This window comes from Drosophila obscura, unplaced genomic scaffold (genome assembly GCF_018151105.1).
Source record: "Drosophila obscura isolate BZ-5 IFL unplaced genomic scaffold, ASM1815110v1 contig_179, whole genome shotgun sequence".
Classification (NCBI taxonomy): Eukaryota; Metazoa; Arthropoda; class Insecta; order Diptera; family Drosophilidae; genus Drosophila; species Drosophila obscura.
In genome coordinates this window covers 5,322,699-5,580,000 of record NW_024542766.1, presented here as the reverse complement: position 1 = coordinate 5,580,000, position 257,302 = coordinate 5,322,699, and the positions used below count along the sequence as shown (strand labels likewise).

Here is a 257,302-nt window from a genome sequence, read left to right as displayed (position 1 = left end):
CTGATGGATGGAGGGTAACGTTTATGATTTTATATAAATAAATAAAATAGAATAATAAATAAAATAAAAATAATAAATAAAATAAATAAATACAAAAATAAATAAATAATAATAAATAAATAAATCATTTATTTTTATATTTTTTTTATCCAATATATTATATACACATATTAATATACAGCTCCCTGATTAAGACATTTAACTCGTGCCTACACTTAGACATAAATATTATGACTGCTTCATCGTCAGCTTCCTTTTCCCCCGCAAAATACATAATTAGTTTATACACCACAATATTTATTGCTCCCTTCAGTGCCATGCCCGTAAAATGATTCCAAGTTGATCTGCTTGCCCGAAGCTAAATCAAAATCGCACCAAGACTAAAAACTTTGCAAGCTAATAAATGGCATGGAAAAGTTTTCGGTATGCTCGTTTGTCATTTTCCTGGTTAACTGCGACCCGCCAAAGAGACAGACGAACGAGAGGGAGTCCAAGAATAATTGTCAATTTGTTTTGTGGCACCGAAAAGAGCCCCACCAGGAAGACGATGGCGGCTGCTCTTTGGTGCAAATAACGCCTGACAGCAATAAAATTTATTTAAGTGGCCTCATAATTGTTAACAACAAGAAGAACAAATATAATAATAAAAGGCAAACAAAAGGCAGCTGCAAGTGAAATGAGCAATTATTTAGCCATGAAAAATGTAAAAACCTCCAGCAACAGCAGCAGCAACAACAACAACAACAACAACAACAGCAGGCGTCATAATAAAGTTATTATCCGGGAGACAGAGAACGGGTGCGCAGGGAGAGAGAGAGCGAGCGGGCTGAGCGGGTTGTCATTTGGTGGGGGCTCGCAGGCGGAGCAGAGATACGCAAAATACTCAACAATGAAAAATATTAATAACGTTAATGAAATTCTCATTTGCTTGGGCGGCAGAACGCACAGGCATGGATGGGGCAGAGCAGGGATAATAATGTTAATGAGAGAAGGACTCGGTGATGGCGCGGGCCTGTTTGGAGGCGACAAGTGACATGCCAAGGGTTAAGTTAATGCCTCGCAAAGCACAAGGCACATAAAATGGAAGGTGAGGCAGCTGCAAAAGTGCTTGAGTTGTGGTTTAAGCCTGCGGGGGTGGGTGGAGGAGCACTACGAAATCTTTTCGATCGGCGCTGCTTGAAGGAGAGAGAAAAAGAGCTGGCACAGCCTTACCTACTTTTTAGTATACCTTGGCCAGGCATTCGTCTTTACGCTTGCTCTCTCTCTACCTCCCACTCTCTTTCTCTCTTGTCTTGCAAAGCAAATATTTGCCCCGCTAAGTAGGCAGCAAAAAAAAACTTTAAATGCCTTTGTGTGTGTGTGTGCGATTGTGGGGGCGTGTTAATATGTATGTGTGTGTCTGTGTGTGCTTCAATGTTTGTATGCTTGTGTGGGTGCTTGCGGTCAGTGGCAACATGATTTTTTGTGTGTGTTATTTTTTTCCATATAATAAACTTAATGAATTTGTCATGAGACTTTGATGACTTTTAAGTACCAGAACTTTGTTTGCCAGTGTCCTGCCAGGAGTCAGGAGTGTGCAAATTTAATGCATTCCATTATTAAATTGGTTTATTTTATCACATGGAAATTGTGTGTCTGGTCTGTGACACAGAGTAGAAATCATAATAACTTTTTCCCCATAACTTTCAAGTGAATAATTTCTATATGTATTCTATAAAATTCTATTCAAATCAAGAACCATTTATTCCAGTGTAAATTATTCTTAAGCTGTAAGCTTCGTTGTTAGGTATATATACTTGAACAGCATTTAAAGATAGATAATTACATTTTCCACAACAAATTTATTCGCCGGAAAGCCAGAGATTCTATGCAAAAACGGATTATTATTTCACCACAACAATTAAACACTTAAAGCACTCCCACTCCCACAATCAATCAGACATATGTAATTCATTCAATCGATTTTTAAATAAGGATCATTAAAGCATAATCAACTTTTGCAATTTAGTTCGAGTCTAAGTAGATTACAGCTGTGTTAATTGGCCTGGAAAAAGTGCAGCTATTTGTGGGTATTTAAAGTGTATTTGGTTGATTTACTCGTACAAACCATACGAACCATGGCTCTTTATTGTTAATCTGTCTTAAAAAGTCTCATCATCTAGTTATGCATTTAAAAAACACGTATCGTTCCGATTGGAATGCAGTCCGTCAGCCACATATCCAGCCGTCACATTTTAATTGCCCTGACACTGTCAGCGCTCCTCCCCCACACAGAGTAGCCCATTAATTTAGTTAGTTCGCTTCCTGGCCGGACCACCCCCAGTACCCAGTGCGGGCTGTGCCGCGCCCATCCTGCCACACCACCGGAATGTCATGCAACATGTTAAATAACAAGTGATTTACATTTTTTTTATACATTACAATTGTATATTCTTTCTGGCCGGCATTCCGCGCACGTGCTGGCCATGATTGTAATGCAATTAAATGAATAATTAAATATAATATGCCGCCGGACACATTTGTCCAGCAATGTCCGAAATCAGGAACGGAATGACCAACAGTTTGCGAATATCTTTGCAGGGGAATTGGTCGTATTTATCCATATATAAAATCGATACATGTATGCAGAAACTATCTCTGGAAAAATTGGCAGATATTTTTAATATTTTTGTAATGCAACCAATCAAATGAACATGTAATGATTTAAGGGATAGATTGTTGATCCACAGATGGAATATATGTATTTAGTTATAGGCGTTACAAACATCAGGTGTATGTGTGGGTAGGACAGACGGGAATCCTTTCACTCTACAGGGAATAGAGGGGAATGCATATTGCCCTCTTCCTTTGTGTTTATGTGTTGTTTGAGATCCTCTGTGTGCTTTTGTTTCTTTGAATTACCTAAAACTTGACATGTTTGCGATCCCCAACCTGAAGTTTGGCCAAAGCAGAGGCCAACGACACAGGCGGAGGCAACATCAGTGGTGGCAGCTTGACGAACTCCAGCTTGAAATCCTTAAACAGGCTGCGTGCCAAATACAGAAACGGTCCATTAATATTGCTTTTCGTCTTGACCGATATTTCGCTATAAATGCGGTCCTCTGGGTCGGTGCCACAGCCCAAAAAGGTTTCTGGCTTCAACTCGAATTCGAAGTCAGCCTTGATATCCGCCTTGTTTCCACAGATGGCTATTGGAATATCTGCACAGAACTGTTCCATCATTACGGCGTAGTTGGGAAATGTGTCGAAGGCATCCGCCGCGGCCAGATCAAACATCAAGATCGCGCAGCGGCTGTCCTTGTAGAAATCAACCGGATAGCGCTCCAGCTCCTTATCCTCCTTGCCCCAGTCCCACACATCGAATCGAATGGGTCCGCGCGTGGTCTTAAATATCAGCGTGTCCACGTTGGTTTCAAACCTGTCCGTGGGGACATACTCCTTCTTGAATTCTGCAAACTGATGGCGTCTTAAAAACGTGGTCTTGCCACACTTTGCGTCGCCCATAATAATACACTTGTAAGGCACATCCATGGTTACAGAATAGGCTAGACCTGCGTAGAGTATTATTTTACAGAGTAATTTCTTTAATTTCGAATCTCTGTAAAGTTGATTCGTAAAATAATAAAGCTTCTAGAATTTACCCAATTATTTGCCAATATTTTCGACGCTTACTTTATAGTGTTGTACAACTACAAATGCTAGGGATGCTAGTGTTGGTGTGGCGCTGCTAGCTGGCAGTGCCGATATATTTAACTGATATAGTTTTTAATGTTTTTCTTATTTTTATCATTTACCAAAGCTATAATCAACTATTTCTATACTATAAAAAATACTTACCATTATTAAGGGTTGAACCGCCAACGCTGACGCCGTTTCCCTCGCTGCCAGTATCGGTGCTCAAAGCCATCGTTGAGGCCAATAGGCAGGCCAGAACAACCGCGAGGTGCATTAGAAATATTGCAAAGTGATTAAACATGTTGGTTAAACGGTATATGGATTACACTTTGTTTCGAACGTTTTGTTTGCCTTATCAATTATGCAAGAAAACGGTTTTAATTAATTAGTGCCACGGCAATGCAATTTTTTGTTATCATTATTATTATTATTTTTTTGTTATATATTTTTGGGTTTTTTACTATTTCTTCTTTTAAATGAAATCGCTGCACAGTTTTTGTAACCTGATTGTTTAATGCTGTTTATGTTTTTATTATTTTTTAAAATGCTGCACATTTAATTGGTATACACGGGCTTTTTGCATGGATTATTATCCTGAAATGTAAAGGAAAAATTATGAATTGAAATGCCATCATTAATCACAGACTGAAACATAAATTTAAAGAGAAACAACATTAAACGAGACGCGTGGTCCAATTTGCTTATAGATTTATATATGTATGTATTGTATTTAAGGGCAGACTCTGCTGATTTATTTGATACCCGACCCCCAACACAGACGCCGCCACAGACGACAGCAGACATTCAGTTCCCAGTTTCCAGTTCCCAGTCTGGGTATGAGGGGGGCTGTGCAAATTCTTGATTGAATTTCGCCTGACGTAAGCGGATTAAAAATAAATTCTATGAGAAAGCATAAAACAACACACAACACAACAGCAAGAAAGGAAGAAAAAAAAAGGGCGTTATGGCGGTCAAGTCATAAAAACGCAGCAGACAAAAAGCACAAACGTTGCCACCCCAATTGGGCAGCATGAGACAGATAAAAAAATCGCTTATTTGGGGAGCAGGAAAAAAATACAACAAAGCAATAATGAAACACTGATTAATAACCAAATGCCTCTAACTATTTTACACAAATTAAACGCACTGTACAATGGAATGTTCAAATTAGTATGCTTCCAATATGTGTTCAACAATTTCAAAAGCAATTAATTTATTTAAGCTTTAAATTAACAATTAACTGGCTGCCATTCAAGTGCCTTCCGCTTTTGAATTGAAATTCAACCCACAATTGATATCTCATGCCGCAAGTCCCCATCGCCTTAATTAAAACCTAATCAGATACTCCATTAAACGGGGCTCAGACACAGAACAGTATTAAAAACCCCAAGACCATACTTCCCCCAAGCAGAACCTGGACTAAACCGCTTAGCGGAGACGGAGACTTGATAGCCAAACACAACACTGCAAGAAACAAGGCGTCTAAAATGAAAAAACAATACTTTTAAAAATGGAAAAAGACAAATTTTTTAAATGGTCCCACAATTCAGGGTGAAAATCATTGAAACATCTGGTACATCTGATTTAAATAATGAGATATATGCGACTGCAAGTGCAAACTAGAACATATATTTCTCTGGCTCAAACAGCATGCTTTTCCCTTAAATTTCTAATTATGTGCTGCTCACACAGTCATTGAAATAAACATTTTTGAGGAACTGCCAGCTGATTTTTTGCAAGTTAAGTTGGCAGCGCCCCACCAACACTAGCATCCCTAACATTTGTAGTTGTACAACACTAGAAAGTAAGCGTCGGAAATACTGGCAAATAATTGGGTAAATTCTAGAAGCTTTATTATTTTACGAATCAACTTTACAGAGATTCGCAATTAAAGAAATTACTCTGTAAAATAATACTCTACGCAGGTCCAGCCTTCTGTAACCATGGATGTGCCTTACAAGTGTATTATTATGGGCGACGCAAAGTGTGGCAAGACCACGTTTTTAAGACGCCATCAGTTTGCAGAATTCAAGAAGGAGTATGTCCCCACGGACAGGTTTGAAACCAACGTGGACACGCTGATATTCAAGACCACGCGTGGACCCATTCGATTCGATGTGTGGGACTGGGGCAAGGAGGATAAGGAGCTGGAGCGCTATCCGGTTGATTTCTACAAGGACAGCCGCTGCGCGATCTTGATGTTTGATCTGGCAGCGGCGGATGCCTTCGACACATTTCCGAACTACGCCGTAATGATGGAACAGTTCTGTGCAGATATTCCAATAGCCATCTGTGGAAACAAGGCGGATATCAAGGCTGACTTCGAATTCGAGTTGAAGCCAGAAACCTTTTTGGGCTGTGGCACCGACCCAGAGGACCGCATCTATAGCGAAATATCGGTGAAGACGAACAGCAATATTAATGGACCGTTTCTGTATTTGGCACGCAGCCTGTTTAAGGATTTCAAGCTGGAGTTCGTCAAGCTGCCGCCACTGATGTTGCCTCCGCCTGTGTCGTTGGCCTCTGCCTTGGCCAAAATTCAGGTTGTGGATCGTAAACATGTCTAGTTTTAAGTAATTCAAAGAAACAAAAGCACACAGAGGCACTCAACCAACACAGAAACACAATGGAAGAGGGCAATATGCATTACCCTCTATCTCCTGTGGAGTGAAAGGATTCCCCTCTGTCCTACCCACACATACACCTGATGTTTCTAACACCTAAAAGTAAATACACATATTCCATCTGTGGATCAACAATCTATCCCTTAAATCATTACATGTTCATTTGTTTGGTTGCATTACAAAAATATCTCAAACAATTATTTGGCATTCCACATACAATTGTATGTTCCTTCCAATACTTAAATTTTTAGCTAGTTGCTAGCTTTGAAAACTTTTGTGTGAAAGTTCCCTCTTTTTTTTCTCAGTGCGCTGTCAGGTTGCAGTGCCATTGGCATCACCATCGTCATCAGCATCAGCAGCTCCGCATGCTCCTGCTCCTCTGTGGTTATCTGTGGCTGCATGTATGTAGATTCTTTTTCCTTTCTGTTTGCCTTCTAGTCTTCCTGGTTGTGTCATAAGCGCAAAGCAATTTGCTCTGTCAGCTGTTGTTTTACACTCCCCCATTCCCCCACCCCTAACTCTCTGTGTCTCCGTACTCCATGCTGAGTCTATCTCCGGCTCTTGGATCGGCACCATCTCCTGCTCTTGCTCCGCCTTCAATCTCTTCTTAATTGTATTGCAATATGAATGCATTTCAATTAGAATGCTTCCTTCGGGGCCAGCTGTTGTGGATTTGCCGTTTCGTTCAGTCAAAGTTATTGAAATCCATTTGTGAACTTAATTGATTTCCTCGTTTTGCGGATATTTAAAGGGGGGTATGGTGTGCCCCGACCGCCACGACTTTTTAGCCTTGCAGATGATCCTTCCAAAAAAAAAAAGGGATAAGCCCCCACAAAATGTTTGGCATCTCTATTAGCTGAAGTAGTAGCTCCCACAACTCTCTCTCGATGTCTATGCATATTTCACAATATTTCTTGTTTTTTTTCACGCCCCAACGATTTGAACCAAGTTCCCACCCCGCACACACACACACACATCTAGAGGTACTCCCAAAAACAACTTCCTTTCTCCCTGTGCCCCTGTGCCACCTCTATGTGCTTTTTCGCATGCAAAAACTAGAAGAATAAAAAAAGTAAAGCAAAAAAATGCTTTTTGTATTATTGCCAAAAGTTATTATGGCGGGTGGAGCATTCCAATTTTGTTTTGTTTCCTGCCTCCTGCCCTCACTGGCTCTTATTCCTACCCCTCTTTCCACCACCCTCTCTGTATAACAACATCTCCATCTGCATCCTCCCGCTCTTCCCTGCAACGCGTTGCGGTGCATACTTTGCGGTTGACTGGAAAAGTTTTTCCTTTCCACGAAATAAGGAATGTTGATGTCACGGTAGCGTTTGTTGCCTGCCCCCTTAAAGTCGAGTCTTTTGCGAAATTTCGCGGAATTCTTATGGGGAAAATGGGAAAATTAACGCTGATATTTGCATTTGTCAGGAGTTTAATTGAGGTTCATTGAATCATGTTTGAGGCTACATCAATATTGACATATTGTCTGTAAATATCATCCATTATTCATTTATATATAAATTATAAAAATTAGCCATTATGCAGTTTGTGTTTTTCAAATTTTCTGCATTTTAATATATAGAATTAATTTATACCTAAGATATAAATTTCTCAGTATTTTAATAATTATTGTGGGCCCTTAAAAATCTACACAGACATGACAACTCGTATTTTCCAGTACATGCAGCTCTTTTTTAAATTTACAATGGTTTTTTACTTCTCAGGTTTATATTATTTATTATCATAATATATGGCTAATTTTTGGAGGTATTTTAAACTGTATTGAAAATTGATTTTTTTCTCTTATATTTCAGTTGCTTAAATCTTGTGCTGAAAGTGCAATATTCACAGCTCCAATGATGCATCAATTGGTAAGTGCATAAATAGCAAATTTTCACCCCTAAGTATGGTCTAACTGTTAAATATTTTTCCCAAAATCCCTCAAAGGGTATTCACGTGTTTAACTTATGATAAACTAAAATCCATCTGCCAGTAGTTGCCAGTAGTTTTGCTCTGCTCTTAAAGCGTTTGATTTTTGCAATCTAGCTAATAGCGAAAAGTCAACACAGCCGGCGGCGGCTTTGATTCCCAATGACAGTGAGTAATGTTTGTTTTATTTCACTTTTATTTTTTTAACTCCGCTGGTATTTTATGTGTGTGTGTGTGTGTGTGCGAGAGAGGGTAATGGGCAATATCTTGACTCTGCAACGGTCTCATCCTGACGGTTTCGTTCATTTAAATCAATATTAATAGCAATGTTTACGCCCCGCAGGCTGTGAGGATGGTGCCATGTGCCTTGTGCCGGTAGTGGTACCTTTTTGCAGTCTCCTGCAATCTCTTGCTTCTCCTGATGAGTACAAAAAAAAAAGAAATAAGGAAGAAATGCACGCACGAATGCGCTGTATCCTACTGAATGACGGTCGCTATACCCCTGCTGCTGAGACTCCTCCTGCTCCTGCTCCTCCTACTACTATGACTCCTGTTCTGTCTGCTGTACTCCTCCATCTGTGACTCCTGCTCCTACTGAGTTCGGAGTCTCCCACGAAGCATTCATTCGCTTGTGCATAATAAATCAATTTACATTTTCTCTCGCCACACGCAAAAATGAAATGCAAATAATGGCAACAAAACCCCAAGGATGGAGCAGGCAGTACGAATCCAGCTCTGACGGGGTGCGATGGGGTGGCATGGGGGTGGCATGGGGGTGGCAACTGAAAGATGTTGGAATGGGTGAAACACTTTTCACCGCAGAGATTTACGCGCACTTAAATCACAGCCAACAGAATTGATCGCCATCAATGAAACAGCTGTAAGAATGGGTAAAAAAAAAAAATAAAAAAAAGAGAGTGGTAAGTACGAGTTGGTGGGGCAGGAGGGAATGGGTAGGGATTGGGAATTTCCTTCTTAATTTCCTTGGAAATCCTCTTCGTCTGTTGGCCATTTAGGGACACCGGGAATGATGCACTTAATGAGCATAAAATATGCTAAATACCCAACGTTTGTTAGTGTCCTGTTGTATCTTTTCGCTGCCATTGGAGTCGAGTCGTGGGAAATGGCAATAAGCGAATCGCAGGAATTATGCAAAAAAGAGTGTTGATGTAAATCAACAGTTGCTCGTCTTCCCCAACGGCCATATCCATGTCAATGTCCAGGCCCTTAGCTCTTAATAAAGGACATTCAGCAGCTGCAGCTGCCACTGCCACTGTCTGCTCTTTGTTTGTCAAGGCGCCAGGGTCTCGAATGAGCAGAGCAAAAAAAGCAGGCAAAAGCAGGAAGTGCAGGAAAACCCAGCTGCAAGTGGAATTTCCACTGATAAAGTATGAGTAATTTAAGGCGGAACAGACAGAATATGTTTTGCCATTTAATTCATAATCAGCATAAACAATTTACACAATATTCAACACAGAATACCACTGAGAATACAAAGGGAATGCATCCGTTTGGAATCAAAAATGCAATGGGAGATGCCAGAGGCTTTTCTTATGTTTTTCGTTACTAAAGAATTTGTAGGATTTCCGCACAGATTGCAGGCGGAAAATATCCATACTGATCACTAATGTATTTCGTATCCATGCAGCAAAAATTTCACGTTGATTTTCCAGATTATTTTTTGTGCTCCCTTTAATTACAACTTAATCCAGAATATCCGTAGCACTTTAGCACTGTCAATAACTGGCCACTTTAAATGCTCTTTAAAATACAGGAATTTAAGAACAGCATTTTCCGCGCTCTGCACTATCGCATTTCCAACTGGAAAATGGCCATTAAAGGTAGCTACCTCATTGACAACAAGGCAATTTCCTGCTGAATTAAACACGTTGGGCAAGCCAGTGTAAAGCGTAAATGCTTTTGTTAAATAAATATGTATACCGTAGCCTGCATAAATATACATACATACATATATACTTATAACTACAGCAAAGGGGGGGCGTACATAAAGAAAGTTTACTTCAATGCTGAGCAGCGTGATTTTTCATGCGCATAGTTCTGCAGACGGTGGAAAACTTTACCCAAAGAGGTTAATACGCTGCATTCAACAGCAAAGAAGGGGACAGAGTGTAGAGTGTAGTGCGAAGGGGGGCACAAGATGGACAGAGAGAGAGAGAGAGAGGAGAGGGCTGTTGAATGGTTTGCTCGATGGAGCTGCAGTTTCTGCTCATCCGGCTCCTTCTGACAGTGGAAACGCCGCGCATAAACAACTGAAGAAATGAAGCCAGAGCACAAAAGGCAACATTTTGCAGCTTCTTTTGGGGGGCGGCACACCCGCATAAACCAACAATGCAAGACAGCAAAAGTGTTTAATAACTCAAGGCGGCGGCGGCAAGGCCATAGAAGTGGGTTGCGGGTGGGATTTGCGATTGGGTGGGGTTTGGGTGTGGGAGTGAAAGCAGCTGGCCGTAACGCTACCATTAGTGATAGAGCAGCAAGAAGACATGAAATGCTATTTTAGTTGTTACAAATCCTTGTTTGTTGCATTTATTATCGATGCCAGCAGAGCACAGAGACTATAGACAGCTCTTCAATGGCTCTAATGATGGCAGTGCAGTCATTGGTGATCGTTTGTTAATCGGAAGAGACTATTATCGATGACATACGATATGTCTATCTATTGAAATTCAGCAAGAAGGGATCTTTGATTGATCTATTGGTTGTAATGCAGTCAGTCGGGATCTTTGGGATCTTCGTATGGCAGCCACGTAGCTACATCGAACTACAAGCCTAGAAAAGCTTAGATTTTTTACAAGAAAATAACCAGACAAGCTTGGAATTTAATGATCTTTAATTTATTAAAAAAAAAACATTTAAAAAAGGATTACAAAATAGACCCATCTTTCCACATTTAATTTCATTTGAATATCTCTTCTTTGAACTCAATCATCATTTGAATCTGTTTTAGCTCTGACTGTGGGACTGCACAAATGTTTGCTATTTGCGAAATTCTCAAGGAGCGCACTTTGAAAATTGATTAGAAAAAACCCATTTAGAAATGGATTTAAAGACGACTTCATATTCTGTCGGAACAAGATCCCTGTAATTTTTCCACGCCGGCTATTGAACCCTGATCATGAATAGTGTATAAAGTACTTGGGGTGGTCGCAAATGTATCCAACATGTATTCTGCGAATTCAATCTCCCTTTCCGCTTAATCTTCAGGCTATCCCCTGTGCAAGTCGCCCCATTATTTGCGCTAATAACTCACCGTGGCAGCAGTTTGTCTGCTCTGTAGGTTGTGTGCAGTGGGGCTGGACTGGCTGCAGCAGTGGTAGACCATCTGGGGGCGAATTGTCAGTAGGAATCAGCAAATCAATTTATAAATAGACCAGCGAGACGACAGAAGAACAACGCCTTTCCATGCTTCCAACTGCTGCTGTTGTTTTTGCTGTTGCTGTTGTTGCTGTCTTCATTTCTTTATTTGCAACATAATTTAATTAGTAGAACGATAGACCCAGAGATGCCACCGCCGCGAGCCGGTAAGACGGGCGACCTTACCCCAAACACACAAAAATCAACAACAAGTCGAACAACGTTGCAACAACAATATGGATGGTGGCATGGCCAATCAAAATACACACTCGCACATAAACGTTGATTAAGACCACAAATTTGTATTTATTAATGGATAAACGATAATATTATTGCAAGCCACAACAAAGCTCGTGGAAATTCACGCGAAAGAACTACTAGCGGTACGGCACAGCGATTTAATGGGAGTTTTGGGACACGAACGAGAACACGACTGCCGCGCGCAACGGTATATTTGGCACTGAGATACGATGCCTGCCACACGATTGAACATAAACGAGCTGCAGCAGCACGAGACGAGACACAGCATCAACCGAAGGGTGGCCGGCTGTCGTGTCTGGTCGTCGTCTGGCAGTCGTTTCGGCTCCGGCTCCAGCTCCAGCCGCCTGTTAAAAAGATAAACAAATGTTGCGGTTGGCCGTGATTTATGTTACATTTACATCTGTTTACAGCGCACATTTAACAGCCACATCCACATGCTGCTGCTGCTGCTGCTGCTGCACCTAACAGCTGTTACCATGTCCAATGCAAATGCTTGCAGCACTTTTAGTGTTTGGAACAAATGCGTGGAAATGTTCTTTGACGCGTTTTATGTTTATCATGTGAGATGAATGTGTGAGAAAAGTTAAAGATCAGCCCCCCAAAAAAATAAAAGGGGCTTGCATCTGTAAGGCTAAAGTGTTTTGTGTATGCAAGGGAAAATAATTAAGATGCTGGGGATTAACACAAAGTCTGAAATTTGGGCAATTCTTGGAAAATTTGTTTCCTTTCTTTGCTGAGTGTTTTGTCTTTGCCTAAGAAACCAAATTTTATTTCGAAAACTTGTAAAAAAAAAGGGGGAAAAGAATGTGTAAGCGCTGAGTAGTTTAATAATTTCATGAAAATAAAACACACTCGGTTTCACATGAGGTTATGAATTATAGAACTGCTAAAAGTGTTTACTAAAAATATGTACAGCATATTTAGACTATTTGGTCTTAAAAAGTTGGAGTTGGGACTGAAAATTTGCATAAATTTAAATGAAAGCTTCTGTGAATATTCTGTTCCAAGCCACTTAACTAAGAACTTCTTTATTATACTTAATGGAGGAACACTTTCAATGCATAATCTTAATTTTTGTATTTTTCTTGTATTAAATGACCCATAATCCCTATAGTTTATAAATCTTTAAATATGTACTTGGATCTATACATATATTATGATTTGCATCTCACTATTTCCATATATGTACATCATTATTTAGTGGCTCGTCTTATTACTATTCTATTCATTTACCAATCCGTTCTCTACTGGGTTTAAGCACTTTATTTGTAACCAGAACTCTCATATTCCTTAGCTTTGAGTTTTTAATATTGGCAAATTATGCGATAAACTTCCAAACTGCTCTCATTTTCTACGCGATCTACAGCCAAAAATAAACCAAATATTCTGTTCTGTTAGGGCTGAAAGAAAATGCGGCAAGGACAATCATAACATTCTTTGACTCGAAGCTAACATTCAGGACTTTGTAGGGGTAGTGCTAACGTAGGGCTGTTATAGGAATAATTCTCTTAGCTTTTAAGTGATATTTAACAGCTCAATGTTAGCCCAAAGCCATGCTGCTCTTTGCCTGCTGTTCATATTTAACATGCCCGATGAAAGCGCTTACTTAATGCTAACATAGTTGCTGTTACATTGGCAGTGCAAAGAGAGTACAGTGGCCCCTGTTAACTGCGCACCCTTAAAATATACCGTTATTAACCCCTTCTGCAAAGAGCGAAGCGAAGCTTTATCCGAAAGCTTTCAGGCCAATAAACTTTCCAAGTTCGATTAAAGTTCAATTTAAAGTTCCAACTTGAACTTCCAAGCAGTGACAGCTCAAAAAGAAAGCCAAAAATCAAATTGAGAGAGCAGAGAACAGAGAGCAGAGAGCATTGGTAATCAGCTGATTGTCAAAAGTCGGCAACCCCCCCCCTGCCCACAGCTGCCAGCTGCCGAGGGAAAACAGTAACTTTGTCGCTTGGCTCCGTTCCGTGAGCCCCCAAATGGTCGTTGGTATCGCCATGGACGCGGGGTGCGTCACCCAGTGACGTCGACTAACGGGGCGCATGCAAAACAGTTACGCGTTCTGTGCGAGTGTTCTTTGTGTGTGTTTTTGTGTTTGTGTAGTCGCGGAGTTGCATTGAAAAACGCTTTACAAGAGTCAAAACAATAGCCGAAAAAGAAAACAACGCCAAGTACTAATAGGCCTTGACCCGAAGCAAGGCAAGCCAAGCGGAAAAGGTGGGCACCAGAGCCACAGCAGCAGCAGCAGCAGCAAGGGCTGTCGCCGCATCATGAGGCAACACCAATTAACAGCAGCAGCGACAGCAACAATAACGCGAAAGCCAACAAAGAGGGACAGGCAGTAAAGTAACCAGAGGGAGGAACCTGCAGAGAGGTGCTGGTGCTGCTCTGCGGTGTGGCCTACTTTTACGCACCTGCTCTGGAGCCCTGGAGCATGGGTTCATGTCTTGGCAGCTGCGTCACAGCCGAAGCTGCCACCAACACCAGCACCACCAGCTCCAGCACATCCACAGCATCGTCTTCCTCCACGGCCTCGACGTCCTCCTGTGTGGCAGCAGCGGCAGCTGCCAACAGCTGGCTTTGGTAAGGTCTCCCATCTCCTCGCCCCTGGGAAAGATAGAACGGTACAGCACTTAATTAAAATTTAATTTCGTTGACTTTGTGGCGCGCACAAAAGTGTAGAACGGGTTACTACCCCACCGAAGCATTCGCCAAATCCAATAAGCGCCCCCAATCAATACGAGCTTAGGCGCACAACCACACAGAGGGGAATGGGAGGGCAGGGCAGGGCAGGGCAGGGTTGGGCTTACTAATTAGCGCTAGGATTGCTCCATTAAATGCCTGCACGCTTGATGTCCGAGCGCCTTAGTCGCTGTCCAAATTGCATAAGCAAACATAATTTGTGGGAGAGAGTGGGGGGCGGTACTGGCCGTGGAGCTCCGTTCAATGGAGAAGGGTCAACAGCCTGAAAGTATGCAATGCTCGAGGGCCTGCATGTTGCCACAAATAATGCCACAGACGACGTGGCTTCCACGGATGTATGTATGTATGTATGGAGTGTATTGCACCAGTAAGCGGGGGTTGGTTGTTGGTCACACATAAACAAGGGAAAACAAAAGCCACAAGTTAATCAAGTCAAGCGAACGTGAACTGTACCCTATACGCCTTCCTACTGGTGAAGCAGAAAAACTGATCGAATTGTTCCCATTTTTATTACACAAGATGGAGCACAAATGAACAAATTTCTATAATAGATTCCATTCGGATTAATTGGCAGATCCAACTGACTGAATCTAGGCAGAAGTCGAATTTTTTTAATGTATTATATAGCGAAAAAAGCCAAAAAAAGAATTCATAAATTTATATTGGAGCTAATGCTACTGATTGTATGCTAACCAACACTCCTGATCCTTATACAGCACTGTCGATGGTTTTACAGCACTACCGATCATTATACAACACTTTTGATCATTGTACAACACTATCGACCGTTATACAACGCTCTCGATCATTATACAACACTGTCCACAACTGTACAACACCAACCAGCACTGCACATCTTCCATCAAATCAACCCAAAACCAATATACCCCCCAACAAATAAGCAACGAAGAAAACAAAACCAAACATTGAAGACCACAAAAGGTGCAACGTATGCACTGAAAATACAATTTGCATTTTGCCACTTACAGGCGTCGCCGCAGGCCCAGGGCTAGGCTGGCCAACGACGAGCAGGCGGAGCAGGAGCCCGAGACAGAGCTCATATCGAGTGGCGACAGGACAGGGACAGGGACAGGGGAGGACAGCGGTGCCAGCAGCGACGCGGCCTTGTCTATCGCATTCTGAAGTTCAAGAGGAAGCAACAATGCCCCCAGTTCCTGGACAAATACTGGGAGCAACAGCCGAGCTATGCAAAGCTACAGAATGACAGGTGCGTGGATGCCACATACACATATGCCCATCCACAATAACCAACCTCCAACCCCCTTTTTTTGTAGTGCAATATCCGATATACAGCTGCAGAATTTGGATGTTTTCAAGCTGCTCAATGCCCAGGCAACGCCCAGCAAGGAGACTGAGATGCATGGCAACTATCAGCGGATGGCCAGCTCGAGGGCCAGCTCATCGCTAGATCTGGAGTGGGAGCACGAGTACTCACAGCTGCGGAACTACCAGCAGGAGCAGAAGGAGCAAAAGGTGCAGCCAGCGGCAGAGAACGAGAACACCCCACCGATGGCGGCCAAACAGCCGCGTTACGCTTCCCTGGACCAACTAGCGACCGCTGCCTCGATGGCTGCCGGCAGCCATGGACGACATGGAGCCGCTCGATATCCGCGTCTGGGCAGCCATCGGCATGGAGGGTCCTTTACGCGCACCTCCTGCTGTTCCTCGACACAGAACTCGTGGTCGCACATCTCCACGCCAGAGTCGCTCGAGTGGGATGTCGACGAGGAGCGGGAACAGCAGCTGCAGCTGCGCCAAGAGGACGACAATCTGGACGATGAGACGCTCAAACTGCTGCACCAAATCGAGCAGCTGAAACATCATGTGCTCCAGGAAACGGGCGATGGCCTGAGCATGGGAGCTGTGGCTGTCGTTGGGGAGGTGACGGAGGGTCTGCAGTTTAGGGCCACGCATTTTGGAGGCGGCTCCGAGCTTGAGGCATCCATAAGTTGATTTCTACTGCGAAGCGAGAGAGTAGTTGATGTACATAAGAGTATTCTAAGAGCAGATGAATGAGGATCCTTTGAGGCCGTGTATGTAGTTTATTGTAATAGAATAATTCTCGATTTATAGCAAATATATAAAATAGATGGGTATCCCCGTAGACTCCAAATAACACAAAACAATGCACGCTCGAGGGAATGAAATGAAATGTACTTGGGAGAGTGAATATTTATTGGATCATTTAGCTGCCATCTGCTTTCAAAGATAATCCACACCAATAATTGATTTCTTTGATTAGATTTATTTTCATTTATATTTAATTGGAACTACTGGAACTGCTGCTGCTCTTCAGATCTTTTATTTTGAATAGATTTATTTTTATATTATTTATTTTTATTTATAATTGGAACTACTGGAACTAGCTGCTCTTCAGATCTTTTATTTTGATTTGATTTATTTTTATACTATTTTTTTTTTTTTTATTTATTTATAATTGGAACTACTGGAACTGCAGTTCCATCAAATAATCAATTTAAACCCTGCCAAATCTTATAAACAATCAATAACTGATTTAAGCGCTTAATAATCGGAATTGAATTTCATTTTATTTATTGGCATTCCTTACCTTGCCACAGGCGCCGTTGCGTCAAAACTTACACAATAAATTGGCATTAGAAAAACTATTTTCCCAATTTTTTAATTGAAAATGCTCAGTTTTAAATTCGTCAAGACATAACTACAAGCAAATACTATAAATTGACATTTAATTTAATTTGCAGGATTACCTAAAACTTCTCTTCCCAAAACTTTACTTCAAATCCAACACCTATAGTAATTTCCTTACTCTATCGAGCGTGTACTGTACATAGTATCTGATGATCCCAAGCAATTAAGTGCCTAGCCTACGAACCCATTGCATCAGCAGTTTCTGCTCCCAGAAACAAATTCCTCCCAAAAAAAAAGAACATTAAATAGAAAAGCCTTCGTCAAGCATATCGTAAACCCGCAACATTAGCAGCACAGATAACTCAATTTTCCTATATCGATTATAGAGTAATACGTGAATAATTCTCGCTTTTGAAAGTGTCTTACTTTGCAACGAGAAATCCAAATCAAATCAAACCAAAGCCTATTATATTTTCAAAGTTTATTAATGAAAACGAACAGAATACAACAAAAAATTACGTCCTTAAAGAGAAAGAAAGAGAGTCCCTTCAGAGAGAAAGTGAGTTATGGGAGCAAACAGAAATTACGAGTATATTTAGTAATCAATTTTTGTTGTGTGGCGGGTACAAGGTGTGACCTTTCTCAAAATCTCATTTATTTATTTATTTATAAACTAAATATTAAAGAAACATTTGTAGAAAATATATATGTGTGAAGTGTGTGTGTGTGTTAAGGTTTCGTTTAACAAATCGTAACTAAGTATTCGATATTCGATAAATGGCAGTTTTTGCTTTCTATATAGGACTCTCTAACCGATTTTGCTCTTTAATTTATCCCAGAACGAGGGCTCCGCTGTGGCCTCCACTTCCAGTTGCTAAAGATAAAATGTACAAAAATATTATTAGAGCTGTGCCTTAAGGGATTCTTGTGCCGAAACTCACCTTAATGGGCTGCTGCTGCTGCTGTTGCAGCTGTCCACTGGTGCTGTGGCCATAATTATGGCCTGCCCTATAGCCTCCCAGATCGCTGAGATCCTCCACTTGAACCTGCTGCTGCTGGCCAAGATCCTCGATATTCTGCGACTGCTGTTGTCCCGCCTCGTATTTGGCATTCCAGTCCACGTCCTCCTCCACTTGCTGCTGCTGCTGTCCCTCGTTCCAGCCCAGTTCGAGCTGCTGCTGCTGGCCCAAGTCCTCGACCTGCGGCTCCTCGCCTGCGGCACGACTCCATTTACCCAAATTGGCACTGGCGGTGGCCGAAGAGCCAGTGGGTCCGCCACTGGCCGAGGCATAGGCTCCGCCCACGGGCACATTGATGGTGTAGTCGCGGCGACTGTACTCGTAGCCAGCGCTGGGCTGGGCTGATACGCGACTGTAGGGCAATGGCGGCGGCGGCGGCGGCGGTGTGGACAGGATGGGGGATGGGCGGGGATAGGGACGTGGCGTCCGCGTCTCGCCCTCTAGGCCGGGTTCGTCTGTCTCATCGTAGCTCTCCTCGTATGTGTGTGGTGGCTGATCGCCACGATCCTTGGAGAAGATGGGCATGTAGACATGCGTGGAATTGGTCCTGCCAGGATCCACCACATAGCCACCATTCGTACTGCCACCCTCAGGCAGATCGATCAAACCCTGACTCAGCAGATACAGGATACGTCGCCAGATGACCAACTCCTGGCCAAACTTACCGTATCTGCTCTGCAGCCTGCCCAGCGTCCACTTGTGGGTCTTCACCCAGTTCTGTTCTTCGGCGGCGCTCATCAACTTGCGATGATTCAAGTAGGTCAGCCAGCGTAGCTCGCCCTCGCGGAACTGCTGCAAGTCGCTCTGCGTCATGCCGTAGTAGTGGGCAATCTTCTGGATGCGCTCCAGCTCCAGCTTCTGCCACTCCTTTAGCTCCTGCACGGAGATGTCGTACTTGGTGGCAAAGTCCTGCAGCAGCTTCGTGTCCTGACTCTGCCAGCTCTTGAGCTGCGTCTGGGTCATGTTCTGGGTGCGAATGAACTCGTACAGGCGATCCCTTTCGCGACGCTGCCAGTCGGTCAGCACTTTCAGCTGGCGTTGCTCCAGCAGCTGCTCCTCGGCAAATTTGCCAACGATAATGCGCTGCACTGGCGCCAGCTGGCCCAAGCGCACCTGATACACCTGCGCCAATTGGCTCTGGAAGCTGTCGTCGTGTGAAATGAACTCGAGCAGCTCCTTGTCGGTAATGATCACTTTGGTGACCACCTCCCTTAGGCGAATGCGCTCCTGTTCGTGCCAATTGTTCGCCTGTCGCACGGTGTCCGTGGTGAGGCCCATGTCCGCAAAGCGACTGAGCTTGTCGTGTATGAACAGACGCAGCGTCTCCACCGAAATCTGATATTGTGGCGCCAGCACATGCACATCCCGGAGCAGCAGCGTCTCCAGTGCCTGTCTGCTAATGCCCGGCTTGTTTACGGCCTGCAAGTAGATTCGCTCCACCTCGCGGCTCTGCCAGGACATGGCTGCACCACTATCGATCTTACGTTGATCGTGCAAACGCTTTAGCTCAACCCTGTACCATTCCTTGATCGCCTCCTCACTGGTCACACGGTGCTGCTGGCTGGTCTCCTGCTGAGGCTTCTGGTCAGTGCTCACCGCGATGAGTCCCTCATTCTGGGCGCTGTTCTCCAGCCACAGATGAATGTCCTCAATGGTCACATGATACTGGCGGGCAATCTGCTCGTGCACAGCCTTGTTGCGAATGAGATAACTCTCGAACTCGTCCTTTCTCATGGGACGCCACTTGGTGACGCTGCGAAGGCGCGACAGCAGATCCGTCTTCCAGATGGGTTGCTCCTGCTGCTGCTGCTGCTGATCCTGCCAAATGTTGACAATCTCCTCGTACTTGACATTATTCTGTGGCCTATCAATCTCTCCAATCAGAGTGAGACGTGCCGCCTCCTTTTGCACCCACTTCTCCACCTGCTCGACCGTCACATGATAGTCGCTGGCAATGCCATCCAAACGCTGCTTGTCCCGCTTCAGGAAGTCCACAAACTCCTGATAGCTGGCGCCATTCCGCTGCTGCTGCAGCCAGTCGTTGAAGCCTTGGCTAATCTGCTGCTGCCACTGGGTCTGCTGTTCGAATTGAACCAGACCGGAGCTCTGCAAGCGCTTCAGTTCCTCGCGTGACCACTGCTCCACCTGATCGATGCTGACGTGGTGGGTTTGCGAGAGACTTTCGAGGCGATCGTGATCCTTGGTCAGCTCACGTTCCACATCCTCGTAGGGCAGTTCCTGTTGCTTCTTCAGCAGCAGCTCGAGGAGACGCTGTTGCTCCAGCGCCTGCCATTTCGTGAGATTCTCCACTTTGCCCTGGCCCGTGCTCTTCAGATTGACCAACTGCTGGCGCAGCCACTCCTCAATCTCAACGACATTCACGGAGTACTGATTGGCCAGCTTTTGGAGACGTTCCCGCTCCTGATTCAATTCCATTTCGAATTCCACGTAGGTCAAATGATTCTGTTGTTTGACGAGGTTTTGTAGACGCTCCAATTCGGACACTTGCCACACACTGAGACTCTTCAGCGACTCTTCGGTGTTGCCACGCAGACGCTTCAGCTCCGAGATCATCCACTGCTCGATTTGCTCCACACTGAGGCGATACTGATCCGCCAGCTGATTGAGATGGGCACGATCTGCGAGCAATTTCTGTTCGTATTCCGCCGTGGACAGTCCATTCTTGTATTCGGCTATTAAATTCTTGATGTAATCACGTTCCACCAGCTGCCAGTTTTGCAGTTGCTCCATTTCGAATTGTCCTTTCTTGTGCAGATCCTCAATGACTTCTTTTACATAGGTCTCGACCTCCACAACACTCACATGATGTTGTTCGGCGAGTTTGATTAAGAAACGACGATCGTTTTGCACCTGCAAGCAAGAATAAATAGTTTAAGGGTTAAAAATTAATTAGGTACAAAAAAAGGAAAAAAAAAAAGAGAAGGAACGTTGTGAGTCGCTTCTATGGACGCGACTCTACTTTTAAACCATTAAATTCCATTTCGAATTCCACGTATCTAACGTTCCCCCTTAACTCTTCGAGTACTTGTATAACCATCTCTTGCTTACCTTGGCCTGAAACTGTTCCAGCGTAATATTCGAGTGCTGCTGGAGTAGCGACAATATGCGCTGCTGTTCGGTTCTTTGCCACGCGGACAGCTGCTCAATGTTCAGTTTGCCCTGCTGCTTCAAACGCTCAATCTCCGTTTGCACCCAACGCTCAATCTCCTCCACTGAGGTGTGATACTGGAAGGCCATTGTCTGCATGTGTTCGCGATCCTTTTCAAGCTCGGTGCGCAACTCCTCGGCGCTCCACTGTTTGTTCTGGCTGATCAATGCCTCGAGGCGTTCGCGTTCGGCCAGCTGCCAGGAGGTTAGGTTATCGATCTGCAGCTTACCCTCGTCGCGCATGCGTGCCAGCTCCTGCTTCATCCACAGCTCAATTTCCTCCACCTGAACGCTATACTGGCGCGCCAAGCGTTCCAACAGCTCACGATCCTGCCGCAGACGAGCCTCCAGTTGTTCCGTGGATTTGTACTGCTGCTGGGCAAGATTCTTGAGATGGAGACGCTCCACCTCCTGCCAGTTGGTGAGCTTCTCGCTGGGCTTCAACAGACCCATGCCAATAAAGCGTTGCTCCTCCTTCTTGACAAACTGTTCGATCTCCTCGATCTGGACATTGTGCTGCATGGCAAGGCTCTGCAGCTGGGCGCGATCCTTGAGCAGCCACTTGTGGAACTCCTCGACGGTATAGTCGCGATCCTGCACCATATTGGTGAGATTTCCACGCCACTCCAGCTGCCAGTTCTTGAGGCGTTGCATCTCGATGAGGCCCTCGTCTTGGAGCTTCTGAATCTGCTGCTTGATCCACAGTTCGATCTCCTCCACGCGCACCTGATGCTGCTGGGCGAGGCTATAAAGATGCGTCTGATCGCGACCGATCTTCGTCTCGATCTCATCGATGGACAGATCGTTCTTGTTGATCAGATCCAACAAACGCTGCCGTTCGATCTTCTGCCAATGATTGAGCTCCGTTTCCATGTGCAGACGACCCTCGCGCTGTAGCCGTTCGCCCTCCGCCTGGATCCACTTCTCAATCTCTGAGACCTGCACATTGTACGTGCTGGACAGGTCCTGGAGTCGCGCCCGATCGGCCAGTAGTTTCCGCTCAAAGTCTTCCAAGGAATATTTATTTTGCTGCACCAATTTGGAGATTTCCAGGCGCTCCACCTGCTGCCAATCCTTGAGTGCCTCGGCCTTGACCAGACCCTCGCTTTGCAGGCGCAGTAGCTCCTTTTTCAGCCACTCTTGAATGTCCTCGACGCGCACCTGATAGGTGTTGGCCAGCTCAAAGAAGTGCGACTGATCGCTCTTGATCTTCGCCTCCAGCTGCTCGACTGTCAGCGAATTGTGCTGGACGAGCTGTTGCAGACGCTCGCGCTCCTTCTGCTGCCACAGTACCAGCTCCTGTTCGACTTCCTTGAGCAGGCCCTCCGACTGGAACTTCTTCAGTTCGCTCTTGATCCAGCCCTCGATCTCCTCCACCTTCACCTTGTACATGCGCGCCATTTGCTCCAGCCTGGCGCGATCATTGATAATGGAGTTCTGGAACTGCTCGATGGTCAGCTGATTCTGTCCGACAATGTCGCGCAGATTCGTGCTCACGCTGATCTGCCAGTCCTTGATGTGCTCCTCCAGCTGCTGCTGGCCGCGCACCTGCAAACGTTGCAACTCCTCGCGCTGCCACTTTTCCAGCTCGTCGACGCTCACGCGATATTTGGTGGCCAGCGACTGGATGTAGTTGCGATCGTGGATCATCTGCTGCTGCAGATCACCCACCGAGCCCTGATGCTGCCGCAGTATGCTCTCGAGGCGCGTACGCTCCGAGCTCTGCCAGGCGGAGATTTTGGATACCTGTTCGTTCTGCTCCTTGATGAGATCCCCAATGCGGGCCACCTCACCGCGCAGCCATTGGGTCTGGTTCTGCATATCGCCCTGATACTTGATCGACAGATCCTTCAGTCGCTGCTGATCGTTCCAAATGGAGCTCTGGAGTGCGGCAATTGTCGAATTGTGCTGACGAATCAGCTCATCCAGACGCGCCTGCTCCTTGGTGTTGTCCTCCGTGAGGGAGCCCGAATTGGGATAGGTCTGAATGGGTCCCTGTGGCACATGTGGCACCTGTGGCGCCAGTGATTCGTTTACTTTATCGAAATACACATACAAACGCTGCAGTTCCTGGCGCTGCCATTGCTGCAGCTGCTCCTGGGTGACGCCATGCTGCTGGGCCAGCTGTGACAGCTTTCTGCCATTCTCCTGCTGCCAGCGATCAATGTCCTGTGCCGAGAAGCCATTCTGGTGAATCAGCCAGTCGAGGCGACTCCTCTCCTGCCGCTGCCAGGCGCTGGCATCCTGCACCTGCGACTGGTACTGTCCCAACAGCGCCTGATAGCGGGCGAGCTCACGGCGATGGAACTCCTCCAGCATTGGCAATGTGATATGATAGCGCTGCGCCACGCCCGACAGGCGATCCTCCTGCTGACGCTGCCAATCCTCCAGTCGCTGCGGTGTGGTCAGATACCAGAAGAAGCGTTCACGCTCCTCCCGCTTCCACTGCTCGTCGCGCGGCACCGACGACTGGCCAAAGGGACGCTGCTCATCCAACACCAATTTGCCATCCTGCCAGCGCTGCTGCGACTCGGAGCCACCCACAGAGCTGGTGCCGTCGGGATGCGTGGTTATGGTCTTGTTAAATCTGCGTATAACCACTGTGGAGCTGGAGCCAGGGGCGCTGATTTGATTGTAGGCACTGCTGGGTATGGTCAGGGGTGCACCGCGTACACCTCCGTCCACATGCACCACCGAATTGTAGCCCACGACTGTGGGTTCCATATTCTCGCGCACCCAATCGTGGATGGTCTTCTTCCTCGTGATGGTGGTGGTGGTGCTGCTGCCGGCTGGCAACGAGCTCTGCGATTGCGTATAGAAACCCTGATTCATTTGGGCTGCATTGCCATAGTTGCCCGTCAGCTTGGTGGCCTCTGTGCAGTTGCGATGCACCACATAGGTTTTGCCATCGATGACCTTCACCTCGGCGGGATAGGCATAGTTCTTGACCTCATCGAAGCCACTCAAATCGACTGGCTGAAAGGAGCTCAGGTCCACGCTCTGCTGCAGATTGCCGGAGCTCACATTGCTGGAGAAACGTTCCAGCAGCTCGGCGGCCTTGGACTCGAAGAAATTTGGCTGCGAAATGGTGGCATAGCTGACGCTGCCCTGTCTCATATCCGCCACCAATTGTTGGCTTATTTGCGAGCTCAAGGCATCCAATTGGCCAGCACTCTTGCCGCAAAGATCCAAAATTGAAGCTGTGTAAGCACAAGGCATAAGTATAAATAGGTAAAAAAAAAGGCTTAAAGACGACTCACCACTCCAGGAACCTGCAAAGCCCAGACTATTGCTGCTGCCTTGAGACAGCGCATTATATTCCTGCTTCAAACGATTCGCCAGCTCACGCACATCATTGAAGTGTGCATAGGCCCAGGTGCTCAATTGTGGTGCCGACTGCACATAGGAGGATGTTTGAGAGGCCTGTCCACCGCCATACGAAGACGACGACTGACGGGAGCTATAGCTGGATCTGGAGTAACCATCAAAGGCCTGACTGCTGGCCACAGCCAAGAGCAGGGCACACAAGCCCAAAGCTGCTCTCATGCCGGAAAAACTGCAGCGAGAATAGCGAGAAAAACTCATGTCATTCATAAAATAGTTGTATATATAATTATGGGAGAGGCCTTGGCGGACAAAAAATTGAAATCAGAAATTGCCTTTTGGAGGGCTCCGGTAATATAATTTTTTTATTTTTTTTATTGGTCTGTCGATAAGACCCGCGTGGAATTGAAATCTAGACCAGGCACACAGAGCCATGGGGATTATCATCGCGTTCTATGGGTCGACAAAAGGTTAATCAGGCGATAATATAAGCCGTACCATAAGTCGTATTCGAGTGCGGATCGTGTGTATATGTATATGTATATGGTATGTATGTATGGTTGTGTACTCTAATTGGGAGAAGGCTCATCATCAACATCATCAAATTTTTGGGTTCTTATTTGTTTCGGGACCTATGTGGCCTCCAAATTCCCTTTCCATCCGGTGTTCGGTGATAAGTGAATATACCCCTGGCACCCATGGACATGGCAACATGTGAACAATCCACACAAAACTGATGTCTGATTTCCTTTTGCTTCGACACCTTTCATAACACAATTTTATTTTCTTTTATTTTCCTTCCGTCAAATGGGTCACCAACTCAATCTCAGCCAATGCATTTTTCCTGCCCAATTTTTCAGTGTTATTTTTATTTCTGGAACGGCAGCCACTGCAGGCGCTGCTCTGTCGCTGCTGCTGCTGCAGGTTTATTTTTAAATTATATTATTTTTATATTTAATGCAAGTCTTTTTTTGGCTCTATTTTTCGACTGTTTCTTTTTTTTTGGTTTTTTGTGTGCTTTATGCAAAGAATTTTCTTTTTCTACTCACTTTCCAATGCGGCTGCACTTGTGCCTTGTATATTGCTTAGTTTTTGTTCGTTTCACAGGACACTTCACTGTACTTTCACTGCACTCCTACCGTTATGTTTGCGTTTTCTGTATTTTCTGTATTTATTTTTCGAATTAGAAACAACCGTTGCGCCTCGTGGCGCTGCCGCAACTGACTGCCGAGCGGCAGGCATTGAATCTTTTATTGGAAAAATTCTCAGCACTAGAGAGAATGACAGAGCGAGAGGAGAGGAGCGACAGAGGGGATCATCTTTGAGAGCGAGAATATTCTCTTATCACTTCGATGGCGCTCTGCTCTTGCTTGGGAACTTCCTAAAAATCAAACAAAAATATTTATCACAAGAAGAAAATAATAGATCCATTTGGCAACGACGTCATGGGCCCAAACGGAAAGCCGGTCCGGTTCATGAATGGCAAAACGGCAGCATTTAATGAGCTCATATTCCTACCTCCAAATGAATCACAAGCCGCTGGCTGGCTTCGGTTTAATTTTGTTTGCACTGCGAACGGGCAATAGATCAATATGCGGACTTGAAATAATGAATTTATATGCGTGATCTCATGAGAACTGCCAACTGCAGCTGCGTTTCTCAGAGAATGCCTGTTTTACATGACAGATTGGGGGGTTTGGCGTGGGTTTGGCGTGGATGTGTGTGTTTAACGAGTGTCTGTTTGGGGTGTCTCGCGACTGTGAGTGATTCAAAACAATTAGACAAGAAATATGCAAATCTAAAAGTGACCTTGGCGACCCCCTGCCCCTGCCCCTGCCCACTGGACTGACATTTCAATTGGATTTGATAAGACGAAAGCGAAATAAAACCGCAAAGGGGTTAAACCGGGCTGCGCAGGTTTTGCAGCATCCTGGCTGCCACTTAGAATGTTACGATTTCTATTGGACTAATTAGCATGCAACCACAAGATGATTTAGACAATATTTGGAGACCATTGTGGTGTGTGTTTTGAGGTTTATATTTCTTGGTATTGGAAGCTAAATTTTTGACAAAAATCAGTTCGATTAGATGAGAATATTAAAGCTTATATTTTCCATGGAATTGCGTATGATATTTTTGCCAAAAAAAAAACCAGAATGAATTACAGCTGAAAGATAACCAATAGGGGCTAGCTTAAACTTCCTAGAACACACACAAAATAAATATAATTAACAGGTATCCCATGGGCCGTGACATTCCCTCTCCTGCCTTTCTTTTCTTTCGTTTCTTTTCGTTTTCTTTACTAGGAATCCCCTCAAAGCCCCCCACAGAATACAAATCTGAAGTGCTCTTTTGGCCAACAACAAAAAAAGATACTTTAAAATCTCACCATAAATAAATCATAAATCATTGACCACATTATGTTTGGCTCGACAACGAGCTGTGAGATATTGCCTGAGATGTGACACCATGTCACAATGCGTTCTATAAAAATCAGCAGATTTATAAATAAAATAAAAACAATTATATTTCAAATTCAGTTAATGACGAGTGGGGGGTTACTCATCACCTGGCGAGCAGACTCAGGCGGGATTCTTAGGAAAAATGTAAACAACAAAATGCAAAAATAATACTTAACCAAAATCCGGTTTTTAGGCAAATTTCAAGTTCAAATTTGAAATTTGAAATAAGATGTGCCAGCGCCATCTGTTGTACGCAGTGCTGTAAAACACTAAGGCACAATTTTTTTTTGAATGACTTCCCTCTCTAGGTCTTACACCTTGCAGCTCCTTAGATATGTATCGGCTAGGCGCATAAAATATCGCATAATTGACGCACCTTTTGGACAAAAAAGTTAAAAATATATTTAAAAAATAATGCAATAAGTGAGAGGCTGGACAAATTAGCTTATATAGTAGATAATTGATTAATTAATGGAACAAAATTATGTGCACAGTGCTGAGTGTGCTAGCCAGCGAATAATTCCAAACCGAAAATCAGAAAATGAATAAAAATAACGTTTAAGGTGCTTCAACACTTGACAAAACGCAGAAGAGAAGAAGCACAAACTACGTGGTGTTCTTGTGTGCGCCAGAAACTTGTGGAAATAATTGAGTATAACACACAAGCCACAATTAGTGAGAATCGGTGGAAAATGTACCTGCTGTGCACTGTGGCCAAAATTCGTGTAAAACATAAACTGTCATAGAGAGAGAAAGGAAGCATGGGCATGGCCATTCTGCATGCGCCCGAGCAAGTGAACGCGGAAGCGGAAGCCAGAGTCACCAGCAGCTGTCCAACAACAGAGAAGAAGTCGAAGGAGCAGCAGCAGCAGCATCAGCTTCCATATGGCAGAACATCGAAACGCGTGCAGTTCTATCGTTTTGCTTTGTTTTTCATTGCTGGCAGCTTTGCGGCCTTCTCCTTTCATGCGTTGACATCATCATCCAGCTGGAGGCTGCGGCATCAATTGCATCATCTGCCCAATGCCCACTATCTGCAGACGCGGGACGAATTCGCCGTCTACTCGGTGGAGGAGCTGAATGCGTTCAAGGAGTTCTACGACAAGAGCATCAGCGACAGCGTTGGCTCCAGCTATTCGGAGGCGGAGCAGACCAACATCAAAGAGGCTTTGGGCGCGCTACGGCTCGCCCAGGATATGCATCTGTCGGGCAAGGATGACAAGGCGTCGCGACTGTTTGAGCATGCCCTGGCCCTGGCGCCCAAGCATCCGGAGGTGCTGCTGCGTTACGGCGAGTTCCTGGAGCACAATCAACGCAACATTGTGCTGGCGGATCAGTACTACTTTCAAGCGTTAACCATCTGTCCGAGCAACTCGGAGGCATTGGCCAATCGCCAGCGCACGGCAGATGTGGTGCAAACGCTGGATGAGCGGCGTTTGCTATCGCTGGACTCCAAACGGGACGCCCTGTCGGCCATACACGAATCGAGCTCGGCTCTGCGTCGCGCCAAGAAGGAGGCTTACTTCCAGCACATCTACCACTCGGTGGGCATTGAGGGCAACACCATGACACTGGCCCAGACGCGATCCATTCTGGAGACACGCATGGCCGTCGATGGCAAGTCCATAGACGAACACAACGAAATCCTGGGCATGGATCTGGCCATGAAGTACATCAATGCGAGCCTGGTGCAAAAGTAAGCAAATAAATGAATTTATTTTGCACTCAGCTAATGGAAAATATCCTTTAAAGACTGGAGATAACCATCAAGGACATACTGGAGCTGCATCGTCGCGTTCTGGGGCATGTGGATCCCATTGAGGGCGGCGAATTCAGGCGGAATCAGGTCTATGTGGGTGGCCATGTGCCGCCCGGACCTGGCGATTTGGCGCTGCTTATGCAACGCTTCGAACGGTGGCTAAATTCCGAGCACAGCAGCTCCCTGCATCCTGTAAAGTGAGTGGAGGAAATCCAATCCAATTGATGGATTCATATACTCAAGCAATCTGTTTTACTTTGCAGCTATGCTGCCTACGCGCACTACAAACTGGTGCACATACATCCCTTTATCGATGGCAATGGACGCACTTCGCGTCTCCTGATGAACACCCTGCTGATGCGTGCTGGCTATCCGCCCGTAATCATACCGAAGCAACAGCGCAGCAAATACTATCACTTCCTGAAGCTGGCCAATGAGGGTGATATACGCCCCTTTGTGCGTTTCATTGCGGACTGCACCGAACGAACGCTGGATCTGTATTTGTGGGCCACCAGCGATCTGCCCCAACAGATACCCATGCTCATACAAACGGAGAGCGAGGCGGGCGAGCAGCTCGCCCAAATGGCCCACATCAAAGCTCAAAGCGCATCCATACCGGAATTCTATGAGTTCTCCGGCTCGGGATTTATGCCCTGACACCAAATTAGCAAATTCTTTCAGTTATTTATTTTTGTGTATATATTTTTTTAGCGTATTAGCGTACAATTCTTTCTCCGCTTTGTGTGTAGTTTATTTAATGCCGTGTTTTGTCAGACTGTGATCGTATTTAAGCTTAAAGAACTAACCAAAAAATAACAATCTGCTGCTTGACAGATTATGCAAATCAATGCACAAAACAAATCAATCAGTGCGAGTAGTGCTACGAGTATACATATATTAAAATTAAGTAGCAACTTGTATTGTGTGTATGTGTAAGCCTACAAATATTGTGGCGTTTATTCCAAGTTTGAGGGAAATCTCGAGGTGTTCCCTGGACAACGTGTAAATATGACATATGCTAAGAAACTGATTTGATGCTGTAGTTTTTCTTTAAGAATTTTTTTTGCTGGGTTTCGTAAGAGAAATCTAATAGCCTAGGCCCTACGGTTTTATTGTGCACTTTTTGAGCAGTGGATTGGTGTAGCAAGAAAAATCGTACATTAGGACATTAAATATGTCATTAAAGGGCCATATTTATTGCATAAGTTCACATGCGAGTGGGTTAAACCAGATATTATAATAGTAAGATGCGTAGTGATTGAAATGCCCATACATTTCCATAGTATACCATTTTTTTTGACTGCCTGCAGACACTCTTAAAAACGAACATGCCTGATCGATGGGCGAGCTTTCAGCTCAGCTAAGCAGCAATGTGCGCCCTTGGAATGGCGGCAGCGTGTTTGATTTTTTACGCTTTCAGCTGGTGTGTGCCGTGCGAGCCTCAAGTGCAGTCTCAGCTCACATTTGACGGTATGCCGTGCACAAGCAAATGAATTTCGTTTTCATGCATTGAACGACACTTAAGAAATTCGTAGGCTATTCTTAAACAAAGCCAATCTTTTTCAAATGCATAACTGGTTTACTTTCGGCTTAGCTAACTACCCAAAATATTTATAAATTTGTTTCCTTTAGTGTCTTGAAGTATTTCCTATATTTGTGGAATATATTTTGTAATTGTAATTAACATCGCTTAGCGATCAACAAATCATTCATCATCGAACTTAAGTAACTTATTATTGCACATTTGTGAATGAGCGGATTGATTTGAGCGGAATCCCCTACAACTTGGCGCGCTTCAGATAATCCTTGTAGGTGACATCGCGCCACCATTCGGGACGTTCAAAGACACCAGGCGTCGAGACAATTGTCTTTTGCAAATGCTGATAGATCTGAAAGAACAAGCAAAAGGATTAGTAATCAACAAAAACGAGAGGCGGAATAGGGGGGAGGACTCCTTAAACGTACATTGCCATCACTCATGCCAAGCGGTGAATTGAGAATAAAGTCTGTGGGTGCAATGGCATCAATCAGTGCGATGGCCTCATCCTTCAGCACTGGCAGCAGCTGCAGAATGCCCTGCTGGTAGAGCTCAATGTGTGGGCTGTCGCGGAAATAGCCGCCCTGATAGAATATGGCCGAATACTTGGTAACCAAATGGGCGCCATAGAATGAGAGCAGCTGCTGCAGCACCTGCTTCTCGGCGGAGGCAGGCAGACTGTTCACAAACTTGTAGAACACATAGTAGATGGTGCGCTGGAAGTGGGTTAAAAGGCAGCTTAGTTAATGCTCCAAACCCAAAGGGAACACGCACTCACCTCGCCATAGATGATGGACAGTTTCTGGGCGGCAAACACCTGAATGTTGTTGCGCGTCTCAAAGGCGTCCTTGCCCTCGCGCTGCAGCTGCTCGGCACGCTTGACAGTGGCTTCCAGCTGCCAGGCGGTGAGCCAGTTAAGGGCCTTCAGGAGATCTAAATAGGGTGAACGATTAGTGCCACGAATCCATTAGATTTCAAACCTTTCTTGACTCACTGTTGGCATCCAATGCCTGCGCTGGCGTGCGCTCCTCGGCCTTGCTCTGCAGAATGCCATTGATGTCGCTCAGGAAGGACACCGTTTCCAGCGGCGACACAGCCACAAAGTCCGCATTGCTGCGACGCAGACTGACCAACCAATTGGAGGCCTGCTGGATGAGCGTATTGTTCTCGCCCTCGTACGTGCAATTGGCATCATTGTCGTTCCTGAGATCACCCAGACCGGCGGACTTCAGATAGCCATGTCCGCCGCAGGCCTCGCGACACTCCTGAATGCCATCGCGGGCGGCCCAAGTGGCCACCGGCTTGAGGGCCGACGATATGGCATGGATTTCCATGCCCGCCTTGGATGTATCCTCGCCCGTGAAGCCCCTCATGGTCATGTCCACGTTCTCCTTGCCAATCCACAGCGTGGCCACGCGCAGTGCAATTGTGGTGGCCAAATGGGGAATGAGACGATACTGCTGCGACTGATACTCAATCACGGGCCACTCCGTCTGACTGTTGTTGGGTCCGAACTGCCTGCGGCTCGCGCCATAGCGCGTGGCTATGGACACGGCCTTGCTGAGGGCCACATACGTGATGGCTGTGATGTTGACGCGTCCCTGGGAGAGGGCGCCCAACGAGGCACCCAATCGCTTGCGCTCATCCTTGATGGGACTGTTGTAGTTGCCCTGGTCATCAATGTCGCCCGCCTTGGACAGGAGATTGGCCTTGGGAATGCGATACTGATTGAAGCTCACAAAGCTAAAGAGATTTTTGATTAGAACGGATGGATAAATGTCGTATCGTATGTGGGTGGCACACCTACCCATTGTCAATGCCATTCAGGCCAATCTTCTCGCCCATATCGCCGACCGTGACGCCCGGGAAGGGCAGCAGCGTGCGCTCGTCGCGTATGGGCACCAGGAAGGCCTGCAAACCCTGATGCTTGTCATCGGGCACAAACAGCTGAGCATAGACAATGGCATGGGTGCAGGTCTTGCCCAGATTGCCCACCCAGCACTTGGATGCCTCAAAGTCGGGCGTGTGGATGATAAACTCCTTGGTCTTCAGGTCATAGGTGGCACGGGTGCGCATGCCCAGCGCATTGGTGCCGTGCGAGAACTCTGTGAGTGCGTAGGCGCCCAAAATCCGATTATCGGATATCTTCGCAATGTACTTGCCCAAACGGCCCGACCCATTGGACACCAGAGTGCTGGGGAACATGCCATTCGAGAGGCCAAACTTCACCGAGGTGCTGAAGTCATAGCTGAAGATGGCCTGACCAAAGGCCAGCAGCAGGTGAGGTGTGCCCAAATACTGTAAAGGGCATTCAAAAATATTATTTGGAATGGAACTTGCCATCTGTGACGGCGTCACTCCCTACCTCATTTACACCAAAGAAATGCTGCTCCCAGAGCAAATGCTGCCGCTTGTTGGCCATCTCTCGTGTGCGCTCCAATGTGGCCACCTCTGGCTCCCGCTGGTAGTCCGGGTGCTGCTCCATCCATTGCCATACCTTGTGCTGTGTGGCAGGTGCGGGATGTAAGTTCGATTAGTCAACGAATATCAGATAAGAAGGAAGGCGGCTTTGGGTAAGATTAGCGGGGGGTGCACTTTCCCCGCAGATAGCAGCACAAAGACAGAGCAGAGCAGAGCAGAGCACATTGTACTTTGGCCGGAACAGTCGGTTGCTCCACATTTAATGCTATTGCTGGGCAATTAAAATGTAATTAATGTCTGATTGTTGCGCTTACCTTCAATCGAATGTGCTCTTCGCCCTCTAGGAGCACATTCATCCGCTTGTAGCAGAAACTCGCCTTCTGGCGGTACGCGTCCAGGGGTCCGCTGCGGAACTCCGGAAAGATCTTCTTGTCGTCAAACAGGTTGCCCGCCTGCTGGCCATTATCCTCTCCACTGTAATAATCCGATAATGAAGTTAAAATCTCATTTATTTGATTGACGGCGGATTTGCCGTCTTCGGCCATTGTAATTGTTGAATCGTTGAATCGTTATCGGCGGCGGTAGGGTACTCACTTGATTGCAACCATGTCTATCGCTGTCTCTGTCTTTTGGCTCGTTCGTCTGCTGTGGATGTGCTAACGGTCACGACTCTGCTCGAACTGTTTGAAAATTAACAATGGCCCAACTATTATTGGAAAAAGGTCGAAGGAAAGTGGTCAGCGATAAGATTTAACAAGCTTATCCGCAATTCATGGCCAGCCGGTCGTGCTGGCTGCCTCTTCAAGGCGTGCATCCGTCTTGGATAAGATAAGAGCGCCCAAAACATGGTTAGCCCCAAAACCCCAAATTCCACATTGTTGCTTGCCCATTTATTTGTTCGTGTGGGCAGAGAGCAGCGCAGCGCTGCTGGTTGTTAGTTTATTTCTACAAAATCATAAATTAAAAATTTTTTATCAGAGCAAAGAGAGGAGAGAGCAAAGCAAGATATCGATAATTGTTGTTTCAGCGTTGCACTACATCGACAGACATGGGCGCGCATTTAAATGTATTTGAACAGTGGAGCAGTTTCTTCTCTCTTTGCCCCAACTGATAGATTAGATTTTGTGTCAAATTGGCTGCGATTACTAAACAAACACTTCTGAATTTTCGTTTTATTATCTGAGATAATAAAAAATAAGTGTGTTTCTACCTTATTTTAATTGCAGCTAATAGATGTGATGACTGATAGGCGTCGAATTTGGATGATTGCAGTCTATATGCGTAAAAGAATTATATAATAAATGGGGTAAGTGCTATATTTTGGATAATAACTGGACTGGACTTACGAGCAATCAGATCAGTAGAATTCATTCTCATTGCAGCGATGTACATATGTTTATTCTATAGGGATTATATTCTGATATAATTATGAAGGATTACGTGTAGATATATTGTCTAAAATTGTCTAGATTTCGTTGGTTTATCTTTGTAAAGAAAATAGTTGTTCCCGAAACAATTATATTTAGCAGTAAGCCAATAATTTTGCCTCTCCCCATAAAAAAGGCTAGCAAAAGTCGCTGTGCACAATGAACCACTTACAACTAAATTTAGAACTACATAGGCCTACAAACGTCTGCATTATGGCATATTTAATTCTCTGTTCAACTTCACCTGTTTGTTTTCCCAGTCCCAGTATTGTGTCACAGCTGGAAATGACAGTCGCCTGTTAAATGCATATTTTAATTGATCTAATCGCTTTTTATTTGATGCCATAATTATAACTATTACAACTTACACTTAGTTAACATGCAATGCGCGCTTTCGGTCTTGCGTACTTGGCTTTTCCTTCTCAATAGATTTATATATTTTATATTTTGTTATTTGTTATTTGCTACTGGTTTACGTTTACTGATTATCATGTTTCTTAAGTCATAAATATAGATTTCGTTACTTGTTTTTTGCAGCACTAATTTGGAGCACAAATTAAAATTGTATGTGTATATATATTATATATTTTGTTGTACTTAAGTTCTGGTTGTAATGTTTATGTTTTGTTTATTAAAATCATTTGTTGAAATCCGCTAAACGTTACGATTTTGACAGGGACGAGAGCTGCCCCTCTTGGGTGTAGCTCCACAAAGAATTAAACTATTTAGGTAACACGTAGTCGTAGTCATTGATTAGTTAGATTTTTGTTTCGTAAATCTCATAAATTTCTGTTGCATTTGAATTTGATATAAAAAGCATTAGAAAAATGCAGCTGCAGCTGCCGCCGCCCTACCAAAAACATTTACGTAATTTCTAAGTTTAAATTTTCGCATTTAAGCTGCTAAATATAGGTAATATAAGTAATATATATATACTTGCTAAAATATATACTAATTGACGCATTGCTTTGTTTGCCAATGAAATGAATGTTGTTGCATTATGTGATATTTTTTTGTTTGTTAAAATTTCCTCCAGCTCCTCCTTCTTATCGGATTACAACCGTACGTATGAGAGTCACAAAATTTCTTCAGCAGCTATTTTTTTGTTTGTTTGGCCTTAACGCTAATCAAAGTATTGAGAGATTATATACGTATAGAATCGGGTATTGCGGTGCATAAAGGAAATGGGCTACAGAATGTTTGCGTTAAATATATAATTTTAAAAACCAAAACTAAACATTTTGCTAAGGTAACTAAGGCTTTAAATGTAGAAACTAAAATATAAAAGAGATTGCAACTGTGGTGTGGTGTGGCGTGGTGCCCGTTAAAAGAATATATCCGGCGTGTCGTACAGATTGAGGCTCTTCTCCATTAGCGTCCCAGACAGCAGGTCCTCGTCGAGCGGTGACGGTCGTGCTGCAGCACCAGCAGTAGCAGCAGCAGCAGCAGCAGCAGCACCCCCTTGTTGTGGTGGCCCGTCCGCCCGCACCATTCGTCTCATATCATCGACTCTGCACCGAGCTGGCCGCCGACGAGTTGGAGGAGAATGCCGACTGTAGGCTGGTCATTGAGCCCTTGTAGTTGACAGAGCTGAGCACCTCATAGAACAGATTCAGCTGGGCACCCGTCGGACTGAACCAGTGCATCAGATAGCTGTCGTTGTGGTGCATCACATGCGAGCCCTGCACACTCTCCTTGTGGCGACAGACGAGTGTGGGCTCCTCCCGGAAGTAGTTGACGCCCTCGACAAAGTCCTGCAGATCAAAGTAGGAAACGGCATCATCTGTGGAGAGACAGCGAAAAAACAATGAAAACTCTCTCTGAAAGGGGGCAAACATGGCGCTCTGCTTATACCATTCTTATCTGGCAGCTCTTGGGTGACGCGATACAGCGTAAAGTGCAAATCGTTGCGCATTACATCAAAGTCCCATGTCAGCACACTCTTCGGATCCTCGTTCCTGATCAGCAGCTCATGGCTAAAGCCCGCCTTTAGGTCCACACTCTTGTACAGATTCTGATGTTCGTGCTGATGGGCAGCCGACAGACGCTTCATGGGCGGCACAGCCACTGGGGCCAATGCCTCGGCATTGGTAGGCGATACAATGGTCACATCATCATCATGCTCCTCCAGGGAATTCATTTTGTAGAGCGTCTTTGGCACCAGGCCACCCTCGTGTATCATGGTCTGTGGAAACAAAATGCAAATCATTTATTTATACAAGTCAATGCAGAAGGCAAGGATTAATCTATCTTTGGCTAGAAGTAAGCGTAAAAACAGTTTCAAGTGAGACACAGCAGCAGACACGGACATGGGGGACATGAGGACATGAGAGGACATGGCTGGCGGATGTCAATGCTAAGCAGCGGCAGCAACAGCAACGGCAACGGCGCATATGTATGGACTTGACACAGTTCGCACAAAAGAACACAACAAAAGAACACCAACAAAGAGTACAAAAAGGTAACGCACACACACACACACACACACACACACACACACACACACACACACCTCGAGAGTGTAAAACAGAACGATGGACAAAGGCATATATATAAACTGTGTGTGGAGGAGAGACATGAGACAATATCGCAGAAAGAGGAAAGATTTGTAGTTGAAAGGAGCTGCTTACACAATCGCAATTGGCTAAATAACAATGCGTAAAATATTTCTGACTGACTTGCTCCACATGCGACACAGGCTGCAGGTTAACCGCAGAGCCGCGAAAAGAGGCAAAAACAAAAAAAAAAACAAAACGAATCAAATATACTTGTATCTACACTGGCAACCCGAAACAACTGACTATCATCGTATTATCGTATGTGGCTCTCTGCTTTTTTGACAACTCACCTTGCAGGGTCCGCCCAGAAAATCGGGCACTATCTCCTCGTCAATGTACTGGGCCAGACCGTCCGTCGTGTGTGCACAATCAGGGCCATAGAACAGGAACTTTGAGCGTGTGTGCTCGTCTGTGTGCCGAGCAGGAAACGATTATAAGACACAGTTGACAGTGGCAGCAGGAAATGCCACACACTCACCAATGAATGCGCTCACAATGGTCCAGGCAATGGGAAACACTCGAGGCGCTCGCACCACCAGCACACGTCCCATGGTCTCTGGATAATTACGCTCCACTGTCTCGATGATGTAGAGCAAAGCCTTGATGCCGGGACGCCACAAATGGCGCATGGACAGACCCTCCAGATCCACCAGCAGAGACCAGTTCAAGACGGGCTTGTCCAAGCGCTCAGCAGATTCATTGATCTTTTGTATGCCCTCCTCGCAAATGTGTAAGGCCTGTTGGCGGAATGATTAACAGGGTTTGGCAGAGATTATTTGGGGGTGGGGGGTAGAAAACATACCAATCGAAGCAGCCCCTCCATGCCCAGACTCTTGAGCAAACCCTTGACATCCATGTGACCCAAGCGTAGTATATAGATGGGCCTGCCATCCTTGTCGTGATGATGCCAACCGCCTGGAAAGTGCTCGACCACCACCGCCGGCTTGGTATACTCCTCGAGGAGCGCATCAATGCGATGCTCCTTGCGCCATTGCAGCGAATCGCAGAGCATGGCAAAGGCCTGGCTCACATGCCAGTCCCTGGCTGACAAGAAACGCAGGATGGTCTGATAACTGGGCACACGCTCCAGATCATCGACACCATCGAGCATTTTTCGCAGCTCCAGCAGCTTGGACTCCTGCATCGGTGACAGCTGGCCCAGACTGCGCGCTATAAAATCGCCATCGAGCAGAATATCGTGATGCTGCTGCTGCTGCTTCTGTTCCTTTTCCGGTGTTGGCGATTTGGGGGCATCGAGGGGCGGCACCCAACGCTCCACATGTGTGATGCCCTCCGCCTCCATTTGACTGATGAAATACTCGATTATCTCCTTGCCCTTGAGCGTTGTCTGTGTGTACTGCTTCATGCCCATCTTCTCCATCGAATGCTCAAAGCCAAAAAAGTTCTTAATATCCAGCGTGGCCGTCTGATCGAAGCACGTCCATTCGGCATTGTCCGGATGGGCGTAGTAGCGACACCGTTCGAAGATCTCGATGCGCGACGAGAAGCTCTCGTTGACGGCCTCGATGCTCAGCGTGCGGGCGCTCATATCCAGATAGTTGTGCTGCAGGAAGTACACAAAATCCACGCCAATTAGCTTCTTGAAGATGTAGGGCGCATCCACAGCCAGCTTGCAGCGCCGGCTGGTGTTCCGCTTCGCCCCATTCTCCAGCGACTCATCCTTGATGATATCGCAGTCGAGGACAATGGGCATCTGTGGGCATTTGGGAAAGCGTCGCTCATAGGCCTGCAAACACACACACATAGAGAACGTATGGATTGAGGGATGAGCTTTGAGTGTATGTGAGACAATTGAGATTTGAAGATTTTGAGGGTAAGGGCAGGAGGGTTGGAGGAGACTGACTGACCGTCCCATGGGTCTGGCTAAGGGCACAATGCCAATCGGCCTTGAACGTTGGCCAATTTATGAACATGAACTTGGCTAGAACTTTGGTCCCTGCACCCTGCCGCTCTCTGTCGCTCTCTGACAACAAAAACATTTACAAAATATTTGGCCAAAAATGTCTAAGCACACACAAAATGTTATTTTTGGTATACTCTTTGGGTGCGCTTTGGATTTTTGCTTAATTTTAATTTGCTTCTATTAATATTCAATTGAAAACATTCATAATTGCATGCTCGAATATTTGCCTGTTTGAGCAGTTTTTGCACATGGCTTAAACTATTTTTAGCTGCTCTACTTAGCGGTAGAGCATCTATGGTTCGTGCTGCTTTTGGCCAACATTTTTTTATGGTCCCCCCCCGCCACCAACTCAACGGAGAGCTTCTTCAGCTTTATCTTGTCGGGTGGCATAAACAAATGAGCAAACTACGCCGCATTCGCCCCACGGCCGACTAGAGCTACACTGTGCGAAAAAAAATGCAGACTAGAAAGAGGATTTTAAGACTAGTACAAGATATTAATGGGGCGTACTCTTTATTCTAGTTCTAGTCAATAAAAATGAGTAACAAATGGGCACATGAATATCTGTAATTTTAATAGTCAAGGAAACAAAATTATAATCAAGAAAAAAGCCTCTTTTATCGGAAGATCTATTCTAGATTTTCTCCCATACTTATTTTCTATTGAAAGTGTAGATATTTCGCCATCTTCCCAACTCTGAGAATGTTTTCTTTTGGATGGCAAAATCTGTATAATTTTCGCCTCTGAAATTTCCCATTAGATCATTTTTTCTACTTATTGCACATACATATAAATCGAAACAAATTGCTTATTGCACACAAAAAAAAAATTCTTTTCTAAATACCACAAACATTGCTTTGCGTGTGTGTATGTGTGTGTGTGTGTTTTCCCCCTCCTTGTGCAATTTATTATAATTACCTACAAAGGCGCTTCTGTTAATTCTCACACGGAATGCCGTGCTGGAAGCTAGAAGTTAAGAGCACATCGATTTTTAAAAAACATTTCCCAACAGAAATGCCCTAATAAAAGTTTACAAATTATGCGGAACAAAGAAAAGAACTGTGGCATCAAGAGGAGGCGCCACAGTACGCCACAGGCATGGCCCCACACCAAGGTCACCCTGCTCCATGGTCGCGTGTCCTTTAAGATGCACTCGAAGGCTGTCATTTTCCTTCCTCTGACGGGCAGGCGGCAGGCAGGCAACGTTCGTAATTACGCCGAACTTGTTTAATAATTAAAAAGTTCAAGGCAGATTGTGTCGCCACTGGCCTGTGTCCGGGAGTCCGGACCGGTCCGTAGGCAGTCTGGGAAAAAGCGTGACCCAGGACAACTTGTTGGCTCCCGTGCCCCCCCCACATTGATTGCTGAATTATTTAGCTGGTGTAAAACGTGTGAACAACCACATGAGCAACGATTTACGACCTCTGCATTGGGGGGCCAAAAGGTCCCGCAACAGATTTATGGCCAGAACAAACGAACAAGTCCAAGCAACAATCTGAACCCTTTCTCCCACCCACACACAAAATCCATTTTATTAGTCTGCCAACGGGGGGGGGGATGAGTTGTCCTTGGTTCCCGTGGAGTCATGGCTTATGCTAATTGGCCATTAAAAACTTTGTCGGTTCGTTGCTCGACTTTTACAGTGACTCAAAAACGCAAAGGGAGAGGGAGAGCAGGTAGAAGGCAAAGTGGGGAGTGGGCAGTGGGAGGGAGTGGGAGTGGGAGTGGGGAGTGAGTGTCAGTGGCACGGCTTCTGCTTTTGTTTTCGCTTTTGCAGCGGCTCCTATATATAGAAAGTGTGCAAATTCACTTGGCACATCTGACGTAGCATCAGGCGGGCTGGTGGCATACGTATTGAAACTTCTCTCTCCCCCCCCCGCCGCACGCCACGAGACTCGACACGACGCGACGCAAAGCGACTTTCGAGAGCGTGTCGGTGTCGTCGCTCCGAGCCAAATGTAAATTGATGATGGCCTTGATCTACCGCCACAAATGCATTTCAGCCAAATGAGTATTACGTCAATAATGCAATATTATAAAATACTACTCGTACATTCAGCTCTGTGGAACTGGCACGGATGCATTGACGGTGGCAAAAAAACGGTGTAAACAAATCTGTGTAGTTGTTCCAGGAGACAATTATAAATGGGTAATTATAGATTGTACATTTTAGAGCAATAAATCTTCAGATATATAAATCTTTTTAGATAATCATAGAGCAAAATTATTTTCCAATGCTAAATTTTAAGCTCTTTTCCAGTCCCACAACTTTTGTCCACACTTTCCAAATCAAAACCCACTCCTAGCTGCTTGCAAAGGGTAAACATCTTTTCTTGGAACTTGATATTCCCAACTGTTTTTGCTGCTGCTTACAAACTGATTCAGCTTTGACACATGATATTTATTTAATTTGAAAGTTCTGCTGCTCGTGCCTGGGGCTCAAGTGAAAAGATATCCAATGTATAGCCTTGGTATTGCCTCGTACCAGTTGCCAAAGACGAATTTACAATGCATATGCACTTTTATTGCCCCACCAAACATTAGTTGATTGTACAATTTAAACTAAAATTTAACTCATATCATGAATTGGTGCATTCCCAGTGGGTCTGTCCAATCAGACACTTATTCGTAATACCCTCTGACTGTCCCCCCACATCCTCTGCCTGCAAGCAGCACAAACAGAGACAGATACAGGGGCAGAGACAGGGGCAGGCAGGCACTTTCATACAATTGAAAACGTGACCACTCGTTCAGTGGGTGATAGATGGGACAGGCAGATAGACAGATAGATAGATAGTATAATGCGATTATTTACTGTTAAGCCAATTAGTTTGTTACTTTACTCGCCAGGCAAAATGGCATACAGTGGCATGAATGGAGAGTCTCCATTTAGCTATGTTTCGAGTCAATGACATTATGCTCTGGACTTTTGGACTCGCCACTCAAAAGAGTGGAAAAATATTTATTTATTAATAAATACTGATAATGAATTAGTTGCGCCATCTGTCGTTGAAAATTATAATTAAATATTGTATGGGGATTTTCCTATGATAAGTTCCAGATAGTAAATATTATATAGAGAAAATGCGTCATTGAATATTTTGGGTTCGGCAGTGGTTTGCGTGGGATTTTATCAGTAAAAATATCTATGAAATATAAGCCAATTTGATTGAATGTTTATGCAAACATATTAATACAGTAAACACTCGACAAATCAAGTAAAGCCCAAAAGTTTCCATAACTTTGCTTGGCAACAAACATTTCGTAAGCATTTTAGACCTTTTAGGGTCGGTTGTAAGCAATCCCTATAGAGTGCTCACTGTACCACAGACAGACAGTTGCTGTATCTGACAGCCAGTACTGTTATCAGTTGTATAACAGACACACACACACACACACACACACACACATACCAGAGTATATTATATAGTTTTTTGTGCTTTTATAGTGTCTCATTTTCACTGATTGTTATTGCACAAATGGGCCATAATCGCTTATTTCCTGTCTCAATAGTCAGTTCTGTCCCATTGTGTGTGAGAGATGAAAAGACGGATCTTGCGAATGCAAAACACGAACATGAAAGCCCTGGTTACCCTCTCTATCTCTATCTCTATCTGTATCTCTATCTCACCCGCTGTGCTACTCTTCTTTCAATGGGATAGTGGGACAGTCCTCTCCTAACATGGTGCTCTCTGAGAGGTTAATATGATTTGTAGCAGATGTTTGCTAAGAAGAGAAAAATGTCCATAAGTACCTGGCTAAAACTGTGCATAGATGGGGAAATTTGTCCTGCATGTTGCAATGTAACTGCATTTTTTTGTGTACATATTTGCTTAATTTATAGGAAGTAACGATCTGGTAAGGGTATCAAAAGCTGCGGCCTCCAAAGCTATCTCCGCCTCCCACTTATCCTTCAGCATCTCACCCTTCCCCCGCTCACACTCACTCATCTTTTGTTATGAGAGCGAGATTTCCCATTCATGAAACTACAGACGGACAGAGAGAGAGAGAGAGAGCAACATCAGAGAAAGGGCGACTCTGTCTCTCTTTGTGTGCAAGAGAGAGGGGTAAATTATGGCTGTCCAAGGTTAATTTTATTTATCTTCTGCATTTGGTGCGAAAATTAAGGGAAATCCGAGTGCAAGAGGATTGCGCTTCCGAATGAAAATCAATCAACAGCTGCTGTTCGCTGTTCGCATAATTAAGAATGTTGTAACCAGCAATGTGCACGTTAAATATAAATAAAACAAACAAGTCTATGAGCAGCGAAAGGGGGGGTGGCAGAGGAGGGGGAAAAGAGACACGGAAGAGACACGACACGCCTACATAGGCTGGCGCTTGTTCTGCTGCCTGCAAATAAGATACACACCTTCATCACCAGCTCAAAGGGATATTTGTAGACCCGAACGGGGGATTGGAATTTCTGCACCATCTTGTTGTTCTTGTGGTCTCAATTCACACTTGACACTGGTTAAAAATCAATTTTCACTTATTGCACTTTTTCGTAATTCCGTTTTTTTGTGGCGTGGGTGGATGGATATCGCCTCCGTTTAGCAGTTCAATTTTGAGCAGTATATTATTCCGTTGACGAGTTGAACTTTCTCATGACACTTTCAAATAATTATTCACACATTTATTTTAAACACTGCCTCTCAATCCGTTCTCTGGTATCACCCTGTTGTTCTTGTTGTTGCTGTTGTTGCTGTATTGTATTCTTATGCACACAGGCCCCAGCGTGTGTTTGGGTCGTTGCAACCGCAGCTGGCCGTGGAAAGCGGGGAAAGCCTTTCTCTCTCTTTGTGGAGCAAAACGCCAGTGATTCTTGGAGCAGTGGAGCAGCAGCAGCGACGGCGTCAACAGAAGCGCTGCTTGCGCTATCGATGTATGGCTATCGATGGTTTGCCTTTCGCTATGTGTGGGTGGCGATAGCTCGGACTCGAAATCGATATACTTTGAATTTTGAATTTGAAATATATTTCCAAGTGTCGATACTGTAAAATTTGATAAATCTCAGCAATTGTGTTGAGCTCTTATGTATTTTGAGTTAAATATTACTTAACAAACAAACGCATTTTGGCTTATATTTCAAGGTCAGTTATAGTTATAGTTATAGGGTGTGTGAAATCTGCATTTAAATTTTAAAACAAGTGTTATCTTTGTTTCAGTGCATACGAGTGATTATTTTTAATCGGCTATGTGCGAGTTCAATATATCGTGTATACAGCGGTATGTTGCCACCGCTGACGCTTTCGATGCGCGCTGTGACCATCGCCATCGATAGTTGACTGCCATCCCTAGACTTTAGATGGAATGGATTTTCGTGAAATAAATAAATTGAATTGGCGTTTAAATCTGAATAACAACAACAGCCTTGTCGAATACAGCAGTGCGGTGAACAAGTACACGACTTCCGATGTGCCGGACGAGCATCCACAACTCCTCAGACAAATCGATTGTGCGACAGGGGCGACGACAATGGGCACGAAACAAAAACAGGCACCAACAACACCAGCCTCAGTCTCTGCCTCTGCCATAAGCGTCAATGACGAGGGGGGCGGTGTTGGTGGTGCCGTGGGGACAGGGACTGAGACTGGGACTGGAGACTGCGCTGCAGCAGCAACAGCAGCAGTGGCGTCGCTTGAAACCGAGGGCGGCGGCGTCGTCGGTGATAAGGCAAGTGCACTCTCGCTCTCTCCACGTCTTGTATACGCAATTTTCACTGCCCCTTTTTCCCTCCCACACAAACACACACACACACAGATTGGAGGCGCGGCGGCCGCCTACTGCGCCTTGGATCTGGATGTGACCGGCTATGGAATGGCAGCTGCCGCCGCTGCCTTATCGCCCACCGATGCGGCATTTGGTGGAGGCCTCAGCTCCAGCCGCACCTCCATGAACAATTCCACGGAGAATCTGAGCTACGCCAGCGACAACTTCTACGGCGACGATCTCATCCTGCTCGACGACGACGATGTGGAGGCGGAGGAGATATCCCTCAATTCGGACGACTGTGTCTACGCCTATCGCGGCGACGGCGCCGATTTCGACCTCTCGATGGATGCCGCCGCCATGGGACGCGGCGGACGGCATCATCTCGACTTTGGCCTGCCCGTGGGCATGCCCGATCTGCTTGGGGCCGATGATGAGACCGAGTTTCTGGAAATGGACTTCGAACCGGATCCGTCCTCCGAGCTGGAGTTTGCCAGCGGTGCCCAGGATCTCGGCGCCCTGCCGCAGGCCAATCTGCTGCTCATGCAGCGCGATTACAGCCAGATGAGCGGCATGGGCATGGTCACGCCCACGCAGGGCAGGCAGCTGTACAGCTCGCCCATCGACGATTTCCCCCAGGAGGATGCCCTGCAGCAGCAGAAGCAGCGTCTCAACAAGAAGTTTGCCCGGATTAGCCTCAATCTGGATCAGATCAAGGATGGCACTGGCAGTGGCGTGGACATGGATCTGGATGAATTGATTGGCGGAACCGAGGAGGAGGGCGGTCCGCCACATGTGGGCGGACAGCTGGCGGACACAGCGCTGGCCCAATCCCTGCCCAGCACATTGTACACCGGCTCCAGCTTCAGTCGGAGCACCAGCGTGCCCAGCGATCATCCCGAACCGAAGCTGACGGGTGCCAAGCCCAAGCGACTGTCCAACTCCTCGTCGGTGATGTCCAAGAGCAGCTCGTCCTCGAAGTCGCGACGATCGCAGCCCTCGGCCAGCTTCGATGAGCGCTGCTACAGCTGCACGGACTTTCGGGCCACTTCCGCCTCCTCCTGCCAGCAGCTGCCACTGCAGGCTACGGACACGGTGGCGCCCATGCTGGTGGCTGCTGCTGCCGTGGTGGCCATGGCCGCCTCATCCTCGTCCATGGCCCACTTTGACTTGACGAGCGGCAACGAGGAGAACTGCCTGGACTGCCTCGAGAAGGAGTTTCTGGCCAACACCATTGGCAAGGCCCTCGATATGAGCACCTGCCCCAAGTGTCGGCGACGCGTCGGCAGCAACAGGGGCAGCAGTCTCTCGCTGTACACCCGGGCGGAGCAGACACGATGTCGCAGCGGATCGCCGGGCTACTTTGATGAGGCTGGTGGCCTGTTTGCCGGCTGGCATAGTGGTGCAGCTGGCGCCGGTCCCAGTTTGGGTCCCGCCTATAACCAAAGGTTTATTTCGTGTGATAATAATTTTGGCGGCGTGCAGGTGAGGCAGCTCTAGGGGAGTCCCTTCTCGGAATTGTTGCTTAAAGTTGTTGCTTCTCCCCCCCCGCATTTATTTGGCAGCTGCTCAAGCAAAGCTTTTCGACTGAGCCGCTGGTGGCGCGTCTGTCCACAGGACAACTGTGCGATGAGGAGCATCTGGTGCAGGCGCTGGACAAGCTACACATTTCCTACGACAAATCCCTGCTGCACGCATACTTCGCGCAGCTATCGAAGCCCGCCGGCAGCAGCGGCGCTGGGAATCTCAAGCAGCTGCTGCTGCAGGCCTCCAAGCGGCAGTGCAACCATCGCAAGCTCAAGAAGCTGATCGAGCTGGCCACCCAGCAGCAGCTTCATGTGCAATTTAAAAGGGTACGTCGCTGCAGTCTCCCAGCAGCAAGATTCAACCCATTTAATATACTATTCTGTTGCATTTATTTTGCTTAGACAAACGAAGGGGACACCAGCAAAGCAGCAGCAGCAGCAGCAGCTTTGGTGCCCGTTAGGGTGGCGGATATTTTGGATGCCTGGGCACGCCATCGAGATCTCTCTGTGTTGCGGCAATTGGATGCGCGTTTCCATCGCGCCAATGTGCTGGGTAACCCACCATAATTTATGCCCAGCCCTAAGTGCTTCATTTAACTCGTTTTGATCTTTTTGTATTAAACAGGAAAAGTTGGTCAAATTGTGCGCCAGGCAGCTGCAGCGTCGTTTGCAGCTGCCACCGCTGTCGCCTCTTCAACCTCAAACTCGGCGACGCGGCGTGCCCTGACCGAGTTTCTGATGATACCGCAGTATTATGATAGTGGAGAGCTGACATTAACGCGCAAATGTTAAGAGGAACAAGGACACGCCCACACGCCCACACGCACACACGCACATTCATCCAACAGACAGACACACACACACACACACACAGAGATAAGAGAACGAACCACAAACTAAAATGAAAGTGGAATAATTGTAATGCTTAGGCTGCGTTTTATGTTGTAACGAATTATGGAGAGACTGTGTGAGGCAGAGAGTATAGCTCCCGCCCTGACCTCCCACTCCATGTTTAGTGTGAAGAAAAAAAGGATGTCTCACAATTTAATCGTTAACCGAGTTTTGCAATATCGAATATAGTTACAGTACCCCAGTACCAGTACCCCCCGCCCATTATCTATGTATATGCCAACACGCCCACTAAACGTATATCACCCATATACATATACATATACATACATAATATATACATAATATACATACAGTACATACATCATTATGTATAACTCGTACATAGCTTAGCTACAACAAAAAGGAAACAAAAGAAATCTGAATAAACTCTAAGTAGGAAAGTAAAACTCAGACAGACACACACACACACGACACACAAGCCACACACAGCCCCAGCTCCAGCTCCAGCTACAGCTACAGTCCCCCGCCCCAAGGAGAGAGAGGAATCATCTCATCCATTAGAAGACACAACAGGCAGGCCAGGCCAGCTCCTCCTGCTGCTACTCCTCCCTCCTCGACTCAACTCGACTCGACTCCGATTTCGATGTGTAAAACGGTGAGAATGTTTTTGTTTTTAATAAAATTACGCTTTATTAATTATTAATATGTATAATCTGCTGTACTCGCAAGCCGCCTTCTGCTCCCACTGCTCCACTTCACTCGTTTGTTTATGTCTATTGGTATCGCTGCTGTGGCTGTCGCCCGCCTGCATTGTAATAGCCACCGCCCGGTCCGCCGGGTACACCCATATTTGGTGGCATTGGTGGTGGCGGCGCAACGGCAGCATTATAATGCGTGGGCGGCGGCTGCTGGACATTCCATGCCGCTGCGGCATACTGTGGCATAGGCACTACGGGTGGCGGAGGTGGCGGTGGCGCATGGTACATGTGATAGTTGGCCTGTCCCTGTCCACCGCCGCCAGTCGGCCCAGTTGGTCCCGGCGGCAGCAGTGGCAGTGCATCGTTGTTGCTGTTGTTCATGCAGCTGCTGCTGATGAGGGCGGAGGGCACTGCATTGGCCAGCGATTTGATGCTCTGTATGTTGTTGAGGTCCAAATGGTTGCCATTGCCACTGCTGCTGTTTGTGGGCGGCGGTGGCGGTGGCTGCTGCTGCTGCTGCTGGGCGGGTGCTCCTCCTCCACTGGGATTCATGGGCTTCACATTGGTGGGACTGTCCGCGCGACTGGGTGGCTTCTGGGGCGGACTGTTGGGTAGCTGGGCCTCCTTCTGGGTGGACTGGTACAGGTCCAACACCTGGTGGCATATGTCCTCCAGTATCTCCATCGTCACATCCGACACGAACATGTCCCACCAGCGCTGATGCTGCGGCTGACGGCCCTCCCAGTCCTGGACCGTGAATTTGCTGAGCTTGCTGGCCAGATGGATGAGCGCCACGGCTATGATCTCGGGCTCCCACTGCAGACAGACGACCGTGCTGAGGGAGTCGTTGACAAAGTTCCAGGCCATTTGGACCATCTTCTGTAGCTTCTGCTGGTCGCCCTTGAAGCACTTGGCATACTTGAGCAGAAATGTGTACGGATGCTCCACCTGCAGGTCGAACTTGATTGTCTGCAGCAGTATGCGCTCCAGTGTCATTACCTCCTCCTTGGGATCCTCGCCAAACGAGTAGAAATAGTTATCGTTGAGGATGCCGCGGGCCGTCTTGATGATGTCGCGACACTTTTTGGGCGTCTCCTCCACCTTGCCGGCGAAGAAGAGGCAACAGCAGGCGGTGACGTAGCGTGGAAAGCTGCGGAACGAGTGGAACATGTAGAAGCGATGGAAGTACACCACTCCGGTGGCCATTGTGTTGTGGCCGAGTCCCATCTTTGTGCCGCACTCCATGATGAAGCGGGCGCCCTCCTTGCGGTAACGGCGCTCATTCTCGAACGTGATCCCATCCAGAATTGACGGTGTCTCTCGCAGTTCCTTTTTGTCATAATACCAGCAAGGCATCGCTCTTTTCCAGCTCCTGGAATACGGCGGTCGGTACGCAGCAGCAGGTTGGGTTCCGTTCCTGTCTTGCTAATTTTGGTGTTATTTATAAATAAATGTACAATTGTTTTAATACGTGGAAAATATTTCCTTTTTTTTTGGTCTTTGGCTGGCAACCCTAGCGGCGAGTGTTGGTAAACTGTGCAAAGTGGCCTCGAACGTTGTATCGATAGATGCAGACGGGCGCCGATACATGTATCGTATTTAAAGTGAGCTAAGTGCCACTCAATTATTTACATATTGAGACTAAGTTTTATTAAGTAATTAATTATAATCTTAAATCTTTGAATGTTGTATTAGTTGGTGTACCTGTAACTATTTATTTTTTAAATATCAAAATCATTAGAAGTTTGGCGGCAACAGTTCGATAGTTAGCTGCAATCTGCTATCGATACTTAGAAATTCCACCTTGCATTTTGTTTCCTTTGCGGAGTTTTGCTATAATTAATTGTTTTTATTGCTTTCAACTATAGTTATTAACGTAATGGTGGTGTCCAAGTGGTCAAATGGTTGTCATTGCAGCCCCCTGCCCTGCAATTGCTGGTATCGCAAATTACACACAAATTTAAACGCGGTAGCGAAATCCAACCCGGCGCCCGTCGCCAGGCCGCTGCAGCCGCAGCACTTGTTGCTCTCGTCCATGACCATGCTTCGACAGCAATTAGCAGCGACTGCCGCACAGCGCCTTGGCATAGTCGAGGTACGGTACGAAACTATTTATAACAAGCCTTTCCAGTTGTACTGCAAATTGCTCTTCGGCAGACATCCAATAATGCGGTCAACAGAGCGCGGATCTGATTGCTGCTGGACTGGACGGGGACTGCGACTGGGACTCGTTTGTGCCAGCAGCAGCCAGCTAACAGGAGTTTTGGCTATGTGCCGGACGCTGCAACTGGAGGTTGCAATGCCTGGCTGTGCCCGCCCACTTCTGTCGCAGTGGGAAACATTTGTCTTTATTTTTGCATAACCAACGCCACCGCCACCGCCACCACCGTCAGCGGCATGGCTAAATTTGAATACAACTCTCGCGGGAGTGGAGTTCCTCGAGGGAAAACGAGTTTCTATTTTCGAGTTGAGGAAGTCTCCCAGAGACAGAGCCACAGCGATGCCTGAGGGTGTGCGCTGCAGACAGGTAAGGAGTTGCAGATTTATGGTTCCCTATAGTTATGTACACACATGCAGCTCGGCTGCAGCAGAAGCCAACAACAATGTTATTAACCTTGGCAAAACTCCGGTTGGCGGTGAGGTAGGGGGGTAGCGCTGGCTGGAGCTTCCTTTGGGTGGCTTCTTTTGGCCAAGAATTGTGCCGGGTCTGCAGAAGGCTGAAGTGTAACCAGTTTCTTTGTGTCTTTCATTCTTGGCTTGGATCGCGCTCTGCCGCTTGCCACTCTCTCTCTCTCTCTCGCGCCGTTCGCTCGCGGCTAGTTTCCAATGTTTAAGACACGTTTGCAGCTTCGTTGCGCTTTGTTCAGTCACTTTTTGAACGTCGCCACTGCCAGACCAACAAGCGGAGATCGATCGCGTTAGCGCGCTCACTCTCTTTTGGCCAACACACACGGGGCCCCACCAGTTAACAGTTGTACACACACACACGCACGCACACACGCGTAGTACATGTATTTTAGTATTGTAGAAAATACCAACATCTCCAGCTTAATGCGCGTTCGTTTCGGGTCTCTTCCTCAAAGCAGAACACAAAAAATAAAATAAAACAAAACAAAAAGTGGCTTTCAGTGTGCTATTCCTACTAAATAGAAAAAAAGTGCTTGCCTAGGCAGAAAAAAGTTTTTTCTTTTCAATAATAATACACTATAAAAGCGGGCTAAATACAACAACTGCAGAAAATACAGATAAATAAGCGTGCAGAAATAAGAAAAATGTCTTGCGCGAATTTATAACCACCAGAAGATCGTGCAACTATAACGCTGAGCTGAGCTGCGCGCTCTCTCTTGATATCAGTCCAGTAGCACAGTACTCTACAGTCTCTCTGTCCATCTTTCTCTCTCGTGTATCTTCTACCCATCTTCATCATACATACATATATGTGCATACCTATGTATATGTATCTCTACTGCATGCATTCTTTGGAATCATTCTATGTGGATTATCTTCAGTCGACAATTGGAATATTTTTTACGTTATACCTCAGTCTATAACGCTAAATAAGTGAGTAAACCTAGAGATTGTAACTACTAAATTATAGTCTTTTATATAGAATATGAGATTTGGGGTTTGGGATGATTCATTTGGGTTTAAATTTGAAAGGAATATTTAAGCTTTTTACTGCATTGTTTTTGCTGACTTACTGACTACCTCTTTTGATGATTCAGTCAGTATATTTATTATTTTTGTGTCTCAGAAACTAGTATTAGAATCGGATAAGCAAGGTATAATGATATCCTCTGATGTTTCAGTTCAAAATTAAAGTATTAAATTAAATTAAATATTAAATCAGCATTTCTAAACCATAAATTATCTTCCCTGTGATTTAATTCGGCTAGAGCTTGAAAAATCCTAAACGAAATATAGAACAAAGCTGTGAAACAGCATTTATCTCTGCCTTGAATCATTCCACCTTCCTATGATTCAGTGGGGGTTGACTAAAGAATCTGAGCTCAAGAATATCTGCTCTGTACGGTTTTACTTTAGTTTTCTTTGAAGCAATATGGCAACATCATCTTTCATTGACTTTGGTTATTTCTCTGCACGATACAGTAGGTTTTTAACTTGAATATAGATTCTTAAATGGATTATGAACTATGCTTTTCAAATATTATTTTAAAGGTGCAATATTCCCGCCGTAGATTAAGTAAATTAATACCTAATTTAATCGTGAACTTTGGTATAGCTAAATATAATAAAAACTCAGACCTTTAAAGGGTTCTCTCTCTGCTTTGCTTTACCCTAGCTTGAGCTTTAGTCACCTGAACTTTCGTACCTTTCCCTTTAAAATTCAATGAAAAATCATCTCGGAAGTGCATTATTTCCGCCTTAGATGCTCTGCCCTCTGATGATTCAGTTGGTTTATTGAGTAAAATCATTTCGTGTTTAGCCTTAGATATGAATAATATTTGATGTGCTTGTTGCTTGTGGCTTGCTGCTGTTTTGTGACTGTGATTTATCATCGTCGCAGTCGCATTCAGCGCAGTTAGCGGCGCTGTCGTTGTCGCTGTCGGCGTCGGTGGAGCCACAATTAAGTGCTAAGTGTATGACGATTAGATCATCCATGGGGCGCGTCAAACCGCTTAGCCAAGCTAATTCGAGTGTGTTGGCCCAGGCGTAAGCCAAGGCCATTAAGGCACATGGTGCGGTACTCTCTCTCTCACTCTCTACCTGTAGCTCTCTCTCTCTCCAAGAGGTAGAGCGAGAGTTGATTGAACCTGCCACAGCATCGAGTAGCCAGCCATGTGGCATGCTGCAGCTGCTGTCGTTTGGGGTAACCAAAAAAATTCCAGAAAAAAAAGGCCTGTTGCTACGGTACGCGTCATAATTATAGGTGTACGCTCAACCTTAAGCCTTTGTCTGTCTGGAGTTTTCGAATGTTTTTCAAATGATTCATTGGAGAAGCTCCGAAAATGATTCTTTACCTAAATGCTCAATCATAATTAGTTTTTTGTGTGATTATTTCTCAAAGTGTAGTGCATTTTGCATATAAATTAAATCTTCTTTTGATTCGTATCTATTTTTATTTTTATCTCAAAGCCATGCAATGTCACAATTCCCTCCCTGAGCTCTGGCTTTCCCCCTTAAAATTACCCTCCAATTACTTGGCTTATCATATGTTTATTTCTCACTGTGTAGCAGTGCAGCAGTGCAGCAGCAGGGCTCATTCCATTGTTATTTGTCTAAAACACAAGCCATGTAAATGTTGTAGCCTGCCGCTGAGTTGTTGAGTTGTTTTCTCATTTTTGTTGTTGTTGTTGTTTTTTTTTGCACAATATGTTAACAATTTTGATTGGCAATGCTGCAGCCGGTGGTGGTGCTGGTGCGTTGTGTGGTGTGCTGTGTGTTGTGTGTTGTGCATTGTTTTAGGATCTGTTGCATGTTGCAAATTGCAATTGCAGCCGCAGCAGCAGCAGCACCACCATCAACCGGCAGAGTCCCACGAAGCGTGAACAACTCCAAAGCGACTTCGAATGTGACGGTACGGGACGGGACGGCGTTGAACTCAACCGAAATGGTTATGGCCGCATCAATATCTCTGCTGCTGCTGTTGATGCTGCTGTTTCTCCTGTTTTGTTGTTGTTGTTACCCCCCAAACATGTATTCTCGCGTACATTACACATTCTTGGATGAATAGACCCACGGACCACGGAGACGTGCCCATAAATCACGCGTGTCTTGGCCATACTTTTAGACTTACTTTTTGTGGTAGCCAAGCGCGAGGCAGGCCAGCACTTTGGGTCTGTCCACCACACACAAACACATCAAAGTGTCAGCTACCTCTCCAGAGTGGTTTTGATACCCATTAGAAGGGGATATGTTGTATGTTGTAGGGGAAAACATAGATGGAATGTCTAGCAAGATCAGCTGGAGCTATGATAATAAAGGAGCTGTAACTGCGGTGTACAGAAAATGTGCTAAAATGTTAGAATTATTTCTGAAGATGTTCTCTTCCCATCTAACCAAAATCATTATTTTATAATGCATATTACAAGCAGAATATGGAATTTTATCTTTTTATCTACCAATTAAATTAACTTTTCTTTGGGCGTATTTTTGTATATTTCGAGAATTTTCTTTACTGATTTTATCCTATTTACAGGGTATCCCTTGCTACATAGATTCTCTAAATATCTCGTTCTTAGTTGTTTGGTGTTTTTTTTTTTTAATATTTTTTTTTCATATTGATGGAAGCTGTTTGGCCTTTTTGGGCTTTACAGAGACGAACAACCGTCTTCAGTTGATCTTCAAAATGCTTTATTAGCTAATCCTTAGACATCCACAAGCAGCTGCCATAATTTGATGCTGTGGGACAGGTCCGTTTGTTACCATACAGAAATGTGGCTTTAACGGCAGTTAGTTTTCTGTAATTTATTTGAACTTATTAATATTTAATGTTTAATAAATAAATAAACGCTTGTGTGTGCCTGGGTCATTGAATTGTCACTCAACGTGTAGCTAAATGTTAATTAGATAATTGTTAGATTAACTTTCCACACGGGCAAAACCCAATGTGACGAGTGATTTCTTTTTTTAGTTTTGCTTTTAAAAACTCTTCAGCTTTGGCATCCAATTAGTTTGTAAACTCCAAGCCGAAGATGTGCCTGCTTTATATATATATTTTTTTCATCATACGTAGGCCCATTCCCACTCCCATACGCAATAATCTCTGCCGCAAACAATGGACTTGTAAAACCCACAAGAAGTCAGCACTCATAAATGTGAGAAGATTCCATCCGAGCAGAGCTTGAACATTTTAATTAGAATTTCCTAACCGGCAGTTAGGAAAAATACATACATATATACATAGATACATATATATAGTTCTTTTAGACTTTAGCCTCAAGCAGAAAGCCATTAAAATGTTATATTTTTGCGCTGCCTGCTTTGTGGCCTTTCAATGAACTGCTGGCACTTTGGAGTATGTCAAAGTTGAGGCGGCTGCCAAGCGGCTTTAAGATGGTTTATCAATTGTGGGGGGGCCAAGCTCCAGAAAGTTCATTAAGCCCCCTTCCCCGCAAATGCCAGAGAGAATAAAAAGAGAGTGGCAACAGGCGAGGCGAGGCGACACTTTCTACAGTCCAGAGCTCTCGCGGTAGAGCTTTGGATTGGATCGTGCGTGCCTTGCCTTCTGTCATGATTCAGGTCAACGCGTAGAAGAAGTAGAAGAGGGAATTACAAAATGTATTTATGTCTCGCTTCGCTTTTTGGCCAAAGGCCAAGCGATGACTGAGCTAAATGAAATTAAAAGAAATCATCGCTATCCTATTCCATAATTCCATTTCGATTCCAATGTAGCCTGGGGGCATTCTGCTTCTTCCCCAAAGATCCACGAAGAAGTGCTCAAAGATTGATTGCTGCGATCAAGTGGGTCAGCCGGCGCATTTGGCTCCCTTCTGTGGCTCATTCTTCAGGTGAGAGGAGGAAGTGTTCTTCATGCTGTGCCAGATACTCCCTACTTGGATTGTTTTTCCCGCTGACATGAAAGTGTGACTATGCAGATATTTTGCATGTTAATTATTTCAACCTTCAAACGATCAATGTTCCCAGAGAGAATTACCTTTACAGGTCTTCTCGTGTTCTCGTTACCTGTTTCCATATTGATGTACCTAATTTGGGCCTTCATTAACATTTCCCAACGTAGCAAAAAAACACTTTTCCAAATCCAACATGCCAAATGGAAAACCAATTGAAATACTACAGCATTTTCAACGCCCCAAATTTGGGCCTCCGCTTGAACTAAACCAATTCGCTCCGGTCCACTCCACTCCACTCGAGTCCACTCCATGCCCGGCACTCCATGCCGCACCTCTCTCGCGGAGCAGCGTGAAGGCCGAACCGGCTCTTGTGGCACACACACACAATCAGAGAGCCCGTGAGCCAGCCCCAGCCGCCGCATAATGACTAATAATGCCACCGATTTGCATGCTATAAGGCAACACACAGGCCAACAGACAGACAGCCCAACAGGCCAACAGCTTAACTATGTCTTGAGAAACTGAATTGAAACGAAACTGGTTTCCATTGCATTTCATTTCATTTCATCGCAAAGTCTACTACTACGACTACGATTGAGAAACGCAAAACAATTGTTAAAGGCAGATCTCCGGGCAGATCCGGGCTAAAAGAGTGCAGGAATGTGCCTCTGCCTTTAAGAATGGAAATGAGTTTGGGAATTGGAAAGGGAATTCATAAATGGAATTACTTACTAATCCAACTTTACGACTTTAAGAATGGAAACTATTTTTGTTCGGCGAATTGGAAAGGCAATTCAATTTCATTAATCAATTCATGGATTCTGACTTGAGTACAGACTTTGGGAAGATTGGGATAGATTGCTTGGCAGTCCCTGCTGCGATTGCTGGCATTAATATGCGGCTTGAATATTCACTATATTGGAGGGGAAGAATCTATATTAAAAATCCAATTTCCACAAAGGGATGGGATGGGAATTTCAAAAGTATTCATAAGTTCATACAATAAAGGCAACCAAACTTCAGTTTGGAATAGGTTTCGAAATTAATATAAAAATAGTTTAAATATAATTAAATGTGACCCAAAATAAATTCAAACAAACAAAAATATTCCTAATTATAATTTAGCCATCAAAAACCACAATTTTCATTGAAAAATTCTTCCACTTGCTTTAGTTTCAAACAAAAAATTCTTCATTGGCCAACTGAAAATCCCAAACAATTGGCAAACAAATTGCCTTAAATCGATTTTGGTCAGCTAGCCACAAAAAGCGATCAAATCGACCAAATGTAATGCCAACTAATTTTTTTACCATTAAAGTTTTGATTTCAGTCGCTGCAAAGAGCAGAAGAACTCCGAACGAAGTCTGAAAGTCTGTGGTAATGGTTTTTGGCTAAGATTTGATTAGTTTTGAGAGTGGCCCGGCTAGATGTTCGTTGCAGGGTTCATTCAACCAGTGCGAGCGGTTCTTTTGAAATGTGTTAAATAAATTTGGGAAACTTCCGCTCTGGGATTGGCCACACTTTTACAAAATCCCATCACGGGGTGGTGTCTCTCTCTCTCTCTGGTGCCTCAATCAATTGCAAAATCATTTTGTTAATTTGCTGGCAATTATAATGCATTTGATTGAGAGTTTCGCTATTGACAGACTTTCACCCATTCAAGTGGAGGCAATGTATACAAATGACTCGACTCCTTCGGCCGAATCGAATCGAAATGATATGAGTATTTCCCTTGGTCTTGTGTCACAGTCACAGTTTTGACACCTGGCTCTGAATGGGGAGGGAATCTCTGTGTGTAGGTGTTTAACTTCGAACACGATCCGATTTCTTTCTTTCTTTGTGTTTTGTTAAGCTTCCTCTTTTGGGGACTATCTTGGCCTCAATTTGCATAATTTATGTAATTTGTGCTCAGTTTTTGTTGCCCCATAAATAAAACACACAACACACACTTTTTTGTTTGGGTTTTATTTTTCGTTTTTGTTTGGGTTTTTGTTTTGTTTTGGTTGTGGATGTGTTTGTGTTTATCTAACAATTTGATGGTTAATTTCTAACAATTTCACTTAAATATTTGCGATATGAATTTATGAGCGGCATCACGTAGCTTTTGAATGCCACGGCACGAGCAGGAGATTTGAGTTGAATCTCTTGATTGAAACTCGAGACAATTATTAAGTGCTAAAGATATGCTATAATTTAAAGCTTTTCTGTTAGACATATTCATTACGAATATTATACATTTGTTAAGGTCCAATGATCATTGGGAAATGCGCATTAAAATATATATTTTATATGTTTGATTTTAATGATTTTCGTTTTATGTATTTTATTTTTATTTCTTTTATTTTTTTTCTGTATCTTTCTTGTGTATTTTCTTGAAGCAAAAACTTTCTACTTTTTCTGAGATATCTATCTGTTTTTAGTGTTCCATTAAGCGTTGTTCTTAGACTTAATTATGTGTTGGATTTTGGTTTATTATACAATCACAGGCAACGACTTTCGATTTAGACCTTTAATTAATGAAGAATTAAATTGTGGGAAGAAGAAATCAAAGAGGTTTAAGTATTATTCCATATTCCAAGTTAATTTGTTAAAACGAATTTCTAAATATTTGATGTACCATTCAGATCTCTTTTAGATCCCTCTACATTTTGTACTCTTCCATAATGATTCTAGAACCTCTCTTTTTGGGTTAACAACTAACTTTAATTGAAGATCTTTCGCTGCCTAATCGACTAACCGTTGAAGAGACTCAAGTTCCCGCGTTTTTTTTTGCTTAAACAAAGCCATTTCTCTGTGCCTGCTTCCCAACACAACCGCTAAACACTTTAGAAGGTCGACGTTGCGACCGTCTCTGCTGTTGTCACATTTTCTCCCCAAAGAAGTTGACAACAACTTAATTTCCAAAAAGCATTTTCGTATGACCTTGTTCCCACAAAACATGCTGCCACAAAAAAACAGAAAATACAGAAGAAAAACTCCCATCTAGAAACCACAAAAAGAGACACCAAGAATGGTCTCAGCGAGAAATAAAAATTCAAATCAAAGTTTGAGCTTAATTTACGGTCTGTGGTAGAGTGGAGAGTGGAGAGAGATTTCGTTTGATTTGGGCAACCGGGACACGTACCAATGATCGCTACTCCAGAGAGCTGCACCCACGTTTTGAGACCTTCGTTCCCTCATACCACTAAATCCACATTTCCATTCCACAATCCCCAATCCCACCATTCCGACTGAAGCCGTTGATTAAACGCCCACCTACTTTCGTCATTCCCTCTGAATGTGGATGGGACTCCTCCGTATATCTGTCTGTCTGTCTGCCTGCCTGCCTGTCTGTCTAAGTCATCTTATCATCTGGAATTGCCAGTTTGCCTGACTGTCGGCCATTCATTCATTCATTTGCTGCTCGTACGAGTGTATTCTTAAGTGGCACTTTGTTTGGTTGCTGGTGCCGGTGCCAGTGCTGCGGCTGCTGCTGCTGCGCATGCGCTGAGGCGTGTCCAGTTCTCATCTTGAATGCAGACGCGTCATTCTATCTCTCATTCCCGTTTTCAATCATCTTTATATTTTTTTGTTTCTGGCTGTTGTGCCACTTCCCTGCGAATTTGGCACAGACTCAAGTCGAGTCACTCTTGCAGTGTGTCGCAATAAAAGATACAAAGATACTTTGCGTTTTTCTTTTTGCCGGTTTTACTACCTTTCCGCACGCCCTCTTTGGAGACTCTTCTCTCTGTTGCTGCTGCGGTTCTCCAAGTAATATTTTTTTACTCGTTTTTAATTGCTTTTTTCATCAATTTTGTAATGGAAATTTTATGCATCGTAAATGGGCTGGAAACGGTGGGAAGCCATAAAGAAATTTCTATATATAAATTATGGAAAATTATTAAAGTATATTTAGAATTTGTAATCAGACTTTGGGATTGTGAGAAAAAGTTGAGGAAATTTTAAATACAGCTTAAAATTATGTATGTAAGGTTTTTTTTTTCTTTTTAAGATTATGCTCTGTAATATTATACTCTAAATAATTATTGGAAAACAGCTTCCAGAAACATGTGAAATGCCTTACAAATGTTTATAAACAATCACCAATTAGCCTTGTGCTCCATTTCAGTTTCGTAAAATGTGTTTAAGAAGTGAATTGATATAAAAGCGGATATTTCTGTCTTCAAAATGAATATAGAATATCACAGATAGTTTCGTAAACATTGGATAACAGTTTAATTCCTTTACAGACTGCAAAGAATATAGCAAACAAAGCGATCCCATTTTTCTCCAAAGTTTAGTTTAAAAATTTTTGCGCAGGAACAAAGCTTATTCCAAGTGTTACAAACATTTTTATACTTTGAAAATTCAGAATCAGTGTATTAATCACATTCAGTAATTTTTAGCCGATAAGCTCGAACCATTCCAACATGCCTAACAATGAACGTTCCATATAGATTGATTTTATGGCTATTATGTCATTCCACCCATCTATTCTACCCATTTATAGAATCATAACCGATTGACACCTGTAAAATTATAACAATCCCACCTTCAACTTTTAAATTCTTTACAAAAAAGTAAAGTAAAACGTATTAAAACTTGTTCTCTGGCAGAAATATAAAACAAAGCCATACAGATTGATGACTTATAGCCACAAATACATACGTACACAATGTGTTTGTAGATCGACTGCGAAATTGGAATTTTTGCATAATGAAAACGACTACAACAACGACGATGCCTCCCCACATTGAGTTCGAGTGACTTTATAAACACAAATCGAGCGCGACAATCGATTCGAATCTGGCAGCCAGTTTTGCGGTTTTCCCACGAACTTTTGTTGATGTTTGCTCAAGTGATTTAGCGTTTCGTAGAGATCTCTATATATTTCTCGCTCTCTCTCTCTCTGTCTAAAATGTCACCACATACACTGAGAGAAAAACACTGGTTTCGATGTTGGGGTTGGCACACTTTCCGCGAAGGCGTTCACTCGATACAACAGGAATCAAAAATAATTACACAAGCTTGAAAATGCAAAAACTAAGATTGTTAGAAAATTATTAGACCAAGACCAAGTGCCGGGCACAGGAGAAAAAACATATAACACCAAACAACAAAATTGAGGAAGGTTAGGGGAGTACGGTTTCCTTATGCCTCATGGGAGTGTCTCTATAAATGGTTTATAAATTACTGCTTTCATAAGACATCAATAATAAACCATAAACCTTCACTTAAATAAAAGCTTAATAATAAAGGAATGCGAAAAAATCATTAGAAAACTGTTTCAGCATCTGTTCTTCAAAATCTGAACATAAACATTAATGAAACTTAAAAAAGAAAAGATAACCATTCCAGAATCAATAACTTTCTTCTAGATACGAGTAGGCCATGCCTGGAAATCTGCTCACTGAACATTAATAAAACGTAAAAAAATCAGCAAACCATAATTCCATAATTAATTCCATTCTCCAATGCCTGCAAAAAAAAAATTGTTGTTTAGTGCAATACCGCCGCAAGGTTGCTGCAACGACGGCGGCGGCGGCTTCCCAACCAAACATTTCATTAGAGCAGAAAATCAGAAAATATGAATTATAATGAGCAACAAAGGTAACAACAACAACAACAACAAAAACTACATAAAAGCTACAAAATTTGCATAAACAAAAACGAAACAAAAGTGAAACAGTAGGCGTGGCGCGTGCCCAATGGAAAATAACAAAAAAAAAAAAATAAAGAGAAACAAAAAACAACGCCGAGACTCCACAGATCAATTAATGTGCATTGAGACCCACCTAAGTCGTAAGTTGTAGGATTGCCAGTTGCCAGCCAGACATTTCATGGCATTCACTTTTTGCGGTTACTTCCTGCTCGCCGCTACGGCTACGGCTGCGGCTGCGGCTGTTCCACAATGTTGAAAGTTGGGAAAACTTTCGGGAACACAGTGAACCTTTTGCACAGTGTCTCTGAGAGACTCTGAGAATTGTGGTTATAGCAATTCACGAATTTCGCAAACGATGCTCCAAAGAGACACCAACAAAAAAGTGAAGAAAGACTTACCGAAATATTTATGCAATTGTGTTAAGAGTACTCTGTGTTTGGTACTCTGTAGTTGAAGAGCAAAGGGATGACTTGGGTTTCTGTATGGGCAGAAGCAAAGACTCCATAGAATCTTTGGCAGAAGGAAGGGTTTTTGAGCCCTTAAAATAAATGTAAATATTTATTTTTGTAGAGGATCACCAGTAGAGTCAATCTTTAGAGCAGTTCGGATAGTGGCAATTGAAAAGGTGATGTTCCATGTTAATTATGGGAAGAAGAATATGTTAAGTGTATTATTAATTTGTAATATTAGTCTTAATTCAATCGAAATGCTCATGTTTATAATTATTAATTATAAAATTATAGTTGGCAAGCCTTTTCTTTTGAATGTAACATCCTTTCCCCTCTACCTAACGCCTGTTTAATCCCTCTTAAATCATTATTTACTCACTACGAGGTATTCGCAAGTCGCTATGTGCACACTGTACCACACAGTTATTTATTTTATTGTTTTGCTGTTTGTAGGAGTTTTTGGTTTCCCACTAAAATTTAAAAGTCTACTATTGTGATTGCAATTGCAGAGTAGCGACTCCCCCATCTCCATTCCCAATTTTGTCTCTCAGACTTTTGCAAAAACTGAATGTTAATGAATCTGAAAATGTGTACTCTGGTTGTGTTCGTGGTTGAGGCTGACTTTAGTTACCCGCGCATCAAATGGAGATTCATTCGCTCGTCTCTGAGTCACAGAGTGCAGGAAAGTGAAAGTCCATTAGACATCTGGAGTGGTGTGTGCAAAATATAAAACAAAACAAAAACAGACCAGACCCAAGCGAACGGTTTGCCTTTTGTTCGAATTTGGTGCGTTTCACACGCAAGTTTATTACACTTTCAACTTTGACTTGCTGGCGCAAAAAATATAATGCCAACAGCAACAACAACAAAAACGTAACGAAAATGTAAAATGAATTTGGGGCGAGTTACATGACAGAGCCCAAGCGAATCAGCGAAAGGTGTGAAAAGTTTTGAGTTTGCTTGCAGATTGGTGTAAAGTCAGGATAGAGACTAAGCGAAGCTTACCCCAGAGGCTTAGAGAGCGTGTGCAACTGAAAGTGCCTAAATAGTGCTTTAATTTAAATTCATTTAGGGATATTATTAGTGGTTTAGGCAGCCACTTTAGCTTAGGATTCTAAAAAAATCCAATGAAGTGGAGCCACTAACTTTTATAGAATTTACCAATAATAAGAATCTACAACAGATCAAGTTTATATATATAGAAACCGGATAAGACACATGTTCAGCTTTCGACTGGTTCCTTTTTTTGATTTCTTCTACCAGCAAACATTTTACTTCGTTTACTACCCATAATATTATTCACCTCAGATCAGCCACTATCCCTTCTAGAATTCCTCTTAACACTCCTCACCCTCTTTATATTGTTGTCCTAGACCTCTTTTGTCGCAGATTGCATTCGTCACCATGTCCAAAGAGCCTTCACTAGATAATGAGCCAAAAAGAAATACAGTAAGCCGGTGACATTGTAAGCGATAAGTTCTTATCGCTGACCAGCAGCAGCAGCAGCGATTGTTGTCGCCCCCCAAAAAAAATAAGAAGTAAATGTTTTCCTTCGTGTTTTATGCAAACAACTCAATGGACGGACACTGACGATCAGTTTGGTTTGTCAGTTGGCGTGAAATGGTGGGGCGTAACCAGCCAGCCGGCTCTTCAATGTGGTAAGAGATCATCAAAAATGATGCGGGGATTACGCGCGAATTTATTTTTCTCCCATTTTCGAAATATATTTATTTATGGGTTGGGTATTTATGGGCGATTCGCGACTGCAATCGCGCACGACGACGACGACGACGCAGCCGGTTGCGACGCTGCGTTGAAAAAATATGAACAAAAATTGTAAATAAAATCAGAAACAAAAGAATTATGATCGTGTGTCGCCGAGTATCATCGCTGACGCCTCCTCCCGAATGAGACTGAGTTTGAGTATAATTTTTTTGTTTGTATTTTTGCTAGTACTCAAACGTAACCCAGACGCTGCTGCGGTCGGTCGGGCGGTGTGGTTAGCGGTCGGTCGGTTGAGTGGATCGTTTGTGTCGCGGGACTCCCTTACGTTTTAGCACTTTTTTAACCGCTTAAACAGTGGCCGGGTGGAACATGTACTAAAAAAAAGCACGAAGCACACAGCAGAAAAATTGGCAACAAGATTACAGAGCCCCGTTAGTAGGAGTACCGCGTAGCGTAGCGTCGACCCTCTAGTTTCCGGCGATTGCCATTCGACGACGACGTGCCGCTGTTTTGGTTTTTTGTTTTGTGTGTTAAGAGAATCGCCTTATCACACACGGCCACGGCTCGGCACGGCACCGCACCGCACCGCACGATTATTATTTTGGTTTACTATTATAACATTTTTGCAGTGTGTTTTCTGTGTGTATTCCATACGTACATATAATGTGCACTCCACGATAACCACCCCATACTCTATATAAAATATATATAAGTTGATATATATTTAACGACATTTAACTCTTGGCTGTAATTTTGCACATTGAGCTAAATACGAAATTCAGTTAGTGCCTTGGTGTTAAAAACGTTTTAGGTTTTTAGCACAACGTTTAAGGGATTACAACAAACGAACGAGCAGTTTCTCAACGACCACAGGTGAGAGCACAGATGGGGTGGGCTGGGCAGTTCCTCCAGAAGTGGGTTCCATTGAAGGGTGCGGCCTGTTAAATTGATAATTAAGAAAAGTAAACATTTGTTTACACACGACACCGAGAGATAAGATTCTCTGAACTGGCGCCGAACTGTAAAGAAAATAATGGATTTTTATGCGATTCGATTTGTTGGCGAAAAAACCCTCTATATATCTGCTAAAAGTCTACTAAGAATGTGGGTGGTAAAATTATTCAATTGAGGCTTTAATTATGCGATCTACTCGTAAATGGTCTATACTTTAAAGGAAAGGAGTGTGCATACACTTACATATTGTTAACGTTTGAATATAGAGCTGAAAATTGAAATTAAATAATTAAATTTAAAATTTTAGTTTTCATGAAGAAAAAAGCGTGAAATTTAGTAAAATAATATGTGTCCATATTACAAGAGAACACTAAGGATTTTAGCTGTAAAAGGTCTCTTTTGAGCATTGCCTACGTGATCTAAATCGAATATTCCTGAAAGGAAACGACGTTATGTACATGTCTGAAAGGTGCAACTAAGATTGAATGTGAAGTGTACTCAAAGCGTATAGCAGTCATGAAATTTTTTGATAACAATTAAAAGTACATGTTTGTGGTGTATTTAACTTAGTTAAATTTAACTACAGTTAAACAGCTTAAGGCATACTCTCCGATTACTACTTAAAACTAGAGGGACTTATTTTTAAATTCTTCCAAAAATTTCTCTGTTTCCCATACATGAACTAAAAGCAAATATATTTTAAATTCAAGTCACACCAAAAAGATTAATTTATTTGCAAATTGAACAATTTTCTTCCTGGTTTTACATGCACTAAAACTACAAATGAAAGTTCCCCATTAGTCAAGGTCCACTTTGACGCCAAACCTTTTGTAAAAGCTGTGTGTGCTAAATGTGCTAATTCCACCTAAAGACCCTCCATATGTACAGTGTGCATTTATTTACTTGCCTATTTAGGCATATTACGAAGAATATCGCAACGTAGAGCCAGCCCCTTGGGCATGCAATTGTACAACGGAATGAGTCATCGGACGGGCCAAAAGCAAGCGTTTCCCTTACATATATTCAATATTTCATTTGAGCTTTTTGTTGTTGTGTGCTGTGTTGTGTTTATGAAAGGCCAACGGGCAAGAAATTGAACAAAACCCGAAACGAAACCAAAATAAACAGAGGATCGGGCGGGGAGCTGTGTGTAAAAGATGATCGGTACAATGCGTGGCCATGCGGGCCGGGCTAAGAGGGTGGATCGTTGGCCATTGGAGGCGATACGGAAAAGAGGGGCAAAATAAAGCAATTTATAACTGCATATTTCTGTGGCATATGGGGTGAGGCAGGCACGGTGGCACGGGGCACACATGAACTCGGTGGAACTTTTGCAATTACTCGTAAGATCAACGGCGGCTTGGTACGGGCCAAGAAAGCCAGATGGCCATAGTTTTCCCCCCACCCCTCAAGATTTCCGCAATGTTCTCTAGCTCTGCCGCTCTACTCTCGCTCTCTCTTTCCTTGTAGTTTTTTACCTATCTTATAAAATAATTTATGCTTTTCTAAGAACAGTCTCTCCTGGCCTGGGCTGGCCCGGCCTGGCCTGCCCTTCTATCGGTGCGTAGCCGAATGTGGTGCGGTGGTTGAGGTCTTCTTTTTGGTTGGGGTTTTTTAAGCATTTTATTTATAGAGGAGTCTGAAATGTGACGCATTTCGTTTAACGTTGGCATGTGAACTTATTTTCTTTTTCTTCATTTTTGTTTATCTCTCTCGGCTCGTTTTTTTATTCGAAGTCGAGGCGAAATGTGAATGACTTGTATGTTGGTACAAGTGACAATGTTTCAATTGATCAAAGCCCTGAGAAGAGTAGACTGTCTCTTATTCTATAGATCTGTGGTAGGTAGGAGCACACCTTATGTCACGGCAAAGAGAGTCTCTCTCGAGCTGTGTAGATTTTTGCAGATCTTATTAGGACGTTGACATGCGCCGACCGAGGGGCGCTGCTGCATGTCGAAGCGGTATGAAGCGATATGATCATAGGAAGTGCAGCAGAGAGAGAGAGAGGGAGGTTCTGCCGATCTTTGAAGGTGTAACACACCTGATATAGTGCCAAGAGTAGAGTCTCTCTCGTTCTATCAATGTACAAAAATATATAGCACACCTAAAATCAAGCCAAATGCCTTCCTCATTCTATCGATCTGCGAAGCTATAGCACACCTTTTATTTCATGCCAAAAAACTCTCTTATTCAACCGATTTACAAGCACAATTATATACCATGCCTGGCTCTAGCTTTTATTCATGTTTTTTCTTGCAGGCTCCAAAGTTCACCTCCAATGTGGGGGGGCTTAGTCGTTCCACCTCTTGATGGATGCGTTGAGCAAAGCCCAAAAGCAAACAACTTCCGATTTATAATTATCTGTGTGCCGCCCCGCAATATACAGGGTGTCTTGTCAGTCGATTGGTCACAGTAACTTTCCTATGGGTTAACATTGTAGTTGCCCCCTATCTTATCGGTGGGTGTAGGTATATTTTACAATTAATTTTTGTTGTGTTTGCAGAATCTACTAGCACATGTACTAAGCAAAAAAAAATATATTCCTTTTGCTCTTGTCCGGTATATCGCGCTGTTTAAGTACTCCATATATCTCTCTATCTCTGTATGAGCACCACATATAGACATGAAGGCATATTCCCTGAGCGTGATAAGCCAAGAGAGATAAATGATTGATGTCACGCTCCTCCTGCCCCCCTTTCTTCTTTTGTTTTCTTGGACAGCTGTCAAAGTTTTTGTTTACATGCCAAAACATCTAAATATGGTAGCATCTCATCTCATCTCATCTGCATGATTAATTAGAGTGATATTTCTTGCATATGGACGACAGCTACTTATGACACAGACACGCGTTCGCTTGTGTGCCAGCTGCGGGGGAAAGTGGCGCGAAGAAAGTGAAAACTATTTCCACAAAGGGAATGGCAGAGAATTGAATGCGTTCTAAAAGTGCTAAAGTGTTAGATGAAAACATTCAGCTGTTGTTGTCGTCGATGGGCTTCCGCTTTCCGCTTTCTGGATATGCCAAATGGAAATGTTTACGTAGCGGGTGCTAAATATGTGTACTAAATGTGTTTTATAAATCATCTAAAGATCAAAGTAATAAATGTGGGAAGGACTAGTGTTTCTAGTGTTTGATTTTGTCTAGAATTGTGAAAATAATTTAGTTAATGTTTTTTAGATGTGTACTAAATTAGTTGAGAAATGTTAAGGCAACTAATTTGGTGATCTAAAGGTGTCTAGACTTTAGGAGTGCTTTCTAATCTACTATATGTGCCTTATGAAACACTAGAATGCTCGTGTAATATTTTTTGAATGTATTTAGAGCTCTCAAACTCTGTGCCAGTTGGTTGTCCGATCTAAATCTAATCTGTTCTGTATATTCTATCCCCTAAGAGCTCTAAATCTTCGTGCTAAAAGATTTCCCTAACGATCTAAATGATTATTAAAACATGCTGTCTGCTAAAAATAGAAAATTTAATTTTGCATTACCTTTTAAGTAACTTTCAAAGTTTAAATCAAAGTTCCAGCTACCTGTAATCACACTTAAGTTCACCTCACCCACACATTTCTAGACAAATCCACACGACTCTACCGCCTTTGAATGAATGCACCTTTGCACCTGTGCAACGCCCCTTGGAGCCCGCCATGTGGGTGTCTTTAATTGCAGCCACCGTGCCCTGCCCTGCCCTGCCCTGCCCCGCCACTGCCCCTGCCACCAACCAAATGCTAATAAGCAATTCTGTAATTTCTGTAAAAGTACTCGGGCTGGGCTCGTATGCCTTGCACATGGCAAAAAATTATAAATATAAATCAAAAATAGCTACCCGAAACACCCCGCCAGCTGCTAGCTGCTAGCATGGCGGGCGAATCAACCGCATCGAGTCGGCAAAATTGCAACAACAACTCAACAAGTCTCAAATTGTTTTTGCGCAAATATTGCCTCCAGTTGCAGTTTATAATTTATAGATTTGGTACATTTGAGGCTGATTTTTCTGTGTGTATTATAAATGCTGATAACCCAGATTCCACATTGATTTCGAATCGCATTTCAATGTCATAAGGGTGGTGCCTGCGTCTGGAGTCTGGGAGCTTAAATTATGCCCCAAATGTAAACAGGGGGGCAACAACAAATATTTGCGCTAACGTCACTGGGGCATCCGTGTGTGTATCGCCGCCGCGTATTTATTTCACAATTCCGAGCTATGTAAACTTCAGGGGGATATTTATAAACAGATTGGAAACACAACACACACACACACACATTTCACAACACAATCCAAGCAGCAAAAGGCACAAAAGGCAGCGGGCAAAAAGAAACATTTCAATTTCAATTGAAATCCAATGCCCCAATCCAATGATATGCAATGGCCGGAGGCAGGGAAAGCGATTGCCTGTCCAAATGTTATTGCAATCGATTAAGTTGAGTATCCTTTGCATTAAAGTACAATTCAAGAATACAATTCTTGAGGCCAGCGCAGCACTTGCATTGATGGGAGATTAAGTAGAAATCATTAAGTGCAGAGAAAAATTAATTAGAACTTGAGGAAATCCATTTAGAAAGTGGTTTTAAATCTTAAATCTCTTTAAGATGATTTAATTAATGAGTAGTGACGTTTCAGATCATTAAATATCTGCAATTTTTGAGCAAAATAAAATGTTATTGGTAAAACTCCCAAAACTATTGGCATTTGCTTCAATGAGTGACTGATATATTAAGTACAACAAAAATGCATTTATATCTTTGGAAAACACTAAATACTTTCAAATTAGTTCATTAATGACCACAAATGTTTTAGAACGGCATGCAGGGGCCTAATTAGTGAATGTTCAAATTTTACAGGAGTTTAATTAGTCTAAATAAGATAATTAGGGGCATTTTAAATCGTTTAAAGCATTTACTATATGTTTAAAAGTATATGCAAACTTTCGAAATGTGTCTAAGTGATTTATTTAACTCCGATTTAAAGCTGTAGCTGTGCTAAAGAATTTATATTCAACGAAACCCTAAAATTTGGGTCTATTTGAAGCAATTTTTTAACACAAGATAACTCTGAAAAGTGGTTTAAAATATACCCAATATATCTATATCGAAATTCTATTACTCTAAGGGGCTTTTATTAACCCAGTTTTGTATTTTTTAACCTACTATTTCCCCCATTCATACATACAATATGACTCTGAATTCTTATCGCAAACAATTGAACTAACGTATTTTTTCCCACACCCTTTCTCTCTTCTCTCGGTTTTTCCATCAGATATCGTTTTCGCTTATCGAAAATAGAACAAAATTCTGTACTCGAATGCTGCCACCGAATTGCAGAAACCGAAAAGAACAAAGCAACGCAAAAGGCAACACGAATGGAAATGGGAAGGTGCTGCTGCTATACAACAACGCTCCAGATGCACTCACACTCCGATTCACATTCACATTCGCATTCGCATTCACCGAGGAGAAACTGACCAAAAGGCGAACAAACGTCGAACGAGAGAAGCAGAAAAGAACTACAGAATAGAAGACGAACCGATGTGATACTTGAAACTATAAAGAGCTAAAGCTAAAGCATTGCAGCAAACGATATATTAAGCAACGTATTGAAATTGACAAAGACTTGAGTGCTAAAAAGACTTGCCAATAAAAAAAACATAGAAGAAAGCCGCTCGGAAAAAATGGAGCACCTCGATCTGGCGGGTTATCTGAGTAATGCACCCACAACATGGAACAGTTTGGGCAACAGTTTCGAGCAGCAAGGTAAGGGAGGAAGGAGCCGAGGAATGTCTGGCTTTGGGTCAGACTTTGGCCGTCTGTCTCTGTCTCTGCCTCTGCTGAATGCCCTGCCATTATGTGTCTTTATTAATAAATTGCATAATTAAGCGGGCATGAATAATGCCGCGCAGCAGAGCAGATAAGATCGAGAGCAGCAGCTAAATGGAATTGGATGACAGACAGAAGATGCAGTGGCAGTGGCAGTGGCAGAAGGCAAAGACAAAGGGGATGGGGCTCAGGGATAGGGCACAGGGATAGGAACTGAGCGCAGAGTCTTTGCCTCTTTTTATGCTCTGACAGAGTGTCGCTTGGTTGCTTGGATTTAGTTTTGTTGTAGTCACAGCTGGAGATGGTTCTTCCACCCATAAAGATGCGCAAATGGCAGGCACTGATGCTAAGTGGGGACTGCGAGAAGACAGCCAGAAGAGTCGGACAGACAATTAACCTATCCCTTTTTGCTGTATCTTACAGATGCCATTTACTTGTCGAATTCCCGACAAATGCTGGAGCCCATCATAGAGGAGACCAGCGAGGATGAGGAGCATGCACAAAACAGTTGGAATGGCTACCACGAGCAGCAGCAGCAGCAGCATCGAGGCTCCACTGGCAATTGCGGTGGTGGTGGTGGCGGCTTCTGGAGCTCCACAGAGTCCGAAACGGGTTCCGTAATACGCATCGAAGTGACAAAAGGTAAGCGAAATATTAAGAAAAATCATTTGGAGCCCGGAATCGATCAACTAATCAATTCAAACTCTTTCCAGATATCGATGCCATTTCGGAAAGAGACTTTGCCTGCCCACCCAAGCGGCCCAGACGCTGCCAGGAGCCCGAACAGCCGCACAGTCTGGAGGATGGTGTGCAAATGCGACTGCATCGCCGCTACGATGCCGAATCGCACAACAGTCTGGAGCGATTCCTGGCCCTGGAGGCCTGTGCCCGGGATAGCTATGGCAGTCAGGGCCAGCGGAGCAGCACAGGCAGTCGTCGTGGCGGCATCTTTGATGATTATTACTCCGACAATGATTCGTTTCATTCGCTGTCGCGCAGCTCCTCGCTGGTGCAATTTGAGTCGCTGGAGCGGCAGCTGACGTTGTCGGAGCAACACCAGAGCATGAACAGCCTGGGCAACAGTTCGCCATCGCTGTTCAATTGCGAAATGGGTGGAGCCAGTGCCAGCGACAGTAATCCCGAGAGCAGGCGGGGATCGGCCAGCTCGCTGTCGCTGATGAAACGCTACGAGTCCAGCGACGGGCGACTGCATCAGACGTACTTTGAGCTCAACAAACTGAACTTTGAGGAGCAGCAGCGCGAACTGTTTGCAAAGAACCTGCTCCAGGCGGAAATCAAATCGGATTCCGAGTCGAGCACCAGCTCCTCCAGCGACAGCAGCGGCCACAGTCTCCTCAGCTCCTGCCAGGGCAGCGGTGGGGTGGCCAGTGGCAAGCAGGATGGTGCCGCCTCGCGACGTATACCACTCAATTCGGCGGAGAATCTATCGGAGGATTCCGGCTACTGTGAGCCGAGCACATTGCGACGCGAGAAATCTAAATCCATACCAAAGAATTTCGACAAGCTGTGCGAGGAGGAGGAGGAGCTGCTGCTGGAGGAGTCTGCAACCGTCGTGCCACATTCCAAAAACTCCAATGGCGGACATGATTTGTGTCAGACGAAAATAGAGCAGACAACGACGGAGGCTACTACGCCGGCAGCAGCAGCATCAGCAGCAGCATCGCCAATGGCTATGTCTATGCCTATGCCCATGCCCATGCCTCTCTCTCCGTCCGAGTCTATTAATAGCAGCACGGAGAGAGCATCGTCAGCGTCGCCATCGCCACTACCATCGCCACTGGCATCGCCCAGCGGATCATCGGCAGCCTCATCGTCGTCCGCCGCCTCGTTCACTTGGCTGCGCAACAGTTTGCCCGACATACGCGAGCCGCGAGGTTCATCGTCATCGCCAACGTCCGCCAATAGCCGCCAGCGCCACATCAGTGCCGCCAACGATCCCTCGTCGCCGTCGTCCAAGTATTTCCCAGCGGAAAACGATCTACACGGCTACGTGCTGGCCAGCAGCGGAAATCCACGTTGCAGTCGGAGTAGCCGCAGCAGCAGCAGCAGCTCCATCTCCTCCCCAGACTGCTCCCCAGTGCTTGGGGCCACCTCCCTGCCCAACGAGCTGCAGCAATTGGGGCGCCGCAGAACGCGTACGCGCCACAATCGTCCAGCGCCACGGAACTGCCACAGCAACAGCAGCGGTGGCAATAGCTCCAGCGAGGATTACGACTTGGAGCAGGAAGAGCGTCGCGACGACTTCTTTCTGGACTTTTGTCAGCTGCCAAGGATACGCAGGAGCTGCAGCTGGAACGTGGGCAAGCGAGGACTGGGCGGAGGAGGAGGAGGTGCCTCATCTTCTACTGCTGCGGCAGCATCCACCGGCGCGGGTTACATGAACGCCAGCTACCAGAACCTAACGCTTTTGGATTACACGGATACACAGCCAGAGGCGGCAGATCTGCAGCGGAACTCCAAGAGAAGTCAGCCCACAGCAGAGCCCTTGGAGCGGCAACCCCTGGAAATGTCCGATAGGAGCAGTCAACCCCTGGAAATGTCCAATCGGAGCAGCCTTTCCGGCGGCGATTACGAGCAGATCATCTGCAAGGGCAACTTCCTGTTGGACGAACTGAGCAAAATCTACGACAAGAATGTGTCCATTCTGAATGACAAACCAGCAGAAGCAGAAGCAGACACAGACACAGCGGAGGATCAGGTGGATTCCTCTCACAAGGCAGAGGAGGCAGAGGAGCCCCCACAGGTGCAGCATGTCCAACTGACGATAAGGAAGCCGCCGCCACGCCAGAAGAGAGTCGTTGCCGAGGCCAATCCCACGCCCACGCCCACACAGAGAGCCAACCTGCCGCCCGCTGCTGTGTTGAGTTTCTCGAGTTTCGGCAAGACCTTCGATCAGGATCCCACGAATCTGCGCACCTCCTATGCCCAGTCGCTGGAGCAGTGCAATTTCGATGCCCACGAAGTGAGTCCCACGAAGGTGCCGCCACCGCGGGCGCTGCCCAAGAGACGCTTCCAATCGCAGGCGGCGGCGGCCAAGCAAAAGAGTCTCGTCAGCAGCACACCCAATCTCTCGGCCTACGACAACAGCAACGGGGAGACGGAGGATGACATCTATGTGAGCAGTGCCCACACATCGATGCACCAGCTGCCACAGTCGGCGAATCAACCCAAACCCTTGGGCATACTCCTGCCTGCGGGCTCCCGCAACTCTTTCAGCAAGGAGGTGAGCTTCTGTCCGGTGGTCAGCAAGTACTGCTGGCAGGAGCAGTCCTCGGAAGAGCCACAGGAGGATCCTGGACTCGGCAGCGACACTCCTGCGCACTCGGACGACGATGATGAGCTAATGGACAATGTGGACGCCACTGTAATGCACAACACCAAAGAGAATGAGAACATAGCGGCGCGCTACAATCAGGAGCAGCACAAAAGAGAAGCGCAGCCGCAAGAGAGTGTGCTGGTCGAGGTGAGCATCGAGCTGGAAGAGCAAGCAACAGCAGAAGAGCGAGCAACAAGCGAAGAGCGGGCAACAGGCGAAGAGAGTTTAGCAGCGATCGCAACCGCAGAGAGCGATGGCGAAGAGAGCGATGACAACAACGAAAACATCGCAAACATCGCAGCCGCAGCCGCTGCTGCCTCTGCTGCTGCTGCTGCTGCTGGCGTAGCCGAACTCGATTCGGAGCCCCGACACGAGCCCGTTTCAAGCACTGCATTCATTCTCGAACCACAACGCGTCGCGCAACCATCACAATCGACATCGACAGCGCCATCGCCATCGCACTCTTTGCCATTCTCCGCCAGTCGTGATACCGCGCCCCCTCAGCGTCCCCTAAGCCTACATCTACCGATCCTCAGTGAACCGCCCACCAACCGCGCCCACCACATACTCTACGCCTCCCAACAGCTGCTGCAGCGCTACGACGTGGAGGAGCCGCACGAGCGCGAGGATCGCCGCCAAATGGCACCCGCCGCCAGTGGTACTGTGGAGTCCCAGTCCCCCACACAACAACAAAAGGGTGGAAAGTCGCCGGGCAAAACAGACGACAAGCATCCGAGCTCCAAGAGTTTCCTCTCCAGATTCGCCAATGGCCTGCGCTTCTCCCTGAGACGCAAAAAGAAGCAACAACAACAGCAGCAGCAGCTCGAACAGAAGCCACCGCTGACAAAGGCAGCGCCGGTGAAGGCCTCGAAACAACAGAGCAATGGAAAGTCGGCGGACTTTATACACATACCCCTGAAGCCGCCAAGGAGTGCATCAGCCAATGTCCAGACGACGCTGGACGACAGCAATGCCTCGGAGGCCAGCACCGCGAGTGTGCACAGTGGTTCGACATTGGCCAAGACATCCACATTGCAGAAGGTGGTCACCGGCAAGCCGCCGTTGCCCAAACAGCCGCCCAGATTGACGCATGCGCCTCCGCCAATGGTGCCAGCAATGGTGGCCAGTGCTACCCATGCCTCGGAGGCTTTGTTGAGCGCCGAACGGGAACAGTATCGCGAATTTGCGGACCAGTTGTCGGCGGGCATGCAAGCGGCGAGGATGCGGGACACCGAGTCGCCCTCGCGGGCCACCGTTGCCCAAAAGACGCAAATGTTCAATCAGCTGGGAGCCGGTGCCGGTGCCGGTGCAGGAATGCGCCCCACAATGGTCACTGCCGTGCCCGTGCACGTATCCCCCGTAATGGATGAGGATGCTGATGGATCCGGTAAAATGGGTCTGATTGAGACGAATCTGGACACACACGAGACGGTCATCTCGGGCAAAACACGCTCCCTGATGGACATCACCTGCAATCCGTTGAGCCAGCCCCACAAGCGGTATCTGGTGAAGCGCCTGAATGTGACCAGTGCCGCCTACGATGTGGATGTGGACGATGACCTGCTCGATGGGGATGTGGTGGTCAATGGACACCGCATCAAATCCTCGCCAGCTGCCGGCGGTGTACAGATAGCATCCGTTAGGAGACCGCACAAGAGCATGGAGTTTCTGTTGGATAAAGAGAATCAAAGGAATGTTTTGGTGAGTACCACAGCCACTCCCACTGCCCTATCACCCTTCTTTGTTTTTTTGTGGGGGGATGGGCGGCAAACTATTTCGTTTTCGCATTCGTAGTTTTTATGCCTTTTGTCTGGCATTCCAGCTAGCCAGCAGCAGTAGCAGTAGCAGCAGCAGCATTATCATCCCTTAGTGGTTGGGTTGGTGTAGCACGTATTTGGGGCATGCCGCTCCCAACTTTTGGGTGGGAAATCTTTTGTTTGTAAAGAGGTTTATCAGCTAGAAGCAGAGTTTTGTTCTTAAAAATTCTATATAGATTAGGTTTCAGTCAAGTTTTAGTCACTGAAATGACTTATTTTAAATATCTAAAAATAACTATTGAGTTTTTTTTTGAATAGTTCCTTATAAGGAATTCTTATAGGGAAAACATTCAATTTGTATTATCTATTGTACCAGTGGCTGATGTGACATTATTCCCATCGAATAATGCTTTAATTTAATCAAATTTTGATTAGATAATTTCCTATAAAAGGCAAACAAGTTCTAATTCATTTCTTGTTTTATTTGTTTTCTTGTTCTTTGAATCGATTAATGCCTCAAGTCGGTAAAAGTTAAGAGCTTTGATTAGATAAATATTTGTTTTGGTATTCATTCGCATGGGAATATGTTGTTTTTATATCGATTTTCGATTTGTTTATGTTTCAAAACAATTCTATTGTGCGCACATCTCACTTTTGTGAACATATTATTTATGTTTTGGCCTATAAGATTTTTAAAATCATTCTAGAAGAACTACTGGTGCACGTTAGTGCAGTCTTTGATACAAAGTTTATCCTTAATCCCCAACTATTTCCTTTCTCAAATTGGAATCTGACTTTCCATTCCCTTAAGAGCACTTCCAATTCGTTGATTCTTCCTTTCGTTTGTCTTTGCCCCCGATTACAGCTGTCATTGTGTGTGTTTTCCTTTCTGTTTTTCTTTGTCTCTTTTTCTCTGAGGCACGAAAAAATTATGCAAACGATGGAATCTTTCTCGTGAAGCGCTGCTTCTGCTCCCAAAGTTTGTTCCCGTTTCCGCTCGAACGGCGACAATGGCCGACTTTGATCTTGTCTTATGGGGGGGACATTATGGATGTTAATTGATTTTTGGGGAGAGAGGTGCAACACCCGCGTCGAAAATGCTCAATGAACTGTGACAACTTTAATACTCGTACATTTCCTCACGCTTTTCTTGATTTTCCGTCTTGGCTCCTTTAGTTTTTATGACCCCAAATGGATGGAAGGATGCCCTGTGCTCTATCATCATCAAATTTTCTATATCCATTATCCTTTCAACCCTGCGGGTGGTGGCTCTGTCTGAGCGGCTTAGCGCTGACTGAGGTTTAAAGCGGCCAAGTCGTTACGCTCGTGATGTTATTCTTTATTTTTGATTTATTAGGCGACACATTCCATTCCACACAGTTTGCCTGCCTGCCTGCCTGCCTTCATCCCCCCCTCCATCCGTAATCCTTGAGCGCATAAATCAATGGGTGATGTTGTTTTTCTCGCCTCTCAGCCTCAGACTCAGTTTCACATTTTCCTCAGTTTTCTTGGGTGCTTGGTGCGTTTTTTTTATGGCTCCTACAAATTACTTGCGCGATGATGCTGCCACAGAGACAATGACCACTTGACCTTAGTTTCCGTAATATATGTGTGTGTGTGTGTGGGTGTGAATATGCCCCCGAGTCTCGTCCGTGCCCCACCACGCCCTTATGCCTTCTGGTTGGCCTTTGTTTTCTGGGGCTCTCACATTTTTGTCCGCCTGTTTTTCTCTCTCATTACGTTAATTGAGTCGATGGCGAACGATGGGCGTTGGGGCATTGGGGCGATGGCTTTTGTTTAATAACGAGCGAAAAAGCCCTACAGTTTTCGGTCAAACCTCGGGTTTCTTTTACTTTTGCGGATAGTTGTCCGGTTGGGCGCTGGTCTGGTGGTTGGGTGATGGGTGGTAGACCCAATTAACTCGATGTTTACTTGGCACTTTTTTCCTCTGCTCTGACCCATTAACATCATGGCTTAAAGAGCGGTTTTGGCTAACAGCGACTTGGTGGTTTTTTTTGTGTGGCAGGGGATTCTGCGGATATTGTGTTACATTTGTGTTTAATTATAGTTTCAATTTAAAGTTTTGCTTAGCCCTGGGAATGATTAAAAGTTTAAAATGATGGATCCGCAAATTTATCACAGGCCTGGGCCCCCCATTTTATCCTTTCTCTGTTTTGTTTTTGATGATTTTCGATTATTCAAAATTTTCTTCCATCAGTCAACATTTTTCCTGAAAAGAAAAAAGAATTTCTGATTTGTGGTGCAATGTATTAATGTATAGGAGAAATTCTCTAATTTAATTATAAATATTTTTTGTATACCTTGGAAATTTTTCAAATTTAATTATATATTTTTGTTGACTGACTGTACATAAAATGGAAAAATATTTGTTGTGCTTTTTATGGTGGCCCATGTCTGTCTGCCAGCATTTTTTATGTAAGATACACATCTATGTTGAGCTTTTCGTTTAGGTTTTCCACTCACGTAGTTATTTTAGTTATTTTTTGTAGAAATCGCCTGTGCCTGTTCGTGATTAATAAATATAATTAATAATGTCATATAATAAACACAAACTTTCTTGGGCCTTCACTTTTTAAAGCTTTGTTTTGTAATGGGAAATTTTAAAATTTTGAGTAAGAGAAGTTTTCTAAAAAGTAAAAGCTGGTTGCAAATACAAAACGAAAAGGGTTTGCACCACGTTGACTGCAATTTCATGTGAATTATGACAGCCACTGGAACCCTTGTATTTTTCAGACCTTTAAAGGTTACGAAGGGAATTCAAGAATCGACTAGCGGGAACTTCTTTTTATGTACCTCTCCCACTCTTTTATTTTTCTGTCTGCCCTGCCTTGTAAAACAGAAACAGAAAAACTATTAAGCTGCGCCTTCTTTTTGTTTCCTCTGTGCTGCTGCTTCTCTTCTTAGTTTTCGTACGAATTCGAGTTGGTCTTGGACTTGGACTACTCCTACGTCTCGCTGTCTCTCCCACTTAATGCCAAAACTTTCGCCTTGATTTCCGCTCAAATCCGAAAACTATTTCAATCCCATGAAAATGGAGCTGCGAGCTTCGAGCTCTGTCTGCTGTCTGCTCTTGCGGAAATTTGTCGCTGCTGCGCCCGACAGTTGTCATGTGAATAATAACACTAAGAAAATAATTACGGGAGGCGAGTGCAAGAAAAAGAAAGCAGAGCTAAAGAAAGAAATGATGATGATGGTGTGGCGGTGGCGGTGATGGGTGGGCCCCCCAGCATACAACAAATAAACTCTAATTAAATTTTTCATTATTTTCACATGTAATGTAAACAAATCCCATGTCTGCTCTTCCGATAAGAAGGAGAGTCCCGGAGAACAGCAGATTGTGTGTGTCTCCCTGTTGGTAATCCTACTCTGTCTGTCTGTCTGAGGGCGGTGGAGGGGGAGGGTAAAGTGTGCCACTTGCTGTGGACAAAAGCTTGGAGCTGTTACGTGTACTACTGGTGGGAGGGGGTATATTATTTTTAAATTGAAATTTGCTAAATGTAAAAAGAAACATACAAGGAGATATGATGTTGATTTTGATATTCACCTAAAGTTTCAATTAAATATTTCTCTCATTCGTATTCTCTTTTCCACGTAGAGGGTACACCGTAACTTCTAAAAGTAATAAATGAAACTCTCCCAAAATACCCCATAGAAGGGGTATCCCATAGTCCATACTCGCAACGCGGAATCATTCTTGCACGACGTTCCTTTTGGTCACTGCTCCTACCACTGCAAACTATATTCGGCCCCTAACTAAAAATAAAAGAAAGCATAAAAGCAACAACAACAAAAGCTTAAACCAACAAACTACGTCTCTATTTATTTGCTTATCTTTTCTTGTACAATTTTCATGTTTCGCTGATAAGAAACACCGAACACCGCTGACAGCAGCAGGCGACATTACTAATACTAATGCTAAGGTTCAAACTAGCGGTGCTTCTTCCTCTCTCTGTCTCTGTCTGTGTCACTGTTTTGTCTGCTTCTACACCGCCCTTTACCCACACTCTCCAAATTAGTTTCTAATGTGCCTTAAGCAAACGGTTCTTTCTTTCAATTGTTTTTGTGCGTTTGGATTTGTTTTTCTCTGTGCTGCTCAAATATTTGTTGTTGGAATTCTTGATTCTCATTCAGTTTATGGCCCGGCGACGCTGTAAAAGCTGAAGGTGGAGGTGAAGGCGAAAGAATATGGAATGAGTGGGGGCCGCTTGGTGGGTGGTGTGCCAAAATGCAATTAAAGAGAAGAGAAGCTTGAAGAAGAGAGCAATCTGCAGAGTTTACTTAACAGAACTAATTGCTTGATCTACTGCAGTGGAGGGAATGCAGCTGCTCCTCTATTACTACATCTCAAAGTGCGTCAATAGAAGGTGCGGCGCATTCCCAACGAGCACCTCACATGCAAGATCTGCTGTAACGCAAGCTTACCTGTATTTGCTTGCATAAATAAACCTTGCTCAGAAGCATTCTCTGATTGTTATGCTGTGCTGTTATTTCAGCTGTCTGTTCTTTGCTCTCTGGCTGTAAATGTAAATGGCAAGAGAATGCTCTTCTGTTTTTTGCTACTAATGTAAAGGCATCTGTGAGCATAGACCCTTAACAGAGTTCTTGAGCGATTTGCTGCAACATAATCTTCCAACAGAGCTGTTAACATTGCTCTGGTTGTTTTATATCAGCTGCGAGGTGGTCTCTCTTCTGCTGCTTATGCTGCTATTACAACTCTCTTGCGATCTGGCGCTCTCTTTTACACTCTTTACACTCTCGAACAGTTTCGATGTTTTCGTTGTTTTACCTGTTTTACTATGGCTTATCTCTATAGATGGACGGTTTTTGAGGAACTGCCTAAACAATTTCTTTGCCATATTTGTAGCAATTTGTTTTGCTTGAACGATTGCACCTTCCCCCCCACCTCCGCTGCTTTATCCCCTTCTCTTTTCACAGTTGTCAAAGTAAATTGTGTACAGGAAAATACCTGGAAAATGTAACCTGCTTGCGGAAAAAGTCAAATTGTGAAATATTTGGTACGAAAAATACTTTGAAACCGCTTTCTAATGGTAGTTTCAAAGTCTCAGCACAGTAAATTAATTAAAATACTTGGGCATTTAGTGGATTGTCGGATTGTTGGATTGTCGGGGGCTCTGAGATCATTGCTCAGGCATTTCCATTGTCCCTGAGGCGACTGTAATTTATTCAAATTAAAACGGAATTTTGTCTTCCATTAAAGACAGACAAACACTCGCTTCACGCAATATTGTGTGTGATTGGGAGACTTTTTACCCTGTAACACTGGCCTCTTGCGATATTAGATCACGCCTCTCGCAATACTTTGCGACCTCCCTCCCACACACCCCTCTCGCAATGTTGCAGACACTCGCCACCAGCTAAAATTGTTACTAACACTCGCCTCTCGCCATATTAACCCTGGGGTCTGCTTGGGGCAGCAGGAAATTTAATTAATTTAAAGTCCATTTTGCGGTTTGCTTTTGTTTAGAGCCGCTTGATTTTTATTTCATTTGGGATTTGCGCCACAATTTATTTTTCACACTCTTTTAATTTCGTTTTGCATTTGTTTTTCGCAGCATGTAATTTTCGTTTCTCGTTTTTCTTTCTTTTGGGTATTTCCATCACCGGTTTTCTTGCGTAAACAGCATTTGTTTTTCCAGAACGCAGATAAATGGGGGACGGACCAGTGGGTGTCAGTGGGTAGGTTGAATGGTGGGCTAAATTGAATAAAGCTCTAATTATCTCAAATTATCGCGTTGTTTTCAATTTAAATTCCTTAAAATTCGTCTGAAAGTGAAAGAGCCCTTTGGTCATCGGAAAGTGGATTTAAATTAAAAATGGATAACTTTTGTACCACATCTCGGCATCATCCGCCTTGTTTAGTACTCGATTTACTGTCTGTTGGGTGTGTCCGTCTGCCCAAATCTTTTACGTCGAATGTTTGGCCTTCGGTGGGAACTTGTTTATAGGCGGCTTTTCCGTTCAGAGATCACTCTGAACTTGTGGGTTCCGCCCCTCAATCTCTCAATCTGTTTTGGATATACATGAAATGAGGCACTTTGTCTATTGCTTTTTGGCCATTTCGATGCGATGAGGCTAAGCAGATTATTTTTTGGCTATCTATAAACACAAAATTTGTGGTTTCTTTGGGTTATGTAGGTACATTTTGTGGCTGTTTCACACATGCTTTCCCCTTGAGTAAATCCCTAAAACTTCAAGAAAATGTGCAAATATTATGACTTTATTTATTTGCTGATTTAATATCATTTAACGCCTACAAATAGCCATTTAGCCTGCTTTTTATCACATGGTCACATGGCTTCCCCTTTGTGCATAAAATCGTCTACGATCCACTTGACTCATCAGAAAAAACAGATTCAGATTCAGAATTATATAAAGCAAATCCCCTCCGATTGTCTGTTGTTTACTCTTTTTCTTTTATTCTTTTTTACGATGGATTTCAAAAGCAATTTTTACACTTAGTAGCCAGTGCAAATTTTCACAAGCCGTTAATTATTCGGACGAGTACGAGTCAGAGTACGATTATTTTTGTAGCATTTGCAAAATGTTTTTGTGTGCAAAATGAACTTGCGATATTCCATTCCAAAAATAAACGAACCGAAAAACCATCCATAAACATACAAAAATCCGTAAATATATAGGAATTTAAGCACACGAGTTTTGAGTTTTTGTTTATAGGAATTTTTGGATATTTTGGATATTTATTTGCCAAGTGGATAGCATGGCCGCACCCTAATCTTTACAGTCTTTTTTCCGAGACGATTCTGATTCTGATTCCTTTTTCTATTTTTATTGCGTGGCCAGCCAGCCAGCCAGCTGGCCAGCTGGCCAGCTGTGTTTTTCGTATAATATAAAATACAGATACAGATACACACAGAAAGCATCTAGCAGATAGAATATATGATTCAGTCTCCCCTGCTGCTGTTGCTGATGGCTGACTAATTTATGCATGGGCGACAACAATGGCACCAGCAAAGTCCAATTACTGTCATGATTATGTCACATGAGTGTTGTTCTATAATTTTATATCGCCCACAGTCCGTTGTCTGCATTCGGTTTTCACACCAATTATTTCCACAGACTGCACTTCCCACACCCACTCCCCTTTGAAAACCAATCGAATGGCATTTAATTTGAGTTTTAGATTAAATTTCTAACCATTAAATATGCTTTATATATCAGTGAACAAAGCCCACGAACCACTGGAACCCATCCTTTTTGAGTACCTTTCAAGGCTTAGGCTTACAAATCCCATCATCCAGTGCATGCGGAAGTTCCATACAAAAAGATGAGGAAACTGAAAAGAAGAGAAAAAGAGTGAAAAAAAAAAACTAGGGGAAATCTCGAGCAAAAGGTTAAAGGACTTTATTATGTCGCGAACTGTAGCGGGTGGGTGGGTGTGTGCCTTCTAGTCGTTGGTTGCGCCTCCTCTGTTGTAGCTAGTGGCCTTAAAAGGCAACTGCCTGGAAGCTGAATGAAAGCTGAAGTGGTGGCCAAAAGGAGCGACGACTATGCGCCAGGAGAGAGACAGTCGGGCGACTGGGACCGTCGCTGGATGTGTGCTTAATTTGGCCCGCTGCCTGCTGCAATGTTGGTGAACTTTTAAACCGTTTAAATGTAGGCTTAGATGGGGCTGAAAGACTTGAAAGATTGTGAATGGCAAGAAAGGAGTGGAGTGGGTGGTTATGTGAGTATAACAGTTTGTATGACAGTATACCAGAATAGTGTATAACAATTTATCAGGCTATGAAGCAAAACTGAACAATCATATCTTCTTTTTAATTGCTCTAATGACCAATTAATAGTTTTTATCATTTTTATAACATACTAAATAAACTTGTACCAGCTGACATGCTATCTACACTCGTCTATAACAGTTAGAAATGACACCACCAGCCTCATATAACACAATATTCGTAAAGCAGTCAATGTCAGGCCAATTATCCCAGAGATAAGGTGCACGACACTGTCTATAAATGCTTGTAAACCAGAAGAAAACCCCACTATAGGATTCTAAAGAGTTCTACGAATGAAATGGGAAAGCACGTTCTCTGAAAATATCTTTAAGTAGAAGGGAAATCTCTCTGAAAAGATGTTCTAACAGAAATGTCTATAGATCTCTTTGCACAAAAGGGAGAACTCTTTAAAGGAAAGAGAAATCTCCGAAGAGAACAGAAACCACTTAATAGTGCTTCTACCTTTTGTTTTGCATCAATCCTAAAGCATTCTCTTGCCACCTACATGCCATACACGATAATGGGGAACAACCGTTTCATAACAGTTTCAATTTGTGGGTCATACGCCTAGGCAGGCAATCCAAAAAGTAGTACGAGTACTACCCACATTCCAGACTGCGAATTTCCATACGAATTTGTGTGATTATCGCAGAACAGAACCAGACCAGACCTCAGCCATCAATGGCAGCAAACTGAAGAGAGCTGAAAAGAGAGACGATAGTGGGGGACATTCGACATTCTATTCCATGCAAATATTTAACTAAAAGATATGTGTGTGTGTGTGTGTCTGTCTGTCTGTGGGGGGCCTGTGGCAATGGCCCGCAAATTAAGTTAACGATTTTCATGGCAAACCCGAATGCTAATTGGAAAATGAACAGAGAGGCAGATAACCAGAGAAGCAGAGAACCAGAGAACCGAAAACAGAGACCAGAAGAAGAGAGTGTCAGCTGTCGCCCTGGTTTCCTCTGTGTGTGTGCCCCCCCCCGATAATGCACACCTGCCTCGGGGCTCAGTGTAAAAATGATAAATAGAGAGAAACCAGAACTGAAGACTGCAGAGAACACCCTCAAAGCAGAACCGGCAAACAAATAAAGCGCACTTCCTTTTTCCGCTCACAATATACATACCTACATCTCCGCCTTCCCTCCTTTCCCTCTTTTACCCGCTTTTCCTGTACTGTTCTACTCTCTGATGCATTCCAAAAATAGTTTCCCCGTTTTGGCATTTTCAAATAAATCACATTTTAATGTGCGCCACACATCTTTCACTCCCCAAGATTCCCATTCTCTCTCTCGGTCTCTGACGTTGATGCCAGCAGCAGCAGCAGCAACATTCTCGTTTTACCTTCAACATGTGCCACATGCCACATGGAAGAGCGATCCGAGAGAGAGGAGGGAGAAGGGATTGGGAAGCGGCACTGGTCTGTGGTTTTGGGAATTGTGTGACGGTTATGTAAAATGCATCCCATACTCGTATGCGGGAGAATAGTTTGGGGCTGAAGTATTCGCTCGCTGAATTATGTGTGTGTGTGTGTGTGTGTGTGTGTGTGTGTGGAGGACTTCCACTTTTGCTATTTGTATGCCTATGCCTTGCTCTTTTTATTCCCCTGGAAAATGTTTGAAGGACATACCAAAAATGGATTATCCTCGGAATGGAGGTAGAGTGTTTAGGCATTCAGGGAGGCCTGGGGAATGCACTCTAAATCTCAAGTTTCATTAAAGGGTGTGATCTCTCGTGAAATCAGGCATCTTTCCACACCTTTTGTAGAGGAAAACTCGGGGTTTTTTATCACTTAAGTGATGGGAGTGTAAATATAAAAAATCTCACACAAGAAATAGATTTCATTAAGTGCATTTCCTGTAAAAGAACATTCACAAGTTCATTCTGTTTGTTTTATTCGAAATGGTGTCCTTTTACTTACGGGAAACTTGTACATGGAAGCACTAATATTTTTTTTCTTCGATGTATAAACCCCCGAATGGAAAAGGGGCATCAGACAGATCTCTACTGTACTTCTAGTTCTGTTTCAATTGTGGCAAGAGCATGCCCTCTGCCACATGCCACATGGTACGAGTAGTAAAGTGGTCCCCAAAACATTTCATTTATACAAATTTCCTTAGGGTCTGTGCATGTGTGTGTTTTCTGTGGAGGGACACATGCAAATGAGACCCAAAACCGAGAGAGAACTGAATGCCGAAAGCACTATCAGCCATCCAGCGAGCGCCAGCGTCCCTCTTCAACATTCCAAAACAATTAAGAATAAAAAGGTCAGGGCCAGGGAATGTGGAATGTGTTTGGAGTTCAACGTCAAACGACAGCTGATTCATCAGTGAATTATATACGAGTATATACTGTAGCATACACACGTATTGTTGTTCCACTTGGATGGATTGTGCGTAGAGATAGGCCCTGGCATTATCTCTCCCCTGGGGATACGTCACTCATTAGTCGTACGCTGGATTCAGGCAGGCGTGAAATGCGTTTGATAAATGCTTGGCACGTGTGTGTGTGTTTTTAGGAGAGGAAAAGCCTATTCCATTTACTTACAGTTATCCAAGTGGCAGAACCTTATAATTTTCCAAAGTGAAGAGCCGCACTTGAGTTTGAGTTTTGGAGTTCTATTCGAATTTGGCCCCAACATTATGTTTGTTTTTTGTGGCTTGTCATCAAGCAAATCTTGGGAGAGCCACTTCACACGACAACGCCTCCAGACAGCCCCATTTTGCCCCTCTGTCTGTGTGTCTGATTGCCTTTTTTGCCCATGCTCCATGCCCATAATTACCTGACATGTTTGCCTAATTGCAACAGCCACAGGAAGCGGCACACACACACAGCAGAGACACAGAACTGCATTATTCCCGTAGCTCATAAACATAATTATGCAAGAGACTTGCATACCATATAGTTTTTCCCCATCCGAAAGCCGTTCTAAAACGATTTTCATATCCGCTTTTCCGCCCTCCCGCGAAGAGAGGAGAAGAGAGCTCGCTGCATTTTTTGGCAAAGAGCTGCCGGTGCCCCCCACAAGGGTTACTTCCATGGAAACAGAGGGGCAACTAGGCAACAGTTGCCACTCCTCCGTTGTGGCAGTGTCAATCCATCAACAACAGAAAGCGGAGGAGTCACTGACCCCCGTGTAGAGGGTGACCACAGCTACAGCGACAGTGGTGCTGGCACTGGCACTGGCACCCTGGTTCCAGGGTGCACCCAGGTGTTCTCTTCCATCGAATGAATGAATATGAACGGAACTCAGTGAGGCACAAAGTTTATGCTTGCAGCAAAACAAATTGCTGTGCAAGTAGAAGAAGGGTTGACCAGGGTTCGGGCTTACCTGGTGGCCACAAAATGGGGGTTGCAACATGCTGAATTCCACGCGAGCTTATCAACCTGTATTTCATCTACAGGTAAAATACCTTACCCTCCACCAAGAATGGCTCAATGGCAACTGCCACTAACAACGAAACGATCCAAGTGAAAAATGTTTCCAGGAGAGTTTCATCAGAGATTGCACTTTTCTGAAATTGATTCATAGAACTATTGCAATTTACTTCGTAAGAGACACTGATTAAAGAGTAAAGATGTTATTCAAAGAAAAGAATACAAAGGAAAATAATAAAAAAGAAGATTAAATATTTGAAGAATAATTTTCTGGATTCCAAGCACAATTTACAATAAATAATCCACATAGAAACCTTTGCAAGCAGAGATGAACTATTTTCAGAATAATAATATATTTTCAATGAAGATAACAGCTGACAGATCAATGCAATAATAGTATACAACTTATTTCAATAAACTCTCCTTAAAGATTAAACATTTAATCAACCAAATAATTTCAAGAACACTCAACTGTTGCTGTTTAACTGTGTGTAACGCAGAAAAGGAAACGTAATGAAATTAATTACAAAAGTAGAGTCGCGTCCACAGAAGCGACTCACACGTTCCTTCTTGTTTTTAATTAGAAATCAGAGCATGTGCAATTCTACGAGGTCTGAGATAGTTTATAGAGCCCATATGCACTTGAGTGTCTCCTCTATCTGTACGATCAATGTTCAGAGCGACCTCCAGAGCTGCGATTGCCATAGTTTGTGTCCCACATTCGTGCTCATGGAGAGATACATACATACGTACAGAGATTGACCCAATGGCTTATCAAAGTTGATTCATTCAGTCACTCAATTGCTGAAATCGCTTGATATATCCGCTCTACTATTTTGGATTCTATCCAAACCATGCATACGGTTTTCTGTATATGTGTTTTTGTGGCTGAAATTAAGGTAGTCGGACAGCCGGAACGAAATGTTTTTATATATCCATCAAAATATTCAGGGTCATTTATGTATTATACTCCCATCAGAGGTCTTGTTGTCCCTTTCTCTATTGTGGTCTCTGGATGATTGATGACATCTTTCAATCACAGGAACTCAAATAATCATAGAATAATTGTGTTGTTGTGTTGCTGTGTTGCTGTGCAAACAAAAACAGCTCGCTGGACAAATTATTGCATATTTATTTATAAAACTGAAACGAGCAATTGGCAAACCTTCTGCTGACTTTGACAGAACTACAGCGATCATATTTGTATACATATATACATATACACACTGATATATAGTATATATCGCTGTAGAATGAACAAATGAGAGATAACCCACCCAGAGGTTCGATTCAGCTGTGGAACTCGATTTCTGTTGACTTTGTGCATTTTGTGTGTGTGCTTAGTGTTTATTTTTATTGTAATAGAACTCGTTTGTTATTTATTTATTGAAATTCCAGTCGCGACTTTTGGCGTTATGGCAATATCCATTGAGTCAGACGCTTTCGCTTACGCAATGACTCGATCGTCTAGTCAAAGGCAAAGATGATGATGATATACGATGCGCGGGATTATAAGCGAGGGTTTTTAGAGAATATTTACTAGATTATATGACAAGAACGATGGAGTAGTTTCCTATGGGGTTGCTCATTGTAGTTTGTTTTTTGATGAAGCCCTTGCGAGCAGAATAATATATCCCCAAAGCCAATATTTGTGTGTTTCCTACTACTATTTTTTCAGCCTCTACTAGAATTACTGATAGAATTAATTCTATATTTTTTTCTTCTATATTTTTATGTATTTCTAAGGTATTTTTCTGTTGAAGTTAACCATTTTTTTCTGGGATATATCCTAGAAAGGAATTCCACGATTTTTATTACTTTAACTCTCAAGATCTTCCCAATCAACCCTCGTTTCATAAGCGAGCATTGAGACACGACACTCCTCTCGCCTTAACGCTGCTGGGGGATGATGTCAGCAATTAGGCTTGATTAACGCCCCAGTCCGCAGTCCCCAGCAGCAACCACAGCCACAGAGCTTAAGGCAATTAATTCCAATTGCCAAATGCCCCATTGAGAATTATGTAAAGACGCACTTTACCTCGCTGCTTTTTCTATCTTTCTCTCACTCCTGGGCAACGTACTCCCTACCTCCTCCTGCCTCATGAGTCAGCAATTGGCGACATAGTTTTTCCTTTTTGCCTTTGGGCGAATGGCGAAAATGTTAAGGTGCTACGAACTCCCACTGACCGAGTGGCCCCAAGAGAGATAGAGACAGAGAGAGAGTGAGAGATCTCGTCGTTTATCTGCCGTCTGCCGCATGCCACAAATTGTTTCCCTGTTGAAAAGTTAATTGTGCAGCAGTTTTCATTTCACTTGGCCCATTGCCCACAAAACAAAGAGCAGCAGAAGCAGAAGAAGCAGCAGCATCAGCAGAAGGCAATGCAGATACCACTTGGGTGTTTTCTTATTTAATTTAAATACAAAATTCAATTTCGATTTTGATTCTCAATTTACGTTTTTCTGCGTCACGTATGCGTATGCACTTTGAATCATTTGCCGCTCTGTGGGTCATGTGGGGCGTGTGTGGCGGCGTCTTATGTTCAATTTCAATTAGGTTATATAGTATATTACGGAACAGTTACCCACATAAGAGCTCTCCCCCTGATAACTAAACGGAATTGCAATTGGAATATTCGTTACCTCAAAGCCAAAGGCCCCCAGGGCAATCGCCAGAGAAACACGCGCCTTTTATCGTATGTTTTTTTTTTTGTGGATTGCGTGGAAGCGCAGATAGAATTACTTAACAATGCGAGAGAACTGGTGGACACTGGGGGACACTCGCTAATTTTCATAACAAAATTTCAGCCGCAATCACACTTTAATTTCAATTTAATTTTCAAGATTTTTGCACGCATTCTGAAACGTCTCCGCCCACCACCCATAATAATCTGTGTATTGTTTTTGCGTGGGCCAGCAAGACTCAAGTGCAATTTTCAAGCAGTGCAGGCGAGATTCTCCACAGAGAGACAGCAAAAGAGAGAGAAATTCGCTGGAAAGAAAGCCATAAAAGGTCGCCAGAGTAGAGCTTGAGTGTGCGATATTCGATATACGGCGAGTACGAGTACGAATACGAATACGAGTGTCTGCCATGTGCCATTTATCATCAAAGCCCCGTCATTCATGGGACGACTATATTCTCGACTATATGCTCGTATACTCGTAGAGACAATTTGCAAACAGCGAATCAGAGAAAAATGGGGAGGAATGTGCCGTATGTAGAGAAGGAGAAAGAGTTGAGTGACGCGAGACGAGAGTTCAGTGACCCACCAACAAGTGAAAGAATCTCTGGCAATAATTTGTACGCGTAATGTAAAACAGAAGAGAGACCCACAGCCCACAGCGCACAGCCACAGCCCATAGCAATACCAATAGCCATCACTTAATGCCACACATTTTTCATAGATGAGATCAGAGGCGACTCCCCATTGGAAATTAGGTGCTGGAATGGGTGGGTGGGTTGGGTAGTGGTGGCACATTAATAATAATTACATGACGGAGCGGCCGCTTGACATCTGTTTGAAGTTTTTATGCTGGCCAGCAGTCCCCGAGCCGAGCACTGCTTCCAGGGATCGTTCTGGTCGCGCCACTGAAATGCTGATGGAGTTATTACAATGGTTCTATAAATAGAGAAAAGATCACATCCAGAACCCAGAACGGAGGCCAGATCAGATCGGAGGCACGCAACCAGCAGCAGCAGCAGCAACAGCAGCAGCAGCAGCAACAGCCGGCGGTGGCGGCAACTTTTGTTTTCATTTGTGGGGGGGTGACCGAATTATTGCGCTGTGGAGTAGATGGGAGATGGGAGAGGATCACTCTTTGTTGTACACAGGCTTTCAGTGGGGGTTTAAGGGTGAGAGAAGTGTTTGGAAGGGGTAGAAATTCGAGAGAATGATTTCCAGGGTATTCTACTGTTCGTTCCCCAAACTATTCCATGCTCTACTTGTTGTTTCTTGAAGCAATTGAAGATTTGTTTGCTTGATTGGTGGGGCGTCCATTGTCCAGGAGAATCCACTTCTTAACCCACTCCTACCCCCACTGGGCGTCTTGTTATTTGCCAATTGACATTTTATGTGCCAGTGCCAGTACTGTGTGTGTTTTCTTGTAAATTGATATTTCCGCTGCTGCTGCTGCTGCCGCTACTTCTGGGTGCAGCAGTGTTTTCCTTTTCCATTTCCCTCGCTGCCAGCCATAAAAATACTTGCAACGCATTTGAGAAGCAATTTAACTAATTTGTTCCACTTTTTATCTCTTTTCATTGCAGGTATGTATCCCCACCCCATCCATAGCCCGCCGTACACTCCATTTAAACCCGTTTCGTGTATCGTATTTCAATCCAACAAAAAAAAGACACTCAAAATACTTTGTATCGTAAGTAAATCAAATTATTTTCGAACAAGCAACGGTCGGTCGTCGCGCTCTTTCTGGCTTTCAAGTGTGGCTTTTATTTTATTTTATTTTCAAGGCAATTAATTAATTTAATTTGTGTTGAGTGGCAACCGAAAAAAAAGAGACAAAGTATTTGTGGCTCATAAAAAAAAAAGACCAACAAGGGGTTAAGTGCCCCCCTTTTGAGAACTTTTCTTCGTGGAAGGAGCATGGAACGTGCTTAATTGGAAGTTCAATGGATTTGAACGGATTCCCCACTCCTCCTGCTTCTCCATTTATTTTTTGAAAGTGCAGCAGCTGCCAGCTGCCACACCATTTGCATGCAGCTTGAAACAAAACAAAAGAGCGACACGACCTTCTTCCGATGTGATTTTGGCAGCAGCAGCAGCAGCAAACGTCATTATTTTTAGTGGAATTATTAGCCAACTGGCGACAATGTCTCGCCGCCTGAGAGCCAGCCGCGCGCCCTAGAGAAAGTCTAGACAAAGGCCAGCCCATCCAGAGCCATAGAGTTAGCCGAGCCCTTGACTGCCATATGGGAGATGGTCTCATGGTCTCTTGGTCTCTTCGTCTCTCACTCCCTGTGGCTAATGTAATTCTTTCAGTCGCGACTGTTCAACGATTACATGCCATGGAAGGCAGATACAATATACCCTCGTATGGCACTCTTGTTACAGATACTCGTATCTAAATGTCACTTCGTTGTCTGGCTTTGAAATTACTCTTTTGGAAATGAATTAGGAGTTCAAATAATTCTTTGGCCAATGCATTCTTAGCTCACTAAATCAAGCAGATGGAAAGATTAATGATTGGGGTGAAAGAACCTTAGAGATGGATCAGTGGTAGTAATTATTGATTTTGGAGTGGAATATTGGCAGTTCTTTGGCTTAGCGCCAGATTATCATAATCTAAGCTTAAGCTGGGAGAAGTCTTGTGAGGTTACGTTACTTAAAGGAAATTTGTCTGCAGATAGAAAAGGATTTGCAAAAGGTCTTTGTTTATCCTTGGGCTGCTGACGTTTCAGATTAAGTAAATAAACTTAGTCAGGGTTTCTACTGATCCTTAGATCATGGCGTACCTGTCTGGGGATAACCTTTGTCTTTTTCTTAGATCGGGGTACTTGTAAGATCTTCAGACTTACAAGTAAACACTTGGTGTTAGCCTAGATCTATGGCGATGTGAAGACTATTTAAAAGATTGACTATCTACAGATCTTGAGATGTTTCTTTGCATGTTTTCTTATATTCAAGAATTCTGTGTTCCTTTTTTTCTACATATTTAGCCAAAAAAAACCCGTTGTCAGCTCGTGAACACCGGTATATATTCATATATCTTAAGATTTCTATCAACTTATAGAATTTGGTATTGATAATCTTTTGTTTTCTATGATGTATCCATAAATCAGTTGCATTCCATAGCATTATTGTTTGCATTTGAGAATTTCTAGACCCAATGCTTGGAAGAGTTTCCAGTGACCCAAAAGATCTGTATAAACCTATAATTTCTGCGATTCCAGACTCCTCTAATGCTTGTTTAAACTTGTGCTGTTTTATATTGATTCGCCCCCTCTCCTCGCCTCTGCTCCAATCTGCGCTGCTTGCACTCTTCGTGTCATCAGTGGAGTGTCCATGGAAATGGAAATTATATTCAGATTCAGGCTTTCAGCACAAAGTGGAACTGCGACGGCACCTTGGGCGAACAGAACAGAACAGCACAGAGAGGCAGCAGAGTGCAAATTGTTCCGAGTATTGATTTAAGGGAGACAGCAATGGCATTCCATTCCCAGCCAAGTATTTATACAATATGCATGGCCAGGTGTCAAAACCAGACGGATGTCCCACAGCCCAAGTCCAAGGAGTAGGAGGAGGCTTCGATTGGATTGTGAATTGTGCTCGGGTTGTGCATTTTATGGAGGTTGCTGGCTGCCTGTTGTCTGCCGCCTGTCATATGGTTAAGGGACCTTATAAAGGCGGTCACAGGTCAGGCAGCAGGCAGCACAGAACACGTGTGTGGATTAGGGGAAATGCCTGAAATTAAAAAGCAATCAAGGAAATACCCAAATGACACTGCCCCATGATCGAAACCCAGCCTTCTGCCACCTACCGCCTACCTGTATTGTGTGTGTGTGTGTGTGTGAAGTGGGTTGGGTGGGTCACAGGTCAAGCGACCTGCAGGCAGGATAATCCGCCCTGCCCTACCTGCTGCTGCATATATAAACCTCAGCGCAAGGAGCATCCATCATCAGTTGCACAGCAAACAGCAAAGCTACAACACATCGAACGAACTACACTCGAAAGCAGAAGCCATGGCCACCTACATTTCCACGCAATTCCTGAGCCTCAACGAGAAGTCGTCGACTTCCACGACGACCTTTACGCTGGATGCAGCGCGCTTTGGCCAGCGTGATCTAAATCTGTTCATCGAGAGCCTGGAGACCATTTCCCGACTGGAGAAGGAGCGGCATGAGCGTCGCCAGCGCAGGCGCCAACAGAAGCTGCAGCAGGCACGCATCGCCGAGCTGGAGGATGAGCGGTGTGTGAGTCCCACGCCCAGTGCGGAGGAGGCCATCGATGAGCCGCTGATGTACATGGAGGCCAAGTGCATACCCTATGCGGTGTCCGAGGCAGTGGCCACGGTGCCAAAGGGCAGCCACACGCCCCCCGACTACTACTCCTGCGACGATGAGGCGTACGGCAGTGCTGCCCATTCGCCAAGGAGCAGTGTGACCTATTGCTCATGCGGCGGACTCTCCAGCATCAATTCGGGATCCTCGGAGTCTGGCATCTATGGCGCCGTCTCCCAATCGCCGCCTCCGCTGCGTCCACGCTCCCAGGTGATCACACAGCCCAAGCATCGATCCACACGCTCCCGCATCATCAGCATGGTCCTCAAGCGGGAGTACATGAAGGCGCCCTCCGCTGAGGATCTCGAGCAGAAGGAGCGCTGCGATCGGCTGCTGAATGAAACCATCAAGCACCAGTACTCCCAGCTGTCCAGCAAATCGCGACGTGGCATTGCCTGCAGCGAGGGTTCCGCCGAGGAGCGTTTCCTGGACAAGGCACTGCGCTACCTCACCTTGTGATTGTGTGATTTCGGTATCAGAAATTCACTTTACTCCTATAGTCCCTTATAGCCGCCATAGCCTTAGCCTTAGCCTTAGATTTTGTTTGTAAAACATTTAAATAATTAAAAATTGAGAAAAGAATTTAAATTTGAAAGGAGATTTTTAGTGGAACTTTGAGAGATGTTCCAAAATTCCAAAAGAGATTTGAAACTGAATTGAGAATGTTTTCCCTGCTTGATACTCACAGAATTGAGGATATTTATGACTTAATGGATCGAAAACAGAATAGAGAACGGAATATTTACAGGAATACAACTGCAAGAATTCGCTGCGCTTAAATATTTATTTTATTTCTTTACATGAGAGCAAGTTTACTTAGGACGAACCAACATTTGCACTGCTTTAAAAGAATAGGCATATCCGCCCCAATGGTACCAATATATCCCCTTATACTTCATGTTTTCCACGTTACCATCCACATACATGCCGAAAGGCTGACTGAAATGAGGAGACTTGAGGCAATCATTAAAAGACAATATATATTGACATACCTAAGGGTACAACTGTCGTGCCACCAGGGACACATTTGTTGCGCAGCACAATTACCATTCACCCTTTGATCGTTGTCCCTGTCGTAGGTGGTGAATTTCTGGTTCTGACTGACTCTCAACGAATCACCCGCATCTCCAGTAAATCTGCCCAACGCGGACATTCGATATTGATCGTTTTCACTTTCGATATGGAACTCATCGTATTTGGCATATCTCGTGTTCCCCACGAAATCCTCCAGGTGTACGTATAGCTCTTGGTTCTGTGACTTTGTAATGGCGTGCAGCTTATCCAATCCTATGAAGAAGTCGCCTGCGATGTCACCAAATCCTCCCTTGTACTCCGCCCAGTTCCGGAAGAAGTTCAACTGTCCGTTTGTTCGGCGAGCGATCACAGTCCAGCCAGGACCCGCGATCTTTGCATCGCAGAAAACTTCAAAGGGTTCCAGGTTCACTACCTGTATGGTATGTATACCGTGATCAATGGGACATCTGCTTGGATCATTAATGTCCAAAATGCTAGTATTCTGACCGTTCGCATTGCCTAGTTCATTTACGACACTCTGAAAAGTTTATTTTTATTTTTTATATTTACACTTAAATACACTCGAAACTTTACCACTGTAAAATCAGCTAATCCTGTGCTTTTTTTGCAAAGGAAAAACACCAACAACCAGTAGAGCCACGTTGACTTCATTTTGTATTAACAGCTGACAGCCGACTATAGAATGCCTCTGAATTGCGGCTCTTTATATATCCATATAATCTTGATTTTTCCTATCAGTCAATTACTTGTCGGTTGATTGCATTGGTTTTCTAAGAACTGTAACCTTTTAAGTATCTCTAGAAGCTGACTTCATCTTATTATGTAGGTCTCATCCCTATCAATCGACAGGGCCTCCCCCCTCCTACAAAACAGGTGGTTTTTATTGCAGCAATTGTTACAAAATATGTCTCGTTAGCTTCTCCTTTTATTCTGACTGTTGATGGCAAAACTCCAATCGGAATTCAATCGATTGCTAGTGTAAATCCCATTGTAAATCTTTCATACCATCAGCACGGTCTTCCTTGTGTTGCCTCACATCATTCACATCTATCCCCATTAATTCTGTCGCCCCCCTACCCAGCCTGCCGTTGTGTCTTTCCGTTTCCCGTACTTGTTGGGCGGCGACGACCCAGTGACATGATTGTCTCCCATCATGTGGGTCCCATCCGTCTGAGAGATAATCTGCCCTGTCGTTCATGTTCCAAGGGATTCCCTGGCCCCCTCTGAGCTCCCCCACGCCTGTTTAGTCCAAGTGTTTTTCCATCTTGTGTTTAAAAATAGATAGACCAAGTGGCGCCTCCTCCTATCCCTAGCCTGTAGCCAAGTCTCTGTCTCTGCTCCTACCCCACAGATGCCTCTGCGCGCCTCTCTAGACCCCCAATGTGGCTGCCTGTTGCTCCTTTGTTTTGGGTTTCAGCACAGGGTGTAGGCAGCCGTCACACAGGGCGTCCCTGCTGCTGCATCCTGTGTATGTGCCATAAAAGCAAAGGGGAAGAAGAGAGCTTTCTCGGCTCTGAGGCAGGACGGACATGCGCATGAAAAGCTGCCATAAACTTGCGCTGCTGCTACTGCTGCTGCTACTGCTGTGGCGTGTGGCGCTTCCTGGTTGCAGCCCGCCGCAGTATCTATCACAAGTCCGAAAGCGAAGCATACTTTTGTGCGCCGGAAATGGGCAACGGCACGTCGTAGTGTGCCTTCTGCCTCCTGCGTTTACCGTTCTGCTGTGCTGCGTTCCTCGCGCGCGTGTGTGTGTGTGTCGCGAGTGTGTGTGTGTGTGTGTGTGTGGCAGTCCCAGCAGCAGTGCTGCTGCTGCTGTTGTTGCATGTCGCGCGCCATGTTTGCCCAAGTAAAAGCCAAATTTGATTAATTAATTTTCGCAGCTCAAAAGAAAATGTGTGGAAAATCGACAGAGACGCAGAGGAAGAAGGAAGGAAGCCCTAGAAAATTGTGTGTGTGTCCCTTCTTCCTCTGGCGAGGGTGCTCTCTGCCTCTGCCTCTGCCTCTGCCTTGCCTCTTTTATCTGCGTTCCCTCTTGCGCTCCCTCTGCCGTGTACCCGTGTACCGTACTCCCTGCTGTGTCTTCCCCTCTCTGCCTCCTCTTTCCTTTTTACAATCAAAATCCGAATTGATGCGCGCGCTGTGCCGTTATTCGTTTTATTTTTTGTTTGGTGTGCGTGTTCCTATTTTGTTGTTGTTGCCCTGTTCCCTTTTTTAGCCTTTGCTTCCCCTGCTGCTTGCTTTTTTTTTTAAGGTCACACAGCATACAGTTATAGATGGTGGGGGGGGTCACTCTCCTATTTATAGAGGGGACTCTGCTCTCTGCATTAAAAATAAATTATTGCCAAAAAGTTATTTTCATCAAATATTTATGTATACTCCCATTGGGGCGGTGGGGCCAGGGCACCGTTTTTTTTTTCCGTTTTGGGTGTGACTTGCACTTCCCTCTCTCTCTCTCTCTCTATCTCTCTCTTGCTCTTACTCTGGCTCTCTTTCTCTGTGTGTGTGTTTTTATTGACTTCCTCTTCTAGTAGTATGGCTGTGTGTGTGTGTGTACCGTCTTTTGTTTGTGTGCGTATGCTAATTGAGTTTTCCTTTTTCAGCACTTTTTTAGCACTTTCTTTTTGCTTTCGTACCCTGAGTGTTTCCCTTATTTTACCTTTGATTTCGCCTTGGATTTTCCTATCAAATTCCCCATCCCACCTGTCAAATTTTCTGATTTAAAGCGTGTGTTTGTATATTCTATGTCTCTCAAAATTATCAATCGAAATCGAATTCAACATCGAAATCCCAAAAGGAATAACAAAACTTGAATCCATTGTATGCCGTCAGCCAAATAGTACTGAGCTATGCTGCAATACGATCAGGTAAATGAAACCAAAAATCTACGAGGAACGCGCACGTTTTTGGTTGCACTTTGAATATTTTTGAAGTTACTCTGCAGCGGGTATTGGGATTTGAAGAGGGTCTCCAAGCAAATAAGGATCTCCTTCCACAGTTACACATCCCATCTTTTACAGTGTTGATAGCAGTTGCTCTTTGTTCTAGAACCCTTCCTCTTCGATAAGAAGGAAATATCTGCGATTCCATAGGGAGCACTTAAAGTGCAATTTTCTATAGATGGAGCCCACACAGTGTATCACAGTGGTTCTCTCCATCTATTATTATATTATAGGAATTATTTGGGCATGAAAACTCCTTTCTTTGTGGGTTATTACAACTGTAGTTTCATGTGTGGGTTTTTTATTTGTGAACTCAATTCAGAGGTTTACAAATCACAGATGTACCTCCCCTAGAAACAAATCAACCTTCAAGGGAACTAGCACTTGCAGCCAAAGCTGTTCTCATAACTTTATGACTGGGGGCCGGGGGACTGTCACAATCAGCTGCCAAAACGAAATATGACCCAAATCGGGAGATGAAACTGTCACAGCCTCTGACTCTGAGACTCTCCGCCTTCGCCTCCGCCTCCAGTGACGTCTCTTCTCAGAATATTCAATTGCAGCAGCAGTAGCAGCAGCAGCAGCTGCAACAAGCCGCAACAACAGCCGCAGAAGACAAAGCGGCGGAGGCATAACAATTGTCAACGACGTCGTTGTCGTTTTTTGCTGCCGGCATGCTCTGCTATGCCCTGCCTGCCTGCCACCTGGTTGTGGCAGCTTAGACGCTGCCTCATCTCCGCCTCCCACACACACACACACACACACACCTGGCTCTGCCCCCTGTTGCCATCGCTTCACTGTTCTTGCCACCTGCTACCTCCCTCCCACCCACTTGCTCCGTGCCCGCCTCCCACGAGTGCCACTGACGACTGTGATTAACTTTTGTCTCTCGTTTGTCCTTTGCCTTCTGCCGAGGCCTAAAGACAGAAGCCAAAGCTACAGCCAAGGCAAAATGTTGGCACACTTCGCCTCTAAAGGGGGCGCTTTGCAGGGCCATTGTTTGCACTTGGGCAGCAGTCTTAAGGTTTTTGCAATGCTCTTGAAATCCTTTATTAAGGAGCAGGCGGTCTTCCGCAAAAAGAGGTGGCTTTTCGCTGATAAAAGGTCCTTTAGCAGTAGGTTTAAGTCTGTTCAGAGTCCGCTTAGTGTCTCGCGAAAACTGTGGCTTAAAGCTTCTCTTAGTTGGCAGATTGCTCAGCGAGGAAGTCTTTCGTTTCGAAATATAAGAAACTAAAGGAAGAGAACCTGGGAGGCATTGCCTGGAAGCTCTGTATTTATTTTCTTGGGATTGTCATTGCTTCAGTCCTCCCACTCGAGTATTATTCAGTACGTTAAACCCTCCCACATTCCTCCCACTAAGCCTGCTCGTATCAACAGGTTCTCCCTCCACACTTTCCTATAGACAAGCTCACACTTCCGCCCAGCCCACACTCTTCTCTCCTACAATTGCTACAAACTTTTTGGATTACTCAAAGACCCATCCATAAATTACAAGAGTTATTTATGTTTGTTCTGGCATAAGACGACACTTGTGATCGTATAATCTGCCACATTTTTGGGGGCACACATCCTCAGTGGCTCCTTCTGTCTCTCAGTTATGATGAGTCATCGGGGGGCAAACTTCCGTCCAGAATTCTCGGGGGTAAAACTTTCAGTTTTTATTTTGTTTGTTTGTTTGTTTATTTGTTTGTTGGTTGCCTGGGAGGGGTTGGGGTGTGTGTTCCATTCAATTGTGTCAGTCGGGCGGCTGTAAAAAGTTTTTCTTGCGGCTCATATATAAAAGAAAAGCTTTGGCATTAGAACAGACCGAACCGTTTTTTGCCTGGCCCTTCTACAGCACTCGCTCTGTAAGAACAACAACGAAATGCACAAAAAGCCAGCAGAGAGAAAAGTTTCTCCATGACATTTCTGGGTTATGTGGCATGTGGCATGGAGCGCTGTCTCCCGTTGAATGCGTATTGGGCACAAGGTAAATGGAGCATTGGGCTAGGTCTGGGGCACAGGCTGCCCCTCCATGTGCGGAAACTTTTTCCCGTGGAAAAGGAATCTTTTGTGGCATATTTCGGGCGACAGTCCTTGGAATGGCAGATGATTTTGAGACGGGTTTAGTTAATGGCTTTTCTTTCGTAATGAATATCTGCAATCAATATAGTTTTAGCTATAATTTATGTTCTCTTTCTCCTCTTTGATTGCAGCCCCCTGAGAATGAGCTACAGAAATCGCACGATCACAATCCGGCCGCCCTGAGTGAGCATCAGCTGCGTGTCCAGGCCTCGCTGCAGCGTTTGAATATACCCGAATGGTTCCGTGCCTACAATCAGAATGCCGCACAGGCGCCGGAAGGTGCCGCCGCCGCTTCAGGGGGCGCCTCAGCCTCTGGCGGCGGCTATCGGCCGGGCAATTTCACGCGTAAGCGCACCCAGGACTCGGGCCGCTGGCAGGGACTCAACTCGAAGACGACCTCGCTCAGTTCGCTCGGCTCGCACTCGCAGCGCTCCGATCGCAGTCCTCTGCTGTTGAGTCCCTCGGCGCACAGCCACCATGGCGGCCAGAGCAGCAGTGTGAGCGGCGGCTCGGCAGCGGGCGGACCAGGCGTGCACGCCCATGGCCATCAGGGACAGCAGGGCGTGGGAGCGGGCGCCACACGGTGGTCCACATCGCATCTGAACTCCACACAGACCTCGCCGAGCGTCTCGCAGCGTGGCAGCTTCGCCCGTGGGGCGCCCATCAACAGCAGCTTCATGTCGGTGGCCAGCAACAACAGCAGCGTCCTGAGGAACTCCTACCGCCAGCCGTATCTCGGCTGGAGAAGCACGGAGAAGCTATCCCAGCGGACGCCACATGAACGGTGAGTAAACGCTGTGGCCTTCCCTTTTTTGGATCTCTCATAGCTAATCTTTCGCTCTCTCTCTCTTTCGGTTGCAGTCTCGCCAGCTCTCTGCTGGCACAACGCACAACCCCATCCCCCACATCGGCGGCGCCAAATGGTGGACGCACTCTGCAGGCGGTAACGCCAGAGATCCAGAGCTCCATCAAGGAGGTCACCTCGGCGATTGTCCACTACGTGAACGACCAGCAGCTCTCCCAGCAGCAACAGCAGCAGCAGCAGCAGAATCGCAGCCGATCCGCCAGTCCAAATTCGAGGTAGGCAGCGGGTCACACAGTCCGTTGCTCCTTTTGCTCAGAGCTAAACGAAAATCAGAGCTAAAATAGATACCTAGAAAGCTTCCTTGTTGATGTCTTGTCGATGTTGTGGTTCCAGCCCCATCTATATCCATCTGTCGTATCCATCTGTCGTATCCATCTGTTGATCCCTCCCATCCCCCATCCCCATCTGTGTGTAGCTGTGGCCACCCACAAAGCCATCCTCAAACCATTCTGCCCATCTGTATCCATTCTTCACAAACTCGTGTCGTGCTTCACCTTCGATTCGAACACCCATTTCGATGTTCCCATTTATAATTTTCTTCTTTCAAAAACCACACACAACGCGTAGCTACCTGTAAAAGTCTTCAGCACCACCACCACCACCACCACAACCACCAACACCACCACCGTTCAGCAGCACCACCAAACCACCAAAAAAACAAAAAATGAACATAAACTGAATAGAAAGAAAAAACTGCACAGAAAAGAATTATCCAGAAAAAACCAGGCTCCGCCAGAGGTAAGATGCCCCCGCAATGGTGCGGCTCCTACTCCTCCTACACGTGGCTAATATCTGTGACTAATCCAAAGAACTACTACTACTAGTACGAGTATGCGTATGCGTATGCGTACTTATGTGTGTTTATCGGTGTGTGTGTTCCCCTAATGCTAGCTACTAAAACAACTAAACAAGAAGAACACTAAAACAACTTTCCTCGCTTCCAGCAAAAGCATCCAAAAACTACTCTCCTTGGGGGCTCTTGGAGCCATGCCAAAATGGAGAAGCAGAAATAGGTCAAACAGATGCAGGCAAAATAGAAGAAAAAGAATGAAAATTATAGAGAAAATTCCATCTATGGAGGAGAAAATGATTACAGGAAGGAGCTGCAGATGGCGCGGGATAAATTATGGATGCTTTTTAGCTTCAAAGATGAGCATTAAATTCTCAACTCTTTGCTTAAGTGCTGCTGTACTTTAAGTGCCTTTGCCTTTGAGTGGCTTTACTTGGCTTTGATGCTCAAGATAAAAATACGAAATAGAAGCTGGGAACTACAGAATACTTTTATATAGAAATAATTCCTTTATTCCTGTTCTAAGCTGAAGATTCAAGTCATGTTCTGCCCTCAATTGTGTTCCCTTGAATGACTTTCCCTTGAGACCTGCTTTTTATAGAGATATTATAGCTTTTATTTCTCTTCCAATTAGTATTTTTCTTCCCTTAAATGATTTTCCTTTCACTGGCTTTCGCCTCCCTTTACATCTACCATGACAATAGTTTCTTCCCCCAGCAATTCAATTATGAGTGGCGCTCTCCTTAACAAATCTGATTAATATTTCCCTGGCACACAGACACACAATGCCCCCATAGAGAGGAGAGTAGGTCATATGCTATATCTGTGGCATGTGCCATGTGGCAATCGGAATCAGTTGCATTTATGTATCTTTCGAGTATTGTGCCACGTACTCTTTTGAGTGCTTCACTTGCACAAAGCCCGGCCCGGGCTCCATTCAAAGCGAGATTGATTGAGAACTCTGTGGCACATCCATAGTGGGTGCTCCGCTTGGATGAATGCTCCTCTTGGATGCCTGACCTGACCTGACTCCCTTCTCGTGTATGCCATTCAAATGTGCTCCGATGCCATTAATATAGCGACATAAAAAGACTCTGCCCAGCCGCAGCCCCAGCCCCTCGCCCACCCCCCACGTGTGCCACAACCTCTCATACTGCTGGCTCACTGCTGTCCGTTGCCAAGCAATTTAAATGTCAGCCATGCAACTGATGGTCCGGTATGCATACCAGAGTATAAATACGTTTACCGAACAGGAGCAGGTCATCGGAAAGACGAGGTATGGGGTCTCCCCACCACTGCCATCACTGCCACAGCCACAACAGGGCACCCCAATGCAATCAGTGGAGGCCACTTGTACACGTTTCGATTCTGTTGCAATTTCCCCCCCCTGGCCCCCTTTTCGTGCCCCGCCAATCATTATGAAAATCAATAATAGTAGTAGCACCTTTGAAGTGAAGCAAATACCCCAGACAGGGTGCAACAGATTTTCCTGTAAAAGCAAAGGACTTAAAGGGAACACCCCAGAGAATAAGGTTGCGAAAAAGGAGTAGCAGAATTGAAGCTACAAATGTGATGTTAATAGAAAGCACTAAATATTTATGCGTGTTGTTTCCTTTGGATGGTAGAAAGTACACTTGATTTAGGGATATAGGGATAAGTCGCCAATTTACTTTCAAATTTGTTTCCCAAATAACTAAGAATTGTTTACCATACAGGAAAATTCTAAATTGAATTTTCCATAAGGTTTTGGGGTTTACTTTATGTTTGCTTTGTTTCCTGAACATTTACGAATATCTTTCCAGATAGAGGGCACTTCCTCAGATAACAAATAAATCATTTTTACTTTTAAATATCACAAAGATCTCCATTAAGCCCTCATTAATTGTAGTTAAAAAAACTCTTAGCTCTCTCCACCTATCTCTAGTTAGCTAATGTACCTAATTCAAGCCCTATAACTTCTAAGAACCACTGTAATTTGATAGCTTAAGGATGTCCCTGATAGGATGTCTCTAGGGTATGCACTAACACTCTTTCCGCGTGGATTCTTTCTTAGCTTGTAGTTGCTAAATCCCAATTGTTTTAATTTCTTTAAGACTCCAACATCATATCTTCCCTCACCCCTTTTGATGAGTAGCATCTTCAGCGTATCTGGAATTTCGCTTTTATTTGTTTTGTGCCTGTAATCAGGCCGCCATACGGGCGCCAGGAGCAGCATCCAGCAGCGGCAGCAGCGGCAGCAGCAACCACCACATTTGCTCTCCATATGTCCTGCTCTCTTTCTCTGCGAGTCTCGCGCGCTCTCTCTCGCGCTGTTTCTGTGGTCCCATCTTTTGTGTATCGCAGAGGACAACCCCAACTTGTGAGGCCGACCCCTAGGGCCACCCACTTTTTGGCCTCTTTGGCTATTTTTGTCCGCATCCGCTTTTCATTCGTGTGCGACGTCTGCTGCCAGTCGCTCGCTTCATCAGAGACGGAAAAATTGCAAAGGAAAATTGCCCAGTTGCAAAAGTGCCAGTAAAGAAATTATATAAACGGCGAAGACAACGTAGCAGGAAGGCTCCTGAAAAGGGGGATCGAGAGATATTTTCCAAATCTGTGTTTTTTCCCAATTAGCTAAAAGGCTGCACAGCCAAAGGAACAAAACGAAACTTTTCGAGTGCCGCAATTTGTGCAGAGTTGTCGGAGGTTAGTGACACTGGCTCGTGCCTGCCAGCCTGCCAGCCAGCCTGCCCCCCTTTTGTGGCAGCCACAAGTGCAGCAGGGAGTCGTTTTGTGATGTCATTTATTGATTTTGCCATTTTAATTGTAAATGTAAATGTAATTGTGAATCTGGACCAGGACACCCACTAACAAGCGTGTGTTTTGTATCTGTGTATGTTTTCCAATAGGAAATGCTGGCTTGAGAGCAGCTTTGTGGGCACACGACCACTGGACTCGCCGCAGACACCCGTGATTGACAGCAGCCCCCCCGCAACAGTCCAGCAGCAGCAGCAGCAGCAGCAGTACCAGTACCAGCAGCAATACCAACAGCAGCAGCAGCAGCAGCACTATCTGCACCAGCATTATCCCCATCTGGATGCCACCTCGTCGTCGGTGGTAGCCGCTGGACAGCCGCCACTACGCATGAACGGACTGAGCCGAATCGGCGGCGGTGGCGGTGAGTCCACCATATATATCTGACAACTGAATTATACGACTACTACACGTAGATACATACAAAACCCAATAGAAGTAGTTTCCAGATGCAATGCTTAGTTCTTTTTTATCTTTTTTTTTTCAATTAAAAATCACACAAATTATTGGTTCTGTCTTTGGAGCACAAAACGGAAGAGATAAAGAGAAAAGAGCAAGCAGCCACATGAGAATATCTGAGAATATATCTATTATACATATATCTAATATATCTGTAGAGTAACGACACCCGACACCCACACCCCCCCTACCTACACACACGCAGATGAAAATGCAATTTTCTACATTTGTTTGTCTGTTTATATATATAAATATTTAATGAAAATACCATTTTAATATCGTAGGGTGCATTTTTTTAATCGACTGTAAATTAAACAAAAGAAATTTCTGTTTCTTTCGTTTTGCGATTTTTTGACAAATTCACAATTTGCTCAAATGCTAGTGTTTAATAATTTTATTAAATTTAATACCTTAATTTTATGTTTAATTTTTAAATAAAACACACACAAAGCAATGGTCTACAATTAATTATTGTATTATTATCATAATTTTAATTATTAATTTTGTCAGCGAAAATCACAATCGCATTTCATAGCATTATTATCTATGGATAATTTTGCTATGAACCCCCCAACCTCCCTCCCCACCCCATTCCCATTGTCATTTCAATTGAAATTTTCGTCCCATATATCATTTTTGGAATTTTCTATTTTAGGCTTGGTTTTTAAAACTAGATAAATTCACCCCTAAAATTCATCCCTCTTGGACGTCTGACAAGATAAATTTTAAAACCTAAGCGTGCTATAAACAAAACTCTTACAAATGATCATTTATGCAACGAAGATATATCTTTTATACACAATACAATTATTGGAACTACATATATCATATTTTGTATAGACTATTAGATACGTGCTTTATATACGATATATATATATATACATACATATACAAAACAATCTGGCCAAGCCCTTGCATTATATGGTGGCTATATAATAAAAACTGATTTATATATTGAATTTCCTTTGTTTTGTTTTTAATAATTTAAACTTAATTTATGTTTTTATGCTTTATTTTATAGTCAAATTTTTCTAGTGAATGTTTTTTGTCACAAATTCTTAACACTCTACACATTTTCTCAGTGTAATTTTGAGCACAGTCAAACGATTCTTAATCCTCCTCAATCACTTCTCTAGCTAGTAAGACCATCATTAAGTGCGTCCTAACAAGCCTAACAATTTATTTCCATTCTTTTGTATTCTTATACGTTTTTTTGTACCCCCTAAAATTATATGTAAATGTCGCAATTATTTGTGGCTTAAATTGAAAATTAAAAAAAAAAAAAAAAAAAAAAACATTTTAAACTGGTAAAAGTAGCGCCCGAACGCTCCTTGAGCAGCGCATCGCTAGAAGATGTCCTTGCCTCGCTTCTAGGACTGCCAACAGCCTCCTCGTCCCAGAGCAGCCATAACAGCAACAACCATCAGAACAACAACAACAACAGAACACAAGCGAATAACAAGGCAACCCCCACGTCGCAGACGACAGGTATGAACCTGTAAGTTTTTGTTCCAATATAAACCCAAAAAAAACCAAAAAAAAAAAAAAAAAAAAAAAACATTACACAAAGAAAAACAAAATAACTTAACAAAAGATAAAGTGAAAGAAAGAGAGAAAGAAAGTGCAAATATGGGTATAGGCAAAAACTAATTACGTTCTTGTTTGTTGTTCGCATATAATAATAATAATATATAATCCTTATAAGCGTTATATGCCATGGATCAAAGGATGACTCACTGAATGAACTGTGTGTGGATCTTGCATTTGCAGTTCATTTTTGGGTGCTTCCTTTGCTTTCCTCTTCCTATAAAAATATATTCCTTAATATTCTTTCAAGAAAAGTTTCATTTATATTCGATTTGATTTAATTTTTAGTGTAGTTTCTTTAACGTTTAAACAATATATCCGATATTCATCTTTAAAGTCTAGTTACTCATCATTTCTACCTTCAAATTACACTGAGAAAAAGAAACTACATGAACAATTGTACGCCCAATCGCCATATCGTTCCTTCCTTCCAGCATGTTGGATGACAGCCACCTCCATTGAATGCTCTTTGTTGTTTGTTACTGTTGAACTATAAAGTGATCTTGGAATTTTATCCAAATGAAGATACTAATCCTCAATTATATCCCCTCTCATCTACAGCGGGAGATTCAGCTAGTCGCCAGCAGCTGGAGGTGCTATCGGCTGACGAACAGCAGAGACTGCGGCGCCGCAGCGAGGGAGACGCACCCAGCCAGAAGAAACAGCAACAGACATCACAGACCCAAGCACAGTCGCACAACCAATCCCAATCGCAGTCAGCCGGAGTAGGATCAGCAGCAGGGGGAGCAGGAGTAGGAGCAGCAGGAACAGCACATCAGCATCAGCAAGCAACAAATGCCAGCAGCGGGAGCAGGCGCGTCTCGTTGGGCGACTCCGCGAACACGGACAAGAACTGTGGAAGCGGTAGCCAGCTCAATGGGGATCCGGGACTGCAGATCCGCTGCCGGAACACCAAATGCGAGCAGAGCGCCTCGCCCGCCGATGCCAAGAAGCTGTACAAATCATGCCACAATTGTTCCCATCTATACTGTTCACGTGAGTGTCGGCGCGCCCACTGGGAGAAGCATCGGAAGGCGTGCCTGCACTCGCGTGCCTCCAACCTGTGCCGCCAGGTGCTAGCCACCTGCAAGGACGACCTCGACACGCAGCGGCATCTCAGTCTGCTGGCCCGCAAAGGTAGCATCTCCCAAGGACGGGGCGTGGTGCGCGTCCTCTTCCGCAGCGCAGAGGCCGCCGAGGGATTCATCAAGAACGGCTTCCAGTGCATGGGAGAGGCCTCCTACGTGCGTTGGCCGGACCTCATGCCCGCCGAGATGGGCCTGGAGCTGTATTCGGAGCTGCTGAAGCTGAGCACCGAGTACAAGCCGGAGTCGAAGATGCTGATCTACGTGGCCATCTGCGTGGTCTCCGAGGCGCCAGGAATGGGACAAGCTCCCGTGCGCTGGGAACGGCAGCTGGTCTCGCGCTGTGCCAAGCTGAAGCTCTGCAAGAGTGTCCTGGCGGAGCTGGAGATACAGCAGCAGGCCCTGCAGCAGCCGCTGGCCGTGGTAGCCGTGCCAGAACGCACTGAAATCCTCATACTCACCTTCAATCCCGGACTGCGTGCAGTGCCCGGCAGTCGGGAGCTCATCCTGTCCAACATCCTGGACATACTGTCGCGCCGAGGAGTGCTGCTGCGCAAGCACTACCCGGAGATCTATCAGCGCCTGCAGACCTACACCGAGGGCCAGACTGACAAGTTCCATCCCGTGACGCTGCATCCGCGGGACTCGCAAACGGGCCAGAGCTTCGTCTGCATCATCATGCCGGTGCACACGGACAGCGAGTTCATCAAGCTGCCCTCCGCAGCCGATGGCGGCAATCGGGTGACCACCATCGATGTCGGCTCGCCGGCAGCTCTCGCCCAGCTGGATGATGATGAGCTGCTGACCCGCACCACGCCAGCGAGTTGATTAAAGGCCAGCAGCAGCAGCAGCAGCAACAGGCCCAGGAGAAGTGGCAGCGTCACGCCTCCACACGCCTCATTATATAGCGACGCCCAGGGGTGTGGCCTGGAGAGCACGCGGATGTGAAAGTTGCTCCTACCCTCGATGGCTTACAAGCGGCTTCTATGCATTGTTCTTTAAACTCTATCTATACAACATACTTCTCATCGAGGGCACTACAATACAATCACCTCCATCTGCATCTCAAAGAAGTTATCCAAATCAATATCTAAAGAACGTATAATCATCCCATCAAGATGTTGTAGTGCCCTCGCCTAGTTAGTCGAGGTATATCAGTTAATCTTCGAGTAGTTAGTGGGCGTGTCTGTACGATGGCATAGCCAGAATCTCCATACATATATCAGTAGGGCCCTCCACTTGTTGTCTGAAACACCACAAAAAGCATATTCGTATTTGTATTCGTATAAATCCTCCGCCCCAATCAAATCATAAATACCAGCAGCAAGTTGGTCAACTCTCTTTTGAACTCTATCTATCGATACCAAGCCAAGCTTTACTAATATCTACATAAAAGATACATCATATATCTGAGCTTATGGGAGCGACATTCAGCATTCAGTTATCTAGCATTTGAGCCACAAACAAGGAGATCTAACCCCCCACTTACAATACATACAAAGGTATATCCTGCAGCTTCCAATTAAAAACACACTCCAAGTAATGCTACTTTATATGTGACGTACATTCATGATCGTAAATAAGAGAAGTAACCCACTCCCCCAAGAATAAGCAAAGAATTTCCTACTAAGCTGCAGCGCAACCTCACTTTTTATAAAGCAATTCAAACGGAATATCACACTAACTAACTAACTAACTAAATAAATAACTAACTATAATTGTCGGACATATTCTATGTGTTAATCCAATGTGAGCAACAAATCTTGCTTATGGCCTTATTTAAAGTTTGTTAAATTTGTTTAGTCCCCCCAAAAACAAAACAAAAAAAAAAAGAGAAACAAAATCATTTTGTAGCTTTTCGAATTAGGTTTTAATGATTTGTGTGTAAGTGATTGGATTGAGAGCAAATATAGGTTAGCTAAAATATATATGTATTTATATGTACTTGTATTAGTTAAAGTTCTGTACCAAAAAACTCGAGATGAAAATCAAAACCAATACCAATGTCAGATGATTTTGAATTTCGCATTTAGCTAACATAAATATTTAGATTGATTAATTACCCCTCCCTCCTTTCCGCTAGTTCAAGCTGCTTAACTAAACGTCAGACTATAAGTGCATACCACAAACACTACATTTTTGTGTAAATAATACTAAGCAAACATGTATTTGATAACCCACAACAAACATACTACACAATTTACGACTATATATCACTTGGTCCTGAGAACAGGTTTGCAGATTTCATTGGTTCTCGCAGAAATAAAACAAAGTTGTTTAGTATGTATCTAAGAAGGACTTGACAAAACAATAAATAAAATGCATTCAAACTAATACAAACTTGTCCAGAGTTCATTCGGCATATTTGGGGTTGGTTGGGGAAAACGATCGAGGACATTCTCCCGATCCCAAGCAGGCGTGGCACACTCAGATCGTCCAGGAATTGATCGGGCTATAGGCATTTAGGTAAAATATTTTTGATCCTCCATCGGGGATGTTGTCTTGGCGAATAGCGGAGAAAATAAATATTTTGATCCTTGATATCCTTGGTCCTTGAAAAGGACTCCATTAATTGAGGGACATTGTTCCGATCACAGGAAGGCGTCGCTCGTCTCGATCGACCTACAAATATAGGATAAATTGGAATATGTATGACTGAGGATTTCGGAGTCCTCATCCAAGGATCAAGGATATTATTCTGATCACAGGAAGCCATTGCACGCCATGATCGGCCCACAAACAACAAAGAAAACAAGATTTTGATGACTGGAGTAAATATCCTTGATCCTTGGTCCCTTACAAGGACTCCATAAAATCGAGGATTTTCTTACGATCACGAGGACACATATAACGTTCTGATCGGATGAGAAATGACATAGCTATTGCGTTTTAAGTATTGCTAGAACTAATTACACAAAACCCGCAAAAATTTGAATTTCGCGCCCTTAGTTTCGTAACGGCCAGCTTCTGACATGATGTAAAAAAGATAAACCAGCTGCCTTCTGCTGACTTCTGTTCGCCTGGTACTCGGTTTGAAAATTTTCTGGTTTTCGGCCATTTGAGCCTAACAATTTCAAAAAGTTAGTTCCACCATTGGCCGTCGGTGATCATGGGGGCGCCAGTGTGCAAAACGTCGTTTGCACAGTGGCGCCCCCAATTTTGAACGGCTATTTCTGGAACTACCATACTTTAGTTCCAGCATTGGCCGTAGGTGATCATGGGGGCGCCACTGTGCAAATGAAAATTTTTTATTTGCACAGTGGCGCCCCCATTATTTAACGGCTGTTTCTGGAACTACCATACTTTAGTTCCAGCATTGGCCGTCGCTGATAATGGGGGCGCTACTGTGCAAACGACGTTTTTGCACACTGGCGCCCCCACTACAACGACGCCCAATTCTGAAACTAACTTTTTGAAATTGTTAGGCTCAAATGTCCCAAAACCAGAAAATTTTCAAACCGAGTACCAGGCGAACAGAAGTCAGCAGAAGGTAGCTGGTTTATCTTTTTTACATCATGTCAGAAGCTGGCCGTTACGAAACTAAGGGCGCGAAATTCAAATTTGCGGATTTTGTATAATTAGTTTTAGCAATACTTAAAACGCAATAGCTATGTCATTTCTCATCCGATCAGGACGTTATATGTGTCCTCGTGATCGTAAGAAAATCCTCGATTTTATAGAGTCCTTTTAAATGATCAAGGATCAAGGATATTATATCCAGTCATCAAAATCTTGTTTTCTTTATTATTTGTGGGCCGATCATGGCGTGCAATGGCTTCCTGTGATTGCAAAAATGTCCCTGATTTAATGGTCCTTATCAAGGATATTTTAACCGGTTCAAACAGTTTAATGTTCTCCTCTATTTGAGGACCTATCTGGTGCCAAGGCCTCCCGTGACCCCAAAAATATCCATTGTTGAGAAGAGCAAGACGAGTGTGTTAGTAAAAATGGTAATTTTTATTCAAATATTTATTTGATTTATGTATTATGGTAATACTTATTTAAATGTACATAAATTGTATTTAAATGGTTTTCGGCTTACGACTAATATTGTTTTCGAACGCAATGTTTGTATCTATATCGTATGCATATATTTTCCTTGAATATATACAGCTGTATGTGGTTGTTTGTTGCCTGCGCAGATTCTTACGTATTTTTGCTTCTCGATGCGCTCCTGTCGTACCCCGCCCTGACCCCGTACTTTAAATCCGTTTAATTACACCTACAATTTGTATACGGAAATAGACTATAACACTTAAAGATACCATACCATACCATACCACATACTCGTCTATATATGTATATGTATATAATTATTTATGTACGCATTTAAACCTATACGAATATCTATGTGTATGTTACAGACTACCAAATAAATTAGGTTCATTCGTTTGTTTAACGTAAAAAGCGTTTTCGTAGAGCCTACAGGAAAGCTAGAGTAAAAAAAATATATATATATTTATGTATATGTATATATCCTATGCGATGCCTAGCTAGTGTTGTTGGTAGTGCTGATGATTAGGCTCCTCCCCGTCTTCCCTGCCCACCGTCCACTCAGTATCTCGGTGAGGTGAAAGCAGCACCGCTCTCCGTTTCGGTTGGAAGAGGCGGCGGTGGCGGCATCTGGTAGTAGTAGCCGGGATACGGCTGCGTGGGGGGATACGTTCCTTCTGAATGGTAGCCCGACGGTGTTGCTTCTGGCGCTGCCGGACCCGCGGAGTTGATCATCGGCTTGGCATTGGCATTCGTTGCTCTTATCTATAATCCACCGATAATCACCTCCTGCTGGGCTTCGTCATCCATATCGGGGATCTCCTGCTTATGCACTATCATTCCATCCGCTCCGGGCTGGCGGGGCGCCGTCTGGCCGTACTTCTGGTGGATGCCACGATGGCGTTTCAGCGCAAAGCGATCGGCAAATGCCGCCGAGCAGATTTCGCACTTGTAGGGCTTTTCTCCGGAGTGAACCTTAGCGTGGTTCTTCAGATGCGCCGCCTGGGAGAAGGCCGAGCCGCATATTTCGCACTTGTAAGGCTTCTCGCCGGTATGAATACGCCGATGATTCCAGAGCGTGGCATGGCGTGCGAATCCCTTGTCGCAAACTCCACACACGTATGGGCGCTCGCCGCTGTGCGTCCGCTCGTGATTCTTAAGATGTGGCGATTGGGAGAACTGCATGCCGCAGGTTTGGCATCTACGCGAAGAGGAGAAAAACCATTGGTAAGACAATACGGATATAGAATATAAAATGACTCTTACTTGTATGGCTTTTCCCCCGTATGGATGCGCGCGTGGTTCTTCAGATAGACAGCCTTGGCGAAGGCCAGTCCACAGATGCTGCATTTGTAGTTCTTTTCGCCGCTGTGAAGCTTCTTGTGAGACCACAGACTCGAGTAGCGTGAGAATAGACCACCACAAATATTACAGCTGAAGGGTTTCGAAGGATTCCTGCATGACGAACACCTTGGTTTTGTTAGCGTAGATTTGGGGTTGATCTTTAGCTTACTACTCACTCGGTTTTGACGGTGACGGACGACTTGACCGAGCCACCGGCTCCGGTGCCGTGCGAATGTTGCCCGACCAGCACAACGCCAGAGCCATTGCACTTTTGGCACTTGGTCATCTGCTGGGAGTTGCGCTTTTTCACTGGATGGTGCCCTGTTCCGGTATTTGGCTCACGCTTGGGTGTCGTGCCACCCGTCTGTGAGGCTACAATTTGCTGGAGCTGCGCCTGAGCCTGTGGTGTGGTTGATATGATCTGCACGGGATGCGCCATTTGACCTACATTTCAAAGGAATGAGTTAGGTCTCGTTTCACAAGCACTTTTGCGCCCCCACTCACCATCCTGCGCCACGAAAAGTTGCTGCTGCTGGGCCGCCTGTTCCGCCTGCATGCAGGACTCGCATCGGACCTGCTTTGGACCCTTTCGTTTGGACTGCGGCAGCATGGAAGTTCCGCAAGTGATGCACTTGTTGGCCTTGGAATCGTGCTGCTGTTGCTGCATCACAGACTGCTGTACCGGATCCAGCGTATCGGACGCCACGATTTGTATTTGACCCATCTGCCCGTTGTTGATGATGTTCTGCGCCTGCACCATGCCCTGGGCATTCACCACAGCAATGGAGTCGCCTCCCTGCTGGGAATTGTGCTGCTGCTGTTGCTGCTCACCCTCGGTGTGCATCCGCTTGTGGGCGTTGAGCAGGGCCAGGTGTGGAAACATGTCGGAGCAGACGTCGCACTTAAAGCTGATGTTGGATATGGTATTCTACAAAGGAGAGAGGCGGTTTAAATCCAATCTGGAGAGCTCCTCTGCAAGTTCTACTTACCGCTGCTATCGGCTTGTTCTGGTTGACGATTTGTATGCGTCCCTGGGCATCCACTGTGGCTATGCCCAGAGCAGTGCCCTGATTGAGGGGCATTCCGTTGACCAGAGCATAGTTATACCCGCCCACAGGCTGGGCTATGTAGCAAGTCTTGTTGTCCTCGGAGGTAGCCAGCTGTGCGAGATTTACAGTACCTCCATTGCCCTAAAACGAAAACACACCACACACAGAAGAATTAGAGCGATACCGTTCCAGGAAACTCGATGCACAACTTACATTTGTTGTATAGTAAAATGTTGGCTGCTGCTCCGTTTTTTGACCCTCTATTTTCGGCTGCTTCAGAATTGTGCCGTCTGCTGTTTGATATTGGATTGTGGCCGGTTGCCCGTTGATAGCATTTGTGAAGATTATGTTTTTGGTGATGTCTTCCATCGTGTAGGCAGGTCACTTTAAAAGAAGATCAGATCGAAGCGAATTGTATAATATTGTAATAAACTACACGGCTTATATTTTATTTATTTCCAGCTGCATGTGAAATTGCTGCTTGACGTTTTGCAGCACTGAAACACGCGACGCCAACTACGTTCAAGTGCGCAAGCGAGACGAATATAGTGTACACACAAAAGGCAGGGAAAAACGACTGATTAAAAATGGCGACGATGAGACAGAAAATATGTATGCGACACAAAATTCATCAATTACTACGGCTACCGCCACTATTTCGACCTTTCACTATGCTCTTTTATGTCTTGTACATGCCGTAATCACTTTACAAGAACCCTTAGCACATAATATATTGGCCACCGTTCGTTTTCACAAGTTACCTTTTATGCAACCAGCCACACACCAATTTACAATTTCTCTAATATCAGACGATTTTTGCACAATTCGCTTGATCCGAAAGGGTTTTCCTACACAGCCGGCTTGGATTCTTATTTATAGCACTTCAATTTTGTTTGGAATGAAAGCAAAACGTTTTATTATTGTTTTTTCTTTCTCTAACAAATTCCAGCACTAAACTTTCTGCCCGTTCTTTCGAATGAGTGCAGAAGGGAGATAGATGGAGCGAGGCAATACGTATGACAGCGCATTTGCACGCCCAGGGTGAGAGAGAGAAAGAGAGCGCAATTCCACACAGTCTGGCAGCACCGTCTTAGCCCACTTAACCCCCCTGTATTTAAAAAAGTGCGCAACTAGAGTTAAAACACGGAAAAAAATAATACTGTGTTGCATTTCAGGGACATCGATGAAATAATTTGCATAGTAGCGAGGAAGGGGAAAGATTTCCAGACAGGGTGGCAAGGCCGAGGTTGAAGGGGAAGCGCGCTTTTGAATTCCCTGTGGCACTAACCATAACTATATAGATACAACGAACGTGTCAACCACCCGGTTTATATGGTCCTGGTCCCTCGCCCGGCCTGGAAGTGGACCCCAAGCAGAATATCGTCCCCGTCTTCCAACAAAATTTGAATTAAATCCGATACAAATTTATACATATACTTAAAAATCGACTAGGCCGTCACATATTTATTTATATATTTATTTATCTATTTACTCTTAATTATATTTATTTATTTGTATTTATATGTTATTGTCCTTATTTATAGTTATTTCTTCATATATATATTGTAATACGCCCATACCCATAACTTAGGTCCAAGAGAGGAAGAGTTTAGGATGGGGGTTAGGAGGTCGACCTGAAACCAAGATAGGAGTTATTCGAATATAAAAAAAAATGTGTGTAACGGTTGATTTAAGTTGAAAATATAAGAAAAGATGAAGTGCTAAGTTTTTAAAATGGGGGGGAGGCGAACCAAGACTACGAGAGAATGATGAAGATGCTGCACATGGCAGGGAGACCCGAGATGGTCTGATCCGGATCTCTTTTAGGATGGGTACGTCGGAGGTATAAAACCAAAACCTCAACCTGGTCCACAACCTGATCCTTTGCCGAGTATGATTTATTTTTGATGTGTCGTTATGTTAGTTTCCGTTTTTTTTTTAGCTGTTTCAATTGTTGTCCGAGATGATCGATTTGTTTGGTTTGTTGTGCGACCTGAGGGCTTGGGAAGTATCCAGCCCTGGGATGACTGGCTAGCCGGCCTTGCCCCACCACAAAGAGGTTCGTAACAACTGTTTGTTAAGTGTTCTTGTAGATATTCTTTACTTCTTTAATTTTTTTAGACTTATTAAGCAATTTTCTACAAGTTTGGTTAATCTTAAGGACTCCCTTTAGTTAAATTGTGTATAAAAATGGATTTAAAAAACAAAATAAAACTACACGGTAACTACTCATTTGCTACATAATGTTAATTTTCTGTTAAGCGCAATGTTAAAAAGCCAAATTATATTGAATAAATCATTTAGAAAAACGCTAAAAGAAAGGGTTTCGTTTTTGTTTTTATATAAAACTAGTAAATAATCTGTTATTGCAATATTATTTCGAGAAATGTTTCGGTTTTTATTTACTGACTTTTGAATGTTCAAACCGAGAGCGCGCGCACTGTTGATAAATGTAGAGAGAACGTGAAGCTCAGTGAAAAGAACCTGGGTCGTTTAGCTTTGTGCCCTTTAGACCCCATTTCTTAGATTAATATGCTTGACGTTTGAAAGTTAAGCCATCAGCTATGCTATGGAAGATTTTCACGTCTGCCGGGATTATCCCATTTCACTTTATTATCAGTTCGCAACGAAAGAAACGGCAGTTTAAATACCTCTATACTCTGCTTACGCTGTCAGTCCTTTTTTATATTGCGTTCGAAGAAGTAATAGCAATGCGGTGCTCCATTATAATTATATTATTGGCGATAACCTTTGGGCGATCTCTGTGCGAGCATTGTGAGGCGAGTGAAATATTCCGTTTATTGGCTGCGAAAATTCTAAAAACATTTCGGTGCTCACCAATAGGTGGATGAGTCTCAAGGCGAGTGCGGAGGCTACTGTTACGGAGCTATAAAACCGGTCCTGGAGTACCTAGCCATCCTGCAAAAGCGAGTGGAGTCCTGTGAGGCCAAACAGCCGGCAGATACGCTCTCGAAAATCGTGCACATGGAAGAAAAGTTGAAGACTCTTGGCAGGCAGATGGCGATCCAGGAAGAGTTGGAAAAGAGCACACAGGCGAAAATGGAAAAATTAGAGCTGCAATTCGGCATCCGAGCCGAAGGAAATACCAAATCCTAAGCCTACAAATTTATAACTCTTCAAAAAAGTCAAAAAAGTTTATTTCGACCACTACTGGTATCAAGATCTACCCAATAGTTGCGGTACGACTTTAGCATTCTGCGGAGTGCCTTCATCTCATCCTCGCTTTGCAGACTCACCAAATGGACTCCCATCTCACGGCATTTATTCAAGGCTCCCTGCCAGCTCGTTTTATTTTCGTTTTCTATGTAATAGTATTTGGAACGGACTTTTTCGAAGAATTGTACATTTTATTTCGACAACTACTGGTATCAAGGGAGCCTTCTTTCACCTGGCAGGAAAACCAACCCAATACTCAGTGAACTCTGAACATTCCGTCTCGATACATACCTTTAACGCCGAAGGTGCAATGAACGACAGAAATTGCGATCAGACACATAACTTTATCTGCGAAGCGTCTTAGAATTAAGCCACATGACAATTTTGACAACATTGTAAGTTGTGTGGAACGTACAACTCAATAAAAAAAAATAACATTTACTGTGGGTAAAAAATGTATCTTTTAGGTGATCTGAAATACGGAATTACGGAAACCCCCAACTTAGTGGAGCAAGCCCCTAGAAATTCTTCTGATTGTAAAAATCAGTTAAATGTTTGTTGCTCTCCAATGGAGAAACTATCAGATGATCTACTGATAGGACTTTGAACTTGGCTATAGTTTTACCTGGCTAAACAATTTTATTTTCTTGCTCCACGTGTGAACGTCAATCAAAAAATGATTGCAAATTTTAATAAAAACACACACAACGAGCGTGGGAAGGTGTTTGCGAAAAGTCTGTGCATGAGTAAAGCAAAATGAGCTCATAAATCGAAGATTGTTATGGTTTCTGCTGCTGGCGTTATACTACCTGGCAGGCCTCGGGTATATTTTAAAGACGAAGAGGTACTAAATTAATTAAAGCTTTTCAAAACTATACCAAATTGAATGGAAAAACAATGATCATTTCGGGAACTATTCGAATTTTTCAACTGAGGAAAATGCACTAAAATTTGACTTCGAATGAAAGCAAAACATTTTATTATTGATTTGAATTCATATTTTATTCACGTCTCTTCCGTATTTCCTAATTTGTAAAAGTGCTGTGGTGTCCATAATTTCTTATATGATTTATATTCTCTTGATTATATCATAGCCAAACCCCAAACTCAAGCGAAGAATCTTCTTCAAAAAGTTCTTGAAAAAAGCAGAATTCCGTCTCGACAATCTTTGCCAGAATTCCCTCAGATTCCGCCCAATTGTCACGACGTGCAACCAAATGCTACCGACAGTTTCGTGACATGCGTTGAACGTTTTAAAGCAGATACGAAAAAAATTCAAAATTCATTTGCAAAATTAACCTTGAAATTGCTTGCAAAATGTCTGCTATTACAAGCCCCATTTTGGAGCGACGCGACGCGACGGTGCTTAAAACATGTTAGGCCAGTGCTTGGGGGCTTTCCGAGAGAGTGGGATGGATGCGATACTCGTACGATAGGGGGGAAGAAAGCTGAGGAGAAACGGTAATAGTTGCACAGCCGAATAGGAAACCGGTTGTTTGGTTGAACTTGACCCGCAAACGTTGTGTGTCGTCCGCCCTCTGATTAGATATTAACCCACTAGATATGTCCCATTACCCCAGAATCAGGCTCTGAAGTAAACAAAAATCGTATTACGATGTTGTGGGTATGAGCCGCTATCTTGTAAACAGAATTCCTCAGAAAGAACACAACACTCATACGCCGCAGAGAATGCGAACGCAGAGAACAACAACAGCTGATTCTTCTGCTGCTTCCGTCATGCAAAGCTTTGCCGATCCGATCCGATCGATCCGAACCGAGCGACAAGCAGCTTTTTGCGAGCTTTCTCGTCGTCTGAGTGCCGACGATCTTTAAGCTAGATTTATTCGTAGTTTGAAAATTTACGCACAGACATCGGACAGGCAGCGGAGCGGCACGAGCCGGTATATAAATAAATAAATTCAATTAAAGAAAACAGCAGAAACCGAAAGAAAAACAAAAACAAAAACAACAAAACAAACATTTCATATTTTCACGTCGTATATTGCCGGGAAAACTTTGTGTGGTGTGACTTGCGTTGACTGTGTGCCGGTAAGACAAAGATTTCATTCAACATTTCTCATTCGCTCAACGATCTTGCGTGGAAGTGGATCTTCAGACCGGTCGCAGCAGATGCGACCTTGCCTAACAACAAAATAAAATAAATAATAAAAAAAGACAAGCAAAAGGTTAATTTTTTGGAATTGAGTTTGCAACTGGAAATTGATTGAATCGGATTTTAAAGCTTTTCTTTCAACAATTTGCATATACCCGTAAATTCATTACAAATAAGTCATCCAGAGGGGAGCCTACATAATCAGATCGTGGGAGAGATTGCCTGGGGCGACAATGACCTACTGAAATGTTTCTAGAGTTATCTATGGATCTTCATATTTGTGGCTGAACTTTTCTTAGGAAATGACTAATAACAGTCACAAAACAAAGTAGAATTGCTAATTAAATACACCTGCACTCTAGAGCTACTGTTTATATTTTGAGATCATCTTTGAGCTCATCTTTGACATCATTTCTAAATGTCATCTTTCATTGTTCACCCCTCCCAGTCATTGACATGATCATCTCCCCCATTAAACTTAGGACCCCCCACGAAAAAAAAAAAACCAAAACTGATTATGGAGTGGAAAGTACTGAGGCGTAAAGGGTTATAATTAGACAAAGGCAAAGTCTTTAATGGGTGGTCCCGAATCGCTGTTGGCTGGCAGATAAGGCAATCATTGAGGCGTTGTTCGGTTAATAATCTTTATAGAGATTAGCAAACTTTCGATTGGATCAAGAGATACATATGTATGTATTTGTGTACGATTATTTATGACTTCCGGGAATCCTTCCATCCTGATCTCCATGCAATACAATACAATAGCATATGTGCACATTAAATTGACAGCAATTCGATTTCATTCACTTGCAGTTGAACAACCTTCTCCACACCACAGTCACAACCACACCAGACCAGACCAGTCGCCGGACAGTCGTCGTCGTCTGTCCAAAAGTTCACATTGACGTCACTTTCCCTGATCGCAGAGAGTCGGCAGAAATTTCTAATCAGCTTGGGGCCTTCGTACCGAGTATTCCTCTATGAGAGTGAATTTCCTGAAGAGAGTTTGTATGCATGTACTTTGTGCCCTTTAAGGTGACACACTGCTGAAGAATAACGACACGCGCCGGATGCCCTCAGTGTCAATCGATTCGGAAAGCCTTGTTCTATTGCCTATCGTTCGTGGAAATCGGCCAAGAGCCATAGCAGATGGTCGCAAATATTACGCATAATTAATTGAAAATAGCAATTGCAAAATACATACTATAAACCCATGAAGTGCAACGCGCTGCTGATTAAGTGTCAGAGCGTACTTTAAGTGTACTACGCGAGTGTAAGTAATCATCGCAGCATCGATGGACCCCAATGGAACGACCAACTTATCAGCGCGCGTGAAAAACGATTTAAAACCATTGTGAAAACAAAAGTGTAAGTGAAATCAAAGCAGGCGCGTGTGCACAACTAACGACACAACAATTGCAAAAATAATTATAATACAACAAAAAATAGGAAAAAAAACTATAAACAAAAAAAATGTACAAGCAAGCCGAACAAAATTTATAACGAAAGAAACCCATATTCGTAGTTTTAGTTTTTAGTATCAGCTCGTAACACCAACGGAGCAGGCCGTGAAGGGGCCACGTCTCTGGTGGCTGTTTGGCAGGTGACTGAAATACAGAGAGCCATAGAGCCATAGAGCCATAGACTCGTAGAGCCGTAAATCCGAGAGGCAGGCAGGCAGGCAGCCCACTGGCCAGCCAGCCAGCCATCAGGCCAGCAGAGAGGAGGTAACAAAAACCGACTGCACGCAGGCCAAACTGTGTCAGTGCTTGGATGACTTCGACGGCGCTTGTTCCTGTTCCCGAGCTAACCGTGTTAACGGAGTTAACGCTCCCTGCAAGAAACTACCAAAAAGTTATTACAAAATATTGCGAGCACACATACAAAATGTTGTACCAACGGCTAATGCAATGGTCTGCCACCAATAGTTGTTGCAGCAGCGGCGGCGGCGGCGTCAACTGCAAATCGGTTGTGCCCCGATTGCTGCTGCTGCTGATGTTGCTGCTGCTGCTGAGCGGACATATCGAGTCGGTGGATGGCCACAAAGTGACGGTAAGCGAATGTGCGGTGTGTGCAACCAAAACTGGTCAAGCTGGAAGATTGGCAAAGATCGACCAGATAGCCAGATATTGGGTAACGCTAATTAGACAATTTGGCCAGCATTGCGAATACCTGATCAAGAGGGGAGTTCCAATTTGGGGGTAATAAATCATAGAATGGAGCATGCAACATTATGCGCTCCGAAGGTCATGCTCTAGAATCTAGACAATCGGAAATTCATAATATCTAAACTTTCCCCCCGATTAGATTGGGCCACTTACTCACAGAGTCTGCTTGAAAAAGAAACACAAGACCACTTAAAAAACGATTCATCGATTATATGGCCGTCTATAATTGCACAAATTTGTGTATTTTATTTGCTGCAGTTCAAAGATTACCAAAACAAAGAAATAGTCAGAGAGATTAAAGTGCATTTGCTTAGTATCAAAACGAATAGAAAAAGGGTTCTGGTTTTTACAGATCAGCAGACGATCTAGTCTAGGGCAGATTCGAATGATTAAAGCAGACAACTCAAACATAGTGCAGTGCAATATGAGTGAATATGAATATACATATGAATATGAATCACTGAAAAATTGAGAGATAGTTGAGCACTTGGGTAAGTTTCCACACCTGCTAACTTTTGCACACCTGATCGCTGTTCGATATGATCGTTTTATCAGAGTATCGGCATGACATATGAAGCCTATGTATGCTTCTTGATAAGTCTTTCGCACTTAGTGATAAATATATTCTGTAGTTTCTGTTAGAACATGCGCCAGGCAGGCCCCAGGCTTTCCCCCTTCCTATATGTGTTGTCGTGCCCGTAAAGTGCTTCCGTTCTCGCGCATGATTAGCGAAAAAAATCAACAGCGTACGGGTCATATATATTCCTTTTTGTGTGTAGGGGGAACGCAGTGAACATAATAATGTACATACATATGTGTTTGTGGTGGGAGGGGACACGTAAGTCAGATAGCAGCAGCGATCACCCGATCTGCTTCTGATCCCCCGATACGAGCGGCAGCTACGAGTGAGTATCAGCTGCTCTGCTCCGCTCCGCTCTGCTCCTCCGATAAGATGTTTAAGTACGAAACTATGTATAGCCATTGCTAGACCACAAATCAACTCTTGCGCTAATCGAAGAAACAAAAAGAAAGCTTGCCAAAATGTCTGTAGATTATATATATAATATATACGTCCATATAAATGTTTGTATGTAGTACTGATGATCAGCATAATGCCTAATGAATGGCCCACGACATGGGCTGATTCCTTGCTTTTTGCTCGACGTTTCTATTATTCCCATGCTTATCGTTCGTCGGTCTGCTATGACGCGCTCTTTGTGCTTGGACTTTGGTCTCTATAGGCGGATCGGCTGGTTGGGTTGGGTTGGGTTGGGCGAGAGTGTTGAAAGCACTTTACCTCGCAGCTTTTTTTTTTGACATTATCTAAAACGAAGCAGCTGTCTAACGCTTTTTTTTGTGCAAAAAGCTACACATACAGATATACTTGTGCAGCTGATAGATAGCCGTAGATACAATGATAGTTGGCTAGATTGATCGTTAAATGAAATGTAGAATAATGCTTCAAGGAAACTTGGGAGCTATCTAAAAGATACTTTGGGTATATACAAGAAATCTTGCACCAAGGAGTTTATTTCGGGAGTATTTAAAGGCAATTAAAGATTCTTTAACAGCGTTTGTTCTTTTTTTTTGCAGGCCACTCTTATCACAAACCACAACTATCCGGTGGAGGAACACACAGTGCACACGCCCGATGACTACATTCTCACCATCTATCGCATTCCCACATCCCCGAAGCTGCAGCTACAGCTGTCGAATGAGACGATCCAGAAGCCAGTGGTATTCCTGCAGCATGGCATACTCTGTGCCTCCGATGACTGGATCATCAATGGGCCGGAAACATCGCTGGCCTACATGTTCGCCGATGCGGGATACGATGTGTGGCTGGGCAATGCACGGGGCAATACATACTCCCGCCAGCACAAGCACATCCATCCGGATAACTCGGACTTTTGGAAGTTCAGTTGGCATGAGATTGGGGTGTACGATCTGGCTGCCATGCTGGACTATGCCCTGTCGGCGAGTAGTGCCAGTTCGCTGCACTTTGTCGCCCACTCGCAGGGCACGACGACGTTCTTTGTGCTCATGTCCTCGCTGCCGTGGTACAACGAGAAGGTGCGATCGGTGCATCTACTCGCTCCGATTGCCTACATGCGCAATCACTCGTTCATCCTGTCCAAGCTGGGAGGCATCTTCCTGGGCTCCCCCTCATTCCTGAGTTGGGTGCTAGGCAGCATGGAGCTGCTGCCCATCACCAGCATGCAGAGACTGATGTGCGAGCATGTCTGCTCGGAGGGATCCATGTTCAAGTTCCTGTGCTCGGGCCTGCTCGACTTTATCGGTGGCTGGGGCACGCGACATCTCAATCAGGTGAGGATCCCAAATCAATCTCTACCCAATATCCTTATTAAATCTCTCCATTTTCCTTTAGACCCTTTTAACGGACGTTTGTGCCACCCATCCGGCGGGCGCCTCCACCAGTCAGATCATCCATTACCTGCAGCTGTATAACTCCGGGGACTTTCGGCAGTACGATCATGGCCGGGAGCAGAACGAGATCATCTACCAGCAGGCCACGCCGCCCGCCTACAATGTGAAAAACATAAACAGCTGCGTCCACATGTATTACAGCGATAACGACTACATGTCTGCCGTCGAGGATGTCGAGTATCTGGCCTCCCTGCTGCCCTGCGCCGAGCTCTACCGCATTCCCTACTCGGACTGGAATCACTATGACTTTCTCTGGTCCATCAATGTGAAGGAAGTGATCAACAATAGGATAATCGACAAAATGGAACGATACGACATAGAACACGCCACAGGAATGAGTATCTAGCGATGAGCGGATGAAAGCCACCCCAGCCTCTATAGCGGGGTAACAGAACCATGTTAGCCAATTCTAAGCACTGTACATAATGTATATACTCGTAATTTTACTAATTCTATGATAATTCGATGATAGCTAGCAATGATAATGCGATAATGAGCCTGTGCGTGATATTTTAGTTTTTAATTAGCCCGTAAGTGTGCTTAAGGTTTGTGAATCAGCTTTTACGAATTTGTTTTATATACATACATACATACATACATTTTCCATGCATTGCAAAATCTACTAGAGTTCCATTTTTGAATTTGACGCCATTTCACATGCGGCTAGGCAGCCATGGCATGGATAACGTGAACCACTAAGCCAGGGAACCGGTTCAGAGTATACTTTCAACAATTGTTTTTAGTATTAAGTTATTGTTACCGTTTTTGGGCTTGAACGTTCATTCTGTCACTGCTTTCCATCTACGAGTATTTGTTTTCTCCGTTTTGTCTAGGGCCGAGTCTCCTCTTTCTCCGAATCCAGCGGGGTTCCATTGAAGCTAGTTTAGGGGAAAATAAGAAACAGTATTGTGATTAAAATTTATCCGCTTAATAAATCAAAATGTACTAAAGACAGTTAAGTTTTGTTAGGAGAGTTTTTGGTGTACATTTCGTATGAATATTATTTGGAACCATATGAATATACAATGATATTATAAGCCCATCATATAAGCTTTTTGAATATACAATGTAAATAGATAAAGAAAATAATATAATTATAATATTAAAAAAATATATATATATTTTTAAAGGTTTTTAAAATAATTTAAAGCATATTTACAGGAGGTTTTTTTTAAAAATCACAACAGAAATCTAGGGATGCATACTTTTGGTCGTGTCAAAAGCACGTTTATAGTTTATCAAATGAAACCGTTTTCAAAGGCAGTGAGCAATGAAAGCGATGAATAGAGAAGGTGTTTATCTTGTATTTATAATACTTTGTGCTTAAAAGGCGCTACAAGAACTTACTTATTCGTACTAGCATTGGTACTAGAAGTTTTTATCATTGAATGGATATGATGAACGCATGATTGAATGGTAAGTCAGCAGGTAAGGTAATGAGGTTAGGCAAGCCATAAAGCCATTCAAGTTTATTCGGAACTATGTACATACATATGTACAAATAGAATAAATATAATTAATGTATGATTTACTTAATTTCTCCTATTTTCTCTATGATTTTTCGCCCCTAACTTACTTCCTGCACAAATTACGAATAGTTTTATATGGTAGGAAATAAAACACCCCTTAATGCTGTCAGGGCATCCACAATATTAATAGATTATCGCCCCATTTTCTGGCCCCTACAAAAAGAAACCTATGCAGGATATGAACACATTTCTGGGAACTAAAAATCAAAACTGTTTTCGCCTTTTGCCTGTGCTCCAGCTTTAAGTAGCAGCAGCTCCGTGGCGGTGCCGTCATAAATTACACTTTCAAATTATTGGTCATGTTGCACATTTGTGGAAAAGCCACGAAGTGTGCGAGGTTGGCTGCCACATTTGGGTCAGCTGCCGCAACAGCTGTGGATGGATGTCGTTGCCACCGCCGACAGAGCCAGAGCCGCCTCCACAGAGTGCCACAGACACCGCAGCAGCAGCAGCAGCAGCACCGCAGCAGCCTTCAAACTCTAATGCGGATTTACATTTTTATTTTATTTAATTTTCATTTTATTCATTTGCCCAAAATTAATTGCTGGCTGGCTTTAATACAATGGACGCTGTAGCTGTAGCTGTGGCTGTGGCTGTGGCTTTTGGAGCGCGAACTTCGTGGCAGAGCTGCGGATTGCAAAACCCAAAAGAAAGAAAAGACCACGGATTGGCTTTGGATGGATGGCTTGGAAGACTCTACCACGAAGATGGATAGTTGTGGTAATTAAAGCAGCAACAATAATGTCTTGATTGCAAATTCATTTTTTGGTTCAACGTTCTGGGCAGGCAGGCAGGCAGGCGGCAAACATTTTCCATGCTGCACGCTCCGTTGCACATCATTGCATTAACTTGTACGCCTATATGTACCTCGTAGAGTTTTGAAGTTTTCAGCTCAAAGGAAAAACTACATAGATATTTCAACATTTGCGTGGCCTGGCGATTTGTTAATATATATGTTTATGAACAATGTACATCGGTAGGTACCTTTTGTCCGCACGACGACTGTCTTTCGGTCTTGCTGTCTGTGTGTAAAACACGATCACTGCTAGACTGCCACGAGTAGCTGCTATTATAATTAAGTTCATGGCAAGCACTGCTCAACAAACAGAAGCTCCCCTCCCCTCCCCCCCTCCCGAAAACACTTTCAAAAAGCCCATAAAAATAGCAACGCAACTGCTTGGAAATACTTATACGAGTGCGAGTGCGAGTACGAGTACGAGTGTATGGATTGTCCATCCAAAGTAAAGCAGCTCAGCAAGTGCGTGGAGAAATTTCCTATGCCGTGTACATTTTGGTTGTAACAGCCTAACGGTTAGATTAACGCGGGAACACCGAAAGTGCAGAGATATTGGATCATCGACTGTCCATATACCCTAAGGCTGTCGGGTGGTTCAACTGCTGGAGAATTGGAAACGCTTCAATGGCCATAAATTACACCCCAACCGATGTGCTCTAGAAATCTTTTGAGTAGAGATTTGGGAACGCAGAAAGAAACGTCAATAAATTATACTAATCTGTACAGCAAATTTCGCTGTAAAGGAAATTTCGGGTTTGCAGAAAGAAAGGTACATACTCGGGAGAAACTCTTTCGAATGTTGTGCAAAAAAAGTTCCTATTACTTGAAAGAATTCAACAAGAAATTTTCTGTAACAATTTTTGGATTGATAAAAAAAGTCATTGCTGAAATATTTAGAAAAAATGTTCTAACCTAAGGAACCTCTAAGCTCAAATTTTAATGTGGAACGGCATAGCCTTATAACATTTTAAAATATTTAATAGGAAAACTCCAGTATATAATGCCATTAAAATGCAAATATTTTAGTGGTTTTACAGACAGTTTCTGCAAGTTAAGTTTACGAATAATATTTTTAAAAATTAAATAGATAAATGGTAATGAATTTAAATAAATTTAGAGAGTTTTCAGGAATTGGAGTACAAATTCAGGTAAAGATAAAAAAATGGAAATAATTTTGCCTGATATTATACATGTATGCATAGTACGACATATGCAAAAATTCTTTATCTAAAATTGATTTTTTATTATTTAGAATGTATGACAAAGGATGCTACATTTTCTCAGCTTAAGTATGCTTTCTCCTCCCTCAAACTCTAGTCCAAACTAATGACCGAGTACCCCCAATGCCAATGCCAATGCCAAATGCCATTCCAATTTTACGAGTAGTAGTAATGGTAGTAGTATCCCCTACATCTATTCACTTACGCTTGGAACCATGCTTTACTTTATTTCTCGTCGGCATCTCTTTGGGGCTTTCGGCATTCGTCTGCTGGTTTCTTGCATGCAAATGAGTCGCGTTTTATCGCAGGGGCCAAGAACTGGGGGGGAAGGTAACAGCGGACAGCAGATAGCAGACAGCAGACAGCAGACGATAGATAGACGAGGGAAACATACAGAAAGAAAAAAATACATACAATAAATAAAAGCAAGTGGCATTGGGTTTTCACTTTCGCATCCCCCCGCTGGCTGCCGCTCGCTCGCTCGCATTGCATTCGCTTTTCATATTTACAGTTTACAGTTAATTTATGCCGGCAAACGAATTTTCACTCTCGCTATTTTTCCGCATTTTAGACTGGGAAAGTGGCTGCGCATCCGCCAAAAAATACAACAAGCCCAAGCCAAAAAAAAAAAAAACAGTAAAAAAAACAGTAAAAAAAGACAGGCAGAAGAAGGAAAAAGAAAATATCGGAATAAAAAATGCCATGTACTGGTAGTCGTATACTATAAAAATAGCCAAAGCCAATGCCAAAGTCTCAGCAAACGCCGGCGACGCAGTCTAGAGTGGGCCCAAAATTTGTGGCCAAGTCCGAGGAGAGTCAGTCGGTGGCTGGGTAAGAGATTAGAAAGTGGTTGCCTGGCTGCCAGGTTTCCATCGAAGCCGCCAACGACACCAACACCAACAGCAACTCCAACTCCAACTCCAGAGCGTGGCCAGACATGGCAGATTCTTTTGTAAAAAACTGTGCCGCAGTCGGCATTCGATGAGGGGCACCCCAGACACACACACACAAACACACAAACACACAAACACTCTGTACGAGGTACGACTCCAAGTAATTGGCATTTTTGCATGCAGTTGCACCAGGAACCGGCTGTGGCTGTGGCAGTGGCAGTGGCTACCAGTGGATCGATCAGAGTGCAGCCAGTGGAGGGAGGCCCAATGAAAGAGAAAATTGGCCCCAAATCAAGTTCACTATCATTGAACGTCTGCGCCGATGGCGGTTTCTGTAAACTAATATTTTAAAATTGTTGATTATGATGACTTTTCATTTCGCTGAGATCTGGATTGCAGCGCATCAGAGATCCACAGCAGCCACATCAGCATCAGCAGCAGCAGCAGTATCCCCCATCATCTGTGGCAGCATCTGCTGCTGTAGCAGCAGCAATTGCAGGCGGACAAAGTGTTTTTTTAATTTGACGTTTGGCTGCCCGCCGCTGGCGGAGGAGGCACAAAGGCGCATTGAGAGCCACGGCCATGGTCTGCTGCACTTCAATCCACAGGAGAAGTTCCACAGATCAAATGGGAAATGTGGAAAGATTTTTTGATTTAGTATACAGCCAGCCACCACCTACTATCACTCCCTACAGTCTCTGCCTACAGTCGAACTTTTCTTAGAGAAATTTCCTAGAGCTTACGATATATTTCCATCTATTGCGGCCTATAAAATTCTTCTACGGAAGACGACTGCTTTTGGATTTATAGAGGGTCTCCCTGTTGCTTTTCCAACTGAAAGAAGCCTCCCTGTACCTGCAATATGCAATCACAGCAATGGTCATTCGTGGAGCGCTTCCCCTATTCCCCAGCAGGGCATCTCTTCCCCACTCCCCCACACCCAACTGTTATCCAACCGAAATGGAAATGGCAAGCCATAATTCACGGCACATTGAATCTTTGGCCGGCCATCCAGCAGTCATATATCCATCATCCAACCATCATATTGCAACATACATACGAGTATATGAGGCAAGGCAATATGCGTGGTGGCCTGGCCTGGCCACGCCCACTTATCCAAGTCCGACTCTGACTTCGAAGTATCTTCAAAAGTCAGGAAGCTAGGCGTTTGTTTGCCTTGGGGCTTGGCCCCCTACCTGGCCGCTTCCGAGTGACTTTGGGAAACACTTCTTAATGCGAGTTTTACGAGGTTGTACGAGTATGTGCATTGTGTGGGGGGAGTGTGGGGAAGGAAATTAACGAAGCGTCGAAAACAAATTTGTATATCTCCACAGATACAATATGGGTAGGGGTACGGCTACGGGCTCTGAGGTAGTGCTTATGTGACCCAATTGTGCATGCAAGGGGCACACAAATTAACCGAAAATACAAGATAAGAAAGCGAAACGGTTAGAATTTGTTTTTTTAGTTAACGAAGCTGAAAACTGCTGAGAAAGAGAGGCTCCAAAGTGTGACAGAGCTTCAAAGCGGACCAGAGGATTAACTAGAACTTCCAGAAGAAATTTGAGCAGAGACAAATATTCTTAAAGTCTTCAATGATCCAAAACCCAAGCGGAAATATTACTGTTCTTCTATTACCTACTTCATATATTTTATACAGCAACACAGATAATTTGGCTCGGATTCTAGGTGTATTTTCTCTAAGGATTTCAAAGACATTCAAGTTTCAGGGCACCAAAAAAAAACTAAAACTAACTAAAACTTTTCAGAAAAAATACAAAATAAATCTATTTTTGTCTATAAAAAATAATTGATCAAAGACTTTGAAAAAATTATCCAAAAATTTCATTTTTTAATCTAAGAATTTAAAAAATGTCATAAAGTCACAATATTCCATGAAACTTCTGGGGAAGTATGTGAACTTTTTAGAGATTGCAAACTGTCAGATATGTTGAATACAATTTTAATAGCATCGCGTGTTGTGTGAAGAAACACTTTCAATTGTTTAAATTTCAGCTTTAAATAATTAAAGTAATTTATAAGCTCCATTATCACACAGAGAACACCCCAAACAATAAAGCTAAATTGTTAGTAAAATATATTATACACATTCTCTTTGGGGAAGGGAAGTACAATCGCAGCCTCATTAAATCATGAGTATCTGCTTAAAGTGTGTGTTGTTCCCAAGAGTAGAAGAGAAGATGGCATGGCACCCATGTTGAACATGTGCTGAATCACACGATCCGTTCAAATGGCGATCTGGTAACCTTTTGGATGCCAGCCGACAATCATCCGATGCCATCAACAAACTGTTATTATTATAGCCCACTTCTGTGGCAGTACTTCTGGCCGTACAAAAAGGGCAGGCAGCATAAATTTCCCTTGGAAAGCCAAAAAAAATAGAAACTATATAATTAGTAATGGCTGTTGGTACGCCCCAAGGCGTTACCATACGAATATTTCTAAGGCCCCACAGTCCCAGTCCCATCCGCAGCTGCAATGGCAACAAACAAACAAACAAATAATGTTCGTATAATGCCCCAAAAAGAGGCCCCAAACGAAACCGAAACTCTCCATCTCACGATATGAAGATGAAGATGACAATGATGTATGGGGGAATTCTTGAAACCGAAACTGAAACCCGAAAGAAATGGAAATGGAATTGGAATGAAGAACGGGGAATCCGAAACTGAGAGGCAATTGACTTTCGCATCGGCTGACACTTGAAGGAGGAACACAGAGCTTGTGCATGCGGCGAGCTCAGGGTAATGGTAATGATGTATCTGGAATGGAACCCATCAGGAACGAGTACGAGTACGAGAGTACTCTTACCCATGTCGATGTCTTGATGGCCTGCAAATGCCGGTAAACTGGCTAGAACCACTTTCTACAGAGTGACCGACCGCAGACCACAGACCAAAGTAAAAGTTAATTTCTTGTTACCCCCAAAGCGGACGACGGGCACCGCGCGGCACTGGACTGGAGGAAGACGTTTCAATTTCTGTCTCAGTTTTTTCTTTGCTTTTTTTAACTTTTTTTTTTGCCTTTTGTTGCTTTTTGTTTTTGTTTAATTACATTGTGAACAAATCATGGATCGGAACCGGAATCAAGGGATATTAAGTAGGACTAAAGTGTCTTACGACTAAAGGATACTTCTCTATCGAAAGGGAGCCTCTTAACAGACAGAAAATTAGACATTAAGGCTTCAAGGTGCAATTAAGGAAATCCCAATAACGGCAACGACTAAGAAATAACCACTGAAGCAACAAATGTAGTTTTATTAATTATTTTATTTTATTAATTATTATTATTATTATTTTATAATATTTTATTTTTAACTATCTAATTTTTAAATTAGATTTATTTTTAAAAATTATTTCTAGTTTTTATATTTGATTTTAAATTAAAGCATACTTGATTATGTTTTCATTTTATAAAAGCTTCATAAAGAATCTGACACTGTTACATACATTTTCTTCGATCGAATACTTTCCTTTAATTCTTCAATTCTAAGGTAGCAAAACTTTCGGCTACCGTTTGACCCTGGGGGGGAATTTGTATTTCTTGTTAACACTGCAGAGCCTTCTCTTCTGCTGCTGGTCTTCTGCTTTTGCTGCCCTTCTGTCTGTCTTTCTATCGCAGTTTCCCGTGGCAAAGGAAATGGGAAATTATTACGAAAATTATGTTTTGCTTGAGAAATAGGAATTGGAATTGGAGCGCACGAAACGAATACAAAAAAACCAAAAACAACAACAACAAATTCAAACAAAAGACTTGAGAAACAAGCGACAACAACTGCTGACAATGGGAGCATCAGCCAGTGGCAGCGCTGTAGCTGGAGCCCCGCATCTCTTGAATGCAAATTAATTATAGCAACATCTTGTATAGACACCAGTGGTGGAGCGTGGCATTGATTGTGTGTGTTTTTGGCCAAAAGCTCACATCAATTATGGCCAAAAGACAGGCACAGAGGAACACACAGAGTGATGAAATTAATGTGGATTGATTGATGGCCAATAAAAAACTCCAACACCAAGAATTAAATGTATTTTCAGACTTAGCCGAAATGCATTTCAAACATAAATTTAAGATAAAGATTTGCATAGCCAAGAGACGATTTAAATTCGAGGATAAAATACGAATTAAAAACACCAAAGAGTGCACTTATTTATTCCAAAACTAAAGTGGAAATAAATATTCCCACTGACAATGCAAAGACCTTCCCTTCAGTTCGTAGACTTTTCCCACTAGAATTAGTTTTGGGTTTTGGTGCCAGCCCTCGATCAGAGACCCCCAAAGAGCCTGAGGTAATTTCATCCCAGTTTTGGTGCGAAGATTCGAACGGTTAAGAGGCGAGCGGAACGCTTGAGGCGACGCCAGCGACGCATACAACGAAGGTAACAACGCCTCGAACCTCTAGCGAGTGGCAACCACGGAAAAAGCAGCTCCAGTAGCAGCATAGAAGCTAAAAAATATTGAAATAAAAATAGAATTTACCTTTAATCCTTTTGGTAGGCCCACCTGCCGCCAGAGAACCCACACCCAGGGCTATAAAGGCGCCTTGTAGCATCCTTAGATTGAGGGCACTGATAATTTCGCTATCCTGATTGAGGTCCTGGGGCTGGGCCTCGCTGCCCTTTGCATTGGAGTTGGCCTTGACGCTCTCGGCGGCTGCCAGTTCCTTGGATTGTTGGGCCTGATCTTTGGTCATCTGGCGCGACTGAGCGGTGTACTCTGCGGTGGTCATTTTGTCCAGGATTCCACCCTCAAACAGGTGGATGAGTCTGCAAGGAAAAGTGGACATGATTCACAAATTACATCCACATAAAATGCCATTCCCTACACATCATTCAAGCTGTCCAGAAAGGGACAACCAATCTGCACAGCCACCGCAGAGTAGCGGGTGTACAGTTTCTGACTCAATTGAAAATTCTTGGCGCCATATTGCTGTATGTTGAAGTAGAGCGTTTCCCTGCCCCCAAGCACTGCCTTGTTCTCGCCGCCATCGGCAATGAGCTTTATGCCCGCCTCCACAGAGTCAATGAGGAAACCCTGATGGCCATCGGGCTGCTGCTGTCGCATCAGGGCATACAACTGCCGAAAGAGCTCGGTGCCATTCTCCAGCATCTCCAGGGAGCTGCTCTCCTTCTCCACATACAAACGATAGCCGTCGCGTATCATGGCCGATTGCAGGCGCTGCAGCGTGTTGATGGGCGCCTCATGGGCGGGCCGGGCAAACTGTGAGGTCAATTGGGCCGAATACACATCGGCCAGGACATAGGTGGCGGCTATCCAGTAGACGATGGTCAAGAACTTGGCCCGATAGCCATGGTACAGCTCCTGACAGGCTGCAAACAGAATGGCGCCATCACTTCCAGTAGATCCAGATGCGATCGATCCACTTACACTGCTTCAGGAACAATCGAAGCGTGAACCAAATGCACTTCTCGAACAGTTGCTCGGGCATCCTGGGTGCAGATGGTACCCTGCGCCGCTTGACCTTCAGCACACAGGGTGTAATCTCCTTGATGTACGCCATGTAGATGCACAGCTCACCCAGCTGCTCCACATCCAGGTTGACGTGTCGCCGTCGCCAAATGTAGGGCATGGCTATGATCCCATAGAAAATGGGACCCGAAAAAACAATCGTGAGTATCAGATACGGCCAAATGTCCTGCTTGAAGGGTCGCATGATGGCCAACGCTTCGTTGAGGCGACGCGGGGCATGTGTGGCAAACGCGCCCGAGTCAGCGAGGGTAAAGAATGAGAACTCTATGGCCTTGTGACGCTCCCAACTCAAGCCCACGTCGCCCAGGAAGAAATCTGCCATCTGCCAAATGGTAAAGAGTATTATTTGGGTTTAAGTTTGTCTGCCGTCTTGGATCTGATACCCACTCTGCTCTGCAACAGTCCTATGCCTCCTGTAAAGCTCTCATTCGACTCTTTGGCATCATCGGACTTGAGCGATCCTTGGGTGCGTCCTGGCGCTTCAATATACTCGAATCGAAAGTTCATGCGCTCTGCCAGCAGCATAAGCAGACGATGATCACGTCCTCCCGTCACTTTGACTTCATTGCACTCCAGATTGTCGCCCGTTTCGCCGGATATCTCTCCCGATGCCTCGCTCGAGCCCTCTCCCTCGCTGGAGTCGCTGCTGTTCTGGCCATAGCTGACCCAAAACCAAGGAGGGGACTAAAAAGGAGAAGCTATATCTATAAGGGCGTCCTCAGTCAATCTCTGATCTTCCATACATGAAAAACAGGCACACGAAAGATTCTCCCCTCGAAGTTGGCATAAACCGATCCTGCGGGCGGCAGCAAGGGGGTTCTCTGTAGTCCCAGATTATCCCCATCGTACCAATTCACGAGTCTCAGTTCCCCATCGCTTGTGGGCCTCGCCTGATTGTAGTAGATGCGAAAGGCCTTTTGGCGTGGTCGTGTAATGACCACCGCCCGCATGGGCTCCTCGAAGCTCATGGCACTGGCTGTGGGCGGCCAGCGGGCACCCCAGTAGAAGATAAACAGGCTGAGACGATGGGCCAGACGACGCTCCTGTATCCGTTCGGATAGCTCCTTGGGTTCATCCAGAATCAGACTCACGCACTCGATGGCGCCCTGGAGATTCGCTTCAATGTGCTGGAAAAACAGTTCCGTGTTGTTGAAGATCACCGATTTGTAGTACAGGCGATGGAGGCGCTGTATAAAGTCATCCACCCGGATGCCCTGATCGTTCTCGCAGCAGGCACTCATCAAACTAAACGAGGGCAGGGCCAGAATGGCCAAAGGACGTGGCCTCAGGCCATTGATGATCTGCGAAAGAGCTGGCCGAATGAAAGCAGGGTAGAATTTAGCAGAATTCCATCTTAAAGATGCACCGAAATACCTATGGCCACATCCGACTCATTCGCAGGCAGATAGGAGACCCTGGTCCGGGCTTCACGACTCAGCAGCAGACCCAATAGTATCCAGAACTTTTGCATTTTTGCAAGTGCAGGCAAGAAGTCCTGGCGCTGCCACCTTATATATGGAGGCCGCTTTATGATGGCTCGCTTGATGAGCAATTATAGCCTCAATGCCTAAATATCACATGTCAGCCAAGTCAGCCACCAGGCTGCTCATGGGGCCAAAAGGAACGTCTACTGACAGCAGGCAACGACAGCTCCGACAGTTTTCAGCTCGGGGCCAGAAAAGACCCAGGACCCAACCCAACCCAACCCAAACCAACGGCTGACTATCGATTTTCATAATCATTGACTGCACAGAGAAACACACAGATACATACACAGGTACATCATAGACTCTCTCTATCTATCTCTCTTTAAAGCATGGATGGCAGTCAAACGTTTTGGATACTCTTCCTATAAATAGGGTTAAATAGCTACGAAAGTTTTGCATCTTCAATTTCTAGAGAAAATATATCCGTGAACTAATCAACACGTTTGAAAATAAATTTATAGAATCTTAAGGCTTTGCCAAACTCTGAATAAATTCAGGCTCTAGATAAAGCTTAAAATCTTATATCTCCCCATTATGATTAGAGTCGCCTTCGAATGTTTTTCATTACCGAATAATTTCGATTTGAAAACCCAAAGCATAGCCATAATTTCCATTTATTGCCATAGAGCATTCAATCGCCATGGCGGCTGCTGCTGTCATGTTCCTTTCTTGGTTTTAATTGTCAGAAGTTTGTCATTGCCGTTTTCGCTGACAATTTCTCTTTCCATGATCAATCGGTATTGACGATCGACGATCCGTGATTGTGGCTATGTGGCTGTGGCTGTGTCTGTTGCTGTTGTTGTTTTTTGTATCTTTGTGGCTGCTGTTTCTGCCTTGTGTTTGTTGTCAATCTTCTAATGCCGTTGACATTAATTCCGTGTTGTGCGCATTTTTCTTCTCGGAGACTGGCCTGGCATTTCGCTCTTGGATCGGTCTATGCTGCTGTTGCTTTCTGCTCCCATGTCAACGCTCTACTTTGCTACTACGCTGGGGCCCAGCACAGCCAGCCAGCCAGCCAGCCAGCCAGCCAATGATTTATCACCGATTGAACAGCAGCAGCAGCAGCAGCATCTTCGATCCGTGAGTTTGCGGATGGGTTTGTCAGGGCTTTGCTTCTGACTTGCGGAATGTTCGAGAATCTATAGAGCTAGCGTTAGAGTACTTTTAGCTACAGATTGTATCACCCAAGCAGAACTCAAATATTAATCTTCTTGCTACACCGTTCTATCTGGATTTTGTTTGTCTGGCCCACAAAAGAGAGGCCCACTGCGATGACCCGCTTATGATATGGCAAAAAGTGTTTATTATCGAGAAATAAATCGCACCGGAGGGCGGTCAGTGCCAAAACTATGACACGAGATAGAAACCGAAAGCCAGAGGTACCGTCTCCGTCTGTGACCTCTGCCCAGACACCCAGACACCCAGAGACTCCACTGCTCCACACTGTAGACTCTAGATACCAAACTCCACAGCCACTCCGCATCTCTGGGGCTATTTATAAAACCTCTACTCTGCGGATCTGCGTAGTTCGACAACTTGTTAAACTTCAAACTGTCCGCGAAACGCGACAGCAGCGGCAGCAGCAGCAGCAGCAGCAGCAGCAGAAGCAGCAGCATCAGTCCCAACAACAGAGGAGCTCTGGAGGTGCCTGCTGAGTGGGCAACTGTCTGGCGATTGCATCTGCGCCTCTCTTGCCAGTTGCAACCATCCAGTTGCAGCCGGCTTAGGCTGATCTTGCACCAGGATGCACGCCAACACTTTTTTTGTTTCAACGCGCGCACACACGATAGTGAAATGTCCAAGAAGGAGCCTGGCTTTAGCCCTATCCCTTGGATCCATACAGTAGACAGGCTAAGTGGTTGGTGGGGTCCCACCAGGGGTATGGGCATGGGCATGGGGATGGGGATGGGGATGGGATACCCGGCACACTTAAATGCATTTTGTTTGTTTTTGCCTCTGACAACATTCCCTCTCTCTGTTTCTTTCTGCACTCCTTTGGGCTTGGGGGCCAGCTGTCAATTGGCTTTGTCCGCATGTAAATCACTGGAAAACAACAGCACAAAAGGCAGTCTATAGACAGAGACAGTGAGAGAAAGAGAGAGAGAGAGAGAGAGAGAGAGACACCACACAGATTCAATGCATGTAGAGCTTTATTTTAAAATAAATCTGAATCTGAAACTGAAACGAAACTTAATTATTTATAGAGACAAACAGAAAGAAAAACAATGTAGAAATGTTCGGAGCTTAATACCAGAAACTAAAGATAAAGTCCCACAAGTTGTCATCGTCATCGGAATCATCTTCTTTCGAATCATCTATGGCATCTAGCTTCTTTTTAAGCTTCTTTAGATTTTTCTCATTACTGAAGATGGCCTGCCAGACGCGCTTGCCAGTTGGATTATAGATCCCCAGACGCCTGAGTATCCTCACAACTCTTCTTTGGAAAATTTTGGCATCTTTGGTACTTTGGGAAACTTTCTGAACCAAGTTGCCTTTGCGTAGAGCCACATTGGACGGTTCGATCGAATCGGTGATGTAATCGACAGTGGTTGAGTCCTCATAGGATTTGTAGCTGTTGTATGCTTTGATTTTTTCATCTAATTGTGCAAAGGGCCAGTCGGCAGCCTCCTGTAGTTTCTTGTAGCGTTCGAGGATTCCGGCTATGCTGGAATTGGCGTCCTTTTTGAGGATCTCTTTGATCCTGGTTGTCACAAGGTTATCTAGCCGCTTGAGCGGCTCCACAGGCTGATCTCCATGGATGGGATGTCCCAGAAAGAGCAGTAGGATTGCTGGTAGAACAGCAACTAGAATCATGGCTTCTATTTGTGGTCTCTACGGATCGGTTGTGACTTCTCTGGATCGGTGGTGTCTTCTGTGTGTGGCTTCTATGGATCTCTGGCATTTTAAAGCCCCTTTGGCACCCGTGGCTAGAAATGAATTATGTGTCCGTTTTTGACAGGCACTTAAATATTAATAGATTTTGCGAGGCTTTAAGGTTACTTTGGTGGTTGAGTGAATTAGTTGTTTGGTGGAGTTGGGGGTCACGCGATTATCGTTAATGGAGTGTGAAGTATTTCGAATTTTTCATAGTATTTTCCCTGACTTCATTTGCGCTAGACGATATGTACATATGTTAGTACATATGTATGTATGTATGTATAAAAAAAACTCTCAAGTTTCCTTAGTTTTATTACACCAAAAAAACTGATTTAAATATCATTAAAATATACTGGTAATTGCATCAATCAAGGCGCTGCATTCACTTTTTGTGCTATCGTCATCGTCATCATCATCATCATCGTCATCGTCATCGTCATTAGGCTTTATCTTATCGCAGTAATTAAATTTTGAACTCTCACTGGATATATTTTCGAGGATCTTCTTGAGCTTTTTTAGCTTTTTCTTATCTTTTAGTACTGCACTCCAGAAGCGTTCGACAAAACTTTTGTACAGCCCCAGTTTCTCAAGGAGCTTTAAAACCTTGCTCTCGAAGTCTTTTGATCCGCGTGGATCCGCATGGAATTCCTTCGACTCGTCGGCGTCGTCAGCGTTTGATTCGAGCTCTGGGTTCTTCCGTGCCCCGTAGCCATTCTCGTAGTCGTTGAGTGCGATGAATTTTTCATCCAGCTGCAGGAATGGCAGCTCGACAGCTTCCTGTAAGTTTCTGTAGCTCGCCTGGGCCTCTGGATTGCTGGAATCTGCAAGCTCCTCCAACGTCCTTTTGATCTTATTTGTCAAAACATCATTCAGGTTTAGTAAAGGCTGAATTGAAATGGAACGGGAATGGATTGGAAGTCCATAAAAAACTAATAGGATGGCTGGAAGAATGGCAACCAGAATCGACATGGCTTCTGCGGGGATCTGTTGGAACTGTCGTGGATTGAAATGATTGATGGCTGTGTCTGACAGGCATTTAAATATTTAATAGAGTTTTCCAGTTCACACTCGGATGTTGTATTAGTCACAGATTATCTTTAATGGCCGAGCATTCCGAATTTTTCATAGTATTTTCCCTGACTTCATTTGCGCTAGACGATATGTACATATGTATGTATAAAAAAAAACTATCAAGTTTCCTTAGTTTTATTACACCAAAAAAACTGATTTAAATATCATTAAAATATACTGGTAATTGCATCAATCAAGGCGCTGCATTCACTTTTTTTGCTATCGTCATCGTCATAGTCATCGTCATAGTCATCGTCATAGTAATCGTCATCATCATCATCGTCATCGTCATTAGGCTTTATCTTATCGCAGTAATTAAATTTTGAACTCTCACTGGATATATTTTCGAGGATCTTCTTGAGCTTTTTTAGCTTTTTCTTATCTTTTAATACTGCACTCCAGAAGCGTTCGACAAAACTTTTGTACAGCCCCAGTTTCTCAAGGATCTTTAAAACCTTCCTCTCGAAGTCTTTTGATCCGCGTGGATCCGCATGGAATTCCTTCGACTCTTCGGCGTCGTCAGCGTTTGATTCGAGCTCTGGGTTCTTCCGTGCCCCGTAGCCATTCTCGTAGTCGTTGAGTGCGATGAATTTTTCATCCAGCTGCAGGAATGGCAGCTCGACAGCTTCCTCTAAGTTTCTGTAGCTCGCCTGGGCCTCTGGATTGCTGGAATCTGCAAGCTCCTCCATCGTCCTTTTGATCTTATTTGTCAAAACATCATTCAGGTTTAGTAAAGGCTGAATTGAAATGGAACGGGAATGGATTGGAAGTCCATAAAAAACTAATAGGATGGCTGGAAGAATGGCAACCAGAATCGACATGGCTTCTGCGGGGATCTGTTGGAACTTATGTTTGCTTGCTATCGTGGATGGAAATGATTGATGGCTGTGTCTGACAGGCATTTAAATATTTAATAGAGTTTTCCAGGTCACACTCGGATGTTGTATTAGTCACAGATTATCTTTAATGGCCGAGCATTCCGAATTTTTCATAGTATTTTCCCTGCCTTCATTTGTCTTAGAAGATACATATGTATGTATGTGTACAAAAATGTCTCTAGTTTCTTTAGTTAGTCTTTAGTTTTATTACACCAAAGAACTGATTGGAATCAACCTCTCCATAGACTGGTAATGAAAGCAAGCATGCCTTCGCATATTTCCGTATATAAGCCAAATAGAAGCCAGTCATAGTCACTTTCGCAGTAATCCGAATCGGATAGTTCGGCGAGTTTCTTCTTGAGCTTCTTTAGCTTTTTCTTATCACAGAGTATGGCCTTCCAGACGCGGTCGGCAATGTCATCCTTCATCCCCGGTTTTTTCAGGAGTTTTGCTCCATGGATCCGCATGGAATTCTTGCGACACGTCGGCATCGTCAGCGTTTGATTCGAGCTCTAGGTTATTCCGTGCCCCGTAGCCATTCTCCTAGGGGTTGAATGCCATGATTTTTTCATCCAGCTGCAGGAATGGTAGCTCGCCTGGGCCTCTGGATTGCTGGAATCTGCAAGCTCCTCAGTTGAGGATCTGGTGGGGACTTCTGTTTGCTGGCTCTCGTGAATGGAAATGATTGATGGCTGTGTCTAACAGGAATTTACATTTTTAATAGAGTTTTCCAGGTCACAGTTGTATGTGGGATTAGTCACAGGTTATCTTTAATTAAGTTTGGAGTATTTACAACTTAGAATTTACATTCCATCAAGCAGTGCTGGGGCACGTCCTTGTTTCCAATTACTGCCATAGCTCACACATGACGTGGCACATCGATGCTTGAATCGAGAAGCACAAGAGAAAGCTTCAAAATAGAATGCTCAAGAGTACAACAACACATTAAATGTCGCGTGCATAATTAATGCCAAAGAATACAAAAACTAATGCCTAAGAAATACACGTCCTGTGTATGAGAACTGAAGAAAAATAATTTACATATTATTGCCATAAATTGCCTGAAAATAGTAAATATTTTTCCTTTTATTAAAGTTTATGTAGCAGATATACCAGATACATATACATATTCTGAGAGTAAAGAAATTCCACATTACTTTCGGGATTCCCTCATGTACTCTTCATAGTCCTTATATACATCTAATTTTTGCGGTTCCTCAAGTACTTCCATCTGTTCAGCGTTTTGTTTCTGAATAAAAAAAGCAGAGAACCTTTGTAACTTCAATACTTCAATAACTACTATCCACCAACCTTTTTTTGCTCGAGGGTAGTCAATATCTTGGCATGTATGACACCCAAAAGCCAGGAAAGCTTTCCCCACACTACATCTATGGCCCGATGTGTCTTCTCCCATAGAAACTGTCGCCCGTTGGCCTTTAACTGCTCATATGTGGGATGGTATCCCATGGAATTGACCGCCTCTTTAATTCTCGAGATGGGGCCATTTAGCAGATGAACCCCGACATCTACCCAGGACTTTAGGTGACCCTTCCACTTGACCGTTTCGATCTTTTGGTAGATTCTCTGTCGTAGAGCCTCGATAATGGGCTCATCCGAAATGGGACCATTATTGGGTAGTAGATCCTTGTTGTATTGTCGACTTATGTGGGGTTTGGACAACACAGCGTCCACAAAATCTATCAAAGAATGTTAGGTACATATGTATATGCCATAGTTTTTCGAAAAGGTCAAGGTCACTTACAATAACTTGCATTTGCCAAGAGAATTGTCAACAAAAGTTTCATCTTGCTCTAAGGAAAACTTACATATAAGTGGAATATTTAAATCTTAGCTTATAGATTTTCTTAAGGCGTAACCAAACGATTTTAGAGGCTATTATTGTTTGATGTTATTCCTTTACGCTTCAGTCCGAATATGCGTAATCATCATCCTCAGCGGTATCGGTATAATTGGATACGTTAAAATTCTCATTATAATAATCATAGTCAGGGTAAGGACATATTTTAGAGTTTTCCGTCAGCCTTTCCGCTTTGTGAGCATTCGTGAGATTAAGGGATTCCTGAAGAGTTCTCTGCTGCATTCGGTAGAAATTAAAGCAACTGCTATCCCTGTACTCTCCGAATAGAAGGCCATTGACGTGGTCTATGCGATATTCGATATCGTACTCCAATTTCTGACGCCGGCGATTGTAGATGTGAAACATGAGCTCTATTTGACTCTTTTCATTCAGTTGGTTGCTTCCCAATCTACTGGCGTAGCGTACCTTACTAATCCACCAGCAAAGTTCCATGTTTGAACCGCATTTATTCTCGAAACGGTTGAGAATATTCTGCAATCTATTTGTGGCCATTGCATGCAGCTTGACGATATTTTCTTGTTCTTTCAATATTTGCTTATCTTCTTTCGTGGGTCTTTTCAGTTCTTCTAATGGTGTTGTAGTTGAAGGAGATGGTTCTTCTGTCGTTGGAGTAGTTTCAAGGGTTGACTTTCTAATGCTGATCTTCCACTTAATGATCAGTCCATCAGGTATTGTACCATCCGATTGTTCTTTCGGTAGTGGAGGTGCAGAATGTGGTTTTGGTGGGGGTGCGAAAGTAGAAGTCTTAGGTGTACCTATAGTATTACTTGTATCACTTTTAGTAGCCATTTCTCTGCTGGTTGACTTTACGATGCAAATCTTCCACTTGATGATCACTCCATCAGGCATTGTGGCATCGGATTTCATTTCTCTTGTATCTTCTCGATCGATTTGGGAAGGGTTAACAGAATCTATCAAGGAATGACAGCTATAGCCATCGCCTTGACGGTTTTTTAAGTATCAATCACTTACAGTAACATGCATTTGCTAGAAGAATTGCAGACAATAGCTTCATCTTGTTTTAAAGAAAACTCAAATGTAAGCGGAATTCTTGGTAACTATGGTATGAGTTCGAATCTTGTGGCATATTAAATCCATTTTGAAAGGCTTTAATTGATTCACTTCGATATGAAAAAAGGGACTATCGTGAAACTATTTTTTAGTCATGTTCATTTAAAAATCATTGTTCAAGCATGAACATGTTAATGTTCGCTTCTGTGGACGGGACTCTACTTTTATACCCGTGCTCAGTCAGTATATAAATTTGTGAGCTTATGATTTATGTAGAATTTTAAAATATTTTACATTTTAAATTTGTTTGCTACATCTGTTATCTATATCTATCTACATTCTCGAGATTACCCATACACAATGTAGATTCCACATCTTCTCCGCAAAGTAGAGGTCGAGAAATATCGATGAAAACATCGATGCATCGATGCTTTTAAATTTTTTGTAAATATCGATGTTCTATGGCGAAGCAGACGGTATGTGGGTAAAAACGTATTTATAATATGAATATTGCATATTAAGAACCATAATGAGCCACAAAACTTTTAACCATGTTAAATTTATTATATTAAATTTTAATAAAATCGGAGTTCGGATTTTAGGATCACTTTGTTCCTGGGATGGTTCTAGTTTCTGAAAAGTTCTAATTTCGGAACAGTTATTTGGCACAAAAAGCAATAAATAGAAATAGTTACGCAAGCTTTTTTTTTAACGTTAAATCATTTTTACTTCAAACAAAAAACATCATCACTTCATCGATGTTTGCTTTGAAAAAATCGAAAACATCGATGTCCGCTAACACCGCTACGCGAAACTACGCGAACAAAGGTCGCGCATTGCACAGGGTAGAGTGTGTGCGAGCGAGAAAGAAATGAGTAGCGTCAGCAGCGCTGGAGGAGGTGGGGGAAGCAACTGAAAATTATCCGATCTGAGTCAGATTCGGTAGATCTGATAGATATGGTCATTCTCTACGATACAGTGTGTTTATAGTTTTATCGTATCTTTAAAATTGTGGCTGCCACAGATTTTGGTCCTTTGTGGGGGCGGGGCGAAATTTTGAAATACACTTGAGGCAGTGTGATATCACATGAGTCTGGAAACCAAATTTGGTTGCTCTAGAGTCTAGACGGATGGACGGACAGACAGACATGGCTATATCGACTCGGCTATTGATGCTGATCAAGAATATATATAATTTATTTAATTTATAATATAATATACCCCTTATCTCTTAGAGTACGAGTATAATAAATACGCCAAGCAACACACAAGTGGAGATACCACTGATTTTAAGAATTAAATTTAGTTTGAATTTACTACTCAACTCGCAAATTTCGAGGCTTTTTATGTAACGTCTCATCAATCATCATCCATAATTTTTTTAACCATAATTAAAATAATCATAATCATAAAAATCATATCCAAATTTAACATAAACCTTCTTCTGAGGGCAAGCAGCTGAGAGTGTTATTATTTTAGATACTTTGTCTAGGTTATTGTTGTCTATGGCATTTTCGAGCCTGGCCAGTTGATTTTGATAAAACTTTCGGCATTTTTTTGTCGCATCGTGAAGTTTGACGTTTTGGACTTCAACTATACGGGCTTTGATTTTTATTTCCAAATCCAGACGCTCGCGATTGTATAAATTGAAGCGACTAATGAACTACTTTATGAACGAAGAAGAACGATTGCGCGGGTTACTGAGCCAACGCACACCGTAGTTTTTCCGAGGTACCATCAGAAGCTTCTAGCTTTAGGTTGTGGCCTTTTCTTCTTCCTCTTTTTGTCGTTTTTTTCTATCTTCTTCCTCTTTTTCTCGTTTCTTCTTTTCTTTTTCCGCTTTTTCTCGATCCTTCTTTTCTTTTTCCGCTTTTTCTCGTTTCTTCTTTTCTTTTTCCGCTTTTTCTCGATCCTCCTTTTTTTTCGCTTTTTATCGATCCTTCTTTTCTTTTTACTAGTAAAAATATATTAATAGTAGTTCCACCAGGTGTAATACAAGTACTAGGTTTGCTTGAGGTGGGTTTGGTGGGTACGTTGGAAAAGGAGGCGCTGGATACAACCCCCAATTTTAAGGTGTCGAAAAATGTCCTTGTACAACACTGGATTGTTGTGGTGTTGCCCAATTGGAATTTTTAATTTGAGTTGTTGGCCACCAACTATGAGTTGTCGGCCACTGAGGCCATGGATTAACAGGTTTTTGTGATGTTACCCAAGGGTAGTTTGTTGGATATCCTCCATGTTGCGATGGGGCACTTTTGATTTCCGCCAGTTTCTTGATTGCTTCGATAAGAAGATGGACGACCTTTCCATGCTCTATCGAATTGTTGCTTTGAAGGTTTGCATAGTAGAGTGGATTATGGTCTTGCACATTAGGCAGCTGAGCAATAACCAAATCTGGCAATAGAATATTCCACTTATAAGCCTTGAATGAGTTTGTAAAGGCCATTCACTTACGGTAGCTTGCCAGATGAACTATCAACCAAAACTTCATCTTGTTCTCAAATGAAACTCTCATTATGATATTTAGCGCCTTAACTTTTTGGATTTTCTTGGTGTATAAAATCGATTTGATAGGCTGTAACTTTACTTTCATAAGCTATTTATTCTTTAAGCACATATGTATCTATATCAGCGGTCGGCACGCACACAATCAAATGTTCTGCAGTGTGATTGTGTGTGTGTGTATACAGCAGGCAAAACGGATAATTGTATTGGTCCCAACAGCGCAGCAGCAGAGCAGCACCTTTTCCTAAGCACAATAGATAGGGCCGTGCCGACCCCCGATCTATATTGTAACGAAAGGGCAAATCCACTAGGCCGACTACAGTCGGCTATCGGAGCATAAGGATAGGCCCTGCTTTAACTGAATTCTTACGATTTAGATCCCAATAGGAATCTAAAGCCTAATTTATTCATAGCACATTTTTCTGCTGAGATGAGTAGACTGACATACAGGAAGTATCAAAGCATACAAAAACTGCCACACAACTGTTAAAATAATTTTTACGTACTTTTGTTTACTGAAGATTTGTGCAATTAGGGTTCGGGTAGTTTTAGGTTATATTAAAGTTGCCATGTAGATTGGTCTGCCGGGTGAATTCGTTTGAGTCGACGTCTGGTTCCGCTCCGGGTGATTCACTGACGATGCACTCGATGCACCAGCCGATTTGCTAGACGACAAGCTGGTCTTCAATGAAGGGTCGGGATTCCACTACCCATTGCGTTTTGAAGAAGAACCAACGATGGGTCTGGAGTCGAGAACGAGCAATACAACAATGAAGGATCGCAACTGGAGAGCGACCAGATCATCTACGAATCGCCCTACACAAGTTCATTGGACACATCCAACTCGACCTAATGTCTGAAACACTCGACGGCATACGTTGAACAGACTCTGGGCTCCGACTGACTATTTTTAACGAAAGGCATGACAATCCAATAGTCGACTATAGTCGGCCTACTGGATTTGCCTTTCGTTATAATAGAAAAAATACATCATTATATTTTATCAATGCTCATTTACTTCTTTATAGTTTTTCAACACATTTTAATATATATATTTTTACTTTCTTCTGCCTCGAGAGAACTTTCTCTACCCAAAGTACCATTTGGTCACTGGTATTCATCGTTGTATTCATCGCTATGGTAGTACTCAATCGAATCAATTGGATAATCGTTATAATAATAATAATCAGGATAGTCATTACTATGCGGACACTCGATGGAGTTTTGCGTCAGCTTTTCCTCTTTTTGGATATTAGTGAGGATTAGAGCCTTTTTAAGGCGACTCTTTTGATTTAAATAGAACTTTGCGCAACTGCTATCCCGCTCCTGATCGGGTATAAGTAAATCAAGCTCATCTATGCGTTCCTCGATTTTGTGTTCCAAGTCCAGGCGAATGGCATTGTAGGTCTCAAAGTTTATGCGAATTTCCATCTTTTCTTTTAGTTTGTTCTTTCCCCATTTACTGGCTTCACGGACACTACTAATCCACCCAGCATACTCCGTGTTGCCATTGTATTTACCCTCACAGGAGTGCAGTATTTCAAGTAGTTTAGCCGTTTCAACTTTATCCAGCTTGGTGACAAGATCTTCTGTAGTAGTTTCAGATTGTAGTGTTGTAGGAGGATCTCTTGTAGCAGCGGGCGTAGAAATAGTAGTGCTGGTTGTTGTGCCTTCGGTCGTGTCAGTACTAACTGATGATCCGGGTGTAGTTGGTTCAGTAGTACTCGTAGAAATAGTGCTGGGGGTTATTTCTTGAGTCGAAGCAGTACTGTCTGATGAGCCAGGTGTAGTTGGGTCAATAGTGCTGGGGGTTATTTCTTGAGTCGAAGCAGTACTGTCTGATGATCCAGGTGTAGTTGGGTCATTAATAGTCGTAGAAATGGTAGAAATGGTGGGTGTTTGATCGCCATCTCCGTTGTCTGCACGTCCTCCATAGCTTAGTATTCCCAAAATGAAAAGACTCCAAAGCCAAACCATCTCGAAATGATAGAGAGCTATACAGTTTCTAGACTGATATTGTTGGAACCTGTGGAAACCGTTTTTATATAGATCCGCAGGGCCAATTTACTTGGCCACGACTATAGGTATTTCTTAATTTAGATAAACCTTGATGGACATTCCGTAAAACGGTACGTTACGTATTCCTCTTATCGGACTCTGTAGATTTATTTTTTAATTGGTTTGGCTGTATGTATCGATTTTTTTACTTTTCCATGTGTGTGTCGTAAAATTCTGAGGATGCGAATGTGTACTTTCACAATTTTTTTATTAAAATTGTCGGTTGTTGTTGGAAGATTATTTTATTTACATTTACAATTATAAATGTGGCGCTTCAATATCCCTTCCCCACTAACTCCCTCCCATAGAGTCTGTAGTTTTCATATTTTATGCTTAACCGTTTCGAATGCCGCGCTTAACCGTTTCAACGGTTTTTTTTATCAATGCCATCCTCAAGTTGTGGAACCCAATACACGCACAATCAGCTGCTTGGCTTCGCTCTGCTTCGTACAGGTGAGCAAGACAGGTATGGAGAGAGAGAGAGAGAGAGAGAGAGTAAGAGAGCGGGCGCAAGTGCACGATCCACAAGAAGTAACGACGTCCAGGGTATATTTATCTTAAAGGTAGGGACAACTCTGCGATTGGCCTCTTGAATGTAATAAAATTCAATAAAATTCCCACATATCTGGGATGTATGGCAAAAATTAAAATAAGATTATTTTTATGTCATATTCTTCAGCTATTTTTTGTGCAATAAAATTATTTTTTAAAGGCTGACACCAAAATCACGCGTACACTTTTAGCCCACTTATCCAACTCATCGGAGGACTCAATCGTACGTATCTAAAATACACCATGAAAGAGTTTCCTCGCTGAGTTCTTCACATCTCCCTTAATGCCTCCACAGAACATACCTTACATACCAATATACCATGCCATTGACGTCTTGTAGTATCTGTTGTGGGTCTCTTGTCTTTCCGTTTTTCCACGATTCAGAGCCCGTGTCGTACCGCCTACCACCTCAGTTCTTGAACATCAGCTGGCCGTGTTGGTAGCATTCCGCGGAAGGTGTTTGAGCCGTGAACGACGTGAACGTGTTTCGGAACGAACGAAAGTCGAGAGGCAGCACCATAACGACGCGACTCTATGCTTAGTTTTGTTTTGTTCGGACATTCAATCGGGGCGATATATGTACAACAAAATGTGGAATATATTACACAAAAGATAAAAGATAACACAACAAGAAAGCAAAGTGAAATTGAATTTTGAATGCGATTTGAAAAATTAATTGGCAAAAGGCAATAAATAATATACCCAAAATAAAGAAATCTTTTGCCGAAGAAAAAAAAAATACCCAACAACAAAAAGCAAAAGCAAAAGAAAAAAACACAAATAAAATGCAATTGAAATTATAACAAAGAGTGCATTTAAATAGGTGTAGAAAATTAAAGAAACCCAAAAAAAAAAATTAAAACCAACACGAAACGAAAGGGCGTAAAATCTCTAAAAGGTTTGTATTTATCCAAATTCTCATTGAAACAGCTGAGAAAACGTCTATCAAATTGAATTTCTTGCACAAATAAAACATTGAGGAAGCCAAAAGTTTATCAGCTGCCAAAAGATCAACAAGAATAAGAATTACTCGTGGAATAACATTTTCTTGGTCTATTGTTTTTCCCTCCATCACGGGGCGGGGGTAATGCAAAGTTTCCAGTCTTACAGAGCGCAAAAAATAATAAATTCAACAGACATTCGAGGGAGAAGGAAAAAAAAACTGTTAAAACCAGTTTGCAGCCAAAGCGGCGCATGCGCCAAGGCAGGAAAAAGGTAAAAAAAAAAAAAAAATAAAAAAAAACCTAAACCGAGAGAGAGAGAGAAGAGGAAAAGAAAGAAAAAAACGTTGACTAGGGCCGAGGCGAATCTTTGAGCAAACTGTGAAGTGAAGTGAAGTGAAGGAAGCCGGGAATGGGAACGGGAACGGCAACAGAAGCTGCAGCACTGCCTCTTCTCGGACCTCGGATGAGAGACAGTCAATGCCCAATGCACACACGCACCGAAAAAAGATCGTAAAGAAGATTTCGAGAAAAGCAAGAAATTTCAAAAGGTGGCTTCCAAAAGCAAATCTCACACACAGATCGCATCCCCAAGAAGTAGAAGGAATTGCAAGTGTTGCAGTAGAGAGAATTCTAGGATACATTTCGGTTGCATGACAGTCTCCTCTTTGGGGCCATTGCATAATACAAATAATGTTTTGGTGGCCCCAAACAGTTAAGGCCACATTCGGGGTTGGAGTCTCTGTCTCTAATAATAATACTTTTGTGTCTTTGATCTTTGACATGTCTAGAGCTAGAGATTGAATGGGAAATCTATGGGTATGTGGGTAGGGGTATATGTGTATGGGGTATGGTATCCATGGCGTTAGCTATATATTTCTTTAGTCTCTGGTATAATGACCGTTTTGTTTGGATCGCTTTTTTGTGGGTTTGGCTTTAATGAAAGTTGCTCTGAGCGCTCGGCTTGGCTTATGACTGGAGAGGCATGACCCTGGGCAACAACACAATGCCGTGCCACTGCCACAATATCCAGGAATTGTGAAGAGAGCGGCTGACGGTGGAGGAGGTCGGTCTCTCGGTCTCTTTGTGGTTTATTTAGTTTTTTATTTGTAGTCTTTCATCTCTTGTCCCTGTCTCTGCAGCCATCTCTTTTATGCACACTCAAGCGTAATTCTATACAGAGAGCAAAAAGTAAATGAAACGCAAAAATTTGCATGCAACAACAAAGAGGAATTACACAAAACAAGAAATGTACACGAAATGCATGAATGAATGAATTATCAAAAAAAAAAAGACAAGAAAGAATCCCAAAGCAAAAAACCCAAAAAAACACCCAAAAATAAGTACCGACAAAGTGAGAAAGAAAGAGATCCCAAAGGGAATTAAAGAGTTGACGGTAGAGAGCGGACAAGATCCCTTGAGGGAATTTTTGCAAATTCGATTCTCGGCTGCCCTGCCTCCATCCAACATCCAGCAGGTGTTCTTTCATTCTGGTTACTCATATTGGATTTTTTTTGGCATTTCATTTTGCTGCGCTTATCTTTGCTTATCTTCCCTCTCGCTGTATCTTTTCTTGTACTTCCCTTTGTCATCCCATTCCAAAGATTCTCTTCTCAAAAAAAAGCTTTGACATCACACGATCTCCCCACAGCTGATGGATGAATGCGTTTTGTGGCTGCTGCTGTTGCTGCTGTGCAAATATCACGTTGATACCGTTTCTTTTTTCGGATTTCGGGGGACCTTGAAAGTGTACGTACGTATGTATACTTATGTGCACAAGTGTTGCAGGGTTATCTGAAATTTTATGGGGTTTTTGGCCTATAATTCGAACACGTAGTGGAAATCCTCATGCATTGCTCTTCAAATAGTTACGTGTAGCTGTACTTTTAATCGAAATTGTTCGATAGGCCGATGGATATGATAATATTATTGGTAAGACATTAGATACATTCAACAAATTAACAGTTAAAAAAGTCTAGTTTTTTACTAAATAGTCTAATTTAATGCTGATTTAAAAAGTGTTGGGAGAACTCATTCATTTCTATAAAATGTTGATTTTAGGATAATTAGAATAATATAGCATCTAACAGCTGTAAAATATTAAGCAAACTGTCAACAAATTATGAAATACACGAAACCCAAGCCCACTCCTTAGCTAAATCTTTTAATTGAAGGTTTTGTAATATGTCAATATATTTGTCCTTCCCGCAACTCAAACAAATAGGAACCCGCATCGATGGTAACCAGTAATTAACTGTCATTGCGTTGGCTCATCGCCTAATTAATCATTTTCTGGCCAAATGCCAATTGGATTTTGATAGCATTAAGTATAAACCCCTTTTGTATAAGTTTTTTATTTCATTTCAAAAGTAGTATTTATTTGACTTTTTTTGCGCTGTTTTCTGTGTGTTACCTTTTTTTTTTTGGCGAGGTTAAACTTTGACCTAGTTATACGATTCGAATCCCCAAAAAAATTCAGCAAACGTATGCTAATCCATCAAAAAATATATGTTGCAAATGCGTCGAGGGCATACAATTAAATATTAGGTAAATATTTGCATACGTGTATCCCCCTCAGACAGATAATAAAAAGCAAAAGTAATTTGCCAGAACTTGCCCCCAAAAATAGCAACAATTGTGAGACACTCGAAAGCCCTCACAGAGTCGTACTCCCATCAAGAGATCATTAAATGAAAGACTTAATTTTGGTTTATTTTCGATTGGAATAAAAGTAAAAATAGCACTCTGGAGAGGCTTGAACTTGAGCACTTGAACAGCACTTGATGAGAGCTGTCATCGAAACAGCTCTCGTTAGTTTAATGCGTGGGCGTGTATGTGTGGTAATTAGTGATGCGTGAGGTTTATCGATAAGTATCGAAGGGGTTGGGAGGGGAAAAAGCCTGGGTAAACACATCGATAATTATCGATAACTATAAAAAGGGGGCTTAGAGAGAGTAACGGCTTTAAATTGAATTCTACGATCTCTAAAGGTGGGTTTTGATATGTAACAAGTTCTTCTAATGGCTTTAAAATAGTTTTTGGGCGATAAACGAAGAAGTACGGAATATATAGTGATGAATTGCCTTTTCCTAACACATATCTTTCAATTAAAGCTTTAAATCTGTTCGTATTTCAACAATTCCACATCATTAATCATGTTAAAATAATCCAAATACCAATGTTAACCCCCCGCCTATCACGGACTCCATCAGCACGGCCTCTCAGCACGCACTTGTCAGCTCATTAAACCAAATTGGGCAAATACCATTCACATGGGTGTTATAGACATATGTACGTATCTATCGTATATAAAGATACAAGAAAAACATAATTGCGGAAGCAAGTAACCAAACCGATTTCTAAGTTAATACAAAATTTCATGCCAAGACAGAGCAGCCAGGGCCAGCCGCGGCGGCTACTGTGCAACAATTAGCCATTAAAAATGTTTTGATTTCATTTGTTCGAAACGCCACTTAATAGATCATTCATTTATTCAGTATGAAATTGAAACAGAAAATAGAAAGACAAAAATACAGAGAAAAACGAGAAATAGTGGGCTTAGATAGAGGTCACTTTATAAGAATACAAAAGCCAAAGTCAAGGTAAAGTCTAAGGTAAAATCTGTAACAAACTTCTGTAGAGTGATGACGGGAAATACCAGAGGGTATGGAATAGAATCCGTGTGCTTATGGAATACCCTATAATTAGGTCACATTTCCCCACACCGTTATGATTCCCATATATGAAATTATGTCACTCCACTGGGCCACACTTCACTGACGAAAATGTTGCAAACGGAAAACGTTGCTGCCATAATCACAAAATAATAACCCACCGTCTAAAAACACCAAAAAAAAAAAATAGTCTGCAATCCACGAAACCTACCAAAAATAGCGGATACTAGCGGGGTTTCTGTTGCCGTCTGTTTCTGCCGAGGGTTTTCTTCCAAACCAACAGATAGAGACGGAGATAAAGCGCCATCATAAACGCCATTTAATTGTCCGACAAAAAAAATTTGGGGGGGAAGGAGACGCGCGATAAGCCCGGCCACGGATTGGACAATACAATTGTCTTCTGACCTGGTTTCCATCCATCCATGGGTCGTCGTGGTCGTGGTCGCTGTTGTCTTTCGTCGGGAGTTATGTAAATGAGTGCACTCGTGAGTGCACTTACTCGAAATTAACCAAAAGACCACAGAGCGTACCAGTAAGTCTGTGGCAAGTCCACATTTTTGTGGCACCAGCAGACATATGGCAGTGCAATGGGAACGACTGGCAGGGAAAATATATGACAGATAAGATTGTATTTAAATTGTCTTTGAGGCTAAACTATTTATTGGAATCTATCAGAGAAAACTCTTTTTAGGCTCAATAATTGTACTCTTAACTTTACTGGAAACTTTTTTCCAGAGTATTTTATGTCTAATATTTTGTATCATTCAAACGCACCAATCAATCTAGTAAATCTATGTGTTTCCTTAAGTTTTGTTCAAACACATCTTAAGTATAATTTTATTTGAGAGCGTTTCCAAAGATGATCAAAAATATATCTGAGGAAATATTAAAAAAATTATAGTTCGGAAATGCGGAATATAAGGATACCCTCTTAAGTCTAAAACATATATTTCATTGGAATTATTTTTGATCCAATTTGTATCTCTCCTTTTTCTCCTTTCAATATAATTGTTTTGTTTCTCTTTGTTTGTTAAATTGTTTTTGAACAACAAATTGTTGTTTCTTTAAATGTTATTTTTATTTTGTTTTCAATTAATTGTTTTTTTTTTTTTGGCTGCTTTACATGCCGCACACACAAATGGGTCATCGAGGCACGATTTTTGTTGTGTGTTTTGGTAGTTCTTAAGCGCCCAAAGTCGTGCCATGAAATATATGTACCAAGAGCACAAGTAAAACACGGAGCCACACACATAAAAAACTCATTTCAAAAGCCTCTTTAAAATCGTGCTGCAATGCTACAAATACAATACGATGCGATATATTTTTTTAAATTAAAGACAAAATGCATGATGGCCAATGCCAAAAGCGGAACCTGCTCCCGAAGAGGCCGAAGACCCGAAAGAGCCGAAAGAGCGCGGTGCGTCTCCGACTTGAACCTGTGCCACTTCCCAGGCCACTGTCTGTGCATTTGGCTAATCAAACAGCCTAAGAGAGAGAGAGCGAGAGAGAGAGAGAGAGACAGTCCAATGGCCAAGACAATGGCCAAGACGAGATCTGTTTGGTTGTTGGTTATTTATGTGAATGATGACGCCAAAAGCGGGCTATAATAAAACACTAAAAATCGACAGCCAAGAATGAAAGTGGTGAAATTTTCTTGTTTCTTCTCTTCGCTGCTGGTCTGGCTTTGATCTACGCTCGAATGAATTCCATGCCTTCTGGCGGCAAGAAAGTGAACGAATGAGCGACAAATGACAGGCAGATATATATATATATATATATTTCGTATCGTATCGCATCTCTATAGAAAAATAAAAGCCATAATTCTTGAAAAGCAAAACCGAATCGTGAGAGACTTTCATTGAGCGCGTTTCGAAGCAGAAAGCGCGTCTAATTACGACTGAGACTCGGAGCAGAGAGTCCAAGCTACAGCCAGAGACAGAGACAGAAACAGAGACCGTATCCAAGTTCCATGGCACGCGGCACTTTTTTCTAATTAGTTTTGACCCACAGAGGTAGAGAGAATTCTAAACGGCAGTTGACAGTAGCTTCAACGAAAGAAATTGGGGCCAAAGCCAGAGGCCAACAAACGGATCGCATCCGTCAGCCCAACTTTGGGGGAACTTTGACAGGGGGCTGGCTGGCTTGATGATCTGATCTGATCTGATGAGTGACTCTGTTAAAAGCTTGAAAAACTTCCATTAAATGCAATTAAACGTACGAGTATTTTATGGTGAAAGGGTTCTGTAAATGTCACTGATCCGAATAAATGTATAAAAGTATTTTTGACTTGTAGATTGATCGTCCAGACTTGAGACAGTAAAATGGGGAACACTGCTACTTCTATTATTATACTCCAATGTTTTCCTTATTTGTGTTAGTTCTGCCATTATTATCTCTCTATAATTTGTTCCATTTTGGCTGCCCGTTTCAATATAATCTTGAAATATAATGCACAATTATATATATTTTATAATATCAGTAGACCATTTCCCCATTTAAATAGTACGAGTGCAGGCACGTTTTGGGTTTTATATTCCACGTTCCACTATCCACGATCCCAGACACGACCTCCCCTGTCCAGTTTCCAGTTTCGAGTTCTTTTTAACGTTTTTCTGTGACAATTTCGTGCCGCTAATTAGACCGTTCGCATAAAGAACAGCACACCAAAGAGCACCTCTTGGCTAGGGTAGACGAACGAATGTATGCTAAATTATTCAGAAACGAGCGGATCGTAAATCCACACCGCTATGTGTCAGAGTTTGAGTTTTGTGACTCCGTTCAGGTCTGGGCCCTGTTGCTTTTTAGCAATTGTCTTCCAAGTCTTCCCTTAATGTCACTGGTCTTTGTTTTTTTTTTTCGGAAGAGAGAGAATGCTTTTGCTGGTGTGTGGAAAGCGTGGGTAATTTTCATTTTGTCCCGACAGTAAAAAAAATATAATTATGACTTTGTTTTGTTGTTTATATTGCAGCAACAAACAAAACATACTTTATGCATATTCATATTACATTTTCCATTCCATTTATTTGTGGGAATGATGTCGAGTCATTTTTATCAACATTTTCAAGGAAGTTGTGCAATTTGTACGATCCCAAACGAAGTCTCGTCTGCCATCTTTCAAGAAGAAAGATCTACGCATGACTTGGCGCAAAAAAAAAACTCTTTTTGGGAATGGTACGGGCTGTAGGTATAGGGAATGGAATGGTCTGTGAACAAAAGACTTTCAGTTTCCAATTACTTTTGTTCCACTTTTATTCCGAGCATCCTGTCGCTTCCTTTCTTCTGGGTTTTTTCTCGCTCGTCTCTTTTGTGTGCGCAAAAATAAAATAAACAGAAAAAATCGAACAGGGATAAACAAATACAACAAAAAAAAACTCGTTTAATGTCAGGGCAGATCTCATTGCTAATTAGGTGATTTTTGTTTCTCCTTTTTTTCTCTCTCTCTCTTGCTCTTTCCTCTTTCGAGCCTTTATTTATTGCAATTTTTATTTGTGGTGGGCGCGTTCCCCTCTTTCATCCGTCTCCTCTTGCCATTCGTCTGGAGATTCGCTTCGAGATCGTTTTCGTTGCAATTACAATAAAAGCAATTCCAGTTCCCAGTTTTATTTTTTGTTTTGTTTTTAATTTGTTGGGTTCCAGTTCGTGCTGCTGCAGTTTTTGGTTTCCTGTTTGCCAAAAATAAAATAAAATTCACTCGATTATTGTTGATTTTTGCTCTCCTTTGGCACTTACTTAATGAAGTGCCGATCAGCGTCCTCCCCCTCTGTAGCCCAACATCTTCCCTTTCCATTTCCATCTCCTTATCTCTCTCTGTCTTTTCTTTATCGGAATCACTCTTTGGGGGCACTTTTAAGGCACGTCTCTTGGGCATTTTTCTTGATTAATTGTTTTACTTATGTACTCATGTATAAGCACATGGTCACACTGGCAGGAACTGCTAAGTGATGTAAAGTGTAACAGTGTTGTGCAATGTTGTCGAAAAGTAAGGCACTTCCTCTATAGAACAGTTTATTATTGAAAATTCAATTAATTTCTTCAATTTTCATCTCTGAAACTATGTATCTTTGATAGACATACAATTTAATTCCATTTTGGAGTATTTCACATTTTTACTAAATGCTTTTGCCCCCAAGGAGAGCTTTTACTCTCCATCTCTTACGAAATTCTAACCGGAAACGCAGTCGTTAATGTACCTCCTATCCATCCACACCTCCATTAGCCAGTGGTATGCAACGTTCTAAGAATTCCCCCCCAAGAAACCCACACCCCAACTCCAGACAACACACACAAAGTTATTGAGGCAAAGACCGTTCCGTTAGTCTACCATTTATAAACCTTTTTCCGGTTCTAATGACACGACCAGGAGGCCAAGCCCAAAGGCGTCCCATAAGTGTACAAATTGTACTCACATTTCACTCTGAACAAACTCCATTAATTTCTAAATTCTATATAGACAGCCATATATGGCAGACACACAAACAACAGAGAGAGGGAGACTGACTGACATTCAGACAAAAGAGAACCAAGAATCCAAGCAAACAATCCAAATCCAAATCCGAACCACAGCTCCAACAGCACCACCACCTCCCAAGGCGACTACGACAGTGAGGGGGTCTGTGAGTCATATAGTATGCACTTTGGTGCCTACCCGAGTTTCTGTTCAATGGAGCCCCCAACACAGAACACAGACTGGAGACCTGTAAGTGGGCCGCCGATCAACAGACACACACGTGTCCCTCTATGGCCATATCGGTGGAGCTGTGCCCACGTTAGAAGGCTCCCTCCAACCCTCAATCCCCCAGAGCCCCCCCTGGACTTTTGCAGTTCATTAATTTTCATTGTCAGGCTTTATTTTCTTCGTTTTTTTTTTTTGGCGTCTGCTATGCAAATGTCAAAACTTTTAATGCTCAACCGAAAGGAAAAATGTCACAAGGCGGAATGAGTCACAGAGACACAGAGCGACACACAAACTGCTGCCCCCACCGATCTCTGGCTTTAGTTTTGTTTTTTTTTTTTTGGGCGACTGTCCCCACGATTACATAACAGACTTTTGGTTTTTCTTTTCTTATTTTTTTTTTTTGGTTAAATTATGTAAATTTTTGAGTCTTTTTGGAGCCTTTGGCTTTGCATTGGATGTCTGTATGTATTTTTCTTTGTCTTCAAATCGAGTGCCGATGCCGGCATAGTTCTAAGTCTTTAAAAATGCGGCAACTGATATTTGATAGGCTCGTAGTCCCCCCCCAACTCCCTACACTTATTTAGGGGTTCCACACAGCCATAGATCTTTTCCATTTCCAAGTGTTTGCTCTTTGGTCTGTGCCCCATGCCTCGTGCTTGCACAATGACAAAATTCTTTGATATTTTGTTGATTTTAATTAGAGAAGAGACACAGAACAGAAAAGTGGATGTGTGACAAGTGCACTTCTCTTGGGCTGCATGTGCTGCTGCATTCTATCTACAAAAACTTTCTAAGTCAACATTTTACCAAATGACAATAGGAATGTCAGTGGAAAATGTAGGAAAAATGTAATGAAAGATGACGGGCAATGATGTTGATGAAATGTATGTCCAAAATTTGATGGAATCAATGTGGAAAATTGAGTGTATAGTGTGTGGAAATGTGTCTTGAAATGGATAATATAAATGTGAAACTGAATGGCAATTATCTTTTGGGGAAATTGTAAAAATATATTTTTTTTAACGACTGAGGGTTTAGCTGCCCTTTTAGATATTCCTATGAGGCTGTTTTTCATACTTAATTATTTTTTGTTTGAACAAAATATACAATTTAAGGCAATTCTAAATTTTTTAAATCTCCTCTAAATTGAATAAATTTTTTAGAATATTTACATGCCTAATTTAGGGATTTAATTTAATTTAAACGGAAGTTGATGGATCTATACATCTAAATGAGCTCAAAATTACATTTTTTGTCCACAATTTAAACGAAGTTTGTCTTACCATACACCCAAATATATCTCTAATCATGATATGCATGAATATTCATCCAATTTTCCAATTCTAAGCTCGCTTATGCATTCATTTTCTTTGCTCTCTTTTTCCATTTACCGTCGAATGGATCTGCAAACCTTAATCTATTCCCTAAAGCTGCCCCAAACTCAATGAAACTCAGTGAAAAATTACCTTAAATAAAGCCAAAACACACACAAAAATGATGGGTAAATGGAAACTGAAACAAAAGTGAAAACTTTCACTTTTTTGATACTCATTTTTCGTACACACGCACACACACAGAAACACACACACCAGAGATCAGACACTGGCAGACCTTTATGTTTAGAGTCGGACTTTAAGTTCCACACCACTTTAAATCTGACTGTTATTTCATTTATTACCATAAATTTGAATTCCCGTTTACATCATCGAGCGGGCAGAGCGAACATCGTCCCTCTCTCCAGCTCTGAAAAAATAAAGAATTATCAGAGCTGGAGACGTGGTCTTGGGGTTTGAGGTTGAGTTTGGGTTTTGGGGGCGCTTTTCTCCGCCATAACACGTTGATTTTTTAAAGGTGTTGTAGGTGTGTTTTTTGGGATATTTTTTTGGTTTATTTTCGTTGTATTTTGAGGTCTGCTTTTTTAATGCGATGATTTAAAAGTTATTTTCGCTTTCATTTCGTTTAAGCATTTTGGCTATTAATCAGTTATGAGTCGAGTCGAATGGAGAGTCGGAGAGACGAGCAGAATATCTCATTCAACAGATGATTGCATAAGGGGCTCTCTCTGTAGGGGGGAGCCTTTACGTATAGCCCCCCTCCGTGTCTCATTTATCTTACAGTTTGTTTTTTTTTTTCAATTAAAACTCTACCTATTTGAAATGTTTTTATTTTTACGCGCTGCATAGATAACATTTTTAATTTTCGCTTCGCTTTGTGGCACACGGAAAGGGTCCCCAGGTGGCAGTGCCAGTATTTGATATCTCAAGCCGTGGGTAACAAACAGTAACATGCATGCCAAATACTTTAGATAAAAACCACATTAACATGGTCTTCAAATAGTACAATGGCAATGGCGATGGCGATTGGCTGGTGTTTTGTTTTGCGGAAATGGTACTACTTGTAAATGAAATGCGGGTGCCAGCAAGGTGTTCACCTTCAACGAGGGAACGCAGGGAGCTGGAGCTGATTGAAAAAACTTGACACAATATAATGATAGAAGTTGGGGTAGAGTTTACGTGGCACTCGGATAGGTTTTTGGCTGCAAATAGGCTTATATCTTTACAACTTTTTAGCAAAGAACATTCTAATACTAACCAAATATTGCTATTTTATGGCAATATTTTTAAATTCGTATTCCCTTATATGTTACTTGTAAAATATCAAACAGTCAAAAGATATTTACTAGAGTCAAAGAAAAGCTGAAAATAATCATCATATCATATGAATGTCTCATTTATCTTACTATTAAGATCTCAAAAATTCTTCTGATTTAATAATTTCCCTCAACTTTCTGCCAGACAACAAGATCATTTAGACAATCTACCTTTCTTTGGGACTCTTTTATAAGTCGAAACTATGCAGATGATCACATTTGTCAATGTTAAGAACTCCCTATTGTATCCATTGGTACGACCCTTAACCCAGTTATGAGACTACGGAGTAGAATCCAACAAAAGGCGACCACCACTGGGCCAGAAATCGAGTATTTTTAGATTCTCTCACAGAGGCAGAGGAATGTTTAAAAATTTCAATGACATTTCTTTTGGTTGAAGCGACGACAATGGCAGGCCCTGAACTTTCGTTTAATTTTTGTTGTAGTTTTTTTTTATTGTTTTTAACAATATTATTGTTTTTCCATTCTGCTTCACATGTGCACAGATGTTTTTTCGTGTGTTTATTTAAATTTAAAACTTATACAAAACTTGTTTACAGCATTTTTTCGGTGTCATTTTTGTGGCTGGGGTGGGTGCAGTAGTCGATTTAATTTAATTTATTTTCTGTAATTTTTTGTATTTTTTATATAAAAAATATAAATAAATAAAAGCGTTATGTGTTTTAGGGAAAGAGAGAAATACTTTTGGCATTCATTTACATACATTTCCATCCAAGAAACATGTTAAATGCATTTTGATCTTTTTTCCGTGCCTTTGTCTTTGTCTTAATTTATATGATTTTGAATTTCTTTTTTGTTTGTTTTTTTTTTTGCGGTGTGTGTATTGCTAATTATTGTATTTACCTGTTGAATTTATTTTATTGCTGGCGGCAGCATTTCTGGCGATTCTTTGTTTGTCAGCAAACTCCAATAACAGTCGAAAGACATTCCAGAAGTTGTGTAATTTCCAGCAATTTTCATTGAATTATTTTGATTGGTTCAATGTCAGAGGGTTTTGGGTATCTTTTAGGGTGACAGACATTATAATATTGATCAGTTTTGATATACAAATTCTTTAATATAACTCTAAAAATCGGAACCTACTTATTGCATTTTTCGGATAGTTTTTTTCTTTTTTAATACGTACAATATGCTCGCAATAATGTTCATTCAACTTCATTCAATTTATGATTTAAGAGGTGCCTTGACTTTTTCTACTCATATTCCCGCTTTCACAGAAATGAATATCCATTAAAAATATTGTAAAATTCTACTCCAAGCTTCAAAAAATACTTTCCCACCCTGTGAAGCCCTTAAATGTAACTGATTTTTATATGAGCAGGAAGTTCTATTTGCTTAAATACTTGGCATACGTGTGCCAGTGCGCCAGACACAGACTACCCCAATGGAATGGACTGGAATGGCTTTAAAAAGTGGCATTGGGTTACCCGAATGGATTCTCATTCTTTGTGGATTCTTTGCGGCGTTTGCTTTTGGCTGGAAACCATGTTTAAAGAGGAAATTAGGGGCGAGTCGACAGTTGTAATGCCTCTTGGGTGCCTCTGGGGGTCTAAGCGGCTTGCGCCTCCTCTGGTTGCAGGTTGCTGGTTGCACTTTCATGTTCACAAGGTTTCCTCCAACCCCCCTCCCGCACTTCTCTGATTCTCTGAGAAGGGGCTTTGGACTACCGAGATACCTGAAAGCGCATCCGAGTGCTACCGACAGGCAGATGCTAATTAACAGACAAGTTTTTTTTTTTTTGTGTCCACATACTCGTACACACATATTTATTTATTGCATGGCTTTAAAGCGAGTGTAATTAACTGCATTTACAGTTAAAATTGGTTCAGTTAGAAGACTGGTTACGGCCCACAGTTCTCTCTACAGCGAATAGATCCGCACTCTCCACACACATTAAAGGATGCCAGGCATCGTCTCCCCATCTCTCCCTATCTATAAGATTTACCCCGTACGTCTCTCCTTTATCTATCTGATCTACAACCGACTAATGTCCACGATATTTCATTTTTAATTACAGATCTCAGTGACGGCAATTTGTGAAAGAACGAAAGCTGCAAAGAAGCTCGTGTTTTGAAGGTAAGTCGTGGGCTAAGAGAGTGGGATTAGACCACGAATAGCAGTAGTAATTGCTAAAACATTTCCTCCATTCAAAAGTGTTGTCTTTTGTGCAATTGAAATGCCAAATATACCTTTCCATATTTCACCATAAAATATGCATAAAATAAGAAGCCGCAAAAATGCCTGAAAGAAAAAAAAAACCCTAATGGGGTATATGACACCATTCACTAAATACGCTATTTATGCATATACATATAAAATACAAATACATATATACAGCCGTCATCGTGACTAAGAGCCTACAGAGGCATTTCATTTTACCAGACAAAACAGCAGACAGAAATTCATTTCACAATAAAATGCAATCGTGTGGAAAGCCTAGAATCGAAGAATGTGATCGCAGGCAATTTTTTAATCGAAAATAGTCAATTTTTGTACAATTATGGTACTGACAATGCCATCAGTTATATTAACTTTTAATTAAATAAAAAAAATATATAAAAAAATAATACCTTTGATGATATTTTAGAGCATTTACAGAACTCAAACATTGCAACAATCTGCCAAAAACTATCAATGTAAAAGATTCATATTTAATTATAAATGTGAACATGCATTTAAATTTTTAATTCTAAATAAATCCCTTAATAGAACCTCATTATTGAGCTTTCAGAACATTTCTCTTACAATTTTACCAAAGACACTACTGTTTTGCCTTAACAGAACTGCAAACAGTGGCATGTGCCATGTAAATAATAAGCATGAGATACAATTCACGAGATATATTTCGTAGCCCTCTCTCCGCACCAATCCAGTTAGCGTACAATTTTCGATGGTAGTTTAACCGGTTTGCTAATCGTTCTGACTAAAGCCAAATCTTTCTACTAACTTCGGATGTAAGGGTCTTATCATGTTTTTGTTTTGGCTTTTTTAATGGCGATTGAAAGTTCAATAAACTTTAAACCTCTTGTAATTGCGGCTGTAACTGGCTAACTGTCAGTTAACCTATAGTTAAGAGGAAGTTTCTAAGAGCCCAAAAGAGAGAGAGAGAAATCTTTAATTTACTTTGACAGCCAGCTAGAAAATTTACAACTAACAGAAATAAAAAACGAAAGTAAAATGTGCATCGAAGTAAAACTAAAAAAAAATAAAACTTTGAGAAAGATTTCACCAATTTTACGAACCGTTAGTTGCATTAAAAGCCCCAAAAAAGCAAAAACCTAACCAAAGGAAAGGAAAGAAAATAAGAAAACAGCTGAAAAAAATGCAAATAATTTTGAGCCAAGTTTTAGCTACGTTTTTTGGCTAATTTGTTGCTAAAACCAAACCGAAATCAACAACGTTCCAGCAGCAGCAACAGCAGTGGCGGCAGCAGCGTAACACAAACATTTCGCCTGCTAGCAAATTGTTTTTAATAGCAAGCAAATTAATGATTTTTAAACATGCAAATTAAATTTAGAGAAACAAAAAATAGAAACAAGAAAGCGCGACTATAGCGAAGGCAACGAAGATTTGGATACACTTTTCATTTGGATTGAACGTAAAAGTTCTTTTGAAAGAAATTAATTCTTAGCTCCGAACGCGTCATTAGCTCAGCAAATTTCCCATAAATGAAAGGATAAACTTCTGAAAGAATTTGATATAGGTTCCACTTGAGATATATAAACAAAGAAAAAGGCAAATTTATTCTAACTAAAAATCATCATAAAGTTCTACCACCCTTTCGAAAGAGTATTTAAAAACATAAAAAAAACCCCCTTGAAAGACGTCTATAATCAAAAATATCCACATGATTGGGGGGATGGAATACCTCACAGTAGTATGCGAAAAACTTGATCTACAACATTCTGCGTTTCAATCCCCCAACTAATTGTAAAATGATTAACAAAAAAAGCTCTTCAGCGCTGCTTGAGAGCGAAGCTCTTCATCGACTTGACCAGCAAAAAAAAGGGTTTCATTCAAAGGTTTATTGACCTTTTAATTAAATTAAAGCAAAAGAACAGCAACGATGGTAGAATGGTTGAATGAATGGCGCAAGAGATCCACAGAGCCACAACAGAGCAACGGGCATTACGCGCATTTTGTTCTGGGGGTTTTCTGTCGGTTCGGTTCGGTACGCCCTTTCTTCTAATCCAATTAGAGAGGAGAGCTCTTGCAGAGACCAAAGCAAAAAGAGGGCATAAACCGATTCACCATGATGTTGTATATATGTATATATATAGTAGTAGATATATGGAATGTGGAAGGTAGAATGTGTGCTGCTAGAATCAAAGCTTACTTACAGTTGGCTGACCTCCTAAAAAAAAGAGCAAACTTTAATGGCAAAAAGCGAGGGACTTAGGTAACTGATTTTTCGCAGTTAAAGAACGTTTACATAACCAACGGAAATGGCAGTAAAATCTCTACTTAGCGGACAGACACAACAGTTCCGGGTAGATACATATATGTAGTAAAAACGAGAGAGAGATGATAGCTACAAAGTTTGTTTTTTAACAGATCTTAAGATCTAAATAGGAACAATAATTAAGCTCTACGCAAGTCCTTACTGCATTGATGCTGCTGACATCGATTCGACTCCAGACGCACAAGCGAACTCTGGAAAAGAGAATCGCCATGAATAAACTAAACCCAAAAATTGGAAACGTTTGAATCATCATTCATTTCTCACTACTGTTCTTGACTCAACTTTCATAGATATAATATCGTTTAGTTCCAACCATTCCCTGGTGCAGTGGAAGTCAAAGTTTAAGCCCACCAAACACGCGGAAGTGAACAAAGTAACACGACAGCTTATGGCACTAATATACCATACAATACTCGAAAACTATCCACCGAAAACATTTGTCAAACACGCGTCAAACCTGAAACTCTGCGACTCTGTGACGACTCTTTCGCCAATCAATCACGAAAGCGAACAGCCAAACAGTCAAACAGCAAAAAGAAAGAGGAAACCGAGCGCAAAACATTCACAGATTGAATGAAAGTAATTTGAATAGTATTCGAGTGTTTGGGTGTTTGGGTGTTTGGAGGGAGAGACCCCGCGGACCCGAAAGAGTCTACTACCTGGGAGGGAGTCTACTACATACTACAGAGTGACAGGTAGTTTAACAATCACATTTCACACTTTACCAGAGGGTTTGCCAAAAGGTATTGTCAATAGTTGTATGCCCCTGCCACCTCTCTCTCTCTCGTTCGCTCTCTGCGTGTGTGCGCGCCCTCTGCACGTGTCACCGATCCGTGTAGCGTACTTCATATCTCATATCTATTGAGTTGCATGCAACATAACTTCCTTCTTTTATTAGGGGCACAAAACTCCACTCCACTACACTCCAGAGTTTTATGACGTTTTTCTTTTCTTTCAACTGATTTTCTGTTAAAAATCAGTCAGCGGTCAGCAGTCATAAACCGTTATGCAAGTTGATGGAAGGGAAATGGAGGTGGAAAAACTCTAGAAAATAAAATAAGTCATTTTTCCAAGTGTTTAGGTTTTCATTGTTTTTTCATATACCCTAGCATAAGGAGGGTATTATGGAATACGGAGAATAAAAGTTGCTAAAATTCAAATTAGAAATATATTTATCAATACAAAAATCTTAATTCAAAGAATATTTCCCATTGTTTCTGCATTGATGTTTAAAGGAAGAGGAAATTCTTCATTATATTCATCTTATCATAGAAATACAATTTAACGATATGGAGCTCTAATTAAAAGGAATACTCAGGAATTAGTAAGACAAATTAAGGTCTGATTAGCATTCATTCCAAAAAATAAATATAAATTCAAGGGTATCTACACTTCGGCTTTTCAAAGTTTATCCTTTTAGGGGGGGGGGGGCTTTTCTTTTAGAGGAGCCCTGTCACTGGACAGTCATTCTCTGTTCTGGTCTCCCGCTCTGGTCTCCAAAAATCAGGTCAAATGTTGCGGGAGATCATTTGTCAACGCCCCCCTTCCGCTCAGCTCACCCGCAAAAGAGATCGATGGAATTCTTGAAAAGCTGACAATTTAATTGACCATCTACAGAGTTTTGACCCATTTCCATAACATTTACCGTTCGTTCATTGCATCATTTTCTATGGATAGATCTTTCTTTCTTTCTTCGTTCAACTATCTCCAACTCCCGCATAGGTTTTTGGTTCTCTTTTGTTCGAGCAGGAGGGAGGGTTCTTCTCGTTTGATAGTTCTGGTTGCCTCATTAAGATTGTTGTTTGAGATCGTTTACATTCGATGATCGTTTGGTCTGAGAAGTCGTTTACATTCTTGCACTAGGATTTCATTGAGGGAAAGGTAGGAGAACGAGAACGAGTACGAGTATATGTCAAATGCCACCTCAATGGGCCACTAATTAATGTCCAAACACACACACACACAAGTGTCGAGGCCGCTTGAAGATGCAACCGGAGATTCTTTATCGGAAATTGTACAGGTAGAACTGCTTTAAAAGAGGGATTCCTGCAGTTCCACTCAGCAGAGTAGAAGACACTAAAGGTCACCGCATAGTCAGGTAGATGTTCCCTTCCTTCGACTGTTATCAGCGCAATGTCCTTTTCCTTCCAGGCCATACTCGTATTTATGCAATGCCCCGCTTCGGTGCGGTGTTCCTTTGTTCTATGATCCCTCCTCCCTATAGCTTTCCTTTTCTCTCGGCTTTTCTTTACTTTTTGATTAATTTCCACACACTTTGAACCTGTCAGGAATCCATATCCATATCTATTCGGGCACAGACACCACCCAAGGTGAGCGATTTTGGCTAGAAAATTGTAACAGTTCTGCAGGTTCTGCCCCCCGTGTGGCATGTCTTAAGTCCAAGCTGTTGAGGCATTGGCACGTCCCTAAAAGGCGACAAAGTGTCACACCAGAGAGCCGAGCCGAGACGAGACGAGACCCTGTTCCACAGATTAGCCTCCTCCTTTCACTTTTTCTTTCGTTTCTGTTTGTATCCAAGGCACAGCTGGAGGCACCCGCATCCTACAGGTCGCGTAGGGTGGCCCAAAAAGAACTCACAGTCGTTGGGATTAGAATACGGAATTGCTGCAGGTCCCAGGGCCCATCCATTAAATGTTTTAGTTTATGTTTTTTGATGAATCAGAGGAGGAGGTCTGGCAGGCTCTAACAGATTGAAATGTACACTTGGGAAATGTTTTTGGAGGCTTTCTTCATTTAAAATCAACAAAATTAAGCATAAATTAAGATTTACTGTCATCAAATGTTGAAGTTCGTAGAAAGACACATCTACTCCCATTCTTTTAGATATTTGTAGTTCCATGATCTGTTTTCTATGATGAATCTACCTGGATGAGCTCTTGTTGGCTTAAAAATTCATTGCAAATTGAGGAAATATTCTTTCACTTAAAATTACTTTATTTCAGATCTCAGAAACTTGCTTAAAAAAGACAGACCTACTCCCGTAATAGCTATACCTATTTATCTAAGATCTTCTTTAGATTTTCCCTTAGTTTTTCTTTTGGAAACCATTCCCGGAATACCCTAGCCAAATAAAAAGACAGTCCCGTTTGATAGATTAGCCACATTTGTTCACTCTCCCAAGGATCCCTAGCCTTGGGCTATGTTTGAGAGGAACCTTTAGAGACACTTTTTATCCGCAAAAACAGCAGGAGATGACAGCAGCAGCGGCAGCAGCAGAGGATCAAGGGAACAAAAGGCAGAAGAAGGTAATACCGGTACCTGTTCGCATTCCCATTCCTCTCTTGGAAATTAAATCTGCGACAAATGTTTAGGCTTATGGATGGGATGGGTGGCAGAGGGAGAGAGAGGCGTTCCCTAGTGGGCGCTACCTTTCCCTCTATTTATTTTAGTTAATCCAAGAGATCTGCGGCATTAACGAGATTTTAATATTTTCAAAAGCAAGACGATTTTTTTTCAACATCTCTCATTTTCCATAGCTAGAGGCGACTCTCGGGGTGGGCCCACTGGCCGGGTAAGGCGGACCTGGTCCGAGCCCCGTTTCGAGCCTAAAAAGGCAGCAACAGCAATTCGTCTTGGCCAATTAAGACAAATTTGTTTAGTCTCTAGGCCGGGGCTTAGACTGTTTCAGACTCTGTCATCGGAGCCAGAGCGCAGAGCAAAGCGATCGTTCGATTCCAGTGGCTGGGGCTGGGCTGGGGAGATTCGAATTTATAATAAATCTTGAAGCGGAGAGGAACGATCGATACTGCCGAGTCGATATGAAATATTTATAAAGCGAATATGGTAAAATCTAGTTAGACAAATGATTAGATGGCCAACAAACAGCATAAAAGGGGCTAACAAATGGACACATGTCCACACAAAAGCAGTCGCCGATCTCGTCTCTGACTCTGTCGCTGGCTCTGATTTCTCGTTTAAGATAATTGGTTTATGGATTTGCCAATCAATTGATGGATAATTAGGATAGGCCGAACGAACAAACAAAACATATGTCTTTGATAGCAATTTCTGATTTAGTATAACGTATTGGGGCTTATTATAAATTAAGTAAGTTGAGCTGCGAGTCTAAAGGCACTTTTAAAAGGTTTAATATTTAGATTTTTCAATGAAATATTCAATTTCCGAAACAAGGAATAAAAAAAAAGATTTTTTTAACGGATTTTGATGAAACAAGACATGTCTTGGATTGAACTATGAGACTTAAGGAGCTCTCAAGGCTTCTACATCACTATGGGTAACCATAAAAACCAACAATTTATGGGAAATTTCAAACATAATAAAAACAAAGGATAAAACTTGTCTTTCAATAAATAATTTATGCAGAGTTTTGTGGTTTTAATATGTTTGGACTTTTACAAGCCTATAAATTACTTGCAGGAGAGTCTTTTATCATCTGTCTATCATAAAATGCCTCAGCCCTATATTATTTCCAAACATATTTATTAAAGACTCTTTTTGATTTTTATATGTTTCGGCTATAAAATCATTTGTCAACCGCTGGGAATAGAGTTCTATATCATATGACTATCATAAATTCTATAACGTACATACGAGACCCCTATATTATTTTCTCATTCATTCTCTCATTCTCATTAAATGTAGTATCTTAAATCTCAAAATCTTGATAAAGAACGTTTTTATCATTTTCTTAAATTAAAATTCATAAATTTCTATAGAGAAAAATTATATATCATTTTCCAAACAACTTTCTTAAATATTCTTAAATTTTTTTATGTTTTGGCTGTCAAAAAAATCTCTCAAGAAGACTCATACATAATTTACCTGTAAAAAAATATTAAATTACTAAAATAATAATAAATAAAAAGATAAATAAATACATAAAATTTCCCTACCATTATCTTTGTCAAAAAACAACTATTTTGAAAACCACAAACATCCTTCTAGACATCTGATCCAATCCTTAATTGAGTGTAGTATAATGATATTCATAAATCTCTACGACAAAAGTATCTATGAATTTCCATTGTGCAACTTTCCCATCGAAAGAGAGAGAGAGAGTGAGTGGACGAGGAAAGAGCACAGCTGTTGCTGCTGTTTCTGTTTTTATGGTTTTTTCTCTACGTGTGGTATGATTATGGCTTTAACTTTTAACTTAATTTGGAAATGCTTTATGTGTGTTTTATGTGCTTTTAGTTTTGGTTTTGTGTTTGAATTGGAATTTTCTTTCTGTGGATTGCACTGCAGCCTATCATCATCATCATCATCCATGGATGGGGGGAGGCTCTTTATGATTTAATTAGTTTCAAGCACGCGCAGCAAACACCGAGGAAAACAGAAGAAGAAACAAATGAAAATCAAATGAAAATGGAAGGAAAAGCTAAAGCTGCCAAGCTACAACCAAATGACTGAGCACCAGTAGACTTCGACTTCGACTTCATTTTGCTGCTGCATTCATTTTTTTTTCTCTGTTTGCGTTAGTTTTCCTTTTTAATTGCCATTTTTAACCATGTTTTTTGTTTTGTTTTACCATTTTTAAGCATTTTTTTAACCACTTTACAGCTCATAAAGCTAGCAAAAAAGTTTCTGTTTTTCTGTAGCGTAACGAGGTCGACCGAGAGGTCTGCTCTGCTGCCTCCAAGAGAACCTCCCATCTTACTTAAGTTGTAGGTGAAATCATATAATATATAATATGAAATAATCCCTTGGATATGTAACACTCTTTCGCCAACTGTCATAATTGTGTGTGTGTTCCGGAAGTGTCTGTTGCAACGAAAGAAATAAATACATAAAGAAAGAACCTTCAACAGTAGACCCCCTACACCACCCCACCCCCACCCACATTCAATTCAAGGTCGTTTGCCCCATGGTCTGCAACCAATTTTCAGCTTGTTTGAAAATTAATAAATAAATGAGCTATTGTTGTAAATTAATGTTGAAAAAAAGGCGACAACAAAAGGGGGGACACACCACACTCCATTCCACTCCGCTCGCATGAAGATAAGAGAAAAACCGAAAATGCAGCCTAAAAATCGATAGCTGGATCGTTGGCTCGTTGGCTCGTAAATTTAATTAGGGACCATAAAAAAAAGCAAATCAAAAATTCAATGATGTGGGGAACCGTCGCTCCAAAACATACGTCACAGCAATGGAAATACATAAGTCATATTGATGGCTCAATCTGTCAGCGGAAAATGTGTGTTTTCGGTTTCTGTTCGTATTTATAATCGCTTTTGGGGTCTCTTCCCAAATGTCCAAATGGAAGGTTACACGACACTTAATGGGGGAATATTGATTGGGAGGAAGCTACTATAAAATATAATATATTTATTTATGATATTTTGGTAAAATATTTGAGATATTTATTGGCTTTAGATAGGATAGGGCAGCAGGGAGCAATTAATTCCTCTTTTCTATTCAAAGAATTATTATAATAGTCTATAATAATAAAAAATGAATAAAAAAAAATAAGAACTAAGAATAATACTAATTAATAAAACAAAAATGTATATACTAATACAAAATAAATTATAATTTCATTAATATATGTTTGGATCTTTTGATGTTTTGATTTTCTAATCCATTAATATATGTAAACAAATCTCTATCATTTATTGCCACCTTTTCCATTGTTATATGTTCACTTAATCCTCTTTTTATGTCGTAATTCCCATCATAAGCAAATGCCAAAGATTGCTTCAATGAAAATTACAAAAGAAATACATACATATGTATGTACAAATGTAAGTGAAAAATGTCTGTGACAACTTAATGGATTGCTAAATCTTTGATCGTCTAATCATTCGAGACATGATATCGTACGACTGACTGCTGACTGTGTATGCAATGCGGTTTAATTGTTGAAATGATTACGAATATGCAGACGAATGAATGTATCTACGGGTTACGTTTGCATCTCACAGATTGAATGTGTAACTAGTTTGAGCAACAGAAATTGCTTGGATTACGAGTATAATTACGAGAAATAATTGCATGCCATCTGCATTTTGTCTCGTTAAATAATATTTTTGCTATAATTTCCATCTTTCTCCAAATATTAAATAGTATTTTATAACTCTACTTTCCAGCGCTCTCTAAAAAACAAACAAACAAATAGACATGACCATGATGCAGTCATTGCCCGACGCCCAGTAGCAGGAACCAACAGGAACCACCCTACAGCCAGCAGATCCTTGCCAACCAATCAATATGTTCGGTTTGTTGAGCAGCTCCCAAATCTATGGACTACAACCCGCACCAACCGCAGCAGATCATCAAGCCACAGCAGAACCCTCAAAGAGCAACAGCCTGCCCCACAAGAAGGGTGCCACAGCTGCCGCGCAGCATCGCAGATCCACCAGCAGCCTCAGCGACACGGGCGGCAAGTTCTTTTCCCACTTGAGCGGCAAATCGCCAAGCCAGTTCATCGAAAAGTTCATCAAAAGCGAATTGCTCAACGGCTACGACAATCTCAAGTGCCACCAGAGTGGTGGAAAGTCGGCAGCAGCATCCCCAGCCGATAACCCCAGCAGCACTCCCCTGTACTCCAATCTACAGACATCTTCGGATTGGGGCGGCTTCAGTTGCCTCCAGGGTAGCTATCGGAGCCACGGCGACGCCGAGTTCTATGAGGCCGTGCAGGTCAAGTCCACAGCCACACAGCAACAGGCACAGCCCCAACCACAATCACAGTCACAGTCACAGTCGTGTGGCAGCAACGAAGTAAATATGCGCTCCAAGGGTACATCCTCCTCCACCATCCTGCTGCAGCACTACCAGAAGCTGCCGGAAGCCACTTTGGAGCCAACGTTCAACACCCAAGCAGCTGGCCATACACCAGCGTACAAGAAATTGGGATTTGGTTCACGTTTGCAGAAGCAAAATGTCGAGCAGGTGAGTCGAAAGAAGTGCAAGAACTTTGGGCAGAAAAATAGTCAGGGAAGGCTACAGTTACAGGGCATCCCCTAGATACTTCTCCGCCTTTGTTAATCTTCCACAGAGATTTAGCTGCCTATCTCCGTAGGTAACTCAAGCAAACATTACGACACTTTCCCATAACCCAGAGACACTCTGTACAACGTTTTTCTGTACCCTGATAAAGTGAATCTCTAAACAAATAGCCGTGGAAATGTGTCACCGCAAACACCGCGAAGACTTTTTGCCCTTGATTGCTTTCTAATGAGCGGGAAAGTGGCCCACTTTTAATGATCGCCTTGGCCGTAATTACTTGACCGACATTCAAAACAGAGATATTGCATCACCTTTTAGCCCGTAGTTCTGTCTGTCTGTCTGTCTGTCTATCTGTTGCATGTTTCGCATAGCCCGGACACGTATGTATCTCCCATCTGCATCTGCAGATGCACGTACAGACGTGTGATACTCATATCTGTTTGGGCTGACATATCATGCAGATATAGACCTTCATTGGACATTGCTTTCGGGGGGTCAGTGGAGTACAACAAAGAGTCAAAAACAATGCCATATATTATAGCCCCCCACCAACCGAAAAGGCGTTGAAATAATATATGAAAATATATATATAGCGCCATGTATATTTGTGTGATATATTTTTGGCTACAATCATCCCCTAAGCAGATGATAAGATAGCAGGAGAAAGGCAGTGAAAGTGTATGGGATGCAAACGAACAGCAGGTACTCTTCAAAATAGGTAGTGGCATATACTCGGCAAACTTAGGAGGGTTTGAAATACCAGAAGTAGAGGCTTTCCATCACTGAACATACTTTTAAATAATATATAAAGTCCTAACTCTATGTAGTGTTGCCTTCAAGTTTACGAGTATTTTAAAACATATTTTCAATCCCTGTTCCACTCGAAAACATTCACTGAATGATGCAAATTTCGTTGACTCGCTGTAGAAATGTCCCATAAGTGTAAGGCTGCTTTGAATTCCTGTTTCCTAATGTCTTTTCGTTGAAATTTTTCCCGAAAATGTAGACAGACTCAATCCCCATGGTATAACAAATTTAAACCCATAGTTTGAGCTACCAAAAATCCCTCTTCGCCAAGAGTATTACCCTAAAGTAGCATGCCCATTGCAGGTGGTGGGCTCCCTGATGGGTAAACATGTTAATCCCATTCCCAGAGCCCACAAACTGTGCGTCATTTGCATTACAATTCGAGTCCAGAGATAAAATAAATATAGCTCCCTGGCTATCAATCAGCGTTAGACCTGCACGACACTTGTCATTGGGAGGGCTCCAGGCAGAGTTCATTGCTGGGAAAATGGTGGGAAAATGGAAACATTTTCATGTGTTAGGACACTCGAAGGTAGCCAAAGGAGAAACCTATTAGCCATACTCCAACTAAAACCCTTTTTATTTGTATCCAATCCACAGAACTCGGACAACTCGCAGACCTCTTCCCGGAATGCGCGCAGCAGTGGCAGTGGCAGCGAGGTGCAACGCTCCTCTTCGGGTTCCAGTTCCTCGGGCGCGGTTCCTGCTGCCACAGCGGTGGCGTCCTCTCCGGAGAGACTCCAGCGGAGACGTCTGCTGCAGATGATCTCCAACTATGATCAGCAGAACAAGCAACTGCATCGGGATCTGGCCAAGGAGAAGCGACGTCGCACTGAGGAGCTGGCCTGCGTTGTAAAGTCCTTGATCTGTTTCGAATCGAAGCTAAAGAACGACATGAAGAGCGTCAATCAGCGGCTGGTGGACAGGGACACAGAGATCTGTCGTCTGATGCGACAGAATCGGGCACTGAGGAAGCGTTTGGAGGATCAGCAGCCGGATGAGGGCATAGCAGATCAGGACTCGGACGAATGTCTGGTGCTGGAGGCTTTGCAATGCCAGAATTGCCGCAAGCAATTCTATGACATTGAAGTGACAGCAAGCGGCACACAGACGTGCAGCAAAGAGTTGCAAGGCGTGGGCGGAAAGGGTGAGTCTCCGACAGCAATTTCCTGCTCGAAAATTCCTCTCTTAATCGCTGATTTTCCTCTCATTTTGTAGCAGAGCCTGGCTCTTCCAGCGATGACACCGTCTCATCGTCGTTCTACGGCGCCAGACGCAGCGTCCGGTACACCAGCAAGCGCACGGCGGGCACTTTCCGGGACTATATGCGCTCTCGGGCCATGCACATCGATGATGCCGCCTTGGAGCAGCAATCAGAGGAGAATACCAGCAGCATCTCGCGCGAGGACTCCCAGACGAGCTACGAACAGCTGCACAACTATTCGCGGGCCATGGAGCGCATGCACGGCGTGAAACCCGCCTCCATGGAGGATGGGGAATACTCCGAGCAGAGCAGTCTGGAATTGGAGCAGCAGCAGCAGCAGCAGCAACGGAGGCGGAACAGCTCTTCGAGTCGCAGCAGCAACAGTCGCAGCAGCAAGACAACAACTCCACAATTAATGGAGGAAGATGATGGCATCTTCTCGCCCACCCAGGATGACGAGGACTTTGATGAACTTGATCCCGAGCAGGAGCAGCAAATGATGTCACGCGGAGCCCTGAAAATCGTACAGCGACGGTGTGCCGACTTCTCGGAGGCCTCTCCCAAGCAGATATATGAAACGACCACCGATGATTGGTATGCCAGTGCCTCGGACCAAGAGGAGACCACAGCCTCCACAGCCAGGGTGTCGACTGTCAAACCGTATGGCCATGGTGCCGTCAATCCCGTGCTTGAGTGCGTCAATCAGATCCTTCTGCAGCAGTCCATGGAGGAGACACTGCGGGAGCCCACGCCCAAGTCCGCGATGGCTGGAGCTGCCTCGAATCTGCCACGCAGAAGCTCCCTCAGCGGCAGAAGCGTCTCCAATGGCCGCAAGCGGGTGCACTTTTCCACCAAGAACAGCATGGTGCATGTGCCACGCCACGACGACCATGAGGAGCACGAGGAGCACGAGGAGCCGGGGTCGCATCCGATGGCTGCCCCAATGATCTCACACTATCATCCCATGACCTCTGCCTACGAGAGCATCTACAGCAATGAATACGAGCCGATTGGTTCGGAGCGTGCCTCCAATTTGTATGTCGATATGGCGGCTGCGGCTGCCTGCACCGGAGGAGCAGGCGAGTCTGCGGCCACCGGCAATGCCTCGAAGCAGCTGCCACAGCAGAAACTGCCACCTGCCCTGCCACCCAAGCCTGCCAATCTGTTGAAATTCAAGAAATCCCTGCACCAGCTGGAGGAAACGCTCGAGGATGAGGCGGCGCTGCTCGAAGACGATTGTGCCACAGTCTCGGAGCCGGACTACTGCTCCATTTCGGAGGTGGGCATGGTGGCCAGTGTGCGTGTGCAGATTGTGGCGGATATACACAAGGCCCCGGAATGCGCCACAACCCCACCGGCGGTGGAGCCAACCCCGATGGAGCCCGAGGTGGACTCCGATGACAATCAATCGCACAAGACTGAGGAAATCGAAGAGATTTTCGCCGATATACCAAAGCTACCCAATGTGGCGGCCATTATAGCGCCCAAGCAATCCGCCTCCGAGTATCTGATGATGACCCCCAAGAGGCAGGAGCTGCAGCTGCAGCTGCCCCTGCAACCGTCTCCACTGCCGTCGCAATACAAACGGAAGCATGTGCCCAACATTCTGGCGGAGATCAACAAGCGGATGAGTCTCCCGAGCTCACCAACGACTCCCACGGCACCCAAGAGCCTTCACAACAGCACGCCCGTATCCAAATCGATGCTCCAACTGGCTGACGCGCCCAGCGATCTGCCCCTGCAGGCGGAATTCGATTGGTACAATCTTGATGCGGAGTACGATCGGAGTCAGGAGGTGACTTCGAGTTCAAAGAGTCCCCAGGCCGAGGGCATGCTGGCGGAGATTAGCGAGGATAACGAATGCCTGATCAATGCCGATGCGGATGAGTACAATCTGGATGAAGAGTACCAGCAGGAGGAGGAGCAGGAGCAGGAGTTCCATCATCAAGAAAAGGATCTCCTAATGCAGCCCGAAATGGAGGAGGACCCTTTGCCGCAAATGGAGCCCGCCAAGGCCACGCAAATGAAAAAGAATTTGGCCAGCTTTGAAAAGTTCATCGAGGGTTCGGGCCTCAGTACGAAACCATTGCCCAGCAAACGTAAAATCTACTTCAATGCGCCCTTTGTCTAGACTCTAGAGTCTAGACCTTAGAGGAAATAAAATTATGGCAACGAATTTAAGTTTATTTTGTATGCAAAAGAGAGAGAGAGGAAGAGAGCGAGAGAGCGAGTTTTGTTTAGTTCTTAAGTTTGGCAAAAAGTATTAAATGTTTTCCCCACAATAAAAGAAAAGGCAACGAAAATTATAAAAAAAATAAAATAAATGGAAAAACCCTTTTTGTATTTTGGAAACAGGTTCAACCAATCAGAACAACAAACAACAATTTGAGTCGAGCAGAGGGAACGAGCCTTGGTGTTGGGTGTCCTGGTATCGATTCGATCAGCAATACGCCTCTTTATGCATAAATGCTTTCGTAGCTGAAAGCATTTGGTTTGAATTTGGCTATAAAAACAATATAAAGACAGTCTAACTAATGAATGCTCACATCAATGCTAATTAAGTAAGAAATTTATAGGATCATGGGCCTTCAACACTCATTAAAATATATTTTATCATCTGTTTTATCTGTTTTTTAAAGACTTTCTCTTAGACTCCAATTGGAAATGAATCGTAGATGGATTCTTTGATCAGTCAGAGCTCTTAAGCTCGGTTTTAAATATTTTTAGACTCAATTTTGCATGTGTTTCATAGAGTTTAAAGAAGAACAATTACAATTAACTTACAAAGCCCCTTTTTCCCTAGTTTTTGTTTTTGTCCAAATTGAAACACCAAAAGGCAACAGCATCTCGATGTAACATGTAATTCAACAACATTTATTGCATATTGCATCTGTAAACAACAAATAGTTACTATGGTTTTTGGGTTTTTGATTTTATTCCAACATTCTTGAGATTATTTTGCATTTGTGTTTTGTTGTGCAAAAATACAGCCAGTGCGCGGAGGTTTGTTCATAGTTTTTATCTTAGCCTGCTAATTGAATGTTTGTGTGGTTGTAAATTGTCAGTGGGACACTATAATGGAACACAGCTTGAACTTACATTTAAAGCAACCTCCAGAGGAGAGCGAGAAACAGAGACAGACACGAGGCAATGAATGGATTGGATATTGAACACATCAAAAGCTTAGCCACAGAAACTTAAAACTTACTAAACGGAATGCAAATCTTAAAAGTAAAACGAAAGGACTGTCCTCTCTAATACAGGCTGGTCTTTTTCATAATCCGCAGAAACTCTTCCTGATTGACCTCTCCATCGTTGTCCAGATCCGCCTCATCGATCATCTCGCGCAGCTCTTCGTCGGTGAGGGTCTCCCCCAGCTCGCGGGCCACACGTTTCAGATTCTTAAACGATATTTTCCCTGTCTCATCGTCATCGAACAGCCGAAAGGCCTTCAGTATCTCCTCTTTTGTATCCTTTTCGGCCATTTTCATGGTCATTAGATGCAAGAAATCATTGAATGCAATCCGGCCACTCCCATCCTTATCGATTTCCGCAATCATTCGTTTGATTTCCTCTTTTTTTGGCTCGAAACCCAGGGCCCTGATGGCCACCTTCAGTTCTTTGACTTCGATGTAGCCGGTGCATTCGTTGTCGAACAAATCGAAGGCCTCCTTAATGTCCGACTTTTGTGCGTCGGATAGCTCGAATTTGGGGCCCGATTTCTTTCGTCCCTGCTGATTGTTCCGCTTGGTGGCGGCCGCTGTCGTAGCAGCGGTGCCCACTGCCGTGGGGGGATTCACGATATTTGCCACAGCTGCCGACGACTCCATTTCCGCAAGTGATTCTCGAATAACTGATGAAGTAGAAAGTTTTCATATAGTTTTTAATGGGGCGACAGGCAGGCAGCAAGGCAGCACTCGTTTTGCGGTAATTTCATAACTCACGCAAGCCAAAAGGAGGCCTAAAAAGGAGACGACCGACCGCGTCACGTCACCCTCTTCCTACCTTACACTTACCTTGACTTTGACTGGAGAAGGATATAATATCACACGTATCCTTGGACTTTGCGGCCAATTACAGAGGCAGAGAGGCACACGGGGCACCCACACCCACTCCTCCTTAAGTGTCGGGGGGTGGCAGGCAGCAGGCTGTTTGGTTGCTATAAATAACCTCCACAGCAGCTGCAGCTCCTATCTATCTCCTGTTGTTGTTGTTGTCGTTGTTTCCGGCACTGCAGCTGTCCGTTGTTGTTGTCCTGGCTACAATGCAAATTGTTTTCGTGCGGCTAATAGCAACAATAAAAGCGAATGCGTTCGTGTTGCTTTTCCACACTTTTCTCAGCAATTTTCCAACTATTTTGTTTACCAGCAAAAGGTTCACAGGTTGCTTCGTTCATGCGCACGCACCATGCGATAGCTATTGTGTTGTATCGATGAATATCGATAGATGGTGCGGTGGTAGGCGTTAGGAGATTTTATGTGGGATTTTAAGAGAGCGCGAGCTCCTCAAAGTTTAGCGGTTATTTAAATGTCGCATGTTGGGAAGTTTTTTATTTTTCTAATAATATAAAATTGGCTACGGCTTTAAATATGTAGTTCAACCATTTCTTGATTATCAATAGATTATAATGAAATAGTAGCAATGCCTTGCAAAATGCAAAATAATAAACAATTCCTGGAAATTTGGAAGATTCAAAATTTTAAAATATATATCCACAGTAGGGAACTTTCAATTTTCAATAATAAGACTCTATAAATCAAAAGTTGATTTTTTCATTTTAGTAAAATACTCTATATAAAAATCTTCATAAAATCTTTAAGCTGTAATCTTTCATTTAATTTAAAAAATATAAACACTCCTTATACAGTTACAAGGAAATGCCCCCTGAAATCAAAACAAATTAAGGAACCTCCTATCTTCAATACTCCCCAATTAACCGCCTCTTTTTAGCACTTCAGCATCCATTAATCATCCCGACTGCAGCAACTCCTGCCATTAACAAAGCCGGCCAGAACACTGCCATTATGCAAATATTTCAAAGCATATTAATTAGACTTCTACGCATCAGCATCTCATGCCATCCCATCCCAAAGAAATGGACCCGTTTTACGGCTACGTGGGCGTTGACATCGGAAGCTCCTCCGTTTGCCGGTGTTGCGCGCAGATTTTTGTTTTTATTTCAATATTCTCACATAAACAAGAAAAAAAGGCCGCAAGAACAGGTAATATGCTGAGATTTGCATTCTGTCTGCATAAATTATAAGGAGTAAAGATAGTTCTTTGGGATACCCTAACTAATCGGATTATAATTTCACTTAATTGCTCCGAAAAAAAAAATATATATTATTTTTGCAATAAAAAAGCAATTTGTGGGATACATTTTTATGGCAGCTCTTTATTATTTTAAGCACTTTTTAATCCCCCCCACTTTATGGCTAGCAATATTCCCGTTTCAAAGAGCATACAGGCAACGCTTTGGGGCTAGACAAAGCTCCACCTTTCATCTTTCTTTTACAAAACTTTAGAACGTTCTTTTGGCGACGTTCGTTTCTTTTTTCTTTGCGTTCAATCGAGTATAAATAGGAGCCTCCACAGGCCGGTTCGCCAACAGTTTGATGGCGTCCGCGCATGCGTGAACGTTGAACGCGAAACGAAACGAATCGAATCGAGTGAAGGAATAAAGAAGTTTCGGATTACCCATTGGATTACCATTTTAAAGAACTGAGTGAGTGGGAGGAGTGCAGTGTTCTGAATGGGGCACACTTTCTTTCTAGAATTTGTGTCGCCAGTTTTAACGAAAAAAAAAAAACAGATTTTACTGTTTTAAATTAATTTTATAATGTACGAATGCATACAGTACAGTGATGTGTCCAGTGGTTGATGGATTGAGTGAGTCGTGCGGTTGTACGTGAAGTGCATGGGAAATTTTAGTTGAAACAGAGAACCCAAAGAACTTTATGTATTTTTAATAGTGCCACAAAACTCCAGACGAGTCTGTCTGCATGTATCGTATATATACGAGTATATATACTACTCGTTCCAGTGTGAATATATCCCCAAAGTCTCGGCGACTTCTCATACAGAATTCAAAATCTTCCACGCTGGCAAAAAATATATTTTTCTAAGACCAGAACAGAACACCTTTCCCCTTACACTCCCACGAAGAAAGCTGCCAGCCAAAAAAAAAACCGGACACACATTGCGCAATCCCATGGAGCATCCAAGGAGCATTCCAGGGAGAAGAGAGAAAGATCTCTGGATCTTGGTCTTGGCGTTCAATGAACTCCCAGAACCTGAACCGTTCCGCTGCAGGCGCTTCCCCAAGAGAAAGAGTTTTATCCCCAAGATTTGTTATCCCCAAAAACTTGTCCAACGTCTTTTTGCTTTTTACACATATTTTTTCTGCTGTCGTTGGTTACATTTCTTTATACATAATTACCATAAAATCGGCGATGTTACGTATCGTTTTTTGGGGACCACCGAAAAGAATAACATCAAAATACGAAAACCGGTTAAGATCGTTAAGCTCTTAACCCAATTCTAAGGCCATTTGCATATCAGTCGAAAGAAGAAAAGAAATTGGCAAAAACAGAGCACCTTTCGGCACGGCATGGAGTGGGGGAGTGGGAAAAAGGGAAAGGGGCTTGGCACCCGACGACAGATAATAAATCAATGGCCAGAAGGCAAAGAAATAGATAATTTGGCAGAACTGGGCCATAGATGATTATGAATTCCATGTGGATTTAATGCCTGTTAGTGGAAAAAGGCCGCAGGGTGACAATTTCGAACGTAATTAACCTGAAAAACGAAAAATATTGTGAATATAAGGCATATAAGGCATAGCCGATTTGCACGTACCCTAATCAATATTATGCAAGGGATTAAATATAATAAATAAATAAAAATCACTTACATTCTTTTTTACACGATATCCACCGCGGAAATTATAATGTCATTTCATGTTAATTAAATATCCATTCCTTCCAATCACATGTTCTTTTAGAATTATGTCTCCTTAATATTACACTCGTTCCTACATATTTCAGTCACTATTTCACTTCCTTTGCTCTCCGCTTTCAATGGCAAATTCTAAGCATGCCAGAGGATTTTAATAAGCTAATATGATGTCAATTTGTCTTTAAAATAGCCATAATTCCCGCTACCCTCTATTTTACAATTTATCCCGCAGTTGCCAATTGAAACACGATAGATCTAGTGAGTAAAATAGCTAATTTGGCAACACTGATTCTAAGCCAAATAACGGATCTTCTGCTCTTTGCGCAGTGATGACACCTGGTTCAATTATAACCACACATTTTTCTTCAGTGATGACACCTGGTTCAATTTTAACCACACATTTTTCTTCAGTGATGACACCTGGTTCAATTTTAACCACACATTATGTGGAGGACTCTGGAGACTCTGGAGACAGATCTGAAGAGGCCGGAGGAGGTACGCCGATGCTTTGCGCACACAAAAAGGACAAACGCAATTGAAATGTTTTTAACAAGTGATTTAAGCTTTTAGTTTTGGCAAGCACTGGCGAAGGGTGTGTATAGGTATACCCGTGATGGCAGCACATGTGCGACAGCAAGTATGGACGTTTATTTTACTAGTAATTGAGGTTATGTTTTTGCAGCCATTTGTTGAAGAACAAAAACACTCAACTTAAGCCGCAATTCCGTATTGTTTATTAATATTGCACACACCGCGCGGATAATTAACACTTTTCACACAAAAACTACATTGAATATCGGGACCGATTTAATTTTTGGCAGCAATTTTTCGCCGGCATTTGAGCTGCAGACGCGCGCGTGTTGATTTTACTCCTAGCCTCTCTCCCGCTCTCTACTGTCCGCCGTTCCATTCCATTCGTATTGACTTCCAAAGACTGGAAGGAAACAGTTATTATTGTGAATTTATTGTGATATACATACATATGTATAGTTACATATATCATGTTTTGAGTAATTATTGGATTAACACTTGGAACTTCCCACTACCGTTCTCTGGGGTAAAAAATACAAACATTTGAATTTAATCATCGCTGTTTAATATTCACAATATAATATTCACAAAGCCAAACCGCATAAACCACAAGTAAATTTATAATCTTTCGGCACTTTCAATCGAATTAGTTTAATTGTTTTGCACAATAAACAGAACAATGACCAATTTTGCCGGCATTAAAGATGTCACGGCCACAAAAGAACCAGTTTAAATGTTTACTTTCATGCGAATTTATAACCATTTGACAAGCGGTGGGAAAGTTATTTAGATTTTGATAACAAACAAAAAGCAAGCGCAAAATCTTCAAGGTTCTGCTAGATTTAGGACGTGCCCAGCCTATAGGCAATTAATATAATCAATTGACTTACAGGCTACACAAAACTAACAACAAAAGGCATTTCAATAAGTTCCGGGGCGGCGCGCATTTACTTCCCAATTCGTCAGCCAAGAACGTACGTGGAGACCCCCTAACTTCATTTGTATGTATGCCATGCCCCAGCCCATGAGTCGTCGTGATATGAGAGGACACCTCAAGCAGACGTGACAATGTAGGGTAGGGTGTGCTTCATGCTTCATGCCTCTATAAATCATACAGGGAAGAGTGCAGCAGGCAGCTACCAAAAATAAAGCATGAATATGTATGGGATATACAGAAATTCAGAATGATTAAGCTGCAGTGAACTCCAACTCCAACTATATTATCCATTTCCTTTCTTTGCAGCCTGACTGGCAGCAGATTCCAAGAAGATGCGTAGGCCCACTACGCTTTGCAGGCTGCTGGTGCGTCCATCTCTTAAAATAATTCCTAAAACCACATAATCAAAAATCCATTCTCCCATCCTCCTTCCAGCTCCTGTGGCTCTGTGCCGTGTCCGCCAATGGCCACATACGCATCGAGGCCCCGGAAGTGCATGTGGCGCCCAGCTATAAGCCGGCATTCGTTCGCTCTGCCGTAGAGAGCATGCCCCTGGAGGATGATGGCGGCGCACTGAGTCGTTTCAGCGTCAGACCCTCATTTGGCGACAGCTTTCTGCCGCTGCGCAGCGCCGTGGAGAGTGTGCCCACAGTTAACGAGAAGAATGTGGCACAGCTAAGGGAATCCTCGCCGTTGCGTTCCTTTGTCAGGGACTCCGTTGAGGCGCCCCCAAGTGACGAGGAAGACGACTTTGAGGAAGCAATCAATTTTCAGAGCTATGTGCGGGATATCGATGTGGGAGAGGAGCTACAGCCAGAAAAGCTCACGCAATTGGTGGAACCGGATCCCTGGACGGTGTCGGATAAATACGCGGCCTTCATAGCTCCAGGCACCACAGATGACTATCATCCACAGCCCTATAGGGCGGGTTCGGCACATCAGGAGCTCCTCAAGACGGTGGACATTGAAGAGCACCTCCTGAAGACCGTGAACATTGAGCAATTGGAGCATATTGATGAGCTCGATCCGTATAGGGAGCCCCAGTCCTATGGCGCACTAGCACAGGCCAATCTGGAGGAGCAGGAACCCGCCTATGGGGCACTGGCGCAACTCAAGGCAGCCGACAAGAAGAAAAACTACAATTCAGCACCCAAGGTGCTGTGCTACATGTCCAATTGGGCCTTCTACCGCAAGGCTGATGGGCACTTTGCACCCGAACAGATCGATCCGCGGCTGTGCTCTGCGCTCATCTACTCCTTTGCCTCGCTGGATCCGGACCATTTGACCATAAGGGAGTTTGATCCTTGGGTGGACATTGAGAATCAGTATTACAAGCGGATCACCTCTCTGGGCGTACCCGTGCTGATTGCCATGGGCGGTTGGACGGACTCCAGTGGCGATAAGTACTCCCGTTTGGTCAGCGATGACATCAAGCGGAAGGTCTTTGCCTCCAGTGTGACGGGTTTCCTGCAGCGACATGGCTTCAGTGGCCTGCATCTCGATTGGAATTATCCCAAGTGCTGGCAGAGCGACTGCTCCAAGGGACCAGCGAGCGATAAACCGAATCTCACCAAGCTCCTGAGGGAACTGCGAACGGAGTTCCAGCGCGTCAACCCCAAACTTCAGCTGGGTGTGGCCATATCTGGCTATAAGGAGATCATCACAGAGGCCTACGAGCTGTCTGCCCTGTCGGACATTGTGGACTACATGACGGTGATGACGTACGACTATCATGGCGCCTGGGAGGGACAGACCGGTCATGTGAGTCCGCTCTATGGCCAGAGCACGGATAAATATCCGCAGTACAACACGGACTACACCATGCAGCTGCTCGTCAAGATGGGCGCCCGTCGGGAGAAGCTCATACTGGGCATTCCCTTCTACGGCCAGAGCTTTACCCTGGGAAGAACTCAACAAAAGCTGGTGGGCGAAGGCGTGACGGCCACAGGACCCGGCGAGGCAGGAGAGCTAACCAAACAGCCGGGCATGCTGGCCTACTACGAGATTTGTCAGCGCATTCGCAAGTCCAAGTGGCTGACGGGCAGGGATGCGAACAGGAGATCCGGTCCCTATGCCATGATGAAGGATCAGTGGGTGGGCTACGAGGATCCGGCCAGTGTGGAGGCCAAGGCCCGATATGCGGCCAACAATGACTTTGCGGGTGTGGCCGCCTGGACGGTGGACTTGGATGATTTCCAGAATCGTTGCTGCAGTGAATCGTACCCTCTGCTGAAGGCCATCAATCGGGCATTGGGTCGTCTGAATACAGAGCCCCCAACGCGCGCCAACTGCGAACGTCCGCCGGCAGCGGTGACACCTCTGCCGCCTCAAATGACGACCATAAGCAGCGATGGATCGGCCGGATCCGGGCAGAATCATCAGCATACGACAGCCTGGCCCAGCTGGGAGGCAAGCAGCACCACACAGAAGCCCAGGCCAAGCACAAGTTCGACCAGACCGCCCACTACCACGACCAAGAGACCCAAAAGTACCACCACAGCAAGCACTACCACCTCCTGGTGGAGTTCTACAACTACAAGACGTCCCAGTAAGCCCACACGAACCACCGCCAGACCCGCACACACCACAATACCCGCTGCTGCTGTCATCTATCCCGTGGTACAGCCTTCGAACTGCGCCGCAGGAGAGTTCTATGCGGATGCGAAGAACTGCAATGCCTACTACCACTGCATCATTGCGGGGGAACTGCGGCAGCAGTTCTGTCCCGGTGGCCTGCATTGGAACAACGACGCGAAGGGCTGTGACTGGCCAGCCTCTGCGCAATGTTCGGTGAAGCGGGAGACGAGCACGGCAAGGCCGCCACCTCCGCAGCCTACCACAGCGAGACCTCAGGCCACTTCTACGTCGAAGAAACCCAGAAAGACCACAACCAGTGCCAAGCCCACGCGGAAAACCACAAAGTCTCCGCAGCAGCAGGCGGCAGTGGAAGGCAGCACCACGCGGAGACCACCCGCCGTGGCTGGAAGCACCACCAAGCGACCACATCGCACCACAAGACGCCCCAGACCTCCTATGTCGGCGCGCTGCAACGAGGGGGAGTACTACACGCACAAGAACTGCGGCAAGTACTACATCTGCATCAATGGTGCGTTGGTGCCCAGCGAATGCGGCGGAGATCTCCACTGGGACGGCCTACGAAAGATCTGCGATTGGCCGCAGAATGTGCAGTGTGTGACGAGCAAAAAGTATCTGAGAATCACACAATCGACGCGTAGCAGCGAAGAGGATCCCTGCAATGGCGAGGAGCGAGTGCCCTATCCGGGAGACTGCTCCAAGTATCTGTTTTGCCTGTGGAATCGCCTGCAGGCAGCCGACTGTGCACCGGGTTTGCACTACAATGAAGCTCTAGGTAACTGCGATTGGCCAGCAGCTGCCAAATGCAATCAGAATGGCGGCAGTGGTCCATCCAGCGGAGGGTCTGGCACCAAACCGAAGCCGCCGGCAGCAGCCAAGCCTGCGCCCACCACAAAGAAACCCACAACCACGGCACGACCCACTTATCCCACGGAGAAGCCTCTGCTGGAGCCACTGGATGGCTACTACAAGGTCGTTTGCTATTTCACGAACTGGGCGTGGTACCGCAAGGGCCTGGGCCGCTATACGCCCGACGATATCAACACGGATCTGTGCACCCATGTGGTCTATGGATTTGCAGTGCTGGACTACTCCGAGCTGACGCTGCGCACCCACGACTCCTGGGCGGACATTGACAACAACTTCTATACGCGTGTCAGCGGCCTCAAGAGCAAGGGCATCAAGGTGAGCCTCGCTCTGGGCGGCTGGAACGACTCGCAGGGCGATAAATACAGTCGCCTGGTGCGGAGTCCCTCGGCACGTGCCAGATTCACACGGCATGCGCTCGACTTCATTGAAAAGTATGGCTTTGAGGGCTTGGATCTCGACTGGGAGTATCCCGTGTGCTGGCAGACCGAATGCAGCAAAGGATTCGCCGAAGAAAAGGAAGGATTCACCGCCTGGGTGCGTGAGCTGTCGGAGGCATTCAAACCACGCGGGCTGCTACTCTCCACAGCCGTGTCGCCCAGCAAAAAGATCATCGATGCGGGCTACGATGTGCCCGAGCTGTCGCGCTACTTCGATTGGATTGCCGTGATGACCTACGACTTCCATGGACAGTGGGACAAGAAGACAGGCCATGTGGCGCCACTGTATCATCATCCAGATGATGATTTCGATTACTTCAATGCGGTGGGTATTACAGCAGGAGAATTTCTATTGATTTTCTATTAAAATTTTCCTTTTTTCTCTTAGAACTATTCCCTCAACTACTGGATTGAAAAGGGAGCTCCTTCCCGAAAGATAGTGATGGGCATGCCTCTATACGGCCAATCCTTTACCCTGGAGAATGCCAACAATAACGGGCTGAATGCCAAGGCACCAGGACCCGGCCAGGCAGGCGAATTCACCAAAGCTGCAGGCTTTTTGGCCTACTACGAGGTGCGTCTTGGATTACCTTAGGCATAAAGCAAACTCACTCCATTGTTCCGCCACTAGATTTGCGATCGTGTGAAGCATCAAGGCTGGGAGGTTATCCAGGATGAACGTGGCCGCATGGGTCCCTATGCGCGCAAGGGCACCCAATGGGTGTCCTATGACGATCCGGAGATGATTCGTAAGAAGTCCCAGCTGGTTAGAGCCCTGGACTTGGGCGGCGGCATGGTGTGGGCACTCGATTTGGATGACTTCCGTAATCGTTGCGGCGAGGGAGTGCATCCGTTGCTAAGGGAAATCCATGATGTCCTCAAGGATCCACCCAGTGGCTATGAGCCAGCGCGTGAGTTTGGCCTTAAAGTCATTTAGTTTTCGTTTGAAAATGCCAAGAATTCTGCTTTGTAGCGGGATTGAACCCTGTGGAACCAGAATCTGTGGAAGAACAGGCCATTTCGGAGGAGGCAGGCACTGCATCTGTGGAGAATGAAACAGGAGGAGGCTCACAGGAAGCAGCAGCAGCAGCAGCAGGAGGGGAAACATCTCAAGAAACAGCAGCAGAAGGAGGAGCCTCTCAGGAAGCAGCAGCAGCAGGAGGAGAAACCTCTCAGGAAGCAGCAGCAGCAGCTGAGGGAGAAGCAACCTCAGGAGAAGATGAAAACGAAGGCGAAGCCGTGGAAGTGGAGGCAGCAGAGCCAGAGCACTCATCCTCCCAAGAGTCCAGCAACGAGGCAGGCGGCTCCTCAGAGTCCTCACAGGAAAACGAAGTCGATCCCAACGAAGACATCGAAGAGGGTGACTTTGAAATGGAAACGGAAACGGCAGCCCCAGGAGACTTCAAGGTCGTCTGCTACTTCACCAATTGGGCCTGGTACCGTCAGGGCGGTGGCAAGTTCCTACCCGAGGACATCGATGCGGATCTGTGCACCCACATTGTCTATGGATTTGCGGTCCTGAATCGCGATAAGCTGACAATACAGCCGCACGATTCGTGGGCGGATCTGGACAACAAGTTCTACGAGCGTGTGGTGGCCTACCGGAAGAAGGGCGTCAAGGTCACCGTGGCCATTGGCGGCTGGAACGATTCCGCGGGCGACAAGTATGCGCGTCTGGTGCGGAGTGCCCAGGCACGAGCGAGATTCATTCGCCATGTGATGGACTTTATCGAGCAATACGGCTTTGATGGCCTGGATCTGGACTGGGAGTATCCGGTGTGCTGGCAGGTGGACTGCAAGAAGGGCACTGCGGATGAGAAGCAAGGATTCAGTGATTTGGTGAGGGAATTATCGCTGGCATTCAGGCCCAAGGGTCTGCTGCTGTCTGCTGCCGTGTCGCCCAACAAGAAGGTCATCGATGCGGGCTACGATGTGCCCGAGCTGTCGCGCTACTTCGATTGGATCGCTGTGATGGCCTACGACTACCATGGACAGTGGGACAAGCAAACGGGACATGTGGCGCCCATGTACGAGCATCCCGATGGCACCGCCACCTTCAATGCCAACTTCTCCATCAACTATTGGCTGGAGAGTGGCGCCGATCGGCGGAAACTCATCATGGGCATGCCCATGTACGGCCAGTCCTTCTCTCTGGCCCAGTCGAACGATCATCAGTTGAATGCGCCCACCTATGGCGGTGGCGAGGCGGGAGAGGCCACCAGAGCACGTGGATTCCTTGCCTACTACGAGATCTGCACGTACATCCGACAGCGTGGCTGGAATGTGGTCAGAGATGCCAGAGGCAGAATGGGTCCCTTTGCCTATCTCAGGGATCAATGGGTGTCCTTTGACGATGCGCCAATGATCCGCCACAAGAGCGAGTATGTGAAGGCCATGGGCCTGGGCGGTGCCATGATTTGGGCACTCGATTTGGATGATTTCAAAAACGATTGCGGCTGTGAATCGTATCCCTTGCTGAAGACCATTAATCGTGTGCTGCGTGGCTACGGGGGACCGCATCCCAAGTGTTTGCTGGAGAAGAGTGAGAAAACTATGAGTAAGTGCTGGCATATAGCCTATATCTAAGGATCTTTAATGTATTTTGGACTGTTATTGTTTTAGTTTCTGGCGATAAAGTGTCCCCCAAGCCCACCATCAACACGAGTGCCGCTCCTCTGATAGAAACCACTGGAGCAGCCGCTGCTGGGCAGCCAATCGACTGCAAAGGCAGGAATTACTTGGCCCATGAGCGAGACTGCAATAAGTATTACATTTGCCAATACGGAGAGCTTGTAGAGCAGCGGTAGGTCACTCAGAATAATAGCTTTATATGCCCCTTTGTTCATGCTAAATGTCTTGTTTATAGCTGCCCAGCGGGTCTCCATTGGAATGAAAACTACTGCGACTGGCCCAACAATGCCAAGTGCTCAGTGCGCGCGGATCAAACCACTCAGGCACCGGCCGTACATCGACCAAAACCCACTAGCAGCAGCTCCACCACAGTCGCTCCTGCTGCAGCTCCGAAACCCACCAAGAAACCATTTACGCCACCCAATAAGAAGCCCATTTCGAGGCCCAAGCCGACACCTTCACCGCCCCTGGGCAGTGGGGAGGACTACAAGGTCGTCTGCTACTTCACCAATTGGGCGTGGTATCGGCCCGGCCAGGGCAAGTACGTGCCCGAGGATATCGACGCCAATCTGTGCACCCACATTGTCTATGGCTTTGCGGTGCTGAACAGCAATTCGCTGACCATCAAGACGCACGATTCGTGGGCGGACATCGACAATAGGTTCTACGAGCGCGTGGTGGAGTACAAGCAGAGGGGTATCCGTGTAACCGTGGCCATTGGTGGATGGAATGATTCACTGGGCAGCAAATATGCCCGTCTGGTGCTCGATCCACAGGCGCGGGCCCGCTTCATCGAGAGTGTCCTGCAGTTTGTGGAGAAGTACGGCTTTGAGGGACTGGACCTCGATTGGGAGTATCCCGTGTGCTGGCAGGTGGACTGCGCCAAGGGATCGCCCGCTGAGAAGCAGGGATTTGCGGCATTGGTGAGGGAACTCTCGGATGCCTTCCGGCCCAAAGGATTGCTTCTGTCTGCCGCTGTGTCGCCCAGTAAGATGGTCATCGATGCGGGCTACGATGTGCCCCAGCTGTCGCGTTACTTCGATTGGATCGCCGTGATGACGTACGACTTCCATGGGCACTGGGACAAGCAGACAGGCCATGTGGCGCCACTGTACTATGTGGAGGGCGATGCCAATCCCTACTTTAATGGAAACTTTAGCATTCACTACTGGCTGGATCAGGGCACACCCGCGAGCAAGCTGATCATGGGCATGCCCCTCTATGGCCAATCCTTTTCGCTCACCGACCAGAAGCATCGCTCGCTGAACGACAAGACCGCGGGACCCGGACAAGCGGGCACCTACACCCGTGCTGGCGGATTCCTGGCCTACTACGAGATCTGCGAGAAGGTCAGCAACGGCGGCTGGACTGTGGTCAGGGATGAGGAGGGTCGCATCGGACCGTATGCCTACAGTGGCAATCAGTGGGTCTCCTACGACGATGTGGCGGACATTCGACGCAAGGCGCAGTTCGTGCGGAGTCTGAAACTTGGCGGCGGCATGGTCTGGGCCCTGGATCTGGACGACTTCCACGGTCGTTGCGGCTGTGGCAAGCATCCGCTGCTGCGCACCCTCAACCAGGAGCTGCGCGGCATACCCGGACAGCGGGCCAACGATTGCACATAACAATAATTTCCGGAATATAAATAAGTGATCATATCTCGTACGCCACGCCACGCGCCACACCCCAAACACCCATTGCTGCTGACTGGGCTCGCAATCTATTGTCAAGATTTTTGCCATTTAGTTGTATAAGCACGAATCCAAACCAATCCCCCCTCCCCCCTATAAACTGATATTTTATTCTACAAAAGTCGTATTATTTATTTCGATTATTACCAAAGGCATAAAGAGGTTTTAGTGTGCAGAGACAACGCCATAGAGATAAAGAATATCTTGCCATGTACACACAGCTCTTGAGCCTGAACAATGTCATTTATAGCAGCTCACAATATTTGATATGTTTGATAAGTCTTTTCTTTTCAGTATAAAATGGAAAACTACAAAATCCAACTCATAGTCTTGGCAAAATGCTTCTCGGCTGCACTGGACTCGTCGCCTGCTTGGGCTTTCTTTCCCTGTGTGGAGCGTATAAAGTGACACCAATTGTTGCGGATGGTAAGATCCTCGGAATTCACTAACCAACACCTTTATCTAATTCTCTGAATTCTCCTTTAGGATTGCCTGGATTATCGAATATTACCACAGAACCATTTGTGAAGATCGGCAATGGCTACTATTATATTGAGAGTACCCTGAACAAGAACTGGTTTGATGCCTTTGAGTCGTGTCGACGCATGAGTGCCGATTTGATTTCATTTGAAAGCCTCGAAGAATGGGATTTGATCAATGATTATATCGTAGAACGGAAAATCAATGGCGCATATTGGACCTCAGGCAATGATTTTGCGTACCAGGGTAAACATGTATGGCACTCAACAGGAGAGCCCGTCACACTGAACATCTGGAATGCGGGGGACCCAAATAATCACGGCGGAAACGAGCACTGCGATGAATTTTGGTATGCGACTAATGTCAAGCACAATGTACTGAATGACAAGCAATGCTCTGTCCAGAGCCACTATATATGCGAGGCACCTCAGCCAAAGACAGCATCGTTTATTATATGGTAGTATAGTAATCCCTTTGATAACATTCTAAAGAGAATATAAATCGAGCATTTCAATTCAGACTTTGAAGGAATTATTCTTGTTGAGTATATCTACGTATATATACATTGTACAGCAAGGCGCTGTGTTTCTCCATCGCTCAGTCAAGACGTCTCTATTGTTTTTCATTTGTGGCACCTGAGATCAGAGTGAATATGGATGCATGTACTTTGTAAAAAAAAAGATGTTGATTTTTAATTAAAATCAATCAAATATTGGCAACAGATATTTGTGTCGCAATATTCTAGGTACAAGCAGGTAGCTGTATTTTGTCGTACTTCCCAATACATCGTCAATCTGATAAGATTGCTTTGTCTGTTGGGGTATAAATGGGAGATGAACCGTAAAGAGGCATCATAAAGTCTTTGCAAAATGCTTCTGACATACACTGGACTCGTCGCCTGATTGGGCTTTCTATCCCTGTGTGGAGCGTATAAAGTGACACCAATTGTTACTGATGGTGAGATCTTCGGAATTAACTAACCAACACTTTATCTAATTCTTTGATTTCTCCTTTAGGATTGCCTGATACCGCGAACACCTCGACAGCACCATTTGTAAAGATCGGCAATGGTTTTTATTACATCGAGAGTCAGCTAAAAAAGAACTGGTATGACTCTTACGAATCTTGTCGTCGGATGGGCGCTGCATTAATTTCATTTGAGACCATGGAGGAATACGATTTGGTCAATAAGTATTTAAGGGACATGAAAATTGAGTATTTGTATTGGACCTCAGGGACCGACTCCGCGAAACAAGGCAAACATGTTTGGCATTCGACTGGGAATGACGTGGCATTGGATATCTGGCATCCAAGTCAGCCTGATAATAATGGGGGTGAGCACTGCGACGAAATGGGATGGAAAGATCAAAAGATGGCATACACTGGATTGAATGATGCGCAATGCAGTTGGGCAAAACGCTATATTTGTGAGGCACCCCAGCCAAAGACAGCTTCGTTTATTATATGGTGAAATTAGTGAAGGATTTTTAAGTTCAAATATAAATTGATTGAAATAAAATTTAATTCCTTCCCCGCTAACTTATTGTATTAGAGTCTTTGATTGAATCATATTCCTTCGAAAATAGTTTTTTCTTTCAGAATACAGAACACGACATTTGCAGGTCGAAGAAGAGCTTTACCCTCTTGTAAATTTGTTTCTTATTCATTCTATTTACATTCAGCTATCACCGACAAGACAAGGCAATTGTTCAATCACCCATAAACGGGAGGTCTAATAGAGCAAACTAACTTCTGGACAATTAAGAACTCGCTTTCTCCAGTGAGCCCTTATTGATAAGATTAATTGAGATTGTTTTGGTGTATAAAAAGCGTTTACACTAAGTACGGAGAAGCTCCGCGTAATACGAGTACCAAATGAAATCGACTGATAAGTTTTCTCAAGTGATTGATGCTTCAAATATTTATCTGTAATGACTATGTTAACAATTATATATAAGCTGCCCTTCTTCATAAGATAGCTTAGATTGTTTTGTGGTATAAAAGAGTTCACTCTGAGATTTATCGGCACTGTCAACGCAAAATGTATCGAAAATACACTGGAGTATTGGCCCTATTGGGCTTGCTCGCCCTATCTGGAGGTTATAATATAACTTCCAAAGTTATGGACGGTAAGACTATATCCTTACAGAAAGTCTTAAAGCAAATTCTCTCCTCCCCACAACTAATTTTTTTTCTTTTTAAGAGTGCCTGAATCCCTGAACATAAGTATTGCGCCATTTATTAAAATCGGAAATGGTTACTACTATATTGAAACGAGGCTAGAAAAGAACTGGTTTGATGCCTATGAGACGTGTCGCCGCATAAATGCCGACCTGATTGCATTCGAGACCATCGAGGAATGGGACTTTGTCAATCAGTATCTCATAAAAATGAACATCGCTTATGTATACTGGACCGCAGGCAATGACTTGGGCAATGAGGGGAAACATAATTGGTTCTCAACTGGCAAGCCCCTGACATTGGATATCTGGTATCCAACGGAGCCAAATAATTATGATGGAATAGAGCATTGCGACTTATTTGGTGATAGACGGGGCAGTAACGCAAGTTACAATGATTTAAATGCCAGGCCTTGCATCATGCAGAGGCACTATATTTGTGAAGCACCTCAGCCAAAAACAGCATCGTTTATTATATGGTTAAACTTTCAAATGTCTTAAAAATATAAATAATTTGTTGCTTTTCCATCAAAATTTTACTTTTTAATGAATAATAATTAACAATTTCCCAGTAAGCTCTATTGGCATTTTCAAACTCCCGCTCTTATTTAAAAAGTGACCAGTCGTTGCCATGACATGTCAACCTCATTGGCCCAATACACCATGCGTAACATAATAAAATTCGACAGCTTCGCACAAAAGTATCGATACATATTGTTTTAAAGTATAGAGTATCACATCCCTAGTTTGCCTAATCAGATGTTTGCTACCCTCTCCACGAACAGAGTTGTTAGATTTAACAACTAGTTTGAACCTTATTATATAAACAATCCAATGAAGAAGACCTCTGAAAACTAGCCAATCTTGTAGAAAATTTATGTATCTATCGGATAAAATTATTTGTTTAAGCCTGAGAGGGCCAACTAGCTCGTAATATTAAACTGAATATCAAAATTATGAAATACGATTTCAATCAATACAATAGAACGTTAACCCATTGTCGACCAGGGGGGTATTGAATATTTCCACGAAATTTATATAACTTTAACATATTTTCCGCATTACAGGTGAAAGATGTCGGTGGTCATTTTTGTTTTGTAAGTAAAGAGGAGGATGGAGCTACACGGAGCCGTTACAAACAGTATTATTTTCAGCGGTTTAACAAAGGGTGCTCAACATTTTAAATAGAGGGGTGCTTAGTGGGTTAAGTCTCGTTGGATCGCCTGACTGCCTGGCTCCAATGGCTCCCCTTTTTTGGCCGTATCGTTATCACAGTCGCAAAAAACACGGAAAACGCGGAAGACTAGTGTGGAAATATTTTCTGAATTCAGAAAAAAACCGTCTGTGCGTGCGTGCTTTGTGTGTTTGTGTTGGTGTGTGCGTGTGTCGTGGCAAAGTTTCTGTTTTTGTTTATACTCCCACGCCGCTCTCACTTACTTGTGACGTCACAACAACGATTCGATCATCTTTCCGTTGATAATTGTGTAATAGTTTATTAATATAAAAAATAGAAAAACACTGTGAATATGCGACGACAATGTCAGGCTGCATTAAGGCACCTGGTGCGTCACTGCCAGGCGACAGCAGCGCCCACAACGATAACAACGACAACAACGACAATGGGAGCCCGCAGATTCTGCCTGCTCCAAGAGACGCCCCTGCTCCAAAAGACGCCCCTGCTGACCCACAGACGGTACTCAAAGTTCAGCACCCACCTAAGCGAGGAGCGGGCCATGGAATTGCTGTGCAATTTGGATGAGGAGGAGCGCCACAATCTGCGCGACGCCATGGGCAAAATAGCTGCCGACAAGGAGAAGAAGATGTACGAGAGTAAGTGCTTTGCTTTTTAAAACGCCATCATTTACTATGTCTCCAAGAATTACATTAAACTTAAACAGATTTTCTCGTGGAGTGGCCACTCCGGGTACGGGTCTTCAAGTCCGGTTCCATCATTTTGCAGGGTTCCTTTACATCAAGCCATGCTTGATGGCCTCGCTCTTGAAGCAGGCGCCATAGGCTTCGGCAGCCTCGCAATGGTCAGGGGCCACATTGATGGCCGCACAGATATCACCAATCTCCATGGCAATCTTTAGCTTGGCAGGATCGTTGCCGGTGTACTGCTTGGCCTTCTCGTGTCCGGCGGCAGTGTCCAGCTTTCCGTTGCCATCGAGCAGACCAAACTTCTTCATCACACAGGCACGCAGGCACTTGCCCTCGTAGGTGGTGGCCGGCTGTTTCTTGACCAGATCCTGCAGATCAGTGTCTTTGGCGCCCACCTCGCCCAGACAGCCCTCCGCGGCCTCCATCATCTTGGCCATGGCCTCCTTCTCGTCAAAGCCGCGCACCAGAACGGCGCCCAGGAGCACCACAACGAGCAGAGAGCACACAAAGCGAGCCATATTTGTTTGCTACTATTTTGATATTTAGATGTTATCCCAATGAATCGAATCACAAACTGATTTATCTCCAAAGATATGGCCCACATTTATATACCAGTTGCGGGAGATTCGCTCAGCTGTGAAATGATATACCATGTCGTTTAACAAAACTTTACAATGTCCCCACACACAGCTAATTGCCCAAATCGCAATTGTTATTATTTAGATTTTGTCCAGCTCTATACGAGTATACGAGTACTATTTGAATATTTGCCAGTTTGTTAAGCTGTAAGCAATAACTGAAACACACACCAGCCACCGCCCCCATCCGACACGCAGGTCTGGTCTCCACAGAAATAGTACTCTCCCAAACAATCAAAATAGACAAAAAGGGGCTCCCAATGTCATCTCATCATGACGCGAGAGTTTTTCTACCGACGGTCGGAAGGCTCAATCGCCGTTCCTTCTATCTGGGTGTCCTGCCAGTCCTCTGGACTGTGTGCGTACGTGACCAAGGTCCTTTCTTGTTCCAGAAATCACCACAGATTTGCCATTTCCCATTCGCCCTTCCTGCGTTTGAATGGAAGCAGTTTCTGGTCCTATTATTTTGGCCTTCCTTTTTTGGCACTACGTGCAACATGTGTATTTTTTGGATAGAAAAATCCATCCCCACGTGCGGCTGTTCATCATTCAGTTAGGCGCCAAGCCACACAAATTGCATTTGACAGATATCACTAGCAAAAACCATTCCCAACTCTTCGTATTTTTGTTTCTGGCAGCATTACCCCTCATATCTGAATGGTTTTGGGTAGATGGGTGGATAAAACGTTTATGTATCTAACAAAAAAAAAAACCTATTACCCTTTAAATTGTGGATACCCAAGCTCTAAATAGAGCCATTTTTTAAGGAGTAAAAACTACCCGATTGAAATAATTCTAGGAAATGTAATAGATACAAATTCAATCTATAACTCAGGCGTAGTATTCATACCACAGCGTTTTTTTCGCTCCAGCATATATTAAATACATCAAAAAATAAACAAAACCATTTTAGAATTTACCAGTTTGCAGGCGGAAAAAACTGGTTGTTTGACAAACAAACACAATATTTGCTTTAGCCTTTGCTCCGCTCGGTTTGCTTCGAATTTAAATGAAAATTAAAACAGAATATTCTCTAACGCTGCCTGCAGCAAAAGTCGCTGGCGCTGTCCAGAAAAAACAAACTCTTTAAATATGTGCATTTATTTACGCAGTAAAAGCAAAACAGAAAGCAAACGCAATGCCCCTGGATTTAGTTTCGTTTGAAATTTTTCGCTGCTCATTAAAATTTGAGCAGCAACCGTCGGACCCTAGAGAGCTTTTCGAGCAAACAAAAAAAAAAGAGCAGCAGCAGCAGGAACAACTTTTACTGCTTTCTCGATGGTCTTGTTGCAAGTTGCTTTTAATTGAATATGAAATAATGTACATGTAGCATTAGATACACTTTCAGACCGTCAAAGTGGGTTTATATAGAATAGAGAGTATCATGTGCCTCGTAAAAAAGTTCCCACTGGAATCTGTATGATAAATTAACTAAATTTCTATATAGTTTAGCAGGCAAAGTGTTGTAGATACGTCCTGTTTATGTTTCAATTTTCGTACATCACTCTGCTCGTTGAACCTCGTTGCTCGTTGGAGAGACATTCCAGTCCATAACTTTAAAATTCTTGTTGAATTATCTGTCTTTTATTTGTAAGATAGAACAGCTACCTTAAAGACTAACTTTCCTTTAGATATATTCAATGAAAAGCCACGCCTTTACTGATTAAGAACTAACCTTCCCATATTTAAAATACCCTGCACCTCCTGCCAGAGTTAAACAAAAACTTTTGCACACTGCAAACTTTCTGATTAGTTTTTCCGCAACCTCTGGCAAAATGTCGCTGGTTCTGATGTTGTCACAGCGAAAATGTTGGGTGAAAATGCCTTGGACTTAAACAGTCGCCAACGGTTGGTCGTTCAAAAGGCTCAGAGGCGTCTGTTGACGGCATTGTCTTAACTAATCAGTGAAAGCACTTCGTGGTTTGCTCACGTAACGCCTGTCGCCTTGCGGCAAATGCAGATAAGAACTCGTTGACGGTGATTTAGTGGATGCCGGGCAGAATGTTGAACAAATGTTTAGACACCAAAGACACCAAGACACCAGCAGCACGTGCTTGAGAGATAGCCGAAAAACTTTAAAGGTGATTAGAGGGATTTTTGGGTGGGAGTTAGTTATTAAGGGAAATTTATGTGCTTAAAGGAATAGTCTTTGAAGGCTTTGGAGTGCTAAAATTTACATTTTTGGATTGCCCGTGCTGTCCTTTCAGTTATGGAAAATGTGTCCTCATGGAACAGGAATATTAGAGGATTTGCATATTCATAAAAATCATAAATTCCAATGATGCACAAGCTAAAAGTGCCAAAGAGAATGCCTGATAATCCCGTTTACAGTTGTTGGACTGCTTCCAAAATTAAAAATGCATGCGCACGTCTGCTATAAGTATTATATATACCTAAATCATCTGAGTCACTAAATTCATATCTGTCAATCTTTCTTTATTTAAACGCTAGTTGTATGAGTACTGACGCATCTTGTGCGGCCATTAATTTCTAACGTCAGAACCACTATTACCTGAACACTATATCTACAATATATATGTATGTACTATCAAAGTTTCGCCTGCAAATGGTACTTGTAGAAATAGACGCGTTGAGTGCCCTCCCCTTGAAACTTTTTAACGAATCAACAGAAACGGAAAAACTTTCGTTGTCTTCAGTTTGGTGTCTAAACGGCCACTTAACTTAGTTTTGGAGTACAAGAAAATACTACAATTTCTAGGGAATTAACTAAGCAGAAAACGTAGAAACAATTCTACAAGAAAGATAGATAAACAGAAACGATTGTAATAGAAAGAAAAAATAACCAGAAACGATTGTAATGGCAAGGAAAAGCATAAGAAAACACACCATTTATTTCCTGTTGCTTTCTGCCCACGAACCACAAAGTTTGCTCCCTTTTTTGGGGGAATGGGGGTGTCAAAAGGGAAGGTTTTTATGACCTAATGGCCAAGCAAGGCAGGCCATAAAGCTCGAATCACTTGTACTAGCCCAAGTTAATGAAATTAGCGGTTCGCTAGGCACACTCCACTGCTAAAGGAAGCCCCGCACAAAAGTTCCACGCCACAGGCTTCCAACTCTTGAAAGTCGAACAATTTGTTTGGCATTGGGGTGGGTCGTTGGCTGAATGGGGGTGGGTCGTTGTGCTCCAACCCCCCATTGCCCAAGGTTCTGTAAGCATTAAATGATGTTCATTGTGTGGCTGCGGCTGTGGCTGTATGGCGAAAAGTCATGAGGCTTGACAGGCAGTGGGAAGTGCCTTTTGGGTAGAGAACATATTCTATTAAATCCCGATTTGACCCAATTTTGTGGCACAGCACAGCACGGAATCTCAGTGCTTCAATCTCTGAAAATTCGTTCCACTTTATAACAATTACCCTGTCGCACGTCGCACATCGCACATCGCATGCTCTGAACAAAATGGATTGGCTATAAATTTGAAAGCCAAAGCCATCGGATAAAAAACTTTCCACTGAAAAATCAATACTGAAAAATCATGGCAATTTCAATTTAAAACGGGGTGAATTATCCGTGAATAAACTGCAGCTTAATGTGCTGTATCCTTTAGCCAAACTGCAGGTTAATTCCAGTGCATTCAGGTGCAATTTATCTTCTAAATAAAACCTGACAGCGCGTAGCTGTGTACACATACGAGTAGCTACAGTAATTTGATTCAATGTGTGAGGCAATTTCTTTGAAGCACGTGCCAACACGCCTGGCAGCGAGTCCTGCCGTGTAGTAATCTCTGGCCTCTTCAGAAGCAACAGCTGCTCCTGCTCCTACTGCTGCTGTGTATCCTCTAATCGGGATACCCAAAGGAAATTGCTTTCTGCTTGTGTTTTTTCGGGTCATAAAACAAAGAAAATCGTTAGTCAGAGAGAGAGCACAGGACACACACAGAAAGGTGCGGCAGCAATAAAAATGAAAACCGGGCGTTTAAAGCTCTCCCAGATGCCTGGGATGCCTGGGATTCTGTGGACCCCTGGATGGGGTGGTTGGGCTGTGGGGGAGGAGGCTGCACACACAACTAAATACAGCGGATATATACACAAACCATGCTCTTTGACAAGGCTGCCTGTTTTGTGTGTGGGCTTCCTTCAGCTTGAGAGCTTCGGGGTTTTATTTCTTCTCTGATTGTAACACATTGTGGTAGCAGGATTAGCTGGCTATACTATGTATTTTTAAAGGCAGTAACGCGTTAGCTGAAACGGGAAAAGAACCTGGACTTGAAGTAGAAGTTGTTTCAGTTATATTCTCAGTTAATTCAAGCATCAATTCCACAGCAACTGAATTGCTTTTGGAAAGCAAATGCGTACAGCTAAATGTCGTTGCTAATTTTATACTTTCTGAAGTATTCTTAGTTGCTTAACATAACTAACTATATTGTCTTTTTCTCGTTATGAGTACCTACCAAAAACCAAATTCTAGTCTCAACATTTGACCTCAAAGTGGCTCCTTTTTCACACCAGATGACCTGATAAAAGGCAAGCAAATATGAGAGATGTGTTGATATGGTTTTTGCAATTTAAATGCAAAGTAAGTGTTATGCAAATTGTAAAGGAGAATACTCCACCACAGCTCCACTCCACCCCACTCTAAAGACATACATATGTATGTACTGTGTGGGGATACGAACATATATTTTCCTTATACACATACGCATTCCATTCTTGCTCCAGTCTCTTGATGATGGGATGCTTCTGCTCTTGATGATGGCATGGTCCTGCTGCTGTCTCTTTATGGTGTGATGCTCTTGCTTCTGCTTCTCCTCTGGCCGTGAACTGCCTCGAATCTCGTTCACAGCAGCAACAGATACTCAAGAGCACACACATCGTACCTTATACTCGTATATAAAATCCTGTGCGCACACGTACCGCCCAAGTGGGTGAGGAAGGGGACGTGACTTCCTGTTGCTTTCTTTATGGGTTGGTCGGTTGGGTGGTTGGGTGGTGGTGGTGGCTACCCCTCCTCAGTCGATGAGAAAATTGCTCAGCCAACATGGCACCCCGTTTATCTTTTGTGGCCCCCATAAACGTGAACAAATCTAAGGGGAAGTATTTCTTTTTTTATACCCTGCCAGAGGTAGATTGTAAAGAGAACCGCCAATGCCATAAGCTATATATAAATTTTTGTTCAGGATTATGTGGAGAATCGATATGTACCTTTTCCTGTCTGTTTCTAGCTATTCAGCAATTTCTTTGGAGCTTCTCGAGATACATAAATAATATTCCAAGCGAAAGAGTATAAAAACTTCTGCAAAATTAACTTTTTATGAAGTTTTTTCCTTATTTTTGTATTCTCCTGAAAAAGGTGGAACTTTTGCTCTTGACTTGAAAGTACTTGAATATTATATCTGGAATTGAATTTCAAAGAGACAGCCAAGCAGCATGCAGCCACTCTCTGAGAGAATTCTTTGATTATTGAGATAAAGTCGCGTGCCAAAGAAACGCGAAGCCAAAGGCACTTCAATTGGAATACAGAGAAAAATCACAACCAGACCCCAACCAAATAGGATAGGTGTCCCTCAGTGAGTGTGCCACCGAATGTGGCAAGGTCAGGATTGCTCCCGAAGGCTTTCCTTAGGATTTTATGACATGATTTAAGCGACCCGACTGGGAATTCTTATGTTAAACAGTTTGCGGGTCAAGGGAGGAGGCAAGAGCAAGAGATGGCATAATTACCCAGCTTATGGCCGCCAGTGTCACCAGTGAATGCCAAGCATATAATTTATATCATGCTCGTACGAGTGTATATGCTCATGTGTGACACTGTCTGACAAATTGCGCCCTTGCGGCCGCTGCTTCTGCGGGTATTATTTGCGGTTCAGTAGATTGCTCAGAGTCCGCTCAGAGTCATGGGTGGAATAATTAATTGGGAAGCCTGCTGATGATGATGATCAACTAATGATTTTATGGCGTATCCTAATTATGGCAGAACCCTCCACTTTTTGTAGAAGAAGGAACCCCATTAACAGGGATTCTGTCAGGATAAAGCCATTGACTTTCGTCCTTCAAATGTAATTAGTTGGTATATTCCTAGTCCCGGCGCGCGAATGCGTTGCCGCCAACTAAATTCCGCTAAAACAAGCGTAAAATGGTCCTATTAACAGGCCTTTAGCACACAGCCAGCGCACACGCACATCACATCGCATCACATCATGTGTGCACGGGCGCGTTGAAAGGCGTGAAAGTGTGCAACAGAAAAACTATGGGGAAGGCGACTACTGGTAGATACGAGTATCGGGATACCCAGTAGTAAAATGTACATACATTTTGTAGCGAAAATTATCTAAAGGGAAGAGACGAGAGGGAAGATATGTCAGTTCTATGAACAAAATATTCCCTTGAAACGTATCATAGCTATGAACATATGTAATTAATTCCACAAAATATCAAATCAGCCCTATATCTGCAGAATTGTGGATAAAACAGCATTTAATCATAATAGTTTAACAGATTAAAAAATTACAGTACTAGAAATTCATACTGAAATTTAATTCTTGAGTTATTAGTGCATTAAAAATTTGTATCTTATTTTATGTTTTACGGAATTATTCAAAATATAACACAAATGCAAAGACAAATATTTTCCAGAAACATACACTTAAAATACTGCAAATCTGTAATGGTACATCTTATAGTCTCCTTTAGTTGGGCTTTTATTTGCTTTCTTGGATGTACATATCTCCACAAATACAAAGAATACGAGTATACCTTCGGCTCCACGATTGCCAGGGTAGAATGATGATGCGAGAAAACTATTCGCAAACACACACAAACACTTACGTGTATACACCATAGAGGAGCTGTTATATGTGAACGTTTTCATAAACCACATGCACATGCACAACAGCAAGGTCATAGTGCATTCAATTTGCATTTTATGTGGCTTAAATGCGGGTCGTAAATAGCCAAGAGCGGAAAACTAAAGAGTCAGGGAGATGAAAGGGGAAAACCCGCTTCGTTATTAAAATATTTGATAAGCGGAAATAAGCTGCAGGGATCCGTAAATAAACAACCAACTACAATTTCCTATTTCCTATATTCTATTAAACATTCTATTCTATTCTAATCTATTCTATCTATAAGCATGCAGCAGACATACATAATTTAGTTTATGTTTAAGTCATCGAACATTTACAATTACTGCAATTAATATATTCTTTTTTTCATATTTACATCGCCTCTTGATTTTGAACCATTCGCTCTACACAACAAACAACTCTGTACCCGAACACTGGAAACACTCAACCAATCCTGCTTGCCTGCCCCTCCACACTTTGTTCACACACACACACTCTCTGTCCACACACACCTGATAAATACATGTGTACGAACGACCCCACCCGCATTCTGTAGGCCATCTGGCTGTTGGCAGTTGGCGGACACGCTTTGGACGGCTCTCGAATAAACCATCATTGGGCCAGGTGGATCCTTCCGGCTCTTTTTGTGCCGTTCCCGATGAATGGCTGCAAAAGAAATTGGGTAAAGCATCAATCAGCTACTAACCAAAAAGGTGTCCTGTCCCATTCCCAGAAGATTCGACTGCAAGTCGACTAACCGACTTAACGTTTTCTTTCTGTACTAGAGATTAATGTATTTTTCTTTCATTTCTCTCATTCGCAGTTGAATCGGCAACGCCACCCACCGCAGGACAATTGTACAGCAGTAAGTATTGGGTATATGCATGTACATTTCGACATTGATTAAAGCCCTATAAATGTGTCTGCTCCTTGCAGTTTTCTTTGTGAATGCTGTGCCATTTGTAGCCTTTGGTTTCCTGGATAATTTCATCATGATCGAGGCTGTAAGTTTGTCTTTGAATAAATAGCCGAAATAAATGCTAACGATTCTCGATTGCAGGGTGAATACATTGAGGTGTATATGGGCCATTTCATTACACTCTCCACAATGGCTGCTGCGGGCCTGGGGAATACCATTAGCGATATAATGGGCATCACCATGGCCACGTATGTGGAGCACGGCTGTCAGATATTGGGCCTCAAGCAGCCACAAATGGCGCCAGCGCAATTTGAGCTCAAGTCCAGCAAGCGAGCCTCCAGTGTTGTAAGTTAACAATGAACACCCTCAAAGGAACATTCAATAATAATAATAATTCAATTATTTCAGGGTCGTATTGTGGGCATCACGGTCGGCTGTTTGCTGGGCATGTGCCCCTTGTGGTTTATGGACGAGAATAAGGAAGCGGCAGGCACACAAGCACCTGTGGCTGTACCCGTGGTTCCAGCCGACACAGAAGAGTCAAAAGTTGTACTTAATTAGCTTAATGTTACGCTGGTCAATTAGTGATGCTGTTTTGTCTTTATTATGTTTAATTTATTATTACCATCTGATGATTTTATTTCGATATTTTGATATTAGACTTAAATTGCCAGCTGATTGATTTGCTTTACACGTCTACGTCCTGGCATTTCCTTCAACGAACAGACAACAGATTGTATTTCCATCGAAAGGGAGCCCCAGTTGCAATGCATAAACGAACTAATGAGACACTCAATGTACCTACTAATCTATTAAAGTTCATCCTAGTTCATAATCTACATGTATACTCTTTTATAGCAAACAAAACTTAGGCTTTAGAACATGTACATTTTCCCGCACTGACTCTGCTCTGACTGCAACTAAAATTGGTTTAGATAGAGCATTAATACTCTCTATAATAAGCTCTGAATACTTAAGTTTTGTGTACCTTGCAGAGGGTTTTATATTCTAGAAACCTTAAGATGTAATCAAAAGCCATTTCTATCCGTCTGTCTGTTTACCACACGATAAACTAATCAATTTCTTCTATAATCCTGCCAAAAGAAGTCAAAATCGGTTTACTATATCATTAAGCAATTGTTTTTAACTCTAAAACCCAATTATCTGCTTAGGTAATACTACAATCTTCGGCTCTCGAAGCTAACCTTTCTTTCTTGTATTTGTTTGTATATGTTTTTGGTTTCCTTTACAAGCTAACGAATACCTATAAGTATTTCGTACTTAGATACATATAAAATATATATTAGAATATTGTATTGTAGCTGTAAATGGTCCAAATGGAATCAAAAAAGTCATTTTTTGTAGAGAAATTAGCAAATGGCAAGCACAAATTAGACAAACAAATTGTAGAACCCATTGGGTATGTGCTGTAAAGGAAAAAGTATCAGTACTCGTATTTATAGAACAGAAAAACTCACGTAGAAACTGCTTTGACTGTCCTTTCCACTAAGCCACACTGAAAAGTGTCTAAGAAAATAGTTTATGAGCCTGCGTCCTGTATTTATCTATTGAAATAAATCTCTGTCCATCCAGAAGATTATTCCAAAAAGAAAAAAGCCGTTGTCCTCTCAGATCAGACAAGAAATGGTAGAGTTATGTATAAGGAAAAGTGTAAGATCAAATGCCTACCGAATTTCTCATATTTAAAAATAACTATAAAAGTGCATTATCCTTATTATCCTTGATGCCAATCTGGGTTAAAACGATCGGGGCATTCTTCATATCACGAGGACACATATAACGTCCTGATCGGAGGAGAACTAAACAAAATCCGCAATTTGAATTTCGCGCACGGGTTCGGTTATTGGATATTAGCCAAGTTTTTAACCCAAAATAACCAAAAATAATGTTAAACTTATTTGTTGAAAAAATACCATATGAAAATTACAAAAATTTTACTTGACAAACAGAAAAAAAATACTGCAAAAAAAACGTACACCATAAAAACAAAAAACGTTTAGCATTTTTTGGTTATTTTGGGTTAAAAAACCATGGCATACTTTTGGGGTTGGCTTCATTTAAAAAGTATAGCATTCTTTCAGGCTGGTCTATTCGGCCTATCTATTACAAAATAGCGTGTAACAAGTATATCCTTGCAGTCCTGAGATCCTTGATGGATTTAAAAAATAAAGGAGGCCCTTCCACCCACGAGGACATGTATCACGTCTGGATCGGACGAGAAATGGCAGAGATGTAGAAATTTAGGCCTTAATCTTTGATGTCCTTGATGCGAAACTGATTGCAAACGATCGGGAAGATTCTCCTGATCACGAAAAGCTGTCGCCCGCCCAAATCGAACGACAAATAGCCGAGATATAGCGTCACAACAAAAATACTGGTTTTTTATTCCTGACGCTATATCTCTGCCAAATAAGGGCAGATCCTTGAAGGACCTACTCTCCCAGGATCGTGAGGATCCACACTGTCCATCGGCATCCAAAAAAAGGAGATCCGAGGAATACTGGTTTTCGCAAAAAGCATGATGTAACCATCATCATTTTCGCGAAAACCAGTATTTGCCGAATGTCCTTTCTTTTGATGCCAATCGATGAAATGGGCTGTCCTGATTACAAAAACACATGCCACGCCCAGATCTGCCCTTATTTGGCCGAGATATAGCTTGATTAAAAAAAACCAGTATTTTAAATATTTGGCAGCCAAAACTTTGGGACGCTATATCTCAGCCAATTGAGCTCGGATCGGGGCAGGACTTACCTTTCCAGGATCGTTAGGATCCATTCTGTCCATCGGCTATAGCTTTTCCCCGATCAGATGGAGACGTGGCCCGGCCTGATCAAACGAAGATATGGCGGGCTTATAGCGATTCCAAGGCAATATCCTTGGTGTCCTTGGTGTCAAACGATCGAGAACGTTCTCCAGACTAAGAGGAGGCGTGGCACGCCCAGATCTGACAGGAAATGGCAGAGTTATACGCATTTTAAATAATAAATAATAATATAGTGGCGCCCCCGCCATCGCCGGCCAATGCTGGAACTAAATTGTGTTAGTTCCAGAAATCGCAGTTCACCATTGGGGGCGCCACTGTGCAGCCAAAAATATTGTTTGTACAGTGGCGCCCCCATGATCACTGACGGCCCATGCTAGAACTAACTTTTTGAAATTGTTAGGCTCAAATGGACGAAAACTAGAAAATTTTCAGACCGAGTACCAGGCGAACAGAAGTCAGCAGAAGGTAGCTGGTTTATCTTTTTTACATCAGGTCAGAAGCTGGCCGATACGAAACTTAGGGCGCGAAATTCAAATTTGCGGATTTTGTGTAATTAGTTTTAGCAATACTTAAAACGCAATAGCTCTGTCATTTCTCCTCCGATCAGGACGCTATATGTGTCCTCGTGACCGGAAGAAAATCCTCGATTTTATAGAGTTCTTGTAAAGGACCAAGGATCAAGGATAAAAAAATATTTAATTTTCTCCAGTAATTCGCCTTCGCCATGGCAACATCCCCCGGTGGAGTCCTTATCAAGGATCAAGGATATTTATCCAGTTAAAAAAATTAAATTTTAATGTGACCACAAAAATATCCTTGATCGTCTGGACAGCAATATTCCCAACTCCCAGGCTTCACAGATGAGTAAATAAATATACAAATATATGCATAATATAATGTTAACAGTCCAAATTGTAGAGAGCTTATTGAAAGAATAAACAAAATTCTATTTAGCTTCGATTGCTTTGCAATTAGTTGAAAAAATATATATACGTTTATTTGCACGGTTAAAGATTGTTGTTAACGTTACAGACAAAGGAGGGAGACTTGGCCCAACTGCAGGAAAAAAATTTAAAAACGTGATATTGTAATAAAATAATTTTTTTTAGATTAATTTGGGCCATATTTCTGGCCAGCGGACAAGGAACGAACTCTGCACTGCATCGTTGACCAATTGCCAGAACACGGACGCGTTTTGTGCCTGATGCCAGTGGTCCAAGTCGTCGTCGTGGTGTCGGTTGCGGTGCCCAGATATCCAATAGTTTGGATTGTCACGACTGTCGCTATATTCGGATTTGATGCTTAGCCAGTGATCTGCGTTGTTCCGCGGAGCAAACATTTCGGGCTTTCGGTTATTCGTTTTAAGTGGTAGATGTACGGATCGAACGTAGCGGTGCGTGTTGCTCGCCTCATTCAGTCTTGCCTCGTCACAATATTGTTGCTCCAGCTTCAGCAGTTCAGCTTCCACATTCAGAGCTCCACAGCTCTCGTTTGCCGGCGACGATGGGTTCATTTCATTGGACATAACAGGAGCAGCTTGGGTAGCGTGCGGTGCAGATGCAGGTGTCGTGAGTGTCGTGGAGTTTGCCGTGGATGCCACATCGTTTGTAGCCGTTCGACGATGCCAAAGCGTGCCCGGCACTTGGCTGGCGATGAAAAAGGCACCCGCCAAGGTTATCACACTCGCTGCATAGCTTAGTGCCATTACGGTTATGCTGTTCAACAGAAATTTCATCCACGTAAAGCTGGGCAGCAGTTGCATCAGTTCGCTGTAGGTCAGCCAGCCCCGCCGCAGTCCCTCTCGTTCGGCAAGGGTTCGCTCAACGCTACTTAGCTTCGCAAAGAATTGTTCATTCGATATGTATATATTCCAGTCCTACAAAATCAAATATGAGTTTAAATTGTAATTACTTTGTCTTGAGATTATTCTTACTATTGCCGACAGAAACTCGAGTTCCATTTCCTTGAGCCTTGCTTCGGTCATGTGGCCCTCTTTGGCCCAGTCTTCCAGATAAAACCTCTCATCGTGGCCGGCATAGAACTTGGTAGAAATCATCTGTAAACAACGAGAACGCGCAATGAGTAAGCCCCCACAACAAATGACGTCACTGCAGCGGCATGTCAGCGTGCACGACGAAGCTATAAATAGCATATCGAATATCGTATGTGGTAAGGTTATATAAGTAACGCGCACATACTGAAACCTGTCCTCATTTAAATAAATAATCTTCTAAACATACTCATACATAGTGCAGTAGCAAGCAACACAAAGTGTGTGTGTGCGCGTGCTCCACAATCTGGAGGCATTTTTGTTTTTTTCACTCGTGTACGGTGGGGTGTGCAGGTTATCAATCAACAGGTATGCAGGCTCATGATGATACAATGATAATCGTACGAGCACTCACCAATGACACAACGAACAGCTCCTGGGGCGTGATTCTATAGCCATAGCCTGGATCAATTACGTTCAAGCGGTCCAAGTAGATGAGGGCCATGATCAGGGAGCAAGGTGTGGTCTGGATTTTTCCAGCAGTCACGCAGCTCAGGCGATGCAGTGAGTGGCCACGATGTGGCTCCGAAAATATCTCCGAGGCATATTCCGCAAAGGGCATCGAAACCTCCATTTCACCGTCCGCGGTGCCAACGCCATAGTAGAGCGTTTTGCGTATCCGCTTCATAAACTCGTCGTGCTGCATCACCTAGAATACAATAGATATGTACAATCTTCTCCAACCACCTGCTCAAACCTAGAGTTCCATACCTTCTTCGCCGGAGCGAATTTACTGCGCCCCATCTTGGATCTAGGTTGTGAAAATAAAAATTTCTAGATGGCTCCGCTTCAGTTAGTTTGTCCGCGTGTGTGTGTCAGTGTTGCCAATTCTTTGGGTCATATAAAACCTAAACTAGCCTTTTAAATAGGCTAGAAATAGCCAGAAAATTTTGATGGTAGCTAAAGCGATGTTATCGAATTTCCTTTTGGCTTTTCGATGTTGTTTGCGATTCGAATCGAAAAAGTACGACAAAGTAAGTGTGGCATCGTAAAAGCATTAAAATACATGAAGTTGCCAGAGGTTTTTAATAAGCTAATATTACGTCAATTTTTCTTTAAAAGTAGCCATAATTCCAGCTATTTACAATTTATCCCGCATTTTCCAATTGAAACACGATAGATCTTGTGGGAAAATAGCTAAATTGGCAACACGGGTGTAAAACGAATATTAGAGATGGGAATGAAGTATCGATAGTATCCCGTGACTTTTGAAAATATGCTACTTTTTCTGGCTATCGATGTGAACTAATCATCGCTGGGTTAACAACCAAGTTTTTTAAAATAAACAATTTTACGATGCCAGCCTTTAATTACATGTACATGTAGTGATTGATCATTCCTCTCCACCAAAAAGACCCCCCAGCTCCAGGTCATCGCCTGCTGGACTGGTAATTTGATGCGCCTTGAACTCTGTAAAGAATTTTCCATCGCTTTTAGAGCTCCAAGCTTTCTCCTCCGCCTCGGCAGCAATGTGCCTCGCATGCCTGGGCGGTGTGAAGTGCGTATACGTGCAGTCTGTGTAAAGGGCCGGCTCTGGCCGGGCTGTAGTGGTTCGCACATTGTAGTGCTCACCGAAAAAGTCCACAACCTGTTGTTTTGTGCCCAGACTGTTGAACTGGACTCGCAGGGATCGCTTCATATTGCTGCTCCACATGAACGTCAGATGATGATGGAAGCACTGGAAGAGCAAATTATCTCCGGCAGCAGAGGCAATGTCCAGCCACTGCTCCACACAGGCCAAAGGAGTAGTCGTGGCTGCCGGGTAATCACTGTTGAACATAGCCGGATTCGCAAGCAGGCCTCGGGCAGCCATTACGCCTGCCGCACCCGTCTGAGCGTGTAGTTCGCAGGCATCTGACCAGGACTCCACGTTTCCGTTCACTATCAGGGGAATGTGCAGGGATTTGCGCACTTCCTCCATGGCGGAGACATTGAGCGTGTCCTTTGAATGCTTCTGGGCAGGCGTCCGACCATGAAGTGTTAGAAAAGTGACTCCAGCGTGCTCCAGTTGGCGGGCCAGATCGATGGTCCTCTTTACAGAATCCTCTTCACTGCCGCCAAGAAGACGCATCTTCACAGAGACACTGAAGTCCGAGGGCAGGGTCCGCCGGACCTGTTGCACAACCTCTCGCACCCGTTCCGGTTGTCGCAACAGCCCGCATCCATACCCCTTGGACATCGCCCAGCTCTGGGGGCAGCCGCAGTTCAAATCAATGCCATCAACATAGGGATAGATGAGCTGCGCTGACGTGACGAATTCTGTCGCATCCTTGGCCGCAAACTGTGCAATCAGTGGCTGATCGTCGGGGTCCGTGGAGAACTCGTTCTGGCGTGCCTTTTCGCTGTTGTTGATCGAGTCGGATATCATCATGGGCGTGAATGCCAATTGCACTCCGTTCATCCGCACCAATCGTCGAAACTCTAGCTTACTGTATCGCACCATGGGCGCACTTACCCGCAGAAAGTCGGGCTGGGCAGCCGCGAATAAAGCGGCAATGTCATGATGCGGCCTTTGTTGCGGCAAATGCATGTTTAATTAATAAAAGATACTTGTAAACATTAAAAATAGAGAAGCGTGAAGGAGCAGAACCACGTGAGAGTGTCGATAGTTGATTGGAGACTGATATCGATAGTTCCCATGCGTATGTACAGATATAACGGCTAGGATTATTTGGAATGTTTTGAATTTACTTGAATTTACCGCTAAAGTTCAGTTGTTGCCACACCCCAATACTTGCGCATACGACTCTCGTGCTCATTGAACTCTTCCTCATCGATCTCCTCCTCGTCCAATATGTTACGCTCCCGCTCGTGAGTGACGGCGAAATCATATTCAAAATTGTAGGGCATCAAACGCTGCAGGGATCCAAAGTAAGCTGAGTGGGGTCCACGCTTCACGGGGACGGCTGCAACCATCTTGCGGGGTTTTGCATCAAACAGATTATAGCCACAGCTCTGGGCCTGCTGAAACGAGAGCGTGCTGCCAAAGTGGCCGGGCATCGGCGGCTTAATATGATGGTAGGAGCCAATCGGCGTGGGTGTGGATGCCAGTGGTTGCGGCAGCTGGGGTGTGCTCGTGGAGATGAACTTATTGGCCACGCTCCGCACTAGATTGGTGGTGAAATCGTTGCGTTCCGGCAGGGCTTGATTCGTGGTCGGGATGGCTCGCTGCTTGGTGAACGACTTGGAAATGGTGTTGAGCTCCTTGTCAAACAGCAGCTGCGTGTTCTGCTCGAGCATGTACTCCCAGCACTTGAACTGCTCCTCCGACAGCACAGACTCCGTTTCGTCGAGCATTTCCAGCTGCTGCTCCTCCTGCATCACGCGTGCATGCGCCAGTATGAACTCATCGTTGGGCACAACGCTTGGGGCGTCCTTGGACAGAAGGTCACGATCACTCTGACCGCTCGGCGAGGAGCGTCCGGCCAGCGGATCCTGCTCGATCGCCCGATGGCGACAGGCATTGCTGCGATCGCAGCAGGTACGCTTGCACACGGATACAGTGGGCGGCTGCACCAGGGGCGGCTTTTTGCGAACACTCTGCTTAAGCTCTCGAATGAGGTGATCCACGTCCGTTCCCAGATGACGGAAGCGCACCACAATCACGCTGAGGTTCTCCGATGCGCCGAAACTCTGGGCAATGTCCACTAGCCGCTTGGCTGCCAGCAAAGCGTTTTCCTCCTTGCGAATCTCTCGAGCGGCGCGACCAACATCCATGACCGACCAGAGCTGGGCGTTGCCCACAACAAGGTACTCATCATCATTGCTCAGTGTTAGCTGGGAAAAAGAAACTACAATTTAGTTGGCTTCGCTAAAACAGGGAAGAGAGAACAGCCTACCTCTAGAACTTGTGGGTCAGGCATAGCAAGCGTTGGTCCCAGATCTTTGGCGCTTGATTCCGTGTCTGTCAGGCGCAACTGTGTGGTGCGACGCACCAGATAGGCATCCAGCCGCCCCGTGCTAGCCATACGCAACACATAGCGCTTGCTCTTCAAAGGCCTCACCTTTGAGGGTGCCCGCGTCCGGGTTAGATGGAACAAGGCGGCACTCCGCACACTTCCGCACTGCTGCTGGGCCGTCAGCAACGTGAACTTCATGTAATCTCTGAGAGGGGCATCCTTGACCAGCTGCTCCTGCTTCATTAGATCCGGCACCAGCTGAGCCATCTCCTGTGCCACGCGTCCATTGCCATCTGCCGCCTCAAACATTCCGTACAGTGCCTCATCTGAGCCACCATAGTTGGCCGCTCGCAACTGGCAAACCAGCAGCTTGCGGCAATCTCCGGATCCGGGCGTCTCTGCAAATCCCATTGTCCAGGGCGAATTCTTGTTTTGATTTCGCTGCGGCGTCGCCAGCCGCAACGTACTGGTGGGCAGAGCAGCTCGGTTATTGCCAGACACATCGATTAGGCTCCAGTTACGCTGACTCTGTGTCTGGCATACCTTGAACTGTTGCTCATCCACCTGGGAATACGAAAGTGTCAGATTATTGTTGGATAGGAGACTATTTTGAACCCACCTGCAGCTGCAAATTCCCCGACAGATCCAAGTACTTGAGATTCCGGGAGGGAACGAGTGACAGCAGATTGACGCGATCCAGATGATTGTGTGACAGATCGAGGACTTTCAGTTTGCCCAACTTGGCCAGTTGCGGTGTGCAAAGCAAGAGATTGTTGCAGCAACGCAGCACCTTCAAGTGGTCCAGCGTGGCCACCTCCTCGGGCAGCTGTTGCAGCATGTTGCCCGACAGCACCAGAATCTCCAGCTCCGACCAATTGCGTACGCATGCCGGTGGCAGAATTCCAATACGATTGTAGGCGAGATGGAGCACCTTCAGCCGTGCTGCGTTGTGCAGTGCCTCAAAGATGCTGTCGTTGAGCTGATTCCCAGCCAGAAACAGGTGCACCAAGGCCGCATGATTATTCTGTTCGTACCGCGGCAGAGTCGATAGCTTGTTGCAGGCGGCGTTCAACGTGTCCAAACGGGAATAGGTGACGGCAAAGAAGTTCTCCGGCAGACACTGCAGCTCGTTGCTTTGCAAATGGAGCTTTTGGAGGCTGCCAAATCCCTCGGGCAAATACTCAAGCTGCTGCAATTCATTGTAGGACAAATTCAGAGCAAGCAGTTGATTGATTCGATAGTTGCGAAGCAGTCCCGCTATGTTGGTCAATCTATTGTGCGATGCATCCAGTGTCGACAACGCTGCACAGGCGCCTATCCAATTGGGCAGCTCGTTAAAATTATTGTGCGAGATGTCAATGCGTTGGAGCTTCAGCGGCACAGGATGTGTGTTGGTTGTGGAGATGTTGTGAAGGCCTGCAAATAATTAGACACACTTTGAATATGGTAAACTCTCATAGGAAAAACATGCTTACAGTTGTGGTCGGCCAAAAGTGCCTGCAGATTGGTGGCATTTACGATCAGCTCCATTAGCTTGTTCCGGCTGCACTTGAGCGTCTCCAGTTGGGCCAGCGAGCTGAGGTCCAAGACCTCCATTTCATTTTCGCACACCTCCAGTTGGGTCAAGTACTGCCAGGCCAGCGAGCGAAAAGAGAAAACGATGAGTAGGAAGTCGTACCGAATAGTAGCACGGAAAGAAGTGGACGGACACTCAACTCACGTTGTAATTGCCAATCAAAATGCTTCCACCCAGCTGGCTGCCCTTCAGGCTGAGCTTCTGCGGAGTGGTGGGGCTGCTGCCGCTGCCGCTGCCACTGCCATTTCCCTCCTCCCGACAGCTCGATGGGCAGCGGCGGTTTGACGCTGTTGTTATTGCTGGCATTAACTTTTAGTTTCGACTTGTATATATCCGTCGACGGTTTCCTTGTGGCTTTGAGCATTGTTTCAGTCTCCGCTGCTGCTGCTGCTGTTGCTGTCTATGTTTTCGTTTTCTTTAACTCTTGGCAAAGACGCCGAACCTGGGGGCCGGAACGATACCCAGACTACAACAGCATTGCACAGCACTTGGCTATGCATCAACGAGCACCTACAGAGTGGCGATCATTTCAGATTTCTTATATGTACTTCTCTGTGGAAATACAAACCCGTACAATGTGCACTGATCACTACCGATGTGTAAATGAATAATCCCCTCTTTTGTTCTTTCTTTGTATGTTTCACTTATTCCACAAGGAGTTTTCTAGCTCTGGTCCGAGTTTAGCTCCTACATTCTACAAGTAGTCGGAAATATGTACCACCCGCTGCTCAATGCGATGCGTCTGCTCAGCTGAAGACGAACACGATAACTATGGCTATGACTGTGCCGTTACGGTAAGACAGACACGCTTGAGAGAACGCCAGTGTTGCTATTCCCCAACATCCACCCGCTGCTGGTTTATGTTCGTGTTCGTATTGCCCAAATCCCCAAGTTGCGCTCGAGCCATGCACTGTACAGTGAAGGCTTGATGGGCATGAAGGGGTTCGCGTAGTGCAGAATTTTAGTTTGTTTTCCCGCTTATTGTGACTCTACTGTAACGCTGGCTGATAAAACACACACCAAAAAGACTTACCAATTTAGAGAGGGTGCCCAAGCAAACCATTTTAAGAGCAGCACTTCTGCTGCAGGTGCACCTGCACCTGCACCTTCACATCTCTTTCATTTCAGTCACTCCGTCTATTCTGAAAGAGATTTACTTCGAATATTATAAGGAATAATCACTCGGGGGTTTTTTTTTTGTAGCTTGTGTTTTGTTACACGAATTTTAGAAACAATTGGATTTTTTATTATTTCAATGAAATATAATAATAATTGTTTGTCATGCGGCTACGCATTATCAGCAAAACTCAGTAAATTGTGTATTTCTCTTAAATCGTTTTGTTTTCTTCTCCTTTCTTTCTTTACTTTTTTTTTGTTTTTCTGGCGCATTGTTGCTTCGCTCTTTACACGATTACAAATTGCTGGGGGCTTTACAAAAAATTTTAACAACGTCTGTACATAAAAAACTAAGGGCAGGCAATTTATTTTCTTATTTTCTGTTCATCTGTGGGCTTCTGTGTTTGATTGGCATTATCTTTTTTACTATAACTTGGCCAATGGCCACGACAGATGAATGCCCACACATGTTCGAGGGGGCGGGGAAGTCAAGTTTTGAGTACATAAAATAATAATTAGACAGCGTGATTAGCATTAATACACGCCCTATCCACATAGTTTGTATCATATACGGTTTTGTATGCTTTAAAATAATATTTATATATATGTATAGATGCATGTATATAGTTATGTATATAAAATACAAAAAAAAATATATATATTAGGGGAAACAGTTCTAAAAACATTTTTTTTTAAACAGAGGTGGATCTTCAAAATAAATAGAATAACTACAATATGAAAATGTAAGAAGAGGGGCAGGGTGAGGGGAGCGTTTGGAATACGAAAAACGTTAACTAAGCACATTGTGCTGCTACGCTCATTTGTTTTTATACACATAATCATTTGTTTTTTGTTATATTTGCTAAGTATTTTGTATGCTACGAAATTTCTTATTTTTAACCGGTATCTCGTATCTATCTTCTTCTTCTTATTCTTCTTACAGTTACTGTTACTGTTTTGCCGTTTTTACGTTACATTCCCGTTATCCGTGGCGTGGTTGCGCTTTTAATTGCGGAACGTCAGAGTGTGCTACGTTACGTTACGTTACATTATGACCATCGCATATTTGCCTCCGATATACGATATATGTGTGTGTCTTTAACTTATTTCGATAACTTGATAAATGGTAACATTTGAGTTTACCGAATGATCCGAACCGAACCGATCCGATCCTCCCTTCCTTCCTGCGGCAGTGCGAACCGCATAACGTAGATTAGGATTATTTTGTTTACTTATTGCTGTTGTACATTCAACTTAATATTAGAAATATTCAAAGTGGCATATGACTAAAATTCGTTATCGACTATCTGTGTGTGTGTGTGTGTGTGTGGTGGGAAGGGCAGTGGAGGGAAGGGGTGTGGGCTGTGTCGGGTTGGAGCGCGTTTAAATTATTCTTATATGTGTGGAGGAGGGAAGGGAGGAAGGGGGCTGGATAAGGTTTGTCAAGTGTTTAGGCAGCGCGACTATTATTCCGACCCGTATTCCTATTCCGATGCTCCATAACGCGAATTGAGAGGCTCTTATAAAAAACTAGGAGACGTGGTAAGGGCGAGAAATTTGATTTCCGCACTACTACACAATCATAATAAATGGTATTCTCAGTATAAGTAGATAAGGATTATGTATAAACATTAATATAGACGTACGTAATTATGCTCCTCCATATAGGTCCGTATATATAGACTTTAAGCTTACTCTGGATTTACCCACACCTTGCTATTTCCCGATGCTCGTCACCGCCGCCGCCGTGGACAGCACCGTTGACGCCGTCGGCGATGTCACCGACGAGTTCATTTGAATGCTGCCCATATCCTTGTTGCTGTGATCACCTATGGAGTTCGCCTCTATGCTCTGAGTCTCTGAGTAGTCCAGCTTATAGCTGGCGCTGCGCGTCACATCCTCCATAGACGCCTCCTGACAGTCCCGTCCAATGTGCGTCTGCGAGCCGCAATTGTAGCAGGATATCTTCGGTGCTCCGCCGCCGCCCACCCCAGTGATGGGGCAAACGGTCAGCGCACTGTACGGCGGCGTGGTCGGCAGTTGCTGCTGCTGGGGCGTTTGCGTCTGTACCGCCACAGCATTCGTGCTTACCACAGCGGCAGTATTCTGCAGCTGGGGCGGCGTGACGGCTGTGGGCGTACCACCAGTGCCGGGTACCGGCAGGAAGGCAAGGCTCGTGTGAAACGCCGGATAGATTAGCTCGCCGTTGTGGGAAACCGGAGCCATGGGAAACCGGTAGCCGCCACGAACAGATTGCGGCGGTGGCGGTGCATTATGCGCCTGGAATATCGTCTGCTGCGGCGGGGGTCCTCGTGTGTGATATGGATAGGAGGCTGCATTGTAGGCTGTGGGTGGTGGGGGCTGCTGCTGTGGCTGTTGCTGCAGCAGGACCGTAGTCGTGGGCGTGCTTACCGGAGACGGGCTGATAAGCAGCGCCTGCTGCTGCATATTCCCGCTGCTCATCGTCTGGGCATCGCTAACAATGCTCGGCGTACCCGTTGTGTAGATCTGCTGGTAGCTCTTCTCCATCCCATTGCGTCCGTTCAGTCGCTGCTGCAGGTTCATTTGCTGCTGCTGCTGCTTATAGGTGAGATGGTGCTTTTGCTGGTAGCCTCCTCCCATGCCGCTGTGCACGACAGTCGTGACCATGCCCATGCCGGGATTGCCCACTGTGCTGTGCAATGGCAGTGGATGCGGCGTTGGTGTCTCTGGCGGGGATATGTCCCCGCAAGAGCCATTCGAGCTGCCCGATTCGCTGCCAGTGGTGGCAACACTCTTCGTCACCGAGCCGCTCCCATCGTCATTCATGCTCATGTTCTGCATCAGGCTGTTCATGTAAGCGTTGTTCTGAAAGTGCTGCTGCTGCTGCTGCTGTTGATGCTGCTGCTGCTGCTGATGGGGCGGTATGTAGGCGTTCGCCTTGACTCGATGATGATGTGCGGGCCGCTGGAAACCGTTGCGTATCAGGCTGGGAAGACTCGTGCCACTGGAACTGCTGCTGCCGCCTTCGTTAATATTCTCGTGCTGCAGCTCCCCGCTAATGGAAGAGGGCGGCGGCGTGGTCTCTGTTGAGGGACGCCGCGCCGCATGATGCTTGTGGCCGGTCAAACGTTGTGACAAGTTGCGCATTTGCTGCGACTGCAGTGGAACGTTGGAGCGCTGAGGACTCGTCGTGCGGCTGCTTGACGGGGAGGACTGCTGGCTCAGCATCGGCGAACTTGAGGCTGGAGGCACATGATGATCAAGGTTCTGCTGCTGCTGCTGCTGTTGAGCAGCAGCCTGCGGATGTGGCGGTGGTGCGTAGTGACGCATTGACCACGCGGCGGCCGTGTTCTGGTGGCCGAGTATGGCACTTGTGTCCGCTGGAATGGTGATATTCGATTGCATCATGTGTGGCACGCCATCGACGCTTATCTGGTGTGTTCCATCGGTCCCAGGCACAAGCTGACAGAAAGAGAGAGAAAGAGCAGATTTTAGTTAGTTTAGCAAACATTCAGAACAATTTTAATGATTTATCATAAGTCAACCTGCCGCAGTAAAAATGTATCCTTTCCGTGGGTCTTGCGACAAGGATACAATTCCCAATTGTATCTCATGCCTCGTGTGTAATTCTTATACAATGTTCAGATTTGAAGAATACAATTTTGAGTTCGAATTTTCAACTCAACTCAGCAAAGTCTAGATTTGACTTGTAAGGTCTTAAGACTTACCTTTTGAAAATGTTGGGGGAATATCATTGGTATATTGCCCTGCGGCGTCTGCACTACCTGGACCATCTGTGGATGCTGCTGCTGGGCCTGTATTTGATGCATCACATGCTGCTGCTGCTGCTGCTGTTGTTGTTGATGCTGCTGCTGTTGCATTATCAAATCATGCTGGGACGGCGCGTGCGGGTGCGGTGGATGTGGATGGGACTGTGTCTGTGGCTGTTCCATTTGCGCTTGCGGAAAGTTATCCGACACCAGTTTGTTCTCCTTGATCTTGCCCAGTATCCCAAAGATCTTCTTCTGCTCATCCATCGAGAAGACTGGATGAATGGCGGCCATTGTGTAGACAAGCAGCAGCTCCAGAAGCGTGTCCTGGTCATTGATGCACCCAAAATCACACTCTCCCCAGCACTCGAGCGTGCGATAGATCTCGCTCACACAGTTCCGGTTGCAGACACGAATCAGGGCCAGGTAGAGGGCCATTTTGCGGCGTATCTTCCTGTCGGTTGGATCGCCCTTCTGGCAGGTGAACATATCGGCGGCCAGCTCTTGGGGATTGTTGGCCCGCAGCTCCATTCCGCGCAGCGTCTCCGAGTCGCATCTGCCCTGTTCCTCGAGCAACGTGCCCAGGAAGCGTAGCTCGAACGGCAGGCAGGCGGTGAGCAGTGCGTACATCGTTTCAATGCGATTGTAGCTCTCGAGTTTCTCAAACCACAGCAGGACGTCTTGTTTACAAATCATTTCCAATGTTTTTGCTGCTGCATCTACTGCCAATGGATGTGTGTGTGTGTTGTATGGATGGACGCGGATGATACCCTCTAAACAGAGTTCTTCTGTTTGTGTGTTGTCTGTGTGTATGTGTTGTGTGTGTGTGTGGTGTGTGTCTGTGTGCTCTAGTTACGTGTGGTGGGTGCAAAAACCACAACAACAATAACTAGAATCTCGATAGTTGGCGCAGCTGCTGCTGCATCACTGCCGCAAAGGCTGTGCTGTGCCTTGGATCGGATGGGTGCCTGAACACACAACGCAGCTTCGCTTGCACTGCTAATTAACTTTTATGCGCTACCCTTGTTTGGCGTTTGCACAATTTTCGCCTGCTGCTTCCACAAAGGCTGCCCACTACAACTAGTTGTCGTCCGCATATATTTGCGCGTTAGCGGATGGAGGAAGGGTGCTCACGGGTAGCGGGGGGCTGCACCACATTGGCCAGAGACTCGTCGGCGTTGGCTAGTTTACTACTCGGTGATGGGGCCGCTGTTATTTGTGACTCGCCGATGCGAATTTCTGCAACTAACTCCTTCACCATACCACGCGCACTTTTCGACGATGTTAAACACTTTGCGGCTCACTGGCACTAAATACTCTACGTTTATAGTTTAAACACGTCATTTACTTTGCATTGTGTGTGCTTTTTCATAAATTTTCTGTCCTCCACAGACTCGCTGGCGTTGGCTGGTTTGCTACTCGCCCGGTTCGCTCAAACCAAAGAGAGCCACATTCTGTTCTCTCCGACTCAGGTTTGCGTTTTATGAAACAGCTGTTTAGGGCTATCGATGCCAGGGATGTTCTATTTTCGATAGCCGTGACTACTACTTTAATCCGATACTACGACCAAACCGCGATTTTTTTAAATCTTAACTTTTTTAAATAGAGTTTCTTTATAAATAAAGTCGTTCGACATTAACTAAACTGTGAAAATTAAGCGAAAAAAAAAACGCGAAACAGAGTTGCTTTTCGGGCGGAAAACGATAACTGCGTTTCATTATTCTTGATACCGATAATTTCATTTTTTCTTTGATACCGATAACTGCGTTTCATTATTTCATTGATAGTTTCATTTCTTTGATAACGATAACTTCGATAGCTATCGATAGCCCAAAATACCGTGAATTCAATAAAATACTGAAAACTATTTTTGAAAATTCGACACCGATAAGTCCTGGGATGAAGTAAAGAAATCGGTTAACGCGATTTGAACACATGCAACACTCTGCGAGTGGATTCTGAGCGTTGTGTTTTTACTCTTATTTAATTGCTGGTTATATTTCTATGAAAAATGAATACAAGTACAAAGAAACTGCAGAAGCTTAGAAACCATCCTCATCATCTTCAGCCATCTCCTTGGCCAATTCCAGGTCCTGCTGCTCACGCTCGCGTCTCTCCTCTGCACTCTCCAGATCCTTGCCGTACGACTTGGGCGGATAGCGCATAGCCTTGACGCTCTGATTGTGTAGATTCAGGCAAAACGAGATGCGCTCGTGGAAGGCCAACTGGGGCTCGCGTGTGCTGTAAATGTCGGTGCTCTCCTTGCTGCGCATGTAGTTCTGTGCGGGATCCAGGGTGGCCTCAATTACACCGTCGCGTATGGCCTTGGACACAATAAACTCGGCATCCTCGGACGAGTCCAGCATCAAGCGCCTGGCGATATCCTGGGGCGAGATTCGCGAGTACGAGAGACCAATCGAACGGATGGCAGTCTTGATCACATTATGACGCAAGCGGATGATCAGTGTGAATGTGTGATCCAGCTGGAACTTGGGTCCGTACTGCGACACGACGTCACCGAAGCGTTTCAGGTTGCCCAAACGCACAGCCTGAGTGAGCTGGAAGTATGCACCAAGCGACTGTCGTAGTCCCGCCTGGCGGAACACAACGCGCTCGGGAATGTTGCCCAGCAACAGTTCCACCACAATAATCAGCTTCTGCACGGTCTGGCGGAATCCGATGGCCGCATGCTGGGGCGATTTGCGCAGGGCCTGGACCAGATGCTTGTGTGCGTCACTGTACTCCAACTTAGCGGCCTTGATGCGACCCAGATAGTAGAGGAAACGGGCCCATTCATTGTTGCTGGCCGACTCGGGGTAGACGGACTTCTTCACCAACTTGTCAGCCTGGTCGTACAGGGCATAGTGCAGATAGTTTCTGAGCAGGCAATTAATTAGCACTGCCTGACCCTCGAAGTCGTTGCGCAGTGTGGCGGTACGCAGGCGGGCGTGCAGGAAGGCGCGAATGCCCTCCAAGGCGTTGTTGAGCTCAGCAACTCGCGAAAAGTAGAAATAGGACTTGGCCCCGATCAGGTCCAGGGTGCGACGGTTCTGGATGGATATTTTGGCCATCAAGGCATCGGCACACGTACCGGCGCGTTTCAAATCGTTGGCGTCAATCAATTTGACCAGCAGCAGCAGATAGAAGTAGGCATCCACCTCGGCTATCGGTGCCTTGGTAGCCACCAGTTTTTTACCCACATCAGGCAGCTCGGTGGCGTCCTTCTCGACAGCGGGCATCAGAGCCAGTGCAGCTTCGCGATCCGCGCCAGCTGGGTAGATGCTCTGCGACAGATTGCGGAACACAACGCCGTTCAGCTTGCGTCGGGTGTTGGGCAAATTTCTCAGTACGCGCAAGATGAATCTGTGGCAAAAGCATACATAAATATCATTGAAACTATGGTATATGGGTGCGAAAACTTACCGCGACTCCTTCGAAGCGACACTCTTTTCGATTTGGCGTATTTGCTCGCGTATTTCTTGGACAGCGGCCACATCTTGGTTTTTCTTTTCGTCCGCCAGTGATACTTCGGTCGTTGGAGGATCAACCTCCATCTCAACATCCTGAGTGCCAATATCTGCAGCGTTAGTCATGTTTTAGCACGTTTAATTTGCAATTTATTCAATTAAATTGACGACTTTTCGTATTTTTTTTCCAAACGATATCAAAAATGCCTAGTAATGCAGTGTGACCCTCAGAAATATACCTTCAATACCAAATTCAAATTCCGAAATACATGAGGTATATTTCTGAGTTGGACATCTCTACATAAATATGTAGTTAATATGTTGAAAATGTGTAGTTAGCGTGTAGTTACCATGTAAAACATAGTTATCGCTGTTATAAAATCCACAGACGGAATGTGAATGAAAATATATAAAAATTGACAAGTTTAAAAATGTTACGATACAGACACGCTGTGCGCATTCTGGCTCACCGGTCCTACTCGGCTAGTGCCGCTGGCAATGATGGGAATTCCAATCCCGACGACGACAAGCATCCAATTAGGCGGACGTTTCGGTTGCTTGGCAATGATATGCGCAAAGTCAAAGAATTCTTTGTGCCCAAGGACCCCATTCCAGAAGACACCTCGGAGCGGGCTCTGACCCAAAGTAAATTCAACTTTGAGGGCGACAAAGGACGGAATCCCAGTCAGCCGGATGAATTCCAGACGCACTGCGATGTGCTGATCATCGGCGGTGGCGGCGTGGGCAGTTCCATTGCATATTGGCTAAAGGAGAAGGCGCGCGATGGCCTGAACGTTGTGGTTGTCGAAAAGGATGATACGGTATGCGTGACAATCGTGGTCAAGTGCCCACAGAGTTATCTATCTCGTCTCTTTATAGTACGCCCAGTCTGCGACCCGCGTCTCTTTTGGCGGCCTGTGTCAGCAGTTCTCCCTGCCGGAGAACATACAAATGTCTCTATTTGCCGCCGACTTTTTGCGCAACGCCAAGGAGCACTTTGGCTCGGAGGTACCGCTCAACTTTACGCCCCAGGGCCATCTGATGCTCGCTGGGGAGGAGGACGCCGAGAGCCTGAAGTATGGTTCGCAGCTGCAAAACGAGCTGGGTGCCCGGAATGAGCTTCTCACACCCGATCGACTGGCGGCACGTTTCCCCTGGCTGAATACCAAGGGTATTGCTCTGGGCTGCCATGGCCTCGAGAAGGAGGGCTGGTTCAATTCGTGGGCGCTACTCACAAACTTTCGTCGCTCTGCTGGCGGACATGGCGCGCATTTCGTCAATGGAGAGGTGGTGGACTTTGCTTTCCAAGAACAGCCGGATATATCCGTCTCGGGTGACAACAGCTCCAGCGAAGCCAGCTACGATGGTCTGGACAAGGTTGTTATCCAACTGCCGGATGGCACACGACGCACATGCAAGTTTGCTCTCTGCGTGATAGCAGCCGGAGCTAATTCCGGGAATGTAGGACGACTGGCACGCATTGGCACCGGGCGGGGAATGCTGCGGGTTCCCTTGCCCATAGATGCACGGAAGCGGTACATGTATGCAATCACCACTCAGACACAGAATGCACCCGGCATGGCCATGCCCATAACCATCGATTCGAACGGGACATTCATTCGGAGAGACGGCTTGGGCGGCAACTACATCTGCGGCCATAATTCCGATCCGCAAGTCGATCCAAACAGTAATAATTTCGTCGTTGATCCGCAGTACTTTGAAGAGCATATTAAGCCCGCACTCGTGGAGCGAGTGCCCGCCTTTGAGGCGGCCACAGTTGTAGACAGCTGGGCGGGTCTGTACGAGCACAATGTCTACGATGAGAACGGCATTATGGGACCACATCCGTACTATCACAATTTGTACATTGCCACAGGGTTCAGTGGACACGGCATCCAGCAGTCGGTGGCTGTGGGTCGAGCCATATCCGAGCTGATTATGGATGGCCAGTTTCGCACCATCGACCTGTCGCGACTGAGCTTCGATAGATTAATAGTCGACAGGCCCATGTACGAGTTGAATAATGTTCTAAGTTAGTGTCTGTTGAAAGTACAATGTATTGTACATGATTAAAGTTTCATTTTACTATTTGAATTGTCCTGGCGGCGCACCAAAGAGACCACCGCCCTGTTTGCTGGCGGCACGTGAGGGTGCAAAGCCCAACATTTTCTGAATGTTCTGACGAATGGACATGGTGCACAAAATGTAGAGGAAGATGAACGAGCAGTCGGTGTAGTCTTCGCCGGCCAGATTGCGATGGCTCAGGCCCTGAATCCAGGAGATGGGGGTAAAGGGCAATTGGGCAACAACGCGTCCATCGAATATGCTATTGAACATGCTCAGCAGTGCGGTGAAAGCAAAGCCGGTTGCAAACATAGACTTCATCTTCACCAGCGACAAGTCACGGTTGTTGTTCTTCAGCTTCTCCTCATCGCGCTCGATTTTCTTTTTCACCGCCTTGTCCAGAGAATCGCCATGTATTTCCTTGCGGCGCTCCACTTGAAGTAATTCACACGTTAAATTATGATAATGATAACCCAGTTTCTAGCACTTACACTTCTTGCTCTGCTTCTCCACCTCGGTTTTCAGCTTTTGATATTTATCCGTACGGTACACCAAGACCCAGGTGAGCCCTTTAAATGAATGAATATGTTAAAAATTTAACAGCTGTGTGATGTTTAACTCACCTTCGCCCAAAAAGGCGGTGCAAACTGATATAAAAACTATTAATATGGTGTCGGACCACATTTTTCACTATTTTTTTAATGTTAATTGAACTATAATAGGGGTATCGATTACAACAGACAGCTGGCACATTTACTATCGATTGTTGACGTGACACTATCGTTGACGTTTTTACCATCGCTGTTATGAATACTTTTATTGCATTCTTTTATATTTTTAAAAATAAATTATTATTGAACTAGCAGGTCCTTTTACTAGTTCTAAGATTTAAAAACACATTATTTTATTGGCATGGTCACAAGCTTGCCGTCTGTTATTGAATTGTATTTCTAAGTTCATTAAAATTTCAAGAAATATTAATTTTACATTTGTTTAATAATTATTAATTATTTTTTGCTCATTTAGTATATAGGTTTTTTGTTTTTATTTTTTTATTCCGCCGATACAGACGAATATCCTTGCGTTGATGCCGCTGCCGCAGTCGCTTTGCATGTTGAGGGCTGTGTAGTTTTTTTTTATTTTTGTTGGAGGTGAGATGATGACGTTAGGCGCTGTAAAAATTGCTACATTTGAGGAAAGAAATCATATCAGGTTATATATGTGGTATATATATGTCAAAATATATATGTGGGCATATAGAACAACAACAAAGAGAAATAGAATGGAGGGTGAAAGTGGAAAAAAGAGTGGAAGAGAAGTGGAAAATCTCAAAAAGTTAAGTTTTATGGAAACGTTGGCAAAAATATTCAATTTGAAGTCGATTTGACTTCAAGTTGAATATTTAATAAGAACGTAAAAATATATTTAATGGAACGCGCGATAACGTTCGAAGAAATTGAACATTTTGCGGGTAATGTGAGACCACATTGAAGTTTTTTTTCTTTTGTTTAGCTTTAGTTGCTCTTCTTCACTTTTGTTGTTGTGGATGATGGTTGGTTGGTTGATGCTAATTATTGAGATATAATTCATTGTTTATTTGTTCAATCTCAAGACGCCGCCTCCGCCTCCTGTTGCGGGCCTAGTAACGTCGTCGTTCCCTCTCGCGACTCCGCGAATGACGCCGCTCGTTCGAACGATTGCGACGCGTATCGCGCTGACGGTCACGATCCTTTTCACGCTCCTTCTGGCGCTCCTCCCGTTCCTTAATGCGTAGCTTATGCTCCTCGATGCGTTTCTGGCGGAATGCCTCCTTCTCTGCAATCTGTTGATGCCGGAAAGATGCCATTCATATTACACGCCCCTCCCACACGACTATAAATTAAAAGCTTACCGCTTCCGGCGTAAGTGGCAGCCAGTAGATGCAGGGTGTGCCCTTAGTTTTGCGAAACAGATCATCCAACAGCCTAATCGGCGGCTCGTTCTCCTTTCTTTTTGTCTTGGGCACTGTTTCAAAATAGATGGGGTTATCATCACAAAGTCTTACAAAAGGAGCAGATGATTAACGCCTTACTTGGTGATCCAGAGCGGCTACGTCCGTGTGTATTGCGATCGTTATTACGTTCATTGCGCTCACGTTCGCGTCCCCGCACACCCTCTCCTTCCCTGGAGCGCTTGCGATCCTGACCCGGTCGCTCCACATCTCGTGTTCGGGAATCCACCACACGCTCCTTGCTCCCACGACGTCTGTCGTTGGGGATTTTTTCGCGATCATTGGGCTCCTTTTTGCCCACATCCCATTCCCGTACCGGGCGGGCAGGCTGCTCAAAGCATAAAGATTGTGTTAGATTATAGTAACGAAAGAAAACAGATTAGATTCCCTTTGTACCTTTTTATCAGTCGCGTCCAATCGAGACCAAGCATTGCCTGATTGCTGATTATCTCTGGTATTTTCCTGGCCATAGCGTGGCGGCTCGTCCTTTGTCAATTGTATCGCACGATCCATGTCTGTGCGACTGCCGAAATCCACATTCAAGCATTTTGGATTCGAGACTGGCCAGCGCACGCCGTGCAGGGCATGGCGTGTTTCAATAGCCTCGCTGTAAAGCAGAAACCAAATAAATACCAAGGAGATACAAGTTCATTTAGTAATGGTATACTTACTCTTCATTGGAATAGGCAACAAAGCACTTAGACTTGATGCGATCTATCCAGAAACCATCTTCGACTATCTTGCCCGTTCGTGCCAGCAGCCCCTTCAGCTGGAGCACAGTGAAGGGACGCACCAAATTGGTTATGTAGAGCACATGACTGGAACGATTGCGGGCTGGACTCGGTGAGCGGACTATATTGGGTTTCGCAGATGGAACTGTTGATTTACTCAACCCCCCGCCCACATGCACCTGCACAATGTCTGTGGAGAGCGCCGGTGTGGTGCGGCCTGTGCCGGCGGTGGCTTCCTTTGCGGCATTCGACTCGGCGACACTGTTCTCAGTGGCAGTGACGACCGTGACCGTGCCACTCTCGTCACATTCACGCTCACGCTCCTTGCGCCCTACTGGTGTCACGGACCGATCCGATTCGTGGTCGCTGGTGACAAGGCCCTCCTCCTCCGAGGAAGAGTCCAGCTGGACATCGCTGAGTGGCACTGGCACCACATCGGAAATTATGTTCTTCAGCGAGTCCGTCGAAATGGCCAGCACTGGCGGTGCGCGATCTGATGACTTTTTATTTGTCAACCACTTGCGCTTGCGCACGGACCGCTGACTCTGCAGCACAGTTGCGGTTGCTCCTGCTGGCGCAGTGGGTGGTGTCGCTGTCACTGAGGTGGTCTCGTGCTTTTTGTTATTTGGAAGATCAATGGCCTCCTCGTCCTGAGCTGGGGCTGGCTGTTCTACGGACTGTTTGCGATTCTCCTTTTGCTCGTCCTTCGCCTTGATGGGCATCCTCTCCGGTAGCTGTTCCTTATGCTTCCTCTTCCTCTCCTCCCTGCGCTCCGATTTAGGAGTGTCCTCGGTGGTGGCGGCAGCAGCCTCATCATCCCTTTCTTCAACGTCCTCTGTTTGAATGTCTAATACATCACTGGATGTTTTTAGATGTTCCTCCTCCTTACTTGCTGTTAGGCTAATCGAAGGAGAAGGAACTTTTACCTCTTGAATGTGAATGCTCTGCCTGCCATCGTCATCAGCGTCATCGTCTGCGGTCGGCTTTTCATCATCCGATTTGTCAACGTCCTTCTTGGCATTACCTGGCTCTGGTTGCGGCTTCTCGACCTCAGCGTCTGGCTCCGGCTTGGGCTGCGGGTCCGCTACAGGTTCAGCATCACTTTTGGGCTCATCTACGCTGTCTGGAGCCGGCGGAGTCCTCTTCTCGCTCTTCTCGGGCTTCACGACATCCGCGTTGTTTCTGCTCGACTGCCATTTGTCTGAATCGGCGCCGTTTTCTCCCTCCTCCGGTATGGTTTCCACCTTCTTATCGCTGCTTTTGCTTTCCACGCGCTTTTTAGGCGTAGTGCGGCTGCTGCGACTCTTGCGCACTGGTGATGGCGATGCCGCACGCTCCTCGCTGGAGGCGCGCTCGCGATCTTGAGCATCATTGATTTCTTCGCGCGATGCGGCGGCCTGTGGCAATTCCTGATTTTCAGCATCTTTGTGCACTACGCTGTTCTCCTCCTCGGTTCTTTCATTGTCGGACACTTTGCGGGAGCGTCGACTACGTCGTGCCGGCAACGGTGCGGGCGATGTAGATTTTTTTCGCTCGCTACGCCGTCTCATAGCTGTAAAAAAAAGCGCCCACGGCACACAGCACTGTAAAAAATCTGAAATAAAATGCGCGTGAACTTCTATATGTCGGCACGTGAGTTATTTAATGCACTGATGAAACGTTTAACTCCTAACTTTAGCGATATGCACCTTTTCTTCTTCGAGAAAATTATTTTGTCAGCAAACGAAGAGCGTCAAATCCGCCATCAATATGCAGAGTTGCATTGATGGTGTGACTATCGATAGATATTTATTGTTTTATAAAATGCAAAATAAAACTCTTACCGCGGCACAATTACTTTAGTTTTTGTTTAAATTGCGCTGCGCACAAATAACTTTGAATAATAAATGACAACTTTCTCAATTTTTGATTAAAACATTTACGTGTGGTGCATTTTGCCACACTGTGCAACACTAGGCCGCATTTCATAAGTCGGCAGAACAACCAAAATTTCCAATTTTGATTTTAGGCATAAAATGCGTTAACTTACTGTTAAAATGATGGTTACGAATATTTCTAAGCTAAGCCAAGTCATGGCCAGGCTTCGGGTCGGCCCAAGTCCAAGGGAATATTGCCAGTTGGCTAAATTTCGAAGAACCAACTACCAGCAACGGTTGGAAGCGGGATCATCGTCGCTCTTCCCCAATATGGATCGCCATCACCACCATGGTACGGGCTCAGCCTCGGGGGGCACGGCTTTGGCATTTACAGCGGCCTTCACTTTCAACCTGTTTGGACACAGTGATAATGATAAGGAGGAGACGCCCGAAGAGAAACTGATCAACCAGATCAAGCGCTCCATTCTATGTGTACAGCGGGAACAGTACGACAAGGCGGAGCAAATGCTCCACCTGGCACTGCGGATGGCTCAAGACTTGCAGAGCAAAGATGGCATCACGTATGTGTACGATGTGATGGCTAATCTGGCCATGGAACGAGAGCAGTTCAAAAAGGCAGAGAAGATATTCACGGATGTGATGAAGCGTCTCTTTGCCGATGGCCACACGGAGGAGAGCCCAAAGGTTTGTCCCGTCACTTGTATATATTGAGGTCCAATCCCATTAAGCCCCACCCATGGTGCCATGTTTCCAGATCCTGCACATTAGCTCCAAGATAGCGCATATGTCACAGCTGCAAGGGGACCTGGAGAAGAGTTACCAAGGCTTCAGCTGGACGCTGCAGCAGCTGGCCAAGTTAATTGAGAAGATGCCCGAAGACAAAGACGTCCAAGAGCTGTACGGCCTGACAAAGAATTGGTATTGAAGGTGTTTCCATATTGATTTCCAAGCACTCTTAACTCCCACACACTCTTTCCAACCCAACCGTATCCATAACGACTTGTATGTGTGCTTCATTTGCAGGTTTGGCCAGCTGCTGATGAAGCAGGGAAAATACACAGAGGCCAAGAACCTTTTTAAAGAAGCCTTCGACGCCCTCTGCGATGTGTATGGCGCCGTCAACGAGGCTTCGGTGACCATTTTGAACAACATAAGTGTGGCGTATGTGAACGTAAGTTCTCCCTCCATACAGCATATAATTGTACTTTAATAACCATAAGCTTAATTCCTCTAGCTTGAAAATTACGCAGAAGCCAAGGAAACTCTGATGCAAGCCATGGCCCTGGCCAAAGAGCTGAATGACGTCAGCCAAGAGGGAGTGCTGCTGGCAAATCTGGGTCTGGTTTACCTGCGTGAGGGTCTGATGCAGCAGGCGGAAAAGTCCTGCAAGCTGGCTTGGAAAATGGGGCAACAGCACAAGAATCCCGATGCCATCGAGCAGGCCGAGTATTGCCTCAACGAGATCAAGGCCACCATAAATGGGGCGAAGGGCGAATGAAGTTAATGTTTTCCTTGTAAAGTGTATTTTTTGACTAATTCAAACCGTTCGTATAGTAAAGCATAATTTTGAATGCATATAAAAACTCCCTTACTCTCTTCCTCTCTCTCTCACTGTCTCTCTGAAATGATGTAGATGTTTAAGTAACGCTCCAAGACACTATTCAAAGTTGGCTATAACAATCATCAGCGCCACGCCGGTAAGCAGGGCCAGTATCTCCTTCAGGGATTGCTTCAGCTTGGTCGACTCCTCCAGCAGCTCTGGCAGCACGCTCACTGTGGCAATGTAAATGAATCCGCCGGCTGTGAACGGCAACACCCAGGGGGCCGAGTTGTCCTCACCGCTGGCGGCACCAACCAGGGCCAGTGCTGTGCCTGCCACGGCGCCCAGCGCCGTTACCAGCTGCAGCATCATCGCCTTTCTGCGGGAGCAGCCCGACTTGATGAGTATGGCAAAGTCACCAATCTCGTGCGGCACCTCGTGCAGCAGAATGGTGATGGTTGTGACTATGCCGATGCTGTTGCCAGCCAAATAGGAAGCACCAATTGCCAGTCCATCGGTGAAGTTGTGGGCAAAATCAGCCGCTAAATTCAAGTACCCTGAGATCTCCACTTCTCCCTCGGGCTCTGGCTCGGGTTCCGATTTCTTTGCCTTGGCTTTGCTGGATTTACCTTGTTTGTCGCCATCTCCGTTGCCTTCTTTTGCTGGCTTTTTCTTCTCAGCAACAGGTTTGGGCTTGGGTGCACCGTGGCTGTGCCCGTGGCCACCGCCGCCACCCTTCAGTATGCGCACAAGTTTCTCCACCGACAGGAAGGCAATAATTCCGCCCAGAACCCACAGACCAACGCTCATGTCATGGCTGTGTCCATGTGCCTCGCCCTCGCCTTCATGATGATGCTCGTGTCCGTGCGTGGCCGTGACCATGCTCGTGGTCGTGCTCTCCGTGACTATGCGGATGCGTTGCATGCGGTATCAAGTGCAGGAATGCATCGCCCAGCAGTCCGCCGGATGCAAAGGCCAGCAGAACCTTCAAACGGGGTTTCATGGCATCGCTGTTATCAAGGGGTATGATGTAGAGCAACACAAAAGGCGCGGCGCTGATAAGCAGCGTGGAGCCAATTGAATGCAACCATATGGTGCTCATATCTATAGAGAGCAAGATGAAGTCACCTATGTCAATACTGAGATACAACACCACTGACAGACTTGCTTACCAAGTGCCGGCTTCGTTTTGCTGTGGTGGACGTGGACCTCTTCATGCCCATGATGATGATGGTCGTGCTCATCGTGATCGTGATGATGATGGTGATGATCATGATCATCTTCATCGTGATGGTGCACTGCCGGCGGAGCATTCTTGGCATCAAAATTTTCATTCGCTTCGCGCGAGTATTTAAAGCTGGGATTGCCTTGGCCACCGCATAATGATGGCAGGGAGAGCAGGATGCCACCAAGGATAACGACCAGTGCGAGCTTCTGGTAGAATTGAAGCTTGCTGCTCTGGAAATCGGCCATTTGTTTGGCCATTATAAGTATACGCGTGGGACTCGACTCTTTTTTTGTTGTGACGTGTGTAACTTTTTTTTCCAACCAGCTTTCCAAGCACTATCGATTACCGGCTATCGATGCTGGTCAGTCACAACACACTCGATATATGGTTTCTACTATCGATAGGCAAATAAAGCGCGACAAGACTGCATTTCAACTGTTTTTAATTTGTATATTTCGCAATTTTTAATGACTATTAAATATCTTTCGCTTTTAGTTGGTTTTGTTTTTTTTCGTTGCCAGACATAGTTAAACGATGCTAATAACTAGACACGTGAAGGGTGCATAATATTTTATGTATACGATGCCATTAGATAATCCGTTACAAAATAAGAACGAGTAAAATTCGGTCGGGGGGTTCAATAAATAATAACTTCGAGTTACTCACATAACATTACTGCAAATAAAGGCCTACACCAATGCCAATGTCTCGCCTGCCCATGTACTGCATTCAATTGGGGGCCGTACACTAAGTATAATTTTAAATGCTCTCTATGTATGTGTATGTGTATGTATTTACAAGCCACTTTGGTTGCGAATTGCTCAATGCTGCTGCTTCAGTACAGGTTGATCTTCTTGAGTATCGTTTTGCGGCACATGTGACACGTGCGCAGCGTCTCGGCACAGTGGGAGCAAGCCCCATGGCCGCATAGGAATGCCACATCCCGTTTGCGCTCCATGCAAATGCCACAGAAGTGCGACTCCTCGAACTCTTGCACTTTGTTCTCCAAGTACCGCAGCAGATCACCCGAGGGCAGACGCGCCGGATCGCTGGGCGATGCTGTTGACGTTTGCAGGGAGACTACCCGCCCGCTGGAGGTCACACGCCGTTCGATGAGCACACCGCATCGCAGGCATTTCTTCATGCGTATGCCGCACTCCTCGCAGGCGATTTGATGCTGACACGGCTCGAAGCGCACCAGGGGCAGGATCTCGTTGCACACGATGCACTCCAGTGGACCTGCTATCATGGCCGCGGGACTAGGACCCGGACCTGGACACGTCAGGGCTGTTGCCGCAGCCGCAGCCGCACCACATGGCTGCTCTCCTGCGGCGATGGCTGTGACTGTGCTGCTGCTGCTGCTTGAGGTAGCTGGCGGCTTGGGGGCCTTCTTGCGCGGCGCAACTTGTGGCGAAACATTCGGTGGTGCCGTCAATGGTGGGGCATCCGAATTGAGTTTCTTGACTCCCGGCGATGCTGATGGTGTGGCTGGTGCTGCGGCTACTGATGGCGAGGGCTGAGCTCCAGCCATATCGTTGGGCTTTGGCATTACATCGAGATGCTGACGCAATGGTGGCGGCGGAACGGGCGCAGCTCCATTTGTTTCCGCGCCCCCAGTTTCGCCTGCCGTTGGCATTTCGTCTTCAGACATATCGAGCGCCTGCAAGCGTAGCAGGGCTGCGGCACTCGACGATTCTGCCTCCGGTGGCTGCTGCTGGCCAAAGATCATCTGCCTGATGTTGCGGTCGGTGATCCACTCGAATATGCTGGCATTGGCATTGTTCAGCTCCACGCGGCAGCCGGCACGCGACAGATAGATGAGTATGCTGTACATCAGGCGATCCTCGGCCCGCACACTCGTCTGCACGAGACTCATGTAGAATTTGTGGATCTCGGGCGCCTCCTCGGGATTCGGTTCCGCCGCCGACTGCAGATTGGACTTCTTGATCACGCACAAATGCATGGCGTTGTCCCCGTCCTCGTCCTTGGCATTCACATCGCACGACAGCCGCACGAGGCGCTCGATCACCCCAGCATGGCCCTGCGAGACGGCCAGCAAGAACGGCGTCTGACGTCGATTGTTGCGGATGTCCAGCTCGGCCTGTCCCTCGGTCACAAGAGTCTCCACCACCTGGGCATGCCCGTTGAGGGCGGCCAGATGCAGCGCCGCGAAACCATCATCCTTGCGCACATTCACCAACTGACGGGAGAGCTGCAGGATGCGACGGGCGGCCACCACATTGCCCTTGAGCGCCGCATGGTGCAGCACATTGAAGCCGCGATTGTTCTTCACCGTGAAATCCAGATTCGGGGCATTGCACAGCAGCTCCACCACCTCGGTGTTCTCCTTGCCAATGGCATCGTGCAGTGCCGTGTCGCCGTAGGAGTCCTGAATGTTCACATTGGCCTGGTGCTGCAGCAGCTCGCGCACACAGTGCGGCGTCTTCTTGTGCGCACAAATGTGCAGGGCCGAGCAGTGGCTCGAGTTGAGGAAATTCACTTCTGCCCCATGCTGCAGAAGGACACGCATTGTGGCCGGCTGGTTGCCAAAGGCTGCGTAATGGAGCGCCGAATCGCCCTCCTTGTCCACTGCATTCACATTGGCGCCCTTGGAGATGAGGTAGCTGACCAGCTCGACGTAGCCCTGATGCGAGGCCACCTGTATGCACGCCTTGCCGCCACTCATGACATCCACCTGGGCGGGATTCATGTCCAGATATTGGCGCACAAACTCCAGATGCCCCTGTGCCGCCTCCCGCACCAATTTATCGGCCACAGAGCTGCCCGAGAGGCCGGAGAGGGGTGTCATTACATGATCGGCACGCCTATGGCTCAGATCCATCATGCTGTTGGAGCGTTCCGCAGCCGTGGCCAACGGCGAACGCTCCAGTTTGACACATTTGGGATTGAGGGTCCACTCGAAGCCATCGTCCAGCTGCTGAATGCGCAGATCCCCATCCGAGTAGACTTTAACCACTTTGCAGATTTTACCCAGGGCCTGCAAACGGAATAAAATTCCCATTAGAAATCTATGGCATCGGCGGCGATCTGCTGGCTGCCTCTTACATATCGCATAATATCAATCCATTCGCCGTGACCCTTCTGCAGCTGTTGGACCTTGTTGGCATCGTTAATGATGGTCACCAGATCGCCCACACGAAAGGAGACAACTTTGACGAGTGCGGCGGGATGAAAGGTCCAGCGATTGGGACAGTTTTCATATTGCACCCTGCCAGGCCAGAGGGGAAAAAACAATTAGAAGAATTCTCTGAAATGATCTGAGCTTATGCTCCCTACCGTATATCTCCTTTATCCGTGATCCGATGGACTGTGCCCAGCTTGGCCAGATGCTCGACCATGCGTGGATTCCAACCGCCATGGCCCTGCTGCAGCTTCATGAGGGCATCCACCTCGAGGCAAACCTTGACGCGATCGCCCACAGAGAAGCTTGGCTTCACCATCGGCGCCACCGGCTGCTGCTCCTCCGGCTGGCCCAGCACTGGCATATGATCCTTGTAGTAGTGGCCGCCGCCCGTTGCCGATATGTACTTGAGGTCGACGTTGCCCTTGTGCCCCAGACGATAGACGTTCGTTGAGCCCGTTACCCACGAGACGTTGGCCACACTGCGACACGATTCGTTGTCCCAGCCACGGATTTCCATAACCCGCCCTGTCTTGCCCTCGCCGCCGTCCTGATCGTTCCACTCCCAGTCCGGGCCGCGCACAACCTTCGAGCCAACGAAAATGCCACGCAATTGAATGCGCTTCGAGCCCTTGCGCGTTGGCACTCGCACGCCCAGCGAATTGGGCGTGGTATATCTGATGAAGGGATGCTCCAGATCGTGCAGATCCTCGGCGTAGCAAAAGGCACACAGATGATAATTGGCACACTGCGCACACTTGAAGACAATGCCCGCTATGCCGGCCTTCGAGCAGCCATCGCAGACGACATTTGAATGACGAACGCCTGCCAATCGAAAGGGGGAAATTAAATGGGGGATTATCTATGATATATATGTATGATGGTTGGATGGATCAATGCACTTACCAACTTGAGCATTATCCACAATTATTAAATCGTATTGACTCTGATATCCCACGCGGTAATTGGTGCGATGTCCCGAATCCCAATTGACGACTACCGTGTTCTCTGGTGAATGTGTGGAGCCGCAACGGCCTATTTCGCATACGGTGCCAACGTGACCTTCTCCGTCGTCTGTTGCGCAAGCAATGAAACGAGAAGCAGAATGCCAGGGTAAACGATTTGTTAGAGAGAAGAAGGTTCTGTTGCTGTTTCTGGTTCTGGCTTCATCACGGATATAAACTACGTTCTGTGGCACATCCGGTGGCAAGACTTCCTCCCCTTGAGGCTTGCTATGCTTCCCCTCCATAAACAACACAGCTATAAATACATTTAATCATTGACTCTGGGGAGCTCCAATCCCCCGATTTGGTTATGCACTCAAAATGCAACAGCAGGCAGGCAGGCAGGCAGGCAGCAGCAGCAGCTGCCTCTTATAATTATATACACACAAACAGACACGCTCCTAGTCCTGCGGCATGGCATGCCATGCAGGATTGGGGGGCTGCTGCCTCAAAAGCGGATTTGTGTATGCCCCAAAAATAAAACTCTCCAAACCAAACACTCGTGTCTCTGCCCCAGCCCCTGGAGCCGTTGCACACGATCGATCCCCCCGTCCGCTTCTATAAATAAACACTCCACAAAAAATGTTGGAGACAAAATGGCACGCGCCCTTGCGCGACTGCCGCCGTCTGACATGACAGCCGCCAGACGTTTATGCCTGCAGGCAGCACGGCACGGCACAGCACAGCACAGCATTATTTGGTTTTGTCAGGGCAAAGACGAAGCCGAAACACATACCATGACCTAATCGGTTTATATGCTGGATCCAACGAATTGTACATACATTTATTGTGCTCATGGGTAGACACTCCAGAGATGTGCAGCTGCAGCTGCAAATGGGCGCCTCTTCTATAGGCTCTATGCAACTATTAGTCACGAGAATGGGGATATCTTGCATTTAAATAGAGGGAATTTACTTTAGGCGATTGTAGTCCTAGCAAAGGTACAAAAAAATTGAATACAAGCAAAGCATATCCTTGGCATACGCTCTTCTGCTCATCTAAGAAGGTTTTTCTGAACCCTTATCAACCAGGCAGACACTCATTGAACTGTTTCCAGTCTGAATCCCTTAAACAGACCCCTAACATGATGTCTGTGTAAGTTTGGAATGCCTTTTGGCCTACAATTTCTGAGTTGTCGATCATAAAAGGGCTCCCTCCAAAGGAACGAGAAATCTGCTTTTAGTAAGAGAAAAATTAAAATCAACAAATATAAGCAAATAATTGGCTGATTTTCTTAAGCTGTGGATCATTGAAGATATAACAACACTTTAGATCTGTTTCAAGGCATTTGATTGCCTCCGAGTCCATGGATAATTTCCCTGTTCGAACGAAAAGGGAAGGAAAGGAAAAAAAGGATCTCCATAACATTTTTGGCCAAATAGAGTCAAAGAAATAGAATAGATAAATTAAAGTCCAATTCTTGAAATCAAAGTATGAATATGATTAGATAATAGAATAAAAGTACTTAAACCAGAGGTTTGACATCCTTACACTTTATTTGAATGATTTTTAGAGCCCCTTAAGAGTCACAAAATGAGAGATATGTACATATATGAGGGGATTAAGTTATCCATCGAATCGATGGATATTTCTCTTTTCCCAAAGAAGACCTCTACCAAGAATGCCTCCATAAACTTCTTACTACTTTTTGGCCCACAATGTTCTGCAATTGACACTCCAACAACACATAAATAAATTCTTCAAACCTCTTCAACTAATCCTCCCCTGTAGTTGAAGGGTATCCACCGCGTATGTGTAGAACACCACCGAAGCACATTCATTAATATGATAATTGTTCACACATCAAAAAGTACAACAAATATGAATGGTTAAAAGCATTAATTGAATTAATAACTACGGAATAGCGTATGTAATCTTATTTCCAGCGAACTGCCAAATACACATACATAAATATATATATATATATGAGTATATCTACGCATATGTATATGTATATAGAATGAAGCGAGGGAAAGCAAAAACCAATTGGTAAGCGAAAAGAATTTCGCTGGCGCATTGAGTGTTGCTATAAATAGAGAGGCGCGTCCTCTTTTTACACACAACAACGCCCTGAGCAACGCAACGCATCATGCCACACCGTACACCGTCCGTGTGCACCACCCATGTACGAGGGCGGGCGAACAGGGCAAACAGGGCGCCAGAGCGTCAGAGCGTCAGAGTTTTATTGGGATATACAAATTCTCCGTTCGATTCTTCCATATTCTTACCTTGATTCGACCATATCCAATTGGGTCCGCGAACCACACGTATGCCGGGCGGAATGGAGGCTCGCATGGCTCGGTATTTCCTAATTCAAACAATTTTATGTAATTTCTATCTGGCGTGGCGTTTCTGCTCCGTTTCGGTACTCGGATATATATACTTCGAATCGGTTTGTGCTGCAAGAAGAAGGAACACAGAGCACAGATATGACATTTGACATTAGGTTTGGCTTCGTTTGGCGTTTGGTGCGGTGCGGTGCGGGGTGGCGCTGGATGGGAGTTGGTGTTCTGGGTTGGATGGGGACCTGGTTAATATTTGGGTCAGATAACTGGTACAAAGTCAGCGCATGACTAAAAGGCACAACAGCCATCTGTATATGGAAATGTACCTGAGGAAACTGCAATGGCAATGCAATGCAAATGCAATCGAATGGATTACAAATGGATGGGACTGGGACTGGGGCTGGGACTCGGAGACTGAGGGACTGAGACTGACTGTTCAACGGATATGGAATTAGAAGGTCTCATGACCATCATTGTGTATGGAACTCAGCTCCACATCATACCATACCATGGTGCGGGAGTAGTCGGACGGACGGACGTGCATATGACGCATGCCGATAAGACATATGGAGGGGCTGCATATGTACATATATATTTACATATATGCGAGTGTATTTCTTGTGTGGTCTCACTCTCTGAATGATAATAATAAGTGGAATGGTACACTCAGCATTTCGGGATAATACACAACACAGAAAATATATATAATTGACCCGCATGTTGTTTACGAACTCATACACGCACACACATAGTACACATATATATGTATAGTATATAATATACAAATGAAAAATTATATTTTTTTTTGGGGGCCAATTGCTTACCGAATGCAATTTCTAGATATATTGTGTCACGTATAATCACTTTTTAGCGCAGCTGTTTCCGTTTAATATAAAGTTCAAGTTTTCGTTTTGGCTCTAATGTTGCATTTTTATGCGCGCGTGCGCTTTTTTAATTGGCATTTAATGTTTCCCTAATATGTATATTTTCCCCCTCACTTGAAACCGTTGCTACGGCCCACAATTTAAGGCATTCTTTCGCTCTCTCTAGTTCATTCCCTTGATGCTGCTCTGTTGGGTATTAGCACACCAGCTAAGCACAAGTGCGCTGCTTATTGTAAACAATAACACCTTTAATTTCTATTTGAACAAAAAAATTTAGAATTTTGCTAGCAACTACAACTAAAATTTGGCTTTCTTCTTCTTTCTCTAGGTCTGGCCTAAAGATGGCAGTGCAAAATTACTGGCACCCATCGATGTATTCGATAGGCATTACTTAGTATCGGCTGGCTGCCACGCCGATATCAACAATCGATTTATGGAAAAAGAAGAACAATCCCAAACACATGTTGTTTGTGTAATTTTTGGCCAAAGAAAATAACAAAATTAACCGTTTAATTAATTTCCATGCGCGGGTAATGAAAAGAGCTGCCACAATGGATCAGTTGACATACACCACAGCAGTTAAAAAGGGTATGCAGAGCACCAAACAGTGCATTATAAAATATAAAAACACTTTATTACGTACAGCACAATTGGTGGAGAGAAATCCCCAATCTCAGTTGGATCCGCTGCGTGTTTCTATGCACGATCAGGAGGACATCATTGCATTGGCTCAACAAATCCAGAATGCGGACAAACAACTCAAAAACACCACTTGCCACAAGCTAGGAGTGATAATGGACCAGGTAAGGACACCACTCAGCCTGTGTGGAGGATATAAATAACATCAACAATGAGCCTAGATCAAGATGCTGCAAGCTCAGGCCATGGAAATATTGAAAGAGTCGAATGTCAATCGTGCTCTGCACAATGCCGCTTGTAACTTTACAAAAAAACCCGGACAAATCTATCATCTTTATGAAAGGGCATCAGGTCAAACCTATTTCAGCATGCTATCGCCGGAGGTAAGTCTGCCCAGACAACAATGTTTAGACATTAAATTAAATCATATTGCTACATTTTCAGGAATGGAATCATTCGATCGACCAGACATACAAAGGCAGCTATAGGCTAGAATTTGATTTAAGTTGGACACCGCTGGACAAGTTAAAACAGCAAGACGAGAGGCTCAGATGGGCGGAAGAGTGCATGGAGAAGGCCTTGGACAGTGGACGAGGCACAGCTATGGCTATTGACTTTAATATTAATCATGATTAAAAATGGTTTAAACTTGACAAAATTTATGTTTCGTATCGCCCTTGTTTAAATCGATAGTTAACACTATCGCAATCACCTAAGAAGTGCCATCACCATATGATTGACAACTGGCTGCATCGATAGGGGCGTAGTAGCTATCGATAGTGTTAGTGCATCTCTATTTCTGTTTTGTTTTCACTGCAACAGCTGTGGTTTTTTGTGAAATTTTCTATATTTAATTTGCGTTTGTTTTGTTCGCTCCGTTCGACATTGACCAGACGACACGTAATATGTCCGCTGCCAAGAACGAAATGTATTACAGCCTGCTGGAGTGGTTCAAAACCCTGAATCTGAATGCACCCCACGCAGATGCGGAATCACTGGCAGACGGCGTAGCCGTGGCCCAAGCGTTAAATCAATTCGCCCCGGAATCTTTCACAGACTCGTGGCTGGCGAAAATCAAAGCCAGTGCCGTGGGCATCAACTGGCGTTTGCGTATGAGTAACCTAAAGAAAGTAACACAATCGCTCTATGACTACTACAGCGAGGTCCTCAACTACACCCTCAGCGACTTTGTGAAGCCCGATGTACAGCGCATAGCCGAAAAATGCGACCTGGTCGAGCTGGAGCGTTTGCTGCAGCTGGTCCTGGGCTGTGCGGTCAACTGTGCCAAAAAGCAATCGTACATAACCGAGATCATGTGCCTGGAGGAGGAGTTGCAGGCGAACATTATGCGAGCATTGCAGGAGCTAGAGTCCAGCCGTAATGCCGCCGAGGGGGGCATCGTCACGTCGCTGTCGCGCAGTTCCATCAGTGGCATGCTGGATGGCAAGGTGCTGCAAGAGGAGCGCGATGCCATGGCCCAGAAATGTTTCGAAACCGAAAAGAAAATGCTGCTGCTGATCGATGAGAAGACAAACCTACAGCAGGAACTGCAGAGGGTGCAGCAGGAGTTTGCGCGTCTGGAGCACAGCTCCACAGTAATTGGCGACGATGGTGTTTCGTTGGGGCCCGTCCAAACGGGCTCTGTGCGCTACAATGAGCTGCGGCGTCAGCTCGATTTGCTTAAGGAAGATCTACTGCAATCGGAGGGTGCGCGCGAGGACGTAAAACTGAAGGCCCAGCAGCAGGAGACCGACCTGTTGCACATGCAAATGCGTATAGATGAGCTCTTGGTATGGACATATCAGCTATCATTCTTTTGGTTTATTCTAATCCAATTGCCAACAGAAAAGCACTGCTGAGGTGACAACACTCAAGGATGAAGTGGACGTGCTGCGGGAATCGAATGACAAGCTGAAGATCTGCGAGGGGCAGCTGGATACGTACAAAAAGAAGCTGGAGGACTACAATGACCTGAAGAAGCAGGTCAAAATACTAGAGGAGCGCAGTGCGGACTATGTGCAGCAGAACGCACAGTTCGAGGAGGATGCCAAGCGATATGCCAACACCAAGGGCCAGATAGAGTTGTTCAAGAAGGAGATCCAGGATCTGCACACCAAACTGGACACCGAGAGCAGCAAGAATGTGAAGCTGGAGTTTGACAACAAGAATCTGGAGGGCAAGAATCTGGCTCTGCAACGGGCCAAGGATAGTTTGCTGAAGGAGCGCGACAATCTTCGCGAGACCGTGGACGAGCTCAAGTGCGGGCATCTGTCTTCGGGCCTCACTGGCACCACCGTTTCCCGGGAGCTGCAACCCCCAGCCACAGTGGAGAAGATGCAGCGACTCGAGGCGGAGAACAAGGCTTTGCGCGAAGGACAGGGCGGTCAAACGGCTTTGGCGGTGAGCTATAGAAAATTCTCTAATGGCTTTTCTCTATAAATTTCTTTATTTTGCCAATGCAGCAACTTCTGGATGATGCCAACAAACGCTGCGAGAATCTACGCGAGCAGCTAAAGACGGCCAATGAGCGCATTCTCTCCCTATCGCATGCCTCCCAGAGCGACGATCCCATACTGAAAGAGTAACTAAATGTTCATTCTGTTATTGAATATTTGTAAAAACATTTCTTTCCCTTGCAGAAGCGAGTTTGGCAAGCAAATCAAACAGCTAATGGAGCTGAATGAACAAAAGAGTGAGTCTGAAGGAAGTTTTTAATTAACAAAAAAGAAATTAAATTTCATTTAAACTTTCGTGCAGCCCTACAACTGGAGGAGTCGGTGACGCAGAGCTCCTCGCTGCAGTGCAAAGTAACGCAGCTGGAAACAAATCTGACTGCTCGCGAGCAGGAAGTAATGGCCTACGATGCGAAATACCGAAAATGTTTGGAAAAGGCCAAAGAGGTTATCAAGAGCTTCGATCCGCGTATAGCCAGTGGTATTTATAGCCCTAAAAGCAACCAAGAAAATGCATTAAATTATACTAACACACACTTTGCAGCAATCGATGCCAATGCCATGGAGAAGTATTTCGAAGTTGTTGACGAGGAGCCAAAGCCAAAAATGAGCGTTATGGAAGAGCAGTTGATGACCTCTGCGTTCTACAGATTGGGTGTCAATGCCCAGCGCGATGCTGTTGACTCCAAATTGGCCATATTAATGGGCTCGGGACAGACATTTCTGGCACGCCAGCGACAATCGGCGCCACGCAAATCACTAAGTGCAATGAAATCAAAGTAGGGGCAGGGAAGGGCAGTTAATTTAAGGACATATTGCATCGCCAGGGGTTTGTTTGAACATTTATATAAATAATATATATACATACATATATATATACGGCAAGTATTTATTCGATATCCGCATGGATCTGATCTATATAGTATTTTTAGAGGAAATACTTTAATAAAGTTGCAAAAGCAAAAAAAAAAAAAGACAAAATTATCCAAATTAAAATAAATTTTAAATCAATTCTGTTGTTCGATTTTCCTCTGGCAATGAACGATCGATCAGCGATCACTAGAACTCGATAATTATGTTATCAAAATTGAAAATAGTAAATTAAAAATTTTAAATAAATCACAAAAATATTCTGTTAGATTTTGCCTCCTTGGAACGATCACAGGATATCCATCAATAGTCAAAATTCAAATCCAACCAAATCCATCATCATTGTTTTTGTAAATATCTTAGTTTTAGTATAGAATTAAATACATTTAACGCATAGTTCAGGGCAAAAAACACATAGATATTGTATTCATAGGTAAATCATATCGATCGCCTCTCTTCATGCTCTCTCTCTCTCTCTCATCCATACAAAAATCTAGCCAAAGAATCTCTTCTTTGGGCATTGGCACACGTAAGAAATGCAAATTCAGAAAAGGAGCTTCATAGACGAGCAGTTATAACAATAGGTTTCTCTGATCCATCTCCATCCACTCTCTTTGCCATTTGGGGAGGGGGGGTGCGGTCCGCCGGTTGCCGGCGACACCATTTACCATCACCATATAAGCCCAACAAACTTGTGCAGTCTACATACTTGGTACATAAAATCTAGCCTCGTTCTTCTCATTCACCACGGCCGCCACATGCTCTCATCCTGGCCAGGCCCGGGCTGGCCGGCGGCTCCTGCCTGAGCCATGTAGTGGTACTCCTCCTCCTGACGCTGCCTCAGCGCCTGGCGCGCTGCACTGCTCGTCTGCGGCCGCGGACTGGCCTCCAGGGCCTCGTTCTCATTGGAGCCGATGCCGCTCTCCGAGCGCGGCGATGACTGCTGCGTCACGGGCATCGACTTCAGCTCGTTCACAGAGACGCCCGAGCTAACCGAAGCAGCCACGGAGGCTGGCCGTTCTGTTGCCGCTGTCATGACGGAGACGGTGGCACCTGCGGACGCGGACGCGGCCACGGCCATGCTGTTGGCATACGCAGCCGCAGCGGCGGCAGCCACATGAGCGGCCTCCAGTCCACCGGGAAAGCTGGGACTCAGCTTGCCCGCCAAATGCGGCTGGACACGCTGCAGCTCAATGAGCCGCTCAAAGTCCGTGCGCGTGGCAATCGGATCGACCAGGGGCTGGGCACTGAGGCCCAGAGCTGCCGCCAGTTGCACGTAGTGGGGAGGGAGGACGAGCACACCGTTGGCGCTGTCGGGCTGCTGCTGTTGCTGCTGCTGGATCTGCTGGGCCTGCTTCAGCTGCTGCTTGTACTGCTCGAGGACATTGGCACATACTTTACTACGATCGTCCTCGTAGCTCAGCTCCGAGGCGACGCTGCTGGTCGCTGCCCCAGGATCCACCTGCGACTGGATCTGTGGTGGCATCTGTTGGATCTGCTGGCCACGATTGTTGTTCTCGTCCTGTGGCGCCGGCGTCGTGGCCTGCAGCAGTCGCTGATCGGCGCCCAGCTTCAGGCCCTTGCTGTAGTCCAATGGATTCGAGTCCTGGCTGCTGTAGTCCAGCGAATGCTCCTCCGGCTGCGACTTCTTCGTGCTGTTCAGATCGAAGCAGCTGCTGCTGCTCGGACTCTCCACGAAATTGGCCGTCGAATGGGGACAGATCTCCACATCGATCTCTGCTATGCACTGGTCCAGATGTCGCAGCAAACGCGCCTTAGAGCCTGGCTCGCCCAGTGTGGGCATGCTGCCCATTGGCGGGGGCTCTGGCGTGGCCAAATAACGAGCCACCTCCCGAGCACAGTCCGTATAACCCGCTCGATACTTGTTGACAGCTGTAGGTATAGAAAATGCATTCAATTAGATACGTGATACGTGGAGGGGATGGCAGGGGCATTGATGGCATCCCAAAACACTCACATGGATCGTCGAGGTTGCGATGCCGCTGAAAGTGTCGCACCGTCAGCTCCAGGATGTCCGCCTTCTCCAGCTTCGTGTGCTTGGCCTGGCCCTCGCCGTTCTTGGCATTCTGGCTCTTTGTGGACTCGAGAATGAGGGCCTTTAGGATGGCCAGGCTCTGGTTGATGCGCGCCCTTCGTCGCTTCTCCATGAGTGGTTTGTTTGTACGCTTGCTGATGTCCTGCGACGAGGTTACATTCTGCGTGGAGCTCACCAGCCCAATGGACTTTATGCCGCTCCCATTGGCGGTCGAGCCGGCGGCGGTGAATCCGATACCTGCAAAACAAAAGAGCCAAAATGAAATCCAATAATTAGCTGGGGAGTTCTAGTCATGGAATATTTCTTTCTAGCTAATAGGCATTTATGCTGAAGAGTTTGGGGGCCCAACAACATAGAGCATAATCGTACTTTGTGGCCCCACCAATTCTCATAGCTTAACGATATTTGTTAAAGAATTTTGAGCGGAATAGAGTACTTTTTGTTTTGTTTTTTTGGCACATTTTAAATAGTAGAAACTTTTCTGGTTTCCTTCGGACCAGAACAACTTTTAGAATGTAAAATCTTTAGGGATATTTAAAGTCAGTTCCAAAGGGACTGCATATTTATATTTATTTATGAATACAAAAAATTAAAAATTAAATATTTATGAAATTTAAACTTCCTTTAAATCTTATTCTAATTTCTAGGACTAAATGTATAGAATTTCCTTTCTTTTCTATTCTCCTTTCTTTTTTAGCCAAGAACTACGAATAAACCCCATTACATTTTAAATTGTTTTATTTCTACAATTTTCTTTTTAATTATTTTCTATTTATTTTTTAATTTAAATTAATTATTTTCCTTTTTTTTTTAGCGAAGAACTACGAATATAACCATGGATAATATCCATACTTTATTTCAGACTCTTTAACATGTAAATTATATTCTTGCTTAATATCTAAGGATTCTATTTAAATGAAAACTTTCAATAAAATGTAAGCTCTAAATTTTGTTTGTTTTTGTTTTAGTTATGATGATATCTTTCTAAACATTTTTTATTAATTTGTTGGCACTCCTCAAGCAGAAGGCTGTAAGTGCCAGGCGTTAAGGCGCGCCTACAGGTGTTTATTTCTGTGAAACGCACTGTAGTTTACTTTCAATTCATTATTTTGCAAATGAAAAGGAACTTTTGCAACCACTGATTGTGAAACCTTCTAGATTTCTAGAATATATGTCTAATTTTCTATCTTCCTGAGAGAACGAAAATTCTTGAATGAAATTCTTAAAATTTTTGAGTAGTCATTACTTTCGTATTAATCCTTTCTCAGAATTATATTTATTGAATGAATGATGATAAAGTTCTTAGAAAACAAGAACTTGAGATAAGAGTTTAATCCTTGAATAAAGGAAAATTGTGCGCATTAAATGACGTATGGATAAAATAAGCTCCTTAAAGGAAGAGGAATCTTTAAATATTTACGCTATAGTTATTAAATATATATTCTCCTTTTCTACGTATAATTTTAAACCCCCTCTTTAATGCATTCTTCTGTTCAAGGAAATTTAAAAATAATATTTTTACCAGTTGCCGATTTATTTTTCGGGTAATCCTTATCACGTTTTGCTGTCATTTTCTCATTTTTACGGAATTCACAAGAATTCTTTGCTGCGCCAGAGATTCGTTTTCAAAGAGGCTTTTTCACTGTCAATTCGACTTTCAGCTGGAACCCGTTTTTATTTGGAAATTTGTTTCAAAGAGCTGCCAAAATATTGCCGCGCCACAGACAGACTGAAATTTTACGTCTTTTTTGTGTGTTTCGCTCTGCTTGTAATTTCTTCAGGGCAAATTCCGTATCCAAAAGAAAGCAGACGACGACGTCCGTACGGCTCGACGGTTCACGGCTAACTGACGGTAAAAGCAATGCTAAAAGCTGAGCTGTGTGTGTGTTTTTTTTTTTGGTTTCAACTGTTTGCCGCCGGTTGGGTTATTCCGCTGTCGCGTGCGCTTCGTTTGTGCAATATTTCCCGACTGAATGGTGCTGGTGCTGCTGCTGGTTCTGGTTCTGCTGCTTGCTATTTGCTACTGGATGTGGCAGTGGCAGTGGCAGCAGTGGCACGAGCCATCGGCCACGAGGCACAAAGTTTGCCAGCCGTCATCGTGTGGCGCAGCAACCAAAGCAGATTGGAGTCAACCGACAATAAAAGCAACACCAACAGCAACAGCAACGCCTGCCTGCCTGCTGCCTCCCTGCCTGCCCGCCTGACTGCCTCCCTGCCTGGCTGCCTGCCACGTTAATGGTGGTTGTGGTAATGGTTGCCACACACACACACACAGACAGGGACACAGAGCTTAACGACGCAGCAGCAACAACAGCAGCAGCAGAGGCATGTTGCCAGTGGGCGGGCGTTGGCTGCGGCAAATGTCAGGCAGCGCAAGCGACAGGCCGACGTGCCGCCAAGCCGGACAGACGGACGGCGTGACCATGTCTGGCTTTAGCGCGCACACACACACACTGCTGCGATACAGATACACACACACACATACATAGATACCCCCCACACACACACACAGGCATACAAATCAATTCGTTTAGGCGCAAATACGAAATATCCAAGCAAACTTTTTGAATGGGGCGCAAAACGTAGAATCTAGGAGTGGAATGCAATGGATCTATGTACCTAAAGGATACATATATAGTACATATGTACATGGGTAGATCTTTAGATATTTTCATTCACACGACATGTATGTTGTTTTTAGCTGTCTTGGAGCTCAGTCTCTACGTCTCTAGTCTCTGTGTGCAGCAGTCTATTCAAAAGTAATGGGGGAGCAATTGGAACTGTTGGGAGATAGGATGTGAGCTATGGAATACAGATAAAATATAATGATTCCTATATTGATTAATTTTATTCTTAAAAGAATAAATTCTGTTCCATAAAAAATCGAACTTTTGCCTGCTTTTATGTGCCACAAACGGTCTTAAGTAGCAGCCCTTGAAATCAGAGATTTTCAACACACCTTCGACCCATCATATTTATTCCCAGAATGAAACTTGCATTCAACATTTCTGTTCATTGGGTGGACACTGCGTCAGAGCGCTCTGTCAGCAGTCGGGTTAGCCTTAGTTGTGGCCTGCGGGTGGCGACGCAGAACCTCTGACTGTTGCGGGGTCACCAGGGTCAGTGGTGGGGAGCGGTGGCTGGCTGCTCGCTGGATTGGGGTGCTATGGGTGGCGGGTGGGGTGGGGAGTCGCTGACTTTGCCATTCGGCTGCCCGCATCGAAATCATAACACCAACGAGGCGAAACTTCTGCGCCGCAGCCAACAGCAGGAGATGCAGGAGGAGCAGCAGGAGCAGCAGGAGCAGCAGTCGTGGCAAATAATAAGCCAGGCAGCAGGCGACAAAACTGGCTGTGGGGCAAGGCAGAGCAGCAGGGCAGAGCAGCAGGGCAGAGCAGTAGAGGAGACGGATGGGCAGCACCGGATGGAGGTGCCATGGTCATAGGAGAACCGGATGGTATGTAGGTGGGAGGCAGCAGCAGCCAGACGAAGACAACTGTGACACAGCGGGCATGGAAGGGCATGGAAGGGGCAGTGACAGTGGCAGTGGCAGTGGCAGGGACTATTAGATAAATACGTTGGCAGGAAAGTAGCGATGGCAGCAGGGGTGCAGTGCGGTGCGGCAGCAAGGTTGATGGCAACAAATTGCAGTGGATAGTGCCGTGCCGTGCCGTGCCGTGCCGTGCCCGTGCCATGCCGCACACATCAGACGCAGCTTAACAAGGTGCGCAACGCGTTCCGACAACAAGTGCCCCCCAAAACTGTATGCTATGCAAACTTTCCATTTGTTATTGCTGCTGCTGCTGCTGTTCCTGCTGCTGTTGCAGTGCCTCTCTTCCGTTTGCAAGGGAATTATTCAAATCCCAGGCAAATCTCAGGCCAAAGCCAATCGAATTTGTATAAACATAATGCAACAGCAGGCGGTGGCTGGCTGGCATCAGGATAAGCTTTAAGCCCAAAGCCTCAGCCATAACATCTATCACTTGGACAGAGGTGACCGGCCCGCATGTCCACATATGCATCATGGGGTAACATTTCATGCGGGGTTCGCCCATTCGTTCTTCAAATGGTGTCCCACAGATAACCGAGTTCCACTGGCCACCACCAAAGCAAGAGCTGCTGAATTCCTTAATCTTCTAATTGTGATACAGACTGCGATTCAGGAGCATCAAGTTTATGCCTCCCAAGGCTCGATTCAGATGCACAAGCGAAAAATGCAAAAGAGAATGTCCGTGAAGCTAAAAACAAAATACATTTCGTGTGCATGACGAGCCACATTGTTGTTTGACTTGAGTCTAGTCGATAATAATTGTTTCTTATGATTTATGGGCTCAAAAATGTTGCCAAAGGTGTGTTGTTATTTTTCATAACAATTTTAAAGCCAGGCGAAGCACTGGAAGATTACCTTGGACCCTGGAAACGACAGTTTCTACACATGCAAATGGGCCATAAAGACTGAAAGAACCAAAGAGATCTGCTATTCTATTTGTGTGTTCCAAACATCCAACTCTTCTACACTCAGAAGTAACAAAATAAAGTAGAAATCTCTATATAAGTTCATCCTTATTTTGGCCACAGAAATATTTAATAATAAAATACTAAATGGCTCATGGCACTTGCCACCTTCTCCAGCTAAAAACCAGAAACGCCTCTGAGAATTCTTCGAAGCGTAATGAGCAATTAGCATCCACACACCATGTGGCTGAGTGGGGGCGGCCTTTTGGTTGGGGATTGGGCATTGAGGATTGGGGAGTCGGGGAATCGGGGAGCCTTCTACTCCTTCGCTGATGGTCACACGGAGCCCAGCCGCGTAAGTGCGAGCCGCTTGGGTCGTTGGCTCTTTTTTTATGCGGCTTAGCCAGGTGTAATCATAGTCGAACGCTCACACACAGACACGCTGAAACAGAGAGTGCTACGCAGTCACCCACAGTTGCACGTGGCATGTGGCATGTGGCAGGGGCAGGAATAGAGTAGGGGTAGGAACTGGGGGGGCACCCACATCCACTTGGCGCATGTTGCCAGCCAGCTGCCGTCGCCGTCAGCCAAATTACTGAACTGAACGATGACTTGAATGCGGATGGGAGTCACGGGGGGGTGGCCTGTAGCCTGTGTGGCATGCGGCATTCGGCATGGGTTGGGGGGCAGTCATGTGGTGCTGGCACACACATAAATCGTTTATAGCCACACCGAGACCCGAGATCGAGGCTGGGGCCGCAGCCGGAGCAGGGGCAGAAGGCAGGCCCAAGCCGCCAGCGCCATCATCGTCATGACCGTCATCGTCGTCGTCCTCGTCCTGCTCGTTGTTGTCGGCGCTAAAAGCTCTGCCGCGTCCATGACTCTGACTGCTGGGTCTGCTGCTGCTGCTGCTGCTTCTGCCACACACATCTCTGGCCAGAGCTAAGCCCCCCGAACCCAAACACCAACAATGCTGCCAATGTTTCTGGTCGACTTGACAGGCCCCACTGGCTGCCACTCCAGCGCAGGCTGGAGTCCACACTATGCTGTGTGGCATGCCACCTACCACCCCCCCCTACCCTACCCCACACTAGAAAGGGCAGCCGTAGCAGTGGCAGTGGCAGTAGCCCTGTAACAGCCGGCAACATGCAACCTTTTGGCCAGGTCTCAGCAAAGTGTGGACTGTGGTAAATACCCTGCAATGCACACAATCGTTGGCCAGGCCACACAATAGCCAAAGGACGAAGGAGGAAGGACGAGGGCGCAGGGCCAGAGCCAGAGTAAGGAGAATCCAGAGTCCAAAGGTATAGGAAAAGCCTGGAGATCCTGAAGCGACTGGCACAAAAAGGTATTGGTGGCAAAACAGAAATGAAAATCAAACTGAGGCAAAAAAAAAAAAAATAAACCCCCACACACACACGCGGGTTGGAGAAAAGGGGAGGAAAATTCCCCACAGGAAAAGCTTCGGAAGTGCGCTCACTGCCGCAATGGCAACGGAAGCAGGACGGACAGGACAGAACAGGCAGGACAAGACCAGAGGCAGAGTCAGGGGCAGGGGCAGAGCAAGGACGAGGACCAGGGCACGGCACGGCACGGACAGGCCAGGCCAGGCCAGGAATAAAAGGGGAGCGAGTGCGGCACGAGAAAGGCAGTTTGTCAAGTGGCGGCAGAGAGAGGAAGTGCGCGGTGTAGAGGGAAAAAGCAGAAGTGCTGTGTGCTGTGTGCGGTGCAGAGGGACACAGAGAAACAGAGAAGAGAAGTGCCGTGTGCGGTGCGGTGCGGTGTAGAGGGTGCCACACGGGTGGGGCCATGACACGACCTGCTGCTCCTGCTCCTTTTGCTCCCTCTGCGCCTCTTGCTCCTTCTGTTCCTTCTGCTTTGCTCTGCTGCTCCTGCTGCTGGTGCTGTCGGCTAAAGAGAGAAAAATGACTAAATCAAAAGGAAGTGCGCCACACTGTGCGGTGTAAGAGCACGTACAATACGCCAGGATGGAGCGCCCGAGCTCCAGTGTCTGTGTGTGTGTGGTTGTGTGTGCGCCAGTGTATCGGTGTGTGCTCGAGTGTGCATGACTGTTGGTGTGGCTGTGTGTGTGGCTGTGTGTATGGGTGCGGGTGTGTCTGTGTGTGCTGGCGCGTGCTTCGAAGACCGACAGCCTGACGGCTAGGAGCACCACACAAAAGGTGCCAGAGAGAAAAGATGGAGAATATTGGGGGAGAGATAAGGCTGTGGCATAACTAATAGATGAATGAACTATAGGGGGAGTGAACTCATCGAAGAATGAACTATATCGGGGTAGTGAACTATGAACAGAATGAACAAATGGGAGAATGAACAGTAAGAGGAATAAACTACAAACAGGATGAACCAGTAGAAGAAAAATTAGTGGACAAAAGCAATCAACAGCAGACTGAAAAAATTGAAGAATGAATCTGAAGCAGAATGAACAAATAAAAGAATGAACCAAGAGAAGAATGAATCAATAGAAGAATGAACAATGATCAGAGAGAATCAGTGAATCAAAGGATGAAGCTACCATTAAGAAAATTTCCAATGAATCTACAGAAGAATGAATTAATCAATAGGAAAATTAATCCACAGAATGAATGAACCAATAGAATGAAGAATGAACTATCAGAGGGAGACTGAAAGCAGTAGAAGCGTGAATCAACAGGTGACTTAATTTATAAATTAATCACCAATTAATCACTGATATAACTGCAGAAATGTATGCAACAAAGAGCTAATGAATTGCCCATTTAAAGCTCTTTCCAATCATTTCTATCATTTTCAGGCTGGAATTGTAAACCCTCTTCGAACACATTTGTCGGGTGCACCTGGCATGGCCGCAATATGGCAGAGGCAGACGGCAAACGCAAACAGAAGCGGAGCAGTGGTGTGAAAAAAATTGAAATTTGCGTGAGTGCTCCAACTGCGGCATGGCGTGGCAGCCTTCCCCACACCCGCCCCTGCCACCGACATTCCCCCGACAGGCAGCAGCAGCAGCAGCGCTTTGGCTGCCTTCCAAACCCCCAGTCTCCCAGTGTGAGCGGTGGGCTGGGAGGATGGCGGGTGTGTTGGCAAATGTCTGTGTGTGTGGGCGTCGTTTGCACTTCAATGCTAATGTTGGCTTGGCAGCGACGTCTGTCGTCGACATTTTCTCCGTGTGGATGGGGGGGGGGGACGACACCCGGAGCCGGGTTACAGCGTGTGGGGTATGGGCATGGAACTGCGGACTACGGACTACGGATCAGAGACTGGGGACTGGCACAGGGACAGGCCATGGCCAGGACGACGCGTGTCGCTTGTTCGTTTTGGGCATTTTTTGGGATTGGCAGTGGGCGGACGACAGCGGCAGGAGTGAGCCATGTGTGTGTGTGTGTGTGTGGGAGGGTGAGAGAGCGAGGAGTGTGCACTGCTTGTCAACGAAACAACAATGGGAACTCAACACAGCGGCGCGCAAATGTAGGCAACGCTTTTTTTTTCGAATCCAATTTCTGCATGAAAAAAGTGAAAAAATGCACCAAAAATACAAAAATAAAAACAAAACAAAAAATGAGTGGGGTGACCAAAGCCTAATCCCTAATGACGTTAACCAACACAGCTCACCCACACACACACACACACACGACCAATCTGCTGTCCAAAATTTAGCAAAAATGCTGCCCCCCAATCCGCTGCTGCAGATTCTGTTATAAAACTTGAAGGCAACAAAATTAAACTTGGTAAAAAAAAAAGAAAAAAGGTTATACAGAGGTTTTTTTAAACATTTATTTTATTTTATTTTATTTTTTGCACTGACTACAAGTGGCAAAAGTTTGCTTATGTGTGCGGTGTGCGGGGTGTGTGTGTTTTAAATGCTGCGCCTCATCCGTGGGCCCTGGCTGGGTCGCTGTCGGATCCGAGCCGTGTTTTGCCATGGCGCCCTTTTGCGCGTCAATGACTTGCCTTTGCCTTTGCTGCTGCCGCCGCCGCCGCCGCCGGCTGCCACATGTCAAACCCACCTACAGATGACCCCTCGAGCCCCCCCGCCCTCCCCTTCATTTTGCCTTTCAGCCACATTTCGCACACAACTTTTGCCGCATTAAATTTGAGGCAAAAAGCACGCGCGCTGGCAGCCAAAAAAAAGAAAAGAAAAAAAAAAGGAAAGAGCAGCAGTAGCAACAACAGGATCACACTGAAAGAAAGGCTGCAAAGATCTGAGACACGAATACGAGTATATATATATATTCAGCAAAATTGTGGAAATAATTTTATTTGAAAGCTACCACTGTGGAATTTTTGCGAGTACGTCTCACTGGGCTAGGAGCTAGTCTCTCTCTCTCTCTTTGAGAGAGCCTCTTAAATGCTAAGCTACTCTGCGAGAGGGCACTGCAGGGGAGTCCGGAAATTGTTTGCTTAATTTTGGACATAAAATAAAATAAATGGGCTCTCCTCAAACCTCTCATTTTCCCGCAGTGCATTTTCCCTCGCTTAAGCTTTGGACTCACAGTCGACTAAAGTCGTTGTCTGCCACCTACCACCTACCGCCTACCACCCGCGTCACACGTGCCACATCATCACCCATCACCGCTTTGGGCCCTGCTGGCTGCCGGTTGCCGTCTGCTGCCAAACAAGCGTGACCTGCCACGCAACAGACCGACTTTGACGCTCAAAATGCTTTTGCCGTTGCCTACGCACCGGGGCAAATCGAGACCCGTTTGCCGTTTGGGGACCTCTACTCATTGGGAAGGTGTGGTGTGGGTGTGGGTGTGGGTGTAGCTGTAGGTGTGGGTGTGGGACCACAGTGGTTCAGGCCCCAGGGCGTCGCGTCCCCGTCCCGTCAGCTCGTCAGTCATCAAGGCTGTTTGCGGTCTGCTTTTTGGGGGCGCTGTCTGCTGTATGTGTCTGGGATTATGTACAGTGAAAGTTGCCTTGGGGCGGACAGTAGAGGACGATAGGGGAGAAAGAATTCTCCTGCCAGTGAGTGAATTAATGAGTGGAATATATGCTAATCAAATGCGGCACAGATCGTAAAGGAATGCCAGCAGATATGTACATTTCTCTATCCTCAGTCGCAGTCTCAAGTCGGAGGGAGGCTCGGAAAAGCCTACGAGGAATTTGAGTAGAGCATACGACAGCGACTGTCATATCTATATATCTGTATCTATAACTATAACTACATCTACTTCATTATCTTTTATAAATTCTATGTTAATATTCTATATTTAATTGGCTCTACCTAAACAGCAACCTGTTCCTTGGGACATCTGCTACTGTAGGTCTTTCGATGATTACCTCTACCTATAGGTATGTCTGGATATATATGTACCTATATATATTTCAGGTTCAGGCTGTGTATATTTGTATAGCTTTGGCATCTGCTGGTAGCCCACAAAACAAAACAAAACAAAAACACAAAAAGGTACGATTGACGAGCGTCAGAAATATTTTATGGTTTCGCTCTGGCACCTCGCTCTGCCATTCAGTGCCGTCCTTCCCTCTCTTGATTCCTCCACCATCCTACCCACCCACCATCTCTCTGCCACTCAGTGCCTCCTCGATTGTTCTGCCACTCAGTGGCAGTGCCCCTCGCTTGATTCCACCGCCCGCTTATCCATATTGATTTGCCACATTTACAATTTTCAGCAAAATATCTAACGAAAAAAAACCTTCAGCGATTGGCGTTGCCGGATGGAGGCAGACGACGCCTTCTACGCTAATTGCTAGATAATCGCCGAGAGTTGAGAAAGTTGTCTCCTCTCTCTCTCTCTCCTCTCTCCTCTCTCTGGGCGTGGCAGCTTCTTTAAGTTGTTGACTTCAAGTTCAAACACAAGTCCGCAAACATTCAAAGGCGCCCTGCCCCGCGGCTGCTGCTGCTGGTTCCCCCCCATGCCCTCTTGTGCCCATTAATTGGTGGCGTGTTAGAAAGTTAAGCTCCTGCTGCTGTCGCCTGGTGCCTGGTGCCTGCCCCAAGTACTGTCATTACCCCTGGAGCTACCTCCTCGTGGCAAGTAATACGTTAGCAAACACAGCCACACCACAGCCCACACCAGAGCCCACCCCACCCAGATACTGGGACTATGAGGATGAGCAGGAGCAGGAGCAGGAGCAGGAGGAGGGCAATCCAAGTGTACGTTCAGCTGTCTGTCCGTGACGCCACTTAAATACATGCGCACACAAACACAACTCACACACAATGCGGCGGGTGGGGGAGGGGGCACAGTGGCACAAAGTGGCAAAGAAATGTAGCACGGAAAAAAAGAAAGCTAAAGAAAAAAAGCAAATAACAAGGAAAAGCCAGCAACTTCAAAGAGAACGCAGCCCAATTATCCCGGCAAGAAGATCGTTGCCAAGGCAGCCACGCAAAGTGCGAATATGCTGAGCAGGAAAAATTCTACATATATTGGTAGCTCTTTGAGAGCGGTGGCGGAGCGTATAAATACACAGATTGAGCAGAAAAACGTCTCTTATTTCAAGGTATGCACAAGATATGCATACAGGAAGGCTGATTGCCCATAGAGCCAACTACGTTTCCTGTCGAAGCTCCTGTGCCCTGATGGGGGGATCTTTATAACTAAAATTATAACTTAAAAGAGATTTACATGACTTGGAAATACAGTCCTATAAGCATACAGTTTCGATGCAATTCTCTCTTAGTTTTCCACATCTAAAGAATGTTTTTCTGTGTAAAAGAGCAAAACAAAATTAATGCTCCAAAGCTAACAGCTAAAAACAGTGTTAACAATGCTAAAAGGAATGAGAGCTTAGTTTCGAACTCGAATCTTCGAGATATATATAAAAAGCGCTGCGATCTTGCAAACATTTTTGAGTTTAAATTCAAATTTAATTTTAAAAATTCTTTTAGGTTGTCCTGTTCCTGTTCCTTCCTCTACCATTTTTTTCTAGGACACTGAAATGATCCTCTCCAACCTCTTGATGCATCTAAAAACCATTTAAGTGAAGTAGAACCCCCATCAAATTGAAATTTCAATTGCATTTCCAACCCCCATATGATTGTTCGAGTGCCGTGCCCTGCCCTGCCCTGCCCTGGCGTGGTGTACGAGTATGTTTATATGCCCGTTTTCTGGTCACAATCAGTGGCTCTCTTTAACTGATTTTTGCTGGTGCCTGTTGTTGGCCTGGGGGCGGCAAGCCCCAGAGTTCCCTTGAAATATTCTGCTTAATGAAGCAACGACTGCGTTTCCTGCCTCAGCCAATTTGGTGTGAGTGGTGTAATTCTTTAGCTATTACGGATAACCAGCCAACCAGCCAACCAACCAAGCAACCAACCGGGCAGGGGCAGGGCAGTGCAGGGCCCATCCTCCACCTCCAGCTTCCATTCCAGGCGCCGGGTTCAGCTCCACTTTCAGTCCTCCCCCACACACACAAACACAGCGGCACCTGCGACAGTCAGGCGGGCCAGACGACAGACAGCCTGTGGTATGGGGGGGGGGGTCCTGGATACTGCCAAGGGACAAGGACTGGCTGGCATAAAAAGTTACGCACGGACTCCTTCCCCTCAGCAGGACGTAGCCTTTATAAGCCACCTGCCAAAGGCAAGGGACGAGGCTCTCAACGTTCATCTGCGTTGAGGTGGTGGTGGCGGCGGCGGCGGCAATCAGAGCCAGTCATGGCCGTATGGCGCACACACAGCACACAGCACACACACACAGACACCACCCATCATTTCCGCCACACTTCACCCGTAGCACAGCCAGCAGCAGCAACAGCAACAGCAACCACATGGCTCCACTCCACCACTTTGGCAACAAAATGTCCCACAATTACCACTGAGGCCACATCCACATCCACATCTAACGAAGCCGATGATGATTCCTATGACAATTTTCTATAGCTGGCAAGTGGCAACTGCTCAGCGACACTCCTTTCCCCTTTGCCTTGTCCCTTGAGCTCTGCTCTTGGGGTTCAAGCCAAGCCACCTCCAACCCCCCCCCAAGTCTAAATCCAACTAACAATCAGACATTGCCACCGCCACTCGTTGAGGCTGCTGCTGCTGCTGCTGCTACTGCAACTGCTGCGGCAGGCCGGGGCCAGTCGGTCGCCAATGTCCGTGTCCCGTGTCCATGTCCATGTCGGTGTCCCCGTGTCCCCTTGTCCGTATATTCCGTGTCCATGTCCGTCCCATGCTGTCCAACGTCCAACTGTTTTGTGTGCTGCGTCTCACCATTCCGATCCCGTTATCATGTCTCCAGTTTCAAAGTTTTCTCATGTAACCAGCCACCACGGGAGGAAGCGTCCGTAACGGGCAGGGATCAGAGTCATGCCAAGGGGCGACACAACCAGCAGACGGTCGCACGTAACGGATGAATGGGCGGACGTGGAGCACCATGCCATTCCATTCCACACCACTCACCACTCATACTCACACCACTGCAGCGGCATTGCGGCTAAAAAGCCATA

The 257,302-nt window shown here is 44.5% G+C and overlaps 42 protein-coding genes and 1 long non-coding RNA gene across 63 annotated transcripts in view; 18 read left to right on the top strand and 25 right to left on the bottom strand.

The window, feature by feature from the left end:
- LOC111082876 (neurotrimin) overlaps nt 1-4,264 on the bottom strand; it is a 48,937-nt gene extending 44,673 nt beyond the window's left edge. Inside the window, exon 1 of the mRNA XM_022379109.2 lies at nt 3,838-4,264. Coding sequence (XP_022234801.1) covers nt 3,838-3,976 — 139 coding nt within the window. The 5' untranslated portion in view covers nt 3,977-4,264. The remainder of the gene's footprint in view (nt 1-3,837) is intronic.
- Nucleotides 4,265-5,415: 1,151 nt separating this feature from the next.
- On the top strand, nt 5,416-6,487 carry LOC111082888 (GTP-binding nuclear protein Ran, testis-specific isoform-like). The gene is made up of 2 exons (XM_022379121.2): nt 5,416-5,510; nt 5,601-6,487. The coding sequence occupies exon 2, from the start codon at nt 5,619-5,621 to the stop codon at nt 6,240-6,242; it is 624 nt and encodes a 207-aa protein (XP_022234813.2). The 5' UTR covers nt 5,416-5,510; nt 5,601-5,618; the 3' UTR covers nt 6,243-6,487.
- Nucleotides 6,488-13,814: 7,327 nt separating this feature from the next.
- LOC111082882 lies at nt 13,815-16,882 on the top strand. The gene is given in 4 exon segments (XM_022379116.2): nt 13,815-14,450; nt 15,560-15,650; nt 15,653-15,798; nt 15,866-16,882. Coding segments are annotated over 4 exon segments (1,065 nt in total). The 5' UTR covers nt 13,815-14,301; the 3' UTR covers nt 16,545-16,882.
- Nucleotides 16,883-17,768: 886 nt separating this feature from the next.
- Nucleotides 17,769-25,929, bottom strand: LOC111082865 (tiggrin). Its single transcript, XM_022379095.2, has 5 exons — nt 25,762-25,929; nt 24,649-24,944; nt 21,290-24,588; nt 18,143-21,091; nt 17,769-18,075 (listed from the first exon to the last, which is right to left on the bottom strand). The coding sequence occupies exons 2-5, from the start codon at nt 24,932-24,934 to the stop codon at nt 18,010-18,012; spliced, it is 6,600 nt and encodes a 2,199-aa protein (XP_022234787.2). The 5' UTR covers nt 24,935-24,944; nt 25,762-25,929; the 3' UTR covers nt 17,769-18,009.
- A 1,608-nt stretch (nt 25,930-27,537) lies between these two features.
- On the top strand, nt 27,538-29,963 carry LOC111082874 (protein adenylyltransferase Fic). The gene is made up of 3 exons (XM_022379108.2): nt 27,538-28,870; nt 28,927-29,130; nt 29,197-29,963. Exons 1-3 carry the CDS (start codon nt 27,936-27,938, stop codon nt 29,588-29,590), a joined length of 1,533 nt encoding a protein of 510 aa, XP_022234800.2. The 5' UTR covers nt 27,538-27,935; the 3' UTR covers nt 29,591-29,963.
- A 597-nt stretch (nt 29,964-30,560) lies between these two features.
- Nucleotides 30,561-33,595, bottom strand: LOC111082868 (peroxisomal acyl-coenzyme A oxidase 3). 2 transcript variants are annotated; one of them, XM_022379101.2, is made up of 8 exons: nt 33,486-33,595; nt 33,206-33,365; nt 32,836-32,973; nt 32,278-32,768; nt 31,465-32,213; nt 31,249-31,403; nt 30,899-31,186; nt 30,561-30,822 (listed from the first exon to the last, which is right to left on the bottom strand). In XM_022379101.2, the coding sequence occupies exons 1-8, from the start codon at nt 33,497-33,499 to the stop codon at nt 30,712-30,714; spliced, it is 2,106 nt and encodes a 701-aa protein (XP_022234793.1). In that variant the 5' UTR covers nt 33,500-33,595; the 3' UTR covers nt 30,561-30,711. The 2 variants fall into 2 exon arrangements, with proteins under 2 accessions (XP_022234793.1, XP_022234791.1); XM_022379099.2 differs by lacking the exon at nt 33,486-33,595 and having other exon boundaries at nt 33,206-33,459.
- A 1,491-nt stretch (nt 33,596-35,086) lies between these two features.
- Nucleotides 35,087-43,491, bottom strand: LOC111082871 (protein real-time). Its single transcript, XM_022379104.2, has 6 exons — nt 43,170-43,491; nt 37,679-38,623; nt 37,355-37,613; nt 37,167-37,285; nt 36,173-36,503; nt 35,087-36,101 (listed from the first exon to the last, which is right to left on the bottom strand). Exons 1-6 carry the CDS (start codon nt 43,230-43,232, stop codon nt 35,821-35,823), a joined length of 1,998 nt encoding a protein of 665 aa, XP_022234796.2. The 5' UTR covers nt 43,233-43,491; the 3' UTR covers nt 35,087-35,820.
- Nucleotides 43,492-43,958: 467 nt separating this feature from the next.
- Nucleotides 43,959-47,083, top strand: LOC111082867. Its single transcript, XM_022379098.2, has 5 exons — nt 43,959-44,473; nt 44,561-45,994; nt 46,075-46,362; nt 46,438-46,588; nt 46,661-47,083. Exons 1-5 carry the CDS (start codon nt 44,111-44,113, stop codon nt 46,825-46,827), a joined length of 2,403 nt encoding a protein of 800 aa, XP_022234790.2. The 5' UTR covers nt 43,959-44,110; the 3' UTR covers nt 46,828-47,083.
- A 481-nt stretch (nt 47,084-47,564) lies between these two features.
- Nucleotides 47,565-49,109, bottom strand: LOC111082877 (cyclin-K). The gene has a single exon (XM_022379110.2). It carries the CDS (start codon nt 48,939-48,941, stop codon nt 47,661-47,663), a length of 1,281 nt encoding a protein of 426 aa, XP_022234802.1. The 5' UTR covers nt 48,942-49,109; the 3' UTR covers nt 47,565-47,660.
- A 244-nt stretch (nt 49,110-49,353) lies between these two features.
- On the top strand, nt 49,354-49,961 carry LOC121403970. Of its 2 annotated transcripts, none has more exons than XM_041592464.1 (2): nt 49,354-49,685; nt 49,743-49,961. In XM_041592464.1, the coding sequence occupies exons 1-2, from the start codon at nt 49,465-49,467 to the stop codon at nt 49,945-49,947; spliced, it is 426 nt and encodes a 141-aa protein (XP_041448398.1). In that variant the 5' UTR covers nt 49,354-49,464; the 3' UTR covers nt 49,948-49,961. The 2 variants fall into 2 exon arrangements, with proteins under 2 accessions (XP_041448398.1, XP_041448399.1); XM_041592465.1 differs by having other exon boundaries at nt 49,358-49,680.
- A 506-nt stretch (nt 49,962-50,467) lies between these two features.
- Nucleotides 50,468-108,912, top strand: LOC111082860 (hormone receptor 4). Of its 7 annotated transcripts, none has more exons than XM_022379081.2 (9): nt 50,468-51,146; nt 69,142-69,635; nt 70,122-70,340; nt 70,412-74,736; nt 99,124-99,776; nt 99,854-100,072; nt 103,536-103,804; nt 105,217-105,387; nt 106,048-108,909. In XM_022379081.2, exons 2-9 carry the CDS (start codon nt 69,554-69,556, stop codon nt 107,397-107,399), a joined length of 7,290 nt encoding a protein of 2,429 aa, XP_022234773.2. In that variant the 5' UTR covers nt 50,468-51,146; nt 69,142-69,553; the 3' UTR covers nt 107,400-108,909. The 7 variants fall into 7 exon arrangements, 6 of the variants coding, with proteins under 6 accessions (XP_022234773.2, XP_022234772.2, XP_022234774.2 ...); XM_022379080.2 differs by lacking the exon at nt 50,468-51,146 and adding an exon at nt 63,179-63,808; XM_022379084.2 differs by lacking the exon at nt 50,468-51,146 and adding an exon at nt 63,182-63,808 and having other exon boundaries at nt 105,217-105,397; nt 106,048-106,150.
- LOC111082861 lies at nt 91,816-93,450 on the top strand. The gene has a single exon (XM_022379090.2). It carries the CDS (start codon nt 92,637-92,639, stop codon nt 93,411-93,413), a length of 777 nt encoding a protein of 258 aa, XP_022234782.1. The 5' UTR covers nt 91,816-92,636; the 3' UTR covers nt 93,414-93,450.
- On the bottom strand, nt 93,767-94,657 carry LOC111082862 (ficolin-1-like). Of its 2 annotated transcripts, none has more exons than XM_022379091.2 (3): nt 94,563-94,657; nt 93,947-94,506; nt 93,767-93,893 (listed from the first exon to the last, which is right to left on the bottom strand). In XM_022379091.2, the coding sequence occupies exons 1-3, from the start codon at nt 94,638-94,640 to the stop codon at nt 93,767-93,769; spliced, it is 765 nt and encodes a 254-aa protein (XP_022234783.2). In that variant the 5' UTR covers nt 94,641-94,657. The 2 variants fall into 2 exon arrangements, with proteins under 2 accessions (XP_022234783.2, XP_022234784.2); XM_022379092.2 differs by having other exon boundaries at nt 94,566-94,657.
- Nucleotides 108,913-111,326: 2,414 nt separating the features above from the next.
- LOC111082917 (zinc finger protein 239) lies at nt 111,327-113,950 on the bottom strand. 2 transcript variants are annotated; one of them, XM_022379162.2, is made up of 7 exons: nt 113,719-113,950; nt 113,171-113,341; nt 112,898-113,098; nt 112,413-112,836; nt 112,085-112,352; nt 111,831-112,034; nt 111,327-111,765 (listed from the first exon to the last, which is right to left on the bottom strand). In XM_022379162.2, exons 2-7 carry the CDS (start codon nt 113,324-113,326, stop codon nt 111,330-111,332), a joined length of 1,689 nt encoding a protein of 562 aa, XP_022234854.1. In that variant the 5' UTR covers nt 113,327-113,341; nt 113,719-113,950; the 3' UTR covers nt 111,327-111,329. The 2 variants fall into 2 exon arrangements, with proteins under 2 accessions (XP_022234854.1, XP_022234855.1); XM_022379163.2 differs by having other exon boundaries at nt 111,831-112,019.
- Nucleotides 113,951-114,552: 602 nt separating this feature from the next.
- Nucleotides 114,553-132,567, bottom strand: LOC111082899 (ionotropic receptor 40a). The gene is made up of 4 exons (XM_022379142.2): nt 132,145-132,567; nt 131,799-132,085; nt 123,624-123,741; nt 114,553-114,591 (listed from the first exon to the last, which is right to left on the bottom strand). Exons 1-3 carry the CDS (start codon nt 132,480-132,482, stop codon nt 123,665-123,667), a joined length of 702 nt encoding a protein of 233 aa, XP_022234834.2. The 5' UTR covers nt 132,483-132,567; the 3' UTR covers nt 114,553-114,591; nt 123,624-123,664.
- Nucleotides 115,634-116,589, top strand: LOC111082903. Its single transcript, XM_022379145.2, has 2 exons — nt 115,634-115,737; nt 115,802-116,589. The coding sequence occupies exons 1-2, from the start codon at nt 115,669-115,671 to the stop codon at nt 116,072-116,074; spliced, it is 342 nt and encodes a 113-aa protein (XP_022234837.2). The 5' UTR covers nt 115,634-115,668; the 3' UTR covers nt 116,075-116,589.
- On the top strand, nt 117,994-123,887 carry LOC111082900 (lipase 3). The gene is made up of 4 exons (XM_022379143.2): nt 117,994-118,183; nt 119,061-120,299; nt 122,009-122,743; nt 122,805-123,887. Exons 2-4 carry the CDS (start codon nt 120,021-120,023, stop codon nt 123,207-123,209), a joined length of 1,419 nt encoding a protein of 472 aa, XP_022234835.2. The 5' UTR covers nt 117,994-118,183; nt 119,061-120,020; the 3' UTR covers nt 123,210-123,887.
- A 102-nt stretch (nt 132,568-132,669) lies between the features above and the next one.
- On the bottom strand, nt 132,670-134,280 carry LOC121403960 (ionotropic receptor 40a-like). The gene is made up of 5 exons (XM_041592415.1): nt 134,184-134,280; nt 133,553-134,121; nt 133,445-133,493; nt 133,197-133,363; nt 132,670-133,131 (listed from the first exon to the last, which is right to left on the bottom strand). Exons 1-5 carry the CDS (start codon nt 134,278-134,280, stop codon nt 132,670-132,672), a joined length of 1,344 nt encoding a protein of 447 aa, XP_041448349.1.
- Nucleotides 134,281-136,446: 2,166 nt separating this feature from the next.
- LOC111082901 lies at nt 136,447-137,218 on the bottom strand. The gene has a single exon (XM_022379144.2). It carries the CDS (start codon nt 137,108-137,110, stop codon nt 136,541-136,543), a length of 570 nt encoding a protein of 189 aa, XP_022234836.2. The 5' UTR covers nt 137,111-137,218; the 3' UTR covers nt 136,447-136,540.
- Nucleotides 137,219-140,179: 2,961 nt separating this feature from the next.
- Nucleotides 140,180-142,075, bottom strand: LOC111082920. Its single transcript, XM_041592466.1, has 4 exons — nt 141,974-142,075; nt 140,885-141,912; nt 140,434-140,819; nt 140,180-140,371 (listed from the first exon to the last, which is right to left on the bottom strand). The coding sequence occupies exons 1-2, from the start codon at nt 142,014-142,016 to the stop codon at nt 141,047-141,049; spliced, it is 909 nt and encodes a 302-aa protein (XP_041448400.1). The 5' UTR covers nt 142,017-142,075; the 3' UTR covers nt 140,180-140,371; nt 140,434-140,819; nt 140,885-141,046.
- Nucleotides 142,076-145,516: 3,441 nt separating this feature from the next.
- On the bottom strand, nt 145,517-146,537 carry LOC111082907. The gene is made up of 2 exons (XM_041592467.1): nt 146,333-146,537; nt 145,517-146,266 (listed from the first exon to the last, which is right to left on the bottom strand). Exons 1-2 carry the CDS (start codon nt 146,492-146,494, stop codon nt 145,625-145,627), a joined length of 804 nt encoding a protein of 267 aa, XP_041448401.1. The 5' UTR covers nt 146,495-146,537; the 3' UTR covers nt 145,517-145,624.
- Nucleotides 146,538-147,850: 1,313 nt separating this feature from the next.
- On the top strand, nt 147,851-175,623 carry LOC111082940. Of its 2 annotated transcripts, none has more exons than XM_022379193.2 (5): nt 147,851-148,025; nt 161,106-161,164; nt 170,618-171,422; nt 172,887-173,433; nt 173,508-175,623. In XM_022379193.2, exons 3-5 carry the CDS (start codon nt 170,739-170,741, stop codon nt 175,619-175,621), a joined length of 3,345 nt encoding a protein of 1,114 aa, XP_022234885.2. In that variant the 5' UTR covers nt 147,851-148,025; nt 161,106-161,164; nt 170,618-170,738; the 3' UTR covers nt 175,622-175,623. The 2 variants fall into 2 exon arrangements, with proteins under 2 accessions (XP_022234885.2, XP_022234884.2); XM_022379192.2 differs by having other exon boundaries at nt 173,505-175,623.
- Nucleotides 175,624-176,068: 445 nt separating this feature from the next.
- On the bottom strand, nt 176,069-177,893 carry LOC111082941 (caltractin). Of its 2 annotated transcripts, XR_002608754.2 has the most exons (3): nt 177,507-177,893; nt 176,590-177,343; nt 176,069-176,518 (listed from the first exon to the last, which is right to left on the bottom strand). XR_002608754.2 is itself a non-coding variant. In XM_022379194.2 (2 exons), exon 2 carries the CDS (start codon nt 177,318-177,320, stop codon nt 176,745-176,747), a length of 576 nt encoding a protein of 191 aa, XP_022234886.1. In that variant the 5' UTR covers nt 177,321-177,343; nt 177,507-177,893; the 3' UTR covers nt 176,069-176,744. The 2 variants fall into 2 exon arrangements, 1 of the variants encoding a protein (XP_022234886.1); XM_022379194.2 differs by having other exon boundaries at nt 176,069-177,343.
- A 1,238-nt stretch (nt 177,894-179,131) lies between these two features.
- On the top strand, nt 179,132-190,272 carry LOC111082939 (probable chitinase 10). Of its 2 annotated transcripts, none has more exons than XM_022379191.2 (8): nt 179,132-179,215; nt 182,222-182,280; nt 182,351-186,142; nt 186,206-186,391; nt 186,449-186,728; nt 186,791-188,374; nt 188,440-188,620; nt 188,684-190,272. In XM_022379191.2, exons 2-8 carry the CDS (start codon nt 182,248-182,250, stop codon nt 190,071-190,073), a joined length of 7,446 nt encoding a protein of 2,481 aa, XP_022234883.2. In that variant the 5' UTR covers nt 179,132-179,215; nt 182,222-182,247; the 3' UTR covers nt 190,074-190,272. The 2 variants fall into 2 exon arrangements, with proteins under 2 accessions (XP_022234883.2, XP_041448246.1); XM_041592312.1 differs by lacking the exon at nt 179,132-179,215 and adding an exon at nt 181,486-181,504.
- A 182-nt stretch (nt 190,273-190,454) lies between these two features.
- LOC111082942 (C-type lectin 37Da-like) lies at nt 190,455-191,139 on the top strand. Its single transcript, XM_022379195.1, has 2 exons — nt 190,455-190,565; nt 190,626-191,139. The coding sequence occupies exons 1-2, from the start codon at nt 190,478-190,480 to the stop codon at nt 191,078-191,080; spliced, it is 543 nt and encodes a 180-aa protein (XP_022234887.1). The 5' UTR covers nt 190,455-190,477; the 3' UTR covers nt 191,081-191,139.
- A 645-nt stretch (nt 191,140-191,784) lies between these two features.
- LOC121403958 (C-type lectin 37Da-like) lies at nt 191,785-193,560 on the top strand. Its single transcript, XM_041592414.1, has 2 exons — nt 191,785-191,810; nt 192,823-193,560. Exons 1-2 carry the CDS (start codon nt 191,785-191,787, stop codon nt 193,298-193,300), a joined length of 504 nt encoding a protein of 167 aa, XP_041448348.1. The 3' UTR covers nt 193,301-193,560.
- Nucleotides 193,561-194,039: 479 nt separating this feature from the next.
- Nucleotides 194,040-203,871, top strand: LOC111082908 (transmembrane protein 65). Of its 4 annotated transcripts, XM_022379151.2 has the most exons (6): nt 194,046-194,629; nt 202,674-202,799; nt 202,941-202,982; nt 203,054-203,121; nt 203,178-203,381; nt 203,445-203,871. In XM_022379151.2, the coding sequence occupies exons 1-6, from the start codon at nt 194,326-194,328 to the stop codon at nt 203,595-203,597; spliced, it is 897 nt and encodes a 298-aa protein (XP_022234843.2). In that variant the 5' UTR covers nt 194,046-194,325; the 3' UTR covers nt 203,598-203,871. The 4 variants fall into 4 exon arrangements, with proteins under 4 accessions (XP_022234846.2, XP_022234843.2, XP_022234844.2 ...); XM_022379152.2 differs by lacking the exon at nt 202,674-202,799; XM_022379153.2 differs by lacking the exon at nt 194,046-194,629 and having other exon boundaries at nt 202,682-202,830.
- LOC111082909 (general odorant-binding protein 28a) lies at nt 194,635-195,267 on the bottom strand. Its single transcript, XM_022379155.2, has one exon. It carries the CDS (start codon nt 195,196-195,198, stop codon nt 194,767-194,769), a length of 432 nt encoding a protein of 143 aa, XP_022234847.1. The 5' UTR covers nt 195,199-195,267; the 3' UTR covers nt 194,635-194,766.
- Nucleotides 203,872-204,223: 352 nt separating the features above from the next.
- On the bottom strand, nt 204,224-204,986 carry LOC121403971. The gene is made up of 3 exons (XR_005967608.1): nt 204,726-204,986; nt 204,515-204,663; nt 204,224-204,463 (listed from the first exon to the last, which is right to left on the bottom strand). It is a non-coding gene; the product is annotated as an uncharacterized LOC121403971 (long non-coding RNA).
- Nucleotides 204,987-206,795: 1,809 nt separating this feature from the next.
- Nucleotides 206,796-208,694, bottom strand: LOC111064733 (protein CNPPD1). Its single transcript, XM_022352497.2, has 4 exons — nt 208,586-208,694; nt 208,230-208,523; nt 207,758-207,880; nt 206,796-207,700 (listed from the first exon to the last, which is right to left on the bottom strand). The coding sequence occupies exons 1-4, from the start codon at nt 208,616-208,618 to the stop codon at nt 206,930-206,932; spliced, it is 1,221 nt and encodes a 406-aa protein (XP_022208189.1). The 5' UTR covers nt 208,619-208,694; the 3' UTR covers nt 206,796-206,929.
- Nucleotides 208,695-208,819: 125 nt separating this feature from the next.
- On the bottom strand, nt 208,820-210,561 carry LOC111064734 (tRNA-dihydrouridine(20a/20b) synthase [NAD(P)+]-like). Its single transcript, XM_022352498.2, has one exon. The coding sequence runs from the start codon at nt 210,402-210,404 to the stop codon at nt 209,208-209,210; it is 1,197 nt and encodes a 398-aa protein (XP_022208190.1). The 5' UTR covers nt 210,405-210,561; the 3' UTR covers nt 208,820-209,207.
- A 12-nt stretch (nt 210,562-210,573) lies between these two features.
- On the bottom strand, nt 210,574-214,463 carry LOC111064731 (protein phosphatase PHLPP-like protein). Its single transcript, XM_022352495.2, is given in 7 exon segments — nt 210,574-211,651; nt 211,714-212,337; nt 212,393-213,189; nt 213,249-213,402; nt 213,494-213,605; nt 213,607-213,859; nt 214,383-214,463. Coding segments are annotated over 6 exon segments (2,868 nt in total). The 5' UTR covers nt 213,714-213,859; nt 214,383-214,463; the 3' UTR covers nt 210,574-210,577.
- LOC111064732 (LIM and SH3 domain protein Lasp) lies at nt 214,402-219,668 on the bottom strand. Of its 2 annotated transcripts, XR_002606896.2 has the most exons (3): nt 218,176-219,668; nt 216,112-217,909; nt 214,402-214,491 (listed from the first exon to the last, which is right to left on the bottom strand). XR_002606896.2 is itself a non-coding variant. In XM_022352496.2 (2 exons), the coding sequence occupies exons 1-2, from the start codon at nt 218,911-218,913 to the stop codon at nt 216,182-216,184; spliced, it is 2,466 nt and encodes an 821-aa protein (XP_022208188.2). In that variant the 5' UTR covers nt 218,914-219,668; the 3' UTR covers nt 215,608-216,181. The 2 variants fall into 2 exon arrangements, 1 of the variants encoding a protein (XP_022208188.2); XM_022352496.2 differs by lacking the exon at nt 214,402-214,491 and having other exon boundaries at nt 215,608-217,909.
- Nucleotides 219,669-220,187: 519 nt separating this feature from the next.
- Nucleotides 220,188-221,925, bottom strand: LOC111082854 (probable 26S proteasome non-ATPase regulatory subunit 3). Its single transcript, XM_022379072.2, has 2 exons — nt 221,641-221,925; nt 220,188-221,580 (listed from the first exon to the last, which is right to left on the bottom strand). Exons 1-2 carry the CDS (start codon nt 221,808-221,810, stop codon nt 220,260-220,262), a joined length of 1,491 nt encoding a protein of 496 aa, XP_022234764.1. The 5' UTR covers nt 221,811-221,925; the 3' UTR covers nt 220,188-220,259.
- Nucleotides 221,926-222,032: 107 nt separating this feature from the next.
- On the top strand, nt 222,033-223,770 carry LOC111082852 (FAD-dependent oxidoreductase domain-containing protein 1). The gene is made up of 2 exons (XM_022379068.2): nt 222,033-222,505; nt 222,564-223,770. The coding sequence occupies exons 1-2, from the start codon at nt 222,116-222,118 to the stop codon at nt 223,719-223,721; spliced, it is 1,548 nt and encodes a 515-aa protein (XP_022234760.2). The 5' UTR covers nt 222,033-222,115; the 3' UTR covers nt 223,722-223,770.
- LOC111082858 (calcium load-activated calcium channel) lies at nt 223,724-224,483 on the bottom strand. Its single transcript, XM_022379077.2, has 3 exons — nt 224,372-224,483; nt 224,240-224,317; nt 223,724-224,182 (listed from the first exon to the last, which is right to left on the bottom strand). The coding sequence occupies exons 1-3, from the start codon at nt 224,430-224,432 to the stop codon at nt 223,770-223,772; spliced, it is 552 nt and encodes a 183-aa protein (XP_022234769.1). The 5' UTR covers nt 224,433-224,483; the 3' UTR covers nt 223,724-223,769.
- A 601-nt stretch (nt 224,484-225,084) lies between these two features.
- LOC111082849 (apoptotic chromatin condensation inducer in the nucleus) lies at nt 225,085-228,237 on the bottom strand. Of its 2 annotated transcripts, XM_022379066.2 has the most exons (6): nt 228,158-228,237; nt 226,410-228,063; nt 226,135-226,345; nt 225,820-226,066; nt 225,640-225,752; nt 225,085-225,570 (listed from the first exon to the last, which is right to left on the bottom strand). In XM_022379066.2, the coding sequence occupies exons 2-6, from the start codon at nt 228,017-228,019 to the stop codon at nt 225,388-225,390; spliced, it is 2,364 nt and encodes a 787-aa protein (XP_022234758.2). In that variant the 5' UTR covers nt 228,020-228,063; nt 228,158-228,237; the 3' UTR covers nt 225,085-225,387. The 2 variants fall into 2 exon arrangements, with proteins under 2 accessions (XP_022234758.2, XP_041448389.1); XM_041592455.1 differs by having other exon boundaries at nt 226,410-228,203.
- Nucleotides 228,238-228,307: 70 nt separating this feature from the next.
- On the top strand, nt 228,308-229,930 carry LOC111082856 (tetratricopeptide repeat protein 19 homolog, mitochondrial). 2 transcript variants are annotated; one of them, XM_022379074.2, is made up of 4 exons: nt 228,313-229,030; nt 229,101-229,264; nt 229,370-229,517; nt 229,581-229,930. In XM_022379074.2, the coding sequence occupies exons 1-4, from the start codon at nt 228,506-228,508 to the stop codon at nt 229,842-229,844; spliced, it is 1,101 nt and encodes a 366-aa protein (XP_022234766.1). In that variant the 5' UTR covers nt 228,313-228,505; the 3' UTR covers nt 229,845-229,930. The 2 variants fall into 2 exon arrangements, with proteins under 2 accessions (XP_022234767.1, XP_022234766.1); XM_022379075.2 differs by lacking the exon at nt 229,581-229,930 and having other exon boundaries at nt 228,308-229,030; nt 229,101-229,273; nt 229,370-229,484.
- LOC111082855 (protein catecholamines up) lies at nt 229,853-231,444 on the bottom strand. Its single transcript, XM_022379073.2, is given in 3 exon segments — nt 229,853-230,762; nt 230,764-230,990; nt 231,059-231,444. Coding segments are annotated over 3 exon segments (1,299 nt in total). The 5' UTR covers nt 231,372-231,444; the 3' UTR covers nt 229,853-230,003.
- Nucleotides 231,445-231,539: 95 nt separating this feature from the next.
- On the bottom strand, nt 231,540-238,779 carry LOC111082848 (E3 ubiquitin-protein ligase MIB2). Its single transcript, XM_022379065.2, has 6 exons — nt 238,370-238,779; nt 237,489-237,659; nt 235,163-235,330; nt 234,412-235,081; nt 234,181-234,343; nt 231,540-234,112 (listed from the first exon to the last, which is right to left on the bottom strand). The coding sequence occupies exons 2-6, from the start codon at nt 237,553-237,555 to the stop codon at nt 231,950-231,952; spliced, it is 3,231 nt and encodes a 1,076-aa protein (XP_022234757.2). The 5' UTR covers nt 237,556-237,659; nt 238,370-238,779; the 3' UTR covers nt 231,540-231,949.
- Nucleotides 238,780-238,860: 81 nt separating this feature from the next.
- LOC111082857 (uncharacterized protein C1orf50 homolog) lies at nt 238,861-239,721 on the top strand. Its single transcript, XM_022379076.2, has 4 exons — nt 238,861-239,017; nt 239,075-239,232; nt 239,290-239,451; nt 239,513-239,721. The coding sequence occupies exons 1-4, from the start codon at nt 238,963-238,965 to the stop codon at nt 239,702-239,704; spliced, it is 567 nt and encodes a 188-aa protein (XP_022234768.1). The 5' UTR covers nt 238,861-238,962; the 3' UTR covers nt 239,705-239,721.
- A 138-nt stretch (nt 239,722-239,859) lies between these two features.
- On the top strand, nt 239,860-242,617 carry LOC111082850 (protein hook). Its single transcript, XM_022379067.2, has 6 exons — nt 239,860-240,858; nt 240,914-241,468; nt 241,531-241,649; nt 241,708-241,760; nt 241,826-242,002; nt 242,066-242,617. Exons 1-6 carry the CDS (start codon nt 239,974-239,976, stop codon nt 242,302-242,304), a joined length of 2,028 nt encoding a protein of 675 aa, XP_022234759.1. The 5' UTR covers nt 239,860-239,973; the 3' UTR covers nt 242,305-242,617.
- LOC111082853 (protein hairy) overlaps nt 242,418-257,302 on the bottom strand; it is a 21,333-nt gene continuing 6,448 nt past the window's right edge. Inside the window, exons 1-3 of one of the 2 annotated variants that reach the window (XM_022379070.2) lie at nt 245,970-246,530; nt 244,370-244,684; nt 242,422-244,284 (exon numbers count right to left, since the gene is read on the bottom strand). In XM_022379070.2, the coding sequence (XP_022234762.2) occupies nt 243,134-244,284; nt 244,370-244,684; nt 245,970-246,018 (1,515 nt within the window). In that variant the 5' untranslated portion in view covers nt 246,019-246,530 and the 3' untranslated portion in view covers nt 242,422-243,133. Of the gene's footprint in view, nt 244,285-244,369; nt 244,685-245,969; nt 246,531-257,302 lie in introns of those variants that run through there. The other variant, XM_022379069.2, reaches the window with a different exon arrangement.

Excerpts from the sequence above, each read along its gene's own strand:
- LOC111082920 (XM_041592466.1), bottom strand. The coding sequence starts at position 142,016 with ATGAAGCTATTGTCTGCAATTCTTCTAGCAAATGCATGTTACT. Across the intron at positions 141,913-141,973 it reads TCTAGCAAATGCATGTTACT|ATTCTGTTAACCCTTCCCAA; the intron begins GTAAGTGATTGA and ends ATTCCTTGATAG.
- LOC111082849 (XM_022379066.2), bottom strand. The coding sequence starts at position 228,019 with ATGAGACGGCGTAGCGAGCGAAAAAAATCTACATCGCCCGCACCGTTG. Across the intron at positions 226,346-226,409 it reads GTTGCCTATTCCAATGAAGA|CGAGGCTATTGAAACACGCC; the intron begins GTAAGTATACCA and ends TCTGCTTTACAG. Across the intron at positions 226,067-226,134 it reads TGGACGCGACTGATAAAAAG|CCTGCCCGCCCGGTACGGGA; the intron begins GTACAAAGGGAA and ends TGCTTTGAGCAG.
- LOC111082860 (XM_022379081.2), top strand. The coding sequence starts at position 69,554 with ATGGAGCACCTCGATCTGGCGGGTTATCTGAGTAATGCACCCACAACA. Across the intron at positions 69,636-70,121 it reads CAACAGTTTCGAGCAGCAAG|ATGCCATTTACTTGTCGAAT; the intron begins GTAAGGGAGGAA and ends TGTATCTTACAG. Across the intron at positions 103,805-105,216 it reads CCGAATCGGCGGCGGTGGCG|CGCCCGAACGCTCCTTGAGC; the intron begins GTGAGTCCACCA and ends TGGTAAAAGTAG.
- LOC111082901 (XM_022379144.2), bottom strand. The coding sequence starts at position 137,110 with ATGATTCTAGTTGCTGTTCTACCAGCAATCCTACTGCTCTTTCTGGGA.
- LOC111082868 (XM_022379099.2), bottom strand. The coding sequence starts at position 33,436 with ATGGCCGAAGACGGCAAATCCGCCGTCAATCAAATAAATGAGATTTTA. Across the intron at positions 31,404-31,464 it reads GCAGGCATTGGATGCCAACA|ATCTCCTGAAGGCCCTTAAC; the intron begins GTGAGTCAAGAA and ends CACCCTATTTAG. Across the intron at positions 30,823-30,898 it reads TTGGCATGAGTGATGGCAAT|ATCTATCAGCATTTGCAAAA; the intron begins GTACGTTTAAGG and ends TTGTTCTTTCAG.
- LOC111082888 (XM_022379121.2), top strand. The coding sequence starts at position 5,619 with ATGGATGTGCCTTACAAGTGTATTATTATGGGCGACGCAAAGTGTGGC.
- LOC111064732 (XM_022352496.2), bottom strand. The coding sequence starts at position 218,913 with ATGATTTGTAAACAAGACGTCCTGCTGTGGTTTGAGAAACTCGAGAGC. Across the intron at positions 217,910-218,175 it reads TCCCCCAACATTTTCAAAAG|CTTGTGCCTGGGACCGATGG; the intron begins GTAAGTCTTAAG and ends TCTTTCTGTCAG.
- LOC111082941 (XM_022379194.2), bottom strand. The coding sequence starts at position 177,320 with ATGGAGTCGTCGGCAGCTGTGGCAAATATCGTGAATCCCCCCACGGCA.
- LOC111082871 (XM_022379104.2), bottom strand. The coding sequence starts at position 43,232 with ATGGTGCAGAAATTCCAATCCCCCGTTCGGGTCTACAAATATCCCTTT. Across the intron at positions 37,286-37,354 it reads CATTGTGAGCGCATTCATTG|ACGAGCACACACGCTCAAAG; the intron begins GTGAGTGTGTGG and ends CTCGGCACACAG. Across the intron at positions 36,504-37,166 it reads TTCTGGGCGGACCCTGCAAG|ACCATGATACACGAGGGTGG; the intron begins GTGAGTTGTCAA and ends TTGTTTCCACAG.
- LOC111064734 (XM_022352498.2), bottom strand. The coding sequence starts at position 210,404 with ATGCATTTGCCGCAACAAAGGCCGCATCATGACATTGCCGCTTTATTC.
- LOC111082900 (XM_022379143.2), top strand. The coding sequence starts at position 120,021 with ATGACTTCGACGGCGCTTGTTCCTGTTCCCGAGCTAACCGTGTTAACG. Across the intron at positions 120,300-122,008 it reads TGGATGGCCACAAAGTGACG|GCCACTCTTATCACAAACCA; the intron begins GTAAGCGAATGT and ends TTTTTTTTGCAG. Across the intron at positions 122,744-122,804 it reads GCACGCGACATCTCAATCAG|ACCCTTTTAACGGACGTTTG; the intron begins GTGAGGATCCCA and ends ATTTTCCTTTAG.
- LOC111082867 (XM_022379098.2), top strand. The coding sequence starts at position 44,111 with ATGGATTTTCGTGAAATAAATAAATTGAATTGGCGTTTAAATCTGAAT. Across the intron at positions 46,363-46,437 it reads TTCATGTGCAATTTAAAAGG|ACAAACGAAGGGGACACCAG; the intron begins GTACGTCGCTGC and ends TATTTTGCTTAG. Across the intron at positions 46,589-46,660 it reads CCATCGCGCCAATGTGCTGG|GAAAAGTTGGTCAAATTGTG; the intron begins GTAACCCACCAT and ends TGTATTAAACAG.
- LOC111082907 (XM_041592467.1), bottom strand. The coding sequence starts at position 146,494 with ATGGTTTGGCTTTGGAGTCTTTTCATTTTGGGAATACTAAGCTATGGA. Across the intron at positions 146,267-146,332 it reads GTACTGCTTCGACTCAAGAA|ATAACCCCCAGCACTATTTC; the intron begins ATAACCCCCAGC and ends TCGACTCAAGAA.
- LOC121403970 (XM_041592464.1), top strand. The coding sequence starts at position 49,465 with ATGGTGGTGTCCAAGTGGTCAAATGGTTGTCATTGCAGCCCCCTGCCC. Across the intron at positions 49,686-49,742 it reads CTTGGCATAGTCGAGGTACG|ACATCCAATAATGCGGTCAA; the intron begins GTACGAAACTAT and ends GCTCTTCGGCAG.
- LOC111082850 (XM_022379067.2), top strand. The coding sequence starts at position 239,974 with ATGTCCGCTGCCAAGAACGAAATGTATTACAGCCTGCTGGAGTGGTTC. Across the intron at positions 240,859-240,913 it reads TGCGTATAGATGAGCTCTTG|AAAAGCACTGCTGAGGTGAC; the intron begins GTATGGACATAT and ends AATTGCCAACAG. Across the intron at positions 242,003-242,065 it reads CGATCCGCGTATAGCCAGTG|CAATCGATGCCAATGCCATG; the intron begins GTATTTATAGCC and ends CACACTTTGCAG.
- LOC111082848 (XM_022379065.2), bottom strand. The coding sequence starts at position 237,555 with ATGCGAGCCTCCATTCCGCCCGGCATACGTGTGGTTCGCGGACCCAAT. Across the intron at positions 235,331-237,488 it reads TTGGATATGGTCGAATCAAG|ACGACGGAGAAGGTCACGTT; the intron begins GTAAGAATATGG and ends CTTGCGCAACAG. Across the intron at positions 234,113-234,180 it reads GGATTGATATTATGCGATAT|GCCCTGGGTAAAATCTGCAA; the intron begins GTAAGAGGCAGC and ends TTCCGTTTGCAG.
- LOC111082940 (XM_022379192.2), top strand. The coding sequence starts at position 170,739 with ATGTTCGGTTTGTTGAGCAGCTCCCAAATCTATGGACTACAACCCGCA. Across the intron at positions 171,423-172,886 it reads AGAAGCAAAATGTCGAGCAG|AACTCGGACAACTCGCAGAC; the intron begins GTGAGTCGAAAG and ends TCCAATCCACAG. Across the intron at positions 173,434-173,504 it reads GCAAGGCGTGGGCGGAAAGG|CAGAGCCTGGCTCTTCCAGC; the intron begins GTGAGTCTCCGA and ends CTCATTTTGTAG.
- LOC111082939 (XM_022379191.2), top strand. The coding sequence starts at position 182,248 with ATGCGTAGGCCCACTACGCTTTGCAGGCTGCTG. Across the intron at positions 186,392-186,448 it reads GCTTTTTGGCCTACTACGAG|ATTTGCGATCGTGTGAAGCA; the intron begins GTGCGTCTTGGA and ends TTCCGCCACTAG. Across the intron at positions 186,729-186,790 it reads CAGTGGCTATGAGCCAGCGC|CGGGATTGAACCCTGTGGAA; the intron begins GTGAGTTTGGCC and ends TCTGCTTTGTAG.
- LOC111082942 (XM_022379195.1), top strand. The coding sequence starts at position 190,478 with ATGCTTCTCGGCTGCACTGGACTCGTCGCCTGCTTGGGCTTTCTTTCC. Across the intron at positions 190,566-190,625 it reads GACACCAATTGTTGCGGATG|GATTGCCTGGATTATCGAAT; the intron begins GTAAGATCCTCG and ends ATTCTCCTTTAG.
- LOC111082862 (XM_022379091.2), bottom strand. The coding sequence starts at position 94,640 with ATGAAGTCAACGTGGCTCTACTGGTTGTTGGTGTTTTTCCTTTGCAAA. Across the intron at positions 94,507-94,562 it reads GATTAGCTGATTTTACAGTG|AGTGTCGTAAATGAACTAGG; the intron begins GTAAAGTTTCGA and ends TAAACTTTTCAG. Across the intron at positions 93,894-93,946 it reads CACGACAGTTGTACCCTTAG|TCAGCCTTTCGGCATGTATG; the intron begins GTATGTCAATAT and ends TCCTCATTTCAG.
- LOC111082877 (XM_022379110.2), bottom strand. The coding sequence starts at position 48,941 with ATGCCTTGCTGGTATTATGACAAAAAGGAACTGCGAGAGACACCGTCA.
- LOC111082917 (XM_022379162.2), bottom strand. The coding sequence starts at position 113,326 with ATGGAAGACATCACCAAAAACATAATCTTCACAAATGCTATCAACGGG. Across the intron at positions 112,035-112,084 it reads TCCGTCACCGTCAAAACCGA|GTGTTCGTCATGCAGGAATC; the intron begins GTGAGTAGTAAG and ends AACAAAACCAAG. Across the intron at positions 111,766-111,830 it reads ACGGGGGAAAAGCCATACAA|ATGCCAAACCTGCGGCATGC; the intron begins GTAAGAGTCATT and ends CTCTTCGCGTAG.
- LOC111082909 (XM_022379155.2), bottom strand. The coding sequence starts at position 195,198 with ATGGCTCGCTTTGTGTGCTCTCTGCTCGTTGTGGTGCTCCTGGGCGCC.
- LOC111082856 (XM_022379074.2), top strand. The coding sequence starts at position 228,506 with ATGATGGTTACGAATATTTCTAAGCTAAGCCAAGTCATGGCCAGGCTT. Across the intron at positions 229,265-229,369 it reads TACGGCCTGACAAAGAATTG|GTTTGGCCAGCTGCTGATGA; the intron begins GTATTGAAGGTG and ends CTTCATTTGCAG. Across the intron at positions 229,518-229,580 it reads TAAGTGTGGCGTATGTGAAC|CTTGAAAATTACGCAGAAGC; the intron begins GTAAGTTCTCCC and ends TAATTCCTCTAG.
- LOC111082858 (XM_022379077.2), bottom strand. The coding sequence starts at position 224,432 with ATGTGGTCCGACACCATATTAATAGTTTTTATATCAGTTTGCACCGCC. Across the intron at positions 224,318-224,371 it reads CACCGCCTTTTTGGGCGAAG|GGCTCACCTGGGTCTTGGTG; the intron begins GTGAGTTAAACA and ends ATTCATTTAAAG. Across the intron at positions 224,183-224,239 it reads GGAGAAGCAGAGCAAGAAGT|TGGAGCGCCGCAAGGAAATA; the intron begins GTAAGTGCTAGA and ends AATTACTTCAAG.
- LOC111082861 (XM_022379090.2), top strand. The coding sequence starts at position 92,637 with ATGGCCACCTACATTTCCACGCAATTCCTGAGCCTCAACGAGAAGTCG.
- LOC111064733 (XM_022352497.2), bottom strand. The coding sequence starts at position 208,618 with ATGGGGCGCAGTAAATTCGCTCCGGCGAAGAAG. Across the intron at positions 208,524-208,585 it reads AATTCGCTCCGGCGAAGAAG|GTGATGCAGCACGACGAGTT; the intron begins GTATGGAACTCT and ends ATTGTATTCTAG. Across the intron at positions 207,701-207,757 it reads TCGAGTTTCTGTCGGCAATA|GACTGGAATATATACATATC; the intron begins GTAAGAATAATC and ends TTGATTTTGTAG.
- LOC111082857 (XM_022379076.2), top strand. The coding sequence starts at position 238,963 with ATGAAAAGAGCTGCCACAATGGATCAGTTGACATACACCACAGCAGTT. Across the intron at positions 239,018-239,074 it reads CACCACAGCAGTTAAAAAGG|CACAATTGGTGGAGAGAAAT; the intron begins GTATGCAGAGCA and ends TATTACGTACAG. Across the intron at positions 239,452-239,512 it reads TCAGCATGCTATCGCCGGAG|GAATGGAATCATTCGATCGA; the intron begins GTAAGTCTGCCC and ends CTACATTTTCAG.
- LOC121403960 (XM_041592415.1), bottom strand. The coding sequence starts at position 134,280 with ATGCAAAAGTTCTGGATACTATTGGGTCTGCTGCTGAGTCGTGAAGCC. Across the intron at positions 134,122-134,183 it reads TGAGTCGGATGTGGCCATAG|CTCTTTCGCAGATCATCAAT; the intron begins GTATTTCGGTGC and ends TCATTCGGCCAG. Across the intron at positions 133,132-133,196 it reads TAGGACTGTTGCAGAGCAGA|ATGGCAGATTTCTTCCTGGG; the intron begins GTGGGTATCAGA and ends ACCATTTGGCAG.
- LOC111082865 (XM_022379095.2), bottom strand. The coding sequence starts at position 24,934 with ATGAGAGCAGCTTTGGGCTTGTGTGCCCTGCTCTTGGCTGTGGCCAGC. Across the intron at positions 24,589-24,648 it reads CTTTGCAGGTTCCTGGAGTG|CTTCAATTTTGGATCTTTGC; the intron begins GTGAGTCGTCTT and ends GTGCTTACACAG. Across the intron at positions 18,076-18,142 it reads AGCAGCAGCAGCCCATTAAG|CAACTGGAAGTGGAGGCCAC; the intron begins GTGAGTTTCGGC and ends TTTTATCTTTAG.
- LOC111082903 (XM_022379145.2), top strand. The coding sequence starts at position 115,669 with ATGCGGTGCTCCATTATAATTATATTATTGGCGATAACCTTTGGGCGA. Across the intron at positions 115,738-115,801 it reads CTCTGTGCGAGCATTGTGAG|GTGGATGAGTCTCAAGGCGA; the intron begins GCGAGTGAAATA and ends GCTCACCAATAG.
- LOC111082908 (XM_022379151.2), top strand. The coding sequence starts at position 194,326 with ATGCGACGACAATGTCAGGCTGCATTAAGGCACCTGGTGCGTCACTGC. Across the intron at positions 202,983-203,053 it reads CGCAGGACAATTGTACAGCA|TTTTCTTTGTGAATGCTGTG; the intron begins GTAAGTATTGGG and ends TGCTCCTTGCAG. Across the intron at positions 203,382-203,444 it reads GCAAGCGAGCCTCCAGTGTT|GGTCGTATTGTGGGCATCAC; the intron begins GTAAGTTAACAA and ends CAATTATTTCAG.
- LOC121403958 (XM_041592414.1), top strand. The coding sequence starts at position 191,785 with ATGGAGGAATACGATTTGGTCAATAA. Across the intron at positions 191,811-192,822 it reads GAATACGATTTGGTCAATAA|AGTGCCTGAATCCCTGAACA; the intron begins GTATTTAAGGGA and ends TTTCTTTTTAAG.
- LOC111082854 (XM_022379072.2), bottom strand. The coding sequence starts at position 221,810 with ATGACTAACGCTGCAGATATTGGCACTCAGGATGTTGAGATGGAGGTT. Across the intron at positions 221,581-221,640 it reads GTCGCTTCGAAGGAGTCGCG|ATTCATCTTGCGCGTACTGA; the intron begins GTAAGTTTTCGC and ends CTTTTGCCACAG.
- LOC111082899 (XM_022379142.2), bottom strand. The coding sequence starts at position 132,482 with ATGATACGCGACGGCTATCGTTTGTATGTGGAGAAGGAGAGCAGCTCC. Across the intron at positions 132,086-132,144 it reads CTGGACAGCTTGAATGATGT|ACTCATCCACCTGTTTGAGG; the intron begins GTAGGGAATGGC and ends TTTTCCTTGCAG. Across the intron at positions 123,742-131,798 it reads GCCTACCAAAAGGATTAAAG|CTTCAATGGAACCCCGCTGG; the intron begins GTAAATTCTATT and ends CCCCTAAACTAG.
- LOC111082874 (XM_022379108.2), top strand. The coding sequence starts at position 27,936 with ATGGGCATGGCCATTCTGCATGCGCCCGAGCAAGTGAACGCGGAAGCG. Across the intron at positions 28,871-28,926 it reads AATGCGAGCCTGGTGCAAAA|ACTGGAGATAACCATCAAGG; the intron begins GTAAGCAAATAA and ends TATCCTTTAAAG. Across the intron at positions 29,131-29,196 it reads AGCTCCCTGCATCCTGTAAA|CTATGCTGCCTACGCGCACT; the intron begins GTGAGTGGAGGA and ends TTTACTTTGCAG.
- LOC111082852 (XM_022379068.2), top strand. The coding sequence starts at position 222,116 with ATGTTACGATACAGACACGCTGTGCGCATTCTGGCTCACCGGTCCTAC. Across the intron at positions 222,506-222,563 it reads TTGTCGAAAAGGATGATACG|TACGCCCAGTCTGCGACCCG; the intron begins GTATGCGTGACA and ends GTCTCTTTATAG.